Source organism: Drosophila erecta, unplaced genomic scaffold, assembly GCF_003286155.1.
Source record: "Drosophila erecta strain 14021-0224.00,06,07 unplaced genomic scaffold, DereRS2 tig00000126-arrow-pilon, whole genome shotgun sequence".
Classification (NCBI taxonomy): Eukaryota; Metazoa; Arthropoda; class Insecta; order Diptera; family Drosophilidae; genus Drosophila; species Drosophila erecta.
This window is the reverse complement of record NW_020825209.1, coordinates 11,968,809-12,174,514: the sequence shown is the minus strand read 5'-3', so window position 1 is coordinate 12,174,514 and position 205,706 is coordinate 11,968,809. Positions and strand designations below refer to the sequence as shown.

Sequence of the window (205,706 nt, the reverse complement as noted above, 5' to 3'; positions counted from 1 at the left end):
GCCAGCAGCTGCACTGGATTTGAGTGAATGTTGCCACTTCTGTGTGGGTTTCGGGAGCCCTGTAACTGCTACGACTGCTGCGCTCAACCAGCAGCTCCTCCATTCCAATCTGCATCTGCAACTACAGCTACAGCTGCAGTTAAATATTCAAATTTATACAAAGCATCTTCAGGTGCTCGTTGAGCAGTTGTGTGTTGCCTGTTTACCAACTACAAACTATGTGTCAACAGCGGCTCAGGCCGAGACAGATGAAGAAAGCATCCACTTCCTGCTCCTCACGGTTCTGCAGACCTGCTGCTGCATTATTTATTCCCGGCAGAAAGGGGGCGGCACTCACCTTTCCCGGGTCGAGGCTGCTCTCCATTTTCTGCATTTCAATTACAGACTTGCTGGCAGCCTCCATCAACCCCATTTCCCCGTTTCCATCTACCCATCATCTGCATCATCAGTATGCACCTTTGCCTCGAGAGCTGTTTTCTAGCCTAGACCTGACACCCAGCCAAACACAAAAAAAAAATATATAAAAAAAGGGGACAGACACGAAAAATAAATATAATTTGCACGAAACCGGCGCCAATGAAGTGGCATAGTCAAAGTTCCAAAGCTATTCGATCCGAAATGTCAGTATGTCGAAAACACATGCCAAATCGAAGATTCAGAACCTTCTTTTAATGATTGAAAACGCGAAAATTTGTTGAAATTGTGCTGAAAATCATAAATATATACAGCTTGCTACCTTTGTTAGCAGTACAAAACTGTCTTCATTTCTCTTTTTTTTTGCCAAGCTTTCGAGAAAGCCCCGCTTGAAAATATTAGATTTTTGACAGGATTTTTTATTCGCTTTTTTGCTTTTGGTAAAAAATAATCCGGCCAAGAGTGCCATGCCATGCCTCGTTGAATTTTTTACAAAATTCGCCATAAATAAAGATTCTCTATACCCTCTATAATACTGCATTCCCCAACTAAACTGCAAGGGCTTTTGTATTTGAATCACAGACTTCAAGTTCTGTATTGAAAAGCAATTGTGTGCAAGTCTTTGTTATGCGTTTCATTTGAGCTCGAGAAAAGGTGGATCAATGCAAGGAAGGCAATGTGTAAATATGAAGTATTTGAAATATGTTTTCCTCTTCAGATTGTCAAATAGAAAAAGCAAGAAATTATCATTATGCATGTAATACTACATTTTTATTTCGGTATCAAAGGGCGTTTTGGTTTCAAAGCCGCGCACAAAAGGCACAAAATGCCAACTATTTTGGCTTTCGCCTTTGATGCGGCAGCGGAACATCAAAAAGTTGCAATGTCAACACACTGGCCACATTATTAACTGGCAAGAAATGAACTCCTGGGCGTGTCCAGGATTAGGAGGAGGCCGGGAAACCATGCGACAGACTCGTGAGCCAGCAAGCTCTAGCATATTTGCTAAATACTTTAATTAATAATTTAGAGCAGGAGCAGCGGGGTGGTTGGAAGTCGTCATACGAGCAGCGCAGGCGGGGAAACCCCGAAGTTGAGCAAACAACTAACAAAAGATCAAGGATTATGCGTGCTCAGTCCAAGGGCATGCAAGCGTGTGGGTGTGTGGGTGTGTGCTAGTGTGTGTTTTCCGGATGCGGCGAAGGAGGAGGAAAAGCGCTCCTAGGACTCGGGCCTGTAATAAAAAGAAAACAAAGAAGATTAGACTAAGCGGAGCGGAGGCCAAGAAGATGAGCTTGATGAGTTTAATTATTTGAATGCTTCAGCTCACACACTCACACACACACACATACGGCGGGGCGGAAATTGGGGAGGGCAGGAAAAAGCCAAGGGCGCGCCAGCCAAACAAAAGGCAGATGCTTTTGTCATATGCACACGACCTCAACTTCTCCAAGGCCCAGATGCCACAATGCTGCCCCACAGCCAGCCAACATCCGACCTGGCACACACCTAGCATGCTCACCTTTTCGGGCTGGGAAATCCGAGCCATCTCCCCCGACTTGGCCCAGCAGGAATCCTTTCGAGACCGAGCATCCAAGGCTCCCGAGAATGTGGACTCCAAATCTGGTCAAAGAGTTGTCCTCTTCCCAAGAAACCTACTCGAATTCCAAGCCAAAACAATTTAAGTAAGGCACAGTAAAGCTAGATTAACATGGAAGATATTGTGAGCCATGTGTTATGAGTAATTAATATTTTGAGTGGAACAACTAGTTTACTTATTGTTTTAATAAAATGAGTAAGTCTGATCAAGTTGTGTTGCTTGAGATCGAAAGCCGAGCCGCTTAAAGTGCAGCCTCAATTAGCGCTCGCCCGTCGGACGCCTCTGACCTGGTCCGATAATGGACGAGCCAGGAGCTCCAGTGCTTCGAGTCCTGAGTTGCAGCCGCCTCCTCCCGTGGGAGTGCATTCAAAGTGATGCTCTGTTCTGTTTTCAATTTGGTTACATTCTCCATTTACACGGCAGCCCCGCTTTTCGGTGAGAGGAGCTTCGCAGAAGCCAGCAGGACGACCTGCAGTCCATGCCCATCCCAAGCCCATACCCTCCACATCCCGCATTGGCCGCCACTCTATTCAAATGGATCCCCATTTGGCTTCCACTTGACAATGGCAGCGTCCCCTTCCTTCCTGCCCCTCCCGCGAGTCAGTGAACTTAATTTGGTCACACACAATTGATTCTTTTTACAGGTGCTGGCAACCGGGCCACCTCCCACAGACAGACAGACAGACACACACACAGGCGGCCATTGTTGCATGCACAGCGAGAAATACGTTGCTATTATTTGAGTGCACTATGCATGTTCTCCGCTTGTGCCCGCCGCGGGACATGCATTTCTCTCAGTGCTGGACTAGGTAAAACGGAGAACAGTGCGGAGAATCATGGGAAGGAGCGGGTGGAGCTGGAAACTGGAGCCAGTGACGACATGTTTGCTGCCTTGTGCAAAACTCGTTTTGTAATTTGTGGCTGAAACAATGCAATTAAGTTGACATTAAGTGAAGTTCGCCCTGCTGGCTGCTGGCTCCATGCTGTTGGATGCTGGATGCTGGATGCAGTCTCCTGGCTTTTGGTCCACCTTGGAGGTCACCGCTTCCACTGCGCAGCCAGCACATGTCACTCCATGTGTGTTGGCCGAGCTGGCCACCCGTTTCTGGATGCCTGCAGTGGTAATGGGATCTAAAAGGGCACTTTCCACACGGAGCTGCCATTTTGCGGGCATCGAGGTCACTGCTCAGTCGGCGGCTAAGCCGGAATCCCAATTGAAGCTCTAAAGGGACAGTTTTCTGTTATTTTAAACTATTTCTTGGAGTCCATTTCAACGTCTTGGTACTAACACAACTATACATTTCAGTAATAAGTAAAGGCAATTATTTAATGAATATTATTAACCGAAGTTTCAGAGTTTTCCACCCCAGATTCTGGTTAAAATTGGCCACTGAAGACTTTCTGCAGCTACCAGTTAATAGCACTTATTAATTGGCGCTCAAAGGATTTCGGATACTCATCCCGATTGCAGATATGTACATGCGTGTATGTATGGGACCATTTGTATGCCCCACCATCCAGGAATTGCAATCCAATTTCGTTTGCTGCCGTTTTGCTGAAATTTTCGAGTGATGCGATTATCCTGCGAGTGCTGCATTCGAACTGCGGTTGCCCTGGGTTCGGCTCATGTCCTGGAGCCCGAATGGCGGAGCAGGTTGAAGGATCGGCTTCCTGGACAGGAACCACATGGCGGAGAGAACGGGATGGAGGGCGATAGGATACATTAAATGCGATGAGCGGTGAACGCATTCGCCGAGAACTGGGAGCCGAGAGCCGCAGTCAAGTGGAGAATTACTGAAATTAATTTTGAAACATGTTCGCAACTTTAATGAGATTTGCGTGTGTGTTTGCCTCTCACTGTACGCGTGTGTGTGAGTGCATAAGTGCGTATGTGTGTTCGTGTATTTTGCGGCTTTAGTGGGTTAAGCGGCTTATGTTGTTGCTAAGTGGCAAAAGAGCAAACCACCGAATGGTAAAAAGCATAATTAGTTGCATGCAACATCATGGCTACTGACACACACACTCACACTCACACACACACCACGCCATGCCACGCCTCCTTTTCTCGCCGCTGTCCTCCCCTTAACAAAGGGAAAAGGACTTTTCCGGAAAACCCATTAAAGCCAAAAGCTGAAAATGGTTTTGGAAAGCTATTCCACCACATTTCGCCCTATGTTTTTTTCCGTATTATTTTTCCTGTATTCTATCAGATGCCCGTTACTCAGCTAGTGGAAGTGCAAACGGGAAATTTCCACATTTTCTGGAATATCGGTAGAAATTGGGGAACAAATAATTATATTAAAAAAATACTTACAAGAGTTGCGTTCGGTTGGAAACAAACTGCGTCTGTGTCTCTGAAAACTGCATGCTTAATCTCAACATTTTAGCTTTTGAAGTTCCTGAGATCGAGGCGTTCGACTCGACTATTGATCCTGATCAAGTATATATATACTTAATATGGTCAGAAACGCTACCTTCTGCGTGTTACATACATTTCAAGGAATCTAGTATTCCCTTTTACCAAAGACACTAGAATAATTATTTTTTTTAAATTTCTACGCTATCATAACAGCAAACAAATTTAAAATAAATGAACTTCTAAATTTAAACGCAGTTTTTTAGAGAAAATTCAAAATCCGATGAGGATAAGTTGAATTAAGGAGTTTAGAGCTTCAGCCTTCCGACATTTCTTAAGTTTTTTGAGTTTCTGCAACATTATAACATCAAAAAAATTAAAAAAAAAATAATTTCTAAATTTAAATGCAGATTTTTAGAGAATTGCGTCAGAAACATTCAAAATCCGATTAAGATTAGTGGAGTTATGGAGTTTAGAACTTCAGCCTTGCGACATTTCTTAATTTTATTTGTAATTTCTACGTTATCACAACATCAAAAAAATTATAAAAAAAATTGTTTAAAATGAATTTCTAAATTTAAATGCATTTTTTTTTAGAGAATATTGTTACATACTTTTCAACGATTCTAGTATACCCTTTTACTCTACGGGTAACAGGTATAAATAATTATAAAGGTGTAAAGGTATAAATATATATGAATAATTTCAATATGTTACATTGCAAACGATCTCTTTACCTAAATATTAAGATTCAATACAGCCAAATAGTTTGGCATCAACTTCATCAATCATTTTGGAACAGCCTTCAGTATTTTTCTAGCTTACTGGACCTTTAGAAAGTCTACTGATTTGAATTCTAAAATTAACATGATTGGCATATTTGTTTTCTTTGTATTCCCTACGTTTAATTAATGTTTGGCTTGTGCATTTAATTATTTCCCATTCAAGTAATTAATCAATTGCCTGAGATATTCGGCATAACCGATGTGTTGTCATCACGTTAAGTGATTTTGTAAACTTTTCGCCAGGCAAGGACAAATTAATTTGATTTGGTGCCATCTTAGTGATTACCGCTGTTGTGTGAGTGTGTGTTCGATGTAATTCCTCCGTAAACCACCGAATGACCTTCCTCCCATCGGAAAAGTCCCCCTTGAAGATACTTTCTGAAAATGACTCACATCGAGCTGTTTGTCACTGGACTGCCAAAGAATTCCAGGGAAAATGGGGGAAAAGTGAACTAAAGTAAAAAGCAAACTTAACCAAGAAAATTGAATTCGAGAAAGGGTGAAGAAAGGTCCTGAAAAGGGAGTAAAAGGGATGGAAGGCAAGTGAATTAGTGGGCAAAACTAAAACTGAAACTAAAAACTCAGCAAGATTAATAGGAACACGTAAAATGTAATTATTTTCCTGTACTTGTGCTATTTGTGCCCGGCACTCGCACACACACACACGCGCGCACACACACTTACTGGCACAAGTACACACACATGCATTGTGTGGAGGGTGGGAAAGTAGAGAAAGTTTGGGAAATGGGAAAGCTTCACGCGCCTGGCATGACAACATTGAGGATTTTTAGCCCAAGCCAGGACTCTCACACACGTACACATATGGCTTCTGGCGTTGAGTGTCCATGTGTATGTGTGTGTGTTCCAGTCTTCAACTCTCTCTCACTCTTTCTGCCCAGCGCTACCTGTCTCTTTCGCGCAAAATGCCTCAGTCTCTTTCGGTCCCTCTTCGTAACGTGTTTTGCCCCAAGTAGTTTTCTTGTGTAATTATAATTGCATAATTTATTTATAATATGATTTTCATGCTGTTTTCCCTGGGAACAGCCAAGAAAGGAGGGCAGAGATGCGGCACAAGCTGAAGAGTGAGAGAGAGAGGGGGAGAGGGAGAGAAAGAGAGGGTGGATTGAGGGAAAGGAGCAGAACAGCAGCATGATAGGGAATCCTCACAGCGCAACTTAGTTTATGTACCAAATGCATTGGCAACTGCCGTTCGAGTTGCCCCACCACACAAACAGGAATGAATGCACTGCAAAATATGTTTATTAGTTTTTTAATGTTTATTATTATAAAGCGACGAATCCGTACATGCAGTTAGTTTATTATTAGTGGAATGGATAATTGCGCGATAAACATGCCAGCCCAGTTAAGTCACCAAAACCACGAAGTAATTATTTTGATATTAATTTAAATAACATAAATATTTATTTTATATTTTTCTAGGTTTATTTTGTACTGAGCTATTTTTCATTTATAGTATAGTATATTTATAGTATAAATATAGTATATTTAAGGCATGTGTGCAGTATATTTTTTGAGAAGGCAAATAATCGTAGTTTCAATAATTGTCTATGAAATGTACATTTACTGTAGAACCGATTTTGGTAGCGTTCTCTGTACTGTCACACGGACTGCCAGGACCTCCATTTTTCCCTAGACAGGACGAAATGCCTAAAGGACCAAAAGGACCAAAAGGACCAAACAATCCAGGCAGTCAACCAGCCAAGCTGCACTTTGGGCCGAAGTGAAATGTTACCAAACTTGCAGGAGCACTTGGGTGTGGAAGGGGTGTACGTGCCGGTGCCTCAAGTTCATTATGTCTGGCCATATAAATTTCACTTGGCCACAGACCGAAATCGGAGTCAAATGGCTCTGCCGGCATTTAGGTGTATAATATGCCACGTGCATCGGCACTAACACACTAACAATCACAGACACACTCACACGTATTGCTGGGGGGACTTCGAAAAATATGACAAAGAATTATTTTTGGGTGCTCCGGCATTTTTGGTGGCAATTGGTGACATAAACGAAGGCTGCACAGATTTTGGCAAACTGAAATAGTATCCAATTTCAGGGTTGCCACACCCATTAAACGGAGTCAACACAGTTATCCTTGCAGCCGATGCAAAGGGAAGTGCTGAAAGAATGCAAAACCAAGGTGATTTATTCCTCACAAATACTTATGGCTTCCACAACAAAGTTGCAGTCTGTAGCTCAGGAATTTCTTGCTGTTCTTCATATTTGCTTGGCATTGTGAAAAATCTGCAACTATGGCTTTGCATTTCCGTAATCAATTAGTTTAGCATTCAACCAAACATCGCCACTCGGTTTTACAAACTCGGGCTTCTGAGACTGGCATTAAATCGAAAACTTTAAGTCCCCGAAGTCTAGGCACACTAACAGTTTCTCTACTATATATTAATCAACTCTAAGGACTCCACCGGATCCACCCAGTTGCTTACCAACACTGGCCACGTATTAGCGGCACAGATAATCATCAAAATACATCAACAAACTTATTGTGGAGTGGGGCTGGTGGGTGGCGTCTTGGGGCGTGACAATCCATGCAAATGCAGTGCGAGCTCAAGGGGCAGGGGCGGGGGCAGGGGGCAGGGGGCTGGGCTTGGTAACAGGTAATCGTAATTGAAACAAAAGTTGTAGCCAAAGAAACTGTAGCATACGTTGCGGCGCCTTAAAAACCCATTTCCAACTGTTGACACGTGCCGCATCGTGCCGCGGCCTTAACGCCGCCCTGCAACACCCCCCCCAGCCCCCCTTCCCGGCTGAAACCCCTCTTAAAAGCGCCCCCTCCCCCCACCCCCCCTGAAACGATCTGAGACGCCGCCGTATGAAAATCACGCGACCGCATGCGAAGTAAACAACGTGAAATGAAAGTCATGCGTCGCATTTTAAAACGCGCCGGTGTCCCAGGACGTGGTAAGCCTCCTGCCACCCCTTCACCCCCTTTGATACCTCTGGTCCATGGACGTAGGTGGAGCCCACCCATGATAGCACACCCATGCCATATTCCCAGAGATGCGCATAATTTAAAAGACAAATTTGCGTCGCCCGGGACTCTGATGAAGATGGTGGGTATGGCGTTGGAAAAGCTGCCGAGGAGGTGCCTATGCACCTGGAAAAAAAGTGCATACTCGCGTTGCAATGTGCGTCAAATGAAATGCGCCATTTATAACAATATTTGTGTCCTATAAATCCAATGAATATGCCAATTCTTCCTCTATTCCGCAAATAATAAAATGGAGCTGCTGGGCTATTTTGCCCAGTGTATCATTACAATCAGTGGAACGGGACACTCGAGCGCGGCGACAGAGATGCATTTGTAAATACACCTCATTATTGTTATTGTGCCGCTCCTTGCGGTGGCCTTACTCACCTGGAAGAGCACTGCTCCACCCCTTCTAAGTAAAAAAGGAGTCCACGCCCCGCCCCTGGAAAAAGGACCCCGGCATTAGCATTCGCATTCGCATTCGCATTCGTCACGTCGCATGTTTGGCTTCTGTCGTGCAGCGAAACGGAAATGGCAACAAAGTACAAAGCAATTTAATAAATGCCGGAATCACGTGAAGGTGTTAAACAAAACATTCATGCCCGAAACAGCCGCCTTCCCCTGGCCGAGAAAAGTGTGTGAAATAAAAAGATGGATCTGAGCAGTCGAGGCGTAATTGAAAACCCGATTTCCCCGGGGCAACAGGTGGCACTTTAAGCTGCTTGGGTCGAATATAAATAATAGCACTTTAACAATACAACGGCTAATAATGAAAGACATATTAAGCTCTACCTTCACCTTTGTTAAAGTGGCACTGAAAAACTGCGAGTTTCCCCTGTTTTCACACAAAAATGTTCGCACTTGTCGTCTAAATTAAATTCATTACTGACTGGCCTCCAATTCTGCGAAACAAGCCAGGTTAAATTGACATTTGAATTTGTAAGTTTTAATTTTTAGCCATAAGTAGCAGTCCAAGTTACCCGTTCACTCATGCTTTAATAACTGTCAGTGCCATGACGTGGCCGCCACTATTGTCCTGTTTTTCTGGTCCGTTCTCTACTCCTGGCCTCCTGCAATCGTCCTGCAATCGTCCTGCATCCTTGCCAATCCTGCGCACAGTGGGCAGCGTCGGCGTCAGCTGTTAATAATGAACGAGGCGTGTTGGTATTAAATGCGGCTCTGACCTCAACAACAAAAAATAAGAGCGGTTTCTTTCGGTTCTGCTGTAGCTGCAGCTGTGGCGACACTGAAAACAACTGCATTGAAGTTGGAAATGAGTTGGCTTGCAGTTAGATAGAATTTATTTGGCACAGTATATTTCTTCTTGTTTGATGTGTGTAACTACTAGAAATGTATCCCTCGATGCCTCAAGTAATATATTTTATTGAGAACTGTGCTACCTATTGAAATAGGCAGTTTTTCTCCGTGCAGCATCGCTGTGCGTACCTCGGATTCCGCATTCTGGATCCGGATCCGGATCCGGATCCGGCTGAGCTGGCCATGGCAATGGCAATGGCGGCTGATCTTGTTCCGTTTACCTTTTCGAGTGGCCAGCGACACAAAAGCAAAAAGTGCGCCCATGTGTGTCCCGCGCTCCATCCCTTCTCGGTGTCCTTTTAGCGGGCATGTCCTTTTGACAGGTGAAAGGTGAGGGGGGGGGAGTGGAGAGTGGATTGCTGACATCAATTTGTAATTTCAATTAAAAATTTAAGCGGCGAATGAACATTCGCTGGCACGGCCGCGACTGTTGACCGTTTAACGGTAGGAAGGATATGTATTTCTTTGCCTTTGATTTACTTATACGCTCATTATATATCCATATACATAGGTTTATATGTGGCCATAATTTGATACGGCGTATGCTCAAAATGGCTGTCCCAAGCACTTAATTTGATTTCTTTCGCAAAATGGCTTTTCTTTATGTAAATATACATATACATCCTGACCACTGAGATACAGAAAGATAGGGAGAGAAAAGAAAGTTCAAAAGAGTGGTCGATGACGGGCGAGGAGGGGCGCGGAGGGGGGGAAAAAGTTTCTGTTAAAGGCGCAAGTTTTCCAAGCATTTAAGCCAACTGGGAGCGCAAATTGGGTTACTGTCCCACTTTTTATTCCTGACCCTTTGCTTTTGGCAGTAAGTTAATATTTTTGAATAAGACTTCGATTCGACTGGAAATTGGGTTACAAGTCAGTGTCAGGGGTGTAAAGTGCGCCTTCAATAGTGAGTTTCTGCCAGAAAATCCTGCCATTTAATTAAATATACATCTCCCTCTAAATGTTAGACCTGAATATATATTTTACGGACTTTATTCTTTATACTTTAAGAAAATGGCAGCATTATTTTAGCGAAATATTTGCTGGCCCTACGACAAATTCTTAGCCACAAAATTACGATTTTAGCATGGCGCCCTGAAAAGTAGGCTACGAAAACCAACACTTTGGTAAACAGGGATTTCGGTTTACTGGATTGGCCTTTGGGCTCCTTCCTCTTCCTTCCGCCGCCATTAGACGCGAAAGTGTCAACTTCCGCAGACACACACACGCGCACACACGCGCACACACGCACACCCATAAAGATAAAGATGTAATGTCGACTTGACTAAAAGCATGTCAAATTTTTGCACATCGAGGGATGGGAATCGATGTGATGGGCGGTTGGGCGGGAAGTGGAAAGTGGGAAATGCCTGCGAGAATGCATGATTGAATGATTGAGAAATTAATACACATACGCATATGTGGCGCACACACACAGCCACCCACACACACAGACACACGCAAACCGGCATGCAGAAGGAACCATCAACGGCGGCAGCTTCGTGAAATTATTCCATTTCACTTTACAACTGAATGCAAATTACATGCTGTAATTTCCTGCAAGAAAGCAAGAAATGAAGCGAAATGAATGTGGCACACACAGACACAGACACACACACGCACAAGCGCAGGCACGCACACAAATGTATTTCGCGCCGAGCGGAAATAAAAATAAATTCGAAAAGTTAATATTAAATGTGCTACATTGGAAACATATTGTGTGTGTGCTGGCTTTGGAACGAGTATCTCGTTCTCGTTTGGTTTTCTTCCCTCTCCCTCTTCTTTTTTGCCCCCCCCCCCCCCCTGTTGGGCACACCCCCTGCGCCCGCTCCGCTTGGCTGGCGCTGATTTTCCACATGCCTAGCAGACAACGGCCCCTTTTCACTGCGCCCCTGCAGCCATTACCGCCCCTGAACCTATCCGCCCACCCCCCTTTTGCACCACCCCGCCCCCTTGGCAGTCACTCAAATACACGCACACCAGGCCAGAGGCGCCGCCGGGCATCAGCGCCCCCCTTTTGGGCGCCACCCCCTCATTTTCCCCAGCCGTGCCATAAACAATTGCGCATTTTCAGCGCCGTTTGCTTACAGTTTCCTTTTATTTTGCTTTACTGTACTGCGCTGCGCTTTTTGTTGTTCTTTTATTTGTATCTTGTTGTTTCCATTTTTGTTGTATTTCGCGCGTTATTTTTTTTTGTGTGTATTTTTTTCATGCCGGGCTCATTTTTACATTTTTATAGAGAGCAATTTCCATTGGATTTTTATTCTTTTTAATTTGCGCGCCACTTTTTGCACTTGCAGTTAATTTTTTTATTGTTATTATTTTCGCGCTCATTGTTGCTGGTTTTACCCCTCTCCACCCCTCTCACCCCTCTCATGCAACTGGTCAATGGTTCGCTTTTTGTGTGATTTCCATTTTTTCCCAGCCTTCTTTGCGTTTTTGTTGTTCTTTTTGTTTTTGGCCAACGCGTAAAATATGCTTAAATATTTTAAATTTAATCACACGCTTCGCTGGCCTCGGCAAATACGTCAATGCATATGCAAACAAATGATGTGAAGCTGCTTGACTGAGGGGAAATTGTGGCGGCGGCGGGGGAGGGGTGCGCTTTCGGGGGGCTGCACACAGCCCCATCGCAAAAAACCTTCAAAGCCAGGTGAGTTGCCTGTTTTATTTGTGTCTGGCCAACTAAGGGTTAAGGCGAAGTTCCGCAAATGAAAATATCCAAGCCCAAACAGTCGACATTAATGGCAATTAAGAATCCATTCGATTGCCGCCGCATAAATCTGACCACATACTCGTACTTCGTGAAAAAATTCAACATGTATTCTTAAACATTACATTACATTAGTTAATTAGATTGGCTTACATTTTAGCCTGTTTATGTACACTTAAAAAAGCATGGAGCCACTTCAAGGGCCCATTAGATGTAATTATTAATATGTAATGATATTAATTAGTGCATTGAATTCGGTAAGTAGCAATTGGCATTAGTGACCACAAATCTTTGGAAACTTGCAGCTAATGTATCCGCATTTTGACCTGTTTCCATTCTAATCCTCGTGCTTGCCACATATTGAATTAATATTGAATTGCATTATCCACATGGCCATGATTACAATGGCAGCTTAGTGCAGCTACCTTGCATCATTACCTCACAAAATCATCTCCCACGTGTGAACCATTATAATCCGGGCCGGATGCAAATTTCTGTAAGCTCACACTTGCGCCTTGGCATTAAATTCGTTCGATTTGATTTGCTTTGACCAATGAATAAGTGAGAATCCAACGGCAGTGGAATATTTAGCATATCCCCTGGCATCACATCATCCAAAATCGCCACATTGATCGATTCGCATGATCAAAATACCAAACGTGCACTTTCGTTTCATGCATTTTTAAGATGTTAGGGAAAGCAGGACCCTGAAAGACATTGTTATTATTACATGTTAGCCGTATTTGTTTTCGATTCGACCGCCTCGGCCACGCATCCAAATCATCCAATGCTGCAGTTGCAGTTGCAGTTGCAATTAATGTAAATTAAAATCAAAACCCGAAACCGAATTCCATTTCCGTTTTAACAAGACACTTAATTACATAAGTGTGTCAGAATGTTTGCGCTGGGCGAGCCGTGGACTGAGTTTATGGGGCATTATGGACGCATTTAGTTTGGCAGGCAGTCGTCTGCCCATTGCACATTGCTCATACGCCATGTATGACGGAGCAGAAGAGAGATGCATGGGCGAATGGCATTCGGAGTGGGGCGAGTGGCACTTAGTTTCGGCTTTCAGCCTTAGCTCCCCGGCTCAGGTATTCCGATTTCACAATCACATTCGCATTCGCATTCGCATTCACATTGGCAGTGGCAGTGGCATTTGCATCCGCATCTGCATCTGCATTTGCATTTGCATTTTGCTGCTTGCCAGTCGGCCACGAGTTCGTAATTAAGTTTCAAGTGAAATTCCAGTTTATCGGCTAACCGAATTCACATATGCATCGCCGTATCCCGGCCTTGCCAAAACACACACGAGGGATCATAATATCCGATTCCCGCGCACTGCCATTCATTTGCTGTGCCTTGAGTTAGAAAACCCAACTGAAAACCTTCAGTTAAAGCGGCAGTGAATAACTACATTCATGCATTGAACTTACAGAGATTTCAATTTATATTTATTTGCGAAGGATTACATCCTTGGGGCGAATTACACGGGCTTTCTTTGCAATTTTAGTTTCTAATTGCATTTTCTCACTGGACGCTTAGCCAGGTTTCGAACCCGCGACAGGGGCATTTATAGCAACTTCAAGCGAGATTTATGGCAGCTCTAGAGAGAAGAAAGCAGAGAAAGTGGAAAGAAGAGAGCAAGAGAGTGAACTGTGATGGTCAGGGAGAAAGGGAAGGAAGAGAATGTGGGTACCAGTGGGTGGTTCGTCTTCAAAGGATTCCGGAATAAAAAACTATCCGTTGATTTAAAAAACATATTTTTCTAAACACTTCTAAAATTTGAACATTAGTTTTTAACATTGCCCCTCTTAATGTTCAAACTTGTTTCCTTGCTAAGGAAATTTAGAAAACATTCACAACACCCACATATTTGAAGCTATAGATGGGATATATAATGTAAAACAATTCGCGGCATGGGAAATTGGAACGAAATGAAACGTACAACCAAAAACAAAAAGCCGAGTAAAAAACAAAACCAAAACTAATTTCGTCAGCGACGTTGGCGTTGCGACTGACAAGTGACTTGGACTCGCAGCTCCTCCCTTGGCATAAATAAAAATTCGTTTGGCAATATGCGCGCCGCGTATTTTGTTGCAAAAGTCTTGCATTAATCTAAATATTTGCATGCTTACGTTGCCTCGTCGCTGGAGTGCGGGGGGGTTGCAGATGCGGGGAGGGAGAAGGGTAAGGGGACTCTAAAAAACGGAAAAGTCGGGGGATATAACTTTGCTGCTGCCGCCTCCGCCTATTTATTTATTTTCATCGTCGCCAAATTGTCAACGAGTTTTTGGGAAGCGGAACGGACCGATGCGATACGTTTTTTCGGCTGGAGTCGCGCTTAAAATGCATTTCGCATGCGAAGATGATGACGGCGACGATGGGAGCCATTCCCATGCCCATTTCCATTGCAAATGCAGCGCCAGGGGCGACGGCAGCCATACTTGCAACAGCGGCAGCGGCAGCGGCAGCAACATAAGCTGCAACAGTAACAGCAGTAGCAACAGCAAGTGCGAAGTGCCCCAGCGGAAACAGAGTCGACTATAGGGTACCCTTCAATTAAACAAGCACTGCATTTAAGTAATAAACCAAGCGTAAAGATACTTTGCAAACTCAATAATTATCAATCAAAGTTGATGCATGTTGAAATAGGTGATAGGTGATCTAGTTATATTGCTTTGGATTTGCCTTTGAAAAGGAGTCATAAAACCATAGCATACTTTTATGGGTACCCTTGCCAAAATATCCTCTTTGAACACCAAATTACAGGGTACCAGCATTTGCAAAACGTCATCAGGCAAAGACAAAGGAAGCGCCAGAAATAGTAATGATAATCATTGGGGGAGCTGCGGCTACCATCTTATTTATTTTCATATATATATTTATTTGTACAGCGCTTTTCCGCTTTTCCGCTTTTCTCCGCCATTTAATTTGCGGCTGCATTTGAAGTTATCAAAACCATTTAAACGAATTTCGAGGATTTGCATTTCCTTTCGCTGGCGCAAGAATAAAGCTGAAAAGTGGCGGTAACTTTGATCGCAGCCGTTCGAGGATAATGACCCGCCAAGAAAGAGACGGGCAGCGTTTCAGCGAAAGAGACGCAAAGTATTTGGGCTTTTTCACACATTTTCCAATGTTTTTTATATTTCTTTTCCGAGTGGAGCGACCGGCAATGTCAACGTCTATATGTATGTCAAATTAATTGATGACCAATTTGCGTTTTCAATTAAAAGCAACGGTGCACTTTTTTGTGCAGATACAATTTCATGTCACTGCCACGCCCCCTTCCTTTCCTCCCAGCTGCGATATTTGTTGCTGCTGCTGCTGCTGCTGCTGCTGCTGCTGCTGCTGCTACGATGTTGTAGCCGTCAACACACACGGAAATTGCCCCGCTTTTTTCACTCCGAGTGGGCGACTTGGTTTTGTTTTTCGGCCTGTTTTTTATATGTATTTCGCTTTATTTCTGCCAGCTTATGAAGCAGATCCGATGTTGCAGGCGCGAGCGAGACAGCCAGCTGTTCGCGTCTCCTTTCCGCCGGCAAAACGAAACAGCCGCGGGCAAATTGGCTGATCGGAAAATCACAGCTGTTGTCTCTAGATTTCGCCACAGAAATATTTGTATTTTCCTGATTAATGAAATGTGAAGAGCAGGCGCTGCGAATAAATTATATGTGCAAAATAAACCTTTTATTGTTTTCCGGCAAATGTACATATATACTCCTAATGGTATTTGCTGAAGGAAATCCACATATTGCCATCGATATATATTAATGGCCCTTACTGTGTGCACACACACATATGTACGTGCTCGGCTGTGCCGGTAGATGGCGCTGTCGTGTGTGGCGGCCGCTCAATTACAAAGTAAGACAGCGTTTCTTTAATTGAGTTGGACAATTTGTAGCCAGTCGCTGCGAACGGAATGGAATAATGGAGTTTTTGGTCCATTTGATGGAGTCCTGGACATCTGGACATCGGCTATGTGTCTGTGTGTGCCTATCCTGGCTTAGGTTTCAGCTGGAGACCGAGGAAATGTCGAGTCGCCGACCAAAAGCGTAACATTCTAATCGGTTTGATGTACACTTAATGTCCAAGAACCCCTTCTGGTAAATCCTTGTGTATTGTGTATTTTACTGAAATATGTAAAAGTTTTTATGCGCAAGTATTTAGGAAAACGTATTTTTCGCCATCCATTTACTTTGAGAGTGACCCCTTTGGCTGCTTGGACAAATCAGCGTCATCGAGCCGGAGCGGAGTTGGTCCTGGATCCGAATCACACCTTCTTGGCCATGTCCTGGCCGCAGGACGACACCTGTCCGCCCAGCCCAGGTCGGCCGAACCGAACCAAGCCAAACCGAACCGAACCGAACCGAAAGGAACTGAAAGGAGCCAAAGTGCTGAAGTGCCGAAACGTGGACTCGAGTGGCGGGTCCTTGAGAGACTGGGGCGCCAAATGAAGTGACAGGCAACTTAACGCATTTAAATTAATTAAAAATGTGCTTAAGATGTTTTCGACTCGCTTTGGCGACGATGCGGCGACAAAAGGCGCAGTAGTTGGCCTCGGATTTTCCCGCTGCTCCTGACAGCGCCGCCTTTTGTTTTTCCCTGCAGCTGGCAGCTGTAATTAGACAATTCACTCGCCCTTTTTCCCCACCCCACCCAGCTCCCTGCGCCACTCGATTTCTTGGGATTTTCCACTTTCCTGGACGCCAGGTCTCGGTCTCGGACTTGGTTGGCCCACCCCTCGTTTTTTGGGCTCACTCGCCGCTCGTCGCGTCGAATATTTTTTGTTGACGGCACAGATTCGGGATGCGCCGCATTGGCGGTAAAGTTTGCGCCACCGAACTTTGTCGTCGTCTCCGGTGACGCTGCTAGTTTCCCCACCACCGATTTTCCACCCAATTCAGTGGTGCGCCATTGGCGTGTTAGTAGCCAAGTTAAATGCATTAAATGAATATATTACTGGTGCCGAAGGCAAATAATATACAGGCAAACTATTTATTAAATGTTAAAAAATGTATTAGCTGTTAAAAGATGGAAAGATACTACCATGCTTTTACTATCTGCATTAATTTTCCGAACATTGCATAATATATTACGATATTAGAGGTTTGCTGGCGCGAGCTACTTTGCAATATTTCCAATCAGTCCCGGCTGCCAACTTGTTGTGACCAAGGTTGGTATCTCCATCACCCACCCACTTTCCCCCACTGGCCGTCTGCATTGTCACTTGAGTGACTGCAAAAGTGTTTTAGCCTTGCTTGCGCATCGACTTTTAAGTAGTTGCCCCATTCCCGGCGCAACCCGAGCACTTTCCCCGCCCACTTTCCATTGCCCATTTTCCATTTCCCAGCCAAATGCAAGTGCATCGGCGGAGGGAGCAGTGGTGGGGGAAAGTGCGAGGGAGCTGCTCACTCGTAGGCGTTAATGAAAATGCTTGTAATTAGTTTTGTTTGTTGGCAGCGCGCAGCGGAAGTGCTCCCGAGCAAATAAAGCCGACGCGGCGCTCTTCACATGCATTGAACTAATTGATTCGCCAGTGCCCGTGTATTGAGTGCCGTGTATCCAGGACTTCCGGTGCAGGAGGACCTCAACTATGTCCCGCAGCCGAAGGAGTTGCTGCAGCTGCTGCGGGTTGTCGCCTCTAATGACAAACCCTAAGCACTACGAATGGAATCTCAGCTAATGAAAGGGCAAACTCGATGGTTGCAAAAAGTCCTGTTCTAATAAAAAGGTCTCATTATATTATGCAAAGTTTTGGGCCGAACTTGGAGCAAACAGTTTCTGCCACATTTGTGTAGCAAAAGAATTCACAGAGCATTTAAGTAAATAATGACCTAGAAATACTGCGCAATGGACCTTTATTAAGCCCAATTTCGTTTAAAATGTCCTGCAATTTGGAAATTGAAAACAAAATAATTGTGTGGCCCCAGGACACTGGCTGCCATGAATGGCTTCTTCTGAAACTTGCCAACACATTTCAAGACAGTCACCGCAAAAAGTGATGTGGCCACTATGCAAGTCACACCTTTCGCAAAGCAAGCTGTTGCCATTTCACTTTCGAGTGGAATGGTGGGCAGACACCTTAATTGCCCCAAATTTAATTTCCGCTTTAAGTTTGTCACACACACACTGGGCATTAATATGCAGCAGTGGCAAAAACAAAAGGATGTTTCGTAAGGATGGTGGCCAAGATAAGAATGAGGACGGGAGTCGGTCGGTTGGTTAGCTGGTTGGTTGGTTGGTCCGACGGTCGTCGGAACAGGAACAATTCATCATCCATATGACAAGCAGTCGAAAGCAATCGTTTTGTCATCTTCTCGTGTGTTGCTAAATTGAATATGCCCCGCCCTCCTCGCCACTCACATATATGCCTCTGCGACGCTCCTTCTTCAGTCCACGGCTATCTGAGTTCAGCAGAGCAGATCCCGAGATCCAAATCCGGGATGTTCCAGGGCTGGTTGCTGGGTAGCTGGGTTGCCGGGTTCCGAAATGAATGAATGAATGAATGAGCACACATGTGGGTGTGGAGGCGATGAGGCCGTGGTTGTGTCTTGTTGTCCCTGCTTGAATCCGCATGCCCATGCACTGCGAGAAACGTGCCACTCTATCTTTGACAGAGCGCAAGACTACTAATGTACAACCCATGGCAGCGAATTCCCCCTTTTTCTCGCTGTGCAAATACACATATGCATATCAGTCGACGCATTCCGAAATAACACTGAACGATGGATGGTTAGGGGCTGGAAAAGGGGCAGACACACGCATTGCCGCACGTTCGCTTCTGGAGGACAGGAAGGAAGGAAGGAAGCTCTGCAGACTGATAGATGCTAAGGATGCACACACTCCACACACCCACACACACACGCACACGCACACACTCTATGGCATTCTGCGAGACACGCATACAAAGTAAGCCCAACGAAGTGACTTTAAAAGAGGCCTACGAGGAGCTCCAGCCCACCGAGGAGTCCAATCCCAGCCCCCAGAAGCGCCAGCCCACTTCGACAATAGATCATCAAATTCATTACGTTTCATTCCGCACATATGTGTGTGTGTGTGTGTGTCTGGTGTGCGGTGTCCTCATTTGTGCACCTTTCGTCTGCCATTTGGTGGGTGGCGTGGGTGGAGGGGGTGGCGTGGGGGCTAGCATCTGTGCGTGATCAATGCATCGACCTCGTCGAGAAAGTCAATTTCAAGTGGCCAAAATAATGTGCCAACATATCTACACTCGCAAATTCATGCAGCTGCTATCAGACACAAAATCAGGAACGGTATAAAAAGCGTAAAAAGTAAGAGGCTTGTGTATGCATCCATCTATATTCACTTCGAAAGGTTTTGCAGTGTAGCGAAGCAGCTGCACTGGCGGCCAGAAAGGCTTTTAAAACACGGCTCTTTCCGCGCTTGTTGACAAGGTTTTTTGGTCAGATGCGCCCAAGCCAACTGAACCAGCACACCACTTACAACCCTCGAAGCCAGCCGCTCTTGACCATGGCCAGTGGGGGGAGGGGCGGGGTTATGGCCGTCTGGATCCACGGAAAAACCAGTGGGCGAATACGCAGTCAGTGGCCCAAGATTGAAGCAGCTGGAGGCAGATTGAAGGACGCAAACAAGTCGGGAAGGAATTCACGTACGTCAGAAATGAATGCAATGAATACACTCGCCCGACTCATATGGTAATTGAGTGTGCTGCCCTGATTTGATTTGGCCTTTCTCTTCGATGCCAACTGATTGCATTCGCTTGATTAGAAGTATTCATGCGCTGCGTCTCTCACCTATGCACTGGGTGCAATCTTCGAGGGAGGAGGACAAGCTGCCCTCCACTTGAACTTGCACATACTCGAAATTAGCGTGGACCAGGCACAATTTTAAAATGAGTGTAAAATTCCCAAAATATTCGTTTGCTTTTAAAACTCCAAACTAATGACTAACAGTATAATGTGCCCACACAATATACATATTAGAATTCACCCCTTATTGCGATCCAGAGCATTCGAACTCCCTTTTTCCACAACATCCTCTGCTCTCAGCTTTTATTGGATTTTTTCTGTTTTGCTGGGCGTGACAGTGCTAAGTGAGTTGACCTCGTGGCAACCCCAAAAAGTCGCAAATTATGAAAATTGAAGGCGCCCGCCAAGGATACAGGGAAACAGGAATACGGGGAAACAAGGACACGCAGGACACCGAAGTGGAACTCGAGACCCATAATAGAGCAAATTATGCGCGAAAAATGCCGGCCAGACGGGTGAATCGATGGGGTTTTGTTTCCGCAGGACTCGCTGCTCAGCCGGGATGGCCAGACACCCCATTTCAGGTGGTGGTAATCGTACTGCTGCCGGTCGGGGAAATATTAAAAAAATATATGTGTGTATGTGAGGGGGCGGGGGAGAGACAGAGCAGAGCTGGGAAAAGTTTTACCAGTGCGAAATTGCGGCTCGGCGGGCAAACAAGGATAAATTATGCCGACGCACTCGAGTGCTTATTGTCCTGCCACGCCCCCTGCTGGCCATGTTCCGCCCCCAAAGCCAATACACAAATCGAAGCCGTTTTGTTTGCCATATTCAAAGTCATAAATCACAAAAAGGAGCGAGGAACGGCTCGAGGATATTTTATCATAATCACATCAGGAAGCGGAAAGCGACAGGCCAATAAATGCGGATGTGGGGCATTCGATGGGGAAAAAATGGCATTATCCATATTTTTGGCATTAAGTGTTTGCTGCCCCTGTCGGCTCTTTTAATTTCTGGCAGCGTTATTCGGATTTGGATTCAGTTGGAGATTTTCGGCAGCGGCTTTCACTTTTGCTGCATTTGACAAGTGACTTTGTTATGGTTATGTGATGTCTGAAGTCTGGCAAAAATCGAAGTCGATGGGGTGCATAACTTAGCGTTTGCTTGTCTGTTTGCACGGCCTGCCAAAATGCACATGAGAGTCAATAAATAATTTTGCAGGCACACGATATTTCCCCTCGATGTTTTATCCTGCTCATTAGGCATTCAAGGAGTCGCCTTAATAAGCGAAGAGTCCTCGCAGTGCGATAAGTGAATTTTGACTTCGCCATTCGAGCGGAAGAGTACTCCTGCATAAATTCGATTCATACTCAATCAAATCCGCAGTTAATCAAAGCACATAGTTATGGAATGCTGCTAAATAAATGATTTAACTGGCCTCTGGTAGCTAATTCGTAGCGTGATAACTTCGTTTTTAGACTGTGACAAAGCATAAATAAATGATTTCTCAAGTACTTGCTATTGACTGAGCAGCAGTGATGGCTTAAATATATGCATACAATCCCTAAACTTTAGCCGATTTATGCAAATTCCATGCGGCCATTTATTTGATGATTTTCGCATTATTAAATCCCACAGCACGAGTGACATTTTGTGCCCAAAGTGGTCGCCCATCCTCGTCCTTCCTCGACGCTTCTCCAGCTTGGCCAAGGCAGAGGCAATGGAAAGGCAGCTAATGCCCGTCTGCCGGCATATGTTTTGGCCAAATGCTGTCATAAATTTCTGGCGCCGACAGGACAAACCTGCAAGCCTCGACAAGGAGTCGGTGCTGGAGCTGGGTGATCGGCAGAGTCCTGGCAAAAGTGCTGGGAAACAATGTGCCGTGCCAAGCTGAACGGCACAAAGGCGCAAAAACAAAGGCGAAACGAGTGCGGTTGTCTGGCCAAAAGATGGGATGGCAATGCTCGCAGTGGCTGGGAGTCCTGAGGTGGCTGACTGCCTGACTGGCTGACTGGCAAAGTTGGCAAATGATCTGCCAAAAATCCGGGAAGGTTAAAAAGTATCCTTAACCGCTCAGCTCCACTCGGCTCGACTTGGCTTGGCTTGCTCCTCCTCCGCCTCCGTCTCCAAAGCGATTAGAGCCGTGCTGGAAGACACCAGACTATGGAATTGGACACCCAGCAGACGGGTGCAATCAGGCAAAGTGCCTCCATGCTGCCGCTGTACTCTGCTGCGCCTGCTGCTCATGTTGCTCCACTGTCCGGCGATGGTCACCTGCCAAGTGGGCGGCATATAGGGCTGGATGGTGGATGGTGGATGGTGGATGGTGGACAGGTGGGATAGTGGGCGATAAGGACGCACACGGACGGAGCTAAAATAATTGCATAATTTGCATATTATTTTCTGCTAAACATGCAAAAAGCTTCGCGCAACGTGTGCAACATGCACTCATGTATGCACACACACCCGCTCCCCCCGCCCCCAGCACGAAGTGGGTGTGTGTGTGTAGTGTGTGTATTAAGTGCAAAGTGTAAATAACCAACTCAGCATAAATCGTGATTACAACATTTTGTGTGTGCGGATATTTGCGGGCTTGGTTTTGTGGTTTTAATTTAATTAATATTTTCGCCCTTTTTTCTCCACGTGTACTTTGGTTGGCCAGCACAGATTTTTAGCTCGCAACTCTGTCTATTCGCGGCCCTTTTTGATATTTTATGCGATTTATTTCAGCTTGCAGTGGAACAGTGGGCATTTCTCACATCAAACAGCATTTTGTGTATTAAAAATGTATACAAGTATTCAATCATTTCAATAGGCTTAATAGGTATTTTTTGTTTTTATAATTTAGGTACTGAGCTGTACATTTTTGTAGTCTTTTTCAAGACTTTATGAAGAAAATAATTAGCCCTACACAGATAGAGAAATTATTAAGTTGCCTGCCATTTCCTCTTTGTAACCACAGATTTTTGCCGCACTGTACGCCATGCAACAATTTGTGTTTACCTTTTGCACGGCAGCCAACCTGCCACTCCCACCGCCTCCCACACCCGCCCACAGCCACGCCCCTTGCTGTTTTTTGCACTGGCTGGCTTTTCATTTCGAGCTTCATTGGCGGTGGCAACAATGCGGCTATGTAATATAGTGCAAATATTGCGTAAAACTTAGATAAATACGTTTAAGCAATAGACTCGCGTGGCCAGCAGATGGGTTCAAATCCGTTGATGGGCTAACAAAATTCGGGATTAGCTCAGATTTGCGATCGTAAAAAGATGGGTTATTTCAAGTTACACCCAATGTATTTAAACAGATTTACCGCCATTAAGTTGGTGCATTTTGGTGTACTTTAAGTTCCAATATCTTTATAATCGAACGAAATAGGTTTTCGCAAGTTTCAACCTGCCATAAACCTATCACAAATGTCCACCGTGTGTGTGTGTGTGAGGTCCTGTGCCAGTGCGCTGGTGTGTGTGCGTCTAATAGAAAATGCAAACGTGCGAAATCGCATTAAATGAGCATTAGCGCATTGTTGGTTTAGTGCAGCGAGCCCTGTGCCACGCCCCCCGAACGACCAGGCCCTACACGCCCCTTAAACGGGCTGAATTAAAGCCGGAATTTAAGATGCGCCATTAGAGGGGAGGCTAGATACTTGCAGGCATTGAGATACTTTATGACTTTGGCGCAGAATAATAAAGTTTCATTGCGTAAACAAGCACTGGTTTTGGAGGAAATTTTAAAAGGGTTTATTCGATAAGTTTGAAATTCAAAATGCAAGTAATCGGCAACAACATCTCAATGAATAAAGCTTTTCACTTCTTATCTGCTGCATTCAGTTTGGAAATGTATTCATGGAGCGACGGCAACGCTGCGTATGAGTGATAAGTCCAGAATCCCTCGCGATATTCGTGCATTTAAATGAATATTTGAATGATTCCTGCGTTTTTTTCAGTTAATTAGCGAGCCCTTTGATCTGCAGGTAGAGTGACCGCGGGTCAAAGTTCATAATCCCCGGCAATCCCCCCACATTTTTTGCGCCCTTACCTTGCCTGCCCTCCAGGAGCACTTCAATAAATTAATTTAAAGTTTAATTAAAAAATTGGTCTTTATTTTCAATTAGTGCCTCGCAAAGTGGCCCACCCCCACTATCCCCATCCCGTTCGCCCTCCCGCTCCCACTTGCAGCTTTTCTTAATTAATTAACCAAATTAAATTTATGCACAACAACAGCAATAGAGAAGGAGACGGCGAGTGGGCGCCGAAAGGAAGCCGGGCACAATAATTATCAATAAACCTGACCATTCCACCTTTCGTTTCGTTTTCTTTTTTACTTTTCCGAGCATAGAACGGAGAGGCAGAAGGGCGGGGGAGGCGGGTCAGGGGTGACAGGTGGAAGGCGGAAGGTCGCGGGGCACGGGCACAACAATGGCTATTAACTTACATTACCTAAGAACCTAAGAAGTGCCTGGCTATGACTTAAAAGGGGAGGCGAGCCACTGTGGGCACGTAAAAGAAACATTAACGCACCATCTCGCTCGCTCCCGCGCGCTCTCTCTCGCTCTCTGCTCTATCTCCATCTCTGTCTGCCGTGTGGAGGACAGCAGTCCTCTGGCCTCGAAGCTCCTTGCTTGTTACTTGTTAACCCGAGGAGCGTCAGCATCCTGCACGTGACCTGGAACCAGGAAGCAGGAACCTCGAACCTCGAACCTCCGACCAGCGCCCAGAATCCAAGGACCTCCAATCGAGCAGCAGATGTAAGGACCTGCTGTCGCCCTTACACACATACACTGTGAGTAGCTTTGAACTATTCAAATGATTAGGACATCGGGTCGCAGAGTTGTATATGGACAAAAAATACCAAATCACTTAACTAATTGCAATTAAGCTGGGAGTATATATGCAGTTCAAGCCACATTTGGCTAGTTATGCGGAAAATGGGCAAAAAGTGCCACTCGATGCGCGAACTTTGGCTCAGCTGTCCGACCAATGTAGTGTAAATCCTTTGTGCCCAACCAAGCCATTATACTCGCCTCCATCTCTGATCCCCATATACTCCTATAGCACACTCGTACATCAACCTGCATCCAGGCCGAACTTTGGTCCTGCATGTCCATTAAGATGTCTCAGGTAACTAGCAGAGCGGGAATGGGTTGCAGTTGGCTGTGGCGGGAGTTGCACACTCCATTATTGCCACACGGTCGAGCGGGACAACTTAATTTCCGACTAGATTTCAATAATAGCAACAACGGCAGGTGCAGCGGCAACTTGCACGGCAGCAACATCAGCAATGAATTTTAAAATATTCATAAATGAATGCAAAAGAGTTTGTCGGGCGGGTGCTAATGGGATAGGTGGGGGGACCCCCACCTATAGCCCCCGGCACTCCCGTTCATGGCACTCGCACTTATTGAGGTTGAAGGTTTACATTGCTGGTGTGCTGATGTTGCTGCTGGAGTTGCACTAATTGCTGGCGGGCAAAGTGGGTGAAATCAATGGCAACTGGCAGTGGCAACAATGCCATCGCATCCAGCGCATGCAAAACGCTCTGGTTCCTCGCTCAGTCCACTTTTCACTCGCCTTTCCCCACTTTTCTCCGGCTTTTCCCGTAATGTTGCTGTTGTCGCTGTCAGTTGTAATCAACATTCAAGTCACACCCCGTCCACTCACCAGCAACTATCGCGCTCACAATAATAGGTCTCCAACAATAACTTTTAATAATTTGAAAAAATGTACTCCCGCCATGCTCACTTCATTTGTTACCTCTTTATTTAGCTATTAAATATTTTTAATAATTTATGAGTACAACTTTATGGGTCGTCTGTGGCAGTCATATTGTCTTTCAGATAATTGCATGAATTGCTGGCTAAGAGTTAAGAATTAGGTAAAAAAAAAAATAATAATTTTTAATAATTTGAAAAAATGTACTCCCGTAATGCTCACTTCATTTGTTACCTCTTTATTTAGCTATTAAATATTTATATTAAATATTTATATATAATATTTATAGGTCGTCTGTAGCAGTCACATTAGCGTTCAGATAACTGCATGAATTACTGGCTAAGAGTAAGAATTCAAGTAACTACGGCAGTTACTTGATGTCTTACCAACATAACAAGTGCTGTGGCACTGCGGTTCTATTTTGTTGACCCCCGCTGTCTGGCCATCTGCGGCAATTAGAAAATGTTACCGACTTAGAAATGCGTGGCGCCTGGCTAAATGGACGTTAATGGCCAGCTGCTGGCAACCAACTAATAGCAAAATGGCAAATACAACGGCAACATTGGCGGCAATAATAAAATTATCGCCGAAAGGGGAAAAGGGAGCCTGGCCTTTATGAATTGCTCATACGCCCAGGTGGACACCGGCGGAAAACGCGACGTGGCCGGCGGTTAATGGCGGAAGGAAGCGGGCGTTGCTCGCCCAGGGGGCGTGGCAGGCGGTAGGCACATTAAAATGAAATTGAAAATTAAACATCAAAGTCACTTGGGGGGCAGAGCGCAGAGTGTACGCGTGTAGTGAAATGAGTTCATAATCGGATTTGACGACTTGTGAAATGCTCTTAAATGCGCCAGTGTTCAGTGGCCTTCGGTCCGATGGAATTATAGTCATTAGGGCAAAATCATTAGGGCAAAAAACTAACTCATACCGATTGCTTGATTCCCAGGAGTGCAAAATGGAATGGCCCACTTGAGGGGTAAACTTGATGCAAGTTTATTGGCTACTTCTGTTTCAGTTCTCACTGTTTTATGGAATGGCTACTACAATCTATAAGTTAATTTTACAAATATCCTTTCTGTAGATTAAGTGGATTTTTGAAGGTATGCTCCTAGCTCCCCAGACGCTGACAAAAGGACTCTCCGGACACCTTAATCGCATTTCAGCTGCTGCCGACGCCACCGCCAATAAACATTAAAAACAGGCGTCGACCACTTGCACTTGGGCAATCTGGCCAAAATCCACCTAGTGGATTCTTCAAAGCACGGCTACGCGGTGCGGGAAAACTGAAAACGGAAAACTGGCTGGGAAAGCGGAGTCTGATGCTGTCAGCTCCTCGGTGGTGGTCACAGTGCCCAAGGAGGAGCACATAGTGCCACCCTTAACTCCCGAATCTCCCAATCTCCCAAAACTGTTGGCTCTGCGGCTTTTGCCGGCGGTTGAGTGACGCGTATGCGTTATTAAATCTGCATGTGTGTGCGTACTCGCATCCTACATGTGCATGTGCGCGCATACGTGTGTGTGTGTGTCTCTATGCCGGCGAGTGTGTGCGTGTGCGTGTGCTGACAGCAATTTGCGTATCAATATGGGCACATAATGCTTCGAAAATGATTTCCAAAATTTGCATTTAAATTAAAAATTATATTTGCAACACAAACAGATGGACGGACGAACGGATGGACGGCAGGAGGCGTAGGCATTTGCTCTAGCTGCTACAACGCTCCGCACCGCAAAAACGTCAAAAAATGCAAATTTAGCAAATTTTAACAAAAATTGTTGCTTTTAGTTGTTTCAACGCTGCTGCCGATAGAAATGCGTTGCGCATACGCAACGTGTGCCGCCGCAAAATGGACGTGCACACCCACACACACACACCCATACGCACACACGCACACACGCACATTCACTGGCACCCATACACATGCACTTGACAGCATCCGCTGGCCAAAATTTGCGGCTTTCGTAGCTTCTGTTTTTGATTAGGCAACCAACAACACGACAATGCGCAACACACACGGTCATGTGTGGCAAGAATTTTAGGTGCCAAGGGATACTATCTGTATGCTCCAATCATAGGAATCCCGCGGCAGCCCCAATGAGTTCGGCTCGGAACCGGGCGGGCAAATAGTACAATCAGCACGTGAGGCTAATCCTTATGCTGTGATATAGTATAAACTTATGAGATTGTTTTAGTTCCATACAAATCGCATTATCCGTGGTATCTTGCGGATGAGCCGCCTTCATAGAGTTCATTAGGGGTTTTTTGGATGGAGGGGTTTTTTCCCTGCCCACTGGCGCTTTAGCCCCCAAGCAAACCCTTTGGCCATTTCCGGAAAACACCCAACAAGCGCCAACTTATGCAAGGCTTTCGCATTCCGATACTCCGACGGCGGGATGCGATTCCTCAGAATGCGATGGCAGTCGCTTGTATTGTGCGACAATGCGACGATGCAGCGATAGGAAAACAATGGGAGCAGAGGCCAAAAGGAATCCACAGCAATCTATGAGCAGCTTGGGCTGCTGCACTGCGCGAAAGAAGGGGTGCCTTCCTTTGATGCAACCAGCATAGGGACTCAAATAAGCAGAGTCAAGTAAAATGGACATACGTGTTGGGATCTTGCGACTGTTTTCATTTTGGGGCTCAAAGTGCCTCATAACTTTTTCGAACAGTGTAGCAGCAGGGGCTTGAGTTCGAGTTGGCATTGATGTTGCTCTTGTGGGCTTAAATGGGAGTGGGCGGTTTCGTGGGACTCGAAGTGCTAGTGCCGGTGTGTGTCAAAACAAATTTCATTTCACATTCAATTAAATTAATTTTAACACCATTTGCAGTCGGGCAGCTGGCAGGACGAAGGACGAAGGACGCGCCGGGGTGGGCTGACCCCGTCGAAGACGCCAATACCGATGCCAATGCCAATGACGACACAGCAGGATATTCAGGACTCGCCGCTCGGAACCGAGGAGCCAGGACAGAGGACACAGGACTCGGGACACAGGACACAGTGCTGAGGACCTCCGACCCCCAATGCCTGGGTGCAAACACTCTGGGCCGAGAACACCGCATGCCTTTGCCACGTTTTCCACATTTCTCCACTTTGCCGTTAATGGTTTTATCTTTTCCTTGCTTCCCCCCGCCCAGCCCATAGATCGATCGAGAGAGAAAGCGAAGGCCCGGCAAACGAATTCGAACAGCGAGTTAATATAATTACAGAAATAAAGTCTGGAATTTTAATTAAAACACAACTTCATTTACAGCCGCAGACGACAGGAGGCCCATTCGAGTCGGGCAACCGAGTAACGTCCAGTTGGGTTCAGTTCGGTTCGGTTCAGTTCAGTCCTGCTTAGTTCGCTGGATGCTATGATATGGGAGTGGGATACTAGGATGCAGGATGCAGGACACCAGCCGAGGTTCGAAGCTATTCCAGGTCCAGAGCTATAGCCTCAAAACACCCGATGGTTCGTACACTTCTGACCTCATTTTGCAGGGCCTTTTGATGTTTATAATGCACTTTAGACTAGAGCAGGCTGTTCGAAACTATAGATTTGATAGCCTCATATACAGTATATAAGATCAGCAGCTGGGATATCTTGTACTCTCCTAAAATACTATACCTATATAAGTCAAGCTTATCTGGCAGAACCAACTGCAGTTACATTAATTACATCTTACATATAAGTAAGCTGTATGGATACCATTTTTCCCACTACTGAGTACCTCCAAGTCGAGGTCCTCGAGCAGTCCTGCTGGTTTATTGCGCGCTGGCCTGGCAAATGGAGAACTGGGAATGCATAATGGAGGAGGGGCAGCCGCATTTCAATTATGTTTTTACGGCTTAGAGTTAATTGAAAAGCAATTCGTAGGCAAACAGCAGTCGGCGGACAGTTGATTTTCCGGAGTGAAAATGAGTGGCCGGCCGGGATCTTTTGGCCGCTTAAAAATTCATAGACAAATAACGCACAATAATATGTGTGTTTCGCCTATATAAATACGAGTAGTATGTGTGCCAAAATGGGTTTTGTTTTTGGTCTTACTTGATGCTCGCTATTGACTTTGGCGATTTCAATTAAAGCACGTAATTGATTAACATTGAAGCGAGAATAAAAATTGAAATTATATTTACTTTTTATTATTGTCCACCCAATCCCACCTCTAGTTTCGTTTTCCGAAAGTGCATACACTGCCTTTCATGGGGCTCTTCAATTTATTTGAAATGCTAGACAAATTGTTAGTGAGTAAACATTTCTGAAGTACATTACTGTTTTAAATGGTCATGAGAAGGGCTTTTCTACATTGTTTTGGGAAAACACTTTGAAAAGAATATCTAAAGTGTGTGTGTGGCTTCGATTTGTAGAAATCCCTCTTGTCAGATTCGATTTGTGTTTGTCGAAACTTTAAACAACATTTGCAATATCGGAAAGGGAGCTGAATAAATTTTCCAATTGCGTTGATTTGTTATATTTGCTGTCGTTTCATTAATATGCGATAAGCATTATTGTTTCTGGGCAAATGGCACAGCTCATACACGCTTGCAAGACTGCAACACATCGATGATTATTGCGGCATAATTGTTGCAAAACCTGAACTCTTTGACCGTCCGGTCCATCGGACAATCAGCCAAGGAATAAAGGCTGCTGTCCCCATTTCCACTCGCATCCTCACATCCTCACATCCACACATCTGCACATTGCCACCCTTCCTTCATGCCACACGCCTCGCTTTCGACCCCTGGCTCGGATTTGCATAATAAATGAGACACAAAAGCCAAGCGGCTACTGTCACATGGCCAATGGGGGAAACTGGCCATGTGCCATCTATAATGATGATAATAATGATGCAAATGCACACACTGCACACACAGTCCTCGAAAACAGGTGTAAAAGGTGTGGGGGCAATTGAAGTGAGAGTTGACTTGAACACAAATGCAAATGGGCGGCATATGCCGAAGAGCACTGTGCGAAACAAGAGCTAACTTCGTCGCAGTTCCTGGTAGAAAATATACGTTTGCATCCTTTTAGACAGCTTCGGCAGGGATTTAGCCAAGTGATTTTAGCCCGACTTTTTTCCAGGTGCAACAGGAGATGATGAGCTGTTGGAGGGGGGAGGGGTGTCGAGAACAGGGAGCGGGACAAATTGCAGGGGCAAAATGCAGGAGCAAAACAATATGCAAATTGTGTTGCATACTTTTCGGAGGCAGCGTGAAAATCATTGCAGCTAAGCAGACAGTAGAGCCCGTACCCCACAATTTGGATCCAAAAACCCCAGACCAGAAAGTCAGACAGACTACTCCAGTCAGCACAATCAAACAAATACACAAATAGAGCGGGACGGGCTGCGGAGAAAGAGATGGCGAGAGGCGAGAGGCGAGAGGGCGAGAGGGCCCGAGTGGGCAAAAGAGAGAGCAACATAATGCCTTTCCGGTATCCAATAAACCGACTGCACTTGGACAGCCCGGATTTCCGCCTGAATCATTGATGAGCTATTAAAGTCATTTATATTTTGCTGTTTGTTGTTCATCCAACTTCAGCGCCATCTTCCCGTCTCTGTCGGCCCCGCTAATGCCGTCTCCTTCTCGGCAATCTGCAGTGCAATCTGTCTCTTTCACTGCCGGTGCAATTGCCGGCTATACATGAACTTTTGTCACGTTTCTTCTCGACACGTTGGCCAGTTAGTTCGCCCGGCGAGTGGCTGGCTTTCATATTCATTAATACTCATTTGCACCCGGCAAGCTATCGCCTCGACGGATATTGAAATGGACGCAGGACTAAGCCCTGTCCTCCAGAATTAGTTGCAATCAAGGACATTGAACTAAAGAGCAGCACTGCAAAAGCGTCCAAAAGTGGTGGGGAAATTTAAATAGTACAGCCTGCGTGGTCCAATTAGTGACGCACTGACACTTGCCGGCTATTAAATGGCCTCCAATTCCACTTAATGAGTCCCAAAACTTCGGGGGCGTGGCGAAAGAAAGAACACACATGAAGCCAAACAATTCGATAGCCCGATTTCCCGAATGTGTTGCCATTGTAACTACAAGTTGCAGGGGGGAGCGGGAGTGTGGAAATGGCAGTTGGCGTAGGCCAGCGAGTGGAAGTGGCTATTTCCACGACAACAACAGTTACAGGCACGGAAAAGCCACGACAACGACGACGTTGATGGAAATGAAAAGATAATTTACCCGCATGTTTCAGCATCAGGGCCGGCCACGCCCACCGAAAACCGCACGCCCAGACGGAGTATCTAGCTTTGAGTCTGGATCTGAATCGGAGTCGGATTGCAGTGAATCGCTTACTGCATCCGAAATCTGAAATCTGAATTCTGCAATCTGAAATCCAGGAGACACGAACAGGAGCTTCTGCCGCCATCATCATCATCTGCCCATCATCGTAATCATCCGCATCGTGCTCATCATCGCAGCCAATGCTCATCATGATCATCATCATCTAAATACCGATTGTGGTGGCCACTAATGCTAATGCCTGACTATCTGTCTATCCATCAGGCGGCCATGTTATGATGTAAATGCCCGGCTGCCGGCTCATCCTCCGCTTAACGCCTCTACACTGCAAATAAGAAGTGTATCCATTAAAATGTGCCTTTGTTCGCACTCGTAAGCAGCTACCAAGACGGCTATTCCTTGCCCTTTTAGTCCATTTTAGCCAAGTCCACTTCTATTGCAATTTTTTGTAATTTCTGCATGGTTTTTTGACAAACTTTAGTCACAAAATATTCTGTTTTTTGGCCAGAACCAGAAAAGAATGGTCCGAATATGGAGTGCCATATATGGTATTTGAATTCCCAATCGAACTATGGTTGAAAAGTGGGAATTCTATTTTTAGCCATTTTTCGCAAATTTGGATGATATATATTTATATTTCCCCTTACAAAAAATGTAGCCCAAAATGAATTGTCCAAATGAATAAGTAAATTTTTAGCCAAGTCCACTTATATTGCAATTTTTTTAAATTTCTGCATAGTTTCTTTGACAAATTTTAGTCATAAAATAATCTGTTTTTTGGCGAATATGGAGTGCCATATCTGGTATTTGAATTCCCAATCGAACTGTGTTGAAAAATGGGAATTCTTCTTTTTTTATCCATTATCTATTATTTTCTATCCACCTCATAATGAGTGAGGTCGTTAGCAATTGCGATTAACTTTGGAAAACACTTTTAGTTTCAGCCTTTTGACCATTTTCAGCCGAGTAATGCAGAGTTGTACCGCATAGGCACACATATTCTGAGCCGGAGCTTGGAACTAATTTTTCTCAGTGCACGAATGATGATAATGGACCCGGCTGCAGCCTCAATCCCGCTTCATTCCAGTTCAAATATGTCGCTTCCGTCTTGTCATTAGGTTTGCAGGCAGCCAGTAAGGCTGCTGCCGAACTGAAATTTGCCAGGGGATGTACTCGCACACACATACATATACATACATACGGAGGGTGTATTACGGGGGCAAGTCGAAGGGGGAGGGGGGGGAGTGGGGCGATGTGGCGGACATGCTGGGGGCTGTGATCGGGGTGTGGACGAAGGAGACGGCACACGCACACACAAATTTATTGTTCTTAAACATCTGAGAGCCCGGCTCCTGGCGCTCCGGCTATACGAGTATTTGAATGCCAAGTTGCCAGTTGTCACAATGTGAGTGATATATAGCCAAAATGTCAAATGTCAGCGAAAGACATTATTACTGGCTAGTTGATCCGTCCCCGTCACCTCCACTGGCCCCCACTCCTCCTTTCTGCGCTTGTGTCTCCGTCTACGGATGCCGCCGTCTGCCAGGATAATCGATACGCACAAGCACACACTCACACACGCACCCAGGCAGACCGGGCAGGATGGCACATTAAAGGATTGGATGGCCAGGCATTTGGCTGAGCAGCCGTTAAAGTGCAGCCCGAATGCGATCAACAGGGCGGATACTCGATATCGCGCAAGGCGGCACCAACAAACTTTTGGCGCCCTAAGTGCTATTAATAAAAAGCATATAGATACCTTCGGTTGGTTTTAAGCCGGTTAAGTTAAGTTTAAGCTGCCAGGCTTCCTAACTTAAATTGTGGTAAGCCTTGACATCAACGTCAAGTCCAACTCGATGTCAGTCAGACTTCGAGTTGCCTATGCCAAACATATTTAGCTGGAAACACATTTGATCGAGTTAGACAAAAAGCAGCAGAATGGAACGACTGCGGTCCTCGCAAAGCCGCGAAGTGCGCATCGGCAACTACAAGGTGGTGCGCAAGATCGGCTGCGGATCCTTTGGCGATATATACCTGGGCATCTACATCCACAGCGGGGAGCGGGTGGCCATCAAGGTGGAGAGCAGCAAGGTGCGCCATCCGCAGCTGAACTACGAGAGGCGACTCTACCGGGCTCTGAGGCCCGCACCCGGCCTGCCAAGGATTAGGTACTTCCACAAGGAGCAGCACTACCAGGCGATGGTGATGGATCTGCTCGGACCGTCGCTGGAGCGGCTCTTTCAGTTCTGCGAGAGGGCCTTCACCATCAAGACCGTGCTGCTGCTGGCCGAGCAGATGCTGCGCCGGGTGGAGTACGTCCACAACCGGGGCTTCCTGCACCGCGACATCAAGCCGGACAACTTCCTGATGGGCCTGGGCACCATGTCCAAGCAAGTGTACCTGATCGACTTCGGGCTGTCCAAGAAGTTCCTGGACATAACCACCGGCGTGCACATACCCTATCGCGAGGAGCGCTCCCTGACGGGCACCGCCCGGTACGCCTCCATTGGCGCTCATGCGGGCGTCGAGTCCGCCAGGCGGGATGACATGGTGGCCGTGGGCTATGTCCTCATGTACTTCAATCGCGGCTCCCTGCCGTGGCAGGACCTGAAGGCGTCCACCAAGCAGCAGAAGTACGAGCGCATACATGAGAAGAAGATCTCGGTGAGCATCGAGGTCCTGTGCGAGGGCTTTCCCTGCGAGTTCACCATGTACCTGAACTACTGCCGCGGCATGGGGTTCTACGACAAGCCCGACTACGACTTCATCTGCCGCATGTTCCGAATGCTGCGGAATGGGCTCAATCTGCGGCCGGGTCTCATCTACGACTGGGACATGCTGATGATGAAGTTCCACAACACGCAGAAGAATCCCGGCATTGGAATGCGCGTGTTTCCGCCCAAGCAGAAGGAAGATGACGGGGTCAGCGGTGAGCCGATCATCAAGGATGAGAAGTGCAACTTCTGGTCCTGAGTGGTTGGCATCCGTCGAGTTTCCAGCCTCAAATTGGATGAAACGCAGTGTTTAATTAAAAGTCGCCCCAAATGAATTTGATCTGCGCCTGGAACGAGGACCACAGGATTATGTTCTCCCAAATACTACATTTATAAATTGCATGTGTAAGAAATGAAGGGGCAAAGAAAATATAAATTGCAAGCGCTTCTATGATGTTTAAGCCACCACTTTGCTTTGGTCCAACACAGCTTGGCTTAAACAAAACCAAAGCGGCAGCTGCTTTGATTACTGCGTGCATTTAAGCTCTTAAATATTCGAATATTCGTTTCACTAAGCAAAGTTTAATTGGATGAAAAATGAATATTTGCATTTTTCGCCCCTCTGGAGCAAGGAAGTCACCTCGTCTTAATCCCCAAATGCAATTCCTTGCTGGCCATATGCATTCCATGTAAATGCGAATCGATGGGCGTTTTTTCCCAGCAACTATCAACTGTTGCCCTTTGTTTACGCACCGACACAGGAAGCAGTGATTTGCAGAGTGGACACACAGATGGATAGCGACCAAGTAAAAACCGAATCCGAATCCGAATCCGCATCCCATTTTTGCTCCGGCTCCGCAAACAGACGGTTCAGATGAACACCGACATACGTACGAGTGCTCGTGCACCACGGCTAATAAAAGTGGTTCGGATTTTCCAATTCGAAAGAGGCGACAACAATGGCCACGCCCACTGGCCAAAGATGGGCGTTGGCGGTGAGTGGGTGGGTGGGTGGCAGCCCGGCAAATAGAGCAATTTAAATTGGAACGTGATTATGCAAACGTTTGCACAGCTTAACTCAAGTGCCGCTCCGTGCCGCTCGGCCAGTTGGCCAGTTGCCGCTGCTCACACATGGCTAAGAGTGGTGCCGAGTGGCCAGGAGTGGTGCGGCGGGGGGAAGCCAAAAAACACAAAAAAGGGCACAGCTGTAAGCTCAACCTCAACCCATCCAGCGGCTGCGTTACAAGTCTTAAATCAATTTTTAAGGCCAGCCGGCCACCGCACAAAAATCCATCTAAGTGCAGCATGTCTGGCTTAGGCGCCAACCACTTAGGTTCCAGCTTCGCCCGAAGATGGCCAAGGGAGGTGGCTCCTTTCCGCCGAAGATTGGCCATTATTGAGCTTAACTAGCTTACAAAACAAGGCAGTTTCCTGCTGTCTTACATTTTTTGTTTCCTTTAAAGGTACTATCAACTACTAACGGCCATCAAATTTATTTAAGACCAGCCCTTGAGTAGCGAAAGTTCTGGATTTTATGTTAGCCACGTATATTTCCAAACGAATGCAAAAAGATAGCTCTCCTACGGCTGATGCATCCAGTCCAAGCATCGCCTAAGTCTACCATTGCTGCGCCCCGCCAGAAATTCCAGGAGGAACACGCCGGTGGCCAGGAGAGTCAGCAGGCCGTGGATGCGGTAGGCACCGTTCATTATGCTCCGGGTGATCCTGCGCAGGAGCACGGGGTCGTTGGAGGCCACACTCCGCTTGTCCTCGTACTGCATGTACCGCCTTTCGATGTGGGCCATCACCCCGGCGCTCAGCAGCTGCTTGATCTTGCGATCGACGGCTGGCCGGAGGAAGAAGCCCCTGGGGAAGTAGAGGACCAGGTGGTACATGTAGATGGGCTGGCGAACGAAGGTCAGGCGGCTGGTGTTCCGATGCTTGTGGTTCCAATAGGCCAGGTTGCTGACCAGCGCGATCGTGGTCAACCGTTCGCCCGCAGCGGCGCCCTGAACCCGCTCGAATCGGGCGGCAAAGTCCAGAGGCTGGCGGCTGGTGAGTTCCACGGGATAGAAGTCATGGTACCCGTTCGCCACCATGGTGTAGTTGTCCCTGACCAGGCCGCTGAGATCCTCGGGCAGTGGGCGGTGGCGCGAGAGGCGGAGCACGTCGAAGAGCCGCGCCTGATAGGCACAGCGCAGCACCAGGGTGAGCAGCAGCCAGCTGGCCAGCAAGTAGCGCAGGAATCCTGTGCCTGGCAGCCTGCGCTCGGCTATCGGATTGCCCACAATCACCACAAGCAGATTCTCCATTGGATGGCTCAGGCGCAAGCGGGATCTCAGTGCACAGGTGCTCAGCACGGCCAGCAGCAGGATGGCGATGATGGCGCCCCACACTTTGCCCCGGAACGGCAGGATCAGCGGGCCAAAGCGACCCAGGTACCGATCCCGGCGCACCACCATCACGAAGTGGCTCTGGTGGTACACGGTGGACTTGGAGAAGAGGGAGCGCCGCTTGTCCGAGCCACTCAAGCCGCCGATGGCTATCGACACGGCGCCGTCTGCCAGCTGGCATTTTGGAAATCGATGCAAATTTCATATAAATACAAGAGGCTTTGCTTAAATACACGAATTACCTGCTTGAAGCAGCCGGAAACGTTGCCCTCGCCGAAGATCTGGCTGGGCTCTTGGGGCATGTACAGCTGGATGCGAAACCTTAGCGCCTGGGCCAGCAGCTGGAGCAGATCCCAGTCGATGCCGGACAGATCCTCGGCCGGAACGGACTCGTTGCTGGCCGGCGGAGGACCCTTGTGCCGCTTGTAGATCAAGTGGGGCGGCAGGTGGGTGGCGCCCACATTGAAGGGGCAATCGCCCAGGTGGCCCTTCCGCACGGGATACAAGTCCGGCATACTCTGCTGCGGCTCGCCGGTGATCCTGTCGAAGTGATTGATTCGCAGCACCCTCACGCCTGGCCTGCAGTTGGGCTTGAAGAGCTTGTAGCTGTAGGCGGCCACCGTTCCGTCCTCCAGTTGCGCCAGCACCACCACGTTGACGAAATGCATCTGCAGATTGAAATTCACAATGGACTCAACGGTCTGATTGACGAATCGGGCACTTTGGACTGCCGACACCACCACTATGTAGAAGAACTCGCGCTCCAGCAGCTCGTCCGGAAACATGAAGACCTGGCCTCTACGAAGGGGTATGGAACCATTTAAAGGAGTCAACAAATCATTCGTTCATTCGTTGTGCCTCACCTGTAGGCGGCGTGGTCGTTGACCACGAAGAGTGTATACTCCCAGGAGGACTCCTTGGCAGTGCCCCTGTGCATCAGCACACTGAGGTCCGGGGCGAGGCTGGCCAGGATGTGGTCGACCAGCTGTCGCTGGCGGTCGTTCAGCTCCTGGGAACACTGCACACAGCTCTGTCGCACCACCAGCGTGTTGATCCTGTCAGCAATGTAGTTCCTGGTCAGATAACTTGAGGCATTCGCCAGGCGCCTGGTGTTGAGCCCATACTGCGCACTGCCCAACCGCGAGAGGAGCAGATCCCGACCAGAGTCCTCTGCGCGCACCCAGACCCACAGCCCAATCTGAGCCGCCGGCAGGAGGCAGCTGGAGAACAGCCACAGGATAGCGAGGCGCATGACTGAATGGCCGCTGGTGGAGTGGCGACAGGACTCTGGTCACCTGGTCACCTGGTCGTCTGCTAATGTAATTGGCGATGGCACTTGGCTGATATGATTAATTAATTGATTGACCATGTTCCATACTTGCTAAAGTGAGAAAAATGTTGGGAACGAAAAATAAAACAAATAATCAGCGTTTAGTTTTTGATTACAATGATTAAGCCCAGCAGATAATATAAATATTGATTACTCATACATAATTAAGCCATTTCTGCTTAATTCTTGGAATTGTACCTAATACAATTCGACTCAAGAAGCTTAGGCGTTTTTCCAGGTATAAGGACAATGATGTCCTTTCCAGATAGAGCTCTCCAACTGCCGCGCATCCGAGGCGCCAGGGACAGAAATAGAAATTTACGACCAATTGGACGGGCTTTAAATTGAGTCAAGGCTGGCGCCCCGCCCCCCACCGGGCACCAGCCCCCTTCCACCGCCATGGTCATCAGTCATGAGCCATGAGCCGTGAGCCGTGAGCCATGGCCAAAAGCGAAAGGCTGGAGCAGAGGCAATAGCGCCACCCAGAGCGCACTTCTTGGTAATTTCAGCAGCATTGCCGAGGCCACGACTTGACCAGAATGTGGTTCGGGTGGCTTGGAGTGGTGCAGGGCGCCTTTTGGGTTCACTAGATGTTATTTTACAAGGACACGCGCACAATTTATAATAACGTCGTCTTCGTCTCGGGCTTTTCTTCGTCCTCGTCTTCGCCTTCGCCTTCGTCTTCGCCTTTGGCTTTCTACTCCGCAAGATGCTTTCCTTGGCCAAAAGGAAAGCGCACCCACACATACACATGCCCCTCACACTCAGGGACTAAGTAAACCAAGCTTTGGCTGTGTGTGTGTGTGTGCGTGTTTGCAAACGAGAAAAATGAAGCGAAACAATTCCAAGTAAGCAAACAAAACTGATGGAAGATAATCTACTTGAAGCATACTTTAAGGCGTATCTAATGGTCCTTTTAATGTTTAAACACGCTTTCGTCCCGGCCAGCCACCCACCCCCAACTCCGCCCACATCCGCCCACCCCCCCCCCCCCCCTCGTAAACGCTGCTCGGCCAAACCAATGTCCCATGTTTATTTTATCCACATCATCAGCGCTCAAGTCGCCGGAGCAGGGTCCGAATCTGCGGCTGGCTTTTCTCACAGTAGCCGGCCAATGTCACGTTCAGAGCGCCACCCACCGCCACCCACCGCCACCCACCAGCTGGCTGCACACTGCCAGAAATCGGGTGAAAGTCGCCATTACTACCATTGATAAACATAATCCCTTATAAACATTAGCCACTCTCCTTGCAGAAAGAGAATCTTGTAGCTTAATGCTCCATAATATTTTGACTAGGCTTGACTCATTTCTCCCAGTGCAGCTTCCCGCTGGCCGTCGCCTCGTCTGCGGCTTCTCTTCTGTGTTTATTTTATCATCATAATTTCGCAATTCCGCTTTTATGAATTTTTAATTTGAACAGCCAGGGAAATCCGCATGGCTAATGTCTAATGGAGGCGGACTGTGGATAAGTCGGCGATCTGAAGCGGCTAAAAGGTGCTGCCACTTTCGATTGTCAGCTGCGGGGGAATCGTGATTTATAGCATGATATGATAACAACTTTGGCTAATAATATGCTGGGCACTCCAAGCATAAGTGGATGCAGTGAAAACACAATAATGCCTGCTGCGTTATTGTATTAATATACATTTGCCAAGTCATTCAGCGCATGCCATCGATATCAATATCCTTGGAGCTAACGACTTTGCTTGGTCCTGCCCCTTGGATAGCTGTGCTCCAGTTTTAAAAGTGCCCCATCTCCAGGCGAGAAAACATCGCTGGTGGCATGACATATCCATGCTGCCACATGCCCCACCGCCAACTTCGTGCCCTTCGCTTTTTCGGCTTTTGCCTGCCGAGTCGTGGAGAGTCCTTGGTCCTTTTGCGAAAAACGATTACGCACTAAGCCTATAACTTATGTTGATGTTTTCTTTCCGTCTTAACATTTGCAAATTTGTCATTTTTTTCCTTTGTGCAGCTCGGGCTGAGCCTTGGCTTTATCTCACCAATATTTTGCCAGAGTCTGTCCGTTTGCTCGTGGCTTTTTCCATTTTTTTCCTCCCACCAGCCCCATCTTAAGTAGTCCTGCCCCGGCAGTACAGTTTTAAGTACTGTTTGCTTATTCCAGGAGCGTTATCTAGCCACCACCTCCAGCTCCAGCCCGCATTCGAGATCCCTGTGTATCATATTAAACTAATCCTAAATGGTTTCTTCACGGTACATTTGCTGGCACTTGTTAGGCACTCGGAACGACAAGCCACAATCTGCCTTCACAATATGCACCTGCATATTGTTGGCATTCTGCCGGCTACACACACACACACACACACACACATATTTGTCAGTAGGAAAACCAACTACAAACAGGAAAAGCCCATGGAAAATCAAGGAGGGAAAACTGGGGCGAGCCAAGCAGCTCGCATGCCAGCTGGGAACATTGGTAAAGTCAAATGCGATTAGGGACTTTCTTTATTTTCTCCGGGGGACAGCGGCAATCGAGGCGGCTATTCCCCGCCTAGATCCACTGCCTCTGGATTATCCGGACCCATGGGGTTTGGTTTCTTTTTTTGCCAGGTGAATAGCTTAAACTTCCAGCGACTTCAGAGTCCTAGAAACAACCAAATGTAATGCACAAATCGCACAATTTGGGGCTATAAATGCAGCAAAATAAATATTTCGAAACAAAGAAGTACGTTTCGAATTTCAACTTAAATGATTTTATATCGATTGGTAAATATTACTCAAATTTGGCTTTGCCAAATCGAGCTGTTGGCTAATTCAAGTGGCAAATATCAGACAATAAATCCCTCAATTGGATTGGATTTAACTGCACAGCAATTGAGAACTAAGGCTAACTCACCTCAGCTTTGGAAAATGGAAAATGTAAACACAGTGCGAGTAATTCAATCTACCAAACTTTGATTGAACCAACACATTGGCCAGCCAACGTTTTCGGATGCATTGATTAATGGCTTCGCAGGCAATGTAAAATGCAATGCCGCTAATTGTGCAACAAATTAGAAATCTATGAAAGTAATCACTTTACATCGCCCCACTCATCGGCTTTCAAGGGCTAATGATCGTATCTCAAAACCTCAAACTCTGCATGGCTTTTTGGCCATCGTACTTAACTTGGTCCGCATATTATGAGGGTAAAACGTACACACATGCAGGCGATGTCCCCTTTAATTCAAAACCCCTCCCCATACCGCTCGTTTATAAGGTTATGCGCTAATAAATAGTTCACAATGGAGTATAAATTGGCAGTTTCAGCCGAAAAGTGAGGATTTCTGTATTTTCGATTCGATTCGATTCGATTCGATTCGGTTGGTGGAAGCAAAAAGTGTGCGTGTGTGTGTGTGTTGCATGTAGAAGCTGCCGCAAAATGATAATAATTACGTGCATTATGTTTAATGCAAGCGATGAACAAACTGAATAAATTGGAAGGGGTCGGGTCAGGGGTAAGGGGATAAACGGTCGAGGGGTCGACGAGGGCCCATTGATTTCAGCTTTTAATTTGAGGCCATTGTTCTAAGGCGTGTACACTGCAACCACGGCAAATTGGCCAGGAAATGAATGAAACTATATCAGCCTGGAAACAGCAGTAATACATAATTTCGAATTAAGGCAAGTGGCTCTGCACTTAGCGATTTCAAAAGGGATTTCCATTATTTTAGTATTATTTTCTGTTTATTGCAGTGCACCGCCATACGCGTTTACATGTGTGTGCGTGAAGGGGTTAAATGCGAGTGCATGTAAATGTGGGCGCCGTGGCCAAACAATAGCCGCTAGTTAGTTTGCCGGCCAGTTGATTTTCATTTTTTGCAACTATTACGGGCCGATCTTTAAGCCCTTCCGCGCCTTCCGTCTCTCGTTTTTGTGTGTTGCATTAATTAAAACACAATCATCGCAAAATTATGCATGCCGCTGCCTCATCGCTGGACGCAATTATTTATTGAAGGCAGTCAAATAAATAACAATGCCGTAACCAAAAACCCCCCAGAAAGTTGCTTTTTGCAGTTGATTAGCTGCCAAAAAATTAGGCAAAAATTGGTAAATGCCCAGCGACTTTATCATGCGTTGTAATTGGGGCTGCAAAAAGTGTGAGTACTCTGCAGTGGGATTATTAAGTAACAATTGAGGTGATAGTTGAGTTTTGGTGTCGATGGAGCAAGATTCAAATTATCAATTAGCCTTGTGCCAATAGCTTTCAGAAAGCTGTCTATATTTTTAAATTACTTGTACTTGAACATCTTGAACTATTGAGAGCTTTGCAGGACGCCCTCTAGCGAGCAGTGAGCAAACCATGATTTTGCGCACCACAGGTGGCGCTAGTCCAAGCTGAGGACACTTTTTAAAGATATGGGGTTTTTATCAAAAGGAAATAATTGGGGATCAATAATTAAACATTTTTATACAAAGTTATAAGCCAAATATTACAAAAACTTCATTTATTGCTTTTCACAGAAATCAATGCTGTGAAAATAATCAATCCCAACTTAGTTATCTCTTTTAAAAAGGCACAAAAATTAAATGTAGCTCAGAGAAGTAGACACGTAGTGTAAGATATGCAAGAAAGGGCACTCTCATTAATTACAAATAACAATAAATTTTAAAAGCGACCTAAAATGCAAGTATAATCGCTGGCCGATAAGTAGTTATAAAGCATGTAGAACCACGTTGATGACAGCAGAATCGGCAGCAATCTGAAAATATAAACGCATTTAAGCTCGTATTTGCAACTAAGCTGTAAGTACCTACGAAACTCCACCGAAATGCACCGAAATGCAATGGGGCTGCAATAGCGGTAATGACAGCAACACGAAATCAGTTAAGACAGGATAGCAGCAACACTAATTACAGAAGCAGCGGCACTGCACTGCGAGAAAATGTGGGGCTGAACGAGAAGGCAAGGGCAATATATTTGCTAATTTGTAAGCAATGCAAACAACAGTACAGCTTGTGAGGCTAATTACTTGTAAATAACCCTTTTAATATGCATATGCCTAGTTGATGTCAAATTCTTCTCTGTGGGAAGACGCCATCACACAACAGATTTAAATGCAGGTGTTGAAAATCAAAACATAAACGCCCCTTGAGCGCATTGCAGTGTTTCGTGAGTGGGGAACAGTGGGGAACAGTGGGGAGGGGGTGGTGGTGCGAACTGTAAATCGTATTAAAATAATTACATTTAATGGCAGCCGATCTCTCGGGCCGAAACTCATTTGTTTTTATTAACGCCACATGTAATTGCAACCGACGCAGTTGCACATTGCACTTTGCATGTTGCACGTGGCCAGCCATATGGAAATCTCCCGGGAGGTCTGCGATTGGATTTGGTTAAAGGCCTGGTCGAATAGTTAACGATTATTTAACCAGAAGGAATTAACCTCATTTTCATGGTTTCATAATTAATCCAATTTGTTCGACATATAAATTTCGCAGTCTCGTACTTTTTCCTCATTTTGTTCACTATTCCTTTTTTCCCCCCTCCTTTTTTGTTGGCCTCCTCCTCCTCTGACCGATCATAATTGCGAATTTATTATCCACCGCGCAGTTGTCGACAGGGGAGTTTTGCTGTAATCAATATGCAAGTGTGTTGCCAGCTTCCTCTTCCTCCTCCTCTCTCTCTCTATCTCTCCCTGTCTCTTTCTCCGACCCCTTCAGCCACTCCGTCTATTAGGTTATTCCCTCTCTTTCCACGGCCACGTGGCGTATACGCAATGCGGACAATCAGCAACAGAAACAGGAACAAGAACAACTTAATACGCGGCCACAAACAAGGGCAATTATGAAACGCCAGCACTTATGCCCAAGAGATTGGTTGGCTGAGAAGGCGGTGGGCGGGGGGTGGTTCGTTTTATTGGGTGGTCAATTGTGGGTGGGAAAACCTTATGAAAATCCCAGCCTACGACCAAAAAGTACTACGTTGGCAAAAGGGGGTTCTGCGATGTTTTGCGACTGAAAGCTTTTCTGTCCCAAAAGCTTTCGAATTCACTGAGCGATGTTTTTCGAAACAGTTCTTTCTAAAACAGATTTCTGTTCATAAAAGCTTCCGAAATATTATTAAACATTTGCTGTTTAGTATTTAACATTTGCTTTAGCTTGATGACTGTTATTGCTGTTTCACTAGCTTTACATTATAAAATTTGTTTAAATGTATGTGCATGCACTACAGCTAAATTAAAATATTTTCTTGCAGAATCGCAGCACTATACTCCTAAATCAAAATTAAATTAAATTGGAAAAATTCTAAAAACAACCTACATAAAAAATAAAGAATCCTTGAAGCTAGTTTTACGTTAAAATATTTTAATAAGTATATATTCGATGAACGCAGCACTATTCTTCTAAATCGAAATTAAATTAAATTGGAAAAATACTAAAAAAAAAAAGTATATAAAAAATAAAGTATCCTAGGAGTTAGTTTCACTTTAAAATATTTTAATAAATACATAGTACAGCTTTAGCTTATGTTTCTTTGTAACCAAAGCCGGTAGAGCTCAAATAAACTGGCATCTGAATGTTAAGTTAAGTTACAGTTAAAAAATGAATAAGTTTATATTTTTCATTAAAATTATGCATGTCTTATGATTTTAACGTAAGTAACTCAGCTCTTCTTCATAAAAAAAACATACAAAATCAATTGAATTCCACTTTAAATGTAAAAAAATACGCACAGGAAATGTATGCTCCAAAAATAGGTAAAGTTTAATACTAAAAAATCAATGCAAAAAAACTGTTAACAAAAAAAAACTAATTACCCATTTCATTAGGTATCAATTTATTTTCGGTAGTAAAGTAGAGAACTTACCAAAATGTTGTCAAAAATACTATATATTTTAAAAGTAAGCAGGAAATATTTAGCAAATATCATTGAGAATTATTAATACTGAGAACTCTAAAAACTCTTACATTTTCTTCAAACTAGCTTTAGCTTAAAATTTTAGCTGTTCACTAGTTACTCATTTTATAGTTTGGATTTCCTCAGACATACCTAACAGGTAGCAATAATCTACTCAGTCTTGATAGAAGCAACGATTCCCAAGTTAATTGAATCAGCACATCAAAATATCTTGCCAATTAAACTCAGGAAATGTTTGAGGTGAATTTAATTCAATCCCACATGAGATTAGCAACAAGTATTAATGACTCCGAATAAACATTGCTGCATTAGCTGAGACACAGTCCTTCGGCGATATAAGAGTTATTTAAGAGAAACATTTATAAGCAATATTAAAAGAGTTAAGCGGTTAAAACAGCGCATGACCCAAGGATTAACAGCGGTGAAGAGCCAAGTGAAATTTTTGGATATTTGAATCAGCACACTTAGCCGAGTTTCGCACCCATCCATAATTATTGAAAATATGAAAGAAGCTGTTCTAGAAATCTCTTTCTCCTCCATTGCGCAGAATCCGAGAGAAATTGAGAATCGGCGGGTAAAACAAAAATTGGTTAACAGCAAGACGTGCCGGATTTTATTTTGGACAGGGGTATTTTGTCTGAAACATCAGCTGAATTTTGAGTCGCAGCCAAACACATTTAACCCTTCGTCTGTCCAATTCTCGAGGTATTCGAATAAATCTCAATTACGCTTGGCAACAAATCACTGGCAGTGCTAATGTATGCGAGACACAATAAAAAGTCTTTACGATTTTCAAAAAGCTTAGCGTGAAGTATTTGTTTTCATTTTATGAATGATTCAAATGATTCAAAAAGATGGGAGATGCACAGCACAACAAATCAGTCAATTAAGATTTAACCATTTTATAACTGCCATGCCAAACTATTTGAAATTTCTTTTCAACTTGAAGCTTCAAGCTAACATTTGGTATTTCAAAATTTTGTAAGATCTCCTTAAGAATTAAAATGTGCACTAAAGCAAACATTTAATAATCGAATTTGTTGATTTTTGTTGATTGGCACTAGGAACTGGGTTGAAACTCACAGTTTCCGTGCTCTTGTTTTATTAATTGGCCAGAATCCACAGACAATAAATCAACCTGAGTAGCAGCTATCTTATGGCCGGAACATCAACTATATTGTTCGGCTTTTTTGTTTGTCGTTTGGCGTGGGAGGGAGCTGTGTTTTGTGTCGCATACATTTCGAGGCTTCCGGTTCCAACGTCTTCATTTTGCAGTCATCACGTTTCAGCCCGCTTCCTTTCCCCAAACCCAAGCCCAAACCCAAACCCTAACCCAACCCCCTTTTTACCCCGCCCATGGCACATTTTCGCCTTTTAATTTCGCACTTGGGTCATTTTGTTGTTTGGTGTGGATTATAAGACCACTTCATATTCATGCAACTAACAACCGACCGAGCCGGCACAAAAAAGGGCACCGGCCAACCCAGGCCGCCCAGAAAGCCAGACATTTTCTACTTGGAGGCGGCCAAAGGGGCGTGGAATGGGGATGTAGGCATAAAAACCAGCTGCCTTTTGTATTTAGCCACAAAAAAGGCTGGGAAAGCAAAAGAATGGGGGTCGAAGGCGAAGAACAACGGCAGCAACAATAAACATTCCCAGCGACTGGCTGGCCAAGTGCAAGCTGGCCGAAATGAAAGGCCAAAAGGTTTTTCGCCGGGCCAAGGGGCAAAAGCAGTCAACGGGTAGCAAAACGAGACTAAAAAGACTAGGCCAAAAAGGACATGGCCCAGGGAAAACTCTATTTTCACACGGCAACAAAATGCTGCGATAATATGGAACCACTTCGTGATTTATAGACCTTACTTACATAAAGATTTCTTTAAAATGTAATCAGCAATACATAAATTGCTATTTATTTACTTGTGTTATTGTAAACATATTTAAAACTACGACTTATCAATGTTTGTATCTTCAAGTGCAGTTTCGTATTCAGGCGTTTTGGTATTTTTAATTAAATTACTGTAAGTTAACACTCATTTAATTTATAACACCCTTTCTGGAGTCCTGATAATCATCTTTAAGATTCAAATTAAAGCCGAAACTATGCTAATTTTTTTCAATGTCTTCCATTCCTCGCTGGGACAATATGATGGAGTAATAAAAAAGGAAAAAAGCACAGGGAAATACAGGAAGAGTAGCTCCACAAAAGTAACAACTTAATTTCAACTGCCTTTTTCCACAGCTTGCAGCTTGGTTACCCTTTTGAGTTCATACTGGCCATATTGGCAATCCATTGAAATATTGAAACGTGGTCCATCAATTAGAAAGGCAGTTATATAGGGAACCACCAGATGATTGGAGCTTTTCACAAAGTTCACGACTTTTCGAAATGTCTTTTCTTTGAAATGATTTCTGTAAGCGTTTCGTTATAATAACGTCACATTTTCTATGCCAATTGAGTGGTTTTTGGCCAACTAATTGGAAGAAAGAGGCATCAAATTAGGCCGAAAAGTTAACCACTAATGGAATTCTGAGAACCGAAGGCGGTTGCCGCATTTAATAATGGCATAAAAAATAAGAGTGCATATGGAATTTAAACGTAAATATATTAATGCTCAACGTGCAGCGCAAAAACCCAATACTTAAAAAAAACAACTAATTAGACCAGCATACTTACTCAAAATAAGCTAAAAGCACTGGTTTGCCGAGCTCATTTCCCTTAAGCCCTATTAAGAACTATCATCAGGTGTCTCATTGTTAGTTACCCTTGACCCCAGCCCTGCCCCGCCCCTCCTTCCAACGCCCACTTAAGCCGTATAATACCAATTTAGAAGCCCCGCGAGGGGAAAGGGAAAGCAACTCAGGCTACAAAGGCAAGCGCCTTAAATAAGGGGCGAAAAAGTTGCTTGGCCTCTGTTTCGCGTTTGTTTTGTGTGCCACTTGTATTTATATGTTGATATAAATGCACTGCGACAAACGGTGATTGAGTTCCGTAATGAACTCCTGAATTTCTTTGAAAGTACACCATGCAGAACGTTACAAATATTTAGCAGAGAAAATCGTAATTGACTTCTGTAACCATTTGTTTCAGTGCACATATAATAAATTCTTTTTTTGGCATTGCTAAATGTCTGCGAAAAAAGAGGAAAAAGCTGGGGTCATAGTTCACAGCTGTTCATTTGTAGTGCCTTTTTTCAGCCACTTGTTTTGTGACCCGTCCAGCTTTTCCGTTCCACTTCCGCTTCTGTTTCATTTTCGCCGTTCCCTTTGCATGTTTTTACCCATTTCTTTGCTGCGACTTCCTGCTTTTCTTTTCGGGTTTATTGTGGTTGATAATTTGTTGACCATCACATTTTCCGCACATTTTGCGTCCACATTTTATTGCGGACTGCGAACTTGAAACTCCTTTATTTGGCTCTGACTGTCTCTTTCTTCTTGGCCGTTTCCGTCTCATTCCGTTGGCGTCCTGCCGTCCCTGTCGCACGCACTTCATGCATTATTTAACTATTTTCTGTCCTTCATTCTCTGCTGTATTTGGTCCTGTTTTGTTTCGTTTCGTTTTGTTTTGTTTTAATTAAAAGTGCTGCTGACCGGCAAAGAGCTGTACCTAGTTTTTCCCGCGCGTTTTCCATTTTGTGGGGATTTTAGTGCGAACCCTACTACCCACTTTCCCATTTTCCCATTTCCCGACACCGACCGCATTTCTTCACCCCCGATTTTCCACTACTCGAGGCATGTCTGTGCATTAATGTGGCTTATAATCAAGATCTGCCAACAAAAAGCGTAGCAAAATGGAGTCGAGTCAAGTGGAATGGAATAAAAAGTTGTTCGTCCTGCTATTTGGCCACATCAAAGGCAAGGCCACTCCTGCCCCCATTTCATCACCCCCCCCCCCCCCCCCACTGCCAGTCTCCACTGTCCCCACTCCGACCCCCCCGCCCCCCTCGCTGGACCCATACCCCCCTCAATCATCGATTGTGGTCGCATTTTGCTGCTGATGTTGTTTGCCATTTCGTTCTGCTGAAACTTTCATCATCCGCTTAGCTGCGTTTGTGGTTTTGATATATCCCCGATATAACCACTATATAGAAGTGAATGCATAAATATGGGGAGTGCTCATCGTGGGAGAGAGGAAAAAGTATTTACTTGTTGTTCATAGCCTTGGTATAAGAACGAGATGTACAGCTGTGAAAAGTAATTTGTGAATTGCTTGGAAAATGCATAATAACTATTCACTAATAAGTAATCAATTCAATAATTTCGAGCCATTGATTTATTTCAAATACCTTGACCCGCTGACCCGATTCATTTCTATAAAATCTCGTTTGTTGAGTTGGGGAGCTGAATAAAAAAGGGAGGAAAATTTAAAAGAGGGCTTGGAAATTAAAGGGGTAGGCGAAAATGGACAAGGGATGGCTGAGAAATTAACGACACGGCGCGGTTTTCATTTGTTTTCTAATTTAAATTTATGTTTATGAGTTATGGCTGAGGCACGGCCCCGCCCCCTTCTTCCACCCGCCCACTCGTAATTATGAGCTTCTAGTCTAGGCTCTTTGAGGTTATGCTCGCTGGCTGGCTATTAATTTTTCAGCACTTCGTTTCGCGGTCTTGGATTAGTTTACAGTCCATTTCGAAGGCGTCGAGTTGCGGGGAAACTTTCGAGTAATTGGATGAACATTGGCCAACAGGCGAATGAGTAATGTGGCCGGCAATTGACAGATGGGTTAGTCGATTCAGAGAATTAATCCCACTTGAAAAGTTGGACTCCAGGCTTTTAATCCGTTCCGTACTTTTAGCTAACATTCCGAAATCATAAAGTTTCCTAAAATCAAATTGCTGGCTTGTTCTTTGTCCTTATGTGTACGTTATTTTCCTATGCATTTCGTGTATATCGTGTATTAGATTTTCCTGCTCTGCGGAATACCAAAAGTATCCTCATTGACTTCCAAATGTCGGATGCTCATTTCTGTACCACCCAAACCATCCAATATTTCGATGCTTAGCTGATGCGGCAGTCGCCTGATTTGGCCCAAAAGAGTCCTAAAATTCGCGTGGATTCAGCGGGGAGTCCAGGGGGATAGTTGGCCACAAAACAGAGCTGAGGTTAAGGCCACGCCCCCATTGCCGACCCTCCTGAGCGGAGGGAAAAATTTCATTTATTATTAAAATCACTTTCGTTGCAATGAGGATTCCAAATGTCCTATCGTTCCGTTTGTTTTTATTGGTGTGCGTGTATCGCAGCCCCCTATCACTCAGCCCATCTCCCTCTAACCCCCGTATGTCGTCTCCTTCGTGGCTGATGTTTGTCCAAAATCCTGACGAGAATTGTCTTGAACTAGTCCAGTTCCATGTGTAATGTCCTTTGGTCCCCTGGCTTCCCTTTTCCATCCGCCTTTCCAGAAACCCAAGCTCTACAAACCTCTACTCGAACTGTGATGCTGAGCTAGCTGTTTTGTAGCTAATTATCTTGAATCCCAATTAGGAAAAAAGCTGCCAGAAGAAACAAGGACATTCAAAAAAGATTCGCTTGAAGTATTGCGGGAATATTTTTAAGAATTCAGTTATGATTAATTCAGTGCCTTATTATTATTATTTGCAAATTATTTTTAGAAATGAATTATTCGCAAGGATAAAGTTGAATTTCTTAAGCTAAGTGCCAGTGCCAGCACTGCCATATCATTTTCAGCGCCCCACAAGGATGCGCACGCCACTTGTCCTTTAAAAGCAACCCGACCACCCACTTTGGAGTCCCTTGTTGTTGGCGGGTTAACAAGTGTCATATGTGGTTGCTGGATGTATCTCCATCTGTCTGACTGTGGTAATGGCACATCCACTGCTCCGTATTTGCCCGGGCAGGACTACGCCTCCTCGACATCCTTCGATGCTGGTGAAGCACCTGTCTCAGGTCGTGGCATCATCCTTGGATTTAACTCAAGTGTGCTTTGGAGATTTTGTAGCCGCTTTAAAACGTTATGCACCACAGGACAGCCCACTTTGGCCCCCACATTGCTCCGCACTCCACGGAAAATCCCATTCCCATATCCTTTTTGGGTTGTTTGTTTTTGTGTTGTTTTGGGCTGCGCAAAATGTCAACGAAAGTGCAAATAAAATCTAATGGCGAAATCATTGCAAAAGTTACGAATACCGACGTGCTCCTGCCTCGTGTGCCTGTGTGCGTGAGCGACTCTCTCTCTCTCTCCCACTATCTCCTTGCGTGTGCTTGTGTGTGTGGCTAGGTGAGCTATGTTTGCACACGTGTGTGCTCGTGTGTATGTGTGCTGTGTGTATGTGTGTGTTTGTTGGTAAGTCCTTAATGGGCTTGTCATTTGGTTTGTCGCACCCGCGTGAATTTGTTTTTATTCCAACATTGCATTTTATGAGTCGGTCGGCATTTTTGGCAAACGCATTTCGCATTTCCCATTTCCACAACCTTTTCCAAAAACCAAAGGAAAAAAAACCAAAAAAAAATGCCAGCCACGCATTCCAGCGATTTAATGACCCCACAGTCGAGGCAACCATTTTGCCATCATCGCAAAAATCTCGTTAGGGATATTAGTCTCCAGTCAAAAGACGCAGCGCCTTGAAAGAGCACAAACTTGGCCTTAACTTTTAAACGATTTCGGTTTGGCTTTGACTCGCTCCAAACCAAAATATCCTGTCGCATTTGAGAGTTACATCGGAGTAGTTTCCGTCAACTTTGCCACTATTTACGTATTTACTTATTTACGTATTTAAAGCAGTTGTTCATACATTTCAGAAGGCGCATAACTTTCTGTAGATGTTGTTGCCTCCGATCTTAAGTATTTATATTCTTACCTAAAGAGCATATATTTCTTATTCAATGGCTCCTTTGGAAAATAACAATTTCAACTTGGTTTCTTGGCCGACTTGATTTGGCCTAAGCCAATTCCTAATCCTCTTTCGCACTCGCACTTGATTCAATTTCAAAATATTTTCCTGGCGCCAAACGGAAAGCGGCAAAGTGAAAGGGGAAAGTGGCAAGTGGCAAGGTGGCAAGGTGAAATGGGAAATGGGCAGGGAAAACAGGATGATGGGAATTCGCAGGATGCTGGGCACTAAAGGTGCTCAAATATTTATGCCCCTTGTGGTGGATAACCGAAGGAAATACAATGAAACTAAATAAGAATATTGCGATGTACAATAACAGACTCCCGCAGCCCAATCCGCTGAATAAAACATGGACACCGAAAAAAATGCTGTTTCACTTAAGTTTTGCTGCACATTGCATATTTGTGCAACTATACAACTCCCCACAAATTTAGTTAACAATGGTAGTACTTACTGGATAATAAATACCAGCTTACTTACTGCACAACTTTTACTCTTTACACTTTGCATATTGTATTCAAGTTATTCGTCCAAATTTTCTTGAAATAAAATGTTTTTTTTGGTGTAAGAAGTGGTGTTCCTCCAGCATAATCAAACCGGGCCTCGCAATGAATTTCTGAATTTAGGCGCCGCTCATCTTTATGAAATCCCTGCCCTAACGATCCGTATCTTCGCATATGAGTAGTGCACAATTACACACATTTTTCGTCCTGCACTCGCATGTGTCTGTGTAGCGTTGCCTGCATCTGTGTGCGTGGTGGGCGGAGCCGAAGTGGGCGGCATCAAATATTTATGGACGTGCCAGGGGAAGCCGCCAAGCAATCGCTTCATATTCAATATTCAGTTGTTACGCGCGGCAAGTGCAGCCAATTGCCAATTCGCCATTCCAATAAGCCAAAACCAAATGAGCAGCAGCCAAACAATGGCCAAGTCCCTATATATCCATCCGCATATCCCACTCTATATGTTTGGGCCACGGGCCAAAGGCGTTTTGGAGACGAGCAGTTTCGCGTTGAGATGGAATCGGATGGGTTGGCTGGGGTTGGCTGGGGTTGTTGGGCTGGCGCTGCCTCCAAAGCAATTATCCCGCCCAACACAATAAAATCCACATATTGAGCTGGCCCAGTCAAATATAATTCCGCTTGGAGTCGTTGGACTTGCAGATAGAGTATGCGGCTAGGCTGGAGCAGGATTGAGGCCAAGAGAGTGTACTTCACATTTTTGGGCACTAATTTGCTCAGGTTTGGTGCTATTAAAAATTGGATTCTGTGTAACAGCAGTGCAGATTATTATATACTTTATTAAGTATTGTAAATAAATAAATTTTGTATTTGCGGAGAATATTTACGGAGAATATAATTACATTACTGAGAATATATATTTATAGCTACTGTGTAACAGTAGTGCAGATTATTATATAATATAATTTATTAACTATTGTAAATAAATAAATTCTGTATTTACTGAGAATATAAATATATTACTGAGAATAACTAAATCCGATCACTGTAACGCTTTTTATAAAGCATTGAATAAAGAGCAAAAAAAGCGGAAGGGAGATATTTGACAACCTATTATAATTATAGCTACATTAATAGCTTTAAGTAAGTATATCAATATATATTTATTTGCTTGCAGCCTTTGCAAGCAATATGCATTCTGGACTTCTTTTTGCGGTCCAGGCCAAACTGATTTAGCCCACTTGTTCATGAGGTAGCCAGGATAATGGCGTCGGCCTTATCCTATTTATCCCCATCCCTAATGGCCCGCAAGTGCACGAGTATCTGTATCTGCATATGTAAATGCAATCAAATTCGCAACGGTCATTTGGCCAGCAAGCCAATCTAATGGGGGGAGTCATTTATGTATTCATAAAGCAGCAGCCGTCGCTGCATCTGAATGATGTTAACCTCATAAATAAATAATTGTTAAGCACAAATGTGTGTAGCTTCACTGGCAGCAGCAGACAAATTGCCAACGGTTCAAAATGTTGCCAAAAGTTCTTCGTCCCGAGAAAGAAAAAAACATGACAAAAATAAACTACAAAAATTAAAACAAAACGCGGTCTACGGATATGAAATTCCACCCACTCACAGCCAAGTGTTTTAGTGTGTATTACAGCCAAAATGTTCGCTGCATTACAGCCAAGTCTCACTAAAGCAGCCACAGTGAAAACTATTTCAGCCGAACACAGCACGCGTTGAAATGTCCAAGAAAGTATGAGACCAGTTTTTCCCAATTTATTGTAGCCTCCCACTCCGGTATTTAGCTCCCAAGTGGAGCATCTCCATTGCACTTGATTGCATGCCACTAAACACAAAGGATATCGTAATTGAGCAGCCATGAAGACAGTCCAAATCGAAGTGAATCCAAAACCGCCTGTCACAGCTCATCAAGCTCTTAAAGGCGCAAAGGACGAACAGGACGAACAGGAATGGGTTCCACCCTAATGGACGCCCAAGTGGCAATGTGAATGCGAGCGAGTCTCGCAGATGCGGCGAAAGTATCTCGAATGCAAAGGATCCTAAAGAGTATCCAACAAGGATATCCAACATTGAGCCACAGTCCCGGCCAGTAGACATGCGAAATGTCAGTAGTATATCATTTTTTAGTGAAGTGCAACCGCAGCAGCCGCAAGGGGGGCGACGAAGGGCGGCGGGCGTGGCCTAGACCCAGACCCCCAGACAAACACACAGACAGCGCACACACACACACACACGCACACATGCACTCGGTGGCTTGCACAGAAACACACACACATGCAGCTGCCTATACAAATACAGAAGCTGGCCCAAAAACGCCCGCACTTGAATTAAACATCTTTCACATTTCGCAATTGTACGTTGAATCCTGCTTCCATATGCACCCACACACTCGTAGATGCGAGTGTGTGTGTGTTAAACCAATTTGTCTGACTGCCTGCAGATGTGTTTGTGAGTCGGCTGTAGTTCTTGTTTTTGTCCCTCCCATCGAGAGCAGATCAAAATGTTTGCAAGATAGTTGCATCAATCACTTACATCAACTAACTACAATCGGAACATTGTCAAAAATATTAATTTTAAGGTTTTAAATTATTATGTATATTACAAATTCTAAGGTAGCAAAGGTTCTAGGATAGCAAACGTTCATAATCAGTTTACTTTTCTTAAATAAAAGGTAACATTAGCTTTGAAATGATTTAGATACAAACAGATATGTTGTAAGACCTCTTATTATGCCTATTATATTATTCCTTGATTATTAGAACTGCGAAGAATATTCGTTCAACATTCTGTAACTTTTCGATCTCCCCACTGCATTCTCAGCCAAAAACTAGAGCAGTTTCGTGGGCGGGGCAGGGAATTTAATGCGAGCAGCTGCTGCCTTTTTCTTTCGCCTTTCCTGCTGAAACTCTGGCTGCTCTTTTTGGCCATCTTTTTGATATTAACGCTGGCTGCGACGTCGACGTGGACGTCGACTGCGGCTGCGACTGCGACTGCGACTGCGACGCCTTCTTGGTCGTCGTCTGCTTCATAAGAAATTCATAAGTATTTCCGCTTGCCTGATTTTTGATTCGGTAATTAAAATGCAACTGAGATTGCGCTGCTCCACGTGTGTTAGCTGCTTTTTGGGCGAAAACCTCCACACACACACACACACCCACACACACACACTCGTGCATATTTGTGCAGCCAACAAACATTTTTCTCATATGGCAGACGTGGAAAACTTGACGATGTTCTTGCCTAGTTGAGGTGCATAAATCTGGAGATTGCTTCTATTTTTGCCCTGGCTTATTCTTGTGGTGCCAGTACATCACACATATTAGTTTCATGCAGAACTGAAACATCATCAGATTTCAGCTTACATGTGACTTTTTGCGGCTTTAATATAGCTGTTTAGTATTCAAATTAGAGATCATTCCACTTGGAAATCAGTGTAAGAAATAAGGTAAGTTAGTATTAATGATATCAGCGAAATAACATATTCTTTTTAATTTCTTAGGATACGTTGGAGTTTGTGCATTTCCTAATACATTAAGCATTGTACATCACTAGCACACATCAGATTGTTGTCGTGAGTGTTTTTGCCAACTCACATATTAATATATACACACATATACTTGGGGCATGCCACGCGTGGGGCTGCGGAAACTGTTATTCCAGGTGCTCCCTGGGCCCGACAGCTGATTGCTTTGGCATTGCAAGTAGTCGAGCTTTGATTACTCAAACAGTTTCTAAGCACCAAGAGGGGACCCGGCCCACTCACCACCCAATCCGCCCATCTCCTCCTGAAGAGCCCATCCTTTACAACCAGTCAGTCCCCTCATCATTCCGTTTGGTTCCATTCTGGGGCAATGCAACAGTGGCAAAACGCATTATCTGCTTCAGCTGTCAAGTGGAAAGTGGCAAGTGGCAAGTGGCAAGTGGCGGGGTGGAGATTGGGCTGCGAATCCGGGGGAAAATCGTGGGAAAATCGGGGGAAAATCGGAGGAAAATCGGGGGAAAATCGGGGAAAATGCGGAAAATGCGGCAAGTGGAGAGCGCAAAGCGAAGCTAAAGAAATATATTTTGCAATTTCATTTACAAAAGTTTATCTTGGAGTGCGCGTTTTGCGTCGGCAAACGGACTGCGACTGCGACCAGGTGGAACCAGCTGAAACCAGCTGAAACCAGGTGGAGGAGGCCCAGATTCAGGATCGGGACCAGGACGCGGCTCAGGACGAAAAAGATCAAGCCACCAAATGTCAAACCCAAGAGGTCGAGGCTAGCGATACCCTTCCTTTGGGTGTGGGAGTATTGAGCAGTTCCTGTTTGAAGTAAAGACATTATAAAAGTAGCATTGAAGATACTTTATTTGAGATAAATATCTGCAAAAAAATAACGAACAAGCACAATCCAAATTAAAAATAAATTTTAAATTATATCAAAGTATTCTCAAGCAGGAAATTGTTATCAAAAGTAATTACATGTGAATGAAATGTATATATTATTCTTCAATTTTAAATTACAATTTTAAAATGACTACACTTAGCAACATGTTTTTGATGAAAATACAATTAAATTGCCTTCTGTAATCAATATTTTAACATTAAATATGTACGATTTTGTTGACATTAAAACGCAAATGCATAATAAAAGAAAAACCTGCCGAAGGAAGCAAGCGGCCCTCTCGCAGGGTATGGAAAAGCGAATAAAAGAAAAACTAATGGCATCAAAGAGGAAAATCAAATATTGCTCAAGTGCCATTGGCAGCCGCACCCACCAGCAACAAGAACAGCAACAAGAACAGCAACAACAAGCCGATTATCGTGGAAAACCGTGTAAGAAAACATGCAGATGGTCCAAACGAAAGTTTTTGGCCAACGATAGACCGCAATGCTGCCAGAGCCAGAGCCAGAGACTTCAGATTCGAGAGATGAGTTTCGAGGGGGATGTGGGCGGAAAGGCGGGATAGCGGGCTGGCGGGATGGCGGGCTGCCGGAAAAGTGGGCGGGGCAGTCAAGCAAACAGGGAACAAGTTTATATGATTTTGATGAATTTCCGTGGCAACGGGGCCAAAATGAAAGCGCGACTCGATAAGTAGCAGTTAAGATTTCGCTGCTCTTCTCAATATCCGCATGGTCAAAAGCGAGGCGAGAGTTTCCCTCACCCCTCCACACTGTTTTTACCAAATTTCCCCCAGGCTTACCTTTGAGTTTAATATCAGGGAAAAGATGATGGGAAAATGGGCAGACCTGCTTCAGTGCCACTCTGCCACTGGAAAGTAATTTCCTGCAATTTAAACTCAAGAAAAATAAGGAAGCGTCTTTGATTTCCGCGTGAAATGATGTGGGTGGTGGTGAAATGCCCAAGTTCTGGGCAGAACTTACTATCTGGAAGCCCCATACTTGGGGCATCGAATTAAGGTTGATTCAATTTATTATGAGCGTTGCAATTTGAAATGCCAGCCTTTCGACGTCGATGACGCTATTTTGCGTCAGTCGCATAAATCGAATAAATGCCATAAACCGAATTAATCGAATGGCTCAGCTGTTGAATTGAGTATTTTTCAAATATCAGCTCTACTTATGCCACACTAAATTTATTAATTTAAATTTTTAATTTAGAATTAAGTAACAGTAAATACATCAAGTTCTGCCCTTTGCCTCTTTTGTTGTTAGTACAAATAAGCAAATTATAGACTCAAATGTAATCTTTGGGAATGCCAAATTTCCTTCCAGCGCTAAAACCAAATTTTAAGCCAGTGCCAATGCCAAAATGCTAACCTATCTGTAGCTGCTGTTGCTGCCATTTCTTTCCATTTTTTGCTACTTTTTTTGTGCCCAAAGGCAGTCACTCCTCCCCCATTTAGTCGGGAAACCAAATGAAATGCCTGAGGGCAGTAAATTTAAGCGCCCGGCAGGAGTTGCTCCTTGTTGCCAGTTGGATGTTGAAAGTTGAGGAGCCGAGCAGCTTGGCCACCGGAAACGGCAATGGAACGCGGTTTTGGCCACGTGGCGAGCGGAGTATTTACCGCCATGTGCATAGTTTGCAAGTCTGCGCGGCGACACCTGCAGGAATGGTCACCCCAAACAGGCGTCCACTGCCCCTGGTTCCCCCACAAAGCAATCCCATCCAGAACCAGACTGGAGAGCAGACATGGCCACTAACAACATCAAAAAGTGCCAAGTGCCAAGTGTTTGCGTTGGTCGCCAAAACGCGGCCCTACAAATTGTTTCTCCTCCCTGTATTTTTATGCCCTGTCCACCCTGCAGCCTCCGGGGTGTATTAGGCTTATGAAATGTAATGCACGCCAATTTTTAACAATTGTTACTTGTAGAGCGTCGCAATCTATTTAGAAAGATCTTTAAAGCTGGCTTTCAGGACATTAAGATCTATATGATGGTGTAAAGGAATGAATCGGTATTTAATAGTCGAGTTGCCACGTGAGTTGTTCGTGTTTTTAACAGTGTGACATTTTTCTTTTTTATTTACGGAAGGGGAGTGTTCAGCGCTAATGTGGACTGGTCCAAGTTTCCTTCATCCTGTTCCTGGGCAATTTTTTTCTACTTTTTTGTTGGCTTGTTTTGTTTTGTTCACTTGTTGGCTACTCTTTTATGCACATCGATTTTCGCTCAGTGCTTTTTATTTGCCATTCTAAAGAGAAGGTGGGGAAGGGGGTAGAAAGGTGGAACCGTACATCGGAGTTGTTTGTTTGGCACTGTTTGTTTATGTGCCGTAACTGGTTGGTGAGAAAAAGGAGGACAGGAAGGGCGGAGAGGGGAAAAAGGGTGTGGAAAATGTTAAAAAAACAAACGACGAGGAAATTTGGGGCGTAGTTGGGGAAGAGGCGTGAAAATGCGGCACGGGGACAAAACTTTTTAAAGCGACATTTAACGATGCTCTTAAGTCGAGCACAACACTTTCCAGTGCCAAGTGAGTGCCCCATGAGTGCATTCATTCACTCAACCACACTCAAACTGGAAATCATGAGTCCGGCGAGTACTCACTTGGTACCCAGAGCAATTAAAGAGTATCCTTGGTTGCATAAAACAAGCATTTGCAGTTTAAAACAAGATAGACTGCTGTAGTCGACTATCGGATACCCGTTACTCAGCTAGTGGAAGTGCAAACGAGAAATTTCCACATTTTCTGGAATATCGGCAAAAATTGCGGAAAAAGTAATAAAATTAAAAAAACCTTCAAAATTTTTTTGAGTGGGTTGAGTGGGTGTGGCCACATTTGGAAACAAACTTAATCTCAACATTCTAGCTTTTGTAGTTCCTGAGATCGAGGGTTTCAGACGGACATGTTTGACTCGGCTACTGATCCTGATCAAGAATATATATACTTTATATGGTCGGAAACGCCTTCTTCCGCCTGTTACATACTTTTCAACGAATCTTGTTTGCCCATTTACTCTACGAGTAACGGGTATAAGTACTACCATGTTGTTCTCCCGTTTATACTAAGCCTCCATAGATACTTTTTAATAATTGGCTCATCCATATGCTAGCTCAGTTGGTGAAAACCCGCACAGCTACAGCTGCATTGGGAAGTTAATAGAAGTATTTTAGCCGGGCCAACAAAGTTTGCCGAGTAAGGAACCTCTTTTGACACTGACGTTTTTGGCAAGTGGCGGATGGCTTGCCAACACTTCAAGTACGGCGACAAATCGTGCAACAAAGTCAAATGCACTTCACGATACCGGTGGAAAAGTAAAGGAAAAGCTATGGAAAATTGCCTGGGAGGGTGTGGCGTGAATGTGTACAATGTGCATACATGTACACCACTGTACATGTGATGATTCATTTTGCAATATTGCATATTGTGCGTCGCACTTAAATTCAATTAAGCTACAAAGGCAGTTACACAGCACAAGGCAGCCAGCTCGAACCATCGCACACACGAGAACCAGGGACCACAAGCGTCCAATAACCCATCAGCTGTCGCGTCAGAAAAACCAAGGACTACCCAGTGCCACCCAGGAACACCCACAATCACATTCACTGTAGAAACGGTGGCTGGACTTTATGGCATTGCCCTTCGCACACCCACTCGTTCACTCATTCATTGATTCATGCACCAATTCGCCCAGCCATTCAAGCCGGCACTCATTCAATCATTTCTGTCGAGTCCTCGACGATATCGCTTTAGTTTTGAGCTTGGAAAGGTTCAAGATGTCATTGTAATTTGTAGCGAACATTTATTCCAGCAAATGGCTTAACGGAAAATGTATTTTAGACTCCTATTAGTTGATCGGTGGCGAGAAGCGGTGGTGGCTTGACTAAGCCACAAAAATAACTGAAATGATTTTATGCTCTCAAAAGTATACTATAGAAAATTCCAACACGTGCGGTATGAGTGATCATTTAGAAAACTTTGACCATTTTGTAGTTATGGGTAATTTTAGTCTCACCTCCACTTAGCCACAAAAACAAAAGAAGAAAATGCGGGACATGGATTTAAGAAATTCCCCACTGGCGTACTTCTCGTATCCTGTAATCCTGTTTGCATTTCCTTATCAATTGATTTAGAATTGCTTATTAAAAACATTGTCCAGCTGGTTATGCCCCAGTTCAGCTTGGAAAAGTGCCCATCACTCAGGCGCCCATCTGCTTACCAGGACTCCCATTTTTCATACCTTGTTTGCTGTTGGCGGGGCTAAAACTAGTGCCATCGTGATAGGGCGTTGGCTGGCCTCGTGGGTGTGGCAGCTCTCTAATTTCATTTACACGCTTTTCAACGCTTCCCAGCGCTCCAATCGAGCTCCATTTAAATGTTTGCCTAGGTGCGCCACACACCCACTGCAGCCACCCACACATTCGCCCACCCATCCACTCACACAGATACTCAGAGGTAAGTAAGTGGAACTTCCGGAGCTATACTATAATGCCTGGTTCGCATACATCCTTGGGTGCTTTTGCTATTGAGCTCGAGTTTGCTTTTGCGTTTGCATCTCGCAGATGCCTCGCTGCCATGTAGAACTAATTCCATTAAAGCCAGCTCTAACTTGATTTCCAATTGACTCCTCATTTGCAGTGGTGCGGTGCGGTAGGCGGGGTGGGTGGGGTCGGTGGGTCGGTGGGTCAGGACGCGCTGTCAGCAATCAACATGTTCAATTGAGCATATCCTGCCGGCTGCAGGACACTGCCATACTGCCATACTATACCAGAGAAATGTGATTACCCGACGCTATTTTCCACATACATCCGTCCAGGGGCTTAGGCTAAAATTAGTCAACGGGGTGGATTCCTAGAGGAATTCCGCAGTGTGTCGCAAAGATCCCTTCTCAATTAACAGGGCACTAATTCGGGAAACCGATCTCTTAACAATTTAAAATCTATGCTGCAAAAAAAATACTTTTAGTGAAGTGACATTCCAATGGTATAAGCCTTTTTCAACTTTTTATTTTACCTCATTTTAGAAATGTATTCAAACTACTTTATGGCCACTGCATACACCACTGTCACCACGACGCTGAAAAGAGACGGGCGATCGGGCGTAGAAAGAGACGGCAAGCTAGAACACAACAGGAAGAAGGTCCAGCGGGCGCCTTTTACATTTCATTGGATTTTATGCGTTTCACTTTATGCTGATGTTTTTATTATTAAATTTTCTTGAATTTTCTTTTACATTTTCTGGCTTTCTTAGCGCCATGCTCTATCTGCATCCATCTCGCTCACTCCACCGACTGTCCCTGTCTCTGTCTCTGCCTCTGTCTCTGTTTGGTCGTTAGTGTTGTCGCCGATGCTGATGACTCCTCTTCATTTTCACACTTTTCATTCAATTTATTGCATTTTGCAAATTGAGTGTCGCTTTCCTTAGATCTATTCTCCCTCCTGTTTCGTCCTGGCCACATCATCCTGTGCTGTTTTCTCACTTTCCTAATTTTCCTAAAAGAGATAGCGCGAAAAATGCGAGGGAAGTACGTAAAAAGAAGCCAATTCGATTAAAGAATGCTTAAGAACGAAGAGGGCAACAAAGTCTAGCTAATACACTTACGCTGCACAAATGCAGATAGCCAATAGAAAAATAATAATGAATTACATATTCCCTTGCTTATCCGATGTTTTGATTTCTTTTTCAATTTTGTAGTGTTTTGTATGGTCCCATCATGGCCACAAACTGAATGCCCACCTTCTCCTTGCCCTTTTGAGTAAGTGCATCCACTTGATTGGCCGTTAGCATAATGACCCTGCCACTTTTGATCAAATCAAAGGGTCGAATGGACCTCTTAATATCGTAGGCACTTCCGGTATAGGATATTGTACTACCGGTGGATTTGCCTGCCTTTGGCCACAAGGTCAAGTTCACCTTCAAGGGAAAACAATTGGCGATGGTAGTTGCCGCCCAAATAAATGTTAGTCGCTGATCCGATTCGCAAGTCCCCAGGATTTCACTCAGTTGCACATGTCTACTCATTATGGTGAGGGATAGTTCAACTCCAGGCCTGGAATATTCAAAAAGCACATTTTGCAGTTGTATCACAGCATGACAGTTTACGTTCCACCTTGTAACCTTCAAGTCCAGTTCAAAACTGAATGGTTTTTTCAATGGCAAGTACTTCACTATCCAGGCATTGTGTTGGAGTGTCAGATGAAAAGTGATGTTGTACTTATAGAGAGCTTCTTGGCAACTTGGCTTCGGACAATTGGCTAGAAATTGTGACTTTTCCAAGCGCATAAATGGAAAAGGTAATGACACACTGAACAGAGGACTTTCATTGAAATCATCCGGAAGTTCGATTGATTCAGAATGCGGTTCACTGGCACTTGAGCAAGGATATAGAACTCGCCGAACGAGGGGTATACCATAGTCGGGTGACTCATATTTAGGCTCCGATGTCAGCCACTCCATGTGCCGCCGTTTCGTCAAAAACTGGCATCCAAATAACAAATATTTCTGCTGTAGGTGGGCGTATTTATATTCCTTGTTAATATAATCTAGTCGTGCGCGTCTTTCTTCCTTAGTATATAATCGTATGTCCTTATTGGATTCCATTTCTCTAGTCTCTAGATCTACGGGTCTCCTTACGCTATAGGGACAACCCATTAGCAAACGCATCTCTTCGGCGGCATAGGAGTCCAAATCTGCAACTTTAGGCTCTTGAGTGCGTTGCTTTGGTTCAAACATTTTGGTAGAACAACATGCCAAATAAGGCAGATAGTTTTCTCTTCTGAAAAGTGTTGTGAGTCTAGAAGACCTCTTAAAATGACACAGTCTGTCATCGTCAACTTCCAGCTCAATGGCAGGTTCAACTTCGTTAGCAGTAAATTTTGGTTTATTTTTCTCTTCTAAATGATGTTCTCCGTCACATTTCTCATCTTTTGGGGAACTTTCTTCTTGGTGTGGACTATCAGTTTCTCGTTTTTCTAATTGATATGGACTTGGTTTTAATTCAGCTAATGATTCCTTCTCTTTTGCAGCTTTCTGTGAAATTTCATTGAGGCTTTCTTTTTTTTCTACGCTACATCCGGGAAGCCTATCTCTTGTACATTCCAGAGAACTGCTCCTTCTTCGAGGTAAATTAATGGAACTCCTAGCTGAATCAAGCGAATGAGACCGACCACTTTCCATTGCGATCAAATTGCTTTCGGTTTCACTCTGCCAAAGCGCTTGGGACGCACTGTCCTCATCATGGCTGCCATCATTACTAGTCTGATCAAGGCTTTGGGTCTCCATCTCAGACACGCACAAATCATCGTTGGCGAATCTCAGGTCAACGTGGATCACAAAGGTTATGCGTCCGCACAAGCCACACTGATACTTCTGTCCCACATCGCATTTCATACATTGATAGTGCTCCTGCAAGCAAACACAAACTATGAACTTTTGCAATGTGGAAAACGGCGTTACAGTGGGCTGACGGCACATCACACAGTTCATAATGGCTTCCAGAGGATCGAAAATATAAATATATGTATATATTGTGATATTCTGTGATATATTGTGGTAGATGTCAGAGTGAGTGCTAATGGCAGGCACACTCAATTCACAATGCCTTCAGAACTTGACTGATTATAAAATTCCAGTTGGCTAGTATATGTCCATTCCGTAAGTGGTATAAAAGAATCAAGAGCGAGGAGAATTTTTTTTAATAGCACATGTTCATTTGTGCGCTTGTATTATTGTAACAAAATCGTACTTCTTGGTTGCCTTACCCAATTCAGCAGGCTTTGGAATAAAGTTCACCGATCGTGAGACTAAAATCAGTTGGGCTTTGTGCGTGGGCTGGAAATATGAAAGCCAAACAAAATTGAAGTAAGAGCCAGATATCGCCACTCAAAATCGCCGCAATGTCCAGCGATCAGGTAAGTTCCCAACCGGAAACGGAAGCGCACGCGCAGGCGGAAGCGGAAGCGGGAGCGGGAGCGGAAACGGAATCGGAAGTGGACGTGGCGGTCGAGCCCGAAGTGCTCTCGGTAACCAGTGCGGCCAGCTCCGTGGAAGATGCGGCACCCAGCACCAGCCGCAGTCACGGTGCTTCGGGCAAATCCACCGAGGCACCAATCACTGGTTGTGTGGTGCGAATCAAGCGCGAACTGCAGGACATTCGGAAACATCCGCCACCGAATTGCACCGCCGACTTGCATCACGGGGATCTTCTGCGCTGGACGGCAGGTGTGAACGGGCCAGCTGGCTCCGTGTACGAAGGCGGTCACTTCCGGCTGGATATACGATTTCCGGCCAGCTATCCCTTCCGCCCGCCACGCATCCGGTTCACCACCCGGATTTACCACTGCAACGTGGACAGTCGCGGCGCCATTTGCCTGGATGTTCTCGGCGAACGATGGTCGCCGGTGATGAATGTGGCCAAGGTGGTTTTGATTTCACTATCCAGTCTCTTGGGAGAAGGCCATTGACCATTTTGAATTTCTCCCCAGGTCCTACTTTCCATTTACGTGCTGATGATTGAGTGCAATCCGGACGATCCACTAGTCATGTGCATTGCCGATCAGTACAAAACAAATCGCAGGGAGCACGACAAAATCGCTAGGCAATGGACGAAGATGTTTGCGATGACCCAGGCGCAGGATGCGAAGGGAGGAAAGGATGCGGATCAGCATAGTGGGCAAGATCAGGAATAAAGTCCAGTGCCAAGTCAGCCAGGAAATCTGCAGTCACCAGAGCAATGAATCAAGTAAAACACGATGCCCTTGAATACAACTATAAATTTTAAAACGATGCATATATTTTGTCTATTTTATCTCTGAGATGCAAGGATTGCAAATAAGTATGCCCGTTAAGTGCGATCTGAAATAAATATAAATTTGGCGAGTTTCAAGCCGTTGTGGGGCGCACTTTCTTTGCTTTAATGGGGTTTTTAAAGGGCGCTTCCTCTGCCCTTTGACCCCTGTACAAAAATGCCTGCTCAAGGCAAGCAGTTTCAAAATACTCCCACCCTGGTCGTCGTGGTCGTCGTGGGCCTCCTCCTGCCCCCAGAAATGCTGACTGTGTCAGATAGTCAAACGCGGTCCTTTGGCCGCTCATGTCTATGAATATTCATGAGCTGCCAAAAAATGAACGTTGGAAAAACATCCACGGCCCAATGGAAACGTGGGTGGGTTGCTTTTGGTTAGCTTTGAAAAATGAATTGGAACGCGGACGGTTTAAGGATGCCAACACCTCCATGCCCACACCGAGTCCCACCAAGATGGCGATGGCGATGCAGGCCATCAGCGATACTGGGGACACGGGCTCAAAGGACCATGGCCAAAAAGGATGGCCGCACATCGGGTTCACCTCAATTGAGTGCGAGGAAATATTCAAGCCGGCTATCTTTAATGCCCATATGGCACTAAGCAGAAAGACGAGCGGCCAACACAATTAATGTCCTGCGAGCAGAAAGGACACTCATCTTAAGAAAGGATTATGCGAAAAAGACAGGTGCTATAAAGACCCGAAAACACATTATTTTTGAAGGAAAATCACAACACTTTTTGAAGGTTATAGGAAAATCTTTTTTGTGTAAATTTAGGCATTTTGTAAAAATTTAAGAAAACAAATGCAAAATAGTAGAAGCTCAACGATGTACGGCAATCATTTGAACCAATTTGTAACGAAAAGTTTGATTTTTGGACTGCAAACAAGGATTTTTCCCCATAGCTTGGCTGTAAATGTTTCAATGTAGAGCTGCATAATTAAAAAGAAGATGTCGTAAATCCAGCAAATGTTTATATAATAAAGCGCCAGTGCGTTGGTTGTGGCTACAAGTGACAATATTGATACTGTCATTTAGCGGAAATGCCAGAACGCACAGCAATTTCATGAATCCAGGGTGATAAACGCATAACCCAAGTGACAGCAGGAGTCCATCCTCCGCCCACCAATGAAAATCCCATGGATACCGAGTCTGGCCAACAATGTCATCAAAGTGCCGAGTGCCTTTCCAATATCACCGCCCATTGCCTGTCTGCCGCTTGTCTGTCCCTTATTCCCCGACAAGTCAAACGTTAATGAACTTAAAGAAATTAATTAAAGTGCCAGGACTGGCTGTCCCACACCCAGCACACACCACCCACAGCACACACACCACCCACAGCACACACAGCACACACATGTGGCGCACATACAATACAACATACAGAGTACAGAGTAGTACATAAAGAGCTCGCAGCTTAACGCCTGTCCCGAATCCCGTTTATTGGAATCGACATCCGGGCTGGACGTCAAAGTTCTTGGCCATTCGCATCGCATCGGATGGGATCGGATCGGATGGGATGGCTTTCTTGCCGGGCAAATGCAATAAAAGCAAGTTGCTCGCACCGAGACAACTTGACCGTTAAAAATGAAGTCAGCCGGCAGATGGGAGTTTCCACTGTCGCCAGCGCGGCCCACTTAAACGACGAGCAGATGCCCTGCATTGCAGCTCACTTATTTCAATAATTCATACAAATTTCCGCTATGCTTACAACTTTCTATAGACGAACAGCTCGTTAAACTCGGTTGTAGCTTAACTGCTGGGTTGCCAAAATGGATTTTGTAATGTTAATCATGTGATTATCTGCTTATGCCGTGCGATTTTCTGTGTCTCTGCCAATTGTTCTATAATGTTTAGTGCACAATTACATAATCTGTGCTTTGGAAACGTTTTAGCAGCAGAGAAGTGGAATATTCAGGCAGACAATTGAGCTCCGGCTTTGTTTTGTTCATGCTGCAAGTGGGGCAAACCACACAAGTGATGACTTCGTCCACGCTTCCTGCACCTGTTCTCATTAACCCCCGTGAGCCCACCAAACCCTCAACCGCCAAATGTGTCCACCGCCTCAGGCGTCGCGGCATTCGCACCCGTGCTAATCCCACAGAGTCGCCCGATTCCAATTGGCAATTGGCGATTGCCGGCAAACAGGAAAACGGCTTGGACAATCCGTCATAGCTTCGAATGTGGAATCGGATGGGTTTGGGCATATGCGATGTGGGAGGTGGAATGGCCCCGCCCCCTCTTGGGTGTCCTGCAAGTGGGCGGTTAATTAGGACGGAGGAGTTGGGCACATGATGATGCCACATCCGCGAACTGGGTCCTCGCTGCAATCCAATTCCCATTTGCTGCCATTTCCATGGCGAGCTAATTCGCGATGGCTAATGATCCAAAGGCGATTTGAGTTTACATTCAAATGGCAATCCACAGAGCTTCTTAACCGCACGATCAAACTTCCAGTTACAAGTATCCGAACAATTCAGCTGTCGCAACTGATAACTCAAGTAGAGTTAAGAAATATCTCTCTTAAATGTGACTTTCTTATTCAAAAATATAGAGCCATTCAGTTCTTTTTAACCATTTTATAAATTTTAACTAAAATAAACTAAATCAAGTCTATAAATCCCTTTGTATTCCCCTTAATTTACTTATGGTAGCTTTGATGCTCCGTACCCAATTTTCTGATACTCCAAATTAATAAACTGCCATCTCCCATTCACCTTCCAGTTAATATACCCCATTGTCGTGTGTCACATGGCAATAAATATTGCCGCATGTTAAATGTTTCGCTCGCCCCGCTCCCGATGACCACGGGTGGGTCCTGACTGCTCAAACTGGAGGATTCAAGGACTGGGCGATATCGAGGCACCCAACTGGCTACGGGGCGATGGCCACTCGCCGATATTGCACAAAATTAACAAATGAGCCCGACAAGCGTCCGGCTGATGAGTTTCGATGCCCACGCCCACACTGGAATTGCCACGGAAAAGCCAACCGAACCGAGGCCCGCCCCCGAAAAGGCCGGGAAAGCCCCTTCTCAGTTTCTGGGGCGGTTGCCACTGCCGGAGGACCGGAGGACCAGAGGACCAGAGGACCAGAGTCGATTGAATTCCGTGTCAAACGGTTTCTGCACTCTCAGCTTTTATTGAATTCCATTACAGATTCATGTCCATCAGTGGAGTAACGTCATCATAAGGGCCACATGGCCAGGCTGCTTGCCTTTTTGGGGCAATATAATGAACACCCAGCGATTGATGTCATTAATGTTAATGGCAAATTGTTTTAGAGCACCGACTTCTGCCGGTGACAGTGCGACTGAGCCAGGACGAGGCCCGCATCCTGTTTGGCAATCAAGGGACAAAGAGAGAGTTGTAGTTTGTCAAAAGTGCGACTACAAAAGTGCGACTGCTCGCTGCTTATCGCACCAGACAGACATTTCCGACGGTCGGAAAAGTCGGCGGGGGAGCGGGGGAGCAGGGGAGGAGGAAAAACCTATTATGATTATGCCGGCGCAACGTCCAAAGGTTTGCGTTTCGGCCAGACCTTTATTTTGGCCAGCCATCCTGCAGTTTTGGCCATTTAAAAATTACCGAGCATCGGAAGCCAATTAGCTTTGGCGAGCGCACACTGAAAAAATTCAGAATTAAATAGCAGCTATTAATTAATATTTAATTTCCAAAGCATATATCATGGTTACAAATATGAAAGCTGTCACTAGGTTAAATTCCTTGAAAATGTGGCTCAAATTACCATCAAACATATTGTTAAATACTGTTTGTCACATTTAATATCATATCATATCATATCATATCATATCATATCATATCATATCATATCATATCATATCAATATCATTTAACAACATTTTTACTTTGAAACCTCAATTCGACATTTATTTCTATTTCTATGAAGCCATAGCAGTTTTGAGGTGAAAAATTTCTGTCAACTTGGTTACAATTTGCGAATGGGTTGTACAGCCGAGAGACCCCTTAGCACCCTGGAAAAGAACTGCCTGCTCAATTGAAATGCCCGACTGGCAGGGGCTTCCACATCAAAATCACAACATAGTGCATTCAAATCTGGACTGTGTAGATGAATTTCATGGCATTCGCACAATGAGTATTCAACCTCAACAAAGGGAAATTAATTTCGTCAACCGAGTGCAGCTGAAGAATTTTCCAGGGCTTCATCAGCTTGGATTGGGAATGGGAACTGGGAAATGGGAAATGGGTGTGAGGTATGCAGTATAGGAAGTATGGGAAGTATGGGGAGTATGGGGAGTTGGCTAACCTGGCATCGAAACTAAGGCTTTACGGACTCAATTAATTTGAGAGATTTTCCAAGCAACTCAGACGAGGAACTTGAAGCTTGTGGTGCAATTGGAGCGACATCGGATTGAGTTTTGGCATTGCTCTTCATTTGGCGGTCTTCGCTCGGATTTTTGGCTTGCTTGAAATTTAATTAAGCCGTGCCGCAGGGTGAAAATGAGAAGGGGGTGGTGGTGGTGGTGGAAAAGCCTTTCAAAAGTTGCCGTCTAAATATTATTTTACACGATGCTTTAACGGCAACTTTTGCATGCCTCATAATAATAATAATCGTCATAATGCCGCCAGGCAACAACTGTTTCATTAAAAGAAAAATAAACCAGCAGGAAAATCGCAGCAAAATCTGAATGGGGGAAAGTGCAGTTTGGCGGGCAGGGCATGGGTGGGGGGTCGGAAAATGCGGGGCAAAGGCGGTGGCAGATTGCATCGTATGTTGTTTTATGCGTATGATATTTTGCCAGGCCAAAGTTATGAGTTCTATAAGGAAGCTGGCAAAAGGCAAAGGCAGCCAGCCCCAAGAAAAAATGGGGAATCTTTCCTCTGCTCTTTTTTCACTTCCACTTCCACTTCCCCCCTTTTTTTTTGGTGGGTGAGGGGTAGGTGGTGGGCTGCACTTGCTCTTTTAGTTAAATGTTTGAAAAGAAAAATTAAAAACTTTTTACAGCGCACACAACATGCGCGGCTGCTGCTCCTTCTTTTGCGATGCCATAATATCCTGTAAGCGGGGCCAAAATGCAAGTGGAAAAAGTTAAGCGGCCAGAGAGAGGGGCGCCACGTGAAGGGGCGTGGCAAGAAGATTATGTCGCACTAGCCGGGGCCTTTCAGAAAACCCCAGCAACGTGGAAAAGCGTCTTAATCCCGAGTAAGAACAACCGCAGGCGGTGACACCCACATGCAACATGCAACTTGCAACTTGCAGCATGCCACATGTCAGATATAGCCGGCTGCTACAGCGAAAACTTGCTCATCCCACCAAACAGGACTTGCGATATATAGTTACCATATGCTAAGTCTTTGACGTCAAATGGGGTAAGGAAAATGATAAAAATAATTAATACATTTTATTCAAGAATGGCAAACCAAAGTAAATAGTAAACAGCATGAGATTTATTTATGTTTGTCCTTAATTAATAATTCACTTTGACCAGCATTGTCTGTTGGTGCACATAAGTAAACATTTATAATTAAGAAATATATGAATTAATGAAATAAGTCTATGCAACTGCAACTTGATCATAAAGTAAGAGCGTGTTTTCCTGCGCAAATGCCTCTTGAATATTTCCCAGGCATTAAGTGCAATGGATATTCACTTACCCCAAGATGTTGTTTCCCCCTTTCAATACACCCAAAACATTCCCTGATCTTTCCGATGAGTTGGTTTTAGGAGCACTTAGTGGCTGCTTTAAGGACACCTTGGCTCCCCTCTTTTTGGCTTAAACAATTTCGGGTTTTTCCAGCTCCCAAGGAAAGACACCAAAAGAAAGCACAAAATTAGAAGAAAAAAAGGAACGCTTGTAGCAACTTTTTTTCATATGTATGCGCCATTTTTTCTTCTTTTTTCCATTTTTTACAATTTTTACGTTTTTTTTTTTTGTTGACTTGGCTGGCTGGGATGTCTTGTCTGTCTTCATTTTTTTTGTGCCCACTCCCCCATTTCCTGTGCCACTTTCCACTTGCCGCTCTCGTAACTTTTGCTAGTGCGGCGACATCTGCCAATGTTTTGAACATTGCAACACACACGCTAGAGGACAAACTCCTTGGCAAAATAATGAAAAAGTAACTCAAAGTCGTATTTGTATTTTCTTCAGCTTTTCTGTCTCTGTCGCTCGTTTCCGTCCGCTTTGCCCCTTCTGTTTTCTGTGTTCTGTTTTTGGTATTGGGATATCTCAAAGTCGAACTCTTCCATCATGGAGGTTAAAGGCAAGTCAGCCTGTTTTGGAAATTGGTGCGAGTAATTGGTTTGTTAGAACAAAACTTATGGCACACACAGGCGCAGCACAGAGCAGGAGCATCGCCCCCTCGAACTTGTTTCTGTCACTGGACATGGGCAAAGTTTTCCCGGGGACTCACCTGGCACGAGATGAACAAACGGACGGACAGCCATACGGACAGACAGACGAACGGACAGACAACCTAATAATAATCTGCATGCCAAGCTGAGAAACTTAAAAACATGTCACAGACTTTTCGGTTTACAGATTTTCGCAGACTGCACACACAACTTTGCTTTGGCACACTGCAAGAAAATACTGAAAACGGCGAAACAGCATTTACTGCTTGACACCATTTCAAGCCTTTCTTGTTCCTCTTTTTATTATATGTTAGAAACAAGTTTTAAATCTTTAAATAAGAAAGCATGCAACTTCAATGAACATAATTTATGTAATGAGTACAAAATGGGATGGTTAAGAAAGTTTTCTCATATTTCCCCCTTTTTATTATCAGTGCAGAGGAAGAGCTCCTGGCCTGAGTCACTACTTGAATCCGGGTCGTGGGACAGCACATGGCGAGGGGTGGAGATTCAGATACACGTCTAACATGTCACTGACACACACGAAGTAGCTGCAGTTTGGTGCCGCCGGGGGTCAAAGGGGAACGGCGGCGCGCACAAAGGTTAAAAAGCAATTTTTCGAAATGTCAGCATACACAATTTCATTACAAATTTGTTGCCTCCATTTTTTGTTTTTTGCACTGCCCACTTCGTTTGTTCTTTGAATTGGCTTGGGTTAACCGTAGGGCATGTTTATCAGTAAACTATTCTGAGAAAATATTTGAAAAAAGGACTAAATTAATTGCATTGGTATTGCTACATGCAACGCGCATTGCCAGTGTTGAATAACGCAAACTAAAGCCGAACCAGTGTTAAGGTTCGCTCCGTAGCTAAACTCCGCCGATTACTTGGGATATACGCTCTGAAAGATGTTTCTTCCCCCGAAAAAACTAACATAATTTATGATTATTAATAACAATAATAGAAAATATGCAAAGTGCCCAAACGACCGCACACAGAAACACACACACACACACACAAACAGTAACGGACACGAAGGAAAATCGACGTTTAAAAAGGATTTGCCTTGCTAAACATTTTGAGATGCCTTAAGCTATTCAAAAATTACATCACTCGAGTAAATACGAGCGAGACACTCGAAGGGAAAATTGCTCAGGATACGTATGTGTATGCGTTGCGAGCTCTGAGTTCACGAGTTTCCGAGTCCTGAAAGTCCTGAGATGCACGATTAATGGCAACGAGAAATGTAATGTAGCGAATATGCGAGAGTTGCCGTCCTGATTTCGAAATGGGGATACGCAGGGGATCCGCAGGGATGGGTGGGCAAGAGCAGGGAAGGGAAGTGGAAAAGGGCAAGCCAGGCAAACGGAAAACAGGGAAAGCAAAACAAAAGGCGGCGCTGGAAAAACAACGTCAAGCGGTTCAATGCTCGACCGCTGGCGCTCGCCTGATTTAACCATGCATTGGGTCAGAACTCAGGACTCGAAATTGAGGACTGTGGACTGTGGACTGAGGACTGAGGACTGGGGACTGTGGACTGAGGACTCGGCCGCAGACAGAGGACCTCGTCCTGGTCCTCGACATCATCGAGAAATGAAAACAACTCAAGCGAAAATACAATCATATTTTTATTGCCGGCTGGTTGGCTGCATTTCGAGGCGAGCCCAAGGAAGCGGACACATTGCCGAACGGCGAACAAGGGTCGGGCGGCATATCAAGGACCTCCGGCAAGGAGCGGGCGGGTGATTTGCTCCACACGGCGAAAAAAGTTGCAATCTCTGCTCATTAAATATTTCTTATCAGTAAACAGCAGGGTTTTCACATTACTTTCAAACTGTGCAACAGTATATTGTAAAAATCCGATAAATCGGCGATAACTACAACTGCTTTAAAAACTAGCTGAACAAATCAGTTTTCAAGCAAAAAAAATGCCTAATAATTTGAAATGCAACTCTGTCAGCAATTTTATTCAACGACACTCAATGGTATTTTTTTCGCAGTGAAGCAATTGTCGTTTGCCCGCTCGTTTAGTCGATTATTCTTGGAGGCGTTTTTCTTAATAGCAACTCAGAGAAATACAAAAAACCAAAAAAAATAAAACAACAAGTGGTGAAACAATAACAATGGGAAGAGCAATAACAGCCAGGACTCAAGGGGTGTACGGGTGGCTGGGTCACCAAGTGAAATGAATTAAAACTGAATCAAAACATCTGGACACACGACCGAAAGACAACTGACGAAAAACTGAAGGACTGCGGAAAAACTGAAAGGGCAGTTTTCATCATTTATTCAAACTGAAGAAGATGAATGAATGGCGTGGATGACTGAGTGATTAAATTGTTAAACGAATCAGCGAACGAGTGGATAATTGAGAGGTTGGGAATCAGTGAGAAAATATGCACTTCTACTTAATTAAGTACAATGTGCAGAGGAAGAAATAATTCAATTAAATATTATTATACATAAGGCAATTATGTCTGATTAAGGAATATAGCTACAGTATTTCATTCAGCTTGTCATGGAACTCATGAAACATAAATCTGAAAAGGAAAACATAAATAAAACAATGTCTGCAGAATGTGATATATGTACGAGATGTATTTGGCTTACAAATCAAGTATTCAATTATACCAGAATATTTGAGACACCGCTTCATTAAGTGAAGCAATTCCCACTGAGGACCCGGCAACTCCCTTTATCAACTCCCCTGATTCGATGAGTTAACTTTGAGTTATTTGCGAATTGATTTCCGCCCACTGCCGCCCACTGCCGCCCACTACAGAAATGGCCCCCCAGGTCCCCAAAAGAAGCCACTTACCTGTCTCTGGGAATGGAACTATCAATGCGGCTGGCCGCACTTCAGCTACATCAGCTCCAATCCTTGTCCTGTCTTCGGGAAAAGCGGAGGAAAAGCCGAGGAAAACCATCGAGGAGGCTGGGGGGAGGGGGAAAATATGCAAGCCAAGCAATTTGCATTTGCACACCGCAAACGGTGAAGCAAAACTTAAGAACACAGCAGACAAGGACAACAAGTGCTGCAAGGAATATGCTAAATTACGAAAAGACAAAAAACCAAACACGGCGCACGAAAAAAGAATGGCAGAAAGAATAAACTTTGTTAGACTCCCCCGACCGCTCTCTAAAAAGTATTCTCGAGAAGTTGCCCAAAGTCGAGTTGAAATCTGCAGCCTGCTTCCCAGGCTAACGACAAAAACGGGGGACGAGGATCACCTGCACGACTAACAGATACCTATTAGTGGAATTGTTCTGTATATAAAGCACAGATTTGAAATGGGTGCATTGGCAACTGAAACGCAAGCCTTTTACATAAAAAATATTATATAAAACCATATAATATATATTTATATTATATTATTAACATTATTCAAAACCCAGTATTGGCGCAAACTTTTTCAGAAGTCCCTAACACGATTTTGCTAATTCTACTGGGTATTAAAATCCCTTTTGCAAAAGAAGTTACAAAGGGGATGGGAAGATTGCCTTTCTTTCGGACAGTCCGTCTGCAGCACGCAAAAATACTAGTTTATTGTTTACTGTAATTGTTTATCGGCGCCATTACATCAAAATAATGTGCAACTAGAAATAAACAAGCATGTGCAGCCATTGAAATATTAATACAACCGATAGAATATGAAGCCAAACAGCTTCTTTTCTCCCACTTGCCAAGCTTATGAAAATGCGTTCATTTCAATTTTGTGGAAAATCCATTTGAAGACAATGTACTTTCTCTCAGTGGTGACGTCTTGTCAAGGTAGAAGGCAAATAATCAGAGACCTCAGCTCCGAGCATCCTTGTTGTGTGCTGTTATTGAAAATAGTTTTACAATTTATAGAGTACCCCCTGCCAGCGCCGCGCCCCTTTGGCAGTGTCTCACCTGGGCTTTGTGTGGTCGGTGGGCGTGGCACTGCGGGTGGTGGCCCATAGCTCTTTGCATGACAAAGGCTCCTTGCGGTTGCCAGGTCCTTCAGAATGTCAGATTCAACTGTCGGCTCAAAAGTGGGTGGACGAACGAGTGGGGCTTCCAAAGGACCTGATTCCTGGGTCGTGGGTCGTGGGTCGTGGGACCTGGCTCCTGAGTCCACTATACTTGTCTCCGACGACGGCATCGCACTCCATCTAAGCTGATTTGTCGGCTTACGGCCAAGTCACACAAGATGGCCATAACCAAAGTTTGGTTATGTGTAAGGAATCCCATCAAGTGATGTAATGTGCCTAGGAGATACCAAAAAATACTCGTAATGAAACATAGTGCAGCAAAAGTTCGAAAGAAAATATGCCATTAATTGGGAATAGATAAGTCGGCCTATAAAAGTAAGGATTACTTTATAGCACTTTATTTGTAATTTTGTTCATTTTATTCATAAGGCTTAAAAAAGCTAAATAAATGCATTTATGTGGTATCCAAGGGTATATTGCAAATATTTCGACATATTTCAAATATTTTTTCAGATTATGTGCAAGAAAACTGTCATTAATATCCATTTCCAGCGGTACTAACTTTGAAGCTGTTATTTAGTAACATACATACATATGTATGTATCTATCGGCACACAAGCACGGCGGGAATCATTAATCTAAATTGAGGCGAAGAGAAACCCCATCGATCCCAGAATCCAACCTGAAATTAGCATAATTTATCGCTTATTGAATCAATCGCAGTTCCAGCTTGTCAACCACCTTGCCTCCATTTCCTCATTTTCTCAAGTTTGCCCCAATGAATGGGGGGAAAAATTGAGAGATTGGCCGTTTAAAAAAGCGAGCCACGTAGAAAGATTACATGAATTCGTAATAAAAAACTACTGTCAGCTTGCATCAGGGAACTTTCCATCATTTCCCCGGGAAGTGCGGAACCGGAGGGAAAATCTTGGGGACTGGGGAGTGCAGATTTGATTTGGGTGTTGGCGTCTAGTAAATCCGCTGGGGATATATCTGAAACATACGAACACACAACATACAGAGTGGATTCTCTGCTGGAATGTTTTGCTATTTTGCGATTGAGCTGTCCAAATGCGCCTTTTAATGTAATCTCTTACGGATTTGTTTTGACAGGAATGCCGCACATCCACATCCCACTGAATCGCCCACATCGCACAGCAAAACACCCCGTCTCCACCTTCCATTTTGTGCGAATTTCTTTTCATCCAATGCATATGAAATGGGTGCGGATAAGTCTGGTTATGTTTTCTTGGGACCGAGTGGTTTATGCTTAGGTATACTTTCATCATAAATATTAGATTACTCGAGCGTATGTAATTTATTATATTAGATTTGAAACGGTCAATTCAATTGGGAAATGCCAAAACAAAAAACGGATCAATTTTGAACCGTTGTCACAAAAAACGTATAACTCCATCGACCGGAAATTAACAATAAAAACATCTGTTTAGTTAGTCTTATTGGTATTTAAAACAAGCAATTTATACTGAAGCTAACAAGTGATGGAAAACATGAGCAGCATCTTTAAAGTATTATTCCAATTAATCAAAAATTAATTTTGTCAATTATTTTTGCCCTGCGGTAAATGCAATACGCTTGAACTGTCTGGCGAGATTGCAAAGGTCGTTTTTATAGTGGCACATAAAATAAACAAGTTTATTGTGGACCCCGGGGAGCTAATTTCCAAATCATAATACCATATCCCATCGCCGCTCGTTGTGTTAACTATGATATGTAAATGCTGGGAATGCTGTGGATGCAGTGGATGCAGGGGATGCCATCCAGTGGAGGCGCTGATGCAGATGCGTGTGATGTGTGTGTTTTCTGAGCTGCAGATTGCGAGGAACTGCTCGGCTGGCAATCCGATTTACATATTACTAAAGGGAAAGTCTGCTTTGAATAAACTTCCCCCACTTATCCGCCCACTTCCACTGCCCACTTTTTCCAGTGTGTGTGTGCAGTTTTTAAATTTGCAAACATGAGCATGTAAATTTGCAATGAATAAATTAACTAGAGTCAAACTGCTCCTTCCCCATCCTTCAGTTTTTGAGAAGCGTTCCTGTGACGCTTCTCAACACTTTCGCTATTTATTAAAATATAAATTGACTTTGCCAACTCACGCCCCCATTACACACTCACATATGCATTTTTGGGTACGGAAAATGCGAAAGGCCTATGAACGTTAATTATTTTTATGCGGAAATAAAAGCATCAGCCTCATAAAGAAATTAATATTAATAAATACTTGTTCGCAAAAGAAACTTTCTAAAAAGAGAAGAACGCTATTACTTTGAAAACCGATTAGCCGCAATTCTCTGCTAACGAAGTGTGAGCGAATATTTAGGGCCAGAACTTGGCTTTCAATCTTATCAATAAAAATGTGCAGCCCAGCTAGCAGCTTTATTTTCTGTTTTAATCACTTTTTATTATGCGCTGTCCTTGAGCGGGGAGAGGGGAGTGGGGAGTGGGTGGCTGGTGGGGTGTTAACAAAGTGTTGCCAAAGGCCCGGCAAAGGGAAAACAATAACGTGGCCAAGAGACAGACAGGCAGGCCTGTTCGGGCAGCCTGACAACGAGCGGCAACTCTTTTTACACCCCTTACTCGAACAGTAAGAGGGTATATAGGATTCGCTGAAACGTGTGTAACAGGCGGAACGCAGCGTTTCCGATCACATGAAAAAAGGAGTATATACCTCTTTTTTTTCTATCGATATGCCTAAAAAAACATTGAAATTTCTTGTTCGCACTTCCACAACTTTAGTAACGGGTATCTGATAGTCGAGGAGCTGGACTATAACGTTCTCCCTTGTTATTTGTTATTTTTGCAATATCAACAATAACAAGATCCAGCGGATGAGACTACACGGAAAGTGCAAAAAAGTACAAAGTTATGCGGTTCAAGATTTGTATAGATTAATATAAAATATGTTTTTTGAATTCATAAAATAATTGCATGTAATAATTATCATGCATATGCAATAATGCATAGAGTGCACATAAATAAGGAAAAGGTAAACAAGAAATCTTTCTTAAACCTAAAAATATATGCTACTCAATTATTTTCTAAAATAAATGATAAGTCCGGATCTCGGTGCATTTACATATTTTCATGATAACATTTTCGCTCTGTGCACTCAAAAAAAATGTGTAGGATGCGGACAGACGGAGAAGATATGGCAGAAGTAGGGGCCAGACTCAGAGCTGGATTTGGATTCCAGATTGGGATGGGCAAACGTCAACGGCAGTCGCGGCGACAACGATACGACAACTTCAGGACGAATTCTGGGAGGGAAAACTTCGTCTGCCATCCAGGACACCCACCCACCACCCCCTAAACTCCGCCCACCACAACAACAACAGCGAGCAGCAGCAGCAGCAGCAAAAAAAAAAAAAAAAGAACACAACGAGCCGAGAAAACTCAATTAAACTTTTGTAATTACAGCTAAAACGGAAGAAGATATTTATCCAGTATAATTGCATTGAAGGCAAATGAAAGAAAAGGAAAGCCAGAAAAACAACAAGAGCGAGACACACACACACACACACTAACACACACTGGCTGGGAAAAAGAAAACCCAAAGAAAGAAAGCTGGGAAAATAAATAAATAAAGGATGCCAGGAGACAAGAAATGGACGACAGGATAAGCAGACGCCACTTGGATCAGTCCGCAGTTCGAAAATCCAGATACGGATACCAGAACAGACTCCATTTTGACCCCGAAAGATCAACAAGTTTCAAGTGGAAACACCAAGCTTGCACCGATTTGATTCCGATTAGCCGTAGGCCAAATAATTATTAGCCCAGTCTTAAATTTCATAGAAACACTAAGACCACTATAAGCCATTTGAAACGTAAAGTACCCAACGAATGAGACGGTTCAGCTGATGATATCTGATTTCTTTTTGGCCCGAATCCATTTATCATTTTCGATAGCAAAATGTTTTCAATTGTCCGGTCCGTGTCGTCGATTGTCCGTCCGGTTTGTCTGCTGATGAAGACATTAATTTGATGCAAATCGCGTCAACTGAACACAATCGAAGTGCTAATTGCGCTTCTTTCAATGGGCAATCCGACACCGATGTACCGCCCACTTCTGCCGCCCACCTCCTCCAACAATTTTCCCAGCAATTTGCCAATCCTATTTTCCCACCTTCTTGGCCTCGCTCCACAATGAACGCTAACAAACAGCAGCCAATCGCCGCCCCACATCCTGACATCCAAGCTGGCGATGATGACTGTGATGATGATGCTGGCGGAGATGGGCATGCGGATGCGGATGCGGATGAGGATGCGGATGCGGATGATGATGATGATGATGAGGTGGCCGGGTCAGGTGAACTGCAGCTGCAACTCCAGCTCCAAGGACTCCGGACTCCGTACTCCGGACACCCATTCCCCTGCAGTCCAATCACTTCACTTCATTATGTATGCGCGACACAGACAATGGGCCACTGATGGACGTGCTGCAATTGCACTGCCACTAGTGGCTAGTAGCTCCAACTAGTGGCTAGTTGCTCCTGCAACGGCTACTGCCACTGCCACTGCCACTGCCACAGCCAACTCCTGGCCACCGCAAACATAGACGTTCCATTTCCAGCCACTTTGGCACTGCTCAAAATAAATAATCGCCACAGGGCATCCACTTGAAAATAAAATTAGAAGAGAATGGAAAAGCAATTCATAATAAAAATTAGCGAAAGCCCTGTTAATCAAGATGAGATAAATAAATAATGTGTGTGCACGTGTCGCTATTTACTTCTTCTTCATGTTTCTTCTGCTATTATGCGTGTTCCTATTTATTGCCAATGTGTGAGAATGAGCAGATGAATTATCTACAAACGGGACTCTGCTAGAACGAGATCGATAGAGCTGCTGCTGAACGTGGCCACTTGCGCTGCTGGGCTAGAGCGAGAAAGCAGCCTAATGAAAAGGGAATGCCAAAAATTGAGAGCACAAAAAGCAGTCTGCACGAAACTGCACATTAATCGTTGAGAAGCCGAAGTAGACGCAAGTGAACTCGTTAAGTGCGCACAGCTGTACCAAACGCGTAGTGTAGATCACCATGAGTGACGTCAATATGGACGGGCGGAGCCGACATAAACAGAAGATGTGCATATGCAAGTATTATATTATTGCCTTTATCATACATACCAAATTCGTTGTCAGCCAAAACATCGTCATTAGCTCCCAATATAGCGGAAAATGATATTGTCAGTATAAACATTGTGGGGACTTTTTTTCAGTGCATGCTGAATGCATCGCATTCCTCTGCGAACCTGAGCGGTTGTTGCTACTAAGACTTCGACTGAATAAAATGTTTTGTAAATCTGAAACGCTTGTCTATGACCAAGGCACGTTGGTGTGCACGAGTGTGCATGAGTATGAGTGCCCCAGCCCACTGAAAAGTACCCATTTGACCATTTCCGGTGGGGGCAACACCTGTGCACCACCTGTGCACCACCTGCATGCCGAGCGGAGTCAAATTGCCGAGCATGCGGTGCTAGTTTATCTATTTGCCTGCCTGACCAGCTTGTTAAGTTCTCTCTTCAGCCGACTGACCCTTTCCTTTCACTGCGCTTTCCTCGCACTTTCCCCTTTCGCCCGGAAAAGCCGCAAGTGACGGGAAGCGATGCCAAGCGTCCTGTTCCTGGAGCAGGAACTCGTCACACTTTGAAACATTTTGAGAACTACAAGTTTTCAGCAATAAAGCATTCAAAATTTCGAGCAGCTCTATTGTTGGTCGACCCGCTTTCGCTCAGTGTGAGACCCCAGTTCGCCGCCATATCTGGCTGAAAATGCAGTTGTTCATCATCAAAAAGACGACGCTCGAAACTTTATGTGCGACCAACTCACACCAACTGGCCAACTCTCAGGTTTCAGGGTTTATCGGATGGCAGTAGCTGCAAATGGCAAATGGCAAATGGCAAACGGCAAATGGCAAACGGCATCATCAAAGTGCCATTGGCAAAGTTATCTGGCCGCTTGTAATTTAATGTGGGCGTTACTATAAAAACTCGACCATTTTGTGCCACACTGCAGGGTACTGTTTCACCATCAGCCAGGACTATATACAAGTAGTAGCCCATGCCCATCGCAACTCCACTCTATGTCGCCCCTTTTTCGACTCCGCACAGATTGGATTTGCAAACGCAATTTTCGCTTACACAACATTATTTTAATGTAATTTTTCTATTTATTGCTGGGCACTCCTTTGGGCTGGACCCAAATTGCATTTGGGAGAATGTTGCCCAAACATTGTAACTTGGCAAATCCTTTCATTCTTAGTGAGCTAGAAACTTTCTGCAATTTCAAGCAAATAAATTAGTTATAACTTAATATATACTAGTGCGATCTCTCAGTTCCGTCGAGTTTCAAGACTTAGGCCTTTGTCATCGTTTAGCTGCAAAGCGTTTGGCAGCAGAGCCACCCTGCAAAAAAAGGGCATCATTTATATGCAACATTTTTTACACGCTCGCCGATATTATAGATTTAAGTGCACACATTAAGCGGGTTATACGCAGTGCCCACATTGGAGCCATTATTATGAATACGCGGGGCTCTATTCAATTTTATAAGCTCTTTGCATATAAAACAAAACAATGCAGGACCTTCGGCTAAGTGCATTTGGGAAGCTATGTATATAGCCACGTCAAATTCCATCCATTTGGGTCCCTCGGAAATGTTTTCATAAAAGCCGACGAGCAGGGCAACAATTTATGAGGCCTTCATGTCAGTTGGCTGCTCATTAAATGCCCGTTCGTATTTTCACATAACATCCGAATTCATTTCATCCAAGTGCGAGTATGGCCATCAAAGTCGATTACCTAGAAAATGGCCAGCATGCCAATCGATTAAGTTGCATTAGTCCACCGGGCACCAGAGTCCACAATCCAGAGTCCTGAATCCTGTGTCCAGGGTGTTGGGTCCTTCGTTCAAAGTTCAGAGCCCGTTTTCGGTGGCCTGGTGGCACTCGGTTGATTGTCAAATTACATTATCATCCTCGTAAAGGAGCAGCGTCTGTGTTTTGACAGCTGTTTTTGGCTATTGACATTCGCTTCTTGACAAAACACCAGCACATGTGCCCTCCAACTCGAGTCCCGAAACCATTGACCACTGGAACTCCTAGCCCTAACCCCAAGACCTCTTCTCGGCGCACACTGGAAGTGCTGCTCCCCAGTTAGATGGAACAAATTGAATGATTTTGTGTCAAATTTAAGCGCTTTGGGGCAGAGAGAGTAATGCGCGTTGTCATTCAGCCAGTGAATTTCATTTAGTTAATTATGATCAGGACTTCTCGGTCAACGTCAGGCGGAAAGCCCCAACTTTTTGCAGTGTTTTCAGCTCCTCGCTGGAGCTATGATATTTAGTAGCAGGCAAATGGCCTGCGTTTTTATGACCAGGCATCAAAGTTAATTTGGCCCAGAGTCCAGGGCTTCGGGCCCTTTGGTCTGGAGCTCTTTGAGGAACTTCAGGCTGGCTCCGTGGAAAGTTCGGCAGCCCTGCAAGTGAAAAAGTGCCCCTTGCCTTGCCCCCTTGCAACCGAAATCAGGCAGGTAAAAGTTTGCCATTTTACCTGGGCAACGAAATCAGCAGCGAGCAAGTATGTGAACTCTCTATCGTTCCTCCCTGCCCTCCGGTGAAAGTTCAATAATAAAAATCACTTTTATTGCTCAATATATTCTAATTACGATAATTTCCACGTAAACGCAACAAAACTTGACTAATTTCAGCAAGCAGCCTGCCTTTTGGGCGTTGTTAATTCATGAAGTGTCCCTGATAAAGTGTAATTATTCCATGAATATCGAAAAACTGTTCACCTTGCGGTCGTCGTGAGTAGTACAAAAAAGGGGGACCAAGGAGTCCGGATGGACTGACTGGCTGTGTGTGATTTTATGGTAATTTGCGTGTAATGAAAACTAATAGCAATTGATTGTACGACGTGTACGACTGCCACGGACCCTTTTCCGCCCTTCAGCCCTTCAGCCCTTCAGCCCTTCCTCATTCCGCAAATCACCCAATGACCCCACTCACTGTCTTCGGAATGGAAATTGTCGCTGACTAAGTAAGCAAACGGCAGTGACACCTGATAATGGTTATATATTGTACGCACTCCATTTCCCCAACCAAGTCATTGTCATGTGTGTGTATGTGGCCATTCAAGCTGTGGTCATCAAAATGTTTTGGCCTAATCCGGCCGAAATCCAGGGGCTCAGAAGGCTGACTCATTTGGTCGAAGCCTTTGTGCGAAAACCCATATAAACCGTAGTTATTATAGTTTACGTAAATTATTATTATATTTCACGTGGGCTTGTGCTTTGCCAGGAAACACTTTAAGCCATTTGCATGGGCCTGCTAGTCAGTTGTATCAATATTGGTTTATAAATGGGTACAAAATTAAATTCTTGATAACGTGGCTGTTTGGACTTTCGTTTTCCACTGGCAGGTAAACAGCAAAAATAGTACCAGAAAAAACAAACCATAATGACCGGGCATTTGCCAGGTGCAGAATTTCAGAGATTTTTTCTTGCTTTCCACGGGTAAAAAAATCCTTGCAGCATGCAATCTTCGCCATCTTGATGCATTCTTATAATTCGCATGGCATGCAACCGGCATTTGTTGGATGCCACACGATTCTTTCGTCCAGGATACATTCTCTTTTTATGCTACTTATAAACCCCCGGCACGCGACTATCCATTATCCATTATTTCAGGCGAACTTTAAGAAGCAGAGAAGGCAGAGCAATTCAATGTGGTGAGACCACAGTTTGCGGCAAGGAAGTTGCAAACATTTTTGCTTGATTAACTTTTGAAATGAATATCAATACACAATATCGCAAAATGTGTGTGCAAAGCAACAATGAGCAGAAGGACGAGATGCAGATACAGATACAGATACGGATACATAAGTGTGGCAATATGGGCAAGCATTTTCATTATTGTCTGGCCAACTGATTTATGCCATTCAATTCGCTTTCGGCAGACAAACCGCCGGAAAATGAAGCCCATGAATCAGTAGTAAGGCCAATTCGGAATACAAATGCCGAGCAGCAGCAGCTGTTGACCCCCAAGCCCCCAGCCGCCGACCTCTGACCCTCCGACTCCCCTTGCACATATCACATCCCGCACTAACGGAGAAGTTAAACGATAAAGTTTTCCAAGCTCGGTGGCCTTGACTCGAAACTCAATCATTGTTTGGCTCGGTGTTTGACCAATGGGCATTGCCAAGTCGAAGTCAAATCGGAGATGTCCCGCCGACAGTCCGGCGGATGGTTTTCCGTCCGGATTGTCCGGCAATATCCGATGGTGTCCGCCTAGTTGCAGGGGTTAAACAGGGGTCAAGTTGCCATTGAATGGCAGTGGCACTATGCCAGTGGTATGAACAACTATTCTCTGTCCTGCAGCAATTACTTAAAAATTAATTAGCAGTTTTTCTAAATGGCTTTCTAAATACTTTCTTATGTAAATGGCAATAATAGCACCCATTTAAATACTACTCGTATGTCTGAAAATGAAATCAAATGAAATTCCAAGGCATTCACAAATAATGAATCCAATAGAGAATGTTTTCCCACACTTTATTCCCCTGAATTAATGTAGATTAAAATGAATGCAGACTAAAATGAAAATGGAAATTGATGGGCCCATTTTACACAGTTTATTGATTTAATGCACAGAAAACGAACAAACAAATTAAGAGGAATGTCATGCACTTCTGTAAAAGTGTTGATTTTTCGGGACATTAAGAATATTTTGCAAGTGCCAAAGTTCTTAGACGCTCTCTACCTCTTTTCGTGTTTGTATATATTAAAAATAACAAAATACATAAATAAACATTCAGTTTGGTGAAAATGAGAGGGCACGCGCCCATTCCAAAAGCAAAAGCTTTTGCAGCTTTTTGGAAAATTTTGTGGGCATCGAATAGAAAGATTTCCTATAAAACGAAGTTGAATATGTTAAATCTCTAATTCAAATCGTTTGTTTGCACTTAAGTAAGCGATGGATAAGCCAAACATAAATGGCGACTTTGATGGATCAATTTTTTATTATGTGAATAGATTATTTTATATGCAAAGAAAAATCAGTTATTCTAATCTTTAAAAGAAATGTTAAGTTTAATGCAATTGCGCATTTGTGGGTTGTAAAACCTAAAGGACAGAAATCTGCAAAGGGAATTACCCTTATATTCATTTTTATGCTTTGTTGTGAGCCCACAACAAGTTCTCTTGGTACAGTGAAGCTTTCGCCAGCGACTCTCTCTCTCTGCTCCCATCTCTACCATATGATCAAGAACTAGCCAAAGAAAATTCAAAACGGAAAATGTTAAAAGAGCACATGATCGGCGGTGGCCTGCATATACAAAACAGATATTGTCTATATGGAGGATGAAGGCAAAAACCGAAACAAAAACAGAACTGAGAACCGAAGAAACCGCGATCGCTGGGCTTTCTCTCTGGATCCGATGGATACGTGGGATTTGCGGATACACAGACGCGGCTACCGACATACAGATGCTCGTACATATTCAGATCGGGCACGTTCTCAGATATAGTAGTCTCCGGGTATATCACTTTCAGATACGGATGCTGTGCGCTCCCGTGCGAACGCAGCGTTCAAACAGAGCGGAAGAATCCGCGTTGACGTTGTATCTTTGTATCTGACAGATACTCGAATCTATTTATTATTACTTTCTGCGGCTGGCTTTTTGTATTGTTCCACGTTGTTGCCATTTCGGTGTGTTCTTGTTTTGCTTTATTAAGAATTTCGTGGTTTTTCGACTGTACACAACTACATAATATTTCGTTAAATTATTTACTTTTCCTTTGGTTTGTTTGTCGCGGCGCACACAAAATTATGGAATGTGCAACGTGGCGGATGCGTGATGCAGCCAAGTAAATGTGCGTGCAAATTAATTATCGGCCACGAATTTCTTTCTATTTTTTAAGTGAAAGTGATGGTGATGGTGAAAGTGCAAAGCAGAGAGCGAGAGCGATTTGATGTTCAATTTCCACACCTGTGCACCTGGCCAAAAGGCTTTCCCCCTGGCATGACGTCACACACACATAGAACTATATACGGATATGTAGATTATATATGTGCACCTTTATATATATATATACTATATATAGGGGGAATAGAGAGAAGGCTAAAGAACGCTCTGGCAACCGCACAATCATACAGTCAATTTGCGCTGTGTTTTTCGGGGCATTAAAACAAAAGCATTTCACTACGAAATATTTATTATCGTGTGTACCAATGTGGAATGTGTTTATAGTAGCCCCCAAAAGTCCAGATTCGAAATCGCCTTTATTTTCCAACCTCACCCGCACTCCCGCACTCCCACACTCCCATTTTCCAATTTGTTCACATTTTCCTATGTGTGTGTGTGTTTTCATGCCTACACCCCTCAAATAGATTTTGGACACGTGCTAAGAGCTGGAATCCTTCGATCATTCAGAATAATTCCCCCATATAAGCTGCTGTCATCTCTGATGGCCCACTCGATAATCAATCAGCAAAAAGAACTAGCAGCGAAAATAACAAAATCCAAAATGTATCTGCGGTGTGAAATCAGTTCATTAGCGAAATCGATCGTGTGAGTTTGGACATTACGATTCTAACACCGATGTTTACATATATGGTTTAAAGGTGAGTGATTTTGGGGAGCTGAAAGATAAATATCTGTGTTTGCTTGAAGCTTTGATGGAAAGTTTTACATTTGTTGTCCTACGGAGGAAATACGAAAATGTCTTGAGCAGATGCGCATAATTTGTATATAATTATATTAGCCAGTGAAATATATTTCAGCAATAGCGCCAAAGCGAAATAAATTTAATTTGCTATTGCCAAGCATCAAAAAAAGAGTAAACAAAAAAGTTTTTTATTTCATATAAATGATAGCCATAATTGTTTCTTAACCAAACAAGCCGCTTTTAAAAGCAATTTCTTCCACAAGAATATAAACCTCAAATTCTCTCGCCTAAATTTGTTGGCAAGGGCTCGAAAGTAATCAACTTTTTTTGTAACAGGTGAACTAAAGTTAAATACCAATTAATTAGTAATGCGATGCAGGCAGCAGAACCCCTGCTTTTCATTTCTCGTCTGTGGCATTGACATGGGCACTCAGATTCAAATTAGAATATCTCTGGGATCCATAATGGCTTCAGCCTTGATTGGCCTAAAACCTTAACCCTGAATCGGAATGTATAGCTTCCATACTTTCGGGGCTCGATGGTTGCCTCACAATTGGCACATCTTGTTTGTGTTTTTATCATATCCGGCAATCAATTGGCACGCTATCTCGCACAATTCGCCACTTAATTTCTATTTTTAATAACATTAACAACAAACGTGGCATGGAGGGCGGCCGGGGGCGTGGCGGGGGCGGTTAAAAGTATTCACAACAAATTCTAAATGAATCAAGCGCTTATTTTTGGTGGCGCGTCGAAGCAACAACAGAAATCATATTATTAAACGTTTGCCAATGGATTCCCTCCAAGAATTTCGCTTGAGTGTGTGGAGCTGTAAAATTTCAAAACACATCCAGTCAACTTTAAATAATGTCTAATCCGACTTGATTCCGCTGAATCAAAAGCAATTTCAGCCCACCGAGTACTTCTCAGAAAAACATTTAGTTTTTGAACATAAAACGGGTACTTTATAGTCCTAGAAATGTTCTTCGACGACAGAAAAGATTGAGTTGCCCTGAACCAAATAAATTCAGTTGAGCAACCAATTAAAACTAGATTTTTAAGGTTATTGAAAATTATTGAAGCCTTAAAAAAACTGAATGTGAATAATATATAATTAGTTCAAATTTCCAAATACTTCATTACATTAAATAATAAACTGAATGGATCAAACCAAATTTAATGTGATTCTCCGCCGATTTCTCACCGTGTAATTAATAGGGGCAAATAGTTTTTGATGTTTCCTCGCCCTCCTCCACTTTTCAAAGTCATTTCGCATACGTGACAATTTCCAAGGGGCGAAGGGGGATTAAAAGTGCTATTAAATGGGTGGAGGGGGGAATGAGGGGGCTGGAGGCCACGATATAATATCAAGCAAGGCACGATCCCCAACAAAAACTGCCTGTTGTAGCAACAACCGATTGTATACCATATAATTAAGCATTCCTTTGATATTCCCCTGCTCTTGTTGGCTTTCAGATATCCATCAACGAGGCTTTAAACCCGGCCAACACAGTCGCGGCAAAAATGCCAGTGCACCGAAAGCAGGATACCACATACAGCTGACTGAAAATGCTAGCTGTTTGTTTAATATAAATATAAAAGAAAACGCCTTGTACGCGCCATAAAGCCGCAAGCGAAACACAAACCAGAACACTCCACCTGAACGCGCCCAAAAAGCAGGGGGATCATATCGAATGTGGATGGGATTTGGATTCGGGGATTCGGATACCGGGAGATCACAAGATGATGTTCACACGTGCCCAGGTGCGCAAACAGAAGACCACCAACTCGAGCAGCCAGCGACCTCGGAGCTCGGGAGGATCATCCCGGCATGAGGTGACTATCAACATGAATTGCACTTAAGTAATGCTAGGCAATGCACTTGTAAACGATTTAATCTAATGCAATTATTTTCTGATGTCCAGCCACAACACATTCCTTGAAATTCCTTAAGACAGGAAAACAAAACTGAACTGAACTTGCTTTACCAGTCATTACTGGATAATTTGTGTATTTATTTACACATTAGGACCATTCAACAATGTTTAGCTACATTTTTGTTTAACAATTTAATAGAATAAAAGTTATGTGTAAACATAGACAAGTGTTTTTCACTTAAGTAATGCTAGGCAATGCACTTGTAAACGATTTAATCTAATGCAATTATTCTCTGATGTCCAGCAACAACACATTCCTTGAGATTCCTTAAGATAGAAAAACAAAACTGAACTGAACTTGCTTTACCAGTCATTACTGGATACTTAACAATTAATGTGTATTTATTTACACATTAGGACCATTCAAAAATGTTTAGCTACATTTTTGTTTAACTTAAATTGTTAAGTAGAATAAAAGTTATGTGTAAACATAGACAAGTGTTTTTCCGCTATAGACCTGAAAGCAGGAGTGCCTTTGGTATTAAATACATGCTCGGCATTTGGCCATAAAACGGCACAACTCTGGCAACTGGAGGAAAAGTGTTCACTGGACTTTCATATATTCAATGTTTTTTGTATAATTATAAACTGCAATTGAAATGCTATAGAGCAATAGCTAACAGTAAGGCTTGCCGTTCGTAGCGGTTATTACAGCGCTATTATTATGTGATGCCTCGCTTGATACCTATTATTATAACTAATGATTTAAATATTTATTTTCCCAGACACGCTACAAACAGAGCTCCACCAGCAGTAGTGGGGCAGGCAGTGGCCTGAGTGGCGCCAGCGGAGCCTCCGGCGCCCGAAGGGATCAGTATCGGGACAGGGATCACTATGGAAAGCATTCCTTTGAGCTGCCACGCCAGCACTCCAAGGAGGAGGCCTACCATCGGGATCGGGATCGGGAGAGCAGTGCTGGTGGCACTGGCAGTGGTGGGCTCAATGGCGGTGGCGCCACCGGCAGTGGCGTCTACGTGGACAGGAGGACTCGACCGAGGAGCATAACCAATCGTCGCGGGGCCATCAAGCATCAGAAGTGAGTTTGGTCAAAAACGATGCAGTTTGACTGGATGGCAGTTTACTTGATCAATTTCCAATCAATTGAATCTGAAATGTATATCAATAGTATCCTAATTATTATTAATTTTCCTTTATTTGTCACAGAACCCACGACATCAATGGCCATCGTTTTGTGGCAAAATTCTTTCGCCAGCCCACCTTTTGTGCCTTCTGCAATTTGTTTCTCTGGGGATTTGGCAAACAGGGCTACCAGTGCATAAGTAAGTATATTGACCTCAAAAACTCGAAACATTAATGCATTGCCAACATTTTCAGTCTGCCAAACGGTGGTGCACAAAAAGTGCCATGATAAACTCCTGGGTAAATGTTCCGGTTCCGTTTTCACCTCAGCCAGTACAATTGTAGGTTGCATTTTATATTGTTTATTTATAAACTGCGTTAAATAATTTGTATCTGTTTAGTTACTACGCGAACGCTTCAAGATCGATATGCCACATCGGTTTAAGCCACACACTTTTATGTCACCGACCTTTTGTGACCATTGCGGATCTTTGATGGGTGGATTTTTCATTCAGGGCCTCAAGTGCGAAGGTAAGTCTTGGATGCTTAATAGCAAATGAAGTTCACATTTGAATGTGCTATTTTCTTGGAGAAAATACGTTGTTAACTCAATCCTGTTGCGATTTTCATTGGCCACATGGGCTCGAGCTTTTGGCAGGTGGCACCATCTGTGCCAGAGGTAAACCGCGAAGCTTTTATGCAAAGCTTCGCCGATTCTTTAGTGGTCATAACAACCCCAGAATTTCGGGCTTATTCCCAACCACAAAATGTAACGGTCGGCTAAAATAATGGGTATCAGGAAGGTATATAATGGTACATTCTTGAGGCCTAAGGATTTATGTGCCATGTTGTATCTACAATTTACATTAGTGCAAGCATTTAGTTGACTTATTACAGCTTACATAAAAGGCTTAAGGCTTAAAAGTGAGTTACATACATTTATCTTCAAAAAATATACTATAGTTAGATAGGCATTGAACTTTTGAAGTTAAAATGTTATAGAAGTTTCCAAGGAAGAAGAACTTCTCCTATGATAATGTATAAAGGCGACCCATTTAACGTTTCCCGAAAAATTCTTGAAATTATCACAAACAGAATATTTGCGTGCGAAAATGAAAAGGAAATCATTGCATTCAACTTTTACGAGCCGTTTTTTTATGCCAACACTGCGTATGAGTAATACGCATTGTACATTTATAAAATTTCTGCTGCTGCAAGTGCAATGAAAAACAAGCCCACTTCGAATATATGCAATGGTGTCTCCAATCGTGTCGTAATTTTGCAAAACGAAACGAGGGCCATTCATTATGCAGGTGCATGAAATTGTGCAATGCATTTGCTCTTTTTGTTCGGCGAACAAAGGAAAAATACTTTCACTCGATGTGTGTGCGATCAAAGCGGAAATAATGCGAAAGCCAGATTAAGCTGAAATCGGTATATATAATAGATGGTTAGACAGATAGCCAGACTGCATTAGAAATCAATTTATTGCGACTTTGCCAACACAAGACATGCGAAAAAGGGGAAAACATGGCGTATCGAACAAGACGGGAAAATATTCTGCGATATTCGACTGGCCGGATACTTATTACTTTCCATGGCAAATCATTTTTCGCCACAAAATTATATTTTAATCACACGCCTATATCATAGAGTACATATTTCGATGGTACATAGCATTTCCTTTCGATTTCATTAGTTCATTTCATACAATAATTTTAAAGCCTCATATATTTTAAATAAATGGCTGAAAGGCACTTGAAATGCACTTAGTTAAGCATTTAGAACGTGCTTAGCGCAAATTTCAAAATACAAACAGAAGCATTTAAAAACAATTAAAAGTAATGTTCTAAGTGGTTTCGTTTTAAGAGGTATTAAAAACTTAATAACCCATTAACTAGATGTGAAAGCAAATATGTTTTTTTAAGTGATAGAGTACGCCCATGGATATGCACTTTTGCAACTGACGGGACAGGAATGCAGTGCAAAAATATCGCACAAAAAAAAATATATGTATATATACTCTGGCGATCTCCCCGCGTTTCACTATAAATCGCAAAGATTAAGTGCTGAGAGAAAAGTCAGAGGAAAATTAAAACAAAAAGCACAAATAAGAAAGAAGAGCATGTTGCAGTTCTATTTCTAGTTGTTTGGCGCTTTCCAACCGCCTCTTCCTCTTGCTCGGGGATCTATAAATGTACTTTGCGGAACCGAAAAGCGTCACCATTAGCATCGCATCGCATCGCATGTACGATTCCGAGTGCTACGGATAGTACTTCTCATGTGAGATACATCCTACGTGCGGCATTTCTGGCATTTGTTTTCGATTTCCTCGCTTTCTATTTGCGGGGGTTGCGGTGGTTGGACAAATTTAGCCAAACATCTCGATAGCAGGTGCTACCAACAGGCAGATTGATGATTGCCCAAAAGGATCTTAGCCGCCGAAAGTGTACAACGATGTTGGCCATCATCGGATACTCAATAAATAAGATACAAAGTCATTAGGGGCTGCAAATTTCAATAAAAAGAAGGTTTTTTGGGCATTCATCCACAAACCTTAATTGTTTCCTTATTTTATTGATTTCATGCCCTTAAATGTATTTTCAACCCAGCTTGTATTGAAAACTGTTGTTATTTGTTGCATATTTTGATAATTTTACATTGAAATAGTATTCTAGATCTCGCACAGACTCCTCCCGACTTTTCAGTCCCTAAATGCCCCACATTTCTTTTCACATCTCAATTTGTCGAAACTGCCATTTCACACTTGAACACTTTGATGTTTGATTACACTTGCCTAATTCGCCTAATTTATGCCTTATACACATTTTAGTGACAATTAATTGGTCACACATTCTATGACAGCAATCCCACACGGCTTGTTCTCTTTTTGTGCCCATGTCTATTTCTATCACGAAATCGTTTTTTCCTAGTTTTTAATATTACTTCTATTTATTTGCACGTTAGAACAATAGTTTTTCACGTTCTACTTCTGCGATGTTGCCTAAAGTTTACTGCTTAAAGTCCATGCCCTTAACTATGATTTAAGTACTCGAATATGTAAAAGTATCTTTGTATCTTTGCATCTTTGAGTGTTCACATGACACTGTGCATCTCGTAAAAATGCTGAAATGCCAGTTCCCATTTGCCTGTAATAAGCAAGTGCGATTTATGTTCGTATATCTATTTTAGTTAATTGTTCCGCATACTTTATGGACTCTCTTTTTCGCTCAATTTCAATTCTTCCGAAGAATCTCCCATATGAGTTCTCCTGCGCTCTTTCGCAGATTTCGCTTTTACTTTCGATGTGCCAAAACGAGGAACAGCATTTTGAAAGACGTCAAAAATGTTTTTGATGCTTTTTCGAAATTCGAAAAACCGCTCGCCTTCGTGTGAAATTTATGGCACACTAGAAATTTGGTGTGGTTGTGTTGAAAATTCTGAGGGGCATATTTCGAAATTGGCAGACACGTAGAGATAATTGAAAGAAGAGGAAAATGATGATGATCTGGGCCTGTGCCTCAACACGGATACAGATGCAGATGAACACAAGATACAGATACAAGATACAGAGATACTGCTGCCAAGTTAGCCTCTCTCTCACACAGATGGACTTCGAATTTTCCCGTGAAAATCATCGACATGTGTGTGTGTGTGTGTGCGTGTGTGCTTGTGAGTTCAGGAATCGGAATTGAAAATATTCTGCGCTGCCTTTCACATTTCAGTAGTTTCCGTTAATGCGTTCGCCACGTCGAGTTAGCTCCTTTGAATTTTTTCCTGTGTCGCGCTGACGGTAAAAACCATAACAAAAAACTAATTATTGCTCAAAAGAGCATTCGAATATACCGAAATAAAAAATGCACACACCTTGTGTTTAAAGTGGCTAATAAAAAAATCATAATTATATTACCGTACAACATAGAAGCAACAACGAAAAAATTGTCAGCAATTTATGCGTGGAAAATAGCTGAGGAAAATCGCAGACAACGACTCGTGAGCGCTTACGTCATGCGAAAAAATTTATCTCCTACATCGGATTATATATCTATTTCTATATGGCACATGTGGGCTAAAGGCGAAAGCCAATAATAAACATATTATATATCGAGCGAAAAAAGTCCATTGGAATAATTGAAAAGCCATCGATTCCAGCTGACCTTCAGCCAATGACAGTTCGATTTCAAATCCATTTCGAATGGCTCTTTTCGGTATTTAAAAGTCTAGCACTTTAGCATAAAACTTCCCTGGAACGCTTTGTTTATTGAGTCGGATAAACAAATCGGTTAGCTTTCATTTTTCAAATAAATACAATTGACCATCAATCTTTTTAATATCCATTTTGATTTTCTACCGAAGTTTGGCTGACTCAGACATTTAGAAATTTCCATTTAGAAATCGGTGAAATTATTCATTTAAATGAAAATATTCCAATTCTATTCTTTTCGTTTCCCTAAAGACATGTATTATAATACTTCAGCATACAGCCCGTATTTAATTTCCTAGAAAATGTACACGGAAATCGTCAAGAAAGTTGGCTGCCTGGCTTTCATTTCGATCGCAGCGTTTTGTTCGATCTGGCAGAAGGAAACCTTTTGGGCCAATTAGGCTATAATTAATGTGACTTCGGTATTGCCAAATTCTGGCACGTTATGACAGCCGTTTTGAAATCTCAAAAAAATCAAAAAATTGTATAATTAAACTGCGGCAGCGTCGGAGGGCAAGATACATATGCAAATACATGAACGACAGCCCCAAAAATACATGCGAGTGTTTCAAGCAAGCGTTAACCTGTGAAGAATAAACTGAAGTGCCACCGAATTTATGGGCGAATCTCTGTCCGTTCCCAATCTAAATTTATCATCTTGCCCAATTGGATGTGGGATTAGTCTTGTTAAAGGCCGCAATGGCTATTTAATTGAGTTATTGACATCGAATTGGCTTAGCCGGAAATCGAATTGGAAACGAACAGATGGGCAATCGAATTGTTTTATTTAGTTAATTATAGACAAACGACCGAATGAGGAAGTACAGCATGTTTCCAAGTAGTTCCTCTAGGCCAAATCTTTCATTTTCCAATACATTTAGATAAATACTTGGAAAAAATGCGTGTCTATGATTAATGTAATAAATGATGTCTTATTGGCTTGTATTAGTTTGAAACTATAGTAGCGATGCCTGTGCCATTTAGATAAAGATATTGATGTGTCCATTCGAATACAGCGTAATTACGATTAAAATATGAGAGCCTAACGAACCGAAGGAAACAATTAAGCTAAAAGCAGCGGAAAAGCGCCGGAAAATAAGCAAACCAAAAATTCAAACCGAAGGTTTTCTTCGTGTATTGTGATTTCCTTTTTTTTTTTTTGTTTTGTTTTGTTTGTTTGTTTGAGTGACTGCTGCAAAATGCCTCTGTACTCGGATTCAACCAACTACTACTATAGTGGCGGCAGCAGCCAGCTGTACTCACCGTACTATAGTTCCGGCTTGGGCATCAACTTGGGCATCGGATCCTCACCAGGATCGAGCTATACGTCCAGCTACAATCGCTCGTATCCGGCCAGCTATATGGTACCCCTAAGTCCCTCCTCGCCGAGATCGCCGAGCAGTTATTCCAGTGCCAGTTCCGGCGGCAGCAGCTCCCTCCATGGCCTGGGCTCCAGATATCAACCAAAGCTGACCACGATTACGGAGACGGGACGGCACAGCGGCCATAGCAGCCTGATGCCACTGACCAGGATTAACTCACCCAAGTACAGCAGTTCGGTGGCCACTCCGAGTTATGGGTCATCGGCTGCCAGTAGTAGATACATACCAGCCAGACCCATTGCCATCAATACGGCAGATATCGATGTGAGTTCCTCGCGCTATCGCAGGGCAGTGCCTTCCAAGTCGCAGGAAAAGGAGCAGCCCAAAGAGGAGGTCAGGCAAAAGGAGCAGAAGGAGCAGAAGGAACAGGCGGAGGAGCAGGTTAAGCCTACTCCCAAGGAAACACCATCGGAAAGTCCAGATACAGGTGCCGAAAGCAGACCCAATCGTAGATCAACCATTAGGAGAAATCGTCCTGTGGTTCGACTATCCACCATACGAAGACGCAGCAAGGATCGCAGTGCCGAGAGTCCCAAGAAGGAGCAGGTGCAGGAGCATCAATTCCGGGATCTGCCACCTGCCGCCGAGCCCAGTTTGAGTTGGCGCCAAAAATTGGCCGAGGAACTGGCAGCCTTTCCAGTAACCAGCAATAAAAAGTCACCCGGCGAATTGCTTCGCGAGAGATTCTATATAAAAGATGAGAAGGAGGAACTAGCCAATTTCAATAGAGCCCAAATCCAGGAGCTTAGCCAACCACAATGTGCTCATAAGACTTCGACTCCGGAAATGGAGGTCAGTGCCAAAAGGGAAATGGATGACGAAAAGGAGGAGGACTCTGATAAACAGGAACAGGAACTGGAGGAAATGCAGGAGACCATTCGCCGCTTGAGCTTGGTTCAATGTCCAACATTTCATGACATTTGCGAGGATATTTCATCCGATAAGATCGATGATGATCTGAATGCCGGAGAACTCAGACGCAGGGCCTCCATTATTCAGGAGCAAGAACAGGAAATACTGAATAAGCTGCAGAAATCGAACTCCGGCAGCTTTCAGTTGATCCACCTTGAACGCAGATCCAGTCACGATAGTACCACCACAAACGATGAAGATCCCAAGGAGAGATCCAAAAGACGCTCCAAGAAGAGTAAGAAGATGCGCCATAAGATCACCGCCATTGTGGAGGTGGAGAATGCTCCCCAAGCCCAGCCAGTGGAGCACATGCCCAGTGTTTTGGAGTTGAATGAGGAATCCCTCTTAATACAACCGTTGGCTTCCGGTTCCGGTTCGAGTTCCACTCCAACTCCCAGTCCGAAACCTAAGTTCACCGTTAATGTGGAGACTGTGGAGGAGCACCATCAGATACACAAGGTCTTCAAGTTGCCCAAGAAAAAGGCAATGCCCAAGGATCAGGAGGACTCCTCTTTGCCAGAAGGCTTCATGAAAGCTGCTCCCAAAACAACGAAGACGTCGCCACTAAAGAAGGCAAACAAACAGCAGCATGTGAGTGAGGCGCAGATTTTCACCTTTGATGAGGCAGCCATACAACAGCAGCAACAAACGCAACAACAGCAACAGCAACCACTGGAGCTACCTAAAACCGAGGCCAAGGTCGAGGGCGTGGCCACGCCCAAGCCCATTCGGAAGGCCATACAGAAATCGGAGAGCGGCGAGGACTTTTGGTCGCAAATCGGTTCGAGGGAAACGCTATACATGACCAACCGCAAAAAGGTCTTTAACATGCGACAAGAGCAGCAGGAGCAGCTCCTGGAGGAGGAATCGCCTAAGTCACCAGCAAGGCCAAAGGAAGCAAAGACAGATTTAAAGACACCAACAACTCCCAAACTCAAATCGGAAATTCTCATCGAGCTGAAGACCACACCCTCCATAGTGTCCACAAGTGGCAAATCGGCTGTCGAGGCTAAGAAAGTAGAAACAAGCGATACTTCAAGCAAAGCACCAACAACTGCAATACCAAAGGCTAAATCAATTGACGCTTCAACAACTGCTGAATCACCGAAATTAAAGTGCGCAACTGATAGCAATAAGGCCAAGCCGACAATGCCCAAAACAGACTTACCAAAATTAAAAACGGCAGAAGACGCTAAGCCAACAATAACAAGCAAATCGACAACTGCAACACCGACGATGGACTCACCAAAAACGCCGCAAGCTAAAGTAGAAATATCACAAAAAACTGAAGACGCAGCGCAGCCACTGAAGCTGGAAACACCAACAAGAAAAGCAGCTACACCACAAATAAAGCCTGATACACCAACAGCACTGCAATTGAAACCACAACAACCAACAAAAGATGCACCAACACCAACGAAAGCAACAGCAGCCACAACACCACAAGCTAAAGTAGAAACACCAACAAAGGGTTCACCAACAAGCAAGATTGTAGCGCCAACAACACCACAAGCTAAAGCAGCTGCATCAACAACATCCCCACTAACAAAGGTGGACACACCAACCACACCACAGAAAACACCACAAGCCAAACCAGCAGCAGATGAGCCCAAGTCAACACCGGCAGCACCAAAGACAACAATGGCCAAGATCAGCATGACAACGGCGGCAGGAACAACTGTTGCCGGGGCAGGAAAAACAATATCACCCAAGGGGCTGAAGCAGTCTGGCAACGCCGTAGCCATGACAACAGCAACACCAACGACACCAACAACACCAACCACACCAACAACAGCAACAGGCAAATCAAAATTGAACGAAACAGCAGGGCCAAAAATAAATAGCGGGCAGCCGGCCAAGTCACCTGAACAACAACAGGCAACGGCAGCCGCAGCCGCAGTCGAAATAAAAATAAATAAAACAACGGACAAGGAACAACAGCAGCAGCAACAGCAACAGCCGCAGCAGCAGCAACAGCAGCAGCAACAACTGATAGACACGGCAGCAACATTGGTGCCACAAACGGAAACCAAAACGAAATTGACGGAAGCCGCTGAGCCAACGGGCAAGTCAAAGGTGCAATCACCGAATACGACAAAGCCAAAAAGTGCCGGCAAAACAAATGTTGGCAAAAAGAAAGCTGCAGCGCCAGCAGCAGCAGCAGCAGCAGCAGCAGCCGCAGCAGCAACAGAAGCTGTTACGGCTTTGTCTGAGAGCAATGTGACCCCAATCAATGCCGATCAATTTATAACGCTGGCCCCCACAAAGGCGGCCAAAACATCACCGAACAAGCAGCAAGCACTGCAATTGCAACAGCAACATGAGCAGCAGCAGCAGCAGCAGCAGCAACAGGCCACAAATGCGTCATCGCCGGCGGCAACTGGCGATGCAACCACAACGCCCACAACAATAACAACTGGTGTTGCTGCTGTTAATGTTGCTGCTGTTGCTGCTGCTGCTGCTGATGCTGCTGCTGCTGCTGCCTCTGCTGATGCGACTACCTCGCTCAGCAGCAGCAACAGCTGCGGCGAAGGCGGCGGCAATAATTTATCAAAGTTTGCAACAGTATCGAATTTGGCACAGTGTCTGCGAGACGTTGATGCCGAGCTAGACGACTATATACCCTCGTCGGCGGAAAATAGCCAAGAAGACGACAGCAGCGACGACGACGACGACGACGGGAGCGGCAGCAGTTCTGACGATTATTCCAGTGTTGACGGTTGTGCGAACTTAAGCGCCAGCATGAAAAAGAAACTGCGCAAGGAGAAAAAGAAGCAAAAGGCGAAAGCAGCCGGCGGCGAGGCGAAACGCTTTGATCCGCACAAGAAGATCAAGATCGATACGACGAACAAGTGTTATGTGAAGGAGGAGGCGCCCAGGTACCCACTGGTGGCCACGCCGCGTCCGCTGTGGAAGCGCGAGAAGATCGTCTACTCGGATGAGAATACGGACGATGAGAGCGGCAGCGAGGAGGGCAGCGGCGGCTCCTTGGACGAGGACAGCGATGATGAGAGCGGCGGCGAGGAGTGCAGCTCCACCAGCAGCAGCGCCAGTTCCGAGGATCTCGATGCGGTGGCCATGGTCACCAAGGGTGGTAGCTCCAGTGCCGCAACGGTGCTGGATTCGCCCAGTTCCAGCGGCTCGAATGCCGGAACACTCAGTGTTCCCAGTGGTGGTGGTGGTGGTGGTGGGGCCTCCACATCCAGCTCGCCGTCCATCATCCGGATGAGCACCTGCAGCAACGATTCCGGATTCGAAGGCGGCACCGCGCCCTCCAGTCCCAAGAAGATGCTAGGTAAGGCTGGCGTTGGCCGACTCTATCGATACCCTGCAAAATTCATCTTGAAAAGACAGCGGGCAAATCAGTCAATACACTGGGAAAAACTACGAGCGCGCTGTGTTATCAATTATAAACATTTTAATACCAATAAGACTAGTTGCCATTATCAAATATTTTTGCATTAGCTTGCTTTTCCAATTATAATTTTAAATTAATTAATATTCCACAACAGTACGTACAAAAAATTTTTATGATGACCATCTATAGTGAAGTGCTAAAAAATGTCTTTCACTTAAATATGTTTAATTTATTAATTGATCAAAAATGTAGTTGAGCATAGCTAGCTCGCAGTTTTTTGCCAGTGTACATCAATTCTCACCCCGTCCCCCATTTCCCCGCTGGTCACTTGAATGCGCGGCACGTGTCCGGATCAAAAGAGCTTTCGACTTACTTTCGACTATCCCAGGCATTTCGGAATGCCTTCGTTCTCACAACAAGAACAAGAACCACAAAACAGCGACCTATAGATATAAGATATATGAGGATTTCTGGGCAAAGTAGAGAAACAAAGAAATAAACAAAGTCATAACGATCCACAGCTAGTATATCATCCGGGGAAAAGATGCCCCATCTATATAAATATGTATTCCCGTCTAGTCGACGGCATAGTAGTGCATCTGATCCCAAAGTGTTAACTAGCAAGTGCCAGTTCTCAAAAGTATATTCTGCGGAAAATGCGACGGGTTCAACGACCTGCAGCTGGAGAAAAAATTGTAAGTTATCGGGCGATGGTGAATATGCGGCATTTTTCCTCTTTTCTGGGACACTTTTTTCTGGGTTACCAGAGCTTATAGATACGTCTTTTATGGCATTTTTTAACGAAAGAATGTGCGGAACATGGGATTACTTCAAGTAATAAACTGCCTCATTATTTATGTTTATGTTTTTATTATTACTACAGATTTTCTCCAAACCCGAACCTCTTTTCTTCTGTTTTCTGTTTAAATTACTATGCATAGTATGGTAGTTCAGCCTTTTCTTAGTATTCACTGTGATTTAACTTCTGAAGAAGTTGTTTCCTTTTGTTATGGCCTCTGTATTAAGTTCCTAATTTGTTGTAAAATATAGTTTTAGTGCGTGGATTTTTATTTGTGTGCTGAGTGCTCATATCTTTTTGCAAACTCATAAGTTGAGAATATTCTGTACCGATTTCTTCCTTCAGTGTGCCTGTGGTTTTATTGCTGCAAAAAAGAAACACTTTCAAAAGAGCGGATTTTAATGCCCCTATTTTGTTTACGGCTTTATTTATTAGCATTGTTACTCATGTTGTGCGATAGTGAATTTGGGGAATCGACTTCCTATTTCTATCGCTCGATTCGTGTTTTATGTAATTTTTCGCCGAGAATTTTATCGTTGCTTACTGTTCCGTGGTGGCGTTTCCTTGATGTTTGTGCGAGAATTTGCTAGAGATCCGCTGGCAGAAGCCGCAGAAAGCAGAAATCAGAAAGCAGAAAAGAGAAGGAATCTACAAGTTGGCATTTTACTTTTAGCCAAAACAACAAATGAAAACAAATTGTTTAGGTCATCGTCGTGTCTGTCTGAGCGTCAAAGAGAAAGCTTTTGTGTACATAAATTCAGATATATCTGCACAGATACTACGTGTATGTGGATTTAGACATCTCCTGCAGTTGTTCTAACCATGCGAAACAAAACAACGCAGTTATGGGCCAAACAGTCAATTCACGGATTATATAAATTCGCTGGCAGAGCGCGAAAAATCATTTGTGTTTTGTTCCGTTGCCACACTGCGTATACGTGATATCCGGCTGTACGCCTCAATTTGTTGGAAATTCAATCAAAGCGGGCGGAAACAATTGCGGATTCGCATTGCTTATGCGAGCAGAACCTCCCACCCAAAATAATCATCGGAAATTCATGTCTTTAAACCGATTGGAATGCACTGGGAACAATAATCCCATATGTTTATGGGAAAATTTGCTTGAAACTGGGAGCACTGTTGTTAGTAATTCCATAACTCATGTTCGAAATATCTGTGGCCTTCGATAAGTTGGAAACCAACCATCAGATAGTTATACTTTCACATATTCTGGTTTCTAGCATTTTTAAATCTGAAGAAATCATTTAATTAAATCATTTAATATGGGTTTGCTAGTTATCACAATGTGTTTTAGCTAACTAAATTGCTATTCCTTATTATAATAATTATAAAATACATGTTTTGTACATGCACTTATTGAATGAAGACAATTTAGGCATTCTTAACTTATTTTTGGGCATGCACATGGCCAACTTGGACTATTATCGTCTAGGCCAGTACATTTTCTATTTGAAAACATTTTGCTCGAGTCCAAAAAGCGTGCAGCCAATAAATCGCAACAGTAGATTGGGTAACCCGCCCAGTTCGCCGCAACGAAAATGTATTAATAATTTGTTTGCAATTAATTCCCCTCCAATGCGATGTTCTGCGTGGGCCCCATCCACATCCACGTCCACGTCCACGTCGAAATTTAAAAATCGAATCGAAACACGCGAACCAGAATGTGACGTGAATTGTCACAAGAAATGCGAGCGGCTCACGGCCAATTTATGCGGTGTCAATCAGAAACTCATCGTTGAGGCACTCAACCACGTGAAGCGAGGTAAAAACCAGACAAAATGCACAAATCACAGTCGGAATGGGAAATATGGAGGCCAAGCCATATTCATATTTTGTGCCTCGAATTTATGGGTCCGATTTTGCTCAGAACAGAATTTATGGTGTGTTTATAGAGCGCCTGGAAGCTGGGAAATAATTATTCTGGGGATGTCTGCTGCATATGCATTTCTTATAAGAACAGTCTTTGAAACACTTCAAAAAAAAAGTCTTGAAATAAAAAAACCTATGCATAAATTCAAGTCTTGAAATAAAAAAAACATATGCATAAATTCAAGTCTTGAAATAAAAAAACATATGCATAAGTTCAAGTCTTGAACAAAAATAAATATATACAAATTCACAGTGCATATAAAAACTAAATTTAAAGAGTGTATAAATAGTGCAGTGATTCCATTGCGCGTATTCCAAGTTAATCAAGCAAAATACACCTATTTTAGATGTAAATCTGTTAGCAAAATCAGGCCCAGAAATAAAGACCTCAATAGAGATCTAGAGATCTAATATTCTCGAATAATTAGGAGCCCGAGAAGCCCGTGACTCACCCAGCACTCCGCCCAGTCTGAATCCAGCCTATAAAATCGAGGCCAGCGAGGAACACGATGGTATGCCGATTAAATATGATATAAGTCCCAACTAAGTAGACCCAATTCAAGTGACCATCGGTATAACTCATGAACGAACATTATCTACTTGTGCTCTTTGTAATATTTAATACTTTTAAGATTTTAACTAACTTTAACTTTTATTCCTCTCTCTCTCTGCAACTATACAAATCTTGCTGTCTCGATCGCACAGAAACATCATATACATATTCACAATTCCAAAAATCCGGACGTTTCACTGCGCCAGCAACAGTAATACCTAGATTTAAGAATTATTCGGTAGATGATTTCCACTTTCTGGCCGTTCTCGGCAAGGGAAGTTTCGGCAAGGTGAGTATTACGAGGGATTTTCCTGCATTTTATCGTTTAATTTCGAATTTTCGGTTGAAATAGGTTCTGCTGGCTGAGCTGCGTGACACCACATACTACTATGCCATCAAGTGCCTGAAAAAGGACGTCGTCCTGGAGGACGACGACGTGGACTCCACGCTCATCGAACGCAAGGTCCTGGCCCTGGGTACCAAACATCCCTACCTGTGCCATCTGTTTTGCACCTTCCAAACGGAGGTGAGTTGAAGATAATACAGAACAAATACAAATAAAATAAAGGTATAATGAGGAATATAGACCTTAAACATACGACTGAAGCTTAAAACCTGAGAGTTAAGTTAAGCAACTATTAGAAAAACCGTAGGTCAATGACCCTTGGATAAAATTCTAGTTTTAGTTACAAATATGTTGTAAAATGCTATGGAAAACTATCTCCATCAGTTAAAGTCGAAATGTGGCATTTGGGCTGATATTATCCAGCTGAAAATATTCAGACGAAGGTGTTTCATGCGCACCTTGCATCCTTTTGCTTTTTTGCTTTCAATTAGAGGCAGTGCTCAGGTGGGGGTCACCAGTCGAAGGTGTGTCTGCACTCTTGATCGATATTTATCATATAGAACAATCGGTCGGCCGGCTATTTATAGCCAGAGGAAAGGTAAAACGTTCTATTATTGGACCACTGGGGTCTGGCCATCGATTGGGGCACACGACGTCGATCGGACATCATGTAGATCAGGGTGCCTGTCCGTACGCTTTTATTTTATTGTATTTGTTTTGTTTGGTCTGGTTTTTTTTTTGTGTGTTTCTCGCAATCCGAAAATCTGCATCTGCATCTGCAACTGCAACGTCTTGCATTGACACCGATTAGAAGGTATTTTAATTATTTATGACTTTGGGGGACGATCTCTCAATCTCAATCTGAATCTGTATCTCAATCTCAATCTCTCGCTATATTATTGGTTCTCGCCTGTTCTCGAAGTATAGTATGTAGTATAGTGTGTAAAATCGCTCGCTATATTTTTTCTATATCCTAACGCAGAGCCACTTGTTCTTTGTGATGGAGTACCTGAATGGCGGCGATCTCATGTTCCACATCCAGGAGAGCGGGCGCTTTTCCGAGGAGCGGGCCAGATTCTATGGCGCGGAAATCATCTCGGGCCTCAAATTCCTGCACAAAAAGGGCATTATCTATAGGTGAGCTTGTTCGTATTACTTTAAACTAACTATATTTTATACTTTATACATTTGTTTGCCCTTTTCAGGGATCTCAAACTGGATAATGTCCTGCTGGACTACGAGGGACATGTTCGAATTGCCGACTTTGGCATGTGCAAATTGCAAATCTATTTGGACAAGACGGCAGATAGCTTTTGCGGCACACCCGATTATATGGCGCCCGAAATCATTAAGGTACTTCTATGCTACCAACACGTAGTAGTTCTAATGTACTGCACATTGGAAAATGAATATTAACTACCGTAGATACTTTAATCGACTCAAATGATCCTAAAGTAGTATTGTTTAACACTTACCTTTAAATTGCAGGGTGAAAAGTACAATCAGAATGTGGATTGGTGGTCCTTTGGTGTGCTGCTGTACGAAATGCTGATTGGTCAGTCGCCATTCAGTGGCTGCGATGAAGATGAGCTCTTCTGGTCCATCTGCAATGAAATTCCATGGTTTCCAGTTTACATATCCGCCGAGGCCACCGGGATTCTCAAGGGGGTGAGCTAAACAAATCAATTTTGAACCACAACACTTCATTCCAATACCATTCAGTTGCTGGAGAAGGACTACACAAAGCGTATTGGTTCGCAGTACAGCCCAGCTGGTGATATAGCCGATCATATATTCTTCCGCCCGATCGACTGGGCTTTGCTGGAAAAGCGGCAAATCGAGCCGCCCTTCAAGCCCCAAGTGGTGAGTAGTCAATGGAGTTAATGCTTAATTAATCATTTTATTAATTTATTTTGCTTGTTTCATTCCCCCGAAAGAAACACCCCCTGGATACCCAGTACTTCGATCGGGTCTTCACCAGGGAAAGGGTGCGCCTAACCCCCATCGATAAGGAGATATTGGCTTCAATGGATCAGAAGCAGTTCCACGGCTTCACCTACACAAATCCTCACATCACCCTGGACTAGAGCCTAATTAATATCCTAATTAATTATTTAGAGCAACAGTATTTGTATATGTAAATATTTATTATGGCCAAGAAACAAGAGATTAACAACCAAAGAAGTGAAGAATTGAAGTGAATTCGAAATTGTAATACCTTGTAGTTAAGCTTTTGAGCACATTGAAAATTTGGATTGTAATTCTAGTCAGTTAGCTATACGTTTATGTCTAAGTCTAATTGTACAGATATCCCTCCTCACATTTACCTATATATATATATATATGTATGCATATAAATCTTTTTTTTTGCAAATTATTTGTTCTAAATTGTAGTGATTAAGCAAAGGTCTACGTCTATGAGAAATAAATGAGTAAAAATATAAACATAATGCGGCTTAATGTGGACATCGATGTTGAATAAAAACAATGTCAATCAAATGGGATTGTGATTAGGCTACCGTTACCAGCGCTTTCCGGTGCTTATCAATTAATACAGTGCGTTTCGAAGAAGTAGCACTTTCGACGAAGTTTATAAATTTACATTTTAAATTAATGCCATATAAAAAAGTAGATTCACTTAAAGGCAATTTTAAAGCCGATTATGAGCCCAATATTTCGTTATAATGCTGCAGCTGAGTTCTCTCGTTATGTCACGCACTGTACCGCACTGTCCATATGCAAATGTGGAACAGTGAGAGTGATCAGCGGAGCGTTTGTCAACTGCAAAACCAGGCTGGAGTGAAAATTCTGAGCCACGCTTTTCCACCTTGCTAATCTGCATAGAGAGTTTACTGCCTTTGTTTTTTTTCCATTTATTTTTTTTCAATGCGGGTGTCTTTTGTCTTGATGCTAATGGGTCAGAGATGTGTGTGTGTGCTTATGGCAGTATCTGCATTTTTGTTTGGGTCACCAGTGGCAGCGAGAGTGAACAGGTTATGTTTTAATGGCCATTGTAATGGCTCAACTGCCGGCTAGTGAGCCAGTTTTAATGTCAATCCGCACGAAGGCATTCAAAGAATTATTCTTCTCTACACTGGCATAAATCACACTCACACACGGCCGACTCAGTTGGTGTTGTTAATAAATTTTGTGTTGCCCATAACAAAATAGAGGGAATAATGGAAGAAAGAGCCACTTGAACAGGCCCACAAACAATAAACGTCCAGTCGCGGCCAGTTATGTTTTTATTTTCAATTCAAAGTGTTGAACATATCACGCACAGTGGGGCCAAGCTATGAATTTCTGATTAATTTAGTTACCCATGTCTGATGCCCAACGCGACTGCTAATCAATATCACACATGAAAAGCTGTTCCTTATATACTCATTTTGTAGTCACAAATGCACATATCCGAACCCACTGTGCGTTCGTGCACCGTACGGTATTTTCTCTAATTAATTCGTTTTTACGACCGCAGTCAGCTGGCCTCAGCTTGATTTGAGCCGTGTTTATTTTTTAGTCCGTTCAGTTGGTGCAACACGGGCCTAGAACGCGCTGCTCTTTCGCTCCACTCTCGACCAAATAAAATACCTTATTTATTTTTTATTCGAGTGCCATTGCCGCCAGTGATCCTCGCGTAAAATGAGATAACAACTGCCGCAAAATGCACACTTTGGGCCTATTCATTTTGAGCCTTTTGGGCCTGGTCGAGAGCTATGGCCCTCAGCCGCTAGTGAGAAATATCATTAAAGTGCGAGCCAGCGGCTTTATGCCCTTCGAGTCGGATTTACTGCTGCCACTGAATATCCTGCGCCAGTTGCAGACCCACGATCGAGCATCGCGATATATTGGCCAGAGGCCAAAGCCCATCGTCAGGCCAAAGGTCAAGCAACAAATCCGCTTGGAGAGAGTGCCTCCTTTGAGGGAGGCCAAAGGAGTTCAGCTGTACAACTTGATCGATGACGATGGTGAGCTGCTGCTGAATCTCAAGGTTCACAACGATCAGAAGCCGTTGGCACCGGCAAATTATCAAGAGGAGAAATACCAAAGCAGATACCAGAGCTACGATTCACCGTGGATGCCCTCGAAGTGGAGGCCCACCAGCGAGTTTCCACTGGGCGTGACCTCCTCGTCGCCACGCCCACTGCCCCTGCATCAGTATCTTGGCCAAAGCAATAATCGCATCGATCAAAAGACGGCGAAGAGCAGGCGGCAGGACATGTGGCCACATAAATAATATGATTTATTTAAAAGATTTATTTTATACTTAGCATAACGCATTAAATTGTTTATTTTTAAACAACACAGCACCCAGAGCACCATCACATTTATGGACTTGATGTTAAGCGTAATCTCAATGATATTCATTTGAAATTTTGGAAAATAGTAAGGCTCCCAAAATATTTCATAAAATTATACATATAACAAAGTATAAAATATATATGGAAATATAGTTCTAAAAATCTTCAAGGTAATAACCATTGAAAATAGAAAAATGAAGTTTAATAATATCAAGTCCATGTTTCATTAAATAAAACTTAAGCCCCATCGTTCAAAATAATCCATAAGATACAAAGTGTACTACACAGATACATGAAAATCCATTGGACACAAAAACACGCTACAACATAATCCACCAGACACAAAATACATTTCTAAACATACAAATAAACGTTAAGATACACAAAATAATTCCATTAGAGGCGACGTATATCTATAATGAACATAACCCGCCGATGAAAAGGTCGTTGAGCTACCGCTAAATTGGATGACTGTGATTATGTTAATATGGGTCGATCGAATCGCGTTGAGAGTAAAATTGAAACGCGAATCGAAAGTGACGGAGCCGCATGAATGGAACCAAATGAAAAAAAGATAGAATGCTATAGTCGAGTTCCCCGACTATCAGATACCCAAACAAGAAATTTTAACATTTTCTGGAATATTGTTAGAAATTGGAGAAAAAAACTTTAACATTTTTTAAAAGTGTGGGCGATCAACATAAGTTGAGTTATGGAGTTTAAAACTTCAGCCTTGGGAAATTTCATAATTTTCTGGAATATCGGTTTAAATTGACATGGACCAATGCTACTTTAATTCGCCATCAATCAGAACTTTCCTGCTATTTCTTTAAACATTACTTGGGCAGCAAAACAAAAACTTTCCAAACTTTTTGCTGCCCATATATCACAGAAAATCCAAATGGCTTATAATTTACAGATGGTATATTTGTTCAATGGGCGAGGTAAAATGGGAACAACAATAAAAAAACATGGGAATGAAAAAAAGGGGACCTAAAATTACTTAACAAGACTCAAGGATCAGTATGGCTCGAATCGAATGGCATGGAATCACTTCCAGCTGGAGGATGGGGGCAGATATCCGGGCTGTGGAGCGGATACGGGGGGCAGGTACTCATTGCTGGGCGGCAGGTATTCGTTGCTGATGATGGGGGCGGGCACATGGCCGTGGGCGTGTCCTCCCTCCTCGTGAATGACCTTGATGGTCTTGACCTCCTCGAATCCGCCGTGCGAGTGACCGTGATCGTGACCGCCCTCCTCGTGGATCACCTTGACCACCTTTACTTCCCCATGGCCACCATGACCATGTCCATGACCGGAGTAGCCGCCGGAGTAGCCGCCGGAGTAGCCGCCGGAGAAGCCACCGGCATAGCCGCCGCCGCCGCCCAAAGCAAGTCCTTCCTCATGGATGACCTTCACAGTCTTAACCTCCTGATGACCGCCGGCGAATCCGCCATGGGAGTAGCCACCGCCGTGTCCGTGGGCATGACCGCCCTCCTCATGGATGACCTTGACCACCTTCACCTCCTGATGGCCACCATGTCCGTGTCCATAGCCGGAAAGACCACCGGTATAACCACCGCCGCCCAGGGCATGTCCTTCCTCATGGATGACCTTAACGGTCTTCACCTCCTGGTGTCCACCGCCCGAGTAGCCACCGTGACCACCAGAGAAGCCATGACCGCCGGAATAGCCGCCAGCTTCCTGCTGAATAACCTTGATAGTCTTGACCTCCTGGTGGCCGCCGCCGCCGTAGCCTCCATGGCCACCGGAGTAGCCGCCGTAACCGCCGCCGGAGTAGCCGCCACCGTCCTGGTGGATCACCTGGATGGTCTTCACCTCCTGGTGGCCACCGCCGCCGCCGCCAGAACCGATTCCATAGCTGTAGCCACCGCCACCGCCACCACCACCACCGCCGGATCCGCCAATGAAGCCAGCCGATGCGGTGGCAGCCAAGGTAGCCAGGAGACACACAAAGATCTGTGAATAGGAGCAAGGATTTAGTAAAATATTATAAAATCTTATATTCAAAAATCAAATGGTTTTAACTATTTCTGTACGGTACACGAAATAGCTTTATATAGTCATAATATATGTATATCTTAAATTTAATGTTGGAATAAATATATTATATTATTTCATTTAATTATATAATTTTAATTTAATTATATAAAGAAATAATATATATATTTTATTTAATTATATAAAGAAATGATATACGAAATATCTTTCAGCTGCGTGTTTACATGATGATGGTTATTTTTGTTTGCCTACATTTTGTAGTGTAATTGGACGATATGTTGAAACCGATTTTAAGTACTTTTTAATGAGTATAATGGGGCTTAGTGCGAGAAGACTCACCTTCATTGCTGGAAGTTTCTTGCTTGGGGTCGAAAACTGTGGAACTTCACGTAGCAGTAGAGGAAGCCAACTGATGCTCCAATCCGAGCGGTCCACGGTTTATATAGCAGCCGGATTGCGAGATGCTCCGTCTGTCTGCGAACTTGCTTTCGTCATCTTGCTGCCCACCACTCTTTTGGCCATCAACCCGAAACCCATCTCCGTCCATCTGGACTCCAGTTGGTCCAACAACAAACGCATCAGCGGCTGGCAAATGCAAATGAGTGCGGTGGAAAGAAATGGGAAAAATAGCAGTTCCATAATTGGGACCAGCCGCCGAAATTAATCCGTCGGGCATGAACGAACCGCTTAATGATGGTGACCCCGCCTCCCGTAGGTCACCTGATCGATGGGCTAGGTCAGTTCAGGTCGGATTAGCACTTTCCCAATGCAGGCCCATATGGGAAATGCAGTTTCGAAAAAAAAAAAAAACGGAAAATCATTATATAAGGGGAAGTTCTCATATAACAGGTAGTTACAATAAGTAGTAGAAATAAAAATATGGACTTTTACATTTAGGCCTTGTGCAAGTAACACATACACTGCATACATACATACACGGCATGCATGCATGCATACATACATACATACATACATACATACATACATACATACATACATACATACATACATACATACATACATACATACATACATACATACATACATACATACATATATACATACATACATACATACATACATACATACATACATACATACATACATACATACATACATACATACATACATACATACATATATACATACGTACGTACATACATACATATGTACATACGTACATACGTATAATACATACATACACTACACGTACACTACACTCACTGCTCCACCGGCAAGAGAGATCACTTGAACTACTTCGCGACTCTGAATTAGAAGACATGCCTTACTGTCCTGACTAGAACCAGTTGGGAATTACAAGAAGGGCTACAAGAAAATATCTTTCCTAAGCAAATATTAAAAGCGGCAATAACTATGAGTTCCGACAGTAAGTTACACATTCTTCAGGCCTTATTTAAGTCAATTTTACTACTCACTTTAAAAACCTCACTATATTACTTACTTATATAATTATGACAAAATAATAGAGTAGTTATTTAATTACTTACAGCTGGAGATTAATCTAGTAGCACTTTCTATACGAATAAACATAAAAATATATATCTCTTTCAGTGTAGGGTAATCAATTTCTCAACAAGAATTTTATTTAAATTGCCCCATTTGCACTAAAAGATTTTATAACGTGCCAAAACTACAACACAAAAACAATAAAAAAAGACAAACCTATTATAAAGTGAGTTAAAGCGTATGCAAATTATTGCAATCATTTCGCTATCACTTCGCATTAAATCCCCCAGATTTTCCATTCGAAATTCGGAGATACATTTAAACTATAACAAGTCCACTGCCCCCGAGAGCCCCGCCCCCTTTTTGATTGCCCAACTCGGGGAATTGGGTAAAAGCAAAACGCCAAACAACCGAAATTTTGGGGAAGCAATAGATGTCGAAAAAGAAGCCGCGAAATGGTTTGCCTCAAAGGGCGAATGAATCCAGTGCGAAGCAAACCGACGAAAAGGCAATTTGAGTCATTTAAATAATATTACAATATCAAATTGGGCTTGCAGCCAACCGATTAATCACATCCGACAAGGGATAACCCCTAGCAGATGTTGGAAACCCAACAAATCGACTGAGGAAGAGCAGAATCCAAGCACCGACAAACCAAATGCTCTTCAAGCTCAAATGGCGAAATTATGATCATGTGAAATTAAATAAAAATAATGCACAGATGCAGAAGTATATTTCAAAGATAGAAGTCGAATTCATGCGTTATGCAGAACCTATCAACGTGATATCAATAATCATTCAATGGCAAGTATACAAATATTTCAGGCAATGCTAAAATTATACTATGTTCATATGGAAAATGTATAATTAATAAGCAATATCCGTATATCCCCCATCAACTGCAGGGTATGCAAATATATATCTTTAGTTCCAGTTGCGGTTGACTAAAGAAAATATTATATATTAAATAATTGTAAAAATATTTTCTAACTTTAGTAAACACAGTACTGAGAACATCAAATATTTTCTACAACTTGCATAGAAATGATCTAGATATTTTGGTAGCTTTTTTCGACTTTACTTCGGATTTACTCAAAAGCATACTTGAATTAACCTATAGAAAAATAACGAATGGAGGTAGAAGCGCAGTTTTTCAAAAGAAACTTTAACTTTAACTTAACTTTGCATAATGACATAGACTTATCCTATTAAAGATGCAGCAAACTTTCACTTTAAATTACCGAAAATTAGAAACCTAAATGGAAAGAGATGGAGTCACCTGGCCAGGAATCAGAAAGAGATGGAAAATAAATGAAAACACAGTTTTCTATTTCATTATGAATTATTTTTATCAATTCGCCTTTGTGTGTGCTTCTCTTGTTGAATTCGCTTCAATTACAATACATCTCTAAGAATATTTTAATCCGATGGTAAACAAACAAAAAAAAAATTACTTTTTTTCCATATAAAAATTGATTTTCACTTGATGTTATTTCTTCGATTTTGTTTTTCTTTTTTTCCTTATATGTTGATGTGTTTGATGTATTAAATATTAGAATTATACAAACATAATAATATTAACAACATTAGATTAATGCAAAAGAGAGGAGTTGGGGAAATGGGTCTGGGATGGTGGTGGTTAAAAATTAAAAAGGTGCAAGCTTTACTGTGTAAAAAGTAAATATTGTTGACCACAAATATCAAAGTCAAGGAAACAAAAAATAACCAAAGGGCTGGGGTGAGTGGGTGTGTGGTGTGTGGGTGGTGTGGTGTGTGGTGTTCGTGTATGTGTGTTAGCCTAGAGTACATAAGTAGAGCTGAATTAAAGTTAATGTCGGTTAGGGGCGTGGCGGCGTAGGCGGCTGGGCGGCGGCCTACAAGGCAACGATCACGCGATCGCACAGCTATTCCGACTGCTGCTCGTCGGCGTCTTGCAGCGGTTCTTGCTCTTGGAGCTCTGGGTCAGCGAGTTGAAGCACTGCGACGTGGTCAGCGCGTATGACTTGAGCGTCGACTTCACCGACGGCGGCAGCGGCAGCGAATCGATCGCGTACACGCTCGTCCTTCGCACGATCGTCCTGCAGCACAATTCCTGGAGTGACAGCACTGCAATGGGATTTAAAGTAGGTCAGTAAGTGAACTGAGGAACAATGTAAATGTCTGTCTGCTGGAGATTATAAATCTACAAAAAATGTCTGACATACACCGCTTTAGTTGCATGGGAATTTACAAAAGTTCACACAATATAGCGATTAAGTGTAATCCAACTGTCGAAAAATGATTAATGACTGGAATGACATAATGAACACTTTAATTGGAACTCAGTCGTAAATGACCTCAAGGCTTTTTCTCGACTTTTTCACAACTTAACTATAAATAAATGAGATTAATTACATGTAACCTGGTCTAAGCCAACTAGATATTGATCTTTGGTAAAAAACCTAGTTCATTAAACTCGAAAGGCACAATTTAGCTCCCATTAAATCGCCTAGTGATATCTACCCTTATTGCTGCGCCAGATGTGCTCCATGCCGTTGCGATGCAGCGCCATTCTCGCCAGTTCGCAAAAGGACTCGCGAATGTTGAAGTCGCAGAGAGGCGATATCTCGAAGCAGGACATGTTGTTGCGGCTGGCGTAGGTCTCGGCCTGTTTGGCCGCCACCTGTCGCTTGAAGGCCAAGTGCAGGCGATTCCCGACGAGAACCTTCGGAATGCCAGGGGCATGCTGTAAAGTTAACGTACACATGGAGTTATTAATGAACATTTTAAATGCTAAAATGAGAAAGGAAAGCACATTGGAATCTTTTGTAAACTACGTTTTAAAATCGCTATAATAATGTCGTATTTTGTGTGAAATGATCTTGATAGTACCCTAAATCATGTAAAATAGCTACACATTTTTAAGTACCAATTTGCAGTCGGTAGAAAAATATGGGCAAACGTGCTAGTAAAAATCCTACCAATGTGCTAGCTTTCCCAGTGCAATCTATAATTCACAACAGACCTCGTCAACCTCCTTGAGCCACCGATCGATGCCGTCGAAGCTCCACTTGTTGGTGATGTCGTAGACGAGGATAATACCCTGGGCGCCGCGCGAATAGGAGCGGATGATCGTGCAGAAGCGTCCCTGACCGGAGGTGTCCCACAGCTGCAGCTTCACCCGCTTGCCCTCCAGCAGGATGGTGGTCGTCTTGTAGGCTACCGTTTGGAAGATATGAGATGTGCAGTCTATTAGATTGGATTGCAGATCGGCGGTCGTTCAAGGGATATAGCCAGCACTTACCGTTCCCGCTGCAAAAGGGACTCTCCGTGGAGGGATCCTCCAGGTTCGAGAGGATCTCGTGCTTGCCCACATCACTGTCGCCCACCAGAAGAACCTTCAGCAGATAGTCGTAATCCTTGGTCATGGTTCCCATGTGGCTGGTATGGTAGGGAAATATTGTAGCAAATTTGATACATTTCAATAATAACTACTGGCGGACTGCTAAGGTGAAACTGAATTTTTCTAAATATTACTAGAATTTGATGTCACAAACGTGACGACGTGTTTCTTTTTTAATTTGATTCGATGGAAAAAGGTGTGTGTACCTCAAACATTGAAGAGTTCAACTCATTTTCTAGGCCAAATTATTTTTAAATAGTTCCTCTAGAGTGTTCCAAATGAATGCCGGAGATTACCTCACACACTCATTTTTCTATTTTAAAAAAATCTTTTTTTTAGACAACACAGTTAATAACTTTTAAGCGCAAGAAGTTGGTTGGTAATTTTTTTTTTTTTTTCATTTTTGCGTAATTTTAGCTACTATTAAATGTGGGCTAGGGTTTTGTGGCCAAAGTGATTGTGGTTCTTAAACATTTTTTCTTTTTTTTTGCATTTTCTTAACCGGGCTAACCGGTATTTTTGAACCGGCAATATTTGTGCGTTCTATTTCTGCAGAACAAGTAATTTTCTATGTGAGTCATGGTAATAAAACCTATAAACAAAAGCAATGCACTTATTTATAAATTTTCGCACTTGTTTTTATGTCGCGCACTGTAAAAGGATTTTTCACATTCACACACACACGCCCAGGTAAAAATTGGGTGTGTTTTGGTTTAGCATTAAAATGTATTTCAGAATTTGTTGAAGTGTACAAAACCATTAAAGCGTGTAATTGTTGTTGTTTTATGCACTTTGTTTTAAACAAAAAGGAAAAAATGAAAATAGAGAAAAACATTTGCGCATTAGTGTGTGCTTATTTTGATTGTTGTTTTTGCTGCAAATGTGTGGCATGTTTATTGTTTTCACCCGCCGCAATTGAAAAACAATTAATTATAGCCGTGTAATTGGGTATTTTGTTTAGTGAACATCACTAACCGTTTTTTTCTGGGCGTTTAACTTACCATTTAGAATGCACGCAGTTTCATTTTCGTATTTGTAATAGAGATGAGCGATTTTCCTCGCATTGACGACTTTACCTCGGTGGGCTTTTCACGCTTTTGCAGCCCCACGATTTATTCACGTTAAATCGCGGCTGTAACTCCCATGTAAACCGATTTATTGCTGTTTATTTGTGGCTTTTCTGCTGCGAATATTAATACAGAAAATTGCAATTTTGCTCATCTCTATAGGGATGGAATAACTGCTAAGTTGCGCCTATCGATTAGCTATCGATGACTGACAAATCGGCCAAAACAGTGTTGTTGAAGAAATTGATAATATATTTCTTACATTATTATTATTTATTTGCATGAATAATTCGCTATACTATTGTGTTCGATGTAACAATATCTAAGCTAGTATATCACGATAGTATTGCTCTGAATATTACTACTCATATTTATTGCGAACCTTGAGCACATCTTATATATATATTTTTTGACAACGTCGTAGAAATTAAGCATAACTTTTCATGTAAGTAATTGTAATTTTTTTCTAAGCTAAATACTGCTTAATTTTATTAGACACCAATTATTTTCATTGCATTAACTATTTATTATTACCTTTACAAAAACTATCGTTGCAACTATCGCAAGTGGCGTGCTACTTATCGGGCAGTCGACCTATCGGCCGGGTGTCATCGCCAGTGCGTTCGAACAAAACGGAACAGAACAGAACAGAAATTCGAAGCGCTGCCAAATATACACACACGATTGTTCCGATTGTATCGCTGAGATCCGAAAAATTCGAGATCCGAATCGCAGGACAAGAGCAACAGAGCGCGCGCCATCGGATTTATTAAATGCACATGCATATTTATTTATAAACGCGAGTTTTTGGTCGGGAACTAAAGTGCAGGTCACCGACGCCTCTGCCGCAGCCGCTGCCTCCGTCGACGTCGCAGTCGCAGTTGCGGTAGCTGTTGCTGCTTATTTTTTTTTGTTGCTGTTTACAGAGGTGCGTTAATGTGCTAAAAAATATATAGAAATATTTTTGTGTGCCTTTGTGCAAGTGCTTTGGTTTTGTTTAGTTGTTTATTTTTTTGGGTTGTCATTATTTTGCACACACAAATTGCGATTTAGTTAAGGGTGTGTGTGTGGCGCACCTATACATATAAAGATATACCTATGCTGGCCCTGGCCCCGCCCACCACGCCGCCCCCTCGAAATGCACCGTTAGCCGCGAAATCGAAATCGAATCGTTTTACTGCAACCGCAATGCTGTCAAACGGCTCTGCTGGCGTCGCTGCCGACGTTGACGTCGCCGCCGGCGTCGCTGCCGACTGTGATGAGCGAACGCTATTGCTAAGCGAAGAGATTGTTGTTGCGCCGCTGCCTGCGACGACGTTCTCTGCCGGCGTCGCTGCTGCTGCGCCGCCAACGTCGCTGCCACTGGTGCACACAACAACAACGCAACAAAACAACAACAATGTGAACAACAACAATAATGGTTCGCTTGTGGTCAGTGCGAAAAACATGGCTAATAATAAAAGTAATAAGAATAACAGCAAATGCAAAAGCAACGAGGCCAGCAGCAGCAGCAACAACAACAATGCGGCGGCAGCTGCAGCAGCTACAGCAACAACAACGACGACGGCAGGAGTAGAACCGGTAACAACAACAATAACAACTGCAACAACAGCAGCTGATGATGAGGATATATCCAGCGATCTGAGCGATAAATTCCCACGCCCCCAAAAGAAACCCGGCAAACTGAGCAAATTGGGCACCAAAAGCGTCGGCCTCAAACGGTAAATTACATACTATTACTAACTCTTATTCAAACTATTCAATTTATCTATGCACTAGTGTATTAGTGATAGGGCAAAGTTAATGAACCTAACCTGCTTGCTTCCTCAACTTTGATTTAAACATAAAAGTACCTCAGTTTCCCATAATTGGAACTTTAGATTCAGGGAACTTACATAAAATGTTCGCCAAAAACTTCAGTCCAAATACAAATACTTTCGGAAAGGCTAAAATAGATATAAGAAAGTCTTGCAATTCATGATCATCACTTAAAAGCAACCTGACCGATCAATTATAATTTCTAATTTCTGCTATATATCTTGAAGGGTATTCAAGGGATTACTTGTCGATTATTTAACCGAAAATGAATTTGATTTAGGTCAACACTAGTTTACAGGTTTCTTTCTAAAACTTCACTTCTTCGATTTTTTTATTCTTATTGCCCATAGAGAATTTTGCAAAGTTCATTATTATTATAATGGGCTTGTTAGTTTTAACATGATTTCATATTACCAGGATTTTAGATTACCATAATTTTAGATTACCTTGTTTTTGGATTACCAGGATTTTAGATTACCATGATTATCAGGATTTAGATTGACCATGACCTTTAACCTTCTAACTGTTTGTTTCCACAGCGTCTCCTTTGGTTCCTCGAAGGGTTCGATGGTGGAGACGCTCGTCTTCGAGACGCCGACGCCGTTGTCGGAGCACATGGAGTCCACTTTTGGGTTCGATGCGGCAGCGAATTCTGCTGCCGATACCGCCGCTGCCGCCGCTGGTCAGCCGCAGCTGGCGTCGACGCTGGCGTCGCATCTGCCGCTGGCCGGTGGCTACAGTGGAGACTATGCCAAGGGGACTATGGATGACAGCGGCATTGAGGTGCAGGAAGAGTAAGTAACAAACTTGATTCACTATAACTATACCGAAATAGTTGCTAAGAAGGCAATATTCTTTTTTCCCTGCTAAATAAAACTAACCACATACATATTTGTATATTAATAATACGTTGCCATATAAGGAACTTCTTCTTATGCAGGTATTATAAAAACCTGCCTTCATGTCCAAATAAATATAGAATAGTTATGGCTATTCAAGGTAGTGGTTCTCCAAAATGTGTAGTCAATATTTTAAAGAGTAGGTAATTAAAAAACGAAGCACAGACTATTCACTATTTCTCCTACGTGAAGGAAATCTCTTATTTGCACCGACAAAATAAATAAAAGTAAACTTTGTTATCAAGAAATGTTACCAGGTTCCTAATACAAGTTTTGGCTTTATTTGAGTAAACGAAGTAATGCACTTTTTAGATAGTATTTATAGATGGTAGATATTTTTATCAGTGTCACAATGTGTGGTTTATCATCGTGAGTAAAAAAAAACTCTGGTATTGCGAAAAGTAGAAGTATGAGGTGGATTTCAAAGTTTTGCATATATATTCTGGCTTTATTTGAACTGGCTTTGCACTTTTCAGACAGCTTGTAAAAGTTGTATATATTTTTGTCAGTGTAACAATGTGTGGCTTATCTTCGGCATTCATTGCAGGGCCTTTATTGTGTATGGCCCGAAAGTGGGCCTACTTTTACCTAATTAAAATATCCGTCTAATGACTTTTTGGCAGCTTTCACTTTTGTTTCGCTCTTCTAATTCGTAGTAAGCCCGCCAGTTTTTGTTTTTGGGCCAATCCAAAGCTGATCTCTTTTCCCAAAGCCTTTAGGCAAAAAGTGCAGCTGGGTTTTCTACATTACCACCATATGTACATATATACGTACATCGCCATCAACCCAAATAGCAAGCGATGAACTTTGTGCTCATCGCACCCAACCCCAAAACTAAAACCCCCCAAATCCCCGCGTTTTTTACCCACAACCTCCCCCAAAGGCAGGAAGCTTGAGACACAGAAATTTTTGAATCGATAATTACCGCTGACGACGGTAGCAGTTTGGTTTTATAAACTTTGCAACCTATGTAGCTTTAACCCACGTACAGTGTTCACTCATCTGATGGATATAGCAAATAAAATGGTGAGGCTAGGCCTTAAATTAAATCGTAACGAAGTGTATAATGCAAAGTAGGAGCGGAAACAATTAAAAATACATTTCAACATTTGTTTTCATTGCTTGAGAAGCTCATTAGATTCGGGTTCTTTCCACGCAATAAAACCAGTGTATCTTTTTTCAAGTAATTGGAAACCATTTTAATTAAGCGTATTTAAATAGGAGATGTTCCATACACAAGTCAATTATGCATAAAAGTGGTGCTTGAAGATGGCCCCAAAATATGAAAAGGAAAATTTAAAAAAGTAATTAAAAATACCAAAAAGATATTATTTTCCAATAAGAAAAACCGCCAAAAAGGATTCAAATTGCCGAGCTGCCACTGTATTTTTATTTATCCTCTCTCCCGTTTTCTACGCCTCTTTCTGTTATCAGTCCAATTGGAAGATGGGTTTGTTTGTTTGGGTTTTTCTCCGTCTGCCTTTTCGCATTTCCCACCACCAAGGAACTCCAATTGGAGTTGATAATGCGCCGGCGCTGCAGTCATTCTAACTGGAATGCCGTTAAACATCGTCATCGTTTTTATTACATAATGACCCCATGTGCGTATGTCGCCAACGTAAGTGTGTTTGTGTGTGTGCATTTTAAAGCAATATATATATATATAAGTGGGTCAACTTCATTCGGTGGTTGTTGACCCACATCTTTTTCGGCTGCATTTTGTGTATCCGTATCTGAACGCGTATCTAATGGATGTGCCGCACCCACTAGATTCGAATTGGGCGCTTTTACTTTAGTTCAAGCTGAAGTCACGTCGATAACAAAGCTTGACAATCGATTACTATCATGGAGTAGAGTTGCAATGTGATAATCTACGCCCAAATTATTCGATTATCTCGATAACAGGCGCAATTTGAAGCATTCGATCAGTTAAATTATTTATATATTTAGTAAAAGATTAAGTTTTTGAGTTTGGTGAGTATTTATAATGAAGCGAATATAATGGCAATGAATGTTTCTAACCAGTTTCTAAAGAACAATAACTTTGCTATTATTATTTTCCAGAATATGAAAAATAGCATTGGGTTAAAACGGCTGACAAGACAAATATAAAAGGTGTTTTATTTCGTGTGATGGCTGTCAAACGGGCATCAAATCAAATTTGCTGACAATTTGTTTTGCTTTGTCTATTGCTGTTTCGTCTAGGTGGCATATTCCATTTTGGGAGAGATTAGACTTAACACATGTTGTGACCTTTTTGTTCGCCAGTCTCTCCACATGTGTGTTTCTTCATTTTTTATTGGATGTGGGGAGCATTAATTTGCCGGTGGAGCGTGATGTCATCAGCTTTTGAGCTCGGCACTTGCTGTAGAACTTTCTTTCTTACAGTTAGTCAGAGTCACAAAAGAAAGGAAAGAACAAGGCAAAAGAACGTGGAGAGCAGAAAAGAAAAACCGGGAATCTTGCGGCTCTTTATTCTTCTAATCGATTATCCAGATGCACGGGAAAAAATGTATATAATATACTCCATGAAATGATCCATGTATTCATAGGTCAATAATATTAATAAATAGGCAGAAATTTTGTGCATTTTCTAGTGTGCTATTTCATTAAATGAACACAGTGTGACCGTTTGTGCAGAAGAAAAGCATTTCTTTAGTTTACATCAAACCATTTACTTTTCTTTTCTCTGCAAAAAAAAACCAACGAAAGGAGGCTGATTGAACAGCTGACCTCGACATGATTCTGTTTTTTCTCAATTTTTTTTTTTTTTGACTTTAGAAATTTGATCGGCCGGTGGGCCTTGCTCATGCCTATAGCTATTGTGAAAGTACATCTCGAACTGTCCGCCTGTCACTCAGTCAATTGATTTTCCGGTACCCACGGCACACTTGACATGCATACAGCGTGCTCATCATCATCATCATCGTCATCGCCATCATGATCATCACCAGCGGACCCAGTCATAATCATAATCATATAGGCATAATTATAATCATAGGCAGACGGGACAGGCCCATTGTCACATTGTTGTAATGCCAACAACGGTAATTGTGCCGCTGACCAGCAGTGCGTGTGTAATTGTTGTTGCCGCTTCTGTGCAACGGAACAGTGGAAATTATTATTAACTTTTAGGCTAAACAAAAAACCAGCAAGAACAAAAGATACGCGATTATGAGGCCACAAGGTAGACTGAATACATTTTTCCACACAAAGATTATGCATAGTTTAGTGTAGTTTTTTTTGTTCAACTTATGGAATTAAAGCTGTCAGCTTTACAACAAATACTTGCAAAACAAATTGGTTTAAATTGTTGTGATATAAAACAATTGTAAGCCCTGCAAAAAAAATATATTTAATTCCAGATGCTTCTGATGCTATAATACATTTCATAGGCAGGTTTTTAGCTGATCAAGTTTATTTATTAACATTGTATTGTACTAGTTTTTGTAGCTATAATTCTAATTCCTGTGCCGACTTAATTTCCCTTTAATTTCTCTGCAAAAATTCTTGTATAGCAAGCATTTCTTTATATCTTTTATCTTGAATACTGTCAATTTCATTGGGAACGATGCCAATTGTGTATTAGTTGTTTGAAATTGTAACGGAAATGGGGAAAAATGCGAGCATACCAAAAGAAATATACTTGTGTTCCTTAGCTCGAGCATTCCGTGGGATTTTCAAATGTTTATGTATAATAGATTTATAATAACTCGTAAATACTATAATGCTCTCGACAAATTCCCATTGGCAATGGCAACAAATCGCCGAAATGTTATAAGTATTTATTTTCTGCCACTAACGTCACCCATCCATCTTCGCCTCAAATCGTTCCTTATCAATTGTTAGTGGACTTATCGCTGACCAGCAATGCCAAATAATTTCAAATCACTTAATGCCAAAAATATATTGTGTGGCAAACGAGGAGGAGCACGTAATTCAAAAAGCGAATTAATCGGGAGTAGTAAATTCTATATTTATCCACAGTCATGCTGTCATATTCAAATGGGATCGTACTCGTATTTCCCACTGTGCATTAGCCCTATTACCCATTTACATACGTGTGCACCGTGCACGTCATAAAAATATTACCAACAAATTTTAAGATCTATAATGCATTTCATTAAAAGTTTCATTTAAAAGTTTGTTGCCTTATCATCACAAAAATTCCTTTTTTGCTTAAATTAAAATACAATTTATACAATTTATAATATCCTTATTAAGTAACTCATTCTGTGAGTAACTTTTTAATTAGCATGCAATGCCGAAACGATAATTGTTTATTGCCAACTTTTACAGCTAACCTAAAGTATCTGATGTGCTAAATGGCAAACTGTGAGATATTTTTGCGGCACATCGTACACAGAAAAACTAGAATCTCCCGTTCAATGAATCATATCTCAATCTAAAAATAATGATTGAATATTCGATCGTTAACTTATAAACTTTTCTTTTTGTGTACAGGAATTTTGAAAATGTTGAACATTTCCATTTATTTCGGACTTCTCACCACAACTGTTGAATGTAGGAATCTATATTATTTTTATAGTGTGCTATTTGGCTGACCACAGGTGTGAATGTGTTTGTGGTTTGTGTGCCGTGGTTTTTCTTGATTTTGTGTTCTGCTCTTATTTCTCCGCTTATATTTTCGGTTTTTTCTATTTTTTTGACAACAATAGATAGGGACCGCGATTCTAAGCATCTCTATGGAGGCGGTGGCAACCCTGTTTTAATCAACCCCCCTTCTGTGTCGTTCTTTATCCCCTCGCCCTTTTTCCATCGCTATTTCCAGCAGCTTCCCCGTTTTTACCTTTATGTGTGTGTGGTTACGTGTTTATGTTTTTCCGTGTTTCCCTTGTGCTCTCTTTGGCTTTTTTTGTTGTTATATTATTTTCGGTCCGTTGCTTGTGTATAACAAGTGAGAGAGAGAGATTGAGAGCGTGGAGCAGTAGAACGAGCTTACGCTCTTTTATTACTTTGGTGAGTGCGCAAAAAAGTGATGTCATGTTTGTTGGCTTTGGCAAAGTTGCCAGATGTGGCGCATTTGGATTTACGTTTTTGTTTGTTTTCCCGTTTTTGCTATTACAATTGCGCGGCGTTTTCGCCTTTTGCTTATTGCGCATTTCATCTGGTCTTTTACTACAAAAGATCCAAGCAAATACGTAAATCACAAAAATACATTAGCCAGCAAGAACACTATTCAAAATTAGTTAGGTTTCCGTCGGTATAGTTTTGACTGGAATAAAACGCAATTCAACAATACGTGTCAGAAATTTATTTAAAATATCTAAAATAAATTATACATTTAAATTATTCCAGATAATTCGAATTCAACTTTTTGATGGAAACATTTATGTAAATTTTCATGTTTTCTAAAGTTCTATACGATATTTTGCAAAAATATTTGCGTCTTTGTTGGCTAGTGTAATTTCAGGTTTGCCTATAGCAGCTGCCAAAAATCCCCATACAAAAGCACAAATTGCCGGCTGTGCTGTTTGTTTTCATTTGTTTGCCCGAAATGTGTAAATTTTCTAGCCAGGAAATGCGCGAAATGAAAAATTTGGAAATGTTTTTGTTTCGCTCAAAATAGATCGCAATAAAACCACGACAAAAGATAGACGTAGACGTGTGTGTCTGGAGCCCATTAAAGAGCTCATTAAAGAGAATGTTAATTGTTCTTTGTGTCTTCTGTTGTAAAGTGAAACACTTGCGGCGTATTTCCGATATCTCAAGTGATTTATTTCGAGTACTTCGGGCTTTAAGTATGAAATAGGGTTGAGTTTTTCAAAGGACTGCTTTTTATTAGCTGAAGTATGTACGTTGTTTGGCTATTTGCATTGAAAAGTAATATAATTGTGTGGTACTCACTTTTAAAATATTAACTTGAAAATTATCGCTCGTAATTCATAAAATTCATAAAATTAGTAAATTAAATGTAAACAGCGAAAGTAAACAATTTAAAAAATTCGAAGCAAACAGATTAGTTTTGTTATTTGCATGGTAGTAATTTATTAATTTTGTTTGCTGATAGAAAGAAGTGTTAATCAACCGTATAGCTTTATTGTTAACTTGAGAAGATGAGGAATTCAAAAAGCGCGCCACTGAAGAGTAAGTAAGGTGGCAACCCTGGCAAAAGTTTGCGAGAGAGCGGCCTCTCTCTCTTTCCCGCTCCTGCAAACATTCGTGCGTGTGAACGCCTGCGTGCGAGTGTGTGTGTTTTGTATCTTTTACTTTTCAGCAGCGTGAAACTCAAACAGTCAGTTTCAGTTCAGTTTTTCAGTTTAGGCAGCAACAACGCAAAAGTCCGAAGAGCCTCCAAACAAAAAAAGAGCGCTCACCTCACACAAAAAATAAAAGCACAAAACCCAAAAACCGAAACGAAAGAAAATTACGCGCTCATCAATCGTTGCTGCTGCTATTTCCCGCTCTTCGGCTATTTTTTTAATTCGCAAAAGGATCAAAAAGAGAGCGGCGAGTGCAAAACGCGCGTAGAATTTCCTTAAGTGCGTTTAAAATACGAACAAGGAAAACAAGAAAAGTATTAAGTTTGAACCCAAGAAAAGTGCAAAAAGAGAGGGAAAAATTACAGTTAACTGCGTGAGCGAAATAGAGAGAGGGCGGGTAGGCGGGCCAAGAGAGTCGAAAAAGCAAGTGCAAGTGGTTGAGAAAAAACAAGAAAAAAACACTTGAATTAAATAGGAAAATGGCAAAAACAATGTGAAAGTAATTTCTGCTATTTGGTTCACACACACTTAAGTAGTTAAACATTAGTAGTACACTTGTAATTGTTGTTGTTGCGCGCAGTGAGTTCATCGCAAAAAATAATACACACACACACACACGAACAGCGTGAGAGAGAACGACAACGCCTCCTCTCCCTCGCACTCCTGCACTGCGAGAAACAGAGGCTAGATTAGAAATGAAATCAAGTTTTTAAAGTATATAATACAATACTTTCAGATTTATAATATGTTGTTTTTGCAGTACAGTCCTTACCTTACATATTTAGTAATCCAATAGAGCTTATTGCATTCAATTTAATTACCAAACCATATACAATACGCTCTGTGTACATCGCCAAACGCAATTAAAATAAATGTGCGCCAGTGTGTGTGCGTGTTAAAATAGCACCTTGTTTGTACATAAATTAGCCTTAGTCGCTGATATTTATACTATATGTATAGAAACCGTATGCATTATACAATATATGCCCACATCGGTTGCGCCAGTGTATACATTTGGAAATTATTAAAACAAATCAAAATCAACGCCGCACTGCAGTTGCCCTCTCTTGTCTTTCCTCATCTCTCTCGCGCTCTCTTTTTCCTCTCTGTTTTCGCTTTTCAAGTGCAAAATTGAATTTTCCGCTATTTGTTTCTCATGTGCTTGTGTATTATTTTTGTTGTTTTTGTGTTTGCGGGTGGGGTCGCATAATTTGTTAAATTAATTTTCACTCTCCCTCTCGCACTCTACCCCCTCCCCCTAAGCTTCTTCTTCTTATTCGCCCGTGACGTAGTCCCTCGCGTGTGTGCCCCAAAATACAAAAGCAAAAACCAAAACTAATTGAAAAGCTGCTGCGCTGCCGGCGTCGCAGTCGCCAAATAGTGTTGCCATCCATTCGATGCAAAAAAAAATGGGCTAAAATATAGCCAAATGTCTCGTGACAACATAAACATATGCTTCAAGTGCTTTTTTTCAATGTGCCAATCCTTCATTTGAAAAGTTCCATATGTTCTCAAGAAAAATGCCAGAAAATTACAAGAAATTTTATATGAAACTTAAATTGCCTAGCGAAAGAAAAATAAATCATCACGAGAAATAATTATAAATTTTAAATAAAATAAAAAAACAGTCAAAATCAATTAAAAACTTAATAAGTTAACAAAATTATTAAACTGTTTATTGTAATGGCATGCTTCTCTTATATCACGAAAAGGCAAAAGTAAAATTTTCATGATTCATTGTGTCAACATAGCGAACCCCTGACAAAAGATCACCTGCTAATATAAGCCTTGAGTATACATAGCTATTAAGTAGCCAGAAAATGGCCAAGCGCTCAGCACCCCTAGATCGTTGGTGGCAAACATAATTAATGCGATCATCTTTGAGTTCGCTTTTCCCCAGCTGATGCTGCTGCTGCTGCTTCTGCTTCTGTTTCCCATTTACAGCTCATGTTCCACCTCCTCTTCGTGTCTTCTCCTCTCCACCACAGCATTATCCATTTGTTCACTCCACCTCCTGCTTCGCAGTAATGGCAACAAGTATTTTTCCCATATTTTTCAGTTCTTTAATTTGCTGGGGCACTTGAAGTTGCGTTTATGAGTTAGTGGTAACTCCTTAAACTTTTTCTTTACTTCCACTTAACAAGCATTTTGTTCCGAGGAAAAAACGTTTAATATTGCTCTGGGCCAAAGCAAGATGTAAACGTTCTTCTTCTTCATTTTGTTTTTGTTATTTGTTATTTGCCTAAAACTTGTTTTTCGAGCTTGTAACACTCGTGTTTTGTTGATGGTCGTATTCTTGTGCCAGTTGCTACAGGCCACTCTCGATATAATGCGCTAAAGAGTTCAGAGTTGGAGTTCATAGTCATAGAATAGAAATCAATATTTTAAGTGATATACATATAGGATATATAGAGATGCTATGGATACCATAGAACACCCGTTTATCTTCTTTGTTTTATAATTCCTTATTGGAATATTTAAGTAGTTCATTATTTCACACTCTATTGGCTGAATAAAATATTACACTTACAGTTATTTGACTTGGAAAACAGGCAATACATAAATTTTCACGTTCCTTGTTAAGAATCCGCTGCTCAAAGTTGAAAATACTTTGTTTTTAATATTTGCATTGCAAAGTTAGTTCGCACTGTAGAGCATGCCCTGTATCAATTTTTTCCATATCAATTTCGGCACATGACGTAATCTTCACATGTTCAACAGCAACAACTACAACAACAGCAAATAATTACAACAACAAGCACACTGAGTTATGAAGTGTATTTGAAATGTAAACAGATAAAAAGCTGTGTTGTGTGGGGGAGAAGCAGGAGGAGGGGCCTTTATATAGTGAACGGCTTGTCTGATTCGATTGTAGGCTGTTTATTTTTTGCTACTTCTTCTGGTTCTCAATTTTTTTTCGACAGGTTTCTCTAATGGTTTTCCCACTTGGGGTTCAAAGTTCTGGGACAATAAAGCCGAATGCTGGAAAGATGTGGGAAGTGAATGTCCCATGGGCCATTGGATGGATGGCGGAGATTGAGATCTTACAAGTTAAATCTTCCATTCCAGTTTCTTGGTAGTACAGTGCGTTTCGACTCAGTAAGTCTCGGGCTTTTCGCACAACCAACCAGCCATAAATGAAGTCATCGGCTTAAACCAGTTATAAAGATAAAGAAATGTTGCCCATCCAGCAGACTGTGCTATAAAACCTAATTTATTTCTGAACTGATTTGTCAAATTGCTGCTTTTCTATTGGGCATTGATCCACTTTTTTTTTGCCAGTGCAGCTGAATAAGCTATATATATATATGAATAATTTAAGACTGAAGCAAACGTCTGTAAATAACGCATTGTATTCCTGGATGCTCCAAATATGTTTCGAATATGTCGTCTGAGAGGGAAACTAATCCTAAAATAACGCCAAAGATCCCCCGAATGCCCCAAAAAAAAAAAACCAAACCCAAAATCTAGAACACTTTTCCCTGTATCGATTTAACTTGTTTGATCCAGTGACCTGTGATATTTGTGTAAGTGCCAGAAGTCAGGATTCGTTTTCGTTGCCAACAATATGGATAGCAATCGCACACGTATAGATTATTTGATGGAATCCACAGAATCTCTGGAGGATTCCTGGATGTGGGGCGCCATATCGGACTCGGATAAGCAGTTGATTGAAGAGTAATGTAGTTTCCACTTCTAGATCAATCCATAGAACCTGGCCAAAAAGTACAGTGAGAAAATAGCATTTCGCTGGCAGTTTCAATCAATTGAATCAGATATTTAGCTGAAAGCCAATTGCCAAATGACTTAATTTAATTGACATTGAGGTGGCTCCTCCGTAGATGACGCACTTGCTCGGCTATTTTAAGGTCACATGCGCTGATGCGTGATTTTAGTGCTCGCCGTTGTCCCCCCACAAACCAACCGCCCCCTCTCGATAATCTCGATACGTAAAACACTGCACATCAACCACTGCACATGTAGATACACATAATATAATGTATTGCAATCCTCTAATTCGATTTGTGTTTGCCTGCTCTGCTCATTTCCAGATCGGAGCGTTCGATAGTGCGCGTTTCAATCTACCAAAGCAGCCAGCCGCAGGTAATCTGTCCACCGGCGGAGTATCTGGACTACCCGGAGTACAACTTCAGCGGCAACCTTCTAGACTACACTACGATGGCCACGACGGCGGCGGGGATTCCACAGCAGCAGGTGATCGGCCTGGGAGCGGCCTACGATCGACAGCAAAGGTGGGTGGCCCACACCATGACCCATATAATGTAGATATTTTATCGACTCTTGGGTAATCCGCTATTGCAGCACCGATTCCGGCTGGGACAATCCCTTTCGTCCAGGCGGCGATCTGTCCAGAGAGGCTGATGAAATTGTCAACATGATCAGAGGTGAGTTCTGATCAAAATCAGAGACCTGTGGGGTCGTTCTTATAAAGTAAGAGCACTTACATCTGTTTGTTTGAATGAGCTCTTTCGCAATGTTAGGCAGTGCTATTTGTTTATATCATCGCTTGCAGGGGGTTATTATAATTATTATGTTGTAAATATACTGGAATTCCTAGTAATCAGATTATAGGCTAGCATTGTAAATGGAAAAAGTACTTAAGCATCGATGAATTGTAGTGATATATATACGTTCCGGATGTATAAAGCCCAGTTATTTGAAATGCCTGCAATCGAATACCCTTACTTTCAGGTGGCAAGCCCATCACACCCACAGAGGAGCGTACAATTGGCAACGGGAGCGCCCAGCATGTGGACGACAATTGCAATGGCGGGACGGCGATCGGCGAGAGTGTAATCATATCGAATGTAAGATGGGATGTAGTTTACCCACCAGTGGTACATGTGTGACTAAATACCTGTGTCAATTGCAGCTCTCGCAGAATCTAGCAACAGCACAAAATGGTACAAATTCCCATGCCTCTGCAACTGCCGACGCTGGCGCCGGAAAAGCAGCGACGGCGACCGAGCTGAGCGGCGGAACCGGAAACAATGGGGTCACCTCGCTGGGACAGGTGTCCAAACAGGTGGTTCCCGGACCGACGTCCGCTAGTCATGTGGTCATCGACGAGAAGAAGAACAAGAAGAAGGGCTGCTGCGTCCTTCAATAATTGGGGCAACAAAATAGGACGGGGGACGCGATGAGCGACGATGGGGGCGGGGGCGGTCATTTTCCGGCTTGCCGTGTTTTTTGATGTTAATGTTTTTTGGGACGAAATGAAGCCGAGCTGTTGATATTTTTCATGCCGCATAAATCGCTTTGCTTCGCTTTGCAAGACGTGACCGATACCGATACCGTGACCGATACCGATACACGGATACAGATACTGACACAGAGACCGAAATTGAGATTGAGACAACACAAGGATGAACTAGAAGAAACTAGAGGAAAACCAAGCTCTCTGACCAACAGTAGCAGATTATCAAGAAATGTTGTAGCGGTACCAGCAGCCACAGTGAGAACCAAAATTTATGCAACACCCAGCAGCTGTTGCTCCAGCTTCAAAACATAAGTCGAGAAAAAATCCAAAATTTAAATTGTAATTCTGAAGACCACATTTACATATGTTTATATATGTATATATCTGTTAGTCTGCAGGCGATGCTAAACTGCAATTTACCATTATTATGTATACATACGACTTCTTTTTCCCCTTTTTCTGTAATGTGGACTCGACCTGCATATGTGTATTATAAAAAATTATTGTATGCATATATGTGAATTTATTTTTTTTTTTTTTGTAATCGTAAAGTTTAGTGCGGCTTTTTAAAAAATTGAAGAGGATGTAGGGACGTTTAACAAGTAAAAACTAAAAGAACAAAAAATAACGAAAAACGTTTTGCTTGCATGCATAATGAATACAAAATCGAAAAAAAAAGAATGACAAAAAAATTAACATAAAGAATAATGTATTTATTTTTATTTATATAATGACGACGAAGCAGATGAAAGTAAATTAAATGTTAAACCTTAAAACAAATATACACACACACGTACATATACAAAATACACACACATACGCATATACACATACTATACAATATATGAAATGAAATGAATGACGCAATAAAGCAAAACGAGATGAACCGGAAATAGTAGAAAAAAACTAATTAAAGAAATCCCAATTTTCTAAGGTTAAATAATGAGTAATTATTTTGTATCATTATATACAGGAGGCAGACAATTAAAACCGGGTGCGCTGACTTTTGGGGCCCACTGTAGCGGCTGATCAAAGGGAAGCGGTGCTGAAGAAAGAGGGCGAAAATGGTAGAAAAGGTCTTAGTTCTTTGAGCAGAATATATATATATATACACATATATAGAAGGAAAGGCTTTGAAGAAACCGAAATCCCAAGACAAAAGCTTAGAAATGAGGCCAGAGAAAGTATATAAAAAAGGAAGAACCACCGTTTTTCAGCTTAGTTAAGCACAATACAACCCCTCATAAAACAAACAACCAACAACCAACCAACCAAACCAACCCCCCAACCACCCATTTCTCCAACCCCTTACACTCAGTATTTTTCTCAGTTTGAACGCAAATCAAAAGCAGAAAAATGAAGGCAACAAATATGCAGAAGAAATATGCAGGTAAATCGAGCAAAGCGAGGTACAAGAATGTTTACACAGAGAGAAAAGCAGCAACCAAATAGCTAAAGAAAGTAATGAGAACACCGAAATGGACAGCCACACCCACAAATATGTAACACTCACACACTCTCAGACACACCTACACACACCTACAGCCTAAGCATCAATGTGCTGCATTTGATAAACGTAATGAAAAACAAAAAATAAATTAAATATATATATATATATATATACACACACACACTGATATATGAAATAGCAATATTGTTTCAACTGAAAATATGCAAACAGCAAATGGGAAATTCCAAAGTCCGCAAATGAAAGTAAACAAATCCGTAAACTAAATCCATCAGTGGGATAAAACAGCAGCCAGTACAGCAATAAAATCAATATTTAATATTGTAAATTTCCGATTCCAAAAAGAAAGCAAAAAACCTATTAAAAAAAGAACAACAAAATGTTAAGTTATTGTATAAAAAATCCTAAATAAAAAAACGAAAGCAAAAATGAATCAAGACGTGTGTTTCTCGAAGTATAGCATAACTTTTGCGGCTGCCAGAGTAAAGCCAATTTTTAGGCTTTTCGAAAAAAGATATATATAATACATATACACTTCGTGTGGGATCCACAGCGCGAAAGAGATAGAAATACTTATTGATTGATGAATGCTTTTAGTTCATTCGATCGACGGATAATTGATTGCAATTGTTTAAGGCAAACAAATCGCTTAATGCTTCCGCATCGACCAAATTTAGTATGCCAGTCGATGAACAACAAAACGAGGAACTGCCAAGAACCTTTCACCTCATCGCCACAAATCGACAAAATTAGGCAAAACCAATTCTGTAGAAGTCGAATTTGTTAATGGTTAATTAATCGCATGGCGCAACTGCATAATTATATTGCCAAACGTGCGACTTCAGCTTATTAATATTTGAATACTCTGATACCCAGGATTTTTCTAGCGTATCTATTGCGTATCTATCTATACATTATTGCAATCGAAATTCTTATTTGGGGCAAAAACTAAACTAAAACTGGGAAAATGCTGTTTCGTTTTAAGCCAGCTGCTGTAGGATGTTTTAATAAAATTCCTTTGAATAAGGAACAGCTGTACAGCAAGTAGGAAATATATATCACTGTTTTTTCGTATCGTTTTTAAAATAGGTTTTGAATATTCCGGATAGGGTCAACGGTTTCCCAAGCAAACTATCAAGTTCTGAATTCACCCACGTCACGCAGCTTTTAAAGATAAAAAACCAGAATGCGAATTTGGTTCTTTTTTTGTTGTGTTATTAATTTGGAGTTGATTTAATTTATGAACTCTACTCGGAAAGACATTTATAGCAATTTATCTGGATTTGGTTTATGGCTTTGGGCCATACCGATTCACACTAGCATTCGGATTCCAATAAAAGATTTATTGGCAACCGGGGAGCTGTCAATTTTGAAATTGCTGCGCCTAAGTAAGCGGAAATGTCTTTGCCACTCGATCACGATCTCATCGAATTTTGGAATCGAAGCCCGCGTTTCGGTTTGAATTGAATTGAACTGTATTTGAGTTTGGGTATCGATGATGCGACTTAGCTGTTGGCCATTGGTGATGTTACCCAAGGCACCCACTCAGAAATGGAGAAGGGAAACTGGATTTTGGCCATCTATCTAATGAAAGTCAGTCATCGTTAATGGTCAAACGAGTTTTCTTTCCTATGGGCACATGGCCTGACACCCACAGTAGCACTGAGAAGTCTGAGTACCACTTCATACTGCCAAAATACATATACTTATTTAGTCAGTTTCACTAGCAACGATCACAAGAAGTCTGGTAAAAACCTCCTTTATTTTGCAGCTAATAAAGTCAAATCTTGATTAATTTTTAAATAAAACTAGCATGGCAAGGACACAAACATTTTTCAGATACTGTGGTTCTAAATCTTGTTCCCAAAAACCCCCTTCCTATCTCTCTTTTGGCCAACAAAAATAAAAAAGCGCACCTAATTTGCGAGTGCGATTCTCGTGCAGGTGCAAATTATGATGGGACCCAAAACAACGAACAAAAGCAACAAAGGCCACAATAATTTATGGCAAAAAATCGGGGAATAAGCTAAATAAACTCAGGAAGAATAACGAAGAACCTCTGTTACCGGGTGCCATAAAAAGCGACATGTGTAAACGGCAGAGGGGCAAAAAGTAGCCACGCTTGGAGATAAAGATAAAGATCGGTTAGGTAGGCAATGGTCACATCGGTCAACAAAAATTAACACAAAAAAACGAAAAAAACGAAAAAACAACAATAAAAGAGCTGCGCATGCGCCGCACGCGTCGCCACACAAATACACACAGTTGCCCTGTACGTATACGTAATATTAAGTGGTGTATACGTATACGTAATATTGGCGCATGTGTGTCTAACTGTACAAACGCGCACGCGCTGTCTCGCTCGCGCCCGCTGCGCAGAGCTGATCATAATTTAGCTAGTTCTTAGCTAGATTAAGCTAGCTTATAGTTTATACTATAGTTTTTCTGCAAGAAATTTTGCGTAATTTTCCTTGTTTTTTATTATAAACTTATATGCTTGATATTTTTTTCGCAGCATGTCCCTTTTTTTTTTTTTAATATATTCTGAACTGAACTTATATGTTTGATATTTTTTTCAGAATGTTCCTTGTTTTTTTCTTTTAAATTAGTATATTCTGAACTAAACTTATATGTTTGATATCTGAACTGAACTTATATGTTTGATATTTTTTCTGAGACATACTTTCTTGGTATATCATAATCATAAGTGTTGCTTACTTATCAGCTTTCCAGCTGTGCCATCACTGTGGTCGTTCGATGGGGCGATTGTGATTGTTTGATTATGCGGTGGAGTCGCGCTGTCTGCGCTGTAAGCTTTTGGAAGTGGAGCAAGTGTCTTCGCCGCCGCGTCTCGATTTTCCGTCGATATTTAATAAGTCGTCTGGGTAACTCCATGTGGGGCATTGTACAGACCTATAGATCCCAAGCGAACAGAGCCGTATAATCCCATTTCGAACTCTTTGTTGGTCGGGATTTCTTGATTTATGCGCGACTGGCGCTGAATGATTGATTCGTCTTTCAACTTAATTGAAAGCTTGAGCAAGTTGTTTGATCATTAAGAAATTTAGGAACTTGTTGATGTAGAGATTGAGGCAATAAATGATTGATTGGGCAAATAAATAAAATGGGAACCAGGATGGAGAAAAATTGCACTATGATATTCGGATGAACGGCTTTTAATCAACTACTCAACTATTATGAAGTGATATTAATTTAAGGACTTCCAGTTTCCGGTTTTTTTGCTGCAATTTAACTCTATTGTCATAATTATGTTTATTTTGGGACTTAATGCGCATTTGAATAATTAGTTTCATGCAATCAACCAAGCAAAAGTGAGTCCCCAGAAATGCAACTAAATTTAGAATCTATTAAGCATAGACATAATCAAATTATTCCTTAATAACCATCCAACAATCATGATTGACACAGTTCCCAATCAATTGTTGCCCTTGGCGCCGCATTAGAATGAACAAAGGCACCCAAAAGTGTTTTCCAAAAAAATATTTTTGTTATTTTGTGCGCTATTTTTAGACTTTGTGCGCACAAAATGCTAACAAGCCAAAAGCTGAAAAATTATCTCGAAAACCAGATTTTTATGTGGTGGGGGGTTGACCGGATCTCAGTTTTGCGGAAAACTCTGATAAATTATTAAATAAACAAGTCGTAAACTCGAACTACTCCTACCAACAATTAATTAGATGGATCATCAATGCTCCTTTTGGCTCCGCTCGATTCCAATACGAGTTTCATATATCTGTCTAGAGATTTATAATCCCTATAAAACTTTAATGAAATTAGTGAGGCAGAGTTAATTGAACGGCGGTTTTAAATGGCGACAGCTTCACTTTTATGTGACTTCTCTTAGACTCGCTGGCGATCTCGGACTTGAACTTATTTTATTCTTAATTAATTTCGCGATTTGTTCTAAAGTTTGGGTCTTGATTTCTGCACTTGTGGTCCGTCCGAGTAGCCCATCTAGATTTAGTCTGGAATAATTAAGTGACGGACATTCTGGTTATGTTGATTGAGATGTATGAATTAATAATTCATTATTTTTGAAAACTACAAATCAAGCATTTATTCTAGTTCAAATGTTAAAAATTTCAAGTCTTATACAGCTGGTTTCTTAAATATTTTGATTAGGAGTCTAATGACAAAACCAAAAATGGATTACCTCATGCAGAGTCTAAAACGCTATCGAATTTAATAACACATTAAATTAAATTCGGACAAATGGCCTACTTAACAGCACTGTTAAACTTGTTTAAAACAGCTATTAGTTACTATGACGATTTAAATATCACATTAAAAATCACTAAATTTAGCCGTTATTGAGTTTTATTTAGAACAGGTAACGAAAACGAACTAAAAAATATATGCTTAATGAATAAAATGAGTAAAATACGGTACTGCGGCATCTACTTTCATCCCATAATTTCGATGGCATTTTTGACACCGCAACGCACTGCATGTCTGCATATATTTAAAGGAGCCTAATACTCCCCAAAACCAAATACAACGAACAAATACTGGTCTTAATTATACGAATTCAACAAAGAACTGCAAAAAGCCGAGCGCAGAGACAGATAACTTTACGTTTTGGGGTAAAAGCAAAACGTGTTAAGCTTTCTATTTAAACTATGCAAATTCGCATTGATTATTTATTTTTTGGCGCTCGCCGAAATAATACAAATAAAATTCCCCCTCAAAATCGAAGTAAAACATAAAAAAACAAACGAAAAAATAGAAAAATGGTGGAAAAAAAACCGTAGAAAACGGCCATAAAAAGGAGCGTTGGCTCGATCGATCGATGGATCGGCTCAGGTGGCATATGCATAACCGGTCAAAGACCACAGAGAACCTGATCGCAACTCGATTTAGTTGGTTTGCACGGCTACACGGTTGGGTTCTAGACCCACCCGTAGAACCAACCATTGGGATCCCAGTCCAGTCGAGTCGAGTCGAGTCGGATCGAGTCGAGTATGGCGTATTTCCTTAAGTTGGCCATAAAATATGATTTAGCCACATATTATTTATGGCCGCAACCAGATCTCTCTCTCCCTGAAACAGAACGTGCAGCCATAACTGATTCCTAATATTAATATTCCATTCAGATTCAATCACGCCCTGGACATGCTCCACTAATGACAACCAGCTATTGCCAAAAAAGTGGCCAAAAAAGTGGCCAAATGAGGGGCGTTGTTCGGCCACCTACAAGCATAATTATAATATTATGCCAGGGCTGGGAGGGGCGGACGATTCGATATGATGCCACATGATTCCATATGTGCGGAGCGGAAGGGGGGTTCCTCTGCATGTGCCCCAATGCAAATCAGTTGGATTAACGGACGACATCGAACCAGTTCAATGGGGAGAGATGTAGGCAGATCCGATTAGATTGGTTGGCTGATGGGTTGGTTGGTTGCTCCGAAATGGTTCTGTCCAGATTTATGGAACCGTCTATATGGAGAGGTTCACAATGCGATCTGCATATCAATAGAATATTAGATGCACTGATAGATACTGCTTAATTTGGCCAATAAATTGTACAAAGAGATTGGGCAGAAACATGAGTTGGAAACGGTAACAGAGCCTTCCTTATATGCATGAGTCCCAACCCATCCATGAATAAATCCACAAATGTACATATAATATATGTGAAAAAAGTAATTCAAATACTCAGCACACCGCACACTGCTTTATCAATGAAACATTCATATATAAGTGTCTAATTTACTTAGCGAAATGTCGAAACTAATGAAAAATGGCAAGGTACCGTGCATTTTGATCTGTGGGTGGTCAAGTGTAAATATTTTTAGGAGCTGGGTAAAATTCCCACTGTGCTGACTTAGTGGTGCCAATCTGTCTCGTAAACATAATAAATTTATATTTACTCGCAGTCTAAATGACTGTAGGCCCTGATTTCAGTGCGTGTTTTCCTAATCGAACCTCGACTTTACATAACTTTTACATCATCCATTCCCCAAATTGCTCAAGGTTATGAATAGGAATCGTTCCCTGAGTCGTTTCGAATCGTTTCGAATCGCATCGAATGGCACAGAACTAAATGTTTTGGTTTCTTGGAAATCTCGTTTCTGTCTCCTTCTAATTGCTAATTTATTTATTTATTTTATATTCGCTGCTTTCAGCTCTTTCTTTATTGTTTTGGCTAAGCGTTGACTCGGAAAAAATAAACAGAGAGATGGGTGTTTTACGACCCAACGAAGATTTGAATGCTCTACGGATGATCGTATATGTATATGTATTTTTACTTATTTACTAGTTTTCTAGGCAGTCTGATGGGCAACACAATGAGTCCTTCTTATAAGAGCTTATAGTGAAAATATAGCGAAATGCTGAAGGTATAAGAGGCTAATGCAAATGATGAACTCGTAATGCGTCTTGTTCTGGGATTGAAATAAATTAGGGCTTGTAAGAATTCTCAAAACCGTGGCAAGTTCCAAATACCCCAGATAATGGGGCATATTTCCGAAAATCGGCGAGATTCAAAGAGTTCGGCGGAACGAGGGAACTGCGGGCTGCGTAACAAGTTGTTCGATCTGTTAATTTGCCACAGAAATCACAGGCATGAGATACACAAATGAAACACTTTCTTTTCTTTTCTGTGCGGCATATGCATACATACGTATGCAAATGGCGAATGTAAGCTGAGATTCGCTGAAATTCACGCTAATCGCATGGTAATTAATACGGCAGCTGCAGCCTTTTACCTGGAATCAGGGCTATCACAATTAATGGGGTTGATGGAGATGAGTCAGTTCGATTGGACAGCGGGCCACACCCTTTTGGGCGGACTTGTGATAACTCGTTTTGGTGGACATGGTCTCTAAGTGAGACATCAAGATCGGCTCGAAGATCGAAGACAAAACTCTGGGCGTGTGCAAGTATGCATAACAAATGCTATTCGATATCAAAGACACGGACGAAGCAGCAGACATCAAACATCAGACATCAGGTCAATTTCCAAGGCGAACCAACCAACCAACCAACTAACAGCCATCACACATTTGACAAGTCGCTGAAATGGCCAAAACGTTTTCATTAGGCCAAGAAGATCACAACCAGAAGAAGAATTAACTGGCCAAAAATAAGAGATACTTCTTCTCGGATGAAAAATGAATGCCGTGCGGACGGTATTCGTTTAAGTTATTAAGCATAAAACTTAAATTAGAGGCACCATTAGCGATTATCATTAGAGCTGCGTGTCCGGTCCGGTTTGATTTCAATCTTATCCCCATAGAAAACCAAAAAGTGATTAACTTGATTGCTAGCAGCTATAAATCCAGTGCCTTATCAAATTGTATGCAAAACTGGCGATCCAGGAATAAATGTATGTGTTTATTGTTGAAATGGCAACCCAGTTTAGCAAACAGAAGGTTGGAGGAATAGGTGTAGATATTAACATTTTCAAATATACAATATTTTCGTTATACCTTGAATTTTGACTGTATACGAGTGTCATTGTGTTTCAAAACGGTTTGATAAGCCATATTGCCATATATCAGGATTTGTATAAACTGTTTACTTTTAGATATTTAGGAAATAGAAAAAAAGGAAATAAAAAAGGTAATAAAAAAGGAAATAATTAATGGAGAACTAGTTTATAAAAGCCCAAGATCTCACGATCTCAAGAAGATCCCAAGATCCCAAGACCACCGGACGGACACTGATCCGCCAGAAGAATCGCATTTGGTAAATTTTGATAAGACCGAAAACGAAACGGCTAATTAAGCGAAGGCCAACTGATGCATTAGCATACGAAACAAAAACTAAGAATGGGGCATCTTATCAGTGGAGAAGAATCACCATCGCCCCTTTCCGCTGAAGAAACAGATGAAAGATTTGCTGGTTCGATCCAGCAGTACTTTCGGAACTTGGAACTTGGAACTTGGAACTTGGGTGTCCGCTAAAACAAACTGGTCGCCCAAAATCGTTAATCGTCAATCGACGCATATTTTACCATTAGTATATATGTAGGTATATATATATATATGTATTAAATATTCCATGCTTTATAAAAAATTAACGCAGATTTAAATTTACGCACATGCACACACACTCAGGGCGAGAATAATCATTAAACGTGTATGCTAATTTGATGATGGCGGTTTTCTAATTTTGCTGCCCCTAAAACCAGATTTCTATGCTTCGATCTGCGTTCAGGCAGCGTCAGCAGCCGAGAAACCAGGGGGAATTGTCCAGAAGACCCTAAAATGTTACATCTTCTGCCTGCAGATGGATGATGCCCCTCATTTGGGCAATCGCCTCCCTCACACACTCACCCATATATATATATATATACATATATATATTATACCGATTGCGGCGTTGACAAACTTTGGCTTTTTCGATTCTAGCGGCTGCGACGCCGGCAGAGGCTCAGTTCGTTGTCCGGTTCCTATTTCTGCCGACTTCGCTGCCGGCGTCGCAGCTTATACCATATATAAGGAAACAAGAAGTCGCATCGTTTGTATTTATTTGCTAGAATCTGTGAGCATCGGAACTAGCCGAGCCGCTACAAAAATAAAGCCTAAATTAGAGTCCTCGTTACGAATTTCTGTCGCCAAACGCACATAAAAATGAAGAGTTTTGTAAGTGCCTGCCGAATACTGAAAAGTATACATTTAATGCGTTATTTTTTTTTACTGTGGTGTCCCAAGCGAGAAAAAGAACAAGGATCAAGTGAAAGTGCGCGCAAGAAATGTCCTTCAAAAGTGTGAATACTTTTAAGCCAGAGAAAGACAAAGATACACATTACACACACAAACCAATTTACCCCAAGTTCCTGTGGGGCTTGTAGTTTTTGAGTTTCTGGGATCACCTAAGATTAGCATGGCAAATTAAAGAAGGAAATGTTGAATCACCTTGAGCGCCGCACAGCTCATCAACGTCAAAACAGACGAATGACAAATATCGAAACGGTTGGAACCCATTATGATTAGTGCCTCGGCCCGAAACCAAATCAAATAAATCACAGCAAAGATACATACGAAAATTACAAAAAATAATACCAATAAAAAGCCAAAAACCGAGAGACTTGCTAGACAAAGCGACGCTGTGCGGTCAGAAACGCCAGCGATTCGCGCGCGACTTTGATTAATTGCCCGCCAAAGCGAAATGCGAAATGCAAAACACGATTCCGAATTCAAATCGAAACGTCTGTGATCCACAGATTTGCATAAGATTGGTGTGACGAGTGACACTAACCAGGCATTCTATCTTTCAGCTGATCCTTCTGGGTTTCGCTGCTCTGGCTGCCGCCGACGTCAAGCATCTGACAGATCGCAATCTGGACCTCTTCAAGTACAATCCCAGCGACGTCTACACCCTGCCCGAGGACATCGACGAGGACAAGCCGGCGGTGCACTTCAGCGGCGATGTCATGAAGGCCAAGACCGAGACCCTGCAGAACTACAATTCCGGCAAGAAATTCAAGCTGGAGTGAGTATAAGCTCGTGTGCATCATTCAATTGAAGCTGATAGGTCATGAGTCAGTCTAAGCGACTTATCAAACTGTTTTAACATAGCTTCATAGAGTTTGTTGTGGCATAGCCCAATGAATCCAAGCAGCTCGGTATATTTTATTTACTAAACCCAAAACCCTTTGCTCAGACTGAAGACCCAGAACGGCATCGAGGTGAGCAGCGTGGGCAAGCTGAAGGACGACAAGACCTTCGTGGTCAGCGGTTCCTACTCCTTCACCGGCGCCGATGGCAAGCGGTACAAGACCCGCTACACCGCCGACGAGTTCGGCTACCACCCCATCACCGAGCTGGATCTGGACATCCCCGAGTGAGTAACCCATACAACCCCACAGCGAACTAAAGAACAAGTATGAGTCTCAGCTCTGTGTTTGAGCCAACACAGTAGCCTACAACTCAAAAGGTTCAATCGATGGTTTAACTACCTATATTGTAAATATGGACCCACTTCATATATGCGCGTCTCTGTGTTCCAGACCCCAGCCCTTGGCCCCTGTGCAGCGCCAGACCGTGGACCCCAGCAGCCTGCTGGGCAACAAGAACCGCTTCCAGTTCCTGCAGCAGACCCTGGACTCCGACCAAGGACCTCTGCGGGGCAGTGGCCAGAGCGGCGATGACTACAGCTACACGTCCCCCTATGGAAACGGCAATGGCTACAACTATCAGCCACCTCAGGTGCCCCTGTCGACGCCATCTCGTCTGTATCTGCCAACGGCATAGGGCGGTTATAATATAGATACAGCCTTATCGCATACCGTTCTTACCGCATGATGTATGCCCCACCCGATTCCCGATTCCTGCTTCCCGATTCCTGATTCCCGATCCTCGACTTTTCCCCCCGGCTGCAAGTATTTAGTTTTAAGTGCAACTCCAACAGGCAAATGAAGAGTAAAACAGAGCTAGCGAAATTTTTTTTATCATTTTTTAGTGTTATACACGGAGCACAATTTTATATGATATTATACCTATACACACTGATATATGTTATATATCTAGCCCACACACAAAAACACACACCTAAACACGACAACAACAACAAAACACACACACACGCACACACAAATCCCGAGAAAAGACACAAACGAATCTATGTATATACACTGAGTGATATTAGTAGTAAATAAAATGGCTAAACTAACGATCAATGTTCTAAGTGTTTCACTTGGGAATTACAGGATGTGGAGACTTTTTTGTAGACCATTATCCACAAATGATTTTGCACGGATGCCTAAAAGCATGCAGCAAAAATGTGCGGTTCCTCTACATAAACACATACAAAAATGTATTAATTAAAGCGAAATTTAATGACTGCCTCTAATTCTAAGTCTGCCTCATGAACTCCTGGTATCTGCAACTCAAGCGTTAAAATGGGATTAAAGTGGCAACACTCTAGGCAAAGGCATCAAATTACTCATACGCCTGGTGTGCATAAGTTCCCATAATAATGCTAGCCAAATACCTAAATCAAGTATGTAACCGATATTTATGCATGGATTTACAAGTGAGAGGTAGGAATTCAACTTGTGCAGAAGTTGCAGACAAAGAACCGCAGCATTCGCTAATTCTGGAATGCCCATCTGGACTCGATATGTGGGGACCAACGGCGGCGGTCCAGGTGATAAGCTGCTGCGCTGCAGTAGCAACAGATGTTCATGGCGAGCACCTGAGATACACCCGGTGATCCCTGACCCCGTCGTCACAGATATGTTACTCCCGATTACCGCGGGAATCTGGGGCTATAAAAGCGGAGCCGTGGGCATCGTTCAGGCAACAGACTTTAGGCATTGGATCCACCAAGTGCATCCGATCCGGAGCAGTTGAAGTCGAGTGTTTGGAGCAGCGGAAGGAGGAGTTCACAGAATGAAGTTAGCCATCGCCTTGCTGGCCTGTGTGGCCGTGGTGGCCGCGACCAATTACCACCACACCCACGACATCAAGGTCGCTGACAAGGTCTTCCTGATGAGGCAGAAGTTCCTCTTCGAGATCGTCTACCGCGTGGAGGATCCGCTGATGTTCGAGGAGCACATTGCGACGGGCAAGCAATTCCACTTCGAGAAGCAGCACTACACGGTGAGTGGGCGTAGATGGCGCAGCCCGAATGGTCAGTACCCAAACGCTCCTTCAATCCCTTGCAGCACTTCGATCTGTACATGGAGAAGTTCCACGAGGCCCACAAGGCACATGCCCTGCTGCCCAAGGGCGAGTTCTTTGGCGCCCTGGTCAAGCACCATGCCAAGCAGGCACGTGGACTCTTCAACTACTTCTACTACGCCCGGGACTGGGAGACCTTCAAGGCGAATGTGGCCTTCGCTCGAATGCACTTCAACGAGGGCATGTTCGTCTACGCCCTGACCCTGGCCGTGATCCACCGCGCCGACTTCCAGGGACTCGCGCTGCCCGCCATCCACGAGATCTTTCCGCAGTTCTTCTTCAACAGCAAATTTGTGATGGAGGCCGAGAAGTTCGACTACGAGATGTGGATGAAGACCAGCCTGTACGAAAAGGAGTACCTGGATGTGTACCACAAGATCCCCACCTTCTCAGACGGACAGGGCATGGGACACGGACACGGAAAGACACAGGGACATGGATTCGGCAGCCTGTACCAGTCCAGCGACTACATGTACATGAAGGACTTCAAGACCTGGCAGTGGTGGAAGCTGATGGGTCTGGGCGAGCACTGGTACAGTGATAGCAACTACATTCTGCGCGAGAACATCCACGAGTTCAACGTGGCAAGCAGCTCGGCGACGATGTTGAAGGACGTGAAGAAGTTCTACATGCCGGTGGACTACAGTCGCGATCTGCACCTGTACAACGAGGAGAGCAAGCTGTCCTACTTCACCGAGGATCTGGGTTGGAACAGCTACTGGTACTACCTGAACATGGACTACTCCTTCTTCCTGGACGGCAAGACCTTTGGCCTGCAGAACGATCGCCGCGGCGAGTGGTGGCTGTACAATGTGCACCAGCTGCTCAGCAGATACCACATGGAGCGCTTGTCCCACGGCCTCGGCGAGATTCCCCAGTTCTCCTGGTTCCACCAGATCGAGATGGGCTACGATCCGCAGTTGATCTACTACAACGGCATTGGCTACAGCTATCGAAAGAACTACTACGAGCTGGAGACATACGGCAACTTCGAGATGCTGGACAAGATCACCGGCTTCCAGCAACGCATCCACAGCATCATCGACTCGGGCTACTACCAGACGACCGATGGCCACATGATCGATCTGCGCCAGCCGGAGTCCATTGAAATCATTGGCAACATGCTGCAGGGCAACGTGGATGCCATGGACAACATGTTCTTCCAGTTCTGGTACATGCTCGCCCACATGTACTTCGCCGATACCCACTACTACCAGATGGAGGTGTACCCCAATGTCATGCTGAACTTCGAGACCATGATGCGGGATCCCATGTTCTACATGTTCTACAAGTCCATCGCCCAGGTCTACTTCCAGTTCATGCACCATCTGCCCAAGTACACCAAGGAGCAGCTGCTCATGCCCGGCGTTACGCTGAAGCATGTGGAGGTCAGCGAACTGGTCACCTACTTCGATCTGGTTGACTTCGATGTGACCAACATGCTCAACGGCAAGATGATCTTCCACGAGGGTCAGTTCCTGTGGGACAAGTCCTTGTTCGCCCGCCAGATGCGTTTGAACCACAAGCGCTTCACCTACACCTACACCATCGACTCGGCCAGGGATGAGCAGGTGGTCATTCGCGCCTTCCTGGGACCCAAGTTCGATGAGTTCGGCAGGATGATCTCGTTGGCGGACAACCGCTTGAACTTTATGGAAATCGACGAGTTCACCTACACCCTAAAGACGGGCAGCAACCTGATCACCAGAAAGTCCACCGACTTCGCTTGGACCGTCAAGGATCGCACCACCTACACCGAACTGTACTACCACACGATGATGGCCATCGATGGCAAGTACGATTACCCGATGGACCTCACTGAGCCCCATTGCGGATTCCCCGATCGCCTGGTTCTGCCCATGGGCTGGAAGAAGGGCATGCCCATGCAGATGTTCTTCATGGTGGTACCCTACATGGCGCCCAAGCACGAGCAGTTCTCCACCTTCGACTACAGCTACTCCTGCGGCATCGGCTCCGGTGCTCGCCACGTGGACAGCCTGCCTTTTGGTTATCCCTTCGATCGCGAGATCAACGAGTACGAGTTTTACGTGCCCAACATGTACTTCAAGGATGTGACCATCTACCATGCGGATACAATGGAGAAGTACCACAACTACAAGGAATACTCCAACTACGGCCACTTCGATTACTCCTTCTTCAATGATTACTACACCAAGAACTTCAAGTTGTAGACCACCACGTGGATCGAATCTAGTTGTTTAGCATTGCAAAAAGTGAAATAAACTTTCGAAAATCCAAGGTGTTCCGATTTCTCTGTTCGTTATGCTAAAAGCTATGATTAAAACCGGCAATGGGGCTCCTTAACATCGGTAAGTATCTGCGCAACAACTTTAAAACCTTTTTCTTGCAAGTTTTGATGATATTCCATATCAAATGTATGCTTAGGTTTCTAAATATCCACCAAATTTTTTATATAAATTATAGTTTATAAAAAAAGGGCTCCCATCTCAGCCTGGAAGTGAGGGTGTTTCTCAGCTGGTTCCCAGGAGCAACTCGATCCGTTCCCTGGCCTCCACAAAGGCGGCCATCACCTCGTCCAAGGTGGTGGCCCTCGAAGTATCAGCGTTCGAACTGGATTTGACCTCTTCATCATTGCTGCCGCCATCGTCGCTGCTATCGTGGCCGAGATCCAGATGGAAATGGTGGTGAAACTGGTTAGATGTGTCCACTGGCCGCTGCTGAAGCTTTTGGAGCCGCAGCGAAAGTGTTCCCGTGGTGGTCATTGCCCTGTCCGAGCTGAAATGCAAACGGTAATGCACTTCCGACTGCCGGTGTACATTGAAGAAGGACTCAAAGTCGAACAGCTGCCGACCGCCTATGAAATACCGATTGAGGGCATCCAGCCAGTTGCCCAGTGGTCGGAGGCACTGCAGCCGTATGGAGTCCGTTGGCAGAGCGGATGTCAGCGATATGGCATAGTGGGCATATCCCTCACATCGCTCCCGCTGCCAGCTATCAATGCTGATCACTTCAAAGTACAGATGCAGTAGATCGGCCGGATGATGTTGTTCCTCCAGGAGCAGGGTCACCTGCCAGCAGTGACCCAAATGGGCACTCCGCCAGTCGCCGGCATTCCTGCACGTGGCCGTGGCTCCCTGCATGGGATCCACACCAGGTGTGCCCTCATAGAGGGTATTTGCTGGAGCTTTGAGATAGTATCTAACATGTATGTTGGGGTTCTCAAAGTTCTGGGCCTCCTGCAGTTCCAGCAACAGGCTGACCCGCTTCATCCTCTTGGGCGGCATTTCGAACTGGAGGAGACTTCTCCTCTCGCTGGCTGTTGCTCGCCGTCTGTGGTAAAACTCGAGAATCTCCTCGGCGGAGGCTTCTTCGGGCAGATCTTCTTCGAGGGCTAAGCCATTTCCCACCTCCTGCTCGTCCTCTCCATCTGCCTCCTCCGGAACACCGGCATCGTCGTAGGCCTCCAGCGGTGTGACATTCTCAAAGCCAAAGGCATACAACTGGCGACAGTCGTTATTGCGCTCGATCTGCACCACGTAATCCAGATCCGCGGCACTGCTGCTGAAATCCGGATAGACATAGAGCAGACCGTGTTCGGGGTCATATCGTATACTAACCAACAGAGTGTCCTGCTGTAAGTCAGCATAGATGTACATTAGCTGGTAGCCCTTTTTATGGAACTCACTCGCATCGGCGGGCATAAGATTCTCGGGATCATTATCCAATAGGGTGTGTATGAGGCAAGTTCTGGCAGCAAAGTTGGGATCATCCACTACCGAAACATCCGACATATTCGCCGAGGACAGACTATTACCTGTCCGTCGAACTAAGGCGGAGCAGCTTCTCGGTTTAGACTTGGACTTGCGCAGCCGGCGACGAACTGCAATGGTTGCAGGCGCCTGCTCGTGCTCCGCGTCTTGCTGATGCTCCAGTTTCCTTTGATATTGCTGCTGCAGCTCCTGGGCTTCCAAGGCCCAATTGTGATAGAGTCGCTGGAGTTTTGAGGCACAACTTCCGGGATCGTTTATGTATCGCTCCATTTCCGCTTGACTAAAGTGCTTTTGCTGCCAGGATATGCGTATTGTGGCTATAGCGCCATTGCAGAGTTCCTTATTCCGTTCATAGAACAGATCACCAGAGGGCGGCCGACTAGTATCACAATGGATGCTCCACGAGGGATTACTCTGGGTCTCCAGATCCGTCAATACCTCCTCCTTCTCCGCCTTGTCATCCCCCGCGTGCTGAGTTATGGGACTCGTCGTTCGTCTGATGACTGCATTGCCGGTGTAACCAGTTCCCACATTGTAATAACTGCAGTAATAGCCCAAGCGATTCTTGCCATCATACGAATCATCGCCCCAGGGAATATGGATATAGCAGTCATGCCAGATGTCTTCCTCCGATCCGGGATAGTGGTCGCCGTGTGCGTTCGTCGACTGCGCTCCCACGTACTCGAACTTGGGTACCGGAAGCCATTCACTGATGTGACGCAGCTTCAGTTCCAATTGGAGATCTGCAATGTTTCCGCTCACGCGATAAACTCCCGTGCGTTTTATGTCCCTGCTCTTTTGCATGATTTCTCGATGATTTTCCCGGTCGTTTTTTAGTTTCGTTCTTGAACCTCAACAATTGTAAGCTACTGGCCTTCTTTGTTTATTTTCCATTTTGTTTTGCTTGTGGTTTTTGAAATACCGTTGCCCAGGCAACCAATCGATTATATACCAAAAACTATCTTTTGTCCGATAGCTATCTTCGGATATATGATAGCTAGAAAGTAGCCAAATTAATATGTAGCTAATATTGCTTTGGATACTTTCCAGCTATTATGTGATTTTTTACAAAATTGAAATTGTATAAACTACTAACTTATTTATTTCAAGTAAATACAAAATGAATAAGATTGGAAACAATTACAAAAATTAGGATTTAGGAAAATGCACCAACTGCAAATAAGTTAGTTAAATCTTTCTACCGATTTATGGTAAAATATACCAATATCTAATAAGTTAGCTAAATTTAGCTTGATAGTCGCACACTCGCCGTCCCTGGAAAATACCAACTCCCTTTCGGTATATTCGATAGGCTTATCGATTGCTCGGCAAGCTTTGCCGCTGTGTTTGTGTTATCGTCCACTGCTCTATGCACTCCACATTCCTCGTTTCATTTTGGCCGCCAGTTGTGTTTTCGATTGCTCTGCGTGCTGGTCGTTCCTCCCAGTCTGCGATTCTCCACGATTCTACAATTCTACGATTCCTCGCGCGTACTCCAACTCCCCATTCATCCGTCTGTTTGTTTGGTTGTTTCCTTTCTTCGCTGCACTTTTTGCGCGCGCGCAACCGACGATAAACAGAGAAAACAAGAAAGGAGAAATTCTGCAAAAAAAAAAAGAACACTGGAAGTGCAATTTTAAATAGACAATCCAGTGAATGTTTTCCAGTTGAAACATTTACTTTGGTCTCTTTTTTTTTATATTTTGTTCTGTTAAGTGTTGAAAAGAGCATTTTTGCAGCCACAGCAAAGTAAAAAGTTTCGTCAAAATGCAGCAGAAAGTTGAAGAGGTTAGTAAATATTTCATTCTTACTAGTAGGTTAATGTCAACAATTACATATTTGATTCTAACTTGCCAATATGTTGTATAAATCAAGACGTACTCTTAAAAATACATGTGTTAAAAACTAGAAGTCTGGCAGAGAATGAAATCAGGATAATGTTTAATTAAATATGATCAAATTTCGGGTCTGCTTTCATACAAATGAAATATTTCCAGGATATGCTGATCCAGAAACCAAGAAACTACAATACATTCAGAAGCATTAAGTAGACTTTTAGGTGACTAAAAGTGAGTTCTATATTTTTTAAAATTAGAGCAGTTTATATTTGATGATCGAGGAAAAGTCTTATAAAATATATGCGTATACTGTTGAGAAATAATATTATTTGATTATATCTTACATTATGATTGCATTAGACTTGCAGTTTATGAAGTTGTTCTTGTATTTTCTCTTATTTATTTTTTTTTTTGATTTTGCTGCTTTTTCTCCACCCATTCTTTACCATCTCCTTCGCCTTCCTGCCTTCTGCAGTATTTCATTGAACTTAGTACGCCCCCGATGCTGCGCTGCCTCTGCTTGCGTCGCTGCCGGCGCCTCTGTCGCTGCTCTGCCGTGACGTTCCATTGACTGATTTTCCCGACTTTCCGCAGAAAAAAAGAGAGAAAAAAACCGAAAAACAACAACAATGCTTTGGCCACAATTGTAAAATGGTTTTGTTTGGTTTTTCATTTACATGTTGTTCTTTTTTTTGTTTTTCTTCTTCTGTTGCCCACAGGTGTGCATGTGTGTGTGTGTCCCATTGTTGTTATTGTTGCTGGCGCTTTATTTGCACAGTTGGCCACGCTGTTTTTTTCGTGTGTTTCATTGTGCTTAATATATTTTTGGACCCGTCTTGATCTTTTTTCTTGGGGGCCAAAACCAAAGTCATGGTAAGAGCTGTGAAATTTGTGATCGCCATTGTTTTGGTCTACAATTCTCGTGGTACTCCCTCCTTCTCTTTGTCTTGCTCTCTTTCCTTCGTCCCCTCTCTTTTCCACCTCTTTCGAAGATGGAGAATTCAGGCCTTAAGTCCAAAAGTGTGCCACAAATGTAATTTTCGATAAGAAATCTCTGTCAAAATCATCACATGGCACACAAAAAATAAAGATATAATATAAAATGTGCACCAACACCAAGAAAACTAGGAATAAAGCACATTTTAGTTTCAGTTAGTAATACTTGTAAACTACTAGTAAAACTAGTAAACGAGTAGCAAGAATGTGTATAAAAACTTTATTAAGTAGTAGCCTTCTATTCGAAATCTTTTCATATACCATTACGGTATATTTAAAACCATAAACACGGTCTATAAATAATGGATCTTTTTAATATGCATACCTGGCAAAAAAATACAATATTGATAAATTCAAGTGCCATATCAGCTGTTTAAGCAGCTTACTCAACAGTTCAGAACCCTTAAAAAAGACTGTTTCGCATTGAAAACCTAAACGAGATGAAACACGGAACCGCAGAGCCAGAAAAATGCCTTTTTCGGCCTGGCCAATGCCAGTTGCAAGTAAAAGTCGAAAAACCTGTAGACACAAGCCATCAGCAGAGGGGACCATCGAGCCAGATGACTGTCCATGACCCAAATAAAGTGGCTCGAGAATCGCAATGGACATGTCGACAAATGATCGAGACGGAGGTGGGGGGATCGCTCAACGGGGGCAGTGGGGGCTCCATGGTCAAGTGATTGAGACTGGCTGATTGGCCATGGCAGCGGATTGAGCTCGAGGATCTCCATCCAACCGACGGATGCGATTCAGGCCAAGCCGAAGATCTGCACTCGATCACCAGTCCGTTTGGCAGAGGCGTTGATAAAAAAAAAGCCGAGTGCAGAAATCTGAAATCCGTGAAAAGAAGACTCCCATTCCTGATTAACTTCAAGGCACTCGGAAAACGTGTACACACATATTTGCATCTTTACTATTGAAAGTCAAGTTGAGAACGGCCAAAGACTAGTCTATTTTCTCATTTGTATATAATAATCATAGCTATTTCAGAAAACCAAACGAATATTGCTCAATTTAGAGAAGAGATATTAATGGTTTGCTATAATTGATCTCTACTCTATGAATATTATTCAAAAGTGGAAATGTGAACAAACTTGTTTAGCTCTTCTTTAGCAATTTATTTCTTAATAATTACCTTTGGCCTGAACATCTTCATTTGTTTTCCCCCATTTTCTTGGGAACAACTTTTTCCCAATAAAAGTAGAAGAAAAACCCCCAAAAACCGGTTAGAATTTGATGCATCATTTCTGCTCGTTGCTGGTCTATTAAAATTTCGCTTTTTTTGCACATTGCGGACGCAGACGGCGGTAGTAAGATTTTCACGTCGATTTTTCCCGTTTGCCAATTGAAAGTAAAAATGCCCGAAAACCGGTCAGCCAAACAACGAAAAACCGTGAGATCCTGACAGCAACTTTTGATAAATGCCTAATGAATGTTTTAATGCAGCTTCGCAGCCAAATCAAAGTTTGCAGTAGAAAATGGAAATTACCCAAGTCGAAAAACATAAACATAATGATTCACGTGGGGGTGGGAGAAAAGATAATGGGCTAACTGCTCTTTCTGAAAATTGTCCAAAGTGGCTAGAAGAAAATTTGTCCAGTGGACAAAAGCCAAAAGGCGTATCGGAATGAAATCTGAAATCCGAAGAACCACAAAAACTTTAAAACTCAAATCTTGGAACCCAAGAGACCGATGTAATTACACATAAACGCAGATGGTCAGATAAAAGAGGGGATAGCCGAAAGTTACCTTTTTTTCGGAGGTGGGAGATGGCCCAAAGCCAAAGTCAGGCTCAAATGAAAAACGCAAACAGCAAACGCAAAGTACGCTTAAAAAAAAAGAAAACTTGAAAAAAATGAAATAAAATAAAACAAAACACGAAACTTGTCGTGTGTCGATCGCCAAAGGGGCGGAGGTGGAGAAGGTGGAGGTCAATGTCTGGGTTCAACGACTCCTGACCTCTGGCAATCTCAAAATGGGGAGGGAAAAAAAAACAAACAGAGAAAATCCCAAAAACAACGGTTGTTATTGAAGCACTCAAACCGAAAAGATGAGAGATATTATCTCGAAAACTGGAGCAGTTGAAGATACCTTCGTATCCGAAGCGAAGATATGGAAAACGAAGCGGAGCAAATGTATCTCAGATGCCGAGCATCCTACTCAATCGGATAAGTTAATTATCCATTAATTATGGGCGGCTAAGCTAAACTAGATCGCAAGCTAATGGGGTTTAATTCTCACTTTATTTATAGTGCTTATTATTTAGCATGATAACTGTGGATTTTAAGGAATAGGAAAATATCTAAAAAATCGCAGATTTGATTCCGTTTTAATGATATATAAAACCTAAACCAAAAACCATACATAAATTTGGTTACGAAAGATCAATCATTTCAGGTCATCAAATCAGAATAGTGATTAATTAACGATACAACATGCTAGGTATTATACTCGTACATCACTTTAGTATTTTAGGGTATTATCCATCAAAAAGCTGAAACATAAACTATAAAAAACGGTTTGAAAAATGACCTAAAAACTTATTTAAGCTGACAATTCCCATATTAGATTACCTTAAAAAACTGCTCATAAATAGAATTTCTAAACGGCCTAAGCATTTGGTAAATCCCCGAAAATTTCCGTAAGTCTTCTGGGAACTCGCAAAGTTTTTTCTGGGAACTTTCAATTGCATCTTGGCGTCCAAATCATTTGGAGATTACGAGTCCAACGGGCTGCCTATGAGCACAAACAATGGCAAATAAAACAAATATTATGCATCATAAATTTCACAGACGACAACGAAACAGAAAACCAGTTTATTTCTTTTTTATTCAGTTCTGGCAATGAACTTAAAAGGCAAAGACCCAGACCGAGACTTTTACACATATTTTTTTTGTGTAACAAATGAAATTGGAATAATATCGAGATGGCGAGGTGTAAAAGCGAATGCTCTGCGATTACGAAATCGAATAAGCCCCAATATGAATAATAATAGTTATAAGACGTACATAAAACATTTCGTCGGCCGATTAGAAATTCAAATGTGGTTAAGGCTGTTTCTGTTTCTTTGCCGGCTTTTCAATGAAAAGTGAACGTGAATGCGATGACCGTTAGGACTGAGGCAAGCATTTAACTGCCCCACAACCCAACACAATACAACACAACACAACACAACACAACACAACACAATGCAATGTTTTCCTTTATATATTCAGCTCTATTTTCGAAAGTGATTTGAACTACATTTTATGCGGCAATCCGAAGCGGACAAAATGAAACCAAGCCAAGCCAAAGCAAACCCATAACCCAAACCTAATACCACATATAGATAGCAATATATAGCGCGTTTCTTAATTGATCGATCGCAGCTCGTTTACCGTTGGCCGGCTGATATAATTGCCGGCCGCAAGTCGATTTTATAACTTCGACTCAACTTGACGTGGTCAGAAATCAATTAGCCATATAGCCATATAGCCATATACTCGTACATATACAAACCATAACCCAAAACCGTGTCAATCAAAGTGAAAGAAGTCATCGCAAGTCATCGATTATCTCACAGATACAGATTTTCCCGATTGCCGCCGAACATAACACATAATTGCTAATAAATCGGTCGCAATTAGTAAATCAATTGATTTTACCACGGATACCTCCGATATCGAATTGGTTCGATGTCATTGTCTGTAATTTTGCAGCGACTTACTGATCCACGATCGTCGATTAGCCGAAATTGATTTTTTCGCCATGGTACAAGAAAATTATCAGTTTTCAGTGCGTACAGTAAGAAAAAATAGGACATTACATGGATTTTAAAGGGCAATTTGGAGTTATCTATAGAAATGACTACAATATTAGAGCATTTTAAAAAGCAAGGCATTTAATGGTTTCCTTACATCACGTTTTTCCCAGCTTATGTTTAGGAATATTTCTGAACACTTTTCCCTATAGAAATATTTATTTTTCAACGTGTGGCAAAGGAAATCGGTGACCAGATGCTGAAAGATGCATTGCTAGTCCACAGATTATTCCATTCTTTTCTCATGATCGCTTCGCTTTGAAAGTTGTTTTCTCAAATCAACTCGGAATCAACTCACCCTATCCTCAGCACAAGTCATCGAAGAAGAACGTGCAGGAGAAATAATGAGATTTTAGATTTTCTTTTTCTAGAAAGTTTTTTTCCTCTTCAGCGCAGCCTGACCTTTTTCTTCTGTTCCTCAATTTTCTCGCTTATTGTTTTTCCAGTTGCTCAGATTTGTTTTTCCGCGGCGGAAGAAGGAACTTGGGAAGATGCAAGTTCATTGCGGAGAAGTTATGCGTATGTAAAAGTACACACACATGTTGATAATTTGCAGTTTTTCATTTACCATTTGATTGATTGCTTTCGGGCAGATAAAAAGGTTTTGTCAGTGTGAGAAATGTCAGCTGGAGATGGCCTTGTTGGCCAAGATAAACAGAGTTTCTGGTGGGAAGTTGAGAGTGCTCAAAAACAGGAAGGTGATTGAGCTACGCTTAAAACTTCAAATCAATCAGTAGTGTCTTTGCATAGCAAGTGGTTTTTGAAATAAGATACTATATTTGGTAGGAATGATCAACCTTCAATCATGTGTTATCAATGTCAGCTTCAAAGACGAGAACCAATCCCCACGACTTCTGACGACTTAAAATCATACGGGCAAAGATATAAAAACGACATGCCGTTTTGCTTTGGCACGTCATGGAAATTATTGGAAAACTTTCGCCCAAGCAAAGGTTCAATGTGTCGACTTCCCAGGCATTTTACTCATAACTGGCGCTCCCATGCCAAACCAAAAAGAAACAAAACACTTTCCATTGCCCCATTGTCTGGGTTATTGATAAAATAAGCCCCCGTCCTCTGAAAAAGGAGAACCCGGTGACCTACCACAATTTTTTTTGTGTTTCGGCAATGTGATTTGCATGGCAACCTTAACCCATTGGCACCGATGTGCGCACTCTCTCCTTCAATTAGCCCAGCATTTTTTCACAGGCTTCTGAAAATCGAGCCATGTACGAGTACGAGTACGAGTACGAGTATGTTAAATGGCAGTCGTCAGCCAGTAGAAATATCAATTAGATTGCCGGCAGAAGAGCCGCTTTCGATTGCATGTCGGATCGCCTGGGTGGGCGTTTGCATTATGGCGGTGGATAGGTTTGGTATTGTATGAAGTGGTATACGATATGAGACGGTGTATTACGATTTATAATGGAGTGATGCATTTTGTTTGCTCGACTTACTAACATTTTGTGCTACTTTACATTTTTGCCATGATGCATTGCACTTCGGTTGGCTGAATGATGAGATGGGATGGGATGGGATGGTATGGGATCGGATCTTTCTTTTCACACAACTCTGTCAGGCGGGTTTTTTTTGTATTGGCTTTTGACTGCGAAAATTTGAATGAAAGCGGGTGAAGCAAGTGTCAATGGCAGACGTTGGCAAAAGCGTGTCGCAATTTCCACCATCAAAACCATCTGAAAAACCAACTAAACAATGGGCCGTGACTGTACTTTCTCCGATTTCAATTATTATTGGAACGGTATAGTTTGGAACATTATGGTACGGTATGGATTTATATGGCCTGGCGTGAGAGTCGCCAAATTGATGGTCCCAGAGTGCAAATGCAATTGTCTCGGCTCGAAACCGTAAGTTCAATTGAATACTTCAACGGATGGGGTATATGGTGGTTAGATATTGTAGGCTCTATATAAGTCAAGGCTCTATTGACTTGCGGCTAACATTGAATGATAAGCGTCATTATCAACAATATATATCTACGATAAGAATATTTCAGCCCCTATACCATGGACGCTTCACAACGAAAGGCTGCTAATGCTTCCAACGTTTGCAATTCATCAATGTCAAGGTGTTATATACACAAATTGGTGGGCGGGGCTGGGGGCTAATTAGCATATGGTTGGCATTAAGTGACGCTTGATAAGGGGCCATTAGCCGGAAATGTTATATATAATATTTTCTGAAGCCACTAAACCTCTCTGTGTTTCCCTTTTAGCCATATCAGGCTCTTTAAATGCTTAATATTTATATCAATATCCATTTCATATAATACTGCTTGATACTGCTTGCAGCTATATCGACTTTTATTTAAATATGATTTAGGTGCACAACGCAAATAAAAATATTAACGACAACGGGTTTATGTCAAAGAAATCAGCGACTTTATCTAATCGAAAAGTTCTAAAAGCAAAGCAAGCTTATTCCACAAAGAGAACTATATTTTCCCGCATTCTACCTAGACGTACGAAAAAAAACAGCCCTGATTTATTATCTATTAATTATGAAAGTGATATCGTTCTAACCTGCCGTTCCTTACAACAATGACCATGAAGGTGCAATCTCGAGCCAAAAAGAAAGAAAGAAGAGTTTGAAAAAATTTCCAGCACTGATGATTCAATTCGCTAACTGAACTTGACTGTAAATATGTATATATCGATAACGAAATGATAGCTGATAAGGCGTATCAGTCGTAATTTTCTTGCATACATTCGTAAGTCCATGGTGTAAATATGGTATATAGACACCTGGAAGCGGCGCCAAGTTCCTCAGCTCCTCCTAACTCAACCGAACTACAGATAATATTGCAGCTGGCATGGGTATTGCATACCATGGGTACATGGTGGTGCTGATTCTGCTGGTGGTGCTGTTCAGGTGCTCCAGTTGGTAGTGGTGGTGGTGGTGTTGGTGGTGTTGGTGGTGCTAAACAAACGAAATAACAAGTGGGAAATGTCGGCAACTGGAGCAAAGGAAATCAGAAACCAGATAAGATACTTTGGCCGAAAGTAATTGAAAATGCCGTTGCTGTTATAATTATAAATGGCTTGGTGACTCATTTTCACTGCAGCAGCAGAATGTATTTTACCAGCCCCGAGCGCTTCCCCAAATGTTGTTCAATAAGCATTGGAACAGTATCTATATTTAGTAGCACCTACATAACTGGTTGATAGCACACATAATCTTGGTGATGACAGGTTTGTTCATAAGCATTGATGATATGGCAATTACTTCATTTTTGTGGCGCCCTCGGGTGGACCTAAGATACTATCGATCTGTTATCGATAGTTTTGTTGCTATCGCTCTAGCATCGCTCCAATAGAAACTCTTTGAATATAATTCCCCTGTGGATTGCATAATGTGCAATCTAAAAATCGAAGTTGCAGGTCTCGTGCCACCGAGTTTATGACCGCCTTCCCGTAATGAAGCCATTTCCACAGTGCGGGCATTTCCGCTGCCACCTGCTTCTGCAAAATGCCTCGAATGCCGCTGTCCGGTGTTGTTTTCTTTTTTTTGCATTTGCTTAACAATGGTCGGGTGTTTAACGGTCGACGCATTACCATCATCACCACTAAGTATCGTCACATCGGCTGTCACACAGGCATAGTAACATAAATAAGCCAGCGGAGACAGTTGGCCCCCATCCATTTCGAGTGGAGCATATATGTATGTTCATATAAATGTGTATAGAAAAAAGAGTCACTAACTTTGCATATGCATAGGAGATTTATGCCTTTCGCGTAATTTATCTCTGGCATGATTTGGCAATTGTCTCTCCAAGTCTAAAACTCAGAAAACGACGGATCCAACTTCATTTTGTTGCAAAGGCGTGGGAAAGACATTCCCACATTTGTTATGCTTGTTATAAGTACATTTAACTAAATTAGAGACAGATATTGTTATTGTTTCACACACTCGGTTTGTTTTCGCTGGCGAATTTTGTGAAGGTGTTGGCGGTTTACGTCTCTTTTGACCTAGTTTCTTGACAAAGTTTGTTGGGAAAAAACTCTGACGAGGTAGCTAGGAAAATATACATTTTGACAAAAATGGAGCTTAAGCTCTACCGAGAATATTCTCTAAAAAGAGTATTAAAATGAAGTAATAAATGTGCAGATATTTTGAGTTTTATAGAGTATATACTGCTTTAATCTATTTTGCCATAGGTATTTGAAAACGATTTATAACCATTATCAATGGCTTCACATTGGCATTGATTTGCTGCTGACCAATGTCCACCAGACTTATCTATTTGCACTATCACCGAAATTCTAGGAAGTGCATAATGTTAGCCTGGAAATCCCGGAAAAGTTGGTGAAAGGCAACAGCTACGAAAATTTCCATGGCACATGGTCTTAATAAGTATGCACAACCTTTCACAAAGCAAAAAAAAAAGAAATGAAATGAAATGAAGAAAATGGAATGCAAGGTGTTAGGGGAGTTGGAAAATATATAGGAATAACCCAGCGACGATAATCATAATGATAATTTTTACGATCCATGCCAACTGACGGACAGCGGACAAATGGACAAAATATGACGCTTATAAAGTGCAGTTAGCATCCAAACCGTTTACCGTTCGTTGGCAGTGGCTAAGCGGCTGCTAAATGTTATAAATGCGCACAATGGACGGTCGCATTTCATTCACAAAAAAGAAAATATAATAAAAAAAAAAGGGAGAAAAAGAAAAGCGGCGTGCCCATTCAGTTTGGCTCAAGTTCAGCTCCAGTGGGTGTGGACTTACGTAGATAGGATGGTATGGTGTTTTTTTTTTATCGGGTGGGTGGGGCCTCAAATGGTTAACGGTCAACTGTCTGAGCGGGAAAATGAGCCAAACCGTTCAGAAAACGCGGGCCATTGTCACGTCTTAAGTGTTGGCACTTTCTCAAGGCAGTGTCAGTGAAATGGTTTCGCTTTTAATCAAACCCAAAAACTGCGGTAATTCCCGCCTGTCACTGCTGCTCTTGGCACTGTGTAGTTACCCCATCGATCTCTGTTTGTTCCGTTTCCAGGTTTGCCAAAAAAAAACAAAAAAATGGGGAAAAAATGGGGAAAAATACAAGTCTAAAAACAAATAATAATACGGAAAACAGAGCAAATAGCTCGAAAGCGAACAAAGCAAGTCAATTAACTTTGCCCGTGTATCTTGTATCTGAATCGCGTCTGTTTGTCCCCATCGTAGAAGAATCTTGCGGTTGTCGTCGTGGCTCACCGACAAAGTGTTTCGCAAATATTTGTCATTGTCTTGGCTTGAGGTACATATTTCAATCAGCCAGCGACACAATATGAAACACAGTTTCAATTACAGCAGTCAGCCGAAGACATGGCAATTACAAAGGCCCAGATATGCGCACCCCAGCGATCTGTTCTGGCCAAAAGAACAGACAACAGATGCCCAGGTAATGCACGGAGAACATTTAGGATAGCGAAAAGAATATTCAAAAAGATACATTATTTCGGACGATCATAGCAAAATATAACAGTATTCTACCCAATTTATAGTGAAAAGATATTACTGGCAAAGAAGTGCATGCATTTGTCGCTGTGTTTTTCCCTCAGTGTGCCGTGCATCTTTTACGTGCTTCGCGGAGCGCCCCAAGTTCAACACGCAACTGTTTGCTGCACTTACAGCTGCACATACATGTTGTCTACATGGCTTGTTCTTCGGTACCACAGTTCTCAACAGTTCAGCAAGTTTTTTCCTCAGTTTTTGCCTCGATTGTGGCGCTTATTTTATTTGCCACACCGCGTGTCAATGGCCCAGACCAGCTGCCACTTTGCCACCTTGCCACTTCGCCGCTTGGGAAGATGCTCAGCCGCCTTTGCAGTTCGCAGTGGACAGATGACATAATGGCCCTCCGCCTTACCATATTATTTAGATATGCTGGGCACGTTTTGTGGGTCTGGTCATCGGCATGCAGCTCTGCTCTAGTCTGCACTCGTATGACATAATTTGTTTTTGTTTCTTTACTTGCTTGGCTTTTTGTTTTATCGGTTTTTATGCCCATTGTTATGGCATTTTTGTTTTGCGGCACAATGTGGTGCGGATCGCATATTTGGTGCTCCGGTTGAGTGGCCAGGCTACATTTTTCCATGGGAAGTTGGCATGGAATGCCAGCTGTTGTACCTTTTTGCTCTGAATAATTATTAGGCAGTTCTTTCTTTGGCCAATCAATACGCTGTAGCATTTTGAGCGGACCATGCATAGTTACTTTTGGAATAAAATAATAATAGAAATCAAATTTTAATAATGTTCGCTTGGCGTTAAATCAATTTCTCTGCCTGGAGCTTAGCGCTGATACCATAAAATAAGATAACACTTAGCTATTTTCAGTTGGCCAAGTGGCCGGACTGAATCATCCGGCGTGTCTATCGTTGGAGCTGAGTGCTCTGCCCCTCATCAGCCAGGCACTTAATTTAATGACCAACTAACTAACTGTCCGGGGCCAATAAAAGCTGACCAAGACCGACAACCGAAGCCAAATTAATGGCCAAACAATCCGCAATCAAGCCGCCGAAAGTAAGGAGACGGAATTGAAAAAGCAAACTTTTAGTTCGAGCCCCTGATTTGGCCAGGTCACGCATTGTTGGCCAAAAGCTGGAAAACCTGGAGGGGCTGGAGGTGCTGGGAAAAAGGCGATCGAGTCGATGGGCTTTTTTATCAGCACCCGCCCGTTTCTTTCCACCCCCACCCCCTTCATTCGGTTATCGCCAATTCATTTTGGTTAATACACATACACACATACACACATCGTGTATGTGGAACCTTTTATGGGAACCTACCCATCAAAAAAGATAAGGCTCGAATGAAAAGCAACACGAACTATATATTTGCCCGCGAATTGCGCAAAAAAGCAATATCTTTTGGGCCCCATTTCCCAACAATCCCACCCACAATCCCCGCCCCTTTTGTACCATTTTAGGCCATCTATTTCGGCCTGTTTTCGCGTTGTTGACCAATTTGTTTGTTTTCTTTTTTTTTTTGCTAATGGAGCGCCCAAAGCTGGGGACGTGACTCTGGCCATCATTTTGAGTGGTCTCTTGGTGTCTTGGCTTTCGGTCTGTTGATTTGGCCTGCCTTTCTGGCATTTTCTGGCATGCCAAATCCACAAATCTAATGACCAGCCATCCCAGTAACGGTCCACTCCTAATGGTATTGGTAATGCTAATGATATGGCGTCATAATTGACACATGCTCCAAGTGCATCCGCCTTAGATTTCCGCCGGCGATTATCTCCGTGTCCATAGCATTCCTCATCTCTCTTTTCCCCCTTTGGACAAAAATATATAGTGTGTGGATCACGATTCGCTATAGGTAAGTCAAAACTAGGTCGATCGGTTCGTGGCTAAAGCTCGTTCAGCCAGAGCAACGTTCAGTTGGGCAAAAAGATAATGGCATTGCCAAATACATACGATAGCAAGGTAAAAACATGCATTCGTGGGAACTGAAGGTCTATGCTTGGATGTATCCGAAAACAGATCTTTAGCTCACTTAAGTAATTCTTAAGCTTGAGCTTAAGTAATTCTTAAGTGATATAGCAAAAAACTTACTTGCATATATCGCAAGGGAAAGGGTTTCTAATTGAGACAACTTAGAAACGTGGGGAAATGAATCAACTTGAAAAGCAAATTTATAATTCAGTATTTTGAATTATTTTATCAGCTTTTTAAGTGCGCTTTTAGCTAAGAATGCTGCTGATAAGGTTTAAGGACCTTAGAAGGCAAATTAGTCAGCTTGCTATAGTAAAAGCAACAAATTTGCGCTTTATGACACATTTAATGCTGACTAATTTGGTTTGGAGATCTGAAACTATATAGTTTAAAAAACAGTACATTTTTTGATTTTTAGCCTTAAGTGTTTTTAGTCTTTGGTTTTAAACAAGATCTTTAATAAGCTGATCCTATCGCGAAGTGATAAACTAGTTTATTCTGAGCACAGGATGGTTTTCCCTTCTGATCTGTTCTAAAATGGCAAAAAGTGTTAACTGCGGCCCTTCGTTGGCGTATTCCATGTATTGTTTTGGTTTTTTGTACTTTTGGTTCGTTTTTTGTTGCTTTCGCTGCTTCTTTGTGGATTTGTACAATTTTTTGCACGCTTCAGCTGCATATGCGGCGGTCACTGAGGAAAACGCTAAATGAATTGCCCCAAATACGAGTGTTGTACGCGATGATCACGAAGGCGATGATGACGATAACGATGATGATCGTTATGCTAATGCTGATCGCTCGCCTGGAAACGACGTCAGCGGCGCAGCAGCCCAAGCAGAGCACAGAGGAGTACACTGCTAGCAAAATGTGCGAGCATCTTGTAACTGGTCTTCGCTTATCGGAAATAAAAAGAGTTATAACTATATACGGATATCTTATCACTATTTGTTTCAAATATATGCCTAATAATTGCCGAAAATTAATTATTAATGATTACACTGCTAGCAAAATGTGCGAGCATCTTGTAACTGATCTTGGCTTATCCGAAATACAAAGAGTTATAACGACGCACGGATATCTTATCACTATTTGTTTCAAATATATGCTTAATAATTGCCGAAAATTAATTATTAATGATTACACTGCTAGCAAAATGTGCGAGCATCTTGTAACTGATCTTGGCTTATCCGAAATACAAAGAGTTATAACTATATACTTATCTTATCACTATTTGTTTCAAATATATGCTTAATAATTGCCGAAGTTATATTAATAACAAATCAAACATAGCGAAACTATCGTAGTTAACAGAATCACAGCTTAACAGAATCTTCCCAATTTTTTTTAATATTGTTATGAACATCTAATTTGTCTCGGTGTGCTGTGTTATAGCCCGAAGTGGATCAGTTGCCAGACAGAGACAGCGCGATGTGGGGAGTGGGAGAGGGACAGTGGGGGGCGCGGAGAAAGAGCCACAGTCACGGTCACGTTTCTTGTCACGTTCTCCCGCTGTTTTTACGTTTCTTCTCTTGTTTCCTCTCTTCTGCTGTTCGTACCCCCTAATTCCACCGATTTGGGTATGCGGTTTTCCCTATCCATAAGCTAATTGATTTCCCATTTGAGGTTGCATAGTCAAAGGTGCCGTAAATAATTCAGTCTTTAGAAACTTTCTAGGTAATTTCTGTCACTTGTTTTGCACATTCTGTTCTAAAGTGTATACTATATTTGTGTTTAGTAAACATATTACTGTTTTTTGGGCATAAGTACGCAGTACAGTAGTTATAATTGATGATAATGCTGAGCTGGATTTGAGTAATGGGTACTTTGAGGTCCCCATCATCGCCAACTTGTTCTTATTTGTTTCGCTTTTCGTTACTCATGTTTTGTTTTTCCCCTCTTGCCAATTGGCTTTCTGCCTGGTTGCCGATCTTGTTGTTGGCCGATCGTCTTGTCGTGGCAGCAACAATGCGGCAGCAACAGCAGCAACAGCAGCAACAAATTGCGCCCAAGTCTTTGGCTTATTTGCTTGTTGCCTGCCTTTTGCTGTTTTTCAGCTGGCTGCCTGTTCACGCGACCCAATGGGCGTTTGACCCCGGCGAATGTGGCATGCAAATGGGTTCAGGCTTGGACAAGAGCCGCATGCCATTCGCATTCGCATTCGCGTTTGCCGTTGCCGTTGCAGTTGCAGTTGCAGTTGCAGCGTTGCATTTGCATTTCCCCCTTGCGGTAAATTTGCTGGAAAAACGCGCGCCAAAAGTGACAGCCGGTCGAGGAGCAGCTGTCAACTTGACTTTAGGCAGCTGCCGCCAAAAGTTGCCGCTGTCATTGCACTCGGACGGCGGCAGCAACAAGTAGCTGAAAACGGAAGTATCGTACAGCTTTTTACATTAGTTCGCTGCGTTTTGGGTGTGGGTATACCCTTTCTTTTTACTGCAAAGTGCAACAAACAGGGGCAAGAAGCCTTCGCAGGAAGCGCTTCCCAAGGGCTCTTTTTTTAATTAAACTGTGCACCGTTGGCATCACGTTACTGTTTGCACAAAAAAACAACGACACCTGGGTTCCTTAAAGGAAGTACTTACGATATTAAGTTACCTGAACTGTTACCACAACATAAAAAACAAATGGTTTAATAAGCAGAGTTTTGCTCAATACTCTAATCATACTGACAGACTTCAGAGTACTCCGCACTTCGATTACTGGTGTCAGTTTTTCGTGCCGTGGTTTTCTCCCAGCTTATTTTTGTTGTGAAGTAAGTGAAAACGACGTCGTTAAACGCACATTTTGACGCGATTCGCTGTCGTTTTGGGTGCCTAGCCCAACAATTGAGTGAAAATCTGCATCGAATCGATGAGTTATGGGCAGTGATTTTTTTCATATTGCGACTGCGAACTGCGACACAATGTTTTTTATTTTTTCGACTTGACCAAACCAACAAGACAATAAAGTGAGGAAAAGCTACAAAAAATGAAGCATAAATGCCGCATTCGCTAATGGCGAGCAAAAGACTGGCACTTTCTAATGCGACAGCGATGCGGAAGCCAACGGACGACACTCGACTGCCGACAGCAGCAGCAGCAGCAACATCAACGCAACAGCAGCAAGGCAGCACACCTGCAACTGCAACAATCACTGGCAGCACCCACATGGCGGCGGTGTCACGGAGCCCACACAACCTAAATGCCCCCAAATGGCAATGCGGTGACCCGAAAAAGCTGGCCTATCTGCCCTCGAACAACCCCTAGTTCGGCTCCCCTTTTTCCTGAAAGTAAACCCCAGTTGGATCCCCCTTTTACCCGGAAAATAAAGTAATATGCATATAAGTACGAGGCGGATGAGGTGGAGGCCCTGTAAGTGCTTCAAGTCTGGCTGCAGGGGAAGTATTTAGCCATCAAATGGATGCTGATTGCCTGATTGCCTTGGAAAGGTTATTTCTTTGTAAAGGGTTTGAAGTCTGAGAAAAGCAGACAGAAAACGCCGAAGAGTACTTTTATTTAAAATTGAAATACGTGTACAATGCAATTGTTATTGCGTAATGAAAAGCACTGCGAAATTCACATATAATTTGTAACAATTATCAATGTTGGAATATTTTGAATTTCGCAACATCGAACGCAATCGAATAAGCACAAATTTTTTTTTTTTTTTTTTTTTTTTTTACGATTTTTTTAACCTCTGTAGCTACGCTGAATTATTTTTAATACTTATCTTTGGCAAAGTTCTCCCCTTTAATACATTTTCAAATGGTTCATTCGTAAAAGTGAGTAAACATCAAACTTTTGATAAGCCCACTTGTAATATTTGTTAAAAATTATGATTAACCCAATTGGTGACTGTAATAAAACACGACATTGCGAAAAATAAAAAACAAATTAATGCGACTGTGGGTTATTAATTCTGAGATAATAGCTTGCCACTGTAATTGTTCTATCAACTTAGAACTCTTGTTTATTAGCCAACAGAATATAACAAAACCTCGCTGAAAGTGAGACTGCTAAGCACTTTTACTCTCCACGGGATGTTTTGTTATAGTTTCGCATATTTTATAGGGAAAAAAGCGATTCAAAACAGTCAACGAACCGTTGAGGAATCACCAAACCAGCCAACTTTGTTGTCGATGTCACGCACAATAATCGGCTTAGGTTACGCTCGGGTCCACTCTGAACCACTCCACATTACTATGGGCCACCCTGAACCACTCTGTAACACATGGAATCACACGACGTGTGTGGTTTTAGGCGGATCATTTGGGCAGCACGATCGAAGCCAATCGGATTATGCAAACAGCGGATTTGTCTCCTCCGATTTCGCTCAAAGATGCAATCCACGGATGCGGGTGTATCTTGTTTTTTTTCTTCTCTTCGTTGTCGCAATGCGGCTTGCAACTCTTTCGATTTGAAGCGGATCGAAAGTGAATGGCACTCGGTTTGGCGGCATATTCGATTACACTCAACGTAGAAGCTTGAACTTCGTAGCGTAATTCGATCACTTCCACCGCCTTGAGTTACCAACTGCACTCTGCACAAAACAAGACCATGTTTCTTGTTCCTTCAGTCAATCGAAAATATGTATGTTGTAGGGATAGTTCATGAAGAACTGAAATTAGTGTAAAGGAATTTATGAATTTCTTAGAGTTAGTCAGCATTCTTTCAGTGCACAAGTTCTTATGCTCTCGACCTGTTATTAACCCACTTCTTGTGTTCTCTGTGCTCGCAGAAAATCGATCCCCTGACACGCATTCAGGAGGAGATCAAGGAGGTGGTGCGGCGCGAGGAGGAGTACCGCCAGCTGGCCACGCTCTCGTCCAGCGCCGCGATCACTTCCGCTTCGCCGGACTTCGAGACATACACGGTTAATGGCAACTTTGAGCCGAAGCTGCAGCAGGATGACGAGCACGATTTGGTGGAAAGCCCAGATCAGGAACAGGGCATGCTGGTCACCGCCCAGCCGGCGGCCGTGCAGACCACCGCGCTCCTGCTGCCCATCGACGAGCTGTCCAACACACCATCGCTGGCCTCCAGTGTGAACAGCGCCAAGGAGGAGAGTCTCGATGGGCAGCACTCGGATGACTCGGGCATTTCGGCCTCCTCGCAGAGCAACACCCTCATCACTGGGATCACCACGAATGTGGCCAAGCAGCAGCCACTCAAGCTGACCGTGGTGACGCGTCAGGAGCAGCGCTACATTGGACCCAACTGCTACAATTTGACCCCTGAGCCGCCGCAGCAGAAACTGATCACCCGCACCATATCGACGCCACAGCTGAGTGGTCTGCCCCAGAAGCGGCAGTTTGCCTTCGGCGGCGCCACCAAGGGTGTGATGCAGCGCTTCATTGCCTCGCATGGCAAGTTGGGCAACACCAGCCCGCTGCCGGCTGCCTCTCCAATGACCCTGTCCCTGGGCGCTGCCAATGGCAATGGCGCCATAAATGTCAATGGCCAGCTCAATAACATCAGCAGCAACAATAACAGCAACATCAACATCAACAACACCAACACCCTCAAGCTGAACACCCGCACAGCAATGGCTTTCCTGGAGTCTGGAGGCTCAGCGGGAGGCATCAACTCCTCATCCGTGGCCCTGTCGTCGGCGGCAATCGAACGAGACTCGGAAGGCAGACCCCTGCGACGAGGATACGTGCCCGTTGAGCAGAAGATCAAGCGCGAGCTGCAGGATCTCAAGTCACGCGAATCGGAGTTGAAGCGTCTGCGCAAGATCAACAGGCAGAACACACTGAAGGCATCCCTGGACAAGCTGTGAGTCTTTCAGTTTGGCTTCCTTTCAAACATAAACTGCGAAAACTTCCAGAGCTCCTAACCTTCTCACACAGGCTGGACATGAACTGAATATTTGTGCTTCTTTTGCAGGCAACTCAGCACAGATGATGAGGCCGATGCGGATGATGATGACGAGGACTCCGAGGTGGAGCACTGCTACGGGCCCGGAAAACTGCGCAATGCCCAGTCCACACAGGAGCTGGATAGGAATGGGTGAGTATGCCACGTTCGGCGCCCAAAGGAGAGCGATTTTAACAGTTTAATCCGCACAGAAACGAGCTGGACATCGTGCACAAGCCATCGGGTAATCGCAGTCTGAACGCCGCCGCCTATATAGCCAATGGATTCAGCAATGGCAATGGCAACGGCATGCGTCCGGCGATGTCGCTGGCCCAGCTCTGCGATCTGACGCCGGAGGAGGCGCCCTCGTCGCGCGGACTCATCGCCCAGTGGGAGAGCCTGATCAAAAAGAACGCCGAGGTGGGAACGGTCGAGGCGATCATCTAAGGAATGTGGATCGGGAATCCGGCCCAAGACGGCGAAACAAAAAAGATGAAATACAAAAACATACACACCAACGAGCTGGTGCAGAGCAGACCAAATTATTTAATATAGTGTCCACACTAACACACTTGATCCTCCCACTTGCAAGTCCTCCTCCCTCTTCTCGCTCTTCTCCCTCTACTCCCTCTCCACCTGCGAAAGCTGCTTATCAACGAATTAATCTTAATGCCAGTCAATGGGAATTGAAATTATAACGAAATTGAATTGCATGTACTTAAAGCGATTTATATGTGCAATTTGTAATTGTACGTGAACTGTTCGAGAACTCTATTGTATATATATAATACTTCGTGTTTCCAGTGCGAGTGCAGTCGACTTGCTTATAATTTATTACAAATCAACTTTATATATACCATATATGAAAATATATAAACAAAATACTATATGTACGAAACCAATATGAGAAAACGATTTAAAAATAAAATAAAACAAAAACTATTACGACAATGTCTACGCCAAGCCCAAAAGTATGCGCAAAATCTTGATATTTCGAACACTTCAATAATGAGACACGAATAATTTTTGGAAATTTATCATATTTATTTTATTCAATACATTTCGTTTGTTGTTTCGTGTTTGTTGTTACGGTTTCTGTTTGTTAAGTTCTTGTTACGTATTCGCTCTGTACTAATTGAATTAATCAGATATTAGGGTGCCGTAGATAGAGAGCGCCTCTAGTTTGGAGTACAAGTTTCGGTTAGAGTAAGCCGGTTGTTCATCATCATCCACAGACCTCTAAAAGTACAATCTTTATACATAACAAAACGGAAGCGATCGACACTCAGCGAATTTGCACTACGATCTCATGGATTGCAGGTGTAAACGGTGCCCGAGTGCTGCGATAATCTTGGAATTTTGGTTGATTTTTGGTAGTTGGTTGGTTGGTTTTTCTTTTACTGCTACGGAAGCCTCAAAATACATTGCTATGTACGTCGTTTATGTCGTTTTATGTGTGGATCTGCTGTTTCTATATGAAGTTGAAATCTTAGCTTAAAAGTTGTGTATTGCAACTAAAATCATACCGAATTGTATATATCGTACATAACTGTCGTGTTGTATTTATGTATATTCCGTATATTTACAAAAGCCGTTTACAAACTGGCGCAGCTTTCGCCAAATGGAGATGGTTATCAACCGATTCGCTTAACTATGGACAAATCAGGGCATTCGTAACTTAGAGCTAAATTAGTCAAATCATAGATACATAACCGAGATATATAAACGTATTCGTATATTGCACTGCATCGGATTGCTTGAGTATTAGAAATTAGGCAACAATCAACATATCGAAAATAATATAACGCGCTGATATTCACACGGAGATTCGATTCACATACATACGACTAGAATAATACTTTGGCACACACATATAAACATAACTTTGGGTGAGATATTGGAAATCAGTTGTATTGCTCGGCGGTACGAAGGTGGAACAGAAAACTGCCAGAAACAATAATTAGTTAATTAGTTAATTAGTTAATTAGCATCCTGCATCCTGACACTTGCTTCTCTTTCGGAACTGGAACCAAAAAACCATTGACTGCTCTTTAATATCGTGTATATATATATAGATGTATATATAGAAATATAAATAGTAAGTATATATCATTTTTAGCGTTCACTATATATTTATATATATATAAATATTAAGGTATATATATATATATATATAGTCTGCCCTTCGTTCGCTCAATTAGAAACTAACACTTAAACTGACATTTCATATGCGTTGCTATATCCTTGCCTCGTCTAAACATCTCTATCGATCCGATCCGATCGATCGATCCGTCTTTTTCATCTGATCCGATGCGATCTGATCTGATCTAATCCTATTCGTTTCGATCCTTTAACCAAAAGCGCTTTGAGCGTTCTATTTCGCGTACCTCTGACCTACAGCTAAGACCACAAAAAAAAAAAGAAATGACATCGCTCCTGCTAAAGTTAGTTCTCATACATATAGATATACATATTTTAGTTTTTTTGTTCGTTTTCTTCGTTTTGGTAACATAAAATTAATCAACAAATGTTTAGAGTTGCTTGCTAAAACTTTTCTTAGTGTAAACGTGCCTTAAGCGATGCCCGCCCACTAGCATCCGTCGCCAAAGGAATCAGGGCTTTATAAATAATGGCGTAATTATCGGAATTATCGGAATAATCGGACGATACTGGTTGGTGCTAGTGGGCGGGTGTGTGTGTGTGTGCTGCGAAAAGTTGCATAAGTTTCGACCATATAATCGCTAGAAGTGAGTGGTGTGTGCTCTACCATAAATCTGTAGCCAAACGGAAGGGTTCTTTTGGTTTTCTTTTTTGGCGCCCAATGCTACAATATTAGTTGCTCCTAATCTGATGCTCGGTTCGGTGTAAACACATCTAAAATCTGTACCATCTCTGTCCGCATTTGGGATCATCATGTACCACTACGTTGTTAGCAACTGTCGTCAAGTGCTCTTGCTATCTGTATCTATATGCTCTTGTATAATCGCCTCGCTTGTATATATGCCTTCTATATAAATATCGTTTGTTGTTTGGTTTTTGTAATTTGCTGGTATTGTCTGAATGTGCTACGTACTTTAAACGCTAAACTAGCTCGTGTTTAGAGTGAGTTGTGTGAGTTGTGTGTGTGTGGGTGTGTGTACTTTAGTAGACCGACATACAAAGTTCGAGGCCAAAAAAAAACATGAAAAAATTGCCATCATCCTTTTACAACTAACTCGCATATATAACTAGTGCATACACATCGTTCACATAGGTTCCTACGTTCTCTACACGCTATTAATATGTTATTCTGTTTGGTTCCCCTCCCCCTGAAGCCACTGAAGCCCCTGAAGCCTCCGATTGGCCCGCTCCCGGTGTCCTTTGAGTTCCTGGAGCCCCTCTAGAGCAGCTGGGCGATGACCGGCTCGATCAGACACATGTGCTCGGCACCGCGCACTGGCAGCCGGTTGAGGCAAAAGTGCCGGATCATCTCCGGCACCGTCTCGAAGGGACGGCTGAACTGGCCCAGGATGTACTGCCCAGTCTCGTTGCGCTGGATGCGCATGTGCATGAAGCCCTTGGCGCCCCTTGAAAAGCAAGGATTCCGAGTTCATTATCGAGTAGTTCGAGATTCATTTACTGCATTTACTTACTTGAGGGATAGCGAGTAGTCCTGCTTCGTGGACTCGCAGTTGCGCACCAGGAAGGATCCCTCGGACAGTGGACGCAGTGTGGTCTCCGCCTCAATGCGCGTTATGGCTCCATGGTACCAACTGCCAGATATAGTTGATTAAATAGAGGTAACTTGCATCTCAGTCGAGTGACTTACCCCTGTCGCTCCAGCGGAATGGTCACGTCGATCAGATCCACAGCCGTGACATATCCCTGGCTGAGATTCATGTTCAGCTCCTTGTTGCTATTGAGACCGCGCAGATCCAGGCTGCCAAACTGCTTGGTCGCCTGGCGCGATTCATTAAGGTTTAGGGTGAGATTCTGCCGGAAAAGCGCCGTATCTGCATTTGGGATAAAAAACATCAGCGGTTTGTTATGAAGAAAACGGCAAAGACTAAGTGCAGGTCAACTAACCCAGCTTGCTGGCCAACTTCTGATCGTCGCGCATGGAGTGGCTGGAGGAGGCCTGCGAGATGCCGCTGGACTCGGTGCTGTGCATCAGCAGGTTGTTGATCTCCGCCTGGTTGGCCCGCAGGCGCCGTCGCAGCTTGGGCATGTCGAAGGGCAGCTCGCCGAGATCGACGGACGTGGCACTGCCCGATGTGCAGGCGGCCTCCTGCTGCAGTGTCTTGCGTCGCCTCAGTTTGGGCATGTCGAAGGGCAGATCGCGCAGATCCTGCGGCATGCCCGCCGAACCGCTGGCAACTACCGATCCGGAACCCAATCCGCCGGCGCCGCTGCTGCCGCCCGTTGCCGAGCTACCTCCTCCTGCTCCGGTTGACGTTGTGGTTCCTTCGGCACCGATCAACTGCAGCTTGGGCAGCGTTAGACGCTGCAGCGCCAAGGCCTGCGGCTTGCCCTCCTCCCGGGAGTGCAACGATATCCCACTATCCGAGCCCAGTAGCTCATCGGCCAGCTGGAGCAGCGCCTTGTTCGGAGCACCACGATTGCTGCGCGGCTGCTTCAGGGAGGCATTCACCTGGACCTGGTTGCCTGCTGGGGCGCCACTTGTTGCCGAATCGTCTTCCTGCGACGCCATCGGCGCCAGCTGCTGGGACGGCTGCTGCGATTGCTCCGAGGCACTGGCCGAGGCCGGCTCCTGCGAGGACTTGTCGGAAATGGGGCTCAGGATGTGCAGCTTCGAGTGCAGCAGCAGGGGCGCCGGGCGCAGGGGGTAGGCCACACTGGAGCCACCGCTGCCGCCGCTGCCGGCGCTGCCGCCGCTGCCGCTCTCCGAGCTGTGAGAGCTCAGCGAACTGGAGTGGCGCGACTCGGAGCTGGAGGTGCTGCGATTGCCCTCGCTGGTGCTGGAACGCAGCGATTCCATGCTGCCGCCACTGCTGGATGTGGCAATGCTCTCCGTGCTGCTGTAGTTGTGTGTTTGCCCCGGGCCATGGCCATGGCGGCTTCTCCTGCTTCCCGGCGCATGATGGTGATGATGATGGTGATGGTGGCTCGACTGGTGGCCGCCCTGGTGACCCTGGGCACTGCGTCGCAGCTCCAGCACCCGGCCCGACTCCAGGACAAAGGATCGCGGTCGGCGGGCAGCTGCTGATCCGGTTGCCGAGACGGAGGCCGATGCGGATGCCGATGCCGCATTCGAGTTCGAGTTGGTCGAGGGCGGATTGACGTAGGCGCTGTCGGTGAGACTGTTGTCATTGCTGCTGCCGCCGCACTGGTGCCGCATGGCCTGGATGGGCAGGCGGAGATCCCGCAGGCGGGGATGCGCTGGGTTGGCGGCGGGCAGATTGGGCGCACTCCTGATGCTGTTCATGTTCAGGTAGCGATCGTGTTTGCCGGGAAATTTCATTGGCAGCGGAGCCGTCGATGGCGGCGATGGGGTGTATCCCCGCACGGGCAGCTGCTGCGTGCTGGCTGCACTTGCTCCACTTCCGGTGGCGCTAGCTCCATGCTGCTGGCTCTGGTTTTGGCTCTGGTTCTGGTTCTGGTTCTGATTCTGCTGGTCCACTTGGCTGAGCTGCAGCTTGCCCAGCTCCGCCTCCACATGGTGCACCTGCACATGGGCCTCGCCCGTCTGCTCTTGCAGAGCCTGATTCTTGGAGTTCTTGGCCCGCTTGCACTCGGCCCGCGTCTTGGAGGAGCCGCTGACCTTGGTGATGTCCCCACCATTGCCATTACTCAACTGCAGCAGCACGGAGCAATTGGTAATGCGGTCCACCTCATCCAGATCGTCGTCCGACTTGGCTATCTTGCAGTCGAAGGCCGTCTCGTAGATCTGCCGCCGCCGGCTGCCCATGATGTCCTCGGAGTCGTCCTCTTCGTCCTCGTCCTCGTCGCCGTCCACTTCGTCCTCGTCGTCGCCGTAAGTATCGAGCGATGGATTGCTCAACGCTGCCGCTTGCACAGACGCAGGCTGGGCAGGCTGGACAGGCTGGGCAGGCTGGGCTGGCTGGGCGCACTCGACGCACTCGTGGACGCCATGCGGATGCACGTAGAAGATGCTGCGCGGCCGGAAGTACTCCTCTTCCAGGTCATCGCCGAGCTCGCTGCCCCGTCCGCCGGCCAAGGAGGAGGCAGGAGCGGATGTGATGCAGGCTCCGCACACGGCTGCTGGTCCCAGCAGGCGGTGCGGTGGCATCGGCTGGACCTGAACCTGCAAGCGAGGCAGAAACGATTAAGTGGATTTGATGACGGCAGTGCACTTGAAGAGATCGACTCACCTGGAGCTCCGCTGGAGCTGGTGGCGGTGGCGGTGGACAGCACTTGAGCAGCTCGCCCTCGCCGGCGTCGCAGTGCTGCAGCTGCAGCTGGAGCTCGCTGCCAGTGGGATTCTGATGCCTTGGCTGGACGTTGCAGGTCTTGCGGACCAGGGCTAAGGCACGGGCGTGCCACTCGCGTCGCTTGAGGCACTCGCTGCAATCGGACTCCTCGGATGTGCTGGTGCTGGGCGTCTCGCAGCGGATGATGTGCACACCCTCCTCGGTGAAGCTGTATCGCTTGGGCGTGGACTGGGCGTCCTGGGCGTCCTGGCCCGTCCTGGGCTCCTCCTCCTCGTGGCTCTCTGCTTCCGGCTGCTCCTCCGCCGCTGGCACATCCAAGCTGGAGCTCTTCCGGTAGCCACTCAGCTGCGTTTGGGTTTGCTGCGGCGGTTCACTGGCCGTCGACTGGCGGCACTTGAGCTTAAAGTCCTCCTTGTCCTTGTCCCGCTCCCGTTCCCGCTCCCTGTCCCTATCCTTATCCTTGTCCTTGTCCTTGTCGCGACTCTTGAGCAGATCGGAGTAGTAGTAGGGCGAGGGCTGGCGCTTGCTGTGCTCCGCGGGAGCGACGGTCAGTTTGCGCGGACTGCGCTGCAGTTGCGGCGGAAGCGGACGCACCAGGTCATCGGATATGGAGTCCGGTGAGTTGAGACCGGCCGCTGCTGGCGGCGCACCCTGGGCAGCTGCCTGTGGCACGGGCAGCGGCTGCTGTTCCACCTCCTCGTCGATGTCCGCCTCGTCGTCGGAGGATTTCGGCGCCGAGGAGTCTGCAAGTGATCAGTAAATCGTGTTGAATGCTGTTTAAACATTTCAATAAGCATGCAACCCCACAATTTGGCCACTCCAACCATCTGGTTACCAAACAGACGGCGTCTGGTTAATTCCACAGGCGGATTCTATTTTCCGAGCCACTGAGACGGCGCTGACAGTTTCTAATTAAGTCGCTGCGACGACATTGCGGCGCCGCGGGCCACGCAATCGGAACGCAAATGGAGTTGACGCAGTCTATTTGGCGCTTGGCTGCCCGCTGCCCGCTGCCCGCTGCCTGCTCCACGTCTCCCTGCAGCCGAGGAGCACTGCTCCCTATCTTACTGCCACCCTTCTTAATCAGAGCCTGCCACTTTCCATTTTCCGCTTGGATAATCGAAGTGGCCGCAGCGGGAAAAGTTGAACCGCCTTTGGGTTTTCCTAATTGCTGGCCACTGGCACTGGAGTCCTCTTGCCGGAACTGCAAGGATCTCTGGACCGTGAACGCCTAATGAACTGCAGCTGATTCCAGTTTGATTATTGATTTAAAGCGCTTTTTTGGTGGAGAAGAGTTTCCAAAAGTTTTGCGTTTCTATGTGCAATGTGCCATTTTTTCAGTTAAGGACTAAGGATTACTAAATCAAGCTTGAATTTCACTAATTTCCCCTTTTTTTAGGTAATAACTAGCAATTAATAATTAGCTGTTTAATAGTTGGTAGTGAAAACAGTGGTTTGGCCTACCTGAATTATATTGACTGTTGCGTTTATCCTTTCTTGAGTTGCCGTTGTTGTTGTTGTAGGTGGAATGCCGCTGCTGCAACTTTTGCTGCGCTTGCTGCTGCGCACTTCTGGGCGTTGGCAGCGTTTGCTGCTGCTGCAACTGCTGCTGCTGCGACTGCTGCTGCTGATGCGGCTGCTGCTGCTGCTGCTGATGCCGCTTGTGGCCAGGAGTCGCGCGTTTCTTGGCCTTTTTGTGGTAGACCTTCTTGTGGTTGCGCGTGTCCTTCGGATCGGAGTATCCCTCGATCAATTTCACCGATGCCTGCTTGATGTTGCTGTTGGGCAGCGGCGGATGTTGCAATGTTGCACGGTGTTGCTGCGGCTGCTGCTGCTGCTGCTGCTGTTGTGTTCCTACTGGCAATGTGTTGTTGTTGTTGCTGTGCGTGTGCTGCTGGCCGTGTGTGCTGCCGCCGTTGTTGTTGTTGTTGCTGCTGCTCAAATGCTGCTGCTGCTGCTGCTGGTGCGTGGCCAAAATCGCAGCTGTTGCTGCTGCCGCTGCTGTCGCCGCCTGAGTGGGCAATGTTGCCACGGGCGCGGGCAGCGGGGGCGGTAGTTGCGGCGCTGCTGCTGTTGCGCTGGCCGCTGCTGCTGCTGCAGATGTTGTTGCTGCTGCTGTTGCTGCTGCTGCTGCTGCTGTGGTTGCTGATTGCAGCTGCAACGCTTGTTGGGCTTCACCAAAAGGCAGCTGTTGGTTCAAACAGAAAAGAAAGGAGAGGCATTAGCATTTGTTAGGCTAATTTGATTTGCATTTCAATTTCCAATTTGTTTGGCATTTAATCGAAAGAATAAAGGAATGTGCGTGGCCAACTCGTTGGCGGCGCTTATGGGGTTTCCCCGGTCAGCAAACCGCCAATCGCATCAAGCTTCCCCACTTTTGGGCCTCCTTTTCATTTGGGTTCGGTGGCGGACACGTTGCAGATGTGGCAACTGGTGGAAGCCGTTTTTCAGAATTTCCGTCAAGACTCAATCCGTTTTTCGGATGCAACTTTAAAAGTAATTGTCCACATATGGAGTGTCATACATGTCATATCAGTTATCAATTCCCAATCGAACTGTATTCAAATGTGGGTATTCTAATTTTTACCAATTTGATGATGTTGCCTTTGTAAAAATGCGGAAGTGTAGCCAAATATTAATTTCCCGAAATCAGTCAAAAAGAGATAGGGATCCTGGCAGCTATATGACCATTTTTAGCCCAGTTATAATCGAAATTGCTTGCCAAATATGCAATTTTAACAAAATGCCGTTTTTCCCAATAAAATACACGACTTTTTGGGCAAAACATCGAAAGTTATGGTCTAAATATGGAATTCCAATATAACGATGTGGCATATTGAATTTTGAGCCACAAACTGTCGTAACGATGACAGCCCAAGAAACAATATACCCCTCGCTTCATCCGCCATTTGTCTGGGTATTTCCCATGATGGATGGATTTAATTTCTCTTGCAATGTCCCATGTTCTAATGCCCATACCAGCTCCCCATCCTCACTGTGTTCAACCCAATGCATGTCAATCACAATATACGTTCCTGCTGCTCCTGCCCTGCCCATGGATGCACTTCCGCTGAGCTGGACAAATAGCTGGACGGTGCGGAACTGCAACAGCACAGGCTCCTAATGTGCGCAAATTATGAGGCTCGCACGTGGGCATATCTGTGGATATCGAGGCCCCCTGCCCAAACTCCGTTCCGGGCCATTATGCTAAACATAAATTTCCGTTTACATGGCCCCATGTCCACTTGGAAACTTGTCCTGCGCCTGGGGCATCCTGTGCTGCTATGTTGCTAACGGGATATTGATGTTGGCAACATGGCGGCGACAACTCTGGCGCAGGGTTGTCGTTGTGCGTGGAGACAAGCGCAGAGATGCATTCGCCGGTGCGGGAACTTTTTTAATTGAAACACATAAATAACGAGAGAAGTGCTCCTGCTCCACACACTGCTCTGGCTGAATCGAAAGCATTTTTAATGAATTTGAACTTGAAACCGAGTGGCGGCGCTCCTGCCTTCCGGCTTTCATTCCACGATGCCCCGGCGAACCAAGGGGGCATGGGGTTTCCAAGGCAGATTGATAATGGGGTTGTGCCCCGTTAGCCAGCCGCAAGGAGAGGGTCTCTACAGTCATCCATCCACTCACATGTGCCCGCTTAAATATTTGCCTTTGATTATCCACAAGCGATATAAGCAGACGTTTATGCGTTGTGCCCAACATATAGGGCGGATACTCATGCACGATTGCCCCCGCAAATCGGGCAAGGAGTGGGGCACATCTGGAATAATGAAAACTGTTGGATTCCATGTCCCCACCTTCGCTTCCGACTCCACTTGTCTGCGCTGGTTGCCGCAGCAACGTGATTTCTCTGCCAACTTTAATGAAAAAAGAAATCCAGGTCTAATGTCCTGTCTGCAAATCTATCTCGCATCCTTGCCATACCCATTGTTTGGCCACTGAGGCTGATGACGCTTGGCCATCCCTTAACCAGCAACCAGGCACACGTGCAATCCGCATTGGGAAATAAAGCAAGCATTGCCAAAAGTATACTGCAAAAAGTGGTTAAGCCTTAGTATGCAGGCAGTTCGGTTAGCTAATAGTGCTGATCATAAAAATAGGGTAACTAATTACCCAACCTTCACTCAAAGGGCATCTGATAGTCACCACTTTTAGCTCAGACAACGCGTCGTATGAGTGATATCTAAGCTGACGCTGTCTGTTCGTTTATTTGTTTGCGGTTCGCAGGAGTTGGAAAGTAAAAATAATATATATAAGTGCGCATGCACACATAAAAAGCATAGCCAAGTTATTGAAATAAACAAAAAGCACGCACACAGAGATAGACACAAACGTGTCCTGACTGCGTCCTTTTGTGTTCATGTGAGTTATCGTTGAATATTACTCCATGGAGAGTAATAGCAACAACTGCAAGAGCCAAACGAATTTCCTTCCATTTCCACAAACTCGCTTTTTTTAACAGATCCCACTTCACAGCCAGACGCTCCACATACATACTCCTAGATACTCGTAGATATATCGGAAAATGTCGCGTTCGCTTCCATTAAAACGTGAGTTGCCGACGAAAAAAGTCAGGACTAAAAAACAATGGCCAACACACATGACTGGTGAAAGCTATTATGGCATCATCACATGGATGCTGCTACACTACCAATAAAAGTGGTCCCTAAATTGAAAACCCTTTAAGCAGCATAAATATAATGGTTCCGATCAAATAGCTGGTCTTACCGCCTTTGAATATATATTTTTACTTAATGTGTTATTTTTATGCATATATTTTATATATTTTTTGACATATTTTATTGCAAGTGTAGCGCCTGTTTTCTCTGTTTATCTGCCATCTTTCTCTGTGCCTCTCCAATGTTTATGGCAAACAAAAGTCATAAGATAAAATTACATTAATAATTGTGAGCAGGCTCACACGCACACGGCCCGCAAACACATACACGTGCATTAATATGCCGCATGGAAAGCCACGGGCGACGGAAAGAGAGCGGCATAGAAGTAGGGAAAAGGACGGCAAGCAGAGCATCGAAAGGCGCTAAACGTTATCGCTTTGGGCCATTTGCTGCTGGAATATTCATTTTGCTGGCAGGAGGACGAACAGCCAGGATTAAGTACACAGAAAAAATGTAGCAGAAACAGCAGAGAGAGAGAAGATTTGCGGAAGATTGCATTCAAAACATTTATGGCCGTTTAATTAGCTGTAATACGCACAGACAACTTCCTCTGTGCGGAAACCTTAATCAGCTTTAAATTCGTATAAATTATGCCTATTATTCGGCATCTCAAGTATTTGATTTACTTTGTTAATGCATATTTAAGTAATACAAACTTTAATTGCGAGCAGCTTGCCTAAAAAGGCTTGATATTTAAATGTTTTTCAGCAAATGGTAACAACTTGTTGATTTTCACGCAATAAATACAACTTAAGCAATAGAAAGTGATTGAATATTTGCCCAAGGAACACTAGTCCTTGAAAAAATATGTACACCAATTGATTGTTATTAATTTTCAGATATTTGCTTTTGTATTACAGGACTTTCTGCCATCTTAAGGCTGGCATATTGAATACTTGGCACTGATTTATCCACTCCACTCCCTCAAACTTGCTTCAATCTGCAGAAGTTGCAGCTGAAGGTCGTTGCCGCAAATCTTATTTCTTGGCAGCAATCCCCGCCATTCCGGCTAAACAAATTTCAATAAAAACGAATTTCAAGTGGCTGGGAAGCCGGATACTCTGTGTGTTTTATGTGTGCGCCTCATGCGGCTTTCCTTTTCATTTTTAGTGGCCATATGCAAAAGGGAACAAAACACGAAATATTTCCGTATGGGCCATAAAAAAGCGACGCACCACCCTAGGGGATTTTTTTTATTTTATTTTTCCTTTTGCCACCCGGGGCGGCTTCCATTGGTTGGGGGCTCGGCGATTTTTTGGTTTTTGGGGGCATCATTTGATTTGTGGCACGGCGCATTTGCTGCAGCCCGAGGTTATCTCTTCTCGTATCTCAGCGGCTTTCTATCGCTTACTTTCTCTTTCTGCCTGTGCTTTAGAGCTGGGAAGATTTGATTGGCAAAATATAAGCAGTATAACTATAGGAAAATGCGTTTTATAACTTTGCTGAACAAGTTGCGCCTATAAACTGAAGCTTGAAATAAATCTTTTCAATGTGTTTTCCTCGTTATAAATTAAGCCGTGATTAGCACATTTAGAAATTATACAAGAACCACTTATTCAAAATGAATAAATTGGCCAAAATGCATACCAAAATGCCTAAACATCTATTCAACTTTTTGCTAAAATTTGTTCGATAATAATGCAAATTCAGTTAAGGTCTAACCATTCAAGTAGTTAGCATTAATGCGTTTTAGAGTCGTACTGGCCACCCATAAATCTGGCTACAAAGCAGCTGAATTGGCAGCCAAACTTGGCATTATCCTATCTGCGTCCATTTTTTATGGTCAGCCATCGCCCGCTGGGCAGCTTCGTTTGTTTGTCATTTTGGCCCCAAACTTCCACTGCCACTTCCCCTTTGTTTGTATCGCTGATATTGCGTCCTTTGCCTCGGCTTTCCTGTTTTCTGCGCTTCTATTTTTTTCAATATTTAGCCAATAGTCCGTGCATTGTTCGAGCAGCTCTTTGTTTGTCCGCCTGTCGCCGCAGGATAAGCCAAAGCCAGGGGCAGGAGTGGGCTTTTCATTAACGCACTGCTGATGCGGCTGACGTGGATGCGACTTGTCCAAAATCCCAGGCCACCACTCGATTCGCTGGAGCGTGCAGTTTATCAATTAGCTGTCCGGAGCAGTTAATTGCCATGGCCCCACCAGCGAGACAGCCATCCATCTCAATGGCCCACTCACCCACCACCCAACCACCCAAAGAACCCACTTAACGAGCATGGACTTACAAACTCGGTCTGCGGACTGGGGGCTATCCAGTGCTCGGGATTCGCTGGTATCGCCTCCGCCAGGCACGGATCGAAGCTGGACGGTCGTTTTTTAACAAAGTCTACGGGCAGGCTGTAATCATCACAGATGGCAATCTGGAATGGCATAACGAGAAGAGGGATGCGCTCAATTAGTCAGGGTTAGATAAGAGCTATAACCTTAATGCTAATGATAATATTACACAAGGCTGCTAAATATTTAAATATATATCTAAAATGAATAAAACATACAGTATAATTTAAAGTTTTTATCTGCTTAGTGGCAGATGCCTCGCGATTTCTGCGACGTTCTGAAATTAATACATTTCTTGGCTATTTTTGACAGGTCTTGCCTCCTTGCATATGAATACCCTTGAACTGGATAAGAATGAAAAAAAAAGAAACAAAAAAAGGCGAGGGAAAACAATAACGAACGCCACGACACGTGCACCTCAAGTGCGTGGACCTCCCCGCTTTTCCTTGCAGTTTCCCCCATTTTCCACCTAACCCATATCTTTTAAGCCCAGAAGCAGACTTCTTGCCATTTGGCTGAACGTCTGCGTCATCAAAAGTGTACAACAATGGCTAAATTACAGTTACAATTAAAAATGGCGACGATGCTTTTCCAGCTGGTTCTTTTGTTAGCACTTTCCCCATAGCGCCACCCACACATTTTCCACCTGCTAAAGATTCAAGCCCAGATGATGCAAATGTACAAAGCTTTCTTGCTGTTGATACCCAAGGCAAAGTCTTGAGTACTGCAATTAACGTTAAGTGATGGAGCGAGAAGGGGTTTCTGTACATAAATACATTTATATATACAAGCATGTATTATATAGCGTATTGGGAAGGGAGAATAGGAAAAGCGGAGAGCTTAGCAGCTGATGGAAACGAATCGAGATGGATTAAGTGGGTAACAAATTACCGCCTTAAGCCAAACTTATACTGGTCATTTTACAGGATTCAACTTAAAAGTCCATTTGGTGCCGCAAGTACAGTAGGTGGCAAAACATCGGGAAGGGTGCTATTAGATATTTCGGCTTGAGCCATGCTGCTTTGCGATTTCTCTCTCCCTAGGTACGTTAATATATAGAATCACTTAAGCGTTTCCACACAATCTACATCCACTTCTCAATTTTCCAAGTACAGTTGCGTTTAAGCTAATTTCGTTAGTGCTATTATAACGATCTTATGCCGCGGCGCATCAAAGAGCCAAGCATAATTTAATTGCTGACTTGGGAAACTTGTGCCACAAGGTCATCGAGAAAGGAACACACGCCACAAATTCAATCAGAAAGGAAAGTTTCCGGGCTGCCAAGCGCGAATCTGCCGCAAATCCGAGTAATAGAGAGATCTGTGGGTTGGAGTGGGTCGTTCTTCACTTATAGCTACCTCGAAGTACACTTGCAGGCGATAAAGTTGACGACAAGTGCGGCAATACCATTCCAGACCGGAATAGTAACCCCCGCCGGTGGCCAGGATGTGCGCCACATCCCCGGTGACATCGACACAATTGCGGTGGAAGCAACTTCCACAGGGACCCGCGCACTCCACCCTTGCCTCGCCGGCACTAAAATCAATCCAGCAGAGACGACAGAACATGTTGCCAATAATTTCCAGCACCACAACACTGGCAACACTTAGGAAAATTACAAAAAAAATAAATAAAATATTCCACCGATAGCGAACGTCGCGTCCCAGGTGCTGACATGCGAACGCCGTGCACCGAAGTGAAATGAACGGAAACTTAAACTGAACGCTGGGCTGGAGCACTGGGCCAGTCGTTCATGGAGCTCCGTGGCATGAATGGGGCCAACTATGGCCAACTTTTGTGCACAGATGTTGTCGCTGATGTCCCGGGGCAATGAGTGGGCGATTGAAGGGCCAATTGCGGCGGAGGAAGGACCTGGTGATGGCGTCTTGTCCGGGCAATTGGCCGGTTGGTGCTCCCAATGTCTGGCTCTCGAGGTGTTAACATCCTGACACGGGTCACTTGGTGGCCCATGTAGGGATGGCTCAAGAAAGAGGTTATCAACTACTGCAAGAGAAACACATTTATGGCTAAAGCCTTTTCGTTTTCATAGTGCTAATACCGATTACATTAAGTTGTCCAAGAAGGATAATAGTACGCTAGTCAAGCAAAATAATTTCGTAAAAAAAAAAAAAAAAAAAAAAAAAAAAAAAAAAAAAGTTTTCATAGTGCACAATTTGATTGACCAGCACGAAAGTAGGCTTTATAATGCCTTTATTATTTACCTACAACCGCAAAACTAATTTGTTCGCCCCTCAAGAGCCACCACAATTGGCTGCAGCGAAAGTTGAGTGGCAAATCAGCAGCCACAAAAGACGATGACGCACCCAGGCACAACTCATTGGCTTGGCCAACGTCCTGATTGCCACGGCTCACGGATCTTTGGGCCACATGGCAAACGCGAACTGCAGAGTGAAAATGCAAAGTGCAAAGTGCAAAATGCGAAATGCACCCACCCACTGCACTGATTTTCCGGCGTTGAAAGTGGCAAAGGGATGTTGGGGCTCATTGGCTCTCGCTGTCTGGCTGAGTAAATATCATAAATTTTAAAGGCGGCATTAATGCGCTCGTTCCGCACAAGAGTTGCAGGTAAATGTTGCAAGGCTGCGGCTGCGGCTGCCACTGCTGCTGCTGCTGTCGCCAGCCAGCCATTTTCGGTGTCGCCTCCGCCGTTCCATTCGAAATTTCCACTCATTTTGCCCGCATAACCGCAGGCACTTTGGCACCGGGCCCACTGCAACGAGTCCTGGCCACATGTTGCCCTTGTCTCCGCCAACTGGCTTTTGTGTGACACATTTTGGCCGCGCAGGAAATGATGGCCGGGCTCTTGGTTGTGGGTCCTGGGTTCTTGGTTCTTGCTTAGTCCTTGCCACCATTCAGCTGGCTTATTGCGGAGATTGCGTTGCCACAAACAGAAATCTTTTGCATCTTGTGGCACATTCTGTTCTGCGGCCCCTATCCTCCATCCATCCATTTTGAGCTGGCTTTGATTTTTATTAGAATGACACCGACAGGTAACAAAAGCGCTCGTGGTGATGCTGCTTCATATGCAATGCCATTCTACCCATATTGCTTTGGGTGACCTCAGAGTCTTTCACTGAATAAATGAATGGGTTTTGAATGCAATGGTTGCCAGTTGCACCACTTTGACATCCGTGGCCAGGGAGTTTTCCAAAGATATGACTATAACGTACAATGTATTTACCTGGCATCGCCTTTGGTGACCCCGACCAATATTGATTGTTTACCCTCGCTATGGAACTGCCCATTTCTAATTGAGTTAGGTGCAAGCAAAGGAAAGTTGGCATCACAGTTAACTTTGGTCGATATCAGTGGCTAATCTCATCCACGCTCTGTGCCCTTGTCACTCTCCATCGCTAATTCGCGACCCTAATCCGGATGTTGAGCCTCGCTAATTGGCACCAAAACCCGGGAACCTTTGACCTTTGCTTTGCAATCCGTTAGACTGGCTATCTGGCTATCTGCCTGGCTGTTCGACTGATTGATTGATTGATTGATTGATTAATCGATTGGCGTTAGCTCATCGCCCAGATCCAAGTTCCCAGTTCCAAGCTGCCGCCGTGCGCCTATCACTCATGATTGATTAGCCCATCGGAATGGGGTTCGAAAGGGCCACTTTCAATTACCAATTACGGGTGTAACACAAGGCGTTCATATCCATGCTCAAGCCCCAACTCCAGCCCCAAGCCCCAAGCTGAACCCCCTGTTGCCTTGTTGGCCTTTTGGCCTTTAACGCTCAATTGATTTGTTTGGTTAATGCGTGGCCGATTACAGGTAACTTTCCGCCTCCTGACCGGGCAATTGCTTCGCGAAGTGTTTACACACTCCAAGCCCACACACACACACACACACACTTAGTTGTTTTCCAACCCCTAGAAACAGGGGACTCCCCTATTGTATAAGTAGGGTATGCGTATGCGTATTTGTGCCGGCTCCCTTCATTATGTTTGGAAACTTTTTAATAGCTCTTCGGCCAAGCATTTTGCGGCATATGCGCCGGCAAGTATGCAAAATATTTTTAATTTTTTCCGCCTCTCCACGAGTCCCTGCAAATACCCAAGCGAAATTTGTGGGGTCCTTCTGCAGCGGAACCATTAAAAATGGCCGACGTGGCCTCGTCAATGGGACATTTGGGAGCAGCAGACAGGAGCTGCACTCAAAGAAACCCGTACCAGTATGTACGTATATACGAATTACGTTCTCTTTTAATTTGCAAATGTCACTAAACCAAGTGTTAGTCCTCCCGCGATAAGTGAGAGGTTTGGTTGTATTATTTACATGTTTAATTGCAATGTTATGGTACTAGTACTGCATGTACGGATTCGTCGCCTTAAAAAAAAAAAAAAAAAAAAAGGAAAAAAAATATTTAAAAAAAAAAAAAAAACTAAGCTGCCAACTTATGCATGAAATTCATGAATATTGTCTCAATCGTGGAACAGTTTCCGCATTTTTTACAAGTTTTTCACATGGCTTTTCTGCAAGTGCTGGGCAAAGCGGTAAAAAGCAAAGTTTCAAGTGCTCAACCCCAGCGGATTCTGCAGGTTGCGGGAGATTGAGGGAAATTGAGGGAGATTGAGGGAAATTGAGGGAGGTCGCTGAAGGGTGTCATCGTCAAAAGCGTTCCCTCGACTGCAGCCGTCACTTTGCGGGGATTTCCGAGGGGGGGTTGCGCGCCGACTTGCTTTTGGGGTTGCACATAAATTTTAATTAAATATTTTTCGGTATGTTTCGATGTGTTTCTATGTTTTTTTAGCCGTTGCTGTTTGCTGTTTTCTGTATTTTAAAGCGCAGACACTAAAGCTGCGGATGAGTGGTGCGTTGTAAACGTATCTGTGCAGCACTTGAAATGCGCACCACCTGCCACCAACGCCAGGAGCAGACCCACACCATGGCCAAAACCAAAACAGGCGGCTGGAGCTCTATAAATTTCAATGTCGCAGCACTCAAACCAGACGCGATGCGATGCGATGCGATGCGTGCCGGCAGACAACTTTGACTTGCCAGCGAGTCAAGGGTGGCTGGAGATCAGGAGTGCACCATCCACAGGCACATCCTCATCCGCATCCACATCCCTGTCCAGGCTCAACCTCTGGCCAAGTGACAACGACCACCCCTTTGGGCCACATAAATTGTTTGGCCAAATGCAATGAAAATCACACGAAAAACCAAAGGGCACCCAGTAAAGCAAGAAACGAATCGGGAAATACTCTATACGTAACAGCTCCAAAAATAATAAAATACATTTCAGATGCAGCTCGCACTTAGTTTGTACTTCAAAATCGAAAGCTATAAAATGCAATTTAGCCACTGATTTATCCAATCGGGTAGCTTGGCAATCCTTTTCCATTACCCAATAATTTATACCAGCTCTTTGGCAGGGTATTGAACGGGTGAATCGACAAGAAGATGGCGAAGTGGAACCGTAAAACAAATATATTCATTTGTGGCCGCTGACCAAGGCCGGCTGAGTTTTAAATACTACACATGTTGCCAAACGAACACGTCTTCTTCTTGTTTTTCGGCCCAGTGCAAAGCGAAGCCAACTTCCGGTTTCCGGTCCGTAGTCGTACTTCCATGGTTCCGTAGTCCCCTAGTCCCGTAGTCCAGTAGTGCCATGGTCCTGTAGTCCTGTAGCTCCACAGTGCCACATATACACACGAATACGAGCAGAGTCCTGCAGTTGGCACTTGTGAACGACGTATTCAGGCTCCTTTCGTTGCCACCACAGTTGAGCGCACATTGGAAATTGTTCTGCTCACGGGAGCAGAAGTTGAGCGGGTGGCACTTTATCGAGTGGGTGAGTGGTTCAATGGGTTGCTTTGTGTGTGGGTGTGTGTGTGGGTGGTTCAGTTGTGTACCGAGTGTTGTAGTTTTGTGAACTTTGCAGAAATGCAGTGACCGGAAAGCTGTAATATCCAATCGCCACTTTATTTGCGAATATTTGCAGCCCTCCCCATTTCGCCTTTCTTTGTTTAAATGGACATTACGTGGCGGGGCCAAATGAATCGCCCATTGCCCAGTGCCCAGTGGCCAGTGGCCATAATTGAGACCCAATGGCCATTCCCATTCCCAATCCCATTGCCCAGATCGGAAATTACAGTACAGTCGCTCCAGTTAGCCGCTAACCTCAAAATGCAATCAAACTTTGGCAGTTTGCGGACTACGGACAACGGACTACGGACTTTGGACAGCGGATTGTGGGCTAGGTCAGCCAACAGCCATTGCCCACTGAGCATTATCTAATCCGCAACCTCCTTTTTAGCCGGTTTTTAATGGTTGATTCATCAATTCAGGTGCCACAGAGTTGACCGAATTTGATTTGTATTCCCGGTGATGCTGATTTCCAATGGTTTTTTGTTCTGTTTTGCTGATTTTGAAAGGGCAGTTAGTCGTGGTTTGTAGAAATAGAACGAACAAGGGCGAAAATTAGCTGGGGCTAGATGCAGATTGCATGACAACGAAATTGCTTTAACAAAAATCTATACACAGCATTTGGCAGTTGGAAGCTTTTTCCATTATGCAACAAATTGAATAAGCAATTGTGCCCGATTTTAGATCCTTTTGTAACTTGTTAGTCATAAAGGGCAATTAAATATTTAACTTTGAGTGAAGCCAGGCTTCCTAAGCAGTCTGATATGCAAAAACAATACAAAAACAGTTCCTTTTGGAATCCATTTTGCTTAAGCAACTTATCTTTAATTGCCATTGCAATAGCTCTGAATACTCCCACATTCACCGCAGGATTCTGCTCCGAAAAAGGAGCGACTGCGTGTGGGTAAACCACGAGCCACAGCCCCAAAAAACAGCCCAATTGGATTTCCTCTCGAAAAACCTCAATTTTTTGCTATGCCTCCTGGCGAAACCCTTTTGTTCTTTTTTTCTTTGCGGAGTCACAGTGCCTGACTAATCTGGCATTTGATGGGGCGATGGCAGGTTCTACACTATGTCACCACCATTGGAAGACCGAGACCACGACGCAAAAACTACCCAAGATGCGGTGGCCACGGCCATATCCTTTTTCCACTCCAGCCACTATTGGCATTCCCGAGCATATGGGTCCAATTACGCAGCATTTCCGGCGCTTCCTTGGGGTTCCCCTCTAAGTATCAAACATATATATGTATCTACGTATATCTACATACTTGTGTATATATATGTGCGCATATCCTGCATGGCAGCGCATCAACAAACACTTCACGCCTGACATTTGACAAGACGTTGTGTGCCTTGGGTGGTTTTTCCTCATGACGTCTACAAAAACAAGCGAGCGGAGACTCGCACAGAAATCCAAATGCGAAAAAATGGCAATAATATTTTTATGGGCATAAATAATACAACAGGCCAAAGGGGATGTTCCTTTTTGGGTTGGCGACAAGGGGGAAAACTGTTTTTCACGCCATTTTCCGATAGAGAGCGGGGGAGGGGGGCTTACCAACTTTGGGCTTGGCTAACCGCACACATTTAATGTCGGCAAAGTCGATTAAGCTTTGTCCGCCGCCAAAAGGCAGCTGCTAACCGAGGGCCAGGGGACTTCGCCAAGGACATTGGACATTTCCCATTCAGGACAGCGGGATTACCCCGCCGAGCAGTTAATGGCTTGTCTATGACTCAGCCACAGCTGCGTGGAAAGTGGCAGGACAGAACCAAAATATCCTTCCCACATCCTTGTCATTGTTATTAGTCCGGCGCGAGTGTAAAACAATTTCCACACAAAATTCCTTTGCCAAAAAAGCATGACAATGAACTAGATTTATTCCAGGACACGGAGCCACAGAGCCTTGAATCGCGAATTTATGGCTGGGAAATTGAAAAGATTGCTTAGCCAAATTGAAAAGAAATATTCATTTTTAATGCTGCCTGAAGACGAAGCGATGGCTTAACAGCTCTGAATGCCAAGATGGGCTATGAAAATCTAAAAGAAATTAGAGCGGTAAGCGCAAAGAATTTATATAAAATAATACAAATTATATAATAAAATATGCACTAATAACCTAAGTATATTCCAGAAAACCCATTTAAGACTATTTTCAACTTCTTAATCAAACTTTGCCTTGAATTATCCGATGGCTAGACACATGTATGTACTAACCCACCCATGTTCAAATATTATTTCACTAGATTAAATTTCAATATGGCTAGACTCCAATTTAAAGTGGATAAAGTGGGTTTGCCCAGGCTGCCATTCCGTAATTGTTGCTAGGCAAACAAGATCCGTTTCGCCTGCTTTTGAGATGTCTCAAAGTATTCCGATTGCCAAATATTCGAGGAATTTAATTTATGAATCTCCACTCGAGGGTTAAGAGCATGATGCCCTGGCCGCGGGGCTAAAACATCAAAAAACGGAGCTCGGCATAATGCTAAGCAAATACGGGTTTTCCTGTGGATGAGCCAGGAAGAAGGCACCAACCACACAGCCTTCCAGCCAACTGTGAGCCACCCAAGCCACTCAAACCACCCAAAACCACCCAAAACCACCCATAACACCCACTGGCCCCCGCAAGATAAACAAATAATTGGCGATGATGTGAGGTTGATGCTTTTCGGCGAGTGGAAAAGTCGCTGACAGGTGGCAGAGCAGCACCCATTTCAGGTTTCCCACCCAGACGCGTTTCCATCCTTAATCCCGCAGCCCTCAAGTAAATGTTTTCATTTTGGCCGTCGAGACTAACGGCAATTTGTCTGCCCTTATAAGTGCCTGTCTGTGCCGAGATGCACTGAGCGAAATAATTCATTAACCCAAATTCTAAATTGCACTTATGAACGCGCTTAAATGCATGCTGTGAAACAAACAAGCGCCATTATTAGCTTATGATATCGTATCTATGCGCCTCTTTGATGATTTCCTAATGACCAGCGATTCATAATGCCAAGTATTTTCGCTGTGTGTGCCAGCGTGAGTGTGTTTGAGGATATACAGCTCATTAAATACAAATCAGCTTAGGCAGCAGCCGCAAATGGCGCACAGTTTTGTACGAGCCACTAACGCAAACCGAGAATGTGCCTCCACTGCAATTAAACGGGCACCACCCACTTGCCAGCCCACTGCTGAAAGGACAAGTGTAATCCCCCATGCTGCCCCACCCACTGATATTAAAACCCTCGAGGAAATTTCACTTAAGCCGCAGGTAAGTCTTGGTACATGGCACACGCTTATCAGACAGCCGCCATTCTACAACTCAATTTGCCAGCGCGCCCAAAGTCAATTTAAAAAGCAAATATAAACGAAAATATTACAGACCGTCCCCTTTTTGGGGTTTTGGGAGGTTGCTGGCTTGCTGGTTGGATGGGTGGATGGGTGGATGGGTGTGCACTTAAGCCGAAGGACATAAACAGCAAGAAGAGAGCAGCCTGGCAACATCATCATGGTCGTCAACGTCCAGACACTAATTAGTAATCCTTGACACGAGTTCCTTTGTCATTAAATATGCTACATGCGCGCCCAAACCCACTTGGATGTTGTTGTAATTATTTGTCCACAGGTATTATGGCTGGAATGGAATAACTTTGCCCGGGCATCAGATTATGCCAAAGGGAGGCCGCAGGAGCTAAACATCCAGGCCACCTAATCCTCCACCCAGCAAAACAAAAACGAAAATGAAAGAAAATCCCGCTCCATGCCACCCTCCTTATCCGCTCTTATGACTCTATCTATTCCTCTTTCTAGCAGACATCCATGAGTCATAACATCAACAAAAATCTATCGTTACTACTACGACGCACAGACCAAACCCACACATACACACACACGTGCGAATTATGAGCAATCACTGAGAGTGCACTGAGAGAATTGTGACTAGAGAATCACATGCAAACCACTCGGCAGTAGAACGGTCACACCATATCGCGAGTTAGCTAGGTGGCAAGGTCACACCTCGCTTTTTACTAACATGGCGATCAGTTAATGTAAATACATATATTTTTATATATCCAAAATGTATAGTATTAGCTGTTTTTTTGCCTGTGTATCTCGTGTGGCGTGCAAGATCAATAACCGTAAGAGGCTAAGCCAAAAACTGATTCCCAGCTGGTCCAAAGGCAAAACACCATTTCCATAATCTGACAATTTGTAATTCATAGTAAATATGAAAATTTGATGCGAATTTGCTGCGATTTCTTCCAATCTCTATCCCACACTAGCATCCCCACATGTGGCCACTTTCTGAGGGGCCGGCAATAGCCAGGGGCATAAATCAGATTTATATTTTTTTTCTCATTCACGTTGCACACTTTGCGGCTGCAGATGCCCGCACAGTGGAACCAACATCTAAATCACGTCACCTAAAAATATGCAGATTCGCTCAATGGATACTAACTAAAATATAATACTATAAATATGGAAAGTATTTGGATGGAATTTTATAATTGAACTTACTAGTTCTTTCTTATGTTCTGCGAATTTTCTGGTTTAAGCGAATGAAATTTTCGTAGCATACCAATGTGCGGGGAAAGCATCTGTATGATTCGATTCTTCGAGTCCTTCTTCCATCTGAGCCTTCATCTTCTGGCTTTCCCTGCCCCCTTTTCCCTCCTCCTCCCCTTTCTGTCGCTTTCCTTTTGGCTTATTGAAATGCCGTCGATGTCGCTGTTGTCGCCCGCCGGTGCAACGGAAATGTAACCGCAAAAATTCAAAGCGGCAGACGCAATTTGTTGCGCACATGTTACGACGCACTTGTCTGTGTATGAGTGTGGGGGCAGGGGTGTGAGTATCTGTGTGTGTAACCGGCGTAACGGTAAATATAAAGCCACCGGTGACGATGACGCATTATGCCCCATGTGGAAACTCTGGGGACGACAACAGCTGCACTGAGGCAAAACACCACCTGATTTGCTTTTCCGGTTTCCGGTTCGCATTTTCACATGGCAGCGCCAAGCCCAAAAATATATATTTTCCCAAGCACACAGAAAACACTGCTTTAAGGTAGCTGGTTTGGTACTACTCATATTACCCAAATAACAATCTAATACTTATGTTTTCGATAAAAACTGCAAGCAAGGAAATCAACTATATTGCTATTAGTTTTAGCATTGCAGTGACCAAAAAAAAAGAGATATTTATATACAGGGAACTTCTTCTGGCCGTCTCTTATCTCTCTACTTCTTTCTATTTCGTTCTCTCTGTTTTTCCCTTTCTTCTTGCCCTTCCACCACCCTGTTTCACTGTTGCCACCCCCTTTCTGCATATTTTATGAAACATAACACCGTCCGGTAAAATTGAATGGGAGGCGGAAATCAAACTAGATTTTTTGACACGTTTACAAGTGTAAAGGGAAGCAGACTGGGAGGAGAAAGTGGGAGAAAGCGAAGCAGGAGAATGAGTAAAAAGCGATAAGGTGGAGAAGTGATGCAGAGAATGCAAATTAGCATAATTCGCCATTTGAACACGATGGCGCCAGCCAGTGGTCACTCACCGATCGACCGCAGCGCCATCTGTTGGCCAAATGCTGATTCCTCTCGTTAGTGAAACAAATACATATATTTCGTATCTGCTATTTGGTTGTCCTACGTGACAAATCAACAAAAATTGCAAGCAAGGGAATGAGTTTCGGTGGGTATTTAGGGGGTTTGGGGGGCTGACCGCAACACGGCTGGCCAAAACAGAAAAAAAAACCATACAGCTAGGCGCACTTTACATAACTAATAGCGGCAAATGGGCTGCAATCGAAATTCCCGACTAATGGGTACCCCTGTTCAGTATAGTTGCTGTTTAAGCTCTTAGTTTCATAAGCGTACTAAGTAAATTGTACATACATTTTTGAAAATTTAAAGTTAGACTAGTAATGACTAGGACTGAAGCGGTAAATAAATATGGGACTTGCACTACTGGGTATGTGTTATGTCGTACCACGACAACCGTAGACATGGGTCACATACACATGGCAGACGTGGACATGGCATAAATAAGCAATTTGGGCAAACTGTTGCCAGCTTTTAGGCGTTGTCAGGAGCCCCCGGACTCATTACTGTCAATGGTCAACGGAAATGGCGAATGGCAAATGGCAAATGGCAAATGGCGAATGGTAAACGGGAAAATTATGAGGGTATGGCCCCGGCTTAATGGACAATCTATATTTCTATAAACCGCTTCGGTCACACCCTTTCCAATTTCCTTTTCTTTTCCTTGACAAGTTGTTTACCGGTCTCACAACTTGACACATGACAAGGACAAGTGGCCAAGGAGCTGCGCTGGAAAAGCAAAACAATACTAAGGAAGTTTTCGCAACAACTCACGTTTCATGGCAATGGTTGCATAAGTGACCAAAAAATATACACACCCACTAGAAACAACTTCGCCTTATCGAGAACAGGAAAACTTTTTTCATTTTGCCGTGCAAATTTGTAAACATCAGCAAATAAACGAAACTTACATGCTGAGGGGTTTCTCTTTCCTCTGTTTTTTTTTATATATATATTTCTTCTTTTTGGATTTCGTTTGCCCCACGAAAAAGGGGTGAATATTTAATAGAGCCAGTGGCAGGTAAACCTCTCCAACTTTTTCGGCTCTATTTTTTCATTTACCAAATGACAAATTGCGCTGGCCAGTGGCATTTGGTGGAGGGGTAGGTACAAAAAGGTGTTTGACTTAACACTTGTTGTTACACATGTTACGCCCCCATTCCACTTGACACTCGCCAATTGTTGTTGTTTTTCCACACCCCCGAAAAACAAACATATATACATATGAAGTAAGTTTTTCGAGAGACCTTTCAGCGCAATTTCCACGAGTTACACTTGGGAGGCATTAGCCAAAAGATTTCCACTTTCGGAATCATTGGGGATTGCAGGGTGCGTAATTGAAATTGAAAATGTAATGTTCCCCGTCAAATACACACAAAATATATATATGTAATATCATTAACTTGAATACCTGATGAGATCATCACTCTGAACGGAGTTATTTACGCCGGTGAAGGTGTAGCTAGCACATCTAACAAATAGTGCTCATTATTACCTAAGGTACATATTTTAAGCTCTATGTACCTTAGGTAAAATACAATCGGATTGGTTATAATATCCATATAACTTATTAAATGTATATAACTTGATTTATTCCTGTAACCATATCGCTCACTCAACGCCAATTATTACATATTAAATATGCAATAAGAAAATGCCATTAGTCAGCTATCAAATGATAAGGCAACACCCTAATATTTGATGAAGTAATTGTTCTAGCTATTGAGCATTTTAGTCATCAGTCTAGAAAACACTGATGATTCACTTCATTCGTTGTGTAATAAAACAAAGGCGTGCTCTGTTTGGTCTAAAAGACACTTAGATTAATTAACATAAAGTCATTTAATGTGGGATATAAGGTAGTTTCACGTTTGAAACTAATGAATCATTAAATCAACACAAAGCTGGTATTTTTTTTTTTGCTGAGTTCGAGAGCGTTCAAGAGATACAAAATATTTAAATAGTTTTTCAATGGATAGATAGTTTATTATCAAAAAATGACCAATTAGGTAAGAATAATTTTCCATACAAAAACTACCACTTTTGCAGGCATATTTTTTTGGAGAATGTACATAAGTGTCCAATCAATCTATTGACTTTTCCATTGCTTTCCTTTCTGGCACCTGTCAGGGTATTTCTTTTTTTTTTGGGTAGAGATTCCCAGCCGAAGAACAAACAAAGGATGAGATGATTTTAAAATTCCGTAAGCGTTTCCCCCACATCCGCTGCCAACTTCGTGGCATATTTTTCTTTGCCTTGCGAATTTTCTTTTGTCAGCCGGTTTATTTATATAAACACTCAGCGCGTGGACGTGTGCGAGAGCTTGTCAATTTTCATTTGGTTTATCGCAACTGGAACGCAACTTTTCCACTCTAACGCTGTCATGTGGCAAATGCCACTAATGAACCCAAATGAATGGCAGACACTTACAAAGCAGTTTACAACACTAACTTCCGTGTGGAGTAGGGAGTTGAAAAGCAACAACAATCACGCAGGAAAATGTAGAAAAGTAAAAGGTAACTGGGTAGCTGGGTAGCTGAAGGAAGCAAGAAGGGCACAACACCTTAAGATTGAGAACCGATAAGCTGGTTACTTAAGACCCATGACAAATGTCAACACAACACGCTCCGCTTGCATTTATCAACACTGACTGCTGAGATTTGCAACAGCTGCAATCGACAAGTGCGGAAAAGCGGGTGGAAAATCATGGGGTGAGGGGCTAAGGGAAAGGTAAGGCCATTTGAAACTCCGAGAGTTTTGCATTTTCAAGCCGGAGGCGAGGACAGCAGCTAGACTTCCAGGACAACGACAGCCATTAATCATTAGCGCCAAAGTGCGATGTCTCTCTATGGGAAAGACAGTAATACAGACAAAAAAAAACTTATTTTAAATGGCAGTAATAAATGTTTAGCTCATGTAAAATAGTATATAGGAGAAGAGACTTTGAACAGCAATAAGTTTTTGATAGCTTAAGCTGGAAGGTTTTCTTTCCGACATTAACATTAATAAAACTTGCATAATGCAACTTAATGGATAATCGATCATATTTTTTTTGTGTGTAGTTAGGGTATGGGGGAGTTTTGAACAGGGAGTGAGTAAAAGTATGCGGAGTAAGCAATGGAGTTCCACGTCCAAGCTTTCCTGCTAAGCGGCTTCTGACTGTTCTGTTGCTTCTTTTGTTGAGTATTTTCATCTCTTAGCCCCCATCCAGCATTATTCGTATATCACCTCCCCCTTTTTGACAACAATAAACTGGGCCTAAAATGTTTTTTATCTCGTGCCGCAGACGTCTGCATGAAAATTGCGGAAAATCACTTCATGAAACACCGACTCGTATATGCCTCTCTAACCCCTCCTATTATTACATGTAATTTATTATTCATGTCCTTATATGCAGAAAATTCTCGAGAAACACGTACTTTTCAGTGGGATTATATAATTTGACAGTGGCTGGCATAAGAAATGCGACAGTTGCCTTTTTGGGCAGTTGTTGAACATTAAATAAGCCTCAAATTGATGGCCAAGCCATTTGTTAATATTACGTCGGACCAGAAAAAAGGGAAATCGTGACAAAAAAAAATTGACTTCTTGCCTTTTGATTACATTTTCCTCTTTTTTCTTGTGTTGGGTTGCGAACTCTATTTGGGGGTTTGACATCCAAGCCCACAGTCGAAAATGAAAGGGGATCTAGATGCAACCCAGCAACGCCTTCGTTACGTAGAAACTTTTCCCCAGTTCCAAGCTATTTTTGGAAAATTTATTTGCATATTTATTTCGAGCTTTTTCATTAAGTTCGACGGGCGACCTCGAGGCTCATTAAAAGGCTTAAAACTTGACACCATCGCCGGTACCGCCGACCCTCGCCTTTCGCTCCTTTTGGCCTCCGGCAAAAACTGTTCAAATAAAAAACATTTAGGCGCTTTTCGCTTGAACGAACGAAAGTTCTAGGAATTAAGATAGGCAAACTAAAATAAAATGAATTTAAGCACAGAAAGTTTTTTAAACTTTCGTGAAATATATTTAAAAACTTTTTTAGCTATTAAGTAGGCGGTATATTAAAAGGTCTTGATGCAACTGCTCAAAAATGTAAATATTTTCAAAAGTTATATTAAAAATATCTGGCTATTTTGCAAATATAAGAAGAGCACTTTAGCACTTCCAAATGAGGTATGACATTCTAAATTTAAGCAATTTGTTATAAAGATTCGGCCAAAAACTCATTATTTTTGATGAAAAATAGCTATTTGCAAAAATTCGATATTTTCGACGGAAATTTGCAACATAACTTGGCTAAAAATGATCCTAAAGATGAAAAAGATTTGGGGAATTTAATTTTGGGCACAATTTTCGCCTTTCATTTTATTTCATTTCATCAACATCAAAAATGTGCAAAAAAAAAGGCAACAAAAAAATAGAAATCCCATTTTGGACATAGTTCGATAGGGAATTTAATTACGAGCTTAGGCAAAGATTTTTAAAGTTGTGGCCAAAAAACTGATTATTTTATGACGAAAATTTGGAAAAACGGTTTTTGACTAAATTTAAAAACAATTTCTATGGGAATTTTCAGCGCAACTTGACTGTTTTGGGCAAATACATCTTTTATTATTAATTAATCTTAGAGTCACTAGAATCGTTCAGTTCTTTCTGAACTTAATATAATGTGTAGCTTAAAAGATAATATTATGGATAATGTTCCTTAATTATAATATATACAAATGTGCAGTGGAGGGATTGGGCAAATACAGAATACAGAAACATAGAGCCTTCCTGAAAGTATGCTACGCAATTTGAAGACCAAAAAGTAAACGTTCAGCTGTCATAACGAGAGTTTTTATACGCATAAAAAGCAAAACAGGACAAAGGTGTGGCCAAGTGGTAGGAAAAAGAAAAATAAACAGCAGGAAGTGCGGAGGTAAAATTAATGAACACAATGGGTCAACTATAAATTACAGGCGCTCCAATTTGATCCGGCTAATATGTAAAGACAATTTAATTAAATTCGCAGGCCAGCAAATTGGAGCAAAAACCGCTAGGCGCTGCTAAGAGAGAGAGAGAGAGAACGAGAGGGCCATAGAGTGCGGCGAAAAGGAAGGGGCTTGGGCTGGGAGAACGTAGGGGCCTTTCCCCAAAACGATGAGTCATGAAGGTCATGACGAAAGCAGCGGCAAAAGTCGCTGCTAAAACGCGCTGCTTTGATTAGGCGCTGTATGTGTTTTTGTTTTTGTTCTAGCTGTTTTTGTTGTTGGCATGACAGGTTGACTGCCAGACAGTTTGGCAGCACTCTCTCCCGCTCTCTTTCACTCTCCTTTTCCCACTCTCTCGCTCTGGCGCTCTCTCGCGTGGGGAGAGCGGAAAGTACCGCAGATGAAAAATCAATTTCGCAATGTTACGACGTTGACTTGCGCACATGTTTGTTTGTGTTTGTGTTTGCCCTCTTATTATTATTAATGCTTCTTGTTATTTTGCGCCTTTAACCATCATCTCAAATTACGCCTATCAATTAGCGTTAATTAAACACCTTGTTGTGGAAACGAAACGAAAAGAATTCCCCAGAAAATCACTCACCTCTAGCACACTTTCCTCCTTTTCACTGATATGTGTGGCTGTGTGTTTGTGTTTTTGACTTTACACTGAAAGTTTTGCGCACTCACAACAACAAAATATTTAGAAAAAATGTGTAACAACAATATGCAGTTTCTAAGCGGATTTTCAAGTCACTGTTCGCGAATTGTTCTTGTTTGGTTCTTAGCGTACCAGAAAGTGTTCGCCTAACTTTTAGTCACTGTAGTTTTCTTCGTTTTTATATGTTTCTGGGCCGTCGGCGGCGACGTGACAGCGACGCCCGCGTTACTTGCGTGCAGTTGCGTACGTTGCAAAGTCTGATGCTGAACTAACGGCACTTCCATCGACAGCCGCCAAGTCGCCTCGCCGCTCTCCCAGCCGTTCTCCCGCCACCCCACAACACATACTCTCTCTCCCACTCTCTCTCTCTCTCCCTTTGTGGGAACAACCCCCGCGAGCGAAAGGGAAAGAAAGAGTGAGAGCGCCGTTGAGAATGCAAAACAAGTGAGAAAGCTTCAAGCGGTTGTCTCAACTTGGAAAGTACCCGGTACTCACAAAGGGACGAAAACGACACATTAGATAATATAGTGCAGAAGAAAAGAAAAACTGCAAGTTATAAACACTGACTCCAGTAGCGAATACTGCATTTGTTTACTATATTGTTTTATTCTATTATTTTATTTTTTTTATTTATTTAATTTAATTGAATAATAATTCAATTGCTATGGAAGTGCAATTTAAAATATGACTTTAATCATATTAAAACTTCAATTAATGTAAAATAACTATGCATAGACATAGATAAATAGCGTTTATAACGTTAAAATGATCAAATTTATAAAATATACATAGTTCGATACATCCCACGTAGTGCAACATACCCTCGATCTCCACGGGTGCCGGGTATAACAACAAGCATGCGGATGTGGATACGGCACGTGCGGCGGCACCCACAACAGAGCGAACGAAATGCCAGCGGAAGGACGAAAAGGATGCGAGAGAAGGCCCGAAAGCACAACAACAGAGATGAGCGCTGCCACCCTGCGTTGCCGGTTTCCGGATTCTGCGCACAGTGGCAACACTGCAAAGGCAACTACACAGTGCGGTCGAAAGGTGTTTTCTGACCAATCCGAAAATAAATGCTTTTATAAATTCAAATTTCCCTACAACATTTTTCTGCATTACAATTTTAATATTAACTTCATATTCTTGATAGCATAATTATATACTGCTTTAGTATACTGTTCCATTGTTTGACGTGGCTTAAATTATTTTTATGACAATACCAATATGACTTTTGAAATTTCAAATAAAAAATATTTAGACCACTGACTTACCACGACGAATGTGTCCAAAAAATCAGAGAGAGCGAGAGAGAGACCGCATCGAAACGAACAAAGCCGACCTCAGCCGACCAAAAACGAAGGATTGGATGAGCAACTCGCATAGCATACTATTGAGCGCGGCAACTCTGGATGTGGCACTTGTGTAATATTGGCAATTAACTAACTGAAAATGGGGTTGATTCCTGAATGCCAGCTGGGCCAAAGGAGGGGGGTGGAGTACCGGGGAGAGGTTGCCTTAGATGGATGCTTGAAATCAGTAGAAATCTGATTATGCATCAGCTTTATTGCCTAATGACTTGCATTAAACTCTAAAGCAATTTGTTCTACATAAAAAATTGTAAACACAATCTAAATTTATTTTGCATTCAAAACCTCAAATTAAAATATAGTTTATTGAGTCAATGATATATAATATAATAATATTATAATACTAATTTTCCAGTTACCTTCTGCCAACTAATTTGAAATTGATTTGTATTTCATAATGTTAACAGTTATTCGGAATTTAACTATAAGACTAAAACCGAATTGAATTTGTAATTACGTTGTACGAAGGCAGGATCGTATTACAACATAATTCATGAAGCATATATAATTCCATTGGGCAATGCTTAATAAAGACGCAGTTTTCTGGAAAATGGTAGAGAATAAGTACCCTAAAAACCGAGTCATGCAATTCATCACGATCCCTGGCATTCCCACACCACTTTTGACCCTGCCACCAATTAGCAGACGCCTGAAACGAATTTTCCGCACCAGGTGGATGTCTCCGCCCAAAGGATCCCTCTACGAAAAACATGTTTTTTTTTTGGTGGGGGGGATTTCGGACTGACAGACGTACGTTTCAATTATTTGGTGGCCCTCTCACGCGAGATGCTCCAAATTCGCATGCCACAACAACTGACCGTGGTCCAATAAATCATTTGATTTGTACACTTGCCCGCGGGCAGGGGCGGAGTTGGGAAAATGGGCAGGGGGCATCCAGGGGACTTGAACTCGTGGTGCACGTGGTGTGCGTGCCTTCCGGTGCTAAATCAAGGCGAACGCTTTCGAATTGTCTTACCTTTCGGTGGAGCCATGGACCAACCCACCACCCATTTCAAATGTGGAAGCAACTGTAGTTAATATTTATGGCGATTTAATCTTCTCACTTGAGCGCTGCTCAGTTAAGTTTGATAGAGACGAACCCAGGGGGGTCAGAGCTGCCCAAAGTCCTGCATCTCCCCCATTTTCCTTCAGAATGACCCTTTTCGCTCACTTTTTTGTTTACTGGTAGTGATCCTGGGAGCAGCTTTTCCAGCTCACAGTTTGTTTTGTGTGTCCATTTAATTTCCGCCTGGAATTGCTTAATCAAACAAAGCACTGGGGATAAGCTCAACCCATCCCCCTTGAAACGACTCCGTTTTATCTCCCCCTTTTCCCCCTGAACCGTGGACAAATCGCTTGAGTTTCATATGAACAAACGCCAAAGTTGGCTTAATGAGTAGTTTAGCTCATGTTCCCACAGCCATTCATGGACGGGAAAATCAACTTTGGTGGGGGGTTAGCTATATGAAAAGGTGCTGGGGTGGTGTGTACACGAATGTATGTGTGTGTGCTTGTGGGTTAAGCAAACAGCAATGTGCATTAGCAACAAATTGTTATTGTTACCAGGCTAAAGGCGATAAGCAAAAAGTTAAACTTACTTTTGGCAACGGAGTGGAGGAAATCCGAAGACAAGGGGGAAGAAAGCAAATAGATGATGATGCTCGTGAATATAACGCTCATTTCATAAATCAGCCAGAAGTTGCACAGAAAGTGTCGAAAATACATTTAATTTTGCGGCAAATTTAAGCAACTTCAAGATATCATATCATTAAATGGTCTACAACTGCTTAATGTCTTCAGGAACACGTTACATAGCAATAGAATTTGTACTCCCTGAATTTCAGTGATTCAGCAGAAGTATGTGACTTCTACATTTCCCCCACGAGTTTACTTTATCTAGCTGAACACATAATCTACCGACTTTCAACTCCATCCCCTTCAACGTATCCAGTGAAGTAGCAAATCGATGTGGAATGGAATTGGGCTTCAAGCTCTAATTTAAATTAATGACACACAACAATTGGGCACGCCCCGTATTAGGGCTTGCAGCGCCAGTTCTTTATTTTCAATTAAACAAATAGCTGAATTTGACATTTTTTCCACGACAAAGGAAAGAAAAGTTCAAAGAAAAAATCATAAACGGAAATAAGAAGTCGATGGGAACGAAAAGAGGAGGAAAAACGCGATAAGAGCGATGACAGGCCATTCCCACCCCCTTTTTCGACGTCACTGAAGTTCTTATCACGCCGACATCCAGAATCTTGCGGGGAACGATGAAAGTGAAACAGGCTCTTGGCCTAGGCAAATGTTTACTTACACTCCGCAGTGCTTCCAATTCGTTTCTTTAAGGCGATTACTTGAATGTCCCGGAAAATGGAAACTTTGATAAAATGAACACATTGCAATTCAGTTCCATTCATGATTCAATTAGCCACAGACGACTGAACTTTAGGGGGATAAACCAAAGCACTTTCAAATTAGTTAAGATGTACTTAAAAAAAAGCACACGTACATTTTCAACACTTTAAAATGTTATTATCATCAAAATATAGTTGATAAAGAGCGGTTGATGTAGTCTCAGATTTAATATACCACTCGTACAGCGTTTCCAAACTCTAAAACTTAAACCAAGCATAACCGCAATTAGCAAATCCCTTGCAACATCATCAAAGACAACCAAGTTGGATTTAAACCCCAGATTAAGTCTAGCCAAGAATCCGACAAGCACTGACCAAGTACCCTCTGTCAGCGAATGTGTTGCGAAAAACGAGTACAAGTATCGAGTACCTGGGTACAGTCACCTGTCAGTTGTCAGTGTCAGATGCATTGTAAATTACAAGTTCATTTGCGACTGGCATTACATCCGCTTAAGCGTCTAAGCCATACCTTCTTACAAGAAAACTTTGCCAAGCTGCATAAATTATGAGCCATCGCAGAGAAGCAGTGGTAGCAGCTGAAAGTCAGAGGGAGATGGAGCAGGATGGACTGTGGACAAGGTACAGTCACCGCTAATGGAACATAATGAGGAGCCATTAGCGAGTGTCGCGGCTAACTGTGCATTATGCACGTTTTGGCGCCAGCGAAGCGTTCAATTGGTGTTTATGTACATTGCTTTCAGTGTGGCTGCACTTTATTGGGGATGTAACTGTACTTTGCTCTCAGTGTGGCTGTACTCCACAATACTATAATCAAATCAAATCGACACGAGCCAAACTAATGAATGAACAACGCCTCAAGCATCATTAACGTCGCAGCTTCACTTTTCACGCTTTTATTTGATTAGTTCATCGTTTATTATTATCAATTAATGGCGTTTCGCAGCGGTGGCTGTTTATTATTAACCATTACTAAACACCCCAAACAATAACAAATTTAACGCGATTATCATCATAATTGTGGATATGGTCAGAATTCAATTTGGTGTATGTTCTGCGCTCGGAAATCCTAACAAACATAATAAGCCACTCGATAACCAGTTTCATTTTGTATTTTTATTTCGCTTTTCGGGTTCAACTGCAATCCACCATTAAGTTTTGATGATGCTGCAAAAGTATTTTTAGACATTAATCTCACTTGAATGGGTTTATTGTTAGGTGAAAATTTGATGGGTATAAATGAGGAAAGTAAAACTTAACTGACTCAGCTGAAAGTTGTATAAGATGAATGGCTAACCTTGAACTTATCAACCCATTCAGGATCCCCCACTGTTTTCACACCCATTTATTATCTCCATAGTATAGTACAACAATAATTTTTGAAATCTACCCACTCTTTCTATCGTTAAGATTTTTTGCGTTCATATAGATAGTTAATACTTCAAAATTTGACGAAGCAGAATAATCAAGGTGAAAACCCAATTAAGTTCCACAGAATTTCGGAATGGATCATCAGCCCTGAATTCTTGAACCATCTTCTGTGCCCAGCTGTTTCAACACCTATTAATTGCGATTAGAATTCACAAATCCATTGAGGAATCTTGCGGCAAACTTTTGCTACCGTTTTCGCCCCATACAACATCATCATGGGATCTTCGTCGTCTGTGCTCTAACCCATCATCATTCGTTCGTCAACATCCACTGATCCCAATCAACATCATTATCATCAACGCCGACTTTGATGCCCCTCGAAATTTGTTTTGCTGGAGTCGAGCGGCGACTTTTGTTGTAATGGCCCTCAAGTGAGGGCATTTTTGGTTTTTGGATAGCCCCAAAGCACTCGAGCCAGCGAATCGCGAACCGGAACTCCGCAAAAGTGTTCTTCTCTTTGCATTTATCGTTTTTTTTGTTCTGTTTATGGTTCTATCTTTTATAGCAGCCAGGCGCGGAGATCACAGATCACTTTAAATAGATTAGAAGCTGGATGTGCTTAAGGCCCAAATAAATAAATTGCTTCATTAAAGTCTGGATCTAACCTTTTATTGGGGTCACTTACTATTTGCAACTCTTTACAATACTGCTTCATATAAACAAGTTTTCTGATCATTCGTATGCCATTTTTCCGAGCAGGCTGTCCGAACAACAACTTTTGCAGATTAATATTAAGTACTGATACTAAAGGCCAACCCCCGAATAGGTTGAACCCGTTGCTTCGTTGTAGCCAAAATTAGCTTAGCCGCAACATTTTGACCAAGTGCCAAGTGGCATGTACTACGAAAATGCACCACTCAGCGGGTTGCAGACCAAAAACCAAGACCACAGCCTCACCCACCAGCCTCAAAAAAAAAAAGAAAGAGGGCGGGCCTTGAGGGGTTTGAAAAACTATTCCAAAAATTGTTTGCTGGCCGCGTCTGCCTTTGGCTAATTAAACGCCAAAGCAAACAAAACAACAACAAAATCTCAGCGATGAAAAAAAATCGGCAAAAAAGGCACGAAGAAGTTGAACAGAAAACAATTAAAACCGAGCATGGAATGTTTGTCGGAGTGTGAGTGTTTGATGGAGGGGCTATAAAACCAAATCGCTCCAGCGGATTCGCCAGCAGTTGCCATTCGAGCGTTCCCAGATCGAGAATCCGCCTCCACAATCTATCTATATATCATTTTTTTTTGTTGTTCTTTGAAGTGACTGGTGTGATCTGTGATTTTGTTCAAAGCGCGAAAATGATGCGACCTCTGTTAACCGTTGCCCTTGTGCTTTTCGGCTTTTCCTCGGCCATTTTGGCCGGTCGTCTTAGCCAGCGTTATCTGCCCACTCCGCAGGCGAGCCAGCTGCACTACCATGGTGTGAGTGGCCAAGGACACGCTCGTCCTGGCGCAGGACATTCGTTTGGAGGCGGCTCCGGCTTGCAGCGACACCAACAGCCCCAAATTCCCATCGTGAGGAGCGATTATAACAGCGACGCCAATGGCAACTACAACTTCGGGTAAACTCAAATAGCCTAGCAGTTAAATTCCATATAGAAAAGCTGAAGCTAGAATACAATCACCAGTTTAAAAATGCTGTGCAATTTTAACTTGAAGTTAGGTACTAACGGAACCCTATTCGTTTTCAGTTTTGACACTGGCAATGGCATTCACCGCGATGAGACCGGTGAGTTCCGCGGAGGATGGCCCCACGGATCGCTGGGTGTCCAGGGATCCTACTCATACACTGGGGATGATGGCAAGCAGTACACGGTGAACTACACGGCCGATAAGAACGGATTCCATGCCGAAGGTGCCCATCTACCCGTTTCCCCCTCGGTTCCCGCTGCTCCAGCTGGGTAAGATATCGAATACAAAGATACGAGATACAAGATACAAAGATACAAGTACTTAGTTATTAAGCTCTGTATTTAGTATTTATCAAGATAATTCCACCCTCGGTGCTTGCTAAAATTCTAAAATTATCGATATTATCGATACTTTAATCGATCGGATTGTCAATGCTACTCGCTTGTTGAATTTTTACCTTGGAAACCACCAGTGTTGGCATTGAATATTAAACCGAAATTAATCTCAGCCGCAGTTCTTATGGCGCTGGTGGATCGGGCTACCGTGGATCGGCCTCATCGCATGTTCCTGCTCCTGCTCCTGCCACCCGATATCTGCCACCAGGATATCGCCACCGCAGACACTACTAACTGATGTAATCGATGGGATGGACGGAAACTACGAGCCAGTAATCTGCTGTTAATACTATAACTTTCAATAAATTGACACCACTTTTGGTAATTTTGGAAAACATTCCTGACTTTACTGAACTCTAATGGTTTCCCTAGACTATCATTCTTTATGATAGGGCTCTTTAGATGAACGATTATTTGAAATTAAATATGCCAGCAATTACAACAGATGTCCTTTAATTCCCATTAAAGTGGCTATCCAGCATTAATTTATATACGGCATACAAAAACCATAGCGAAACACAACGACAATCGAGAAACCGCCTTTGTAGCTAATTTAAGTGAACAACTTCTGAGCCCCGCCCATAAAAAGGCTGCCAAAAGAACACACTGCCACGCCTCTTTGCTGTTCGCTTTTTGGTTTTTTTTTTTTTTTGGACTTTGACTTTTGGCCAAAAACCGAAATTTAGTAAGTGCTCAATACAAAAACACAAAAACCCACAGACCCTTGATGGAAGGGGTGAATTAATATGCAGTTA

At 43.3% G+C, this 205,706-nt stretch overlaps 15 protein-coding genes across 22 annotated transcripts; 9 read left to right on the top strand and 6 right to left on the bottom strand.

The window, feature by feature from the left end:
* Positions 1-33,715: 33,715 nt before the first annotated feature.
* LOC6551264 (casein kinase I) lies at positions 33,716-35,032 on the top strand. The gene has a single exon (XM_001978343.3). It carries the CDS (start codon positions 33,796-33,798, stop codon positions 34,828-34,830), a length of 1,035 nt encoding a protein of 344 aa, XP_001978379.1. The 5' UTR covers positions 33,716-33,795; the 3' UTR covers positions 34,831-35,032.
* A 1,119-nt stretch (positions 35,033-36,151) lies between these two features.
* Positions 36,152-38,266, bottom strand: LOC6551263. The gene is made up of 3 exons (XM_001978342.2): positions 37,828-38,266; positions 37,207-37,762; positions 36,152-37,138 (listed from the first exon to the last, which is right to left on the bottom strand). The coding sequence occupies exons 1-3, from the start codon at positions 38,214-38,216 to the stop codon at positions 36,152-36,154; spliced, it is 1,932 nt and encodes a 643-aa protein (XP_001978378.1). The 5' UTR covers positions 38,217-38,266.
* Positions 38,267-62,552: 24,286 nt separating this feature from the next.
* LOC6551364 lies at positions 62,553-64,355 on the bottom strand. Its single transcript, XM_015155866.1, has 2 exons — positions 63,941-64,355; positions 62,553-63,727 (listed from the first exon to the last, which is right to left on the bottom strand). Exons 1-2 carry the CDS (start codon positions 64,353-64,355, stop codon positions 62,553-62,555), a joined length of 1,590 nt encoding a protein of 529 aa, XP_015011352.1.
* Positions 64,356-64,666: 311 nt separating this feature from the next.
* LOC6551363 (ubiquitin-conjugating enzyme E2 4) lies at positions 64,667-65,711 on the top strand. The gene is made up of 2 exons (XM_001978340.3): positions 64,667-65,287; positions 65,354-65,711. The coding sequence occupies exons 1-2, from the start codon at positions 64,766-64,768 to the stop codon at positions 65,555-65,557; spliced, it is 726 nt and encodes a 241-aa protein (XP_001978376.3). The 5' UTR covers positions 64,667-64,765; the 3' UTR covers positions 65,558-65,711.
* A 20,734-nt stretch (positions 65,712-86,445) lies between these two features.
* On the top strand, positions 86,446-106,556 carry LOC6551361 (putative protein kinase C delta type homolog). Of its 4 annotated transcripts, none has more exons than XM_026981441.1 (16): positions 86,446-86,691; positions 87,373-87,606; positions 89,127-89,486; positions 90,313-90,623; positions 90,752-90,867; positions 90,923-91,008; positions 91,069-91,198; positions 103,004-103,105; positions 103,641-103,724; positions 103,918-104,054; positions 104,118-104,291; positions 105,094-105,248; positions 105,317-105,464; positions 105,600-105,779; positions 105,834-105,974; positions 106,049-106,556. In XM_026981441.1, the coding sequence occupies exons 3-16, from the start codon at positions 89,394-89,396 to the stop codon at positions 106,196-106,198; spliced, it is 2,007 nt and encodes a 668-aa protein (XP_026837242.1). In that variant the 5' UTR covers positions 86,446-86,691; positions 87,373-87,606; positions 89,127-89,393; the 3' UTR covers positions 106,199-106,556. The 4 variants fall into 4 exon arrangements, with proteins under 4 accessions (XP_026837242.1, XP_001978374.1, XP_026837239.1 ...); XM_001978338.3 differs by having other exon boundaries at positions 86,446-86,855; XM_026981438.1 differs by lacking the exons at positions 86,446-86,691; positions 87,373-87,606; positions 89,127-89,486; ... (4 more) ...; positions 103,004-103,105; positions 103,641-103,724 and adding exons at positions 94,300-94,460; positions 95,888-100,460 and having other exon boundaries at positions 106,049-106,459.
* A 1,079-nt stretch (positions 106,557-107,635) lies between these two features.
* LOC6551360 lies at positions 107,636-108,803 on the top strand. The gene has a single exon (XM_001978337.3). It carries the CDS (start codon positions 107,776-107,778, stop codon positions 108,346-108,348), a length of 573 nt encoding a protein of 190 aa, XP_001978373.1. The 5' UTR covers positions 107,636-107,775; the 3' UTR covers positions 108,349-108,803.
* Positions 108,804-109,318: 515 nt separating this feature from the next.
* Positions 109,319-110,880, bottom strand: LOC6551359 (glycine-rich cell wall structural protein 1.0). Its single transcript, XM_026981437.1, has 2 exons — positions 110,774-110,880; positions 109,319-110,392 (listed from the first exon to the last, which is right to left on the bottom strand). The coding sequence occupies exons 1-2, from the start codon at positions 110,777-110,779 to the stop codon at positions 109,463-109,465; spliced, it is 936 nt and encodes a 311-aa protein (XP_026837238.1). The 5' UTR covers positions 110,780-110,880; the 3' UTR covers positions 109,319-109,462.
* Positions 110,881-113,531: 2,651 nt separating this feature from the next.
* Positions 113,532-116,557, bottom strand: LOC6551358 (ras-related protein Rab-40C). Of its 2 annotated transcripts, none has more exons than XM_001978335.3 (5): positions 116,285-116,557; positions 115,185-115,321; positions 114,906-115,129; positions 114,404-114,626; positions 113,532-114,007 (listed from the first exon to the last, which is right to left on the bottom strand). In XM_001978335.3, the coding sequence occupies exons 2-5, from the start codon at positions 115,315-115,317 to the stop codon at positions 113,790-113,792; spliced, it is 798 nt and encodes a 265-aa protein (XP_001978371.2). In that variant the 5' UTR covers positions 115,318-115,321; positions 116,285-116,557; the 3' UTR covers positions 113,532-113,789. The 2 variants fall into 2 exon arrangements, with proteins under 2 accessions (XP_001978371.2, XP_015011351.1); XM_015155865.2 differs by having other exon boundaries at positions 114,906-115,099.
* A 422-nt stretch (positions 116,558-116,979) lies between these two features.
* On the top strand, positions 116,980-131,182 carry LOC6551186 (probable serine/threonine-protein kinase nek3). 3 transcript variants are annotated; one of them, XM_015155148.2, is made up of 7 exons: positions 116,980-117,278; positions 117,404-118,071; positions 118,708-118,962; positions 129,344-129,544; positions 129,615-129,697; positions 130,005-130,120; positions 130,186-131,182. In XM_015155148.2, the coding sequence occupies exons 2-7, from the start codon at positions 117,449-117,451 to the stop codon at positions 130,420-130,422; spliced, it is 1,515 nt and encodes a 504-aa protein (XP_015010634.1). In that variant the 5' UTR covers positions 116,980-117,278; positions 117,404-117,448; the 3' UTR covers positions 130,423-131,182. The 3 variants fall into 3 exon arrangements, with proteins under 3 accessions (XP_015010634.1, XP_015010633.1, XP_026837795.1); XM_015155147.2 differs by lacking the exons at positions 116,980-117,278; positions 117,404-118,071; positions 118,708-118,962 and adding an exon at positions 125,266-125,570; XM_026981994.1 differs by lacking the exons at positions 116,980-117,278; positions 117,404-118,071; positions 118,708-118,962 and adding an exon at positions 125,266-125,605.
* A 9,264-nt stretch (positions 131,183-140,446) lies between these two features.
* On the top strand, positions 140,447-142,535 carry LOC6551185. Its single transcript, XM_026981799.1, has 4 exons — positions 140,447-140,592; positions 141,228-141,442; positions 141,614-141,793; positions 141,960-142,535. Exons 1-4 carry the CDS (start codon positions 140,581-140,583, stop codon positions 142,201-142,203), a joined length of 651 nt encoding a protein of 216 aa, XP_026837600.1. The 5' UTR covers positions 140,447-140,580; the 3' UTR covers positions 142,204-142,535.
* Positions 142,536-143,248: 713 nt separating this feature from the next.
* On the top strand, positions 143,249-145,891 carry LOC6551184 (larval serum protein 1 alpha chain). Of its 2 annotated transcripts, XM_026982079.1 has the most exons (3): positions 143,344-143,553; positions 143,619-144,001; positions 144,083-145,858. In XM_026982079.1, the coding sequence occupies exons 1-3, from the start codon at positions 143,344-143,346 to the stop codon at positions 145,824-145,826; spliced, it is 2,337 nt and encodes a 778-aa protein (XP_026837880.1). In that variant the 3' UTR covers positions 145,827-145,858. The 2 variants fall into 2 exon arrangements, with proteins under 2 accessions (XP_001978367.1, XP_026837880.1); XM_001978331.2 differs by having other exon boundaries at positions 143,249-143,553; positions 143,619-145,891.
* A 116-nt stretch (positions 145,892-146,007) lies between these two features.
* On the bottom strand, positions 146,008-148,333 carry LOC6551183 (Meckel syndrome type 1 protein). Its single transcript, XM_001978330.3, has one exon. It carries the CDS (start codon positions 148,188-148,190, stop codon positions 146,127-146,129), a length of 2,064 nt encoding a protein of 687 aa, XP_001978366.3. The 5' UTR covers positions 148,191-148,333; the 3' UTR covers positions 146,008-146,126.
* Positions 148,334-148,708: 375 nt separating this feature from the next.
* LOC6551182 lies at positions 148,709-168,261 on the top strand. Its single transcript, XM_001978329.3, has 4 exons — positions 148,709-149,174; positions 166,170-167,209; positions 167,321-167,443; positions 167,503-168,261. The coding sequence occupies exons 1-4, from the start codon at positions 149,154-149,156 to the stop codon at positions 167,735-167,737; spliced, it is 1,419 nt and encodes a 472-aa protein (XP_001978365.1). The 5' UTR covers positions 148,709-149,153; the 3' UTR covers positions 167,738-168,261.
* A 1,034-nt stretch (positions 168,262-169,295) lies between these two features.
* Positions 169,296-182,225, bottom strand: LOC6551181 (chromatin modification-related protein eaf-1). The gene is made up of 8 exons (XM_026981967.1): positions 182,016-182,225; positions 180,606-180,740; positions 175,147-175,870; positions 173,623-174,425; positions 171,356-173,555; positions 171,099-171,282; positions 170,923-171,042; positions 169,296-170,856 (listed from the first exon to the last, which is right to left on the bottom strand). Exons 1-8 carry the CDS (start codon positions 182,223-182,225, stop codon positions 170,670-170,672), a joined length of 4,563 nt encoding a protein of 1,520 aa, XP_026837768.1. The 3' UTR covers positions 169,296-170,669.
* A 21,876-nt stretch (positions 182,226-204,101) lies between these two features.
* On the top strand, positions 204,102-205,282 carry LOC6551180 (endocuticle structural glycoprotein SgAbd-8). The gene is made up of 3 exons (XM_001978327.3): positions 204,102-204,486; positions 204,616-204,825; positions 205,065-205,282. Exons 1-3 carry the CDS (start codon positions 204,224-204,226, stop codon positions 205,183-205,185), a joined length of 594 nt encoding a protein of 197 aa, XP_001978363.1. The 5' UTR covers positions 204,102-204,223; the 3' UTR covers positions 205,186-205,282.
* Positions 205,283-205,706: the final 424 nt, after the last annotated feature.

Coding starts and splice junctions, on each gene's coding strand:
- LOC6551264 (XM_001978343.3), top strand. CDS start 33,796: ATGGAACGACTGCGGTCCTCGCAAAGCCGCGAAGTGCGCATCGGCAAC.
- LOC6551263 (XM_001978342.2), bottom strand. CDS start 38,216: ATGCGCCTCGCTATCCTGTGGCTGTTCTCCAGCTGCCTCCTGCCGGCG. Junction 37,763..37,827: donor AACGACCACGCCGCCTACAG/GTGAGGCACAAC, acceptor ACCCCTTCGTAG/AGGCCAGGTCTTCATGTTTC. Junction 37,139..37,206: donor TTTCCGGCTGCTTCAAGCAG/GTAATTCGTGTA, acceptor CCAAAATGCCAG/CTGGCAGACGGCGCCGTGTC.
- LOC6551364 (XM_015155866.1), bottom strand. CDS start 64,355: ATGAACTGTGTGATGTGCCGTCAGCCCACTGTAACGCCGTTTTCCACA. Junction 63,728..63,940: donor AAGAGATAGGCTTCCCGGAT/GTAGCGTAGAAA, acceptor CTGCTAACGAAG/TTGAACCTGCCATTGAGCTG.
- LOC6551363 (XM_001978340.3), top strand. CDS start 64,766: ATGTCCAGCGATCAGGTAAGTTCCCAACCGGAAACGGAAGCGCACGCG. Junction 65,288..65,353: donor CGGTGATGAATGTGGCCAAG/GTGGTTTTGATT, acceptor ATTTCTCCCCAG/GTCCTACTTTCCATTTACGT.
- LOC6551361 (XM_026981438.1), top strand. CDS start 96,071: ATGCCTCTGTACTCGGATTCAACCAACTACTACTATAGTGGCGGCAGC. Junction 105,465..105,599: donor TGGCGCCCGAAATCATTAAG/GTACTTCTATGC, acceptor TTTAAATTGCAG/GGTGAAAAGTACAATCAGAA. Junction 105,975..106,048: donor CGCCCTTCAAGCCCCAAGTG/GTGAGTAGTCAA, acceptor TTCCCCCGAAAG/AAACACCCCCTGGATACCCA.
- LOC6551360 (XM_001978337.3), top strand. CDS start 107,776: ATGCACACTTTGGGCCTATTCATTTTGAGCCTTTTGGGCCTGGTCGAG.
- LOC6551358 (XM_001978335.3), bottom strand. CDS start 115,317: ATGGGAACCATGACCAAGGATTACGACTATCTGCTGAAGGTTCTTCTG. Junction 115,130..115,184: donor TCCCTTTTGCAGCGGGAACG/GTAAGTGCTGGC, acceptor CCAATCTAATAG/ACTGCACATCTCATATCTTC. Junction 114,627..114,905: donor GGCTCAAGGAGGTTGACGAG/GTCTGTTGTGAA, acceptor TTAACTTTACAG/CATGCCCCTGGCATTCCGAA.
- LOC6551186 (XM_015155148.2), top strand. CDS start 117,449: ATGCTGGCCCTGGCCCCGCCCACCACGCCGCCCCCTCGAAATGCACCG. Junction 118,963..129,343: donor GGCATTGAGGTGCAGGAAGA/GTAAGTAACAAA, acceptor GCTCATTTCCAG/ATCGGAGCGTTCGATAGTGC. Junction 130,121..130,185: donor AGAGTGTAATCATATCGAAT/GTAAGATGGGAT, acceptor TGTCAATTGCAG/CTCTCGCAGAATCTAGCAAC.
- LOC6551185 (XM_026981799.1), top strand. Junction 141,443..141,613: donor GGCAAGAAATTCAAGCTGGA/GTGAGTATAAGC, acceptor CCCTTTGCTCAG/ACTGAAGACCCAGAACGGCA. Junction 141,794..141,959: donor CTGGATCTGGACATCCCCGA/GTGAGTAACCCA, acceptor TCTGTGTTCCAG/ACCCCAGCCCTTGGCCCCTG.
- LOC6551184 (XM_001978331.2), top strand. CDS start 143,344: ATGAAGTTAGCCATCGCCTTGCTGGCCTGTGTGGCCGTGGTGGCCGCG. Junction 143,554..143,618: donor TCGAGAAGCAGCACTACACG/GTGAGTGGGCGT, acceptor AATCCCTTGCAG/CACTTCGATCTGTACATGGA.
- LOC6551183 (XM_001978330.3), bottom strand. CDS start 148,190: ATGCAAAAGAGCAGGGACATAAAACGCACGGGAGTTTATCGCGTGAGC.
- LOC6551182 (XM_001978329.3), top strand. CDS start 149,154: ATGCAGCAGAAAGTTGAAGAG. Junction 149,175..166,169: donor TGCAGCAGAAAGTTGAAGAG/GTTAGTAAATAT, acceptor CTGTGCTCGCAG/AAAATCGATCCCCTGACACG. Junction 167,210..167,320: donor AAGGCATCCCTGGACAAGCT/GTGAGTCTTTCA, acceptor CTTCTTTTGCAG/GCAACTCAGCACAGATGATG.
- LOC6551181 (XM_026981967.1), bottom strand. CDS start 182,225: ATGTTCTGTCGTCTCTGCTGGATTGATTTTAGTGCCGGCGAGGCAAGG. Junction 171,283..171,355: donor GAAGTTGGCCAGCAAGCTGG/GTTAGTTGACCT, acceptor TCCCAAATGCAG/ATACGGCGCTTTTCCGGCAG. Junction 171,043..171,098: donor ATTCCGCTGGAGCGACAGGG/GTAAGTCACTCG, acceptor TATATCTGGCAG/TTGGTACCATGGAGCCATAA.
- LOC6551180 (XM_001978327.3), top strand. CDS start 204,224: ATGATGCGACCTCTGTTAACCGTTGCCCTTGTGCTTTTCGGCTTTTCC. Junction 204,487..204,615: donor AATGGCAACTACAACTTCGG/GTAAACTCAAAT, acceptor ATTCGTTTTCAG/TTTTGACACTGGCAATGGCA. Junction 204,826..205,064: donor GTTCCCGCTGCTCCAGCTGG/GTAAGATATCGA, acceptor AATTAATCTCAG/CCGCAGTTCTTATGGCGCTG.